This window comes from Equus przewalskii, chromosome 29, assembly GCF_037783145.1.
Source record: "Equus przewalskii isolate Varuska chromosome 29, EquPr2, whole genome shotgun sequence".
Classification (NCBI taxonomy): domain Eukaryota; kingdom Metazoa; phylum Chordata; class Mammalia; order Perissodactyla; family Equidae; genus Equus; species Equus przewalskii.
This window is the reverse complement of record NC_091859.1, coordinates 21,660,240-21,889,305: the sequence shown is the minus strand read 5'-3', so window position 1 is coordinate 21,889,305 and position 229,066 is coordinate 21,660,240. Positions and strand designations below refer to the sequence as shown.

Sequence of the window (229,066 nt, the reverse complement as noted above, 5' to 3'; positions counted from 1 at the left end):
GCAGCTGGAAGGGACCAAGACAGGGACTAACAGAAAGGAAATACAATGCTGACCAATGTTATTAAGAAACAGCCAGTTGCTCAGCCTTGTGGGATATCTCCCAACAGGCTATATAGATTTTTATATACTATGTCTTGGGGTAGTCAATAAGAAGGAAGGGTATAGAGAAAACGTACCTGCTGTCTTCTCCTGTCTTCTATGCCCCATTGGTCGAGATTCACCTCTGTACTTCAGGGTGATCACCTAGCCCCTTAGGCAGAAATTGGGATGCCAAATCTCATACCTCGTGATATACTGATTCATCTTTGTTCAACAGTGGTGGAAAGAGCAGAAAGTGGCTGCTACACCATTTGAAATTATGTATGTGGCTCTCATTTGTGGCTTGCATTATATTTCTATTGGCCAACACTACTCTAGGCTTTCTTTTCCTCTCCATCTCCACAGTCTAAGCCTTAGCTCAGGCCTTCATCTTCTTTTGGTGAGGTTTCTGCAAAAGCCTTTTAACTCATCTTTTTGTCTCCAGTTTGGTCTCTCTCCAACTCATTCTTCAAAGTGGCCAGAATGATCTCTTAAAATGCAAATCTAATCATACTAACTCAAACAGCTTGATATTGTTCCGTGGGTCTCCGTTGCCTTTAATTCTGTAGGTCCATGTATAAAACCTTTCCTGATGATCCAGACCTCTGGTTTTCAACCTGCGATCCTCCTTGCTTTAGGAATACACCAAGACTTTCCAAGCGTATCAGCATTTCTGGTTTTAAATAAGTCAATTTCCAGATCCTCCACTTTCATATTTTCCAAATATCTATGTGCCTTCAAAGGTACCTGTAGCCAAAGTTCTCTTCTCTCTTCCCCTTTCACCATTGCTCTGATCCTCTTGACAAAACAAAGATAGCTAGAATCTTACTATGAGGCATTGATGGAACAATTAAACAATTCTTTTAAGCAAGGCACTGTAACTGCCTCCCTACCTATGGTAAGGTTTGTTGCCAATACAACATTCACAACATGCTATACATTTATTTTAAAATATGCAAGAAAATATAGAACTTTTGGAAATTCTTTTAAGGAGTAAACAAGAAAGTTTGAAGGCCACCATCTAGCCCATCTCTCATGGCACCCTACCCATATCCCCACCAGCACCACCCACCTCTTCCCAGCACACACACACACATGCACCTTCCTAGCTCCAGCTTTACTCAGGGGCTCAGCCTATTCAGCCATATCAGCCTGGGCTCCTCGGCGCGTTCTCTGTCAGCATCTTCCCCCAGCTAATAATCATTTGCTACAACTCCTGCTTGTTTGATGGCATCATCAGAAAAGATTACTTTTCAGTTTTGCTATGGAGGGGCTTTGCCAGATTTTCTCCTATTACGTGGGCTTTGCCTTTCACTGCACTTTACAAAATGACCTTGAAGGAAGATACAAGCAATTTTTATAATGATCAATTTTCATTATCATTGTGGTACTCTTTGCCAAGAATTCTCTCCTTTCAATAGAGAGAAGAAGAAGTTGTTTTTCCTCCCAAATTTTCATGATTATTATTTTTTTTACAGATTATTTTATTGGAGGTGTAATTGACACACAACATTATATTAGTTTCAAGTGTATAACATAATGGTTTGATATTTTCATATAGTGCAAAATGATCACCACAACAAGTCTAGGTAACATCCATCATCACACATAGTTACGGATCTTTTTTCTTGTAATTACTGCATCATTATTTTTAAGTGTTGCCAAAGGAGTAGTTTCAAGCAGTTATTACTCAAGTGGTTATTTTTAAACAAAAAACACCAAGATTTAATTATTGAAATCATATACTAAGTAAACATGCATGCATATTTTATACAGTTTAGAGGACAGCCGCTGCTTATTGTTGATTCCTTCATTGTGGTTGTCATAGTGCTGTCACCAAATTCATTGTCAAGATCATTGTGAGAATGGTCATAGGGAGCATAGGAGAGTGGTTCAGGACATGGAGTCCAGAATCAGACTGCCTGGCTTAATCACCTGTTAGTTGTGCAACCTTAGAAAATTCATTGAGTTTCTCTGGAAACATCAGTTTCCTCATCTGTAGAATGGAGATAATAAAAATAGTAACTCCCTCATAGGGTTGTTGCAGGAATTAAATGAATTAAAACTAGTGAAGTGCTGGGGCCGGCCCCGTGGCTGAGTGGTTAATTTCACACGCTCCCTCTGGGTGGCTCAGGGTTTCGCCAGTTCAGATCCTGGGCACAGACCTAGCACCGCTCATCAAGCCGTGCTGAGGTGGCATCCCACATACCACAACTAGAAGGACCCACAACTAAAATATACAACTATGTACTGGGGGGCTTTGGGGAGAAGGAAAAATAAAAATGATAAAAAAATCTTTTAAAAAGAATTAGTGAAATGCCTAGAATATAAGTCATTGGGTTTTTGGATAATAATATAAAAGAGCAATAGGTAAGGGGCCGGCCAGGTGGCGCAGCGGTTAAGTGTGAACGTTCCACTTCCGCGGCCCGGGGTTCGCCGGTTTGGATCCTGGGTTGTGGACATGGCACTGCTTGGCACACCATGCTGTGGTAGGCGTCCCACATATAAAGTAGAGGAAGATGGGCATGGATGTTAGCTCAGGGCCAGCCTTCCTCAGCAAAAAGAGGAGGATTGGCAGCAGTTAGCTCAGGGCTAATCTTCCTCAAAAAAAAACAGAGCAATAGGTAAGGTGACAAGGTCACTCTTTCAAAAGATTTGTTTCGAGGACTCTGCAAATTCACAGATAAATCTTGCATTTCTGGTTATCCACTGAAGTACATTTTCAACTCTCATCTCAATAACACATCTTTCTAACAGTATCATGAGCGCGAAGCTGAAATTATCAGGTTCCCAGTCAACAAAAGTTCCAGTGTTTTTCCAATTCCTCACCACATAGGAGTTTTTTCCAACTGCCTGGGTTTCACACACAAAAGCACATAGACAAAAGAAAGTGAGATTCTGCTGGTTTAGCTTGCACTCAAATGTGGCAAGACTCTTTAAAGCCCCAAACTTCAAAACATCTTTTCCCCAAATATCTTCAAGTCATTTAGTTTCTTAGAACATGGCTGGCAAACTTTTTCTGCTAAGGCCAGATAGTAAATATGTCAGGCTTTTCAGGCCATAGATCTCTGTTGCCGCTACTCAATTCTGCCATTGTAGCCCAAGAGCAACCACAGACAATAGTAAATAAATGAGTGTGGCTGTGTTCCAATTAAACTTGATTTACAAAAACAGGCAGTGGGCCAGCTTTGGTCTGCAGGTCATAGTTTGCTAACCCTGTCTTAGATGTTACTGCATATTTACTTTGTGACTGATTATCTCTAGTATATAGTGAGAGGAGAAACTCAATTTGTGAAGCAATAAACTATAGAAAATCTCATATGAAGTACAGTATACAGGTACATATAAAATAGAGGAAAAACAGATGAGAAGCAGATGATATTTCAATTCCCCTAGGTGATCGCTCAGCAGGAAATAAGATTAAAACAGATTAAATAAGCACAAACAGATTAAAACAAGCACAACTTTTGTTTTCTGCCTCAGAGTACTTACCTGTATGCACGCATATGTTCATCTCAACTCTAAATTTACCGGTCAGAGGCGCACAATTGCTAGGGCGCTTCCTAAGACTCTGTGCCCCAAATAACATCATCAGCCCACTGAAATAATATATTCTTACTTCCAGGGCTCACCGGTGAATCCTTCATCTTCTTACCTAGAATTCTCCTTTTCATATGTCTATATTTCAGGAATAGATAGAAACTGTGCGTATTGTTAAGAATGTTTTCCAAACCTTTTCAGGCCCTTCGATCTGCTGGTTCTACTTCCAAAGTTAACAGATGCTTTCAAGTTAATCAATTATATATCAATCTCTAACTCTTTAACTACGGTTCCGTTAAACCACAAAGATCAATCACAATGAGCGTGAATCAGGGCTGTGGTTGAAGGAACTGAAAAGTGAAGCCAACAACAGTGAAGAACTGATTGAACTTGATAGTGAAGCCACAGATTTCTGTGTGTCTGTGTGTGTGTGTCAGTTATTGTATCCCAAGTGCTTAGAACAGTGCCTGACTCTTGGCAGTCACTCTACAAACACTTATTGAATGAATGAATGAATGAATAAACAAGTAAATGGACCAAAAATGGATGACAAATGTGGAAGGTAAAGGAAGGTGAAGAACTGAAAATGGATCCAAGTTTTCACTCCTGAGCAAGTGAAAGAATCTTATTGATGTTAATGTGCAAGATAAGGGCTGGAAGAGATGACTTTAGGAGCTTATGATACAAGTCAGGAGAATAACAATGTAACCCAGACACACAGCAGACTTGTCGGTACTATGTGATCTCACCAGCAGTCACAGTTGATTGGGTCAGGGATGAACACTTGACCCAGCTAGACCAATCAGATTTTCTCTCCTGGGGAATCTGACACTGAGATTCTGCTGGGCATCGGAGAACTGAATGTAAACGTGGGCAAGTCTGCCAAGAGCTTGGAGAAGCAGAGAAAGCTGGTCTGGAAAGCAAGAAGCATGATGTCTCAGAAAAGCAGAGGCAGAAGCTGAAGAGTGTTGCCTATGTTAATGAGAGTTTTCTGGTCCTGATTCTGTTCCCTCCCAGAGGCCCGGCTGCCTTCATGCCTTTGTTTCTGGAAATCCTCATAATAAATTCACCTTTTGGGAGAGAAGGGCAAGTAACCAAATTTATTTTATGATGCTCTGAGCCAAAAGTCAAGAAGACAGATGATTGATTCATTTGGAGACTTGTCAAATCTGAGTTTCCTTTGCCTCTTCAGAAGTTTATTGGTACCCATTTGGCCATAGCTTGCCTTCACTTGTCATTATGCCTTTAATAAATTTCCAGGCCTGTTTCTTCCTGTCTTTTTAGGAGATATCTTACAACATAGGTGCATTTTTACTACTTTAACCTCAGAAGAGAAAGTATTCTTAATTCCCACACCTCTGAGCACCTTACGAGATGTCCACCCCTTTATAGTGAATACTCCTGAAAGAAGGAAGGCTTTCGAGAGAGGTATGATCATCAGAGACAAACACTATAGACACAGGGTTTTTCTCTTGTACACATGTCCACAAGGCATGACCTTATTATCCTGACTATAAGAAAAAATGGGACAGAAGACATAGCAGGGAAATTTGAGCTCCAGAATATTACACAAGCAGTGAAATGTACGTCATTGTCATTTTCTAATCACTTCGTGGCTTCAACACCTCTTCACAACACCTTGAAAAAAGTCTGCAAATTTCAAACCACCTCTTTGCAAATTGATTTCTTAACATCACCAGGCACCACACACTCACTCACAGCCCACGCGCTTTCAGTTGCTAAGTGCACTGGATTGTCACAGTATGTTCCAGAGGCTCCAGATTTCTCTCAAATGCAAAAGATGTGCTTCTAATTGGAAGCAAAGGCCTTGTCTTTCAAATACTCAAAATTCTCTAAAAGAAAGAAACAGTACCCATTAGATTTCAAACTGTTCAAATTAAAACTGATTTCCCAAAGCAAACTTATAAGTTCTAAAATTCAATAATATTATTTTACAGCTTGGAACTTAAAGATGATTTATAGATTAGTTTTGCATTATCAGCTTCACTTCATTAGGAATGAAAATCATAACATAACATGCCGTTAAAAATATTTATTCCTAACATGCATTGATAACTACTGTTGAGGAGGGGTGATACAAGGGACTTTCGAACATAAACAAAATTTTAGGCAAAAATTTAAGACTGTGATAAAAAGAAGGGGAAGAAGTTATGGCAAGAAATAACTAAGAACATGTAAATTTAATAAATGTATGTGTTTTAAAAATATTTATTGAGTGGGCTGGTGCCAGGGCCCAGTGGTTAAGTTTGGCATGCTTTGCTTTGGTGGCCCAGCTTCCATTCCCGGGCATGGACCCACACCACTTGGCAGCAGCCATGCTATGGTGGTGACCGGCCTACAAAATAGAGGAAGATTGGCACAGATGTTAGCCCAGGGCGAATCTTCCTCAGGAAAAAAATATATCTATATATATTTATTGAGTGAGGGCACAATAACAATAGAGACCAATGAGATAGAAAATACTGTCCATAGATCTGAAGAATTTGGAAAGTAGTAGAAGAGGTTGGCTATTCATTCATTCAACAAGTTTTTATCAAGTGTTTGCCATAAACAAGATACTTCGCTGGGAGCTGAATTTTAATGATTTGCGCTGCAGCAATGGATCACTTTAACAAATGTCGTCAAACATAAACTTTTACTATAAGATTTTATTACGTTACAACGAATTTTTTTTTTAAAAAAAAGATCAAACCATACAGAAATAAAAAGTGACTTCATAACTACCACCACCAGGTGAGGTAACCATTTTTACATTATAGGGTACCTTTCGACACTTCTTAAAATAAGCATATACAAATACACACGAATACTTTCTTTGGAAACAAACATGGTATCACATGAGACACAGAGTCAGTGTAGCGTAGTGCCTGAGAGCCTGGGCTTTAAGCAATACCACCTCAATTCAAATCTCAGCTCTACCACTCACAAAGCTACATTTGCAAGGTACTGTACATTGCAATACCAAACTTTTGTAATCTTTAGAATGGGAATAATAATAGCACATACCTCATAGCATTGTTATGAAGATTAATACTCATAATCACTTCAAACAGAGCCTGGCACATTCTAGAACTCAATGAATGTCAGCTATTATTATGCAATTTGTGTTATGTTAGTCAAGATTATATTGCAGACCTCCTTCCCCCACCTAATTTTTTTCCCCAAGACCAAAGAGTACCATGGTAAGGATTTATTGTAATTTATGTAACACATTCTTCTGTTACTATACATACAGACTTCCCCAATGTATTCAGAAAGATTGTTGCAAATAATATCTTTGTGCCTATACTTGAATACTTCTCAAGTGTAAATGCCTAGAAGAGAAATGGATGGATCAAAAGGGATAAATATTTTAAAGCATGTTTTAGATACTTCTGAATTTCCCTCCAAAATGTGCCAACTTTTTTGTGATCACAGCACATGAAAGTGATTTTTTTCCCCATATGGGGTGTGTTTGGGGTTGTGTGTGTGTGTGTGTGTTGGGTAGGCTGAAAAATGGTTATGGAAAAATTTGCCTATATTTTCTTATCATACTGTTACTATTTTGTGTCTCACGTTTGGTTTTCTAATAGCTCAGTTTTTTTGGTATGATATAAGATAGAAATCTAACTTTATGTTTGTTCAAAAGGGTAGCCAATTGTTCCATTACCATTTACTGAGCAGAGTATCCATTCCCATCTTATTTGAAATGACACTCATTACGTACTTAATTTCCATTTATACATAATTCAGTTTCTACTCACTATGTTTTTCTGTTGATACACTTGCCTTTTTCCGACAGTACCATGTTACCTTAGTTACTATAATGTTGTAGTATATTTCAGTATCTGCTAACTTTGTATTCTTTTAAAAACTTACTCCTGCACTCTTACAGTCTCCGATTATGGCAGAGATAGCCAGCTGACCGCCAAAAATTCATGCTCTTCTTTCATAGTACAGCATTGTTGCCAGAAAGCAGCTGCCTAGTGGGAGACTACCTTTCTCAAGGCCCGCCCCTTACACCTGGCTGGGGCTATGACTCGTTCTTGCCAATGGAATGTGAGCAAACACAATGTGTTCATTTTCAGGTCAAAATGATGGGGAAGCAGGAATGCCTTTGTCACACCATTGTCCCCATCTAAGGATTCCAAGGCTCTAACAGGAGTCCGGAGCTGCAGAATGGAAGATGCCTGAATTCCAGAATGACCTCGTGGAAGTCAACCTGACTAGGAACTCTTGCATTGACTGAGAGTGAGAAATAAACCCTTTATTGTATTAAATCCCTAAGGTTTGGGGGTCTATCTATTGCCTTAGCTAATATACAGATGAAGTCTTACAAATGGCATTTTTAAAAATTCCAGTTAGGATTTTAATTGGGATCATTTTATTTATAGATTAAGTTAAGGAAAACTCACACCTTAATAATATTGAGTTTTTACATCTTTTCATTTATTCTGGTCTTCTTTTATAGCCTTAAATAAAGTTTTGCTGTTTTCTTTATGCAGATTCTAAACATTTCTTGCTAAGTTTATTTCTATACATTTTATATTTTTGTTGGAATGTGGCTATGATCTTTTTCCAATCATTTTCTATTCGATTATTGCTTGTACATAAACAGAATGTTTGCTTTTATAAGAGTGTCTTTTATAATCTTACAGAATCTTATTCATGCCATTGCCTCTTAAGTTTCATTTCTTGCATTATTTCTAACAAATAATGACAGTTTTGCCTCTTTCTTTCTAATATTGATATCTCTAGGCTTTTTTATATTATTGCATTAGCTAGGATCTTGAAAATAGCATTAAAAACAGCAATGATAGCTTCCTTTCCATTTCTCCTTTTAAACAAAATCTTTTTGATAGTTAACCATAAAATATAATGTGTCATAATGATTTCTGATAAATACTTTTTATCAAGTTATGAAGTCTCCTTTTACTACTATCTTTTTAAAATGTGTGTTTTTGTTGTTGTTAAATCAGGGTGGATCTTGAATTTTATCCAAAAGCCTTTCTTCTCTCTTTTTAGACAATTTACTATTTTCTTTCTTTAATATAGTATACCATAATAATATATTTTCTAAATTTTTCTTTTGAGGAAGGTTAGCCCTGAGCTAACATCTGCCGCCAATCCTCCTCTTTTGCTGAGGAAGACTGGCCCTGAGCTAACATCCATGCCCATCTTCCTCTACTTTATATGTGGGACACCTACCACAGCATGGCTTGACAGGCAGTGCCATGTCCACACCGGGCATCCAAACCGGCGAATCCAGGCCGAGAAAGCGGAAGGTGCAAACTTAACTGCTGCGCCACCAGCCAGGCCCCTATTTCCAAAATATTAAAACACGCTTGCATTTTATGGAACCCCTTCTTGGTCACAGTACATATCCTTAACGTATAGCATGATTCAGCTATTTATTTAACATCTTTTTGCATACTTCCATATCAGAGATTGATTAATAGGTGTGTGTGTGTGTGTATGGGCAACCTTTGCCCAGTTTTCTTATCAAGAATATTCTACCCTGTAGAAAAAAATTCAAAAATGTTATGTTTTTCTATGCTCCATTAAGTTAATGATACCTCTTCCCTGAAGATTTGAAAAAAATCACTTGTAAAATCATCTAAGAAGAGTGTCTTTTAGTGGAGAAAGGTCTTTGCTCATTTTCCACTTTTTCTACAATTACTGAGCTATGCAATTTTCTTTACCACCTCTTAAATTTGTTAATCACTGTTACTTCCCTGGAAAAGTATATATTTCGTTTATTCTTCCTAAGTTTTCTTTTTGAAGTTGTAAATAATATTCTCTTTTAATTTTTCAATTTCTTCCACCTCTGTAGCTATGTGCCCTTTCACATTTTTAATATTGCTTATCTGAATCTTCTCTCTCTTTTCCATATTGAATAGGCTAAGGATTGTCTATCTGAATTGGTTGTTTCAAAAAATCAGCTTTCATTTCAAAAGTCAAAACAGTGTGAAAACATAGGGAAAATCATGTATTTATTTTTTCTCTGTCAGATTAAATTTTTGATACATTGCTTTAAATTTAGTGATGTTTCACCTGAAAAGATGTTTGGAGCCTGAAGAAAAATATGCTAAACACATTGGTTGAAGTTTATCTTGTCTGCATAAGTTCATCCTTGGCGCCTGACTGCATGTGCATTTTGTATATTCAAGTTCATGGATTGTTTTATTCTAATCTTCCGTGCTGACTTATTTTCGATCCATTTTTATCTGTCAGTTTCTGAGAGAGATGTGTTCTAAAGTTTTCCACCACGAGTACAGTTTTTCAAATTCTCCTTGTCTTTCTAATAGTTTCCAATAGTTTTTGCTTCAAAGATTTTAACACTATATTGTGGAGATGCTACTGCTCCTCGATTAGTGTATCTTTATAATGGATTTAATTTTTGTCAATCTAAATTTTTTTTTGTTTCACGAATGCTTTTTGCATTCAGAGCAGCCATGTTAAAATGTAACCCCAACACCTGCCGGTGGATTGGTCCAGGGTAAGGTACTTAACTGGCTGGGCCAACGATGTCTTCCTGAGAATCTCTGCTTGGGTTGTGACACTCGCCACTGATTAAAGCTGTAACCTGTAAAACACAGATGGCACAGGCACTGCCACCAGCTGAGTAAAAGAAACTGAACTGGATAGAGACTGAATGAAGCAGATGCACAGAGAGACACACAGATGTCAGACAGGGGGCTAGTTTCTTCAATACAGTTGGATTCTGAAGCCCAAGTGCATTCCTTTCTTTAGGCTCTGTGACACTTGCTCATCTCCTTATGATAAATTCCCCTTTGGCTTCAACTAGCTCATGCATTCCACAATTATTTATGGAGTACCTAGTACGTGCCAAGTTCTATTACAGGCACTAAAGATACAGCAAAGAACAAAACAAAGTCTCTGCTCTCATGGAGTTTACATTCTAGTTGGGATATATAACAAGCCAGCAATAAAGAGAGGTGGAGGTATGCTATTTAGATGGGTGCTCAGGGAAGCCCTGTCTGAAGAGGTAACATTTGTACAGAGGCCAGAATGAAGTGACAGTGAGCCAGGTGGACATCTGGGGGATGAGCATTCCAGGAAGAAGGAGTAGCAAAGGGCAAAGATCTCACACAAAAGGAATTTTTAGACTTTTCCAGGAATGGCAAGAATACCAGCAGGCCTGCAGCTGACCGGGTGTAGGAAGATGGAGAAAATGCAGGTTAGAGAGGTATCCAGGGGCTAACTCATGTAAGAGCTTGTAAAGCTTGATAAGGATGTGGAATGGGAAGCTACTGGAGGGTACAGACATGATCTGATTACACAATAAATGGATTACGTTGGCTATTAAGGAGGGAATAATAGACTGTAGGTGGGCAAGGGCAGAAGTGGGGATGCCAGGCAGGAAGCTCTTGCAGTAGCAAGAGACACTAGAGGCTAAAGTGAAACTGGTGGAGGCTGTGGTTGGATTCCTGGTATATATATATATATGTTTGGAAAGGAAAGTTTCACCCTGAGGTAACATCTGTTGCCAATCTTCCTCTTGTTTTTTTTTTCCCTTCCCAAAGCCCCAGGGCATGGTTGTATATCCTAATTGTAAGTCCTTCTAGTTCTTCTATGTGAACCACCACCACAGCACGGCAACCACAGATGAGTGGTGTGGTTCCATGACCAGGAAGCAAACCCAGGCTGCCAAAGTGGTAAGAGCATCACACTTTAACCACTAGGCCATCAGGGCTGGCCCAGGATATATTTTAAAGGTAGTGCTTATAGGCTCTGTTGACGGGAATATGAGATGGGAGAGAAAGGGAAAAGTTAGAGACTCAAGGTGTTTGACCTGGACAAAAATGATTACTAGTTTTCAATATTCTGATGTTCCAGAATACCTTGCTGTAGCTAGGTAGTAAGATATCATTATGTTTCTCTGTTAAATGACAATGTTACGTCAGTACTTTTGAAAAATATGAATTGTTTATGGTTTTAGATATATCTATAATCAATGATATATGTTTGCTGTTCAACTCATCAGCCACATCCATTCTGAAATTCAGCCCATCTTTTGAGGTACTGAGCTATTGCTGTGTTGTAGAGGTTTTGAAGGGGAGGAGAAGATAGTCAGGTGTCCTGTATTTACAGAACATGTCCACTATTTAATTGTTTTGTCCTATGTCCTGCATTAACTTTGTCAAGACACACTACATGTTGTTTATTCTGGGTTTTTTTCCCAATAAATTACAAATAATAGGCAGTTACAGCTATTTTTTTCAAAACAGTAATTGGAGCTTAAATCATTTAAAAGGCAACATCCTCCCCAATGAAGATCTAGACAATCCCTAGTGGTGTTTGGCTGGAGGAAGATCAAAAGGGGGACCGAGAATTAAAAGTACTTATTTTGTCGTATTCAAGAAAGAATATGAAAAAGACCCAAACTGTGAACAAGTAACCACTGTTAAGGATAGATAACTTCAGATCAGTGCAAATGCTCTGAAAAATCAGCTAATAAACAACAGCCCCACTCTGTTTCTGAAAGTTTGCAAATCAATTCTAGCACCTGGCTTCCAAAAACGAGACAATCAGTGCTAAAACCCACAGTCCTTAAAGTCAGCCAATCAATGAATGACAGCTCTGCCTTCTAGATAACAGTCAATCACCAAGTGCCTCAAAGTCAGCCGGTCCACAGCAGCCTTACTCCAGTGACCCCAAGAACACCCCTGAACATCTGTCAATCCCTAAACACTCCTGCTTCTAAAGTCCACAAACCCCGAATGCCAGGCTTCTCAAAACCTTACGTAGATCAGATTTGGCTTTGTTTGGGGAGACTGCGCCTTATGAACACAGCTCTCCCTTGCAGGCAAACTGGAAGTTCATTTCTTTTTTTTTTTTTTTTTGCGTTAGATACAGAGTTTAATTTGTCCTTAGTCTGTAAATTCTCAACCTTTTCAACAATTCAACCCCTGTTTGCATGAGTTGGACTTGCGAGTAACACGCGCACTGACACTGCCCTGAGATTATCAAATTCAGTCTTCTCAATTCTGGAAGGGGTCGCCATTATCTATTTTTAATTTGTGTATATTTGAATCCAAAAATGCCAAAACCCAAATGTGAATCTTGTGATAAATTTTCTGAGTAGTGGACTTTTATTAAATAAGGAAAAATTCATTTGGAAGCTTTCAGAATGCAATTATGTACTTAATATCAAAAAAGGTGGACAGGGCTGGCCCCTCGGTGTAGTGGTTAAGTTTGCGCACTCCACTTCAGCGGCTTGGGTTCACGGGTTCAGACTCCAGGCGCAGACCTACACCACTCATCAGCTACGCTATTTTGTATGACCCACATACAAAATAGAGGAAGATTGGAACAGATGTTATCTCAGTAACAATCTTCTTCGAGCCAAAAAAAAAAAAAAGGTGGAAAGTCAGATAGAAATCAGTATATACTAACAGCTAAGCATACAAGATGTATCGTTTACTCAACTACTAACAAAGAAAGTGATAAAATAATTTTTTATTGAGAGAAACTCAGACAAAGAAGATAAAATAGTCACAGCAGAAGTTGTAACGGCCTTCCACACCGTATATCAGCATCAGTTTTCCAGCTCAGATGACCTAGCTGAAGTACCCCATTGCTTCAAAGAACTTGAACCATTGTTAAAAAGGAAAAACAGAACTGATGCAATATTTATCCCTTTAAGTGCAAAGGTTATTCATAAAAGGAATAACATTATTTATGGACAAGAAAAGAAATTCCAACTTGCCATGGGTAATTATTATGGCACTTGCTCTAACAATTTCACTCCTTGAAGAATTTTATTCTTTCACGTGGATGTTACCAAATACTCTTCCAACACGGCAACAAGAGGAATCTTAACGTGTAGTGTTGTAGAAGAGAGAATAAAAATTGACGATGGTATTCTTTTTGTCATCGGACAACAGCTTTAAGTTACTGATCAAGAGATTATAGCATAAGCCTGAAGAATGGAAAAGCAAGTTATGCGTGAAATATGAAAATAGGTGCTTCAATATATCAATTTGAAGAGCAAATCTCAAAGCTCTTAACTTCATGCCAATACGTGTTCAGCATACTGGCTGGTATTACTAATGTTGAGGAGATTTTCTCATAATGAATGTTCAGTGGACAAAAGAGTGAAACAAGTTGGCCACTGTAGAAGCTGTGTTATGTAAATGGAACACAGACTGTAACCACAAGAAATTTTATAAGCAAATTCTGCACAACAAAGAATTATTGAGGAGAACCAAAGGAAATATAATTAAAGGGAGAGGTATGAAATTTAGATACTTAGAATTTATTTCAGATAAACTAGAAGTAATTTTTAGCATAAGTACGCCCCATGCGGTACTTTTCTTTTACTGGATCTACATGTGCATAGGCAATAAGAAATAATTAAAATTTAACTGAATGTCCTTTATTTTTATTTGTTCAATCTGGCAACCCTGAGGGAGGGACGATTCTTTTTTTAATTTCCCAGAAAATTGCTTCTTTCCAAAATAGCAACCTATTCTTGTTTTATGGACATCATAAATTCAGATGGATCTCTCTGTTTCCTGCATTAATTCTGCTCCCTCATAGGAAATTTCTTTTGTATCTTCAGTGTAGTGTCGCTCTTTCATGCTGTGGCTTTTCCTCAAATGTTCAGAAATTCTTGGTTATCTATTGACACAATTTCAGGTTTAGATGGACCTATTTAGGTAGCTGGAGTGTTTGAGCTCAGGAAATCCTTGTTTTCTTGGCAATCTATGCAAGTTTTGGTTTGGGGAGACACTGTGTGGCCAAGTGGGCTTTCCTTTAGGGGGCATGGGTAGCTTGCTGGCTGGGTGCAGACATTCTCCATCCCTCAGGCCAAGGGAAATAATGTCCTGGTTTGCCTGGGATGGTCACAGGTTATATTTCTTATCCTGGCATAATTATTAATAGTGCTCGCTTTTACTCAAAAGTGTCCCAGTTTAGACAACAAATTACATTTTCATCCTTCTTACGACAGATGGAAGTTAGCTGGGATATTGTCCCATTTCTCTCTCTGGTCCCCGCACTCACCTTGGGAGTGTTTGGTGGTAAAAAATCCCAGTTAATTTAGAGAGCAGAACTTGTGGCTTTAACCTGGGGGCAAATGCTAGAGCAGCCACTTGGAGAATAAAAGAGTGATACAGTTACTCCACCGCACTGTAACTGGTTACCCCACTGGCCGCCTGCCTCTGCCCTTAGTGCTTAGCGTCTTAGGTTTCTTTCTCAGCTGTCATCAGAGTTGTTATCTTTCACCTAAATAAGATTACAGGGTTTTTTAATCCCTGTTGGATGTTATCATCCATGCCCAACCCCATCGGCTTTAATATTAAACCTATAATAAGAATAATTATTATAAAAAATTGTAAATCTTTAATAAAAAATTATGTAAAACCTATATATTATTTATAATATATATTATATGATTTTATATAAATATTATATAAATAAAAATGTATAATTTATATAAATAATTACATAAAACCCAATTATTATTACTATAGGTGAGATGTGAGAACTTATTATGTGTCAGGCGCTGTTCAAAGCACTTTACTTATAGTAACCCTCATAGCAACACCATGAGATAGGGACTATTACCTCCATTTCCCAGATTTGGAAACTGAGGTATGGAGAGGGAAAGTAATTTACCCAAAGGCTGGAAGACCCAAAAAGAGAGTAAGCAATTTACCAAGAAGCCAGAAATCAGGTCTAGAGCTCATATTCTTAACCACGACTTAAATTCCTCATACCAGACAATAGCCCTCTTCCTTGCTTTCTAGAACCGCTTGGGGTTAGTGCTTCTACATAGTCCTGTCATTTCTGTGGTGTTTTTGAGAGGAAGGAGAGGTTAACTCATAAGGTCAGTTCACTATTTTGAACTAGAAGCTTATCAAATTTTTTTTTTTTTCAGACTCAGGTGTTCTGTCATATTAAAGAAGGGCTTCTGGTCTAAATGATGACTTGTTGTCATGCAGTCAGTGCAAACCTTCTACCAGCCAACCCTTGATAATACACACAGACATGCACATGGTACTTCCCACTGCTTTATCAGCCTAGAAAGCTGGATGAAGATCTGGTAGAAACGCAGGAAATAGCGCCATGGAAATTTCCGCACAGCCCCTGGACACTCCACTGTAGATACATAAGGGGCCACCCCAGGGTCACATTGGGGCATCCCTTTACAGTATATAACCCCAAATCATATGATTTTAAATCAGAAAGGGACAGTAACAACGGAGACCAATTCCATTATTTTGCAAATAAGAAAACTAATTCCAAAGAGATCAAGTGATTTACTCATCATTTCACAGCTAATTAGTATAATTAGTGATAAGACCAGAATTACCACCCGCTGTCTTAACTCAGAGTTCTTTTCATTCTGTCTCACTGCGTCTCTATTTGGTTGCTTTGGGAACACAAAGAGAAAATCATTAAAATCATGTTATTGTATGTCTAGCAATGACCGTTTTGTGTAGGTTTGACCTAAATGTTCTGGACCCACACTTTTGTGAAAATTACTTCCTCAATTTTAAACGAAACCTTTAAAATTTGATTGCCATATCCGTCATGGTTCCCTACAGTATTTTTAAAGTTTTTCTGTGATATACATGCTGGTACAGTAAACCACGCTTCTTTTCACCCCTAGAATAGCATTGACTCATATCTGTTCACATATATTAACATTTTCATCTCAACTGACTCCCTTGCCAAGAGCAACAAGTTTTTATGCCAGTTCCTAGCATAATCCACATCACTCCTCCGCTGGATAAAATAAATAAATATTGTTCTACTTTAAGGCTAATGAACTTTGAAAAGTGAAAGCTTTTCTTTTTTGGGTTTTACCTAATAGCCATTAGCTCTTAGGTTATGATATGTTCCAGAAATTGCAACATTTGAAAAGTCAAAAAAGGGGCTTGAGCTAAAGGAAAAGGGAGAGAATTAAGAGATATTTCACAATTTATCAAGAGGTGACTATTTCACATTCTAAAAGAAATAAAAATGGCTTTCTTGTCCAGGACCCAAAGGAGTTGCTGTACAAGGAAAAAGAAAAGCAAAGTAAAAATAAGCTGACAACTTTTGTCATTTGCTATAAGGAAGAAATAGTTACCGATACTCAATAATCTCTATTTTGAAGCATGTTAGGAACTAAATTCTAAAAAGTCTGTTGCTCATAAGCCAGAAGTTCAAAATAAAAAGCAATAATTCTTGTCAATTAATACCTCTATTTTCTCTCCTTGACTATCTCCATTTAAGAAAACAACACAGGGAGAAAATCTGCTAACACTAGCTCCAGCTTCCAGGACAGCCAGGTTACCCACAATTCCCTCAGAGGACGCACTTCCTTGGAATCAGCCACACACACGCTCCCCCCCACAATTCCACCCCCTCCCACCAATCACCTGGCCAGCCATTTGCCTCTTGACACGGATGTCTCCAGTTCCTTCTCTTCAGGGGCACCAGAGTAACATACCACCAACGCTCTTGTTAATTCTAGCTAAAACAGCATCTTTTCCTGTGTTATTTTCTTAATAACTCTTTTTGCTACCATAAGTTATCTCATTTGTTTGTGTATTTGTTGTCTGTCAGCCCTTTTTAGAGAAGATTTTGTCTATCTGTTTTATGCAACATGCAACTCCAGTTTCTAGAACAATGCCTGACACTTTAGGTGGTGCTTGAAAATATTTGTTGAATGAATAATTTATTTGGCTCCCTTGACGCTTCAAAGCATCTTGGGCTCTGGAATATTCAAGAGCAGCTATCAGCCCGCACACCTTGCCCACTTCAATCAGCACTTGGAAATGTCCCACCTCGGAAATTTTAAACCCCGCGGAAATTTGTTCCAATTGTTATCCTACTCTTTCTCTCGCACGTACTTTATTCCCTCTACTACTCTACTGCTTTATTCCCAACACATTGGGACTCTCTTAATTTTAACACAAATGCTCCACGAGTTCCACCTAAGGCTTTACCTCTCACTTCCCTCTACAGTTGAGCTTAGTGAAAGAGTAATTTACACCCACTAGCTTGATTTCACCATCTCCCACACTCTCTCAACTCAGGCATTCTGGTTTCTGTTCCCACCACTCTATCAAAACTGCTTTTGCAAAGGTCACCACACCACGATCCCAGCCGATTATAAAGACATTTTTAAGAAAAGAAATCTAATACCAAATATTAGGAGTGTTTGGGAAAACAGGAACTTTCTTACAGAGGAGTAAAAATGGTACAACCATTTTGGAGAGCAACTGGTAAAGCTGAAAACGTGAGTTACTAACAACATCTTCCGCTCGAGAAACTCACAGGAGCACAAGAAGACATATGTCTGAATGTTTTCACAGCATGGTTTATAATGGCAAAAATGTAGAAATCACCTAAATGTCCATTGTGGTGGAGACTTGTACTCGGTTCCCAAAATTCACCTTTCCCTTCTTCATCAGTGACTGAACAACCAAATTTCAGGCATGCTGTTACTTAGAATAAAGATTCTTTTCCTCACTCTCCTTTACAGCTGTAATCATGTGGTTAAATTTTAGCCAATGGGATGTAAGCAAAATTTCTTCCTTCTACTATGGGAATATAGATGTGTCCACTAGACCTGGGGCAGCCATCTTGAACTCTGTGGTGACTGCTGGATATAAAGGTCCATGCATAGACAAGTAACAAGGTAGAGGGAGCCTGGGGTCTTGAACCTGTGGCCCTCCCTACCATTGCTGGAAAACTACCTTAGGATTTATACACAAGAGAGAGAAAATATTCTTATTTTATTTAAGACCCTGTTATTTGGGATTTTCTTGGTCATCTTTCGCCAAATTTAATCCTAACAATTGAAACAGCATATTCATTAAGTGGACTCCGGTACGGCAATAAATATACAAACAAACAAGAGAAATCCATCAACATGGAGAAAACTCAGAAATGTAATATTGCAGAATAACATGTACAAAATTATACTATTTATTTAACGTTAAAAATGCAAAATAACATATATATTGTTTATGGGCCTATACATATTTACATAAAATACACAAAATGATTGAAGTCATGAAAGTGATTTGCAACAAATTCAGGATGGTGGTATCCTTGGAGCACACCGTTCTGACTCCACATTGATTAACCAGCTACATTATTGATTATCTTATCAGCCAGGATGGTCAAAGCCAAAGCAATTAAGAGCTGTTCAATTTGTCCTGTCAAGAGGTTTCAAGGCTGACCTTTCCACTTTTCCCTGATAAATCGCTGCCACTGGAGTGAAGCCCTGTTCATTGGTATCGGAGTCACTCCTGAATACTGAAGGGTGAGACAAGATGCCTCTGGGACGTGACTTCGTGAAAACTAAGCCAAGGAGAATATCCTGCCCAGTGTCAATAGAATTGCAGCAGAAGTAGCCTCAGCTAATTGGCCACCGTGGATCAACCACAATTTACCCATATTCACCAGCTCTTTCCTGAGTAGTCACGAGTTAGGGTTAGGAATATTGACCCCGAAAATTAATGGGAGCAAAACAAGAGCTGGCTGCATTGCTTTTTTTTCCTCCCCCCGAGGAAGATTAGCCCTGAGCTAACTACTGCCAATCCTCCTCTTTTTACTGAGGAAGACTGGCCCTGAGCTAACATCCATGCCCATCTTCCTCAACTTTATATGTGGGATGCCTACCACAGCATGGCTTGCCAAATGGTGCCATGTCCGCACCTGGGATCCAAACCGGTGAACCCTGGGCCACCGAGAAGCGGAACGTGCGAACTTAACCGTTGCACCACCAGGCTGGCCCCCTGCATTGCTTTTTATATGCGGAGGAAATCTGAGTTTGAGATGATAGGGAAAAATGAACCAGTTAGCCATTTTCGAGTTTCTAATAATGGTGAGAGTCATAACCATTTGTTGAGCAGTTATCATGTACCAGACATTTACATATATTCACTTATTTAAAATAATTTTCACGAGCTATATATTATAAATTTTAAAACTGAGGATTAGAGATAGTTAGGAGTCACATAGGAGAAAAGGGGTTGAAACTGGATTCTATTTAAAGAGCTGCCTGAATCCAAAGTCTATATTCCTGAATATTGTACTAGACCATTTACCACCACTGTCTGCTTTCATGGGCTAGTCACATGTACAAGTGAACTAAAGAGTTGATTACATTGTGCAATTAAAATGGTAAGTATGTTGCACAATTAGAGGCCATTGAAGGCTTTACCTGTCCCCAAACATCTTCTCCACATTCTGCAATGCTGTTACCATTTATGTCACTTTTGGGGTTAAGCAGTGTCCCTCAGAATATCAGTAAAGTTTCTCTCCTGTGAGGGAGACATTATCATGAATAATCCATAAATTAATTTTAAAAACTACAATTTAATAACAATGGATTAAAACTAGATTCCCAAAGGAATGAGACATCTGTCACATATACTCTAATGGATAACGTGAAAGTCTTTTGAGGATCGAACACTCTTAGGAGGAAAAGCAGTAAGGGAGGGACCCGGACAGTGAAGTGGTGCCATACAAGTGCTGTGTGCCTTGTGGATTTGGTACCTCAATGTGAAATGGAATCTTCGAGTTTGAGGAAACCTTGACGATTACCTATGACAATCCCCTTCATGAAAACACCCATCAAAATACACTCTTCACAAAAGAGAAAGCTTTGCCCCAGAGAGATTCCTCCATTTGTTTATAGACATATAGACAGATTTTAACTGTGCTAATATCAAGTCATAAGACTTTTAACTCCAAGGTCATTTCTCCGTCAAAAGTTGAGGAGAAAAATGCCAAAAAGCAGAAAATAATGAGGAGATGAAATATTTGGTCCAATTCATAATTTTTTTTTAAAGATTTTATTTTTTTTCCTTTTTCTCCCCAAAGGCCCCCGGTACATAGTTGTATATTCTTGGTTGTGGGTCCTTTTAGTTGTGGCATGTGGGACACTGCCTCAGCCTAGTTCAACGAGCAGTGCCATGTCCGCGCCCAGGATTCGAACCAACGAAACACTGGGCCGCCTGCAGCAGACTGCATGAACTTAACCACTTGGCCACGTGCCAGCCCCCCAAATTCATAATTTTAACCGGCACAAACCGACACATCCACCAACTGCCTTTATCTGGTTTGGGATTGGAGGAAGGGAAAAGATAGGGCATGTAAGGAGATGGCTGGGTGGGCACCAAGGGCATTCTGCCTCTGTTCAAATCATTGAAGATGCCAGAGCTCTGACTTCTGCTTCCTCCTTCCTTCAAGCCCACAGCTGATCTCAGGAGGAAGGGGCACCTTCAGTAATGGGAGGAGATGCTGCTACAAGAGAGCCAGAGGATTCAACTTATCCAGTTTCCAACCCAGTTTACCCCCAGCCCCCAACATCCCCACCAAGAGGAATTCCACATTCTAGTAACAAGGACAGATTCACCTCCCTGGATGGCTCTCATCTCTTTTTTTTTTTTTTTGGTTAGGAAGATTGGCCCTGAGCTAACTAACATCTGTTGCCAATCTTCATCTATTTTTTTTTTCTCCCCAAAGCCCCAGGACATGGCTGTATATTGTAGCCACAGGTCATTCCAGTTCCTCCATGTGGCATACTGCCATAGCATGGCCTGATGAGTGGTGTGCAGGTCTGAGCCCAGGATCTGAATCAGTGAACCCCAGGTCACTGAAGTGGAGTGGTGCGGCCACAGGCTGGGCTGGCCCCCAGATGGACCTCATCTTGAGCCAAAGTCATTTGCTGTGATTCTCACCCACTGATCCTAGTAACGCCCTGTGGAGCCACTCAAACAGGTCACACCCCTCCTCTACATAATAATCCTTCACATATCTGATGAGTCAAGTAATAATAATAATTATAGCAAACTCTTACATATAGTGCTGACTATGTGCCAGGCACTATTCAAAGCACTTTACATACAAGTAAATCCGTTTCACCTTCACAACAACCCTACCACTATTATCAACAGCCCCACAGAAAACCAAGGTACATTGGGGCTGGCCCGGTGGGTGGCACAGCAGTTAAGTTTGCACGTTCTGCTTCTTGGCAGCCCGGGGTTTGCAGGCCCGGATCCCGGGTGCGGACATGGCACCGCTTGGCACGCCATGCTGTGGTAGGTGTCCCACATAGAAAGTAGAGGAAGATGGGCGCAGATGTTAGCTCAGGGCCAGGCTTCATCTGCAAAAAAAAAAAGAGGAGGACTAGCAGTAGTTAGCTCAGAGCTAATCTTCCTCAAAAGAAAAAAAAAAAACGGAGGCACAGAGAAGTTAAGAAACTTGCCCAGCTCTCACAGCTGGTATGTATTCAAGCCAGGATTTGAGGTATTCCCTTGATCACTGTGTGATGCTAACTTTTCTTCCCTGCTTCAGCCACTCATCATGTGACAGGATTCCCCATCCTTTCACCTTTTCCTCCAACTCACACTCCAGTTGGTCAATGCTGCTTTTAAACAGTCACTGTCGCAGATTGAGTTCATTGAGAAGCAGGCTGAGACAGAGTTTACAGCACGCAGGATGTTTATTAAATGAACGTTCTTGACGTCAACACCTGAGGAAGGTGAACAGGGCCAGGGAGAGGGGGGCAAAGCAGACTCAAGACATTTTCACAATTTTTGTAGGCCTATTGAAGTATATATCGTGAAGTAGTTATAGGTTACTCTGAACATGTAAACTATTTTGAATTGACTGAATATAAGATTGGCTGAAATTTTGCCTACACGAAATTAATCACATGCCCTATTTTTTGTCCCAAATTTTAGCTAGGCAAGTTCATCCAGAACCCAGTATTAAAATGGGACATAGGCGGTGTAGTGGTTAAGTTTGCATGCTCCACTTTGGCAGGCACGGGTTCAAAGGTTCGGGTCCTGGGTGTGGACCTAGCACCACTGGTCAAGCCATGCTGTGGCAGAGTCCCACATGAAATAGAGGAAGACTGGCGCAGATGTTAGCTCAGTGACACTCTTCCTCAAGCAAAAAGAGGAAGTTTGACAACAGATGTTAGCTTAGGGCCAATCTTCCTCACAAAAAAAATTTAAAAAAGTTTTTTTAAATGGAACATAATAGTGTTTATGAATGATGATAATGGAAACCATTTTACTGATTCAGGCTAATTAAGTAAAAACTGGGTGTATTCACCTCCTCAGAGACAAGATTTATCTTTAAAAATAAAAGGTAGATTCCTCTCACTAAGTGTTAAAAAAAAGTCTACAGATCCCCTGAAAATATTACTAGGCTCCTTATTTGTGTGCATGTTCATTCATTTGCTTGTTAATTTAATAAGTGACTGCTGGTTGATCAACCAAGTTGTTTTTAAGAGTTCCACAGTATTTAAGCAAGTCTGTAAAGTAATAGATAATTAGTCCCTAGGAAAAAAAAGAGTAGAATGCCACAGCCCCCACAAATCTGTTACTTGTCAGATGCCTATTACAGTGGCTGCTCCAAATGCTATTAAAATTAAACTTTAAATAATTCTTCTTCTTCTTTCTCTTTCTTTCTTTCTTTTTCTTTTTTTTTTTTTTTTTGGTGAGGAAGATTGGCCCTGAGCTAACGTTTGTTACTAATCTTCTTTTTCCTTGAGGAAGATTGGTGCTGAACTAACATCTGTGCCAGTCTTCCTCTATTTTATATGTGGGACACCACAATAGCTTGATGAAAAGTGTGTAGGTCTGCACTTGGGATCCGAATTCACAAACTGGGCCACGGAAGCAAAGTGTGCAGACTTAACCACTATGCCATCAGGCCAGCCCTCTTAGCTTATTTATTCTTACAGCCTGTTTTTTTCAACTGTTCATATTTCAAAACTCCATTAGTTTGTATTCTTGTTTTTATTACATTATCAATTTTAGCAATTGCAATTTATGACTTAGCTAGAGGAAATTCTACAGTATAAATATTAAAAATCTTGCAAATGTATAAAATGGAAATTATGGGAATATTATTTTATTAGTAACTACGAATACAGAAATGAGGGAGATTTCCAAAGGGAAAAACAGGTCAGTTAGAATAACAGGAAATAGAATGTGGTGAGGAAGAACGGTCCACCTGCTAAATCAATGCGCTCTTATTCAATGTGAATTCCAACACGGCTTTGTTCCTCCGCATTGTTCAGTTGGCTGAGAAGATACTTTAAATGGTAGTTCCCATTTTCAAGTTGAATGACTTCTACGAAGTAAGCCAGTTACATTCTGCAGGTGCCAGGCTCTTAGTTACCTTTTCAGGAGGTCGTAGCGCCTCGCTCTCAGGCATAGCAAAATTCAGGTTACCTCCTAGGACACCAGACATCATTTCTCGCTCTTTGGAGTAGTCCAGCTCTGAACTTTCTAAACTAACTTGATTCCTGTGTTAATTTTGCATAAATGTTCCCCATGGAAACAGCTCCTTCTTAGTCACACTGAGAAAGAAGCAAAGAATTTGGCTGCTAGGTATATCAGATAGAACTATCAATTTTTTTTTAAAGATTGGCTCTGAGCTAACATCTGTGTCAATCCTTCCTCTTCTTCTTCTTCCTCTTCTCCCCAAAGGCTCCGAGTACATAGTTGTATATTCCAGTTGTAGGTCCTTCTAGCTGTGCTATGTGGGATGCTGCCTCAGGGTAGATTGACAAGTGGTGCTAGGTCTGTGCCCAGGATCCGAACTGGTAAAACCCTGGGCCACGAAAGCAGAGCATGCGCACTTAACCACTCGGCCACAGGGCCGGCCCCCTAGAACTATCAATATACTTTTTTTACTCCCTTGAACTAAGGAGTTTGATAGAAGTCAAAGAAGAATGAAAAGCTTATCAAATAAGCTGTTCTCTATGAGCAGCTTTCCCACGAATGAACCCAAGATTTCCTATAAGAATTGCACAATGTGCATTGCTCACCTTACCACAAGTCCTTCTGCCTATGATGTAAAGCTGAGCTGTAAGAGAGACACGTCTACAGAGAGGGGTCAGCTGGAGGCCCTGAACCAACTTCAGAGCTGCAAAGGGAAATTGACTAATCTTAGAAATTTGCTTTTCCTTCCTTGTCCTAGGCTTGATCCAACTGGAGGAAATTGACTGGTATTTCATGATTTTCCTTTACAATAAGCTGGGAGCAAGCTGCAGAGGAAACTAGTCAGGTCAGAGCAGAAAGGAAACTGCCTAGCACCTTCGTCAGCTTCCTGTTGCATCCAACTGATAGCAGAAAGGAGCGGATGTGATGTTATAGGCGCTGGCCTTAGATTCTTAGATGCTGCTGATAAACGCTGCCACCTTCCATTCAGTGGCTAGTGATTCATAGTTTTCTGTCGACCTAATCTAGATTCAGATTTTAAAGATTGCCCCTTAAGTAACCGAACCTTTAAAATACTCATGCTGTATAAGATATAGAGAGCCAACAGCCAAAATACTTCCTTTACAAACAGCCCCTTGATGATCTATCAAGCTCCAGAAATACACAAGATCTGTTTCCAGGGGAATTAGCTCCTTCAGACTTCAGTCAGCTCCACGTCCATACAGACATTTCCATGGCAGGTTGGGGAGAATGTCTTCTGATTTAGTCAGGGGTACGGATCTGTTGGAGACATTTCATTAGAAACTGTTTCCCAACAGGGCACCTGCTTTACTCAAAAATTCCAATGACTTCCCCTTAATTACAGAATAAAATTCTAGTTTATTTGCAAATAATTTGAAAGTCTTCCACAACATAGTTCCTACCTACTTTTCCAGAACTTGCCTCAAACCACTAGGCGTTTTGTTAAAAAACAGTCTGCACATGGTAGTCCAAGCTTGGGGCTTAGGCATACGCCAGGCTATCATTCAGAATGACCTCACCATTTCTATTCTCCTCTTCAAGTCTTGTCCATAATTCAAGTTCAGTTTGTGTTGCTGTTTCTCCAGCAAGCCTTCCCCAATTACTCCAGGGATAAAGAAATTGCACAAACTTTTTAGTATTTATTGTATCTACTTCTCACTTGGCCATTAATTACTTCCCTGATGGAGCACATTTTGTCCTGTCTTGTTGTACGGTACTGTTTCTTAATTCTTGCATACCTGTTTAAGTCTGTATGCTTTTTTCCCGCCTGCTTTATCTCCCCAAATCCCCCCAGTACATCGTTGTATATTTTAGTTGTGGGTCCTTCTAGTTGTGGCATGTGGGATGCCACCTTAGCATGGCCTGACGAGCAGTGCCATGTCCGCGTCCAGGATCCGAACCAGGAAACCCTGGGCCCCAAAGTGGAGCATGCGAACTTAACCACTCGGCTACAGGGCCGGCCCGGAAGTCTGTATGCTTTTGTAATAATTTTGGGAGAAAGATGATATATTTTACTTCTTTATATGCCTGCACTCCATCCAGAAGAGTGTCTTCAATTCAGCAATACATATTTTAGATTAATTATTGAAAGTACATGGTATTAAACAGGAACAGACACAACCATGTGTAAACTTGAGTGGGGTGGAATAATCTAGCACTACAATAAGATAATCATATGTTTGGGGCATTTAAAATCAGATTTTTTTTTTTTTGAGGAAGATTAGCCCTGAGCTAACATCTGCTGCCAATCCTCCTCTTTTGCTGAGGAAGACTGGCCCCCAGCTAACATCCATGCCCATCTTCCTCTACTTTATATGTGGGACGCCTACCACAGCATGGTGTGCCAAGCGGTGCCATGTCTGCACCCGGGATCCGAATCAGCGAACCCCAGGCCACTGAGAAGCGGAACGTATGAACTCAACCGCTGCGCCACCAGGCCGGCCCCTAAAATCAGATTCTTATAGGCTCTCAGGTTTACAGTTTAATAGAAATGCCTTGACTATTTTAATCAACCAATCAACCAACTTATTAAACAAATAAAAGCAAAGTTAAAAACTCTTCTGAGTTTGAGTGATAATGATGTAGGTTCATCAATTATAACAAATGTATCACTCTGCTGAGGGGTGTTGATGCAGGGGGGCTGTGAGTGTGTGGGGACAGGGAGTATATGGGAAATTCTGTACTTTCTGGTCAATTTTGCTGTGAACCTAAAACTGCACTAAACAATAAAGTCTATTTTTTAAAAAAAAAATCCCTTTTGAGCGCCTACGCTAGGAACCTGTTCATGCACCACACAAGATAACTCAACAATATGTGGTCCCCACTCCCAAACCTCAGCCACTTCATGTGCTTCCACCATTACTACAATAGAAAGAGGAGTCCCTGTGTACAGTGTCACCTGACGAGGAGGGACCATTGTATGTGCACATTGGCTGGGTTGGTCCCTGGAGCTCTGCTTTCACCGGAGGCTGCCTGGACTGGCTGGAAATCACAGAAGGGCACAAGGAGTTAATTTCCCCACGGAGTAGACTTTAACCAGTGAGAGACAGGAGATAGGGGGAATCCAGCAAATAAATTGTCCTTCATCCCATCCGTGGACTGGTCTGGTTTCCTATGATCTCTCTGGACACCAGACCATCAGCTGTGTTTTTTTGTCAAGCTGTGGCCAGCTCAATAACACAACACCTTGTACTCAGTCTCCTTCTTTCCCTGACTCACTCCCTTTTTCTCTTCACTCTTACTTCCCTGGGATTGCACCCCTCTCTAAAATGATGGATATGTAAGCTCTTACTTCAGGTTCTATTTTCTAGGAAATCTGAACACCTGCCAAATGCCAAACCTTGTACTTAGTGTTAGGGAAAAGACATAGCGTTCTATAGTTACAAATATTCTGTTCACATTTTGTTTTCTTTAATACATAACGCATTCACGTGGTTCAAAAAAGTAAAGACACCGAAAAAAGGTAATCAGTGAAAACCTCCCTCCCACACACATGCCCCTGGTACTTGATGCCTTCTGCACCCATTCCCTTTCCAATGATATATCTTGGAAATTGTTTCAATCAGTACCTTAAAAACTTCCACAACGTTTTGGTTGCATAGTATTCCAACATGTGGATGTACCATAATTTCCTTACTCATCTACTGTTGATGAAACTTTCGGTTGTGTCACTCTGGTTCTATTACAAATAAGACAGAAATAGATAACACTATTTGTAAGTTCTTTTGCACACATCCCTGCATATCCATAGACTAAGTTTCTGGAAATGATATTTGTAGGTCAAAGAGTATGTTGATCTGCATAAAAGCATCTGTTATTACATATCCTCAAGAACACTGTCAACAAAGTTTTGCTTTGTATCTACTCGGTTAGTAAAAAATGGTATCTCAGCATAGATTTAAATTGTACTTCTCTTATGATGAGTGAGGTTAAATACAACTTCAGACATTAGAGAGCCATTTGTTTTTCCTTTTCTGTGAACTGCTTGTTTTTGAAGAAATCTTCACCAAGGGAACAATCTTTGGAGCCACTATTTTTAAAACCCTTTGCACTATGACTCAAAGCAAATTAAACTGAGGACTTTAACACAACTCTCACTATCATTGCTTGAGATACTGCAATTTATATCATCTCCAAGTGCAAAGTCTGGTTCACACACTCAACGAGTTCACAGTCTAGCAATAAAGGAAGATGGTGGAGAGAAGAGAGTAAATCAGGCTAGCCAGCAAGACTATCCAGCTAATCCAATGACAATGGTCAAAGAGACAGGACACATTGGCTGATAAGGGCTGATGTTGGTACCCAAAGCTTTAATCTCATTGCTAGGGGCACTACAGCTGGCATCTCTAAGCAGTGTCAGGGCTATGAGGGAGATGGAGTTCTCTAGCTCTAAAAAGAATTCTCCAATGGTGAAGCCCAGCTCCAGCCAGCAGTGGGCAGGGCTGGGACAGGCAGGAGCTGAGACACTACAAGCATTAGGTTAAAGCTATTTACAAACTATTATGGGAATAGAAAGAGTATAGGATGGAAGTATGGTGTAGAAAGGTCTCACACTGAGATGACTTTTGAACAGTGCCTTGAAGGACAGGGCGGAACAACCAGGCAGAGAGACACGGTCCTTCGCTGCAAAGGGAATACAATGAGAAAAGGTATGGAGGTCTGAGATCTTTATTCTGTGAGTGATGACTAACACAGGGTGGCCAGAGAACAGGGAGAACATGCAGGGCACGTGTGTGTGTGTGTGTGTGTGTGTGTGTGTGTGTGCGTGTACACACACAGGTGAGGGGTATGAAAGATGAGCAGAATGAGAGATGAGGTCACCCTTAAGGGTCTTCTCAATTGAGCTAAAATTTTCTTTATAAATTTTATTTGACATGGAAAACCCAAGCATACGCATGGCTTAGGATGATGTATAAACAACCTGTTTTAGGGAAAATAGAGGGAGAAGCTCACTAGGTCAGAGAGAGCTGGCCTCTACTAGTCACAAGGCCTCTTCTTCCTCTCCAATCAAAAATAAATCCCAGGGCGTGAAGACTAACAGGTGTGTTTGTAAGGGCAGGGCAGCACAGTACTGGGAAGGGAATAAAGCGAAAACGTCTGAAAAATAAGGAAATGTATACCCCTTTTACATTTATGGTTCTTAAGACTGTTAGAATAAAGAACAATAGGGGCCGGCCCCAGGGCCTAGTAGTTATGTTCGGCGTGCTCTGCTGCTGTGACCCAGGTTTGGTTCCTGGGTGTGGACCTACATCACTCATTGGTGGCCATGATGTGGCAGCAACTCATGTACAAAATAAAGGCAGATTGGCACAGATGTTAGCTCAGGGCGCATCTTCCTCAAACAAAAGGAGGAAAATTGGCAGCAGATGTTAGCTCAGGGTGAATCTTCCACACACAAAAAAAGAACCATAAAATGTCGATGCAAAGAGAGGTCAGTGGAGTGAAATTAGCTACATTACAGAACTCCACCTATATCCACATCCTAAACGCCCAATAGATTTTACTAATGACTACTTCAGAACTGTAACTGTTTAAAAAAATCTGCTTGGCTTTAACAAGAAAAAATACATGATAATTATTTTTTCAAAGAGACATTGCCAAGGTTTATCCATGCCAAAACGCTGAGCGAAATTTTAATGTGAAATGAACCACAGAAAAGAGATGATAATAAGAGAGAGGCTTACAAAAGCTCTGTCATCTGCAGACACATTGGCACCCTCTATTGTTCTTTCGGCTCCTCCTCAAACCGTTCCCCTCTAATCCTTGATGTTTATGTTATCCACCTCTTTAAAATCCAACAATTTGCAGACTCCAGGGATTAAAAACAAAAGAGCTTAAATCTCAAATCTCTACATATAAGGTAAAAGTAGTAGCAGAAGTTCAAATGACCTCACTAGTAGCCCCAAGTATCATTCAGCCTTGCCCTGAGGGTCTAGGCAATGGCCATGTCCAGTCAATTCTTTTGTAATGACCATTGTCTTACTTGTTTAAGGACTCAGGACAAATCAGGCAAAGAATTTCCCATTGGCATCGTAGCGGGGATAGGGGATGGATGCACTGAGGTTGAGGTTCCAAGAGCTAGTTGAGATTATGTGGGGCAGGCTGGGATAGGCAGGCTGAGGTTCTGTACTCATCGTCCATACCAGATACCTTGAGTTCCTGCCCAAATGCCATTCCCCTTCTTGCCTGCTAACAAGCTTCAACTTTGTTCAGGAAAAAATCCCCAGCACACAGGATGAGTGATGGTTGGTCTAAGCCAATCATGGTGAACCCACTCCCCTTTGCCAGTGATTGGTTCAGGAGTGGGCACGTGACCCTGACTTGACCAATGCAGTGTCAGAAGCCGGCTGAGGGCTTGCTGGAAAGATTTTATTCCCTTACAAAAATAAAGGAAAGGGAGGAGAAAACCTTTTTGACTCCCTTCCCTTGCTTCTAGCAAATGCCTTTGTGTGAATGGTGTTTCCTAGAGGGGTTGCAGCCCTCTGACAATCACAAAGGGAGATATTGCTGACTCACTGAGTAGGCAGGGTGGAATCTACTTTCTTGATAATATCATTGAATTACCAAACCCACCTTGAGACAGGCTTCTTGTTAAGTAAGCAACAAATATCTTATGGTCTTAGGCCACAATTTAGTAGCTTGTCTGCCTCTAGTAGCCAGAAAAACATCCTGTAAATTGTAGAAACCAAATCAGTAACCAGCGAAGTAGTGCTGGGGTGATGTCCAAAGGGTAAGGAGGAGCAGTAATTGGAAGAAGGGGGCCAGGAGCACATCAGAATGTGGTACAGGAAACAGGTTGGGAAAATGATCGAGACTAAGGAGTACCTCTCGGGAGTTCCTGGAGATCTCCCTCAATGTGTTTCTGGCTGTGTGAAACAGGGGTGGGAGCGACAGCTTAAAGAATGAGGGCCGGGCTAGACAGCTCCGAAACCCAGCACTCTCTTTATTTTTCCAGATAGCACGTGTTAACCCGGATCCTTGTTTTCTCATGCTTGGAATCTTTCACGTTTCCTGAGTGGTCTGCTGTCTTTGGTCTCTCCACCCTCCAACCCATCCTGCACGTGGTAGCCAGATAACCAGCAATCATGTCACTTCCACACTGTGAAACCTTCAGTGGTGCCTCGTTTAAAAGCCCACCTTCCTTAGCCTTATATTTAAAGCTCTTCACCATCTTGCCGCTCACAGACCTCTCGAACTAGATTGTAGTTCCCTAAGGGAAGTTCCAAGTTCTAACTGTTTGTCTCACGTAGTCCTTAGAACACTAAATGCAGTAATTTTTAATATCTCTTTATTCATAGACATATTGATTTTTTTAACTTTATTCTTTACTTTGTATTATATATTTTAGAAGAAACAGTATGGACTGGTAATTGGATGATATGACAATATCTACTGATTACATAAATGAATCATTTTAGGCATGCAATAAATAGCTGTTATTCCTCGAAGTTATGTCTAGATTAACATTTTTTTCATGCTAGTCAACTGTTCTTTGTATAGTCTTACAACTTCATGGTAATAATGAACACCATTAAAAATGATCATCAGAAAATGGCCATTTGTGCTATAGATTTTAGCAAATAAACAAATTTGGGTAACTATGATATTTTAAATTTGAGTTTCTATTTGTTATAATAATTTTTTTTTTTGAGGAAGATTAGCCCTGAGCTAACATCTGCTGCCAATCCTCCTCTTTTTTGCTGAGGAAGAACTCGCCCTGAGCTAACATCCGTGCACATCTTCCTCCACTTTATATGTGGGACGCCTACCACAGCATGGCATGCCAAGTGGTGCCATATCCACACCAGGGATCCAAACCAGCGAACCCAGGGCCACCAAAGCGGAACATGCAAACTTAACCGCTGCACCACCAGGCCAGCCCTTGTTATAATTTCTTTAAATAATCATTTTTAACTAGCTCCACCTTTATAATTTCATGATCAATTTTTTTTTTTTTTTTTGGTAAGAAGATTCACCCTGAGCTAACATCTGTTGCCAATCTTCCTCTTTTTGCTTGAGGAATATTTGCCCTGACCTAACATCTGTGCCAATCCTCCTCTATTTTGTATGTGGGTTGCTGCCATAGCATGGCTGCCGGTGAGTGGTGTAGATCCACACACGGGCCACTGAAGAAGAATATGTCGAACTTAAGCCCTAGGCCACAGGGCTGGCCCCCAGATTTTTTTTTAATTGTGAAAACAGAACTTTATTTTCTCAGTAGCCAGCTTCCTGGCTTGTAACATTATCATTTCATACTTTGACCATTGCAATAACCCCAGCTGATATTTTTGTATCTTTTGCAGGTTCTTGATTCCACTTTGCTGTTACCATTCTCTCTATCTAGAATACTCTCTTGTTGTCTTCCCTTAACTTAATCTTAAACATTCTTCAAAGCTAAGTCCAGGTTTCCCATGTCATGTGAGGCCTTTCCTGACCCCTGTTGTAATCCACAGTGGTTTCTATTTCTGTCAAGCTCCTATAGCACTCAGTATCTGCCTCACTCATTATCTATGTTTGCCTTGCACTGTCGTCTTCTTTTTAAATGTGCACACAACCCAAACATTTCCAAGATCTCAGCCTTCTCTTTAGTATTAAATAAAATAAGCCAAACTCCTACTGCATATAGCTCTGCTTTCCTGAGAAGAACACTTGAATTTCCTGAGTCCCCTACCTTTTGCTCCAAACCTCTACTCCCAGCTCAATTCTTGATCCCCTCTCACCATCTTGCCTCCTGCATCTGTAGTCCTCTCTCAACACTCCTTTTCTCCAAGAAGAGATGCAAGTTCTTCTGCTCCATTCCTTAAAGCATCACCAACATGAGGCTGTTCCATATAATGGACTTCTACTAAACATTTGAGAATAATGGAGAATAATTAAGCTTAGAACAGAAAGTGATTAAAAGTTCTATACGATAATCAAAATAGTTATCAATTATTGTGCACTTAATATGCACTAGATGCTGTGCCAAGCAGTTTACATGCATTATTTCATTTAACGTTCACACCCTCCTTACGCTCACTACTATACAGCTGTAAGTTAGGGAGCCATTACTCAAATCCAAGTCTTTCTGGCTCTAGAGTCTGCCATAATCATTACTCTTCCTAAGATTCATGACCCTCAAAGAATCTCTTACTGTATGTAGTAGACTTTGTTGGTGGCCTATCCAATGTTTACTCCATTTCTCGTTCCTTCTTATAGGACTTTGATTTTGTTCAGGAATCCACCCCCCTCAAGTCCCACCCTTGAGAGCTGCATCCTGATTCTTCTTAGCAATTATGGTTGGCAGTGATTGGCTGGGGCATGGGCCTGTGATGCATTTTGGCCAATAAGTTGTGAAAGGAAATCTCTGAGCTGTTTCTAGGAAAAGTTCCCTCCCCTCAACAGAGATACATAGAAAGAGTCAGTCTCTTCCTTTGAACATTGTCCTGTCCAAAGGTAATACATGAAACTGCTGTGGCCATCTTATAACCATAGGGGGTTACCCTGAGGACAAAGACGATACAACAAAGGGTGCAATTGGAAAGAGAGAAAAAACCTAGTCTTTATTCTTGGCCCACCAAAATATTTAGTCTTGAACATTCCTATATCTGGACTTCTTGGAATAATAGTGTTATTATTTATGTCCACTTTGAGTTCAGTTTTCTGTTGTTTATGATGCAAAATATCCTAATAGACACTTGGCTTCTCTCTCCTGAGGCTCTGGCCTGCTGCTATTGTAAGGATTCAGTCTCCTAACATCTCTAGTTTCTTTGAGTCCCAGGTTCCCCAAATCTACTCTCTCTAAATGTCAGAGAACAACTCCTCCAATTCCATTACTTTACTATGAAGGACAATTAGTTTCCCTTGTGTCTCAACTTCTCCCAACTAGCTTCCAGGGTCTTCTCCCCGCCACTTCCCTACCAAAAGGTCCACTTAATGAGTTTTCTGAAAGAATTCTTCCCCAGAGATTAGATACTAAAGACTAGGAGTCATATTACCTGCGTTTGAATCTCAGTTTCATTTCTTGCTAGCTATGTAAACTTTGACAAGTTACATTAATTTTTTTAAGGCTCGGCTTCATCTGTCAAATGGGGAAAATAATTGGAGGGTTATTATGCAGATCACATGACATCATCCACACAATGCCTTTATAATAGTGCCTGGCACTTGGAAGCATTCAAGATAAAATGCTGATTGGAAGTAGAGGAAACTAGTTAAGGTAGGCCAAAAAGGAAATTTCCATTCTGTGCATTAGCTCATAGAATGGAAAGCACAGCTCAACAACCAGGCTCAGAAAACACAAGGACCAGGGCAGCTTTGGGGACCCAGATAGCAAGCAGGAAGTAGTCTTTTCCAGTTTTTTTCTTTCTTCCACTCAAGTTCAAACTCCCAAGAGCAAGCATCTGATTAGACTGTCTTGGGTCGTGCCCACCTCTTGGTTTGTTTAAGAAAATACCTTGGTTAATGGTGTTACCAGAATGTGTCCAATGGTGCTGGAAAGTAAACTTGGGATGTTGCCACCAGAAGAAGGAGTAAAGTGAAAAATAACCTAACCACATTGGTTACTCTATATTTGTTATATTATGTTTATAGGACAAAGATTATCTCTTATCCACTGTATTGCCTAATATCCTAATTCAATCATTATCAATGTTCAAGGTTTGTTGCTTGGTTTTTCTTATATAACTTGACTTCCACCGCTAATCATTCGTATTTTTAAGGCTTGATCCAAAAGAAAACACATGTTTCCTTTTTGAGGTTTTTTAAGTTCAGGAAGTCTGTCAACGATAATTATAAAGGGATATAACAAGGTTGTTTTTGAAGGCTCAGGGAAGCAGACTAAGGGTGAGATTGTTAACAAAAAAATATCAATGTTAAAGAAAAACAGTGGAGGAAAGCAGAGACAATTGAGGACACCATTGTCACCTATCTTCTTCACTCTTTTCTGAATTTTGCATTGATTGCAGCCCCACAGGATGAATTCAAAAGGGGTAGGAAGAATTGATAAGAAAACATCTCAATGGTCTAACTGGGTCTTTTTGTTTCATCTTCAGAGGGGTGTTCTTTTGACCTCCAGCATGATCAAAAAGGAGACTGCGTGTTGCATCAGTAGGCAAAAACCTCAGAGAAAGTATTAACCTCACTGTTTCTCTCTTCTTTTATCTCGCATTTTCAACCACCAATTTGTGTCCATTTTTCCCTATAAATGTGTTTTTACTTCAAATCCCTTCCTATCATCAAAGATAGCCTGGATACTGGTCACCTTGACAGGCCACCACAGCCTCTCTCCCAATAGCTTATTCTTGCTCCATTCTTTTCTGTGAAATCACAACATTAGTCAACTTCCTCAAGCATAATTTGGGCTCACGCCTTTCGAGTCATACTTAACTCCTGATCCAGATGGGAGAGTAGTTTGGCTGAGACATCTGTTGCCCCTTTGTTCATCAGCGTTGATTCTAGTGACTGATTGGTGAGGCAGACATCCCCCTTCCTCCCTCATTGCTCCACGTGCACCTGTCCCCCCTGAAGCTACCCATGTGGAAACACTGCCAAATAAACAGGATGGGAAGCCACAGCCCTGGGTGAGTTGTTTAAGAAAAGAGTAGAGAGTAAGAGGAGAGGGGGACCTGGGACCAAGTTTTAGAGAAATTCAACATTAAATGGCTGAGTAGCAGAGAGTGAGTCTGAAAGGAAGCAGAGAAATAGATGGCAGGGAGGTAGAAGTAAAACCAGGAAAAATTGTTGCGGAAGCTAAGGGAAGAGACAGCCTCAAAAAGTAAGGAGAGGGGCCGGCTGGTGACATAGTGGTTAAGTTCACGTGCTCCCATTTGGTGGCCTGGGGTTCACCGGTTTGGATCCTAGGCGTGAACCTACACACCACTTATCAAGCCATGCTGTGGCAGGCGTCCCATATATAAAGTGGAGGAAGGTGGGCACAGATGTTAGCTCAGGGCCACTCTTCCTCAGCAAAAAAAAAAGAAAAAAAAGAAAAGAAAAGAAAGAGGAGGATTAGCAGCAAATGTGAGCTCAGGGCTAATCTTCCTCCAAAAAGAAAAATATAAGGAGAGGTCATAAACAAAATGTGGTGTATTTGCACACAATGGAATATTATTCAGCCTTAAAAAAGAAGGAAATTCTAACACATACTACAGCACGGATGAACCTTAAGGACATCATGCTAAGTGAAATAAGCCAGTCACAAAAAAACAATTACTGTCTGATTCCACTTTTATGAAGTACCTAGAGCAGTCAACCACACAGACACAGAAAGTAGAATAGTGGTTACCAGGGGCAGGGGGAAGGAGGAAATGGGGAGTTATGGGTTAACGGGTGTAGCGTTTCCCTTTTGCAAGATAAAAAGAGTGCTGGGGATGGATAGTGGTGATGGTAGCACAACAATATGAATGTACTTAATGTCACTGAGCTGTACACTTAAAGGTAGTTGAGATGGTAAATTTTGTGTTATGTATTGTTTACCACATTTTTTTAAAAAAAGAAAGAGGGTCAACAGAGTCAGATGCTGCTGAAAGGTAATATAGGGAGGACTGAACTATCCTGTGTTTGGTGGCGTGGAGAGAGCCCGTGGACAAGGACAAGAGAGGTCCTGCCTATGTCCTAGATGACTTTAGTATCCACATATAAACATCCACATATCTCTTCTGGCTCATAACTGACTTTCAGTAAAAGTGAGTCATGACAGACTCAGGCCCTCTCTGGTCCCAAGGCTCACCTCTTTCTCCTCCTCTTTCCTCACGTGGTGCATTTCCTTCTCCCTGGCACACTCTCTGGCTCCCATACGTATTTCACTATTTTCTGCATAAAGCTTAATAAGGCTTAAATGTTCTATTTCCCAACCAGACTGCTTCTGCCTCTGAGAGAAAACCTGTGTCTCTCCCCGGCTTCTACACAAGGGCTCAACATTGCACTCCCCCAAAGCCTTTTCCTAGATTAACTCCATTTGGCTTCAAAACTTCTTGCTCACCACTGTCTTTATCTCCGCTATAGACTTAGTAATTTTTTTTCTTAGAAAGAATGGTAAAATGTCATTTGTCATTACTTCAACGATCACTTTTTTTTTTTAAAGATTTCATTTTTCCTTTTTCTCCCCAAAGCCGCCTGGTACATAGTTGTGTATTTTTAGTTATGGGTTCTTCTAGTTGTGGCATGTGGGATGCCGCCTCAGCATGGCTTGATGAGGGGTCCCACGTCCACACCCAGGACTCGAACCACCGAAACCCTGGGCCACTGAAGTGGAGTGTGTGAACCCAACCACTCAGCCATGGGCCGGCCCCCAACAATCATTTATTAATTTAACACTTCATAAAAATTGATGGAGCCTCTACTCCATACCAGGTAGTATGGCAGTTGATGGAGATACAGTCTCTGCCCTCCAACAGCTCATAGTCCAGTGGCAGGGATGTTATCTTCTCCTGGGCCTTGTACAGAGAAGTTTTTGTTTTGAGGTTAAATTTAAAAACGTAAATGGCCAAGGAAAAAATGTATCTTTATAGAAAGATTTGCAACTATTTTTGGAGACTATATGGTATTGCAATTTCAGTAGGAATTCCTTCTCATTGCCGATAAATTAAACAGACTATAAATTCACTACACTGGCCTTGTTATATGCCTACAGAGTAACTTCTACAACAGAAATTTCTCAGCTCCTGCACACATACCCTATGTTCCCGTAAAGTGGAATTACTTTATTTTCCCATTTCCAAAACGTAATGGATGATTATAAGACACACCATCAATTAAATAACATTTTAGAGAAAAAAGGATACAACCACAGAACATTCAGATGGTGATTATAAGACACATACCAATTATACCAATTTCGAAATGTTAAAACGGAAGGGGGAGGCAAGAGGACGAAGTGTGCATCTTAAATTCAAAGATATACAGTATTTGTTGCTCTCAGAAAATACTTTGCATTTCTTGGGCTCCAAACATTTGCTTATGCTTTTCCTTCTGTGTGGAACATCTCTCTTCTCCCTACCCTGACCTACAACCTACTAACCTATCTGGTTTTTAAGAATCTCTTCCTTGCTCTCATGAAACCTGAACTGATCCTACCAACCAAATGTGAACCCTTATTTGTTCATTGGTTCATTCAGTAAACATATATTGAATGCCTGCTGTGTGCTAGGCACTGCTCTAGGCATCAAGGATTAAATGGCAGACAAGATAGACAGACATAGTCCTGCCTTCGTGGAGCTTATATCCTACATGAGGAGACAGACAAAAATCAAGCATATTAACAAATAAATGAAAAAATCCTAATTTTAGTGAGTGCTATGGAGAAAAACAACAATAACAAAGAAGGAGCTGAGATAGAGAATTTCGAGGAGAGTCTCCTCTACAATGAGCTGTCAGGAAAGGCCTCTACAAGGAGGTAAAAACATAAGCTGAGACCTAAAGAGAGAGAAGTTATACATACAGAGTGGGAAGATCATTCCAGGCACAGGGAATAGAACGTGCAAACACCATGAGGTGCAGCTGAGTCTGATGTGTTAGAGGAACAGACCCTTCCTTCCTTTGAACCTCCAGAACATTCTATACCATCCTTTGAATTTTACACTTGTTTCCCTTGGTCATAGTCCTTATTATCATGTTCTTATTCTCGTTTCCGTGCCTTATAATTAGTAAATCCTCGAGGGCCAGAATTGATTCTGATTTATCTCTGCTTTCCTATGCAGTGCCTAGGACAGCACCGTGCACAAATTAAATGCTCAGTAACTATGTTTCGAATTCCATAAGACTAGAAATTGGGGCCATATTTACTCAGTCCATCATATAATTTTTTACTGAACTACATTTTAATCGAATACTTTGGGTTTTTACCAAAGGTTGTTATAACAGCCATATTAAATTCACTTTAGTATTTGCTATAACATGTTATTGAAAATATTATTCATTATATTATTCAATGTATCCTCTATGAGTTCCTTTTGGGGTTCAGTGCCAGCAAAAATTTTACTTTTGAACTAGTTTGCTTCTACCTTTCTGAACCCAGGATTTATACAGCGAGCTATGTTTCACTTTGCTGTTGAGGGAGCTAGGCAACTAAACATCAATGTGACTGTTTAGTTTGAACAACTAAGGCAACATGTTTATTACACGGTTGTAATATTTGTGTTTTTCTTTTTCCCAGATTCTGACTTTTCTCCTGATAATGATTAATACCACAGTTCGCCAGGCAGTGTGCCAGATGCTTTATATGAATTATCTCGTTTAATCTTTACAACAACTCTGAGTTTTACAGATGAAAAAACTGAGGCTCAGAACAATGTCAAACAAATAGTAGGTCACCCTGGAGCCTGGATTGAACTCAGGAGGTTTGCCTTTATCACTAGGCTATATTTTAACATCTTATCATGTGAGGTGTTGTAAGTCTCCTAAAATAATTTCAGGAAAGAGAAGAAGAAAAACACTTACATATGTTGACATGTACGTATGTATATTTACAGAAAATTATTTGAATTAAATTAAAAACTAAATACTGAAGATGTTGATGACCTACCTCACAAACCATTATATTTGGTGGTCATAGTGAAATATACCGAGAGTCCACTAACGCTTTGGTTGTTTGATATAGACAAGTAGGACCTAAATGACAGAGCATTTTTTATGCAGTTTTAATGTACAATTAAATTTAAGATGCAAAATATTTTATTTTTAAATTTAATCAGAATATGAGTCTGGATAAAGAATCTTTCAAGCTTTCAAGTTCAAAATGTGGCCTAGTGCACTGCAGTAAATTTCGAAGAGCGAGTTCCCAGCTGCAGTGCAGTAAAATTCCTTAGATAATATTCGCTATGTTTTAATATAAGATTCGTTCCCAGTGGGAATTGGATCAGAGATTCCTGCCTCTTTCAGACACTCAAGTTGAGCTCATCAGGAGAATTTTATATTGTTTAACACTTAAACAACTGCATTCTCTGTCAGCCAAGATTGCTTTTGCATTTTTATAGGAATAATTTATAGCAAGAAGGGAATTATTGGAATTTATTCTCAAGGCAAACGCTATCTTTTAGGGCAGTATTCAAAGCTATCTTTTTTTCCCTCATGTCAAGAGTTTACACCAGCACTAATAAGAAAACAGGACTATCAATATTGAGAACTGAAAAAGTTGCCAGCAAAATTTATTTCCTTTCATCAAATTACAGAGGCGAGAAAGCTCAGTAGGAGAACCTGTTTCAGGAACAAACAAAGCCACAGAAGGAAATCCTCCCAGGGTGTTCAGACTCGTTTAGTGAGAGCAATAGCGTTCCATTTGCAGGAAGAACAGGTGTTTCCCCAGAAAAAAACCTGCAGAGTCACCTTGCCAAGCCAACATACAACTGGAAAATGGCAAAAGCTGGATTACTGAAGAATAATTCAGAAGGAGGGCAGACTATCCGCACATCTATCACATAGTATGTTTTGCCTCTGTTGTTAATATTACCTGATAATGTTATTGAAGGCTTGGGGAGGGGGAAAGAATTGTTTGCCTCTGAGAAGAAAATTTAGCTCTTCTCTCTTTTATTTTGGAGGGGATTAATAGAAAAAGCACAAACCAACTGCAGTGTATTATCAAAGTGGTCAGGATTCAAATGAACACATTTTAGCTTGGCCAAGGGCAGCTGAAAAAGTATGCTTTCTAAAGATAAGAAAATGATGCACAAGATGGTTGCAAAAAGACTCAAGAGACATAAGGGACTGAAAGATGTGCGTGAGTCAGCACCACGAAAGGCTGTACAATTCAGGCACGTGCTCAGCAAAACAAAGGTTTACCGTGCAGGAACTGCAAGATGGTTCTGCCCATGGGCAAACTCTATGTTCTTTTTGGGATAGGCGTGGGGGAGTAACCGAACAGTCTTTTCTAAGTATTCCGCCTGCAGCACGCTTTCCAGAAGTTGCTGGGTATTAGAGTCTGCCAACTCGCCTTGGTGAGTCTTTCACAATCTCATTCGTTATTTTATCAGTCAACTGCCTTTGACTGGGTGCCCGCTAACTGCCAGACACTGTGCAGGGCCGGGAGGATGCAGGGGTGAATAAAAGAAAGAGTTCAGAGAAGGAGTTGGTGTGATCAGGTCTCAGGAAAAATTGTCTCATACTACTCAAACCCCCAAGAGCTTATTGGACATGAAAGAGATTCAGTCACTTATAATGAAAAATTTTAAGGACCTGGATTGTGAAGTGGGATTCCCTTTTGATAAACACCCACTACCGAGCCTAAATTACAAGTAAGAAGACTCTTTGGGAACACAGATTTACAGCAAAGGCTGTAACAAAGATTCGTAACATGATACCTTCTCCAAGGAAACTTTCATTCATTTCTCTTGAAATCAATCCCCCCTTTAGTGAATATCTTCTCTTTATCCTTCGGCTAATAATTCTGTTTAATCTGCTTATACTTATTTTCTCACCTACATCTCTGATTCTTTCATATTTGCATAGTAATTAAGAGCACAGGCTTTGGAGTGAAGGAGACCTGGGTTTGAATTTTAGCTCAGCCACTATGTGTGTGACATTGGACAATTTGCTTATCCTTTCTGGGTTTCAAATTCCTCATCCCTAAAATGAGAGCAATAATAATACCTGTCTCATAGGATTATTATGAAAATCAAATGAGACATTATATGTAAAACAGCTAGCCCAATTAGTTATAACTAACATAACTATTATCTTCTGAAAGGAAGTATCTGCTCTCATATTCAAGTGGTATATAATCTTTTGGATTTCCCAAAGTCCCATTTTTTCCAATATTGTGTTTCAATTTAATATGTAATTTATATTCTAAAAATAAAATAACAGCACTATGGAAAACTTGGAAATTAGAAGGAAAGAAGTAATAATTCTTAATTTTGCCTTCCTAAACCAACCATTACAAATTAAAATCATTCCTGACAGTGTATTTATGGATATCTTTACATTGCAGCTAAAGTGCTTCTAAGCATAACATCCTTTGGCTTCAGATGCATTGCTCTATTGTTTCGGGATGTGAAAGCCAGATTGCTTACTGTGTACCCTGTTGCTGGCTCATGGCAGCTAGCAGGTAAAGAGCTGAAGAAACGGCTTTCTATCTCTCTACACTGAAAATACACAAGACAATGAGATGGTTTTGTTCTTGTTACTTGTTTGGGGTTTTTTGTGTGGAAGATTGGCCCTGAGCTAACACCTGTTGCCCATCTTCCTCTTTTTGCTTGAGGAAGATTGGTCCTGAGCTAACATCTGTGCCAGTCTTCCTCTATTTTATGTGGGCTGCTGCCATAGCGTGGCTCAATGAGTGGTGCTAGATCCGCGCTAGGGGTTCCGAACCTGTGAACCCCAAGCACAGAAGCAGAGCCTGCAAACTCAACCACTACGCCACCAGACAGGCCCCTCTTTTGTTTTGTTTTGAGAAGAAGCCCCAACTTGGAAAGGCTAGAATTTTCCGACTTGCCTTTGCCCCAACACTTCCTGTCTGGAGGCTTCTAATTGCATTGCTAGACAAAAGAAGCCATACACAAGCCTTGTGCTTTTAAATGGTCAAGTTAAATTATGGCTTGGAGTAAAGGAATAATATGGAACAAATGCCTTTGCCAAATGATACAGTCTCCTCTGGCCTTACTGACATTTCGTCTGTTATTTTGAATCAGAACATGGAGGAATTTGCAATTATGCCATTCTCTTCAGCAAAAAAGTGCCAGTCATTTTCTGATGTCTATCTTTTAAATATGTTTTGAAAAATTTTTAAAGAATTTTCTTTTATGAACTCCTGTTGGAAATCTTAGAGGCTCTGAATTACTTGAAATGGTATAGAGTTACTTCTTCAAGTAAAAACTCTTATTGCAAACAAAATTTTGGAACTACGCTGCACGTGCAGTGTTTGGCAACACATCTGGTTTTTCTGCTTTGATGAAGAAAGAAGCTCAAAGTGTCACTATGAGTCATGGCTTTCTACATCACCTTGCATAGGCATCAAAGCCCTTGCCAGTAGTCCTGAAGAACTTTTACCTATTGTTGCAGAAGTAATCAATTTCACCAGACTCAGGGCTTTGACTCTTTGGAATTTAAAGAAATTTTTGTCAAGAAATGGAATCAGAATACAAAGTTATTCATTGGAATTCACTCCTAAAATAATTCCATAGGGAAAAAGTCATTTGCACTTTTGATTTATTTGATCACGTGAATAAGGTAAGGCTTTTTACTCAGCATAAGATCGTGAGGACGCTATTTTGGAAGCTAACCAAAACACACACACACAAAAAGCCCGTGAGCGCTTTTGGCCAAGTTGCCACTGTGGGAGAAGAGACTTGAAACAGACAAATATGAACAACCTTTCCCAGGCTGGAGGAGCTTCTCTTGGCTCCATTCAAGAGTGATGAAACTTGTCAGGTTCTCACAAGGCAGAAATCTACAGACACCCGGAAACACTGCAGAACTTCTCCAAAGGTTAGTGATTTGACTTTAAACTTGAAATGTGGATTTTAACCATTTTCTTGCTGACATATACAGCATGGACAATGCTGATTTTGTAAAGATGATCAAATTCATTTTTTTTTTTGACGATCGAATTCATTGACCTGAGAACAGAGGAAACCATGCAACTGTATCATCTTGAAGAGTCCAGAGAAATGCAGTGTGTCTTTTTTTTTTTCTTAAAGATTGGCACCTAAGCTAACAACTGTTGCCAATCTTCTTTTTCTTTTTTTCTGCTTTATCTCCCGAAATCCCCCCCGTACATAGGGGGATATCTTAGTTATGGGTCCTTCTAGTTGTGGCATGTGGGACACCACCTCAACGTGGCCTGACAAACGCTGTGTCCGCGCCCAGGATCTGAACCAGCAAAACCCTGGCCACTGCAGCAGAGCACACAAACTTAACCACTCAGCCAAGGGCTGGCCCCCTGCAGCGTGTCTTGACATAAGCTTATCCATTTGCTACAATCTACTTTGTTAATCAGGGTTTCCTTTCACTTGTTGCTATCACAATTCAAAGTTAAAATGTATAGAATAGCACAAATGACAAACGTTATGATGTAAAAACTATTCCATAATTTCTTGTCTTCAAGTCAAACAATGGCAGCCTTCTCATTTAAATTTGCTTTGGGGAAGAATTTTAATTTTGTTCTTTTGCAGTTACACGCTTTGGATTTATTTCAAATTACTTCATTTATGTGAACAAATAAGAATGAGAGAAGGAAAAAAATTTTGTAAGTTTTTTTCTGTGTGAAGGAAATCAACTTCTAATGCAATAAAGTGTGTGCCCAAACTTGAGGGGATATTTATGTGCATTTTTGTAAGAAAATGATGCTTTTCTTTCATCAGATCTAAAGAGGTAAATGGCTCCCTCCCCCAAAACGGTTAAGAATCACAGATGTAATATAGTCAACTCATTTTACAGTGAATAACTGGAGACTCTGGAACATGAATAATTGCCCAAAGTTACATAGAGAGTAAGGGTTAGAACTGGAATTTGAGCCCAGCTCTCTTGTGTCTAAGGCCTCTGTTCTGTGTTGCCATTTTGTTTCCTCAGTGGGACATCCCACAGTCACATAAGAAAGTTCTTTGGAACCAAACCAAAACAAAACAAAAATCAAGCAAAAAGCCTCTGTGAAAACGAAGGCTTTTGTTCCAAATGTGCTACTGTCAGACTTTCCCAACCTTGACTTCCTACCTGTCTAGACCTGCGCTGATTGCCAGCTGCTTGAAAAATCCATCTGCCACCTACCCCATCTTGTTCCTGCCTGTTTTTCTTCTTTAACGACAGATGTCCTGGTTTCAAATCCACTAGCAGACTTAAGCATCTTAAATAACCAACACCAGCCCTCACCTGGGTGTGTCTCTGTTCTCTAAACCCAAACCCTGGCTTTTCCTGTTGTGTCATTTTGCCACGATCTCAACTCTGTATATAACACTGTCTTACTCCATTCAGGCTGCTCTAACAGAATACCATAGACTGGATGGCTTATAAACAACAGAAATTTATTTCTCACAGTTCTGGTAGCTGGGAAGTCTAAGATCGAGGCTCTGGCAGATCCGGTGTCTGGTGAGAGCCCACTTCCTGGTTCATAGCCAACCATCTTCTTACTATGTCCTCACAAGGCAGAAAGGACAAGGGAGCTCTCTGGGGTCTCTTATCAGGGCAATAATCCCCTGCATGAGGACTCCACCCTCATGACCTAGTCACTTACCAAAGTTCTAGTCACTTACCAAAGGTTAATATCATCGTTTGGAGGTTAGGATTTAACATATAAATTTTAGGGGGACAGAAACATTTAGTCTACAACAATTTATACTAGAGCTTAGTGAGTTTTGTAGTGAATATCTTGTGACCATATGCTGAAATGGACACTTTGCTTTAAAAAGAAAAAAATGGAAAAACTAGTTTAAAGCCATTTCATTTTCAAGTATATGAAAGTCATACATTTTTTACATTTAATTTAATAAGTGCCTTTTTAATAACAGGAATTACTTGAATTCAAGAATTTTTCTTAAGTTGCTAACCAAAACAACAAAACAGCGTCGAAATTTTGACTCAATCTATAGTTCTTGTCTGCCACTTTGAAAATGGGATAGGCCATTTCAATTAAACTCGCTTCTAGTACATGAACAATAAAGAATAACAATATTAGCTATCAATATCAATATCAATATGGTACTGGGAACTCTACAAGCACGCCTCTAGTCCTTACAATTGCTCTGCAAAGTAGAAAGCATTAACTCAAGCTAGAGATGAGAAAATCAAGGTCAAAAGGTAGACTTGTGGGAGCCGGCCCCGCGGCCGAGTGGTTAGGTGCTCGAGCTCTGCTTCGGCGGCCCAGGGTTTCGCTGGTTCGGATCCTGGGCACGGTCGTGACACTGCTCATCGGCCACACTGAGGCGGCGTCCCACATGCCACAACTGGAAGGACCCACAGCTAAAAATACACAACTATGTACGGAGGGCTTTGGGGAGAAAAAGGAAAAATAAAATCTTAAAAAAAAAAAAGGTAGACTTGTTAAGAATGTGCTGTTGATATTATTATATATTACCCAGAATAAATATTTTTTAAAAATTCATATCAAGCCCAACACTTAGGCCCAGTATCTTTATCATTAAAAATGAGTGTAGTTTAGAGGTAGTTCAGGAAAAACGTGTGCCTACTGCTGGGAGCCCCAAGGGCCTTTGTTGGCTGCCAGTCCAATTTCCCTTCTCTGCAAGTAGGAGCCCCTCAGGTTGGAGCAGCTGTGGGTGAAATCAAAGCAGGTGATTTGAGAGGATAAACTAAAATGGAAGTCCCACCTAGGAAATCAATAGTAGATGAGGAAATGATGGCAGAGGCGGCATTAGTTTATGCAGACTCAGCTTGCCCGAAAACATGGCGGTCTCCAGCAATGGAGAAGAGTAATTAATAAAATACTTGTGGCAGCTGACTGGGCAGAAACACAGGGGAGGCCCCACTCCCTCAGCAAGTCCCAGGCACACTTTGGAGAAGACTTTGCAGAGAGGTGGAGAGGGCCCATGAAACACAGGTCAGAATGTATTAGGCAGCCAACAAACAGGATCATCATGAAGACGACAGGAGCTAGTGTTTATCATAACCATAAGTAAAGACGATGATACAAAATTACCCGTACACTATTACAACATACATAAATATGAAATAAAGGCTAGAAAGAAATATGCCAAAATGATAGAAGTTAACGTGTTGGAGTTGAACAGTTATGGGTGATTTTCTTTCATTTCTTTTCTAAACCTTTTGTAATATTGTTATGTTAAAAGTTTTTTTGGAATACTCCTTTTTTTTCCCAAGTAATTTTACTGAGATCATAATGGTTTATAACATTGTGCAATTTCAGGTATACATTATTATTTATCAATTTCTGAATACACTTTGTCGTGCTCACCCCAGTAGTCTCATTTTTGTCCATGACCATACATATGTGCCCCTTTATTCCTTTTGCCCAGTCTATTGTTATGTTATAATTTTTAAAGAGTTTTTACCCAAAAAAGGTAATGGGTAAAGAGAACATTTAACTAACATTTTTATATTCTTTAAGAAAAAGAGAAAGTTCTTAAAAACCCTAATAATTTTTCTTCTGTTCCTCTTCTGTCATCTTTTCAAAGTCTGTCTTCAAGCTGCCTCTCATTCCAGTTCATTCCTTGTTTTGAATAAAACAGATGACTGCCCCTCAGGCTCCATTATGATGTATGTAGTTTGAGCCTGTTGGGTTTTGCTGGTTTTGGGTGTCACCTGTGTAAGCCATACAGACGTGCCTAAATCTGAGTTGGAAGTACGTGACTTGCAAAAAAAAAGCTGAGACATTCAATTTGTAAGACAGCAGAAGGCAAGAATCAGATATAAAAGGACAGACAATGTTTCCCAGCTGAAGAAACAGAAAAAACCAAGATGCCAAACTTGGGGAGTAAGGTTATTTTAGAAGGGAAAGTTGGAAACTTGATTCTAGGGGAACAAAACAGATTACTTCACATTTAATGGTCTTACAATATAAACAAAAACTAAATTTATTTCTGAGGATTATTTAAAAACAAATTTGTCAAGGATTTATAGCATATCTCTATTGTGGAATAAAATGCTTAACCTTTCTAATAAAAGTTTAGTACTCATCTTAATCTTGCTATGAATAAACACTAGACCCAAATTTTATTTGACTGTACAGTCATAACTATGTCATTAATTCCTTAAAAACAGGGGCTTAGGAGCTGGCCCCGTGGCACAGCGGTTAAGTTCGCACGTTCCTATTCTCGGCGGCCCGGGGTTTGCGGGTTTGGATCCCCGGTGCGGACATGGCACTGCTTGGCACGCCATGCTGTGGTAGGCGTCCCACATATAAAGTAGAGGAAGATGGGCATGGATGTTAGCTCAGGGCCAGGTTTCCTCAGCAAAAAAGAGGAGGACAGGCAGTAGTTAGCTCAGGGCTAATCTTCCTCAAAAAAAAAAAAAAAAAAAAAACACAAAACAGGGGCTTAGGCAGTCACCAAATAACGCCATACAGACAAGATTCATAAAGAATGGGATGGCCCATCTACAATTTGATAAAGGACTAGTGGCTATTTCAAAATGTCCTGATTCTTTTTTCTTTTTTTTCATTATCTGTTTCTCAAACCACTCACATAAAGAGAGGCACCTGCCTTTTGTCTCTTTATATAATAGAGTCGCTGTTTTTTAAGAGTGGGTTACTATTAATAACTGAATTACTATGCATAAACAACTGGCATTTGAAATAAACATATCAACAGTTATAGAAAGAGCAGAGATAGCCTGCCTACCCTCCAAATTCTGCCTAGTCCTATGGTACTCAGTCAAACTCTGTGTTGTGCATTCCATGAAGCCGGGGATTACCACTTAAGGTACTTCTGCAATCTCTGTAGCACTCAATGCTAGATTCCTAATTAGTCACCAATAAGCACTTGTTGCCTTGTGCAAGCAGTGTGACCTGCCTTGATCTCCTGCTCCCTCCACTTCTCCCAGCTAGAAGTCCTCCTCTTTCCCTGAGCAGCATATTTGAACTTTCATCTTAAGCTCCTAGTTCTTTCTGAGTTATGGTCAAGGCCTTCTTCTCCACTCACAGACACTAAGCCCTTTGAGGACAGAGACACTGCCTCAGTAGGAATAGCTTTCTATTCTTTACAGTGCCTGGTACATTGTAGACACCAAACACATACTGGTTGAAGGAATATTTGAAAGAAATGATAGTTGAAAAGTAAATATGAGAGTTGGAAAACTTCTAGCTCCCAACCCTAAAATTACTTGAGTATCTCTGATAAAATAAATTGAGGTTTATGGTTGTATTTGTAAATACAAAGTATAGAAAATAGATAAATAAGAATCTCTGCTCATATGTTTTGTTCTCCCTACAGGAAAATCTTTACAGATCACAAAGTATGTGTGTCTCATTCATAATAACTATTATTGACCCCTCACATTCTGAATAAATAATGCTTTTGATGAAATACACTAGGGTATAAACATCTAATTCTTTTCTAAATGGGGCTGCTAATCCTCCAGCAAAAATGTTTGTGTCCATTCCCTTTTTCTAAATATTATAATTCTTCTTCTTAGAAGACAGATTATTTCTCTTGAGCATTATAAACTTAGATCTCTGCCTTCCTAGATGCATTTTCATCTAAGTATTTTTCCATGACTTTTATAGTCATGGTGTGCAGGAGTAGAAGGAAGAACACTAACATTTATTCATTGCCTCTTCAGTGCCAAATATTGCATTAGGCACTTTTATACTTGGTATTTCGAGTCCTCATGAAAGTCCCTATGAGATATGCCCATTTTACATATGAAGAAAATGAAGTTCAGGGAGATTAACTATCTTTCTCACTGGCTTACGACAAATATCAGAGCTAAAATTTAATTCCAGGTTTATTCTACTTCGAATCCTATAGTCTTTCTATTGGATCATGCTAAAATTTTTCTGAACATTTACGCAAAACAAAAGAGGGTTGGAATATTTTACTCCATTGTGCCTAAAAGTGGGTAGAAGGTAGTGAATGAACGAAGCATGAATGTAAACAGAAAGACATCTAGTACCTTAACAGTTGGTCTATTTTAAATGATTTGAATTGTCCAGATATATGAAATATCTTTTTTAACAAGCTACCTTACTCAAATTTTTATTATGTTAAGAAAATTATCTTTTAAACAATAAAACCAGCCTTTATAGAATGTCCTTGCATTTCTAGGTGTTTGAGAGGTAATACTGAAATATTTGGCACTTATGATGCCTTCCAATCAAACTAGAATTTGAAGATAGGTCATTATTATGAGCTCTGGAAAGCAATTTTAACTGTGATCTCTCTAATGGCTTTGAGTTTTAGGATGCCCAAAGAAACAGGATGTCCTGCCCAATGGCAGGCCTCCCCCTGCCTAGAGGGAAAGCACCTTTTTTCTCTTTTTTCCTGAGGAAGATTCTCCCTGAGCTAATATCTGTTGCCAATCTTCCTCTTTTTTTTTTTTTTTTTTTGGCTTGAGGAAGATTAACCCTGAGCTAACATCTGTGCCAATTTTCCTCTGTTTTGTATGTGGTTCACTGCCACAGCATTGGCTGACAAGTGGCATAAGTCCCCGCCCAGGATCCGAACCTGTGAACCTTGGACCACCAAAGCAAAGCACACAAACTTAACCACTGTGCCACAGGGCTAGCCCTGGGAAGCACCTTTAATTTCACAGATAATTTACATTTCAGGAATATAAAAACAGGAAATATTTATATTCAGTAAACACACAAAATGAACAGCATTCCAAACTTTTTGGATTATTTTCACATTGAGGAGAAGGCGGGAGAAGGGAGCTGACATTTATTGAATACTACAATCTGTTTTAAAAGGATGTTCTAAACTTGCCAGGTCAATATTTTATATAGGGTCCATTAGGTTTCAGGCATGGGTCACTTGCTATTGCCCACTGCTTCACTTTTTTTCACCATGGAGAGAAATCTGTCTTGAAAAATGTAATCTTATTTGTAGCTTTTATTAACTTCTTCTTTGACCCTGAGGCTAGAAACTGTCTATGGGTTAAGTGGTATGACTTCTATATATATACTTACAGAAAGCCTGCATTTATAGCATTGTTGGAAAATTCAGACTTGTATAGACAGGTCAGATAGTAGTTTTTGTTTTTTTGTGCGTGTGAGGAAGATTCGCCCTAAGCTAACATCTGTTGCCAATCTCTCATTTTTTGGTTGAGGAAGATTGATGCTAAGCTAACATCTGTGCCAATTTTCCTCTATTTTCTATGTGGGATGCCACCACAGCATGGCCTGATGAGTAGTGTGGAGGTGTGTGCCCAGGACCTGACCCCGAGAACCCTGGGCTGCCGAAGTGGAACATGCAAAGTTAACCACAATGCCACCGGGCCAGCCCCCAGATAGGAGTTTCAAATGCCATTAAACAGAATAGCGTTTTGGATCATTTTTTCTCTCTCTTTCTTTTTTAAACAGTATTATTTAGGTATGATTAACATACAATAAATTACACATATTTAAAGTGTCCAATTTGGTAAGTTTTTGCATATACATACACCCATGAAACCATCACCACAATATAGAAAAAAAGAGCATATTTATCATCCCCACAAGTGTCCTCATGCTCTCTTTAATCCTCCTCTGCCCTGAACCACGCACCACCGATCTCCTTTTTGCCACTATAGATTAGTTTGTATTTCCTATAACTTTGTAAAAATGGAAACATACAGTGTGTGTACCCTTTTGATCTGGCTTCTTTCACTCAGCATAATTATTTGGGGATTCATCCATGTTGTTGCATATATTAGTAATTCATTCCTTTTTATTGCTGAATAGAATCCCATGCTGAGTATGAATACACCACAATTGTTTATCCATTTATTCATTCATTTGCTCCTCTTCTTGGTTCACCCTGCCCTCCTTACCAAAATTGCTTTCTCTGACTTGCAATTTCTGATTACGCCCTTGGCATTTACCCAGGTGTAGTGGACACCCGGAGTTTCTGACTGCTCTGTGTTCCTTCCCTCTTACATCTGTTAATAGCACCCTGCTGTCCCTTGAATTACCGCGTCTCCCCCACTCTGTCTGCTTAGAGGGTGGACATATATGAACCAGGCTGGGCCAATCAAAGTCCTCCCTTGGAATTTTCAGAGTGGACTTCTTTCCTTTGGATTAGGTACTATGAGGGTGTGAACTGAGAGATGCCAGCGAACTTGAAAAGAAGCCTGTGAGAATGAGGTTGGCATATAGATGGAAGTCTAGATGAGCAATGGAGGGACTGTGTTCTGAGGCTGACTTCCTGGATCCAGCTGATGATAACGCCTGGTCATCCATGGCTTTCTGCATTTTAATTAAGTGGATGCCCTGCATCTGCTCTCCTCCATGTTGTAAGAGTACTCTTAGCACATATCACCCAACTGAAGCAAACTCCATCCAGGCTTTAAGGATTGCCTTGGCCACAATGGCAGTTCACTAATTCAAGCTGGGCTAATTAGGGCTAATGTTTGTGCTGCTGGGGATGTTGCTCCCTCTTTTCTGCAAGACTTGGACTAGAAAGTACAGAGCTACAAAGACTGCAGCCATCTTTCAACCTCATGGGTAGATGAGCCAAGACTGCCAAAGGCAGAACCAAAAGAAGGAGAGAAACCAGGTCCTGGGACATTGTGTGGGCAGTTGGATAAGATGTCCCTGGGAGTCTGTATTACCCCTGGTCTTTGCAGTTATGTAAACAACACAATCCCCTTTTTGCATAAGTCATTTGAATTCCTTTTCACGTTGCTTACAAAAGGTGCTTTACATTTATTATCTCATTTAATCCTTACAATTTGGCAGGTATGTTATTATCCTAATTTTATGCATGGGGAAACTCTTGGTTGAGTAACCTACCAAGTATCACAGTGGCAAAGTTAAGACTCCCATCCAATCCAAGGGACTGCAAAGCGCAGTTCCTGAATGCAATACTGCTTCAGAGCTAGAACTCTGCCCTGCTTAGCTTTGAGTTTGCCTATTCTTTCTCTCTATTATGTGAAGTTTAACACTATTGACATTTGCAGCTTCCTTATTGCTGAAATAAAAATTACATTTATAAGGCTTACTTCTTCTTCTCCGCTGCCCCTGCCCTTTACCTTTCTTGTCATCTTTTCCTCTTCCTCATTTCGTATTTTTCCATTTTTCCAATGTTAAATACCAAATATTTGCTCTAGTCTCTTCTCCACAGGTCATATCAACTCTAAAATGATCCCGGGATTCTGCTGGCTTGAGCAAGGCAAAGTTAGTTTACTGAAAAACTTGCCCTTCTGAACTGACAGCTAAAGACTAGAAGGATCATATCTACAAGTCAGTCTGAAGAAACTTCACCAAAACCAAGTCACTGGGTCAAATTTCAAAGATGACAAAACCATAAGGCCACTGCTACTCCCTCTCTTTTCTCATTCTTTAAAAGGATGAAAAAAGGCGAATAATCACTCCACCAAGCCTCTGGGAAAATAGCTAACTGCCACATCCTCCTTCTTTTTTGTTTTTCAGATTGGCACCTGAGCTAATAGTTGTTGCCAATGTTTTTTTTCTTCTTCTTCTCTCCAAAACCCCCCAGCACATAGTTGCCTATTCTAGTTGTGAATACTTCTGGTGTTACTATATGAGACACCACCTCAGCATGACCCAATGAGTGGTGCCATGTCTGCGCCAGGATCCGAACCAGCGGAACCCTAGGCTGCCAAAGCAGAGCACATGAACTTAACCACTCGGGTACGGGCCCAGCCCAACACAGCCTCCTCCTTAACATGCTTAAGAGGGTAAAGCCTCTACTGCTGTAGCTCCCACTTTTCAATATTTTTTTTCTTTCTTTTTCTTCTCCCCAAAGCCCCTTAGTACATAGTTGTATATTCCAGCTGTGAGTGCCTCTCACAACTCTCCTATATGGGACGTTTCCTCAGCATGGCTTGATGAGCGGTGCCAGGATCCTAACTGGCGAAACCCCAGGCCGCTGAAGTGGAGCGTGTGAACTTAACCACTCGGCCACCGGGTGGCCCCTCAGCAATGTTTTTTAAAAATGGGAGGAATTGGGCTGGTCCGGTGGCGCAGCAGTTAAGTTCGCACATTCTGCTTTGGTGGCCCAGGGTTTGCTGGTTGGGATCCCAGGTGCGGACAAGGCACTGCTCAGCAAGCCATACTGTGGCAGGCGTCCCACATATAAAGTAGAGGAAGATGGGCACAGATGTTAGCTCAGGACCAGTCTTCCTCAGCAAAAAGAGGAGGATTGGCAGCAGGTGTTAGCTCAGGGCTAATCTTCCTCAAAAAAAAAAAAAAAAAGGAAAAAAGGTAGGAATTTGTTAAATCTTAAAGGTGGCTTCATGTTGTGCTTCATTTTTCAGGAAGCTCAAGTAAGCTGCAAATATATTTTATTTGATCAAGAACCCACCTCTGCTTTTTTTCAGTAGACAGAACATTAATCTAGTTAAGAACAGTTAATAGAACAAGGTTTAAAAAAGAAAGAAAGAAAAACGATTAATCCTCTCTTAGTCTCTTAATCGAGCCCCGTATGGAGCCTTACTGGAAACCTAACACTCGCAAAGCATTTTGTCTGCAAAGGAAGAACAACTTCATTTTAAAACGAAATTGTTTGAAAATTACGTCTTCCTTAACTGCCAAGACTGAGTTTAGTTCCTGGATTCATTTCCCTTGTAAGGACACATGACATCACTTTCCTGAAAGCTTGTCATAATGCGCCCTAGACTGTACCAAATATCTCAGATGTTATCAAGCCTTTTTTTTTTTTTTTTTTTTTTTTTTTTTTTTTTTTTAAAGATTTTATTTTTTCCTTTTTCTCCCCAAAGCCCCCCAGTACATAGTTGTATATTCTTCGTTGTGGGTCCTTCTAGTTGTAGCATGTGGGACGCTGCCTCAGCGTGGTTTGATGAGCAGTGCCATGTCCGTGCCCAGGATTCGAACCAACGAAGCACTGGGCCGCCTGCAGCGGAGCGCACAGACTTAACCACTCAGCCACGGGGCCAGCCCCGATGTTATCAAGCCTTTATAATTAAATCCAGTGTTGCAAATATGAAATTTTAGATGTAGACAGGGAAGAAATTTCCCTCACAAAATTTGTAACTTGTAGGACTATGGAGATATCCTGATCATGATTTTAAATAGATCTGGCTCTATAAAATCTCTATAGTTAACCTTTAACGTGCTGGGCTCCAACTGAATCATTATGCACTACTATAAAGCTATTTTGTAAACGTTGGGACGGAACAAAATATTTATAAAAAATAAATGTTAGAGTGAGGCTAGCTGTTTTGTTTTCAAAGCGGGTTATAAAAAATCTTTTGACAATACTATTTTCTCACCTACAGTTTCATTTTTACCAAATGTAATATTATTTTGCTTGAGTGGTATTAGGGGGAAGATAGTTGATCGCTGCCCTTAGCTGGATTTGCTTCACTCTTGCAAAAAAAAAAAAAGATTTATTATACAGTTCAGCCTAGCAAAATAGGGAACAGAGCCAGACAAAAAGCATTTTTCCAATTTGGTAAGTTAATTAATTTCTTTGAGAATTTTTTACAATTGTTAGCAATTTGAAGTGATTCAAAAATTCAGACGTGGAAAATCGTTTTGTAAATAGATAACGCTATGTATTGATGATGTATAGAGCAGTGGCTCTCAGACTTCATTGTGCAGCAGACTCCTAGGGGACTTGTTAAAACAGTTTGCTGGGCTCCGTCCCAGAGTTTGATTTAGTTAGTCTAGGGTAGGACTTGAGTATTTTCATGTCTTAGAAATTCCCAGGGGATGTTGCTGCTGCTGGTTCAGGGACCATCGTTTGAGAAGCACTGATGTAGAGCAACTGAAAATCAGCTCAAGTGTCTCTTTTCCATATCTTATCTGAATATGTTTCACATTTGTTTCCCAGGCTATGTCACACTCAAAGTGTGGATCACAGCAAAGACTTTCCTGCTCCATCTCCTTCTCTCTCTGTCCAAAGTTCAGTGACCTTCAAATTCTCCCTTTCAAGGGCCCCCTTTCCCAAGGCTGAAGAGTAAATGCCTGATGCTCCAAGAGAGCAGTTTCCCAGCGGTGCCCGTCAACACACATGAGTTCTCAGAATTTTCATATATATCCTATGATAAAGCAATTCTGTGGTTAAAACATGTTGGGAGGCACTGGTTTAATCGGAAAGAAAATTACTTTTAAATCTCAGAACATCTGAGAGCTTTTTATATGTAAATGTGCATTGTGAATTTCCAAAAGGGAGATAAAGTATGTGGCATTTCCCAAGTGGATTCGATCTTGGAATTCTTCCTCAACCCCTCTCTCTCCCCAACCAAGCGCTAGGGAATATCTATTCACCACAGTTTGGGAAATGCTCTAAGTAATTTTAGAATTTAACTTTATTTTATAAGGTTAAAAAAAAGTCTATATTACAAGCTAGGAAAAAGGCCAACCGACATGCCAAAAACATGATTATGGATTTCAGATCAATTTAGAACAGTAACTAGACAAATGAACTCACTCATTATTTTGACTGTATGTGACTTTTTCGTTTTTTTATTGTGATAAGAACAGATAACATGAGATCTATCCTGTTAACAAACTTTTAAGTGTACAGTACCGTATTGTTAACTACAGGCACAATGTTGTACAGCAGATCTCCAGAACTAGTCATCCGGCATTACAGCAACTCCCAATTTTCCCTACCCTCCAGCTCCTGGTAATCACCCTTCTACTTTCTGCTTCTGAGTTTGACTACTTGGGAAACTTCATATAAGTGGAATCATCATGCAGTATTTGTCCCTCTACGATTGGCTTATTTCACTTAGCATAATGTTCTCAAGTTTCATCCGTATTGTCACACCACTCCCTTCTTTTTTATGGCTGAATAATATTCCACTGTATGTATATAACACATTTGATTTTTCATGTGACTTTTTCTTGATCAAATAATTTACTGAGTGATATAAAAAAAGAACCCAATGGCTTCTAGCCTCTGCTGATCGTCAGGCCTTTCCTGAGCTCACCACCTAAAATATCACTGTTCCTCTCCTGCAATTTCTTTTCCATTACTGTTTCATTTCTTGATTATATTTCTCATGATTGTAAGTTATTAATTCCTTAAGTGATTTATATATTTATTGTTTATTTCTACCACTAGAAAACAGTTCCATGAGGGCAATACCTTATCTGTCTTGTTCGCTTCTATATCTTTAGTGTCTAGAACAGTGCCAGGCACATCCTGTGCGGTCAGTAAATATTTTTTGATGGAAAGATCAATAAAATCATCATCTCAGCTCTAACCATGAAATCTTATTATAGTAACAAAACATGTAGCAAGAGGAAAGGGGGCTCTTTAGCAGCTTTAGATGAAGCAGTTAGAACAACCTTTTGATTTCTAATGGTGTAATTCCAAACTAATGACATGACAGGGAAATTATTGATGTGAAACTCAGGATGCCACTTTGTAGACTTTCTTCTATCATGATTTTTGATTTTTACTAGGGGACCAAAAAAAGGCATAGAATTATTTTTTAAATAAGGCAATTATGTGAAAAATGCTTGGCATACAAGAAGGCCTTAAATAAATATCAATTTCTCTCTCTCTCTAACTTTAAAAGACCTCTGAAGACGATGCTACTGCTTGCTATATTATGAAGTTCTTTGATTTGTACAAATCTAAAAAGCATCCTTCACAGTGCTTTTTTAAAAAGCATACTTGTTCTAAAGGAAAGCTTGTGTTATATATTTGCATTCTTGTATAACAAGCAAGTGTTAAATATGCATAGAGCATAAATGCTGCTAATTTATGGATCCTGGTAATTTTAGAGTCTTGGGAGAAGTCTGATTGAAATGTATGATTCTTGGATATTACAGTAGATACATTCAACTTTGCCAAACAAAATAAGAAGTCAGTCGGCATTATTTTTAGGAGGAAAGGATTCATCCAGGAATCCAAAGAGAAAATTGTCAGAAGTCTTTAGGACATAAATGATTTGAAATTGCATTAAGAATTTATGAAGTCTATTTCCGGGTATTAAAATGGAAAAATATTTATATCTCACTTCACCAGGCCTTTTATGTGGTTTACAGTTTTTTTCTTGTTTCGGTTGTCTACATCCGGTCCCCATTCTTTTCTTTTCAATCCTCTCATTATCTCGCTCTAGGCCTCTGGGCTTGTTTTTATTTTATGCTTTTATCCTTATTAGTGGAAAAAAGTGGGTCAGTATTACTTGTCTTCACTTTCACTCTGCTGTTCATTCCTGACCTAGCTTTTAGCCTCTGGAAAAGAAGAAGGTAAAAACATTTACAGAAACTGGGCCAACCTCTGGGAGGCCCCCCGCCTCCGAGAAAACAAAACCTAGCCGGCCGCAACAGCCGTTCCTCTCTGTTCTCGCAGCACCTATTTCTCTCCTCATAAAGCTCAGATTTTTATTCTACATAATTGTTTACTGAATATGTTTCATCCCAGCCAGACCTTGAGTCCTTTGAGGACGTGGTACATTGCCAAGAATATAATATAAAAAAATGTGGTTTAAATGAATAAATGCTATGTGTGCGAATGACTTCTGCACTAGTACCACCCACCCACACACAATAAAGGAGAAAAGTTGCAGCAATCGATCTGCTTACGTGTTGGTCATTGGACATCCACTCTCCAGAAAACCAGTAGAGAACTGTGGCCTTGATATCTTAATTATATAATTACTTGGATAATTAAAGCAGGAGTTTTTCTTTGGGGACTAGGAGGAAGAGGAAGGGGCTGAATGACTCAGGGAATTTCTTCTCCAGTGCTAACCTTCTCTCTCCCGTGGGGTCTCGTCACCCCGCCACTCCCCTCCAGCTGCTGCAGAAGCCTGGCAGGGGAGACCGAGGCCCCCACCTCGGGGCGGGGGGTTTCCCGGGGATACCCCGCCCCGCCCTCTAGGCCCCGCCCCCGGCCAGCCGGCCCCGCCCCTCACCGCCGCCGCCAGCAGGGGTCGCGCTGCCCCCAGCGAGCGGCTCCGGCGGGGGTGGGGGAAGCTCCCGCGGCCGGTCGCCTTTCTCGATCGCCGCTGGTTGGATGGTTTCAATAGAAGTCTTTTTTCTCTCGCGCTCGCTCTCCTCCGGGGAACAGGCGGAGGCGTCAATCCGCAGCCGCCGAGTGAGAAAGAGACGCACACGCAGCGAGCGAAAGCGGCCCGCGCCGTCTCCTCAGCGCCTCGCCGTGCAGCCCCGGGGAGGAAGGAGCCCGGGTCCGGCCGGCCGCCTCAGCCGGGCGTCGGCGCCTGCCTGCCCGCCTGGCTCCCGCCCCGGCCCCTCCAAGGGGATTAGCGGGCTGCCCGCGAGGCTCGGCGGCCCGGGAGCCATGTTGTCCGGGGGGCTAGGCAACGCGTGAGGGACCCGCGGCCCCTCCCGGAGGCTTCAACCCTCGGCGAGAGCCGGAAGGCGGCGGCGGCGGCGGAGGCCTGCGCCTCGGAGGCGCCTCGGGTCTGCCAGCCGCTGGGACCTGGACCTGCATCCGGTCGCCGCGGGCGTCCGCGGAGCCGCTTTCCCTCGGCGCCTCGCTCGCCTCGCCCGCCTCGCCGCGGGACGCAGCCCCGCACTTGCTGGTGAGTTGGCGGCGGGCGGCCGCGCGGGGCTTTCCCGGCTGCCGGGCCGCCCTGGGCGGCGAGAGGCCGGGGGGCGCTTGGCACGGAGGGCCGGGCCGGGCGGCGGGTGCGGGGGGCGCGGGCCCGGCCGGGAAGTTGCGAGAGGGCGGCGCGGCGCAGGGGGCTCGGGGGCGCGTGTCGCCCTCGGGGCCAGCGCGGACCCCGGGCGGCCGAGGCATTTCCGGGGGTGGGGTGGGGTGTGGGTGCCGGACGGGCTTCTGCGCTGGTGGCGCCTCCAGCTGCCGCCTCCGGTGCTGGCTCCCGCTTCGGTCTCCGGAGGAGCCCGGTCTCCCCACGGGGCCGAGGAGGGGAAGAGGCAGAATCCCCCGGGACACAAAGGTCCCCGCGGCGGGGGTGGAGCTGCAGGCGCGGCGGCGCAGCCCCGAGGGAAAGCAGGGGCGCGGGTCTGCGGGAGGTGGGCGCGGAGGCGGCGGCCGCGGCGCCTGCAGCTCCTTGGGGACGCGGGGGTGTGAGTGGGTGGGGAGCCGCGGAGGAGGGGAGCCCTCGCGTGGGGAGCCGGCCGAGACAAAGATCAGGGCAGCCTCCCGCTGACCGGTCACACCCCTGCGTGTCGGTCAACGAGCAGAGGTGGAGGGAATGTGGGAAACTCAAAAGAACTGATGGGGAAGGGGACGTGGGGGTCTGCCAAGTATTGTCGTCTGGGTCGCGGTTGCTTTTCTCAGCGTTTTTGGGCCCGACGCTTTTGCTCCCCAACTCAGCTGGATAGCTCCAGATTCCCTCCCTCCCATCACCCCCTCACTGCCACATTGACTCTCCTGTGGTTTTCCCCTCCTTCTCCCCCTACTTTTCACCCACTCCTTTTCGGGTAAGCAGTGTTTTGCCTTCAGCTTGGGGAACGTTTGCTAATGACAGGATGCCTGAGCTTGTTCTGACCCTGAACTGCCTTGAACTCCTCTCTCTTCCTCCCACCCTTTCCTTTCTGGGATCTTATAATGTCACATGGCCGTTAACAATTAGCTTTTCTTCTGCAAAAATGGCAAAAGCGTTTAGCTGAAATCCGTGGCGCTCCTCCTTTATATTAATAAGTCCATCAGAGACACGTCGTTGCTCATGGGGTATCACCTCTTTACTTAGCCGAGTTAATTTTCTAGATGCAAAAGTGGCACGTTTTGTTTTGAGTCTTGGCTATTCGTAGGGTCAGCAAAGTGTGTTCCCGGCAGCCAGACCTTCTGTCACTTATCAGGAAGCGCTTGACTTAAAGAGAGACAATTCTTTCCTCAAACTTGGCTGATTCTTTCTTGAGTCTTTGTTGAAGGATTTCTTTTAAAAGGCGCTTGTGTAAGAAGGTCAAAGTAACAAATCTGAGTTACTGTATTTTAGGCTTGTTTTGTTAACCATTGGACAGAAGAAAATGAATGGGATTTTGAGACCTTTGCTGCCTTGAGTAGACGAAATCCTCACTGGAAGCTAGAAATAAGGTTCAACCAAATTTTAAGAAAAAATTTTTGCTAATGGTAATATCATCAGTTTTGTTTTGTGCTCATATGAGACTAAGTAGTTGGCTTATTTATTAAATGTTGGGATGTTGCTTTGTTAATGAAGTCACTGCAGTCTTTGTATTTCTAACACCTGCATACTTCCATAAACAACCGGTTGGAACAAAAGAAAATGTGGCTATATTTAAGGAATATTCTTTTTTTTAATGAGAGAAAGTATTGAATATAAAAAGTGTTATTCTTTTATCTGATAAACTCTAATAGGCCAGAAACACTCAGTTTGAATGCTGGGCGTCAAAGAAAATAGCTGGCTTTTTGAATTTAAGCTGTTTTAAAATTACTATGCAAATAGGGTTTATTGATTTTTTTCCCACAGAAATAGAAACACATTGAAATATGAATGGAAAGAAAATAAAAGTAAAGCCTTTTCACATAGAGACTTTACTGTTGATATCATTGTAAGAACAGTCATATTTTGCTGCTTGCTGCCATTAAAATGTTGACACTATAAATTGTGAAAAAGGATTTCAGTTTAGGGACCAATCTCTGAATTATGAGACTCCTTATGCTACTCTTACCACTTAACACATATTTTAGATGTCTTTGTGAAGTTAACTAGTTATGTCATTAATAATCAATGTTTTATGTAACATTTATCAAAAGGCTTTATGGGGGATACATTGGGGTTTTTTTACAGCATATTTATTAGTGTCTAATTAGATAATCAAAGTTTAATTCTCACTGGAAGGAAATCTATCAAAAAGTTAACAGATTTCTGGGTGGTGGGATTTATGGGTGAATAAAAATACAATTCTGTATTTTTAAAATTTTCACATTACTTTTGCAATCAGAAAAAAGTATATGAAACTTTGAAGTCTTGTGACTATCCTGATTTGCCTATTACTAAAAGAAGCTTCTATGAAATATGTAATTTATTATCATCCTTGGATTCAGGCCCAGTTAAGTAACTGTTAGTGTTAGGTATTTGAAATAGTGCAGCCTGCTAAATGTACTTTTGTTATCTAAAGGAAAAAAGAGATGTGTGTATATAAATACACACACACTAAGGAAAGATGAAATTGGAGAAATTGATTCAGTGTATGGTTGGGATCCAATGTATGGTAGCTTTGTTCACCAGTAGTCTTGTTCTAAGTTGTCACTGGCTTTACAATAAAAAGAAAAATTAAATTTTATTTGCTCTGTAGCACAGAACAGCTGTGTTGACTAAGCAGATTTTAATGTATATATTTGTTACTATAGTAAGTTTTCAAATATTGATTCAGTCCTACCATTATGGTGTAAGGAGATGACATATAAAATAATTTTCTTTACTATGTCAAAGCTTTTGTTTTTTCTCTTATTTTCAGCAATATTTTCCACCTTCCCCTTATTGGTGAAATAGTACTAACTGGAAAACTGCAAATATTTTATTGTGAACAATGGACGCTATAATGACAACTGAGGTAGAACTCAACAGTGAAGATGATGATGTCCCTTAATATTAAAACAAATTATCTGTGAACACAAAATTTTTGCATTTTTTCTTTGTTATTGTCTAATAGTGCTGAATATTTATAAGGCATCGCATTTTGAGTCTTTATTACTGTTCTCCAGCACTGTAAAAATGACAGCATCATGTCATGGCATTCTTTTATATAGCTTTTGTACTTCCACTGTGGACAGTTACTTAATGAATTTATTGCTGTATTGTAAACAAAAGACATTATATGTTAAATTCAGCTTATGGAAATATTCTTTAGAGTATAATATCTATTTTCAAAATTGCCTCCTTTCATACATGTGAAGAAAGAATAAGTTCTTTGAATTTTGATTGTGTGATTTTTGTTTCAACTTTTGAATAGGAAAGAATTATTTATTGTGCGTTTTATAAACTGATTGTGGCATTTTGCATTTTAAATGATGATAAAAAAATAGGACTATGGCATTTAAAAATGTGCTTTATATAGTATTTGTGAGGTAAGAAAACTTGCTGCAATAGAAAACCTGGTAAAGCTTACCTGGCATTCAACCTACAATGTTGGCAATATCTTTGAGCTGGTGGGGAGAAGACCTATTAGACTGGCTTTATTTTTATTTTTTAAATTTCTGCAGGATATTTACAATATTGAACCAAGAATTCTTAGTCATTAGTGGATTCTTTGTCATTATTTTGCTCCTAGGCTTTTTAGTGGGTAATTGCTTTGATATCTGCAAAATACTGACCTGGAAAGAGGAATTGCCAAGGGCTAGAAAAATGTGTTGAATATATCTGAGTGTAGCTTACCTTTCCTAGCCTGATTTCCTCTCTCTGTTGGCCAACTTCGAAAATCAATAGACGTCTACCAGTAAATCTAATAGGTGGGGTGCCCACAATAGATAGTTATGTTCTGCAGTAGCATCTGATACTGAGTACTGTATTTGAGAAGGTAGATTTACAGATCCATGTCATATTGGGATGAGTGAAAATTATCTTACTCTCTAAAGCCTTCCTTTTAAAAATATTTTCTGATACCAGCTTTGTGAAAGAAATTAACCGTATTTAATTATCTCTTTTGTTAGGTACTGTGGCAAGTGTTACTTTGTTAAATGCTCACAATAAGCCCATCACATGTACCTCTTTTGCAGATGAGGGAACCTAGGCTAAGCACTTGTTTCCAGGGTCCTAGCTCTGTGTTGAAGCTGAGATTCCAGTTTAGGCATTTAAACCACTATGTTACACTGCCTCCACGGGGATGTGATGTTAAAAAGTCAGTTTTCAGCGTGTGCTGTACGGAGGTCTAAAAAGTGGTAAATTAAAAGGCTCATCAAAATTTGATTTAAATCTCATTAAATTAGTTTTACTACATAAAAAAAACTGAACTATACAAAATGTAAAAGGACATATTTATAGCTCAAAATGAATTAAAATCAAGATGCTAAAAAGATATTTAAAATATTTCTAGATTTTTAATCAGGATTTATCAATTGGAGTTCTTTGGGCATAAAGTAAGATGAATATAGGTGCTGAAAAGCAAAAAAAATTATAGTTAGCTTTGTGATGTAAGTATATTACTTGCATTTTTACTTATATGTTTACTTATTTATTTTGATGTTACGTGTGTTAAAATTAGTTTGCATTATTTAAGCATATGCCATAAAAGGGAAGATAGCTCAGATGCTTATTGTGTAGGTTGCTTGAGTCTTGGGTGAAAATTTTGCCTTAAGGTAGGTACATTTTGTATTTATGTCTGTACATAGAGTTGCCTGTTGGTTTTTGGATTTGGTATTGCTTATTTTAATTAAGTGTAAGTTTTGATGTTGTGTTTTTATTGAATGTGGCTATATACCACTGAAAATTGGAAATATCAGACCGGAATGTACATTTTTGGTCATAACTTTTCATATTGAAAATCATATGATATAAAAATTGTGAATTATCAGTACTGGTGATACATATCTTACCTGTTGTTCAGATTTAAAGAACAGAAAATGCTATTGACTTAACCTGAAGGTAATCCATTAAAGTGAAAACCAATGAAAGATTTGCTTGCTTTCTTTTATTGCCATAAAAGTTAATTAAGAAAAAAGATTTTGTCAACCTTCTAATAGCACATTCTTATTTGCTTTTATGTACTTGTTAGTGTAAATACTTTCAAGAATACTCTAAATTTTGTATGCATATTTATAACCAGTGGGAAAAGAATCCAAGAATAATTTTTCTTTGTATAGGAAAGCTTAGGTGAGTTGGTTAGTTGCTACCTCACTTTGGTCTTCTCAGATCATATGTTTAATCCTGCTATTCTTACAATTGATGGTTAATATTTGTTATTAGTGTGTATTAATGTTAAATAATACAAAAGTTGGTAAAAATTGATATTAATATTTGTGAAAAATTATCAGGTAATGACATTGAAGCTCTTACTCCAAATTTAGAGGCATTATCCTTTAAATTAGTTAATATGTATTTGTAAGTATTATTTTTAAAATGAACTTTTTTGAAGTGTAAGTCCAGATTTTAATTTCTTTTTTTTTTGAGGAAGATTAGCCCTGAGCTTACATCTGCCGCCAATCCTCCTCTTTTTGCTGAGGAAACCTGACCCTGAGCTAACATATGTGCCCATCTTCCTCTCCTTTGTATGTGGGATGCCTAGCACAGCATGGCTTGCCAAGCCATGCCACGTCGGCACCCAGGATTGGAACCGGTGAACCCCGGGCCACCGAAGCAGAATGTGTGCACTCTAACCATTGTGCAACCGGGCCAGCCCCCAGATTTTAATATTTTAATTGTTGATTTGTAGTGTTATTTTTGGTGGGAAGGAAGCTTTTCATTGATTTTTGAAGTAAATTTTGGGTTCATTAAGCAGACTTTAGCCCCTTGAGCTGGTCTTATTAAATCGTTTTTAAGAAATGATCCATTATTTATGGCTTTATTACACTTAATAAATTTGATTTTTCAATTAATTCAAGAGTGTAATCAGTAATATCCTTGGCATTGTGTTAGTCATTGTACATGTTATAAAAATGTGATCAAATGTGGCGGTGTTGTAAGGTGAAATAACAGCAACATTCGTTCTCCAGAATGTTCTATGGTAGGCCCTGTTCTCATGTTTTACATGTTCCCTGGGTAGTCTCAGCCATATTTAGTGCTTTGTTCTTATCACCTACATGCTGATGATGATCTCCACATCTTTATTTCTAATCCAGACCTCTTTTTCTGAGTTTCTTTCTAGCTGCATCCCAGATATTGCCTCTTAGTGTGCTCTTTCCTGAGGTGAACTCTTTTATTATCCCCTCCCTCCACACCCAATCGCAGTGAATGCACCTCCATCTGCCTAGTCACTTAAGCCAAAACCTTTGGCATCTTCTTATCTTTTTCTAATATGCTCCCCTCTGGCTAGTCCACTCAGTCACACCAAATCCTGTTCGTTTTATTTCCTAAGTATCTTTTAGATTTATCCTTTTCTGTTGTCTCTTTCATATGTCATGGTTTTGGAATGCCTCACCTGAATTATTACTTCCAATTTTGTCCCATTTTAATCTAACAATTATTCATTTTTTATATTTATATCTGTGTCTTTATCCCTCCATCCTTCTTTCCTTCCTTCCTTCTGCCCATCCATCCATGCATCCATGTCTGAAGTACCTCCCTACTCCGTCCTAGCCCTATGGTCAGTGCTAGGATACAAAGATGAGGAAACTGGTGTGTTGATATTACAATGCTGTGACACTTGGAGAGAAGTTCTCATTTTTGAGGACAAATGTCACTTCTTCTAAAGTCGTCTTTGATCCATTCTGGCAGTTATGGTGATTCATCTATAGCGTTTATGTCTACTATAGTACTTAACACATTGTTTTATAATTAATTATCTACATATCTCTTCCGTTTTTGGCTGGTTTTGTACTCCAGAGGAACCATGCTTTTTAAATTATGGTATTACAGGGCTGGCCCCATAGCAGAGTGGTTTAAGTTCAGTGCACTCCAGGTTTGTGGCCCAGGTTTGTGGGTTCAGATCCCCAGTACAGACCTACACCACTCATCAGCCATGCAGTGATGGTGACCCACATACAAAATAGAGGAGGATTGGCATGGATGTTACCTCAGGGTGAATCTTCTTCAACAAGAAAATGAATAAGTAAAAAACTTCTTAAACAATTTCAGTATTCTTCCCATATTATGTATTGTTTAAATGAAGGAAGTGATGGGATCGGGAGAAACAGCACTGAATTAGTAAATTAGGGTCAGATTAGTCGTGGCTTAAAAAGAGTCAAGAAATAATTTTGATATAGTAGAAAATAAAAAGCCATCAAAAGTTTGAGTATTGGAGCTATAGGTAGGCGGTATTTGTGTGAGAGTAATCTGGAAGCAGTTTGTAGGGCAATTTAGAGGAGCAATAACTTGGCATTATTGAGCCTTTTTAATTACGTGTGAGCTGTACTAGTTATCTTTTAGACAAATTCGAAATGTAAAATTACAGTATTTCTATGTAAATAAAATACCTATTTCTAAAGTTCTAAAAACATTGGTCAATATCAAGAGTAGAATTTGCTTTAACTGATAAAAATTTAATAATGAAATCTAGCTCTTTAGCTATGTAATACTAGACTTAAATGCGTTTACTGAAGTAAAGTACAGAATTTCACTCAAACAGATAGAACAGTGCATTTAATGTCGTTCCTGTTACCATGGTAGTTTATCTATACAGTTGACCAGGGGCTTTGTTTTCATTGGGGTTACTATAATTAAATAAAAACTGCTTTATGGTCTACTTGTTAAAGATATTTTATCGAAGTTTTTTAAACTGAGTTTTAAATTATATCTCTGTTATTGTAGGTATGTTGTAAGAGCTAGATTTATTTAGAAATCAGAGATTATGGCTTGATAACATCTTGAGATGTGACATTTAAAAATGGATTTTCACAATTTGTGAGTACTGGTGCTTTTTTTTGGGGGGGGGGGCGGTGAGGAAGATTGGCTGGCCCCAGTTGGTGCTTTTTTATATTCCTCAACTTACTAATATGATCTTAAAATATTAGAAATTTTCCAATCAGTTAAATTTTCAAGATCATGATTTATTTACCTACATTCTATCACTTCACAAACAGTGGAGTCAGGATTGTATTTTGCAATAATTTTTGTACATAAGTTTGTGAGCATGGACTTTGCCCCTCTTCCTTCTCTGAATATTCTTATTACTGTATTTACATTTCTGTTTTCTTCTGATCCCTTTTTTCCCCAAGAAGCTGTAAAATGGTTGACACATTTTTTATTTTAGGTATAACTTTTTGGGAAATATCTGCAACTCTCATTTTAATTATGGAAAGTTTAGAATTGGTTATATGTTTTCATATAAAGATTTCTTAAGTACTAACTCATAGCTGTGTGATCTTGAGCTAGTTACTTAAACTCTTAAAAGTCAGTTTCTTTGGGGCCGGCCTGGTGGCATAGTGGTTAAGTTCGTGTGCTCTACTTGGGCAGCCCCGGGTTCATAGGTTTGGATCCTGGGCATTGACCTAGCACCGCTTGTCAAACCATGCAGTGGTGGCGTCCCACATAAAATAGAGGAAGATTGGCACAGATGTTAGTTCAGTGCCAGTCTTCCTCTCTCTCTCACACACACACACACACACACACACACACACACACACGAAGTCAGTTTCTTCAATAAAATTGGGAAATGCCAGAGCCTACTTCATAGCGTTGTGGTAGTTAAATGAAATGATATATGTAAAGCAATTTGCAAAATACCCTGTACCTGGTGAGCACTCATAGTTAGTAATTATTTTTATTACTTTTTAATATAATGGGAAGAGCTGTTTGTAATGGTGCTAGAATTGTTTAGGTGATCTATTCCTTCAGATTGATGAATGTCTGAATAAGTGATTCACAATTTCAATGGATTCACAATCATCTTTTTGGCTTTTTAAACTATAAACACCTCTTGGACTTTCTAATATTCCTTCCTAATCTCACCCAATTTGAGAATCAGTGTGTTAGCGAGTTAGAGTTAGTCATGGGTTTGTGTTGTACCCTTCAGGTTTAGTGGGAGAGAGGCACAGTAAACAGTAGTGGACTGAATAATGTAGGGTAGTCATTGTTGTTTCTTATCTAATGACCATTGGGAATAAAGCTGTCATAATCTTTCTTTTTCTTTTTCTTTTATTTTTGCTTTTTCTCCCCAATCTCCCCCAGTACATAGTTGTATATTTTAGTTGTGGGTCCTTCTAGTTGTGGCATGTGGAACGCCGCCTCGGTATGGCCTGACGAGCAATGCTGTGTCCGGGCCCAGGATCCAAACCAGTGAAACCCTGGGCCACCGAAGCGGAGCGCTTGAACTTAACTTCTTGGTCATGGGGCTGGCCCTGTCAAAATCTTTCTGATGAGCATGTTGATAAGCTTTTCCTTAGGGCCAAATTTTTCTTATAACCATTTTCCCTGTCTGTTACCCTTTCTTTGGCCTGTGCTGTATACCACTGGTTTGACACCTTAACAGTCTAGACAGTATTTGCTTTCCTTGTTACTGAATTTTGTGTGTGACTGAGGTTTTTTTGAAGTCCGAATGGAATAACAGGTCATATAACTTATCCTTCAAAAGAAGAAACTAGTTTTGTGTTTTATCCTTTGTCATAAAATCTGGATGCTTACTATTTATAATCTTATATTTTTGTTTATTATGTTCTAGGTCAGTGGCCTTAACCTGAACTTAGAAGCATTCTTGTTGATTGTAAAAAATAAAAAAATAGAAAACAAAAACTAGACGCCTTTGTGTATGTGTGTAAAATCTTAAGCTTTGCCCTAGAACAACTGAATTGAAATCTGAGTTAGAGTTTTTAAAATGTTCTAGGCAGTTCTTGAGTTTTAGAAACACTATTCTAGGGTTTAGCACAGTGTTAAGTGGGGAGGAACCACTCATATGTAGCTTAAATTTGTAGGAAAGGCAAAGTGATTAAAACTTTCCATCATTCCATCTTATTTTCTCTCCGTTTTTATTCTATTTTGAATTGTCCAGCTTTATGATTTTTCTTGTGTTTATATATAAATATCTTCTGTTCCAATTGTTTTTTTATCCCTTTAGTGAATGTTTTTGTCTTGCTCTTTCATAGTTCGTTTTGTTAGAAGGTATACTGAGGAACATTAAAATTTTTCAAGTGTATTTGAGCATACATCAGTTTCAAATTGGGCAGCACCAAGCCAGAGGTGATGAGGAGTGTTCCCACAGCAGCTAGGGAAGGGCGGTTTTTATAGGGAAGATGTGGAAGCAAAGCAAGCAAGTTATTTGACTGGCTGTAGCTTAAGCAGTCGCCTGATTTAAGAAAGCCTACTTGGTTGGTTGTGATTCTTAAGTTTCATTTTGTAAGATTCAAGTTCTTCGACTCTGGCTTAAGTTTTGCTTTTCTTATATAGGCTACCAAAGCATTTGAGCCACCTCTGTGTAATGGACTCTCTGTTTAATTACTTTAACAGTTTCTTACCAGTGTCTTACTGTTTTCTCCCTGTGTGTTCTCAAGTATTATGTTTTTGAAAATTACTTTTTAAATATAAGAATATATAATGTAGAAAATACGCCATAATCTAAATTCCCTAGCAATGGTGGTCATCATCAAATATTCCCTTTGTTCTTTGTCATATATAGAGTTTAATATTTTTGTTTAAGATCCTTTTTATAATGTAAAATAAGCGTTTTTTTTTTTACAGTACCAAATAATTCTTATGGCTATCATTTTGGTTACATCAATCCCTCAAAACAAGTTTAACCATTTCGTAGTGGTTGATAATTATTAAATTATTATACTTCTCATTTTTGACTTTGAAGTTGTGCTGGGATAGTCTCTAGCATGTGGCACACCGTTCTCCCACACCCATTTTACATTTGCTGAGGGCAGATAGATAGGAGGAAGTGGTATTCCCAAGTCAAAGTCTGTGAGTCTTTTCCGATAGTGCCTGTTGTACCAGTGCCACTAGTAATGTGCCTCATCTATTTTTAGTGATACTAATATTTAGAATATTTGCTTTTGATAATTTGTTTGTAGAAAGATGTCATTGCTTGTATTTGAATTTCTTTGATTGCTGCAATGTTCGTTTTTTGTGGGGGTTTTTTGTCTGTATTTTTCCCTCAAATTGCTAAGGAGGAGACTGTTACCATTCCCTGAATCCAGACAGTTTCTGTTTTTATTATTTTGTGGTATTTTCTTTGTTTTATAACAAATTGCTATATATAAGGTTTTTTTGTTTGTTTTTTAAATCTGAGTTAATTTGGTGATCCACCTATTATACTAGCTCCAGCTTATTTTAATTATCACTGCTTTATAATATATCTTAATATTTGGTATGACAAGACACTCAGTTTTTCCTCCAAATTTTGATGTTATGTATGTATTTTTATTCTACTTTTATAAATGGCAGGCAAGCAAAGGTAGAAGTAGGTGTCTCCATTTTTACTTCAAAACTGGTCTGTCTGCTATAAAACCTCAACTCTGGATATGTCAGCACATTCTATAAAAGTCGTATCAGGAATCAGGGTAGAGTTCCATTTACTCGTTGTCCAAGTTGTACCATGTAAACAGCATTTCAGTAAAAATTAGGTAATTTATGTTAGATTTTATCCATTTATTCATGCTGTCACCAAAAGTGGACTTAATATTTGCCCTGAAGAGAAGGAGGGAGTGACATTTAGCCAAGGGTCTTAGGTAGATTTCTCAGAGGAGGTGATGCTAAAGATAATTAGCTTTACAAGTAGAGAAGAGAGAAGGGAAACACTTCCTAGGATAAAAGAGCATTATGTAAAAAGGAGGTGTGAAAAAGATTTTATATTTTTTTGAACTGTTGTTATTCTTCACCATTAAGTATTAATTATTTCCATGTAGTAGAAATAGAGGTTTCTTGTGGAGGAGTGGTAGGAAATGAGATCAAAGAAGGAGGTATATCCATTAAGGAGTTTGGAATTTATTCATCTATAGAATTGAACTGTTGAACATTTTTTTAGGCAGAATATCATCTTTTCTACAGTGGAGCCATTGGGAAAGTTTTTTGAACAGTTACAAATGAGCTACTTCTGAATGTTGAATGGACAACGTTTTGTGATATGTTGATGTTTCCAGAAGGGGCCTCAAAGGATTGCTTCCCTACTTTGGGAATGCTAAAAAGAGCTACTTGTGCCTTTTTTTCCTGGTTTGGTTCACATTAGAGACATAAAAATTATTTTACTGTCTCTTAGGAGTGCTTGGAAATGCATGTTTAATTTGCAAGCCCATTTTTAACTTCCAATGAGGAAATGTTTTCATATGTTAGAAATTGGTTTCACAGTTTGTTGGGGAAATAAGAGATAAAAATAGTAAATTTATAGCACACAGAAATAGTAGATCCTTTTATTTAATTATGAATATCAGCATACCAATCAAGAATACAAGTATTAATTGTGCCTCTACAAATGATTTTGCATTTCTTTAGACTTTACTTCTGTTCTAATGTAGTTGATCATATAACACTATCCATTTAATAGTAATTCAGTTTAGTTGTATACGGAGAGAATAGGCTAGTTTTAGCAGCTATGGTGCATTTTAAACTTAGTTGATTTAAAGTACTTCCATTTTCCTAAGGCTTGCAAAGAATTTTTTGCGACGTAATCATCCCTAAGCCCTTGTGTCATAGTATTTATCCCTACCTTGTCTTTTGATATTTTCTCTTTAGAAATGATTATTTCCCACCCCTCTTCTTAATTTGAATCCTTCAAATCCTTTCACTTTTGTAGGCATTTTAAATTCTTTTCAAAAACTAATTTTTTTGATTAGGCAATATGATTAAAAGCTCAAAAGTATGTAAAGAGAGAGAGACAGAGAAGTCTTATTTCCTCCTTCTCTCTTTCCTTCCTGTTTTTCCTCCCACACCTTTTATAGGTAAACATTTCTTTTAGTATTCTGTTTATCCTTCCAGTGTTTCTTTTTGCAAATATAGACGAATGTATATTTTATTTTGGAGATTTTTTTCATCACCTAGATAAAGATCTTCCTTTATTTTTAATAGCTGAGTAGTACTTTTGTGGATATATGATAGTCACTTGGTCCTCTATGTAGACTTGGGTTATCTCCTATCTTTTGCTATTACACTGCCAAATAAATAACATGTGTATAACATTTTGTACTCGCATAAGCAAATGTGTGATTTAGAGTCTAAGAACAAGGATCTCTAGGTCAAATGATAAATGTCTGTATATACACATATTTTTCCTTGCTGTCAGCTGAGAGGGCCCAGAAAAAATGACACCCCAGTAGCAATGAGCATATCCCAGTGCCCAGATCTTGGTTTCTAACACTATTCTCCCATAAAAGGAACCAAGACTCTTCGGAGAAATGGCTGATTCCAGGCCTGGGACAGGAAATAAATATGCAAGATGAACTTGGAATATTTTATACTGCTGGAAAGTAATAAGTACTCAAACAAAAGCAATGATTCAGGTATGTAAAAGTGACACAGGAGCCAGCTGAGAGAGCTCGCACTGGCTAATACTAGAATAATTTAAGCAACAAAATAAAATAATATGGGATTATAATTCTTATATAAAATATCCATGAATCCATACTGATATAAATAAAAGGGGGAGAATAGACAAATCTTATGTGTAGAATTCCAACTACTTTATGTAGATCCTTAGCCCTCGAGGAGTTATAACTACCCATTTAAAGTGGCAAAATGAGGAAAAGGGTAACGACATAGGAGAAACCTGACAACACAACCTCAGCCATGTGACCAAGGTTTAATACTATAGTTATTCTATATATTTTAAATATTTTTAATATATATTATAAATAAATACTTTAAATATACTGTGACTGCTATACATATAGATATATAGTATTAATTCTATGGACCAAATGTTTGTGTCCCCCAAAGTTCATATGTTAAAAACTAATCCCAGTGTGATGATAGTTGGAGATGGGGCCTTTGGGAGGTGCTTGCTTATGTCATGAAGGTGGAGCCCTCATGAGTGCCCTTATAAGAGACCCCAGAGAGCTCCCTCACCCCTTCTGCCCTGTGAGGACTCAGTGAGAAGATGGCTGTCTGTAAACTAGGAAGCGGGCTCTCACAGGCACTGAATCTGCGGGGGCCTTGGTCTTGGACTTCCCAGCCTCCAGAACTGTGAGAAATAAATTTCTCTTGCTTATAAGACACCCACTTAAGCTGTTTTGTTATAGCAACCTGAACAGACTAAGACAGTTAAAATCAACAGTCATAAATCATGTTTATAGTATGATGTGATGAGAATGGCACTTTGCCTCACATGGTCTTCCTCCCAAAAAACCATAATCCCAGTCTAATCATGTGAAAAACATCAGACAAATCTGAATTTAGGGATGTTCTACAAAATACCTGAATAGTACCCCCTCAAAACTGTCAGGGTCATCTAAGACAGAGAAAGTCTGAGAAACTCACAGCCAAGAGGAGCCTAAGAAGACATGATGATTATGTGGTATACTGCATGGGATCCTGGAACAGAAAAAGGACAGTAAGTAAAAACTAATGAAATCTAAATAAAGAAGGAACTTTAGTTTACTATAATGTATCAGATTTTGTTCATTAATTGTAACACACATACTAATGTAGGGTCTTTACTTTTTGCTTTTTCTCCCCAAATCCCCCCAGTACATAGTTGTATATTTTAGTAGTGGGTCCATCTAGTTGTGGCATGTGGGACGCCGCCTCAGTGTGGCCTGACAAATGGTGCCATGTCCGTGCCCAGGATCTGAACCAGCAAAACCCTGGGCCGCCGAAGCAGAGTGCGAGAACTTAACCACTTGGCCATGGGGCCGGCCCCTAATATGAGTTCTTACTAGCAGAAACTACATGAGTGCTGTAAGGGAAGGCTATATACTATCTTTGCAATTTTTCTGTAAATTTAAATTATTATAAAATAAAACATTAAAAAAAAGATTCTTCTGTAATTCTGTTGGATATAGCCAAATTGCCGTTTTGTAGTACCACTTGAATGTGTGAGACTTGTTTTCCCATAGCCTCACCAGCTGAATGTTGTCATAATTTTGGAATTTTTTGCCAATTTGATTGATGAGAACTAGTGTAACTCAGACTATTGTATTTCTCTCATTATGAATGAAGGTGAATATTTTTTCATATGGTTAATGGACATTTTACTTTTTTTTCCTTTCTGTGAAGGCTCGTGTTCTTTATTTTTCTATTAGATGTTGGTCTGTCTTCTTGGTTTCAGGAGTTTGCTATAGGGAGATTAGCCCTTTATTTGTGATACAGGTTGCAAATATATATATATTCTTTATGAATATTCAAATATATTTATTCTTTATGATATTTTCATGCAAAATTTTTCTTTTTATATGGTGATATAATTTTTTCTTTTATTTTGCTGGATTTTGAAATATAGTTAGAAAAGTCTTCACCACTCCAAGATTATAAGGAATTCATCCATATTTTCTTTCAGTACTTGTGGTTTCCTCTTTTACATGTAGACCTTAAAATTTGAATACTTCAATTCCTCCTAATTATTAAAGCATTTTAAACACTTAACCTTTTCTTTCAGAATACTCCTGTGTAAGCATGCCTGTGGCCTTATAGGTGCTTTAAATGATTTATAGTAAAAGAAATGCTTATGCATTTACTCCTAATGGGTAAGAAGTCTCAACTTTCTGGAAAACGTACTAAGCATTTCATTGTGTCTTAATTCTAATTCATGGTTTAAAAATAACTATACAGTAATGAAGACTCCTTTAAAGTTTCTTTTTGCTGTTAAATTGTAGTATATTTAGCAGTATTTTTTTCTTCTACTGATTATTCATGTTGTGGATTATTTCGTATTTTCAATTTTTTCCCTTTCTGTTTCTCCTAAGGTTCCTTCTCAGGTTATAAAACCTGTCTCTGATTTATCTCCCATCTTCCTTTGAACTCTTCACTGGTTATCACCCCTCTGATATTAGTAATCTCTTTATTTGGTTTCATTTAGAAATTTAATTAGTGGGCCAATTAGCTGTTTTAACTTATTAAGAAACTGGAACCAATAGTGTCAGTGGATGCAGCCTAATGTAAGGTAATGATTTCTTATAACCTTTTATAAAGGTATTCATATTTTCCTCTCACTGCTTGTGATGAAATTAGTATTGCTGAACTGAATTTTAACAGACATTTGGGAAACTATCGGGTAGTGCTGTGGAGAGTTGGCTCCTTGAAAATACCACCCAAAACAACCTTATGAGTTTATGGCTTATAGTACTAGAGTACCCCTTTACAGAGCTGGTAGGACCTGCTGGGGGAAGGGGAGAGTTTGCGTCAGGGGGTGAAAAAAATAGCAAAGTAGGAAGGGAGAGCAAAGTTGGGACATTTATTGAGGATTTGGGGTCTTTACAGCGGGTATTTCAATGCAGAAGCTTGATTAGAATTAGGAAGGATCATGATATAATAGTGTAGGATTGATAGACATAGCGAAGCAAGGGTTTTGAGGTGAGATTTTCAGAGTCTTGGAAAGTGAACACTTATTTGCTGCTATTTATTGAAAAGTTGAATAGTCTGATGTTGGTTTATATGGGGATTTGGGGAAGTTCCTGAAATGAACAATGAAGTTATTTGCAGCTCTTATCTGCCTGGGCAAGAGCTTCCTGGAATAGTAAAGTCATGTTGTTGAAAACAGCTAAATAGTCATGTTAATGTAGGCTGTAAACTTTGGGTGCAGGTGGTTTCAGTTCTCACAGTCCATTTAGAACCACAATAAACTTGAAAACGTATTTATAAATATAAAGTCTAATTCATAGGACCAAAAACAAAGATAATACATTCTCTTGATTAGGGGTTTGACGCTGAATTTTTTCCCCTGAGGAATGAGGCCTAACTTTGACGATTAAGATGTCTGAGAGACACAAGTAGGCATTGGATATATCAATCTGCAGCTCAGAAAAGAGAAAAGGATCAGAGATAGAAATTTGGGACTTATTGTTTAGATTGAATCCATGTGCCTAGATGAATTTGCCCAAGGAGGAAGCATAGATGAGAAGAAAAATACTTGGGCCTTAAGAGTTGTGATGCTTAAGTGCTATCCTGGTGTGTATTTTTGTGTGTGTGTGAGTAAACCTGCAAAAGAGTGGCCAAAGAGGTCGGAAGAAAACCAGGATATTGTTATGTGATCCTGGAGATATGGCTGAAAAGTAGTGCTATACTGGTCAGAACCCGAAGGCCTTATGTAGCGTAGATGGAGGAAAACCTGTTGGTCCCAGTGATGAATTTTCACTCAATAGTTCTTCTGTGCATGTACAAAATAAAGGCTGTTCACAAACTGTTCAGTCTGTCATGAGCTTCTTCACATAAGAATTGCCTAGTAGGAAATACTGTTTGCAGGGTAGTTATTTGAAATTAAGAATATTTTCTTAGGGGCCGCCCTGTGGCCAAGTGGTTAAGTTCACGCGCTCCACTTTGGTGGCCCAGGGTCTGGCCGATTTGGATCCTGGCCGTGGACATGGCACCACTCATCAGGCCATGCTGAGGCAGTGTCCCACATAGCACAACCAGAGGGACTTACAACTAGAATATACAAGTATGTACTGGGGGACTTTGGGGAGAAGAAGAAGAAGGAGAAAAACAAAAGAAGATTGGCAACAGATGTTAGCTCAGGTGCCAATCTATTAAGAAAAATTTTTTTCTTAGAAATAACTTTACAAACTTGCTCCCACATCACCCCATAAAAGTTATTTAATCTCCTAATTTGATTGTGATTGAGGAAAGGAGGTAAGTGATATGTGGCCTGCAATTTTATATAAGTACTTATGTTTGATATTCATAATTTGGGAGTATACAGTGGAGGAAGTAATATTTGTTCAATGCCTGCTATGTGCTAGGCACAATACATACATTCTAATCTAGATCTTAGATCCTTTTGAGATGGTTATTCATTCCCTTCTCCAAAGAGGAAACTAAGATTGGCTTTCTCAGTGTCATACTTCTCATTCTCCCCAATATCTATTTGAAGGAATCAAGGTGTGAACTTTTGTTAGGCTTACTCTCAATTTCTGCTACACAGTAAGTGGACTTTTCTGTATGCTCTACACCCTTTATCAACCATTGCCAAAGTTTATGTAATTAACATTTCACCACAGCTATTAATTGAATGTGGGAATATGTTACCTCTCAGCTTTTGAGGATCAAGACTGAATAGCTAGTAAGCAGTGAAGCAAAGAAGAGGGGATCTAGGCCCGTATACTCAATGTTTGATTAACTAGAATCTTTGATTAACTAGAATCTTTACCTAAAATTTTTGATTAGTTAGAATCCATTTAATTCCACTCAAGGGAGATATTTAGGTAGCAGAACAGTATCCTGTTTGTCAAAATTCTGGTTAATTCAAGTATTAACTGTTTTTAAATATTTTTTTCTTTCCTCATAGGAAACTTTTCTTTGAACATTTTTTTAAAAAGTCTGTTGTTTGTAATGTGTATGCACATTTTACCCTCTTTTTTCTAAATTTTGTGTTAATCTAGTTTAGTACTTTCATTTTCTTGTTTCTAATATGCCAAGTTTTCCTAAATAAGTAGAATTAGTAGAATAGAAAAATCCTAGAAGTAAAAGTGAAAACTTCTGGAAAAAAATCAAAGTTGTGGCTGTGGAATTTAGTTAGGTACAAACTTTTTTCTTAATCTTTTAATTGAATTCTTACCATGACCTGTATTATAGATCTTAGAAAGTAAATTAGGTGTGCTTGTTAACTAGCTCTGTGTTATGACCCCTCCCTCTTAGGATCGGTATGTGAGCAGTTTCTAATTTTCCATTTAGCAAGTAATGTGGTAGAGGATTAAGGTTTATTTTTTCCTCCTCCAAAATCACAAGAAGGCTTTTCTGAAGGTAATGATAGTTTTAAAATTTTAAGATCAACTGATAATGATTCAGACCTAGGAAGACTCTTTTTGTGCTATTTCTCATATCTTTGAGTGATTTTTTTCTTAAACAGCCCTTCCCTTCCCCGAAGAAAAACTACCAGAAGGTTTAAGAGTGCTGGCCTTTTTAACGTGTTGCCAAGTCTTTTACTCTTCCCAAGGAAAGCTGGCTACCATTCAATAAAGTTTGTCTGATGAAAGCTTTAATAAAGTGTTAGTTTTTAAAAAATGTGATAAACTGTTATTGTGTCATAAATTACAGAATGACAAAATAGCACATTCAGTTGTCCAGTTCAAATGTTATTTGGAGAGAAAGGCTGGAGAGTTGCCTACGTACTTTTTCTTTTTTTCTTTAAACATGAAGAGTGAATTCATATTTGTCTTGTGCCAGGTATGCTGAGAACATTCTCAGTGAAATCTATGTGAATATTTAGAAAGTAGGAAGTATTGTGAGATTTGTACTTTGAAAACATATAAGACACGTAATTTTTTATTTGGTGGTAATTGGAAAATGTGTCGTGATATAGAATTAAATTATTTTTGAAGGGAATTGAAGTTTCATTCTTTAGTAGCTATAGGAATGTGACCTTTTAAATATCTAAATGTATATTTTAACTTAATTCTTCCTATTGAAATGATGTCTCTAAAATGCTTTTTATACTTCTTAATGTTGGAGTTAGGAGTTGGGTAAAAGGTGAATGATTAGCTGAGCCTCACAGGATGTCTTTACATCAGTGGGGTCATCATGTGGTAAAGTCTGGTCTTTTCAGTTTTGTAGGTTGACATTCTTGTTTAGTTCATTTTGAGGTGAGGTGGTACTGTAGAATCTTTTGTTACTTAAGGGTAAAGTGTAGTGTTAATTTAGAAATATACCATGAGAAATAATCTGGCTTGTATCCAACAGATTTTTTTTTGGATGTGAGTGATGTGATGGGGGTTGGGAGGGATACAAAGATTAAAAAAAATGTTTCTGTTCTTAAGGAGTTTATAGTATGCTGAAACCCAGGAACTTTTTATTTATATAGCCCACTTAATCCTGGTGAGTAAATGAATTTAGAAGACCAGATTTTAGATTTGAAGATTGGATGAGGATGGCTTTAGAGCAGTGACTTTTCAACCTTTTTGATCTCGGGACCTCTTTGTATTCTTAAACATTAATTTACTTAAAAATAGCAAACATTACAAATTAACGTAAATATTTTAAAATAGACTATTTTCAAAAAAATACGGTGAGAAGAGTAGCATTGTTTTACGTATTTACGAGTCTCTTTAGTGTCTAAATAGAAGACATCTTGATTCTCACGTCTACTTTTGCATTTCACTCTACTGCAATATTCTATGCAATGTAGTCTCTGGAAAACTCCACTGTATACTCATGAGAGAAAGTGAAAAAGGCAGATAATTTCTTGGCATTAATATAAAAATAGTTTTGACCTCAGGACTCTCCTCTAAAGATTCTGCAGACCACACTTGGAGAACCTCTCCTTTAGAGCAAAATGAAATTGGATTCTACTCCTGCCCAAGATCTTCCTCTCTCAATTGGATATTCTTGGGGGTATTTCTGTTAAGCTGTAGTAACTCACTAAATTCCACTTCTCAAATCTGCTCCTGGGCATCTCTCAGTATTCTCCACAGTGAATGATACTCTTGGAACTGTAGGCTTTGATTCTTCTGTTCCCTTCCCTCCTTTTTTTAAAATCACTTAGGCACCACCAATTGGAAATGGTAAAGCTTGCTGGCTATGTGATCTCAGGCATGTTTGTAAACATATTTGAGTCTGTTTCTTCATTTGTAAAATGGGCAGAGCAATACTAACTCATAAAGTTTTCATGAGCATCAAATAAGATAAAGTTATATACAGTTGCTAATAAAATCTTACTGTTTTATAGAGGTTAGCAAAAAACACTACCTAAGATATGTTCCAATCTTGTCAAATATATTTTGGACTGTTTGATTAAATTTGCAAAATATCCTAAATTCAGTAAGATTTGAGTCTCTCTTGTTTATAAGTTACTCCAGAGAGTGATTTTCTTTTTTTTTTTTTTGTAACTACCCTTCTTCCTTTCCTTCTGTCCAAGACTTACTTTGGCCTCCTTAGAACTAGGTCCTTCACAAGGAAATGGGATTTTAAAACCCTAACAGCAAAATATCTTTCCTTCTCTAAAAGTGTTCATGATCTTGTGCTTAAATTAATTAGAAACAAGTGGGAAGATGCTATATAAAAGATATGTATGAAGACTGAGAGTATGGTGTAGGGAATGCCCAATTCTGTCTAGGTAGAGAAGTAGAATAAGGAAGGAAAAAGGATTCGTCTATGCCTTATTTCTCAACCACTGATTTTTATAACTCCTAGAAGAAAGAAAAACTATTAAGCACCTGCCAATTCATATTTTTTGAGTGAAACTATGTGCTAAACCCTATTCTGAGTGATACTGTGTAGCAGTTAAGAGCATAGACTAGGTAGGGTCTGATTCTAATTGGATTCCATCTCTTGGCTCTTCTGCTTACTAGCTGTAACCTTGAGTGAGTTTTTAATTTTTCAGTGACTGTTTCTTTGCATGTTTAAAATGGGGATAATTTTAATAATTTATAGGGTTACTGTGATGGTTAAAAGAGTTAATATGAATAAAGTCCTAGAACAGATTAGCACATAATACTACTAACCACTTTTCTTATTACATAAAAAAGGCCAAAGACATCGTTTCCTTGATAGTATTAACTTGTTTTTTTTTTTAAGATTTTATTTTTCCTTTTTCTCCCCAAAGCCCTTTAGTTCATAGTTGTGTATTTTTAGTTGTGGGTCTTTCTAGTTGTAGCATGTGGGATGCCGCCTCAGCGTGGCCTGATGAGTGGTGCCATGTCCGTGCCCAGGATCCGAACTGGTGAACCCTGGGCTGCCAAAGTGGAACGTGCGGAACTTCACCGCTCGGCCAAGGGGCCGGCCCCAATAATATTAACTTCTGGTAGTCTCTCTATTATTTTAAAATGATTGCTGGAAAATTATGTAATGTGAAAGGTTAATGTTGTCTATTTTTCACTCTTTTGTTATTGTTATTTAAAGCACATTTTATTACTTTGACTTGCACAAGAGGAGACTGTTGATAAAAGGCCAGATCTTTTAGTAGTTAAAATGCATTTTATCTAAATTCACATTAATGATTTTTTTTAAAGTACTGTTTTCCCCTTAAATTTATTAGAGACGCCTTCTTATGTGATGTTGCTGGAGAAACTAATGGGTAGGAAAGTACCTAAACTTAAATCTCACTTATTGAGAGAAAAATTGTCTGTTGCTATCACTAGGCACTAGTCATTTTCCATACGTTTTTAATCACTTTTGAAGGATGTGGTTGCCAGTGTTTAGGGACATATACTTGAGAGTTTACCTAGTTAACTTCGCAAGCAGAAGATTGCTCATATTTTAATGTTTAATTTTTGATTTATTTGAACAATCTTTCAAATTGTCCTTGGTAAATTAAATTTTGGGTCAAAACCAGTATCAGGTTTTATAGTAAGCCATAAGTATTATTGCATTCTAGGGCAATTATTATTGAGTAGTAAGAGTCTTCTGAACAATCAATGCAAATCTTTCTTAAATGTAATCCTTTGTCTATGGAGAAAGAATAGAAACTTTTCTCTGTCCTTTTGTGTCACTGAGGATGTCAGAGTAATGCTAGTGAAATGTGTACACAGAAGTTAAATACACTAATTAGGGCTCCAGGAAAAGCTTAATTGGAGTGATATGCTTAAAACAAAAGACTTAAGCTGCCACTTTTTAATTTCCAGATAAAAAATCAAATCTGTGTGTCAGGAAAAAGGTCTTGTTTTCTCTTTGGTAAAAGAATTCATATATTTAAAAGCAATTGGGACCACAAAGAAGAATCTATTTTGGATTCCCTGAGAAGCATTTTAATGCTCCAGGCACATTTTTATCTATTAAATTGAGCATTCTCACATACTGTAATTAAATGATGGTTTCCTCTCCCCCCAATATTTGAGTAAAGTTAATTAGAGTAAAATACATTCTGGAGTTCAGTAATAATGAATTCACACCCATTCTGCTGTCTCTTACTACTCATGAGTTGTGGAGAGTTGTGGTGAGTGCCATTATGTTTTCTTTCTATTGATTGTTTGCACATCTAATGACTAGGATTTTAATCAGATTTTCAGCCTGCTATTATGAAAGCAGTCATATAAATGAACATGTATTCACGTGCCTAGGAGCTTACTATAAACTTTGCTTCAAAGCATGATAAAAACAGAAATTGATTTTCTAGCATGAGGTCAAATCCTGTAATATTTATTTTTAATTTCTGTATAGAGTAATCAGCAAATCTTAGCTGATACCTACATATTTCAAACAGTATTTGTTCTAAGAATGAAATAAGGGAACTTTCCTCATAATGGAATTTAACTCTATTGTTTAAAAAGAATCACATTCACAGAGATGGGCTGATAGGAAGATTGTGCAACAAAATTTTCGTTTCACTGTAATATATTTGGTTCTTTCCTTTTTTCTTTTTAATTTCTTTTCCAGTTTAAGAATGTTAGCTAAAATTGCGTAGAAATTTTATTACAGTTCATCAGCACCCCATTTAGAAAGGAAAGTTCAAGTCGTCCGCCTATACTGCAGTTAAGAAATTTGGTACAAGTTTAGTTTAAATTATTTTTGATGACATAGATGGTTGCATGCTTTCAGGGACTTCTGTGGATAGCATTTAAGAAGGCAAGTGAGGGTAGAGTAGAAGCTCTGATTAATTATGGCCTTCATTCCCTCCGTAAGACTGCTGATTGATGGCCAAGTTTAATACTGGCTGGGGGCTAGTAGGCTTTTCTTTAGTTTGGCTTTATATTCTTTTTTTTTTTTTTTTTTTACCAATTGTTGTATGCCGGCTTTATGTTTTATTGTAATTGTATGATTTAATCAGATATTACCTAAACCGGTAAAGTATCATTATATAAGGAGAGTTATTTTTGTGAAGACTTTGGAAAGAGTCGATAAAGGCAGGTTGCTAAAAAAATCTTGTAGAAAGGTCATATAAATCTAGAAGAGTGAGGCATTCATAACAAGTGTTTTCAACTTTTCTTCACTTTTAAAGAAATCGACTGGAAATTGTATAGTCTGTGTTGACATGTGATTTATGTAAGGAATTCCTGTGATGGCTTTTGTCAGACAGCAGAAGATTGGTAAGCACATTTGAATGTTTTAAGTTAAAATCTTTAAGGTATGTAGGTGTATTATTGTTCCTTTTTGTGATTCCCTCAATTACTGACTTGATTAGTGGTCTGGTCCTGAGTTAGTTGATTCACGAAGTCTTCTTGAACTCTAACTTGAAAGTAAGTTAGTAGTAGGACTGGAGCACTTTTTCAAACTTTAATGTGGATTTTGTAGTAAAATTGGAATAATACCGTGATTTCATAGTTAATACCACTTGTAGTTATGACAGTGGTCATAAAATTTTGTATTCAAGCCGACTTGATAGGTTACCTGGGTTTTGGGACCCTCTTATGCTACTTTGTAGCTTTGTTTGCCCCCTTTTTTAAAAAATCGGAGTAGCTTCCTTTTAAATTTCCTCTTCCAAGGAATCAGCTGATGCTTCTAAGGCAGACTCTTGAGCCAGTATAATGGTTTCATACAGAGGTGTCAAAATATTTCATTTCGGGGCTGACCCCATGGCCAAGTGGTTAAGTTCCCGTGCTCTGCTTCGGCAGCCCAGGGTTTCCCTGGTTTGAATCCTGGGCGTGGACATAGCACCGCTCATCAGGCCACGCTGAGGCGGCATCCCACGTGCCACAACTAGAAGGACCCACAACTAAAAATACACAACTGTGTACCGGGGGCATTTGGGGAGAAAAAAGGAAAAAAAAATTAAAAAATATATATTTCATTTTCTAGTGAATATTAGACTAAAATGTGGAACACTTCAACAATTATAGCTTACTTGGAAAATTAAAGGAGGCTATTTCCTATTTATGTATATTTTACTTATCTTGGGTAGCTGACAATACCTTTTAAGAATTAGTGGCAACAGGATTGGCCTGCACTTGAATCTTAAGAGGCACAATGCCCAGAGAGGACCCCAAAGCTGTTTTGCTGGCTGCCTACTCTGGAGCAGTTGACTAACCAGCTGCAGAGCACATTGATCTGGTCATAATTGCTTTCATCCTGGAGCAGAGCAAGTTAACACAATTTAAATCAAGAGCTACATTAGAAGATCCTGACCTCAGGATAACCTCTCATTTCCTACCTTTGGAAGAGGGAACAATTCCACTCACTTCCTAGCTTCTAACCACAAAATTGCATGGAAACATATAGCAACATCTAAAGATTGTGATCTCTTGACTTTCTTTATGCTTTATACAGGTGGATTCAGAATAGGAGCTTTCCAATTTTCCTTTGGAGTAAAAGGAACAATAGTCTTAACCTACTGTTCTTTGTTGAACAGAGAAATAATCCCTCCCTTCCTCTACTTATTTTTTTCTATTGAAATCTTTCTGTACTATTCCTATAGATGTAGTATAGATGAAATAGACCTGGGACTGTGTTTGTAAACTCACCCTTTTTCTAACAAAGCATACTAGAGTGTGACAACTCTCAAGCCTGTGTTAGATAGCAGACCAGTGTTTCTTGATATTTACATTTTTAGAGCATTGCTTTCTTTTGCTAAATCAAGGCCCCCCCCCTTATTCTCTGAATACTCCCACCAGTCACTATAAAGATTTTATTGAGCCTTATTTTCTAGGGATTTGAACTTTGTTTCTGCTGTGACTGACATGACAGCATAGATAATTTCACATATGGGAAACTATAAGTTACTATATCGATAAGAGGGACTAAGAACTGTGAACAGTTTCCAACTCATAAGCTGTAAATCTACTCTTCTCTCTCATTCATTATTGTCAGTGACATTATTATAGGAATAACTCTGACTCTGCTCTAATTCATTGAGTATATAATTCACATATTTCCTATTTCAACTGTTAGTAAGAAATTCAAATAGTCACAATGTGAGTTCAGTATGTTAATTGAAAGAATTAACTGCAGAATTGAGAACTGCTCTTTTACTTTCTAAGTCTTCCTGGTACCAAAGAAACTACCATCATGATACAAGTCTCAGTGTTTGACTCTTGGAGGATTTATTGAGTTAGAGCAAAATAAGAGCAGGAATCATTAAAAATGTCATGAAATGAGGGGAAAAAAGGAAATGAAATAAAAAATACATTTAGGTGTTTTGTAAGTATTAAAATTTTGTTGACTTACATAGTTAATATCTTTCTACTTGGAAAAAAGAAAAGAACCCAGATATCTAACCAAGGTCACATCCTTTGGAGCTTGTGTACCTTCCTGATAATTGATGACATTGAGCCACCTATAGTGTTGGGTAAGTCTTCATAACACCACTGATATATATTTACCATTTCTGAATGTCCAGAGTTATGACTACATTATATTCCTGGTAGTACAAAGCTGATTGATTTATATAAGGATCAAATTATAGGACTTACCCTTAGCCAAATACTTTAAACAAACGTGAGTTACTATTAACTGACTTTTTTGGGGGGAGGTCACTGTAATTTAAATAGCAGCTTATAATTCCACTTCCTATTTTTCAGAGGTGATTTTTACTTTCTTCATATCTCTTTATTCTGTATATTGCAATACACTAGATATAACATCAGATATTATATAGTATATATTATTACAATATGTCAGGTAGTGGCTGTGGTTTATTATGCTTAGAATTAAGGGAGCTTTTCAAATGGATGTTTATTTTGCTTTCCCTTATATGAAGGACTGGGTTGTACTTCCCCTAAAAGTAATGACAAAAATGGCTTGCTGGGGCCGGCCCCGTGGCCGACGGGTTAAGTTTGCGCACTCCGCTTTGGTGGCCCAGGGTTTCGCCGGTTCAGATCCTGCGCACAGACATGGCACACTCCTTAGGCCATGCTGAGGAGGTATCCCACATGCCACAACTAGAAAGACCTACAACTGAAATATACGACTATGTGCTGGGGGTATTTGGGGAGAAAAAGCAGGAAAAAAAAAGAAAAAAGATTGGCAACAGTTGTTAGCTCAGGTGCCAATCTTTAAAAAAAAAAAAATGGCTTGCTATGTAGGAAGGGTACTATCTGTTTTCACTCAGTAAATGAGTGTGGTCTATTTCTCTGATGGAATGTCTAACACTTGACAATACTCTTCTCAAAAAGACTTTATTAATAATTTAAAGTAACTTTATTTATAGATACATTGGCTAGTCTAGGAAGGCTGGATAGTAGTGAAAAGTTTGCTAGGGACTTTTTATCCTTCCTTTGTCTGAAATCTCTTATCAGAAGTGTTGAAATATAAGTAGGAATAATTGAAAATTTCTCATAACCATTTGTGGAATTGAGTCTGGGATTTGTCTTTGGTTCTGCCTGAGGAGCAGTGTTCACAGGCCTACTGAAGAAGGAAAGGCCTGTTTACAGGTCTTCTGCAGAGGTACTATTTATAGTATTATCTACTTTGTATAAAGAAATATCAGATAAGATGCCCTCATTAGAAAAATATTTGTTAAGCACATTTTGGGTTAGGATATTCAGTGAAATTTATTGACTTTCAGATAATTTAATATTGCTAAAATTGCTTTATGGTATGGTTTTTCTTTTGAAAAAGATTATCATGAATGTTTTGGATTACCTTAAGAATATTATCTAATTTCACAAAAAATTAAAAGAAAATGCAGTTTGTGTTCCACTCATAATCTGTATATGAACTAACTTATTTGTGTGTAGGTTAATGGAAAAGAGGGTTTGAAATTTGGCTTTGTCAGGATTTACTTAGTAGCTTAACTCTTGTGAGTCATTTAAGTTTTGAACTTTTGTATTCTCATTTGTATAATAGGAATGGTAAATAATAATACCTTTTTAAACTTAAAGAATTGTTCTAAGAATCAAATAAGATGGTGGATGTGAAGACTTTAAACTCCATAGGGCTAGGTACATAGTGGTATTATACAGTATATCATGTAAATGTTAACCAATAGAAGGCTGGTGTGACTATACTAGTATGAGACACAGTGGCTTTGAGCCGAGAAACATCCTGGAAACAAAAAGGGGGTGATGTTAAAAAAGATCCATTCATTAGAAAGATATAACATTTGTAATTTGTATGCATTTAATTACATAGCTTCAAAATATATAAAGCAAAGATTGAACTGAAAGGAGGAACAGACAAGTTTACAGTTGTAGTTGTGAATTTAATAGACCTCTCTGATAAAACAAGCAGACAGAAATAAATCAGTAAAGAAATGAACATTGACCTTTACCTTACACCAAATACAAAAAGTAATTCAAAATGGATAATAGATTTAACTTGAAAGGCTAAAACTATAAAATTTGCAGAAAAAAATATAGAAAAAATATTTGTGGTCTACTGGTACCAAAAGTTTTTTAGAACACAAAGATCACCAGCCATAAAATAAAAAATGAAAATATTGGACTTTATAAAAATTAAAAATATTTGTTTTTCTTCTTCTTCCTTTTAAAAAAGTAGTTAAAGATGTGCTTTAAAGCCCTGTGGTTTTTAACAGGGGTGATCTGAAGAGGTTATCCATTAGTTTTCATGACTTAGATCTCCACAGGAACTCTGATTCCTTACCTTCCCAAAGTCTAGATCTTCAACTTAAAATATTTGTTCTTGGGGCTGGCCCGATGGCGCAGCGGTTAAGTGCGCACGTTCTGCTTCGGCAGCCCGGGGTTCGCCAATTTGGATTCCGGGATTCCGGGTGCGGGCATGGCATTGCTTGGCAAGCCATGCTGTGGCAGGCATCCCACATATAAACTAGAGGAAGATGGGCATAGATGTGAGCTCAGGGCCAGCCTTACTCAACAAAAAGAGGAGGATTGGCAGCGGTTAGCTCAGGGCTAATCTTCCTCAAAAAAAAAAATTTGTTCTTTAAGAGGCATCATTAAGAAAATAAAAGGCAAACCACAGAACAGGAAAAAAATATTTGCAATACGTATGTCTGACAAAGGACTTATATAATACATAAAAAAGTCTTTAATAAGACAACAATTAAAAATGGGCACAGGATTTGAAGAAGCTATAGGAGTGGATAAGAAGCACTTGAAAAATGGTGACATCATTCGTCACTAGAAAAATGCAAATTAAAATGACAGATGTCACTTAGAATGGCTAAAATTAAGATAGAGAATACCAATGTTTATGAGGATGTCAAGCAACTGGAACAGATACATTGCTGGTGAGGAATATAAATGCCACTTTGGAAAACGACATTCCTTATAAAGTTAAACTTCTACCATATGACCCAGGAAAATGATTTGTACAAGAATGTTCATAGGAACTTTAACCACAATATTGAAAAACTGGAAACAACCCAAGTGATTATTAACAGATAATGAAAAAAATTTGATATGTCCATACAGTAGAATACTCATCAGCAACAAAAATAAACAAACTCCTGGGGCCAGCCCCATGGCCTAGTGGTTAAGTTTGGCATGCTCTGCTTCAGTGGCCTGGTTTTGGTTCCCGGGTGCGGACCTATACCTCTGGTGGGCAATCATGCTGTGGCAGTGACCCACATACAAAATAGAGAAAGATTGGCATAGATGTTGGCTCAGGGCAAATCTTCCTCAGCAAAAAAGAAAAAGAAAAGAAAAGAAACTGCTGATATATGCAACAACATGGATTAATCTCAGAATTGACTCAGTGTTGAGTCAAGAAGTTACATGTATAAGAGTACATACTCTTATGTGATTCAGTTTACATGAGATTCTAATGAATGTACTACCTTAACTAGAATTTACAACTATGTCCTGGGGGGGCTTTGGGGAGAAGAAGAAGAAAAAAAATTAAAAAAAAAAAAAGAGTATACTACCTTAAAGGGCTGACAGACAGTAAGCTGCTAATGGAGCAGCTTGATCATCTTCCAGCACTGTGAGCTCTCTTTCAGTGTGTAAAGTTCAAAAAGCACTGTTTATTTTTTTATTAATTTTTTTTGTGAGGCAGATTGACCTGAGCTAACACCTGTTGCCAATCTTCCTCTTTTTGCTTGAGGAAGATTGCTGCTGAGCTAACATCTGTGCTAGTCTTCCTCTGTTTTGTACATGGAACGCTGCCACAGCATGGCTTGATGAGCAGTGTGAAGGTGTGTGCACAGGATCTGAACCCGTGAACCCTGGGCCACCAAAGCAGAGCACATGTTCTTAACCACTATGCTCCCAGGCCGGCCCTACAATCTTTTTTTAAATTTTTTTAAATCGTGATCTCTTAAATGAGTAGAACCTAATGGAACATTAGGATTCTGTGGAACCCCAGTTGAAAAACTGTATTGGGAGTTCTAATTATAATCTAATTGATGACATTTTATTTACTTTCTTTCCAAACTGGAGATGATGTGAATTTTGATTAGATGTATAGAATGTATATCTGGGAGTCATTTCTTTAATTGTCTTTGTCCCCTGAAATAACTTTTGAGAGTTATTAATTATAAATGTTCACGGTCTGGCTTCTTCCGTTAATACACCTTGGATACCAAAAAGACATATTTAAAATAGCTGATTTATGATATAGAAATAATTTTTGTCAGTTTCCAACCAGTCCCCCAACCCCCTACCCAAAACATCCAGCAGCAGTATATAAGAGGTGAAATGAATTTCTCAAAGACCAAAATTACTTTGGTGTTTAATGTCTCCTTATTAATATTGTCATCACTATGTGCTACATATGATTGCTTGCTTTATGAAATAAAAAAAGCAGTATGTGATTAGAGTAGGGGTCAACAAGCTACAGCCCTAGAGCTAAAAATGGCTTTATGGCTTTACCTGTTGGAAGGTTGTTTGAAAAGAATTTGGCAGACTGTATGTGGCCCACAAAACCTAAAATATTTATTATTGGTTAGTTTTCAGATAAAATTTGCTGACACCTGAACTAGAGAATCCTCTAATAGGGTTATTTTCAGAACCAAGATTTTATTTTAAAAAAGTGTGCTATGAACATTTTATGTTCAGTTAATTGTTTTGATGTAAGAAAGCAGAATTTATCATAAATATAATTATTTTAACAGCTTTATTGAAATATAATTTATGTCTGTAAAGTTTACTCCTTTAAAACGTACAATTTGGTGGTTTTTAGTATATTTACAGTTGTACAATCAAATTGTACCCCAGTTAAAGTTTGGGGTATTAAAATAGATGCTCTTATTTTGGTATTGATTATTTATATAATTTCCTCAGAAGTCATGAGAAGAATCAAATAGTTTGGTTTAACTAGAGTTTTGTAATTCTAAATATTTGGAATATATTACCTTAAGTATCTAGGATACAGACATAAAATTATATAGGTGGTACTGCTGGCTGTTAGACTATTTTGTCAGCTTCAGACTACCCCTTCTAAACCTTATTTTGTGGAATAGGATGGAGCTGGGACCCTGTTAAATTCTATCAATAGGAGGTACCAATGGGAGAAAGGAAAGCAAGAGAAAGGGACAAGGAATTTTGCTCCTCCTTGTTTACGTCTTCCTGTCAATGTCTCCATAGCAACAGGACTTCACTCTGGCAGGAATAAGAGTGGCAAATGGCTCCAATTTGCAGTTTTTCCACACTTACAGAACCATGCTCATCACATCTCCTCTGAGCTACCAACACATCAGCTAGCCATTTCCTCTCTCTCAGAGATCTGGGTCCCAGTTTCATAGGGTTTCTCCTCCAAGCTTCTGAGTTTTGGTGCTTCCAACCACTTCCCTTTGTTTCCCTCAGTTTTGGGGTCATAGCTGCTTCCTGCAATTACTCTCTCTGTGATAATCTGTGTCCTCTTTTTTGCCTTTTTAGTTCTCCAATTCCTGATTAATAATTTATATTAAATTTTCTCTCTTAAAATTTCTGGTGTAGTTCTGTCTTTTGAGTCATCGCTAATACTGGTCAAAATAATAGGCCTTTGAAAACCAAACTCCTGGAGATCACATTAGACCACTCTTCATTTCGTAGTTATTGAGCTTCTGCAGTGTGCTGGGCCTTTCCTTGTTCTCTGTATTGTTTATCAGATGTCCTCATCTGTGGTCCCAGAGCTGCTTGAACATATGTTATTATCGCACTTCATGGTTGTCTGCTTTTCTATATTTTCACCTCGAGGCCAGTGATACTGTCTTTTGTCTCTCTGTCCTTAGTTCCTAACACAGGATTTGTATATCCTAGGTGTTCCATGAGTATTTTATTTAATGAACGTGCTTGTAGAATGATTGTAAAGGGCATAAGTCATGATAAAAATTATCTGATGAAGGAAAGGATCTTATTTATGTAATTTTTGGCATTTGAAGGCCCTCAGATATTGAGATGTTTAAACCAAATGTTAATATGGCATCAAAGATTATATGATACCCCTCCAAAAATCACACTCCTGAGGCTTGATTGGGTCTTTCTGGCTTACTTGTTCCAGTTAAGTTGTTTGTGAGATGGAAGATGCTTCATTCTTACTGGCACATCTTCACCAACTCTCTACAGCTATTCCAGGGAAGAATCCAAACCCATCCGTCATGATACCTCTCAGGTTATCAGGCCTCTGCTTATCATGTCTCACTTTTAATTAGACCTTCAAGCTTCCCTTTCTCTTCCGCCTTCATTATGCTCATAGAGTGAACCCTGTTTCTTCAATGTACTTTCATCATTATTATTTAATAATGCTATATGCTAGATACAGGGCCACCCAGAGGGCTTCCAAGTCTTCTAGTTATGTTGCTTGCAATGTACTTTCCTCTCCAGTGTTTAATGGGATCACCCTGGCCTACTCTATCCCAATTCCAGACCCTTTCCTCCATCATAGTATACCTTATAGGCATCCATGTCATTCCTATTGTAATATCCTTTAGTGCAGGCTACCTCTCCCTCATTGTAAATCAAACCAGTTAAATCTATGGTTACTGTTTTCCAAGATGAGAGTTTTGAGGACATCTTTCTAGTCCTACTTTATTTTCTTTGGAGTAGGGAATATGTTGATCAACTAACTATGGGTGGTTTGATTGTCTTAGTCTATAATACTGAGATTTTAGGGGAAGAGTAAATATTTCCTTGAAATTTCTTTATACTTTTTGAGAGATACAGATTATTTGTTGTTGTTTTTGATCTTTTAGAATTTTGATGGGGATTTGGTTTACATTTGACCTTTTCTTTATTTTCTAGTTGAATTTTCATATTGTTAAATCTTTTAAAAACCAATTATGTTTGTTATTTCTTTCTAATCTTGAATTTTTAATACATCATATAATGCTAACATTTCACTCAATGTTTGTCTCCAGATGCTAAAACATTGTGAAATCGTGAAAATTCTTCACATATATTCTGACTCTCCTCTTGGGAATATGGTAGAAATTCCTGCCCACTTAAAATTAAGTGTAGCCTTGTGACTTGATTTAGCCAGTGAAGTGTGAGTAAATATAATGTGTGATACTCTTAGATGGAAGCTATAAGAGTTAATCCCCTTCCTATGGTGGGTGCCACTGCAGCCCAGTCCTTGAAGACTTGGAGCAGAGCCCCTGGTCAACTCTCAGTGGACAAACAGCATGAAAGAATAAAATTTAAGTTATTTTAAACCACCAAGATTTGTTGGTGTTTGTTAGCATGATCTAATCAGACCTGGCTTAGGCAATTTGTGCTAATCAATATGACTTTTTTGTAGGAATAACATTCATTGAGCAAACACATGTCAGGTAAAAGTAGTTGTTCTCCCAGGGTATATGTGTCTTTGAAGTTCAGCTTAAGTAGTTGTAATAATCAGTATAAGTTATGAAGAGAATCTGCTAGAATAATTAGTTAGGTGCCTTATTTGTGGGCAAAATAGTGTGGTGACAAGGGTTAGATAATGTTGGTGGGCCAGGAAAAGAAGGGAAGCCATGAATGGAATGATACGTCTTCCAAAAGAGACCACATTTCATATCTGATAACATTAAATATAGGCCATTTGTTTCAGGGAAAAAAAGAAAAATCCATCTGTCCACAGTCAGTTTTGGAAACTCATCTGTTAAGTCACCAACCTGAGATTACACAGTTGCTTAGTGGCAGGACTGGAAAAAAGAAATCATCCCTTTTGACTGTAGCTCTCTGTCCTTTTTATTATTAAAAGATTTAATTTATTCTCTTAAGATTTTTAATCCACTCTTAATCTTTAATTAGGCCTCTCTTTCCTAGAGTTTCTTTTTTCCCCCCTAAATTTATTAACATTTTTTTCATCAATTTGCACAGAATTGTGTTAACCATAATTCTTGGCTCATGGCACATTATCCCCACTGGTCTGTGCATGATCTGCTTATCTAGTGTGAATGTATTTATACATCAATAAAATAATTAACATCTGTGAATCCAACTTCTCAAACATTGCCACTAATTTACATCTTCCTATGTGTTCTCCTTGCCTCTCCCTAAATGGTAATTATCACCCTGGACTTTGTCTTTCAGTCTTCTGCATTTTATAAAAGTTTTATCATATATATGTTTATCTAAATAATATATATTTTTATTTTTATTGTTTTTGTTTTTATAAAAGGAATATACTCAATGTAGTCTTTTGGACTTTGCTTTTTTTTAAAATACCATGTTACTAATAGTCATTCTTGTTGCATGTGGTTGTAGTTCATTCATTTTTACCACTGTATAATCTTCCATTCTGCAAATTTACCGTAATTTATCCATTTTCCTGTCTATAGACATTTGGGTTATTTCCAGTATTATGCTATTACAGACATGTTGCTATGAGCGTTTCTCTTCATATTTCTGGGCAAATGTGTTAAAGTTTCTCTTGAATATGTACCCAGGATAAGACTCGCAGGATAATAGGGTGTGCAATGTTTACCTTTACAAGATGGTACCTAATTAATTTCCACCGTTATAATAATGCTGTTTGTTTGTTATTTTTTTGTCTTGACCAGGGTTGCCAGAGGTTTCCCTATTTTATTAATCCTGAAAGAACTAGGGAGAGTAATTATGAAGCTTGTTGCAGTGGTTTAGATAATAAATTATCATGGTTTAAACTAAAGCCTAACAGTAGAGATAAAGAGAGGGGATAGGATTAAGAAATGTGAGTGTATGAAAGCAACCTGCTCTGATTTGATGAGCCAGTTGCATATGGCAGTTGAGGGAGTGGTGAGGGTAAAGAATGACTCCTGAGTTTTTGGCCTATGTGTGAATCAGGGGTGTAAACGGTCACTTTTTCTGACCTTGTAATTGAAAAGTGCCCAGGTCAGTTTTGCTTTTCTTTTGTTAGTTTCTGTGCCATTATTTTTTTATTTTAAAAATAAGACATTATTACCTCCTGCTAGTTGTTGAAATACTGTTTTTTACATACTAATGCTTGGGAAATATTTTATACAAACTACTTTACCTTCCTCAAGAAGAATTTGAAGCTGTTGTCCTAACATTATCACTAGTTCACTCTTCACCAAATAAAATAAGCTGGATTGCTCTAGAGAGAAGATAGATCAGGTACTGTAGAAAGCTGTAAACTCCTAGTACTTTCCTTATTGCTTAAAAATGTTAGTTTTCAAGGGATTAAGAAAAGTAATTTGAAGCCCAGAATATTCAGTAATCTACTGTACCTTCTTGTAGTTGTACTTTGAGAAATACAGTACTAATACACAAACCCATAATTAGGAGCTCTCACCACTTAACTGAGATATACAATGATAATTTGAATTGCCTTCTTTGTTTTTGAATTACAGAGGAGGAATTTAAATTTTTCTAGAGTAATAATGTTTCACTAGCCACCGGAGATGATGATTGATTTTCAAGTGTTGGAGATAATTGGCAGAGCAAGTGTTTTAAAAACAGCTCTTTTATCTTTCAGTGAACTCCTGGTTTTACAATTTAAAGGGTTTTTTTTTTAATCACAAAGAATTTGGTAAAATAAATTTAGCTGGAGTAAATAATTAAAAAAGAATTTGGTCCATTTACAAAGGAATAGATAAAAATTAATGAAGGCTTACATTTTTCAGATACCATTTTGCTTCCAAATCTTTGCTGCTTTTTCAATGGGCCTTTTCCTTTTCGTGTATAACCATTTGGGTATCAAAATGAGGCACTACCTCAAGTGATTACAATTGCTCTCTTGGTTCTGCTCTGAGTAAGACCATTATTATCAAAAGCATCAGATGACATTTCTAATACATGACTTTCTGAATTCACTGAAACTGAACAGCTGTTTCAAACAAATGCTCTTTCTGTGGGGATTTATCATCTGCAATTCAATTGATGATTATTCATGATGAAAGTGTCTACATTTTGAGTAATTTTTAAATCAGATTTGAATCATATTTTGAATTTTAACTTACTGCCCAACAGACAGTGTATGCAAAAATACATGTTTAAAGAAAATAATTAAAATAACTTTCAGTGGAATAATAGTATCTTCTAAAAGCCAGAAGGATTTGGGAGATTATTTATACCAGTGAATGTGTTGAGATAGCACATTAATAAGCCTGTTAACAGGCTTCTCAGCAACTGGTTTAGGTTTTGTCTAAGCTGTTATTGAATCCAGGGATAATGAGTAGGATGTCATTTCATGTACCTGTAGGGCTTCCAGTGTAGTGAACTAAATGTCTTGATCGTTACAGCCTTAATATAGTCAGCCAATCAAATTTTGCATAAATTGTCGCATTCACGAAAAGTGCAATTTGACTATTCTCTTTGTTGAATGAATTGTTTGGCTTTTCTATTATAAAAGTATTTATTGTATTAACCTGGATTACACTCAACTTGCATTACTACAACTTCATCATTCTGGAAATGATATAACATCTCCCCAAACTAAGTTTCTTGTGGGTGGAGTTCATATCTTATGTGTCTTTCTGCCTTCAGTGACTCCTGTATTGCCTGGACATGGTAGAGCCTCTGTGTGAATGTTTGTTGAAGGAATGAATAAAACTTTTTAACATAAAAGGGAAAACCCAAGCAGAGTGGTCAGAAAGATCTAAAACTTTGCCAGTTAATAGATTGACTTTAGATATGAAGAAACATCTTAGGTTATAAAAGATGACTAATCTCTATTATTTGTTTTCATTTTATCAGGTATTTATGAGCTCCTATTGGGTGCCAAGTTTTGTTCTAAATGCTGGGTTGTACTAAATTCAACAATGAACAAAACATTAAGTCCCTGCTCTCAAAGAGATTAAATTATAGTAGAGGGAATCAGCAATAAACCAATATTTAGAATGTCAAGCAGTAAGGCTGTGGAGAAAATTAAAACAGGTAAGGGGAATAGAGTGTAAACGTGGATTTAGAATTGTCACTATTTTAAACAGGGTGACCAGGGAAGTGATGTTTGAGTAGAACCCAGAAGGAAGTAAGCCATAAACATATCTGGGAGAACTGCCTTCTAGGCAGAGGAAGAACTAGTGCGAAGGCAGGATCAGCAAAGAGGCTGTGCTGCGCTGATAGAGTAGCTTGGGTGGGGACAGATGGTAGCAGATGAGGTTAAAAAGGAGAGTGGCAGACAGGTCATGTAGGGCCTAGTAAGCCATTTAAGCACTTTGGGTTTAACTATTGGGTAAAATGCCAATCGGAGGATTTTGAAGAAGAAAGATGATGTTATTTGTGATTTAGTATGTTTGCTCTGGCTGCTATATAGAAAATACACTATTATGGGCAGTGGGGCAGGGAGGGGAATGATGGTGGGGTGGGAGCAGGAAGACCAGTTAGGAAGTTCTAAATATTCTAGGCAAAGAGATGGTGGGGCTTGGGTCAGGTTTTTTAGCAGTTCAGGTGGTAAGAAGTGGTCAGACTCTGAATATATTTTGAAGGAGGAGCCTACAGGTTTTGGTGATGCATTGACTGTGGGTGTGAAAAAAGAGAAGATGACCAGAGCAGATGATGAGTTACCTTTTGGGATAATGAAGACTGGAAGAGAAGCAGCGTTTTGAAGAAGTAGAGATGGATGTGTTATTTTCTCCTTTATTCTGTCCATTATGCTACACTTTAATTCTTCTTTAGCTAGAAGAAGAAAGAGTTGCTTCCTAACTCTCTGGAAATGTGGTACTATGGAAGGAAAACTAAATTGGGATCCCTAACGTGGAATTTTACAACCTGACTCTCTTCTAGAGACTTGGCCAGATTACTTCACTTTTTTGAACCTTTTCCAGCTCTGTTTTCTTAATCATAAAATGAATTGGTTGGCTCAGATTCTCTCTCACATCCCATTGTTGGTCACAATTTGTGTCTCTCTCCATTCTTTTTGGAACTGCTTTGATGACTTCTCCTTTATCCACTTATTAATTGTAGACATCTTTCCGTCTTTTTACACATATTCTTCCTGTCTTCAATTAGTTTTATAAATATAACTCTGAAATCTACACTTTAAACTGACCTTTTTTCTGAGTTCCAGATTTATTTAAATTTATCCCAGTAGGTTTAATCCTGAATTCATTTTTCCCCCCAAACTTGCTGTTCTTCCTGTGCTTGGCAATTGGTAATGTTGATTTTATGATTAATACTATTATTAATAGCTGACCATTAACCTTATTGACTTATTAATGTTCAGTTTGCTAAGATAGGTTAATTGGAATTAAATTGGGAAACTAACCCAGCAGATCTTACAGTGTGATCTGTGATCCTGAAACCCTTTCAGGGAGCCTGCAAGGTCAAAACTTAATTTTCATAATACCAAAATATTATTTGCCTTTTTTTTTTTTTTTTTTACTGTATTGACATCATTCTGATGATACATATGCAGTGGTGTGTAAAACTTCTGTCTCCTTATTTCAAATCATAGCAGTGGCATTCTTCCCCTACCTGCATTTACAGGGAAGGAAACAGAAACAGTTTCACTTAAGAAAGTTTTTGATGAAACAGTGAAATGTATTAATTTTCTTAAATCTCCCTTTTGAATACATGTCTTTTTAAATACTCTGTGTGATGAAACAGGTAGCATAAAACATTTCTGCTGCGTGGTACAGCCATTTAAAAGAATGATGTATGGCTACATTTATTTCCATAAATACATCTCCATGACCTAGTTGAGGGGGAAAAGCTGAAATATAATAAGCGCCTAATTTGGGTCTGGACTGTGTTACAGATTTAGTCATTATTTAGTTCACCACTGGTATCAAAAGTTTTGAGTGCAGAATCAGGACTTTCCCTTCATTAGAGCTTGGGATCTGAGCACCTGTGAGACTCAAGAAATCTCTTCATGCTTTATAGCCCAGCGAACAGTTAGTAAAACTGTAAGAGATCTCTGTTTCACAGCCCAGCTCCTGGGATTTTGAGCAGCTAGGACGTTTTCTTTTCTCTTTAGCTCCACCCCTGGCTTTCCTCGCCTCTGGGGAAAGCATTCACTTAATACCTTGATGCCTTCCTTCAGTGGGCATGGCCTTGCACTTGGTGAAGGTCCTGTGAGTGACAGAGTTTTCTCTTAGCACTGCTACCCTGTCACCAGTATTTTGCAGCCCTCCCTCCCCACTCCTCTGATGCAGCTCCAATACTTGGAAAGAATTCTTTTGAGAAAGTGCAAATTTGCTTTGTAAATGAGGCTGCTCAGGATTTTAATCAATCTTGCGAGCCCCTTAAAAGTTTTTTTAAAGTTGAGCTAGTTTTTCCCTTCTATAGCAGGTTCACTGCTCTTTTCTCCATGACCCCAGCCATGTTCTTTTTCTTGGAAAGGGCTTATTCCCTCTAGGAATTTAGCTCATTTATGTTTCTTTGCATCTCAGCTCTCTGAGTTTAAAAAACTATGATTTTATAGTCTGTCTGGCTTGTTCTTATTGTTGAGGTGGAAGCAACTATAGTCTTTTGAGTTTCTACATCCTAACCATAAGCAGGAGTCCTAATAGGCTGTTGTGTTCAAAATAATTGGCATAGGTTGACTATTTACATTGACATTATTTAGCCAGTTCTTTTAATAAAATTCTACTAAAATGAGGTATTGGCCATGTTTTTAGGCTTGATGAAAAACTGATGTGTGCAGACACAATAGTTAAAAAAATTTTTGTTGCGGTAAAATACACAAAACATATGTACAATTTTAAACATTTCTAAGTGTACAATTTAGTGACATTAAATACATTCAGAATGTTATGTAACCATCACCACTATCTATTTGTAGAACTTTTTCATCATCCCAAACAAAAATTCTATACCTGTTGGATAATAACTCCTCATTTGTGCCCTCCCTCCTACCCCCTGGTAACCTCTATTCTTCTTTCTGCCTCTATGAATTTGCCTGTTCTAGACATTTCGTATAAGTAGAATCATACAGTATTTGTTCTTTTGTGTTTATTCACTTAGTATAATTATTTCAAGGTTCACCCATGTTGTAACATGTGTCAGAACTTCAATTTCTTTTTATGGCAGAATAGTACTCCGTTGTGTATATACACATACACAACATTTTGTTTATCTGTTTATCTGTTGTTGGACACTTATGTTGTTTTCGCCTTTTGTCTATGATGATTAATGCTGCTGTTAACATTGGTGTACAAATACCTGTTTGAGTCCGTTTTCAATTCTTTGGGGTATATCCCTAAGAATGGAATTGCTGGATCATATGGTTGTTTTATGTTTAACTTTTTGAGGAATCCCCAGACGATTTTCCACAGTGGCTGCATATTTTAAATTCCCACCAGCAATGCACCAGTGTTCAGTTGTCCACATCCTCACCAACACTTGTTATTTTCTGGTTTTTGTTTTTTGTCTAATAGTCATCCTGGAAGATGTGAAGTGGTATCTCATTGTGGTTTTGGTTTGCATTTCTCTAATGAGTAGTAATGTTAAGCATCTTTTCATACACTTATTGGCCCTTTGTATATCTTTTGGTGCAATTTCTATTTAAGTCCTGTGCCTGTTTTTTTTAATTGAGTGCTTTTTGTTGTTGAATTGCAGGCGTTCTTTATATATTTTGGATATTAAACACTCATCAGATATATGATTTGCAGATATTTTCTCCCATTCTCTGGATTTTTTTCACTCTGTTGATAGTATCCCTAGATACTCAAGAGTTTTTAATTTTAATGAAGTCTAATTTGTCTATTTTTTTTGCTCCTTGTGCTCTTCGTGTCATATTTAAGAAATCATTGCCAAATCCAACTTAATGAATATTCCCACTATGTTTTCTTCTGAGAGTTTTATAGTTTCAGCTCTTAGTTTTAGGCTTTTGATCCATTCTGAGTTAATTTTTGCATATGGCAATGTAAGGGTCCAATTTCATCATTTTTCGTGTGACTATATCCAGTTTTCCCAGCACCATTTGTTGTAAAGACTATTCTTTCCCTGTTAAATGGTTTTGGCATCCTTGTCAAAAGTCATTTGACCATAGATCTGAAGGTTTCTTTCTGGGCTTTTATTTCTGTTCCCTTGGTCTATATGTCTATCCTTATACCATTGCTATAATGTTTTGATTACTGTAGCTTTATAGTAAGTTTTAAAATCAAGAACTGTGAGTCTTCCAGCTTTATTCGTCTATTTCAAGATTGTTTTGGCTATTCAGAGTCCCTTGGAATTCCGTATAAATTTTAGCATGTGTTTTTCTATTCCTGTAAAAAACATCATTGGGATTCTATAGGGATTACACTGAATCTATGGATCACTTTGGGTAGTATTGTCATCTTCATATTAAGACTTTCGATACATGAATGCACGATGTCTTTGCATTTATTTAGATCTTCTTTAATTTCTTTCAGCAACATTTTGTAGTTTTCAGAGTACGAGTCTTATGCTTCTTTGATTAAAGTTGTTCGTAAGTATTTTATTGTTTTTTATGCTATTTAAATTTCCTCTTTTGTATGTTCACTGCAAGCTTATTGAATTACAACTGATTTTTCTGTGTCAATTTTGTATCCTGAAACTTTACTGAATTCATTTAATAGCTCAAAAAGGTTTTTATTTGTGGATTCTTTAGGGTTTTCCACATATAAGATCGTGTCATAGATCTGTGAATAGAGAGAGTTTTACTTCTTCCTTTCCAATTATGATGTCTTTTATTTCTTTTTCTTGCCTAATTGGTCTAGCTAGAACTTCCAGTTCTATGTTGAACAGAATTGGAGAAGGAAGGCATTGTTGTCTTGTTTTTGATCTTAGGGGTAAAATTTTAGTCTTTCATCCTTGAATGTGATGTTAGCTGTGGATTTTTTGTATATGGCCTTAATCATGTTGAGGAAGTTCCCCCTTCTATTCCTAGTTTTTTGAGTGTTTTTATCATGAAAGAGTATGAAATTTTGTTAAATGCTTTTTCTGCATCAATTGAGATGTTAATGTGGTTTTTCTCCTTCATTCTGTTAGTGTGGTGTTATTACATTGATTATTTTCTCATGTTGAATTTCCTTTGCCTTCTGGGGATAAATCTCCCTTGGTCATAAGTGTAATCTTTTTAGTAGGCTGCTCAATTTGGTTAGTATTTTGTTCAGGATTTTTACATCAGTTTGTTAGTATTTTGTTAAGGGTTTTTACATTTAAATTCATAAAGGATATTGGCCTGTAGTTTTCTTGTAGTGTCTCTGTCTGGCTTTGATATCAGAGTAATGCTGGCCTCAAAGGAAATGATCACTTCTTTTCAGTTTCTTGGAGTAGTTTGAGAAGGATTCTTTTTAATTCTTTAAATATTTTGTAGACTTCACCAGTAAAGATATCTGGTCCTAGGCTTTTCTTTGTTGGAAGTGTTTTGATTACTGATTCAAACTGCTTGTTTGTTGAATGTCAACTCATATTGTCTAATTTTATGGAGTCTATTTTGGTAGTTTGTATGTTTATGAGAATTTGTCCGTTTCGTTAGGTTATCCAATTTTTTGGTGGACAGTTGTTCATAGTAATCTCTTATAATCCTTTTTATTTCTGTGTAATTGGTAGTAATGTCATCACTTTGATTTCCAATTTTAGTAATTTGTCTTCTTTTTTTTTCAGTCAATCTAGCTAAAGGATTTATTTTGTTGATCTTTTCAAGGAACCAAATTTTGCTTTTGTTGACTTTCTCTGTCTTTTTCTAATCTTTATTTTGTTTACGCTCTAATCTTTATTATTTTCTCCCTTCTGCTATCTTTGGGTTTAATTTGCTCTTCTTCTAATAAAGCATACAGTATTGCTAGTAAAGCATACAGTTAGTCTGTTGATTCTTGAGATCTTCTTTTATTGTAGTTTTTATAGCTATAAATTTCTTTTTAGCACTACTTTTGTTGTCTCCTGTAGGTTTTGATATGTTGTATTTTTGTTTTCATTTGTCTCAGGGTATTTTCTGATATCTTTTGTGATTTTTTTCTTTTACCCATTGATTATTTGAGTGTACTATTTAATTTCCACCTACTTGTGAATTTTCTAGTTTTTTTTCCCATTATTGATTTCTAGTTTCATTCCATTGTGATTGGAAAACATACTTTGTATTTTAATCTTTTTAACTTTATTAAGACTTATTTTGTGATCTTACTAGTGTCTGTCATGGAGAGTGTTCCGTTTGTGCTTGAGAAGAATGTACGTTCTCCTGTTGTTAGGTGGAGTATTCTGTATATATCTGATAGGCTAATACACTAGGTGTATAGTGTTGTTTAAGTCCTCTATTTTCTTTATTGGTCTTCTGTCTGGTTATTCTATCCAGTGTTGAAAGTGAGGTATTGAAGTCTCCAATTATTGTAGAACTGTCTATGTCTTCTTTCAGTTCTGTTAGTTTTTACTTAATATATTTTCACCCTTTGTTGTTACGTATATACATAATTGTTATATCTTAATCTTTTATCAATATATAGTGTCCTCCTTTGTCTTCTGTAACCTTTCTTTGACAATTTTAGTCTCTTTCGTCTAACAAAAATATAGTTATTCCAGCTCTCTTTGGTTACTGTTTGCATTGAATACCTTTCTCTGTCCTTTTACTTTCAATCTGTTTGTGTCTTTGTATCTAAAATAAGTGTCTTGTAGACAGCATATAGATGGACCATATATATATATATATATTTTTTTTTTCTTTTGAGGAAGATTAGCCCTGAGCTAACAGCTGCTGCCAATCTTCCTCTTTTTGATGGGGAAGACTGGCCCTGAGCTAACATCTGTGCCCATCTTCCTCTACTTGATATGTGGGATGCCTGCCACAGCATGGCTTGCCAAGTGGTGCCATGTCCACACTTGGGATCTGAACCGGCGAACCCCAGGCCACCAAAGTGGAATGTGTGAACTTAACCACAGTGCCACCGGGCTGGCCCCTGGACCATATATTTTGAAAATCCATTCTGCCAGTCCCTGCCCTTTCGTTGAAGAGTTTAAGCTACTTTACATTTAAAGTAATTACTGATAAGAACTTAATTCTTCCATTTAGCTGTTGTTTTCTTTGTGTCTTGTTTCTTGTTGCTCAGTTCCTCCATTATTGCCCTTTTTGCACTTAGTTGATTTTTTGTAGTGTACCATTCTGATTCCCCCTTTTTTTCCTTTTCTGTAATTTTTAAATTTAATTTCTTAATTGTAATTCCCAAGTAACCATTAACATCTTAAACTTATAACAACCTAGTTTGAATAATACCAACTTAGGTCAATAGCATATAAACACTGTGATCCTATATATCTCCATCCTTTCCCTTTATGTTGTTATTGTTACAGATTACCTCTTTATATGTTGTGTGCCCATTAACATAGATTTATCATTTTTGTGTTGTGCCTTTGCTCTTTAAATCATACAGGAAAAGGCAGGAAAAAGAAGTTACAAATCAACAGTACAATAATCCTGTCTCTTATAACTTCATATGTACTTACCTCTACTGGTGTTCTCTATTTCATTTTATGGCTTTGAATTACTGTCTAGTATCCTTTCATTTCAGCCTGAAGCTCTCCCTTTGGCATTCTTGCAGAGCAAGTCTGCTAGTAATGAACCTCTTCAACTTTTGTTTATCTGGAAATGTGTTAATTTCTCCTTCATTCTTGAAGGATAGCTTTGCTGGATATAGAATTCTTGGTTGACAGATTTTTTTCCCCACCAGATTTTAAATACACCACTCCCAGTGCCGCTTGACATCATGGTTTCTGATGGGACATCAGCTTTTAATCTTATTGAGGGTCCTTTGTATGTGTCAGCTTGCTCCCCTCTTGCTTTCATGATTTTTTCTGTCTTTGAGTTTCAACATTTTGAATATATGTTTCAGTATGGATCTCTTTGAGTTTATGCTTTTTGGAGTTCATTGAGAATCTTGGATGTTTGTGTTCATGTTTTTCATCAGATTTGGGAAGTTTTCAGCCATTATTTCTTCAAATTTTTCTTTTCTCTTCTCTCCTGAGACTCCTATGGTGCCTATGTAGGTACACTTGATGGTATCTTACAGGTCCCTAAGGCTCTGTTCATTTTTTTCCATTCATTTTTTCTTTCTGTTCCTTGGATTGTATAGTTCTGATGTTCTTCAAGTCACTGATCCTTTTTTCTTCCTACTTAAATCTCCTGTTGGACTGCTCTAGTGAATTTTTCATTTTAGTTACTGTACTTTTGAACTCTGAAATTTCTGTTTGGTTCCTTTTTTTTTTTTTTAGATTGGGAACTGAGCTAACATCTGTTGCCAGTCTTATTTTTTCTCTTCTTCTTCTTCTTCTCCCCAAAGCCCCCCAGTACATAGTTGTAGGTCCTTCTGGTTATGCTCTGTGGGACACTGTCTCAGCATGACTTGATGAATGGTGTCATGTCCACACCCAGGATCCGAATCGGTGAAAGCCTGGGCTGCCAAAGCAGAGCACGTGAACTCAACCACTCGGCCATGGGGCTGGCCCTGGTTCCCTTCTATAATGTCTGTCTCTTTTGATATTCTCATTTTTTTCATACATCGTTTTCCTGATTCTCTTTAGTTCTTTGCTCTTGGTTTCCTTTAACCCTTTGAGCATATTTAAGAAGTTGATTTAACATCTTTGACTACTAATTCCGTGTTCTGGACTAATTCAGGAATGATTTCTGTCAAATGCTTGCCTTCTTGTGAATGGCCTATGCTTTCTTGTTTGTTTCTGTGCTTTGTAATTTTTTGTTGAAACCTGGGCATTGTATTATAATGTAGTAACTCTGAAAACTGGATTCTCCCACTCCACAGGTCTGTCTTGGTTGTTGAGGACTGCTACCATCCATTTGTGACTTTGCCAAACTATTTTTGCAAATATATACTCCTGGTTGAGTGTGGTCATTGAAGGTTTTATTCCATTATCTTTGTAGTCAGCTAGTAACCTGACAAAGATTTTCTTTAATATCTGGCTCAAACAACAAGAAAAAAACATTGCTCTTTCTCTAAATCTTCCAATAGATGCTGGTGCAAGAGCCCCCTGCCAGCCCCAAAGGGCCTAAAGAAGGCAAGTGTCTGCATCTGAGCCAGTCTCTCAAAGGTTCTATCAGACAGACCAAAATGTGCAACCCCCAGTTTTTTATGTCAAGGTTCCCCACTGTCTGCCCTAGCTCCAACCAGCTGCTCTAGGAATGTGGGTTACTGTCGTCATTACTGGGACAGGACCAAGGAGTGGGCAGTCTTGACTCATTTGCTCGTGTGCTTCTGCTATCAAGACCAGCAACCTTTCCCTTCAGCAAGCACTCCCCTGGTTATTGTAAGTGTCCAGTCAAGTTCCAGAGCTCTGAGATAGTTGATTCTGGTAGTTTTTTCCAGTTTACTGGTTGTTTTTAGTGGAAGAACCAACCACAGTAGCTTTCTACTATGACATTTCAAGTCAGATATTGTCTTTCTAATGTGGTATTTATGATCAGAGGAAAATCCTTGGTAGGTTTTTTTTTCTTCCTAGTTTGTGTGTTTGACTATTCATACTATCAAAGGAGAAGAATCAGCCTCAGGTTTGAACACATAAAAGATTAAGATATTTAAATGTTTGGGGAAAAAATCTGTAAGCATGATTGAAATTTTATTTCAGTGCTCTGTCAGTGTTTATCCAATAACTGTTTTATGCAAATAAGAAATTTGTGTTTCTAGTGAAAAAAATTAATTTTTAAATGTTATTCCTCATTAAGTATGGTTAGCTTAAGTGTCCTAGAGAGCATCAGATGCTTATCATGATTTAATTATTGTGGGAAAAATAATAGAAATTTTGCTTACCAGCCACTTAATGACGTCACCTTATTTTCAGTAGGTTTAATTTAAAGCCATAGTCACTGCAGAAAATGTTATAAAGAAATAAACAAAAATATCTTTATTGTGAAGTCATGTTATTCTACTTGATATTTCAGAAAGATTGGCAATAGCAGGGTTAAATGGAAAAGTACTAGTCTGCCATTTCAATCTTAATTGAATCTAAACTTTGAATTGAATTGAAACTAAGATTTGAATCTAATTTTGATCTAAACTTTAGAATGCCCTATTATACATGTAAATTTTGCTTCTTTACCTAAAGAAAAGTCATTTAGGCATTTTAAAAACAATCTTTAGCTTTTTTTCCAACTTGTTTGGCAATTATTAATGAGAAGTTGCTTTAAGAATGTTTCAAAAATATAAGAAAATTACCACTCTAATAAGTCCTTTAATATTAGAGAAGTTTGAGTTATAAGGAAAACTTGTATCCAAAGATTTTCTTACTTGACGTGCCAAAAGGGCCGCAATATGACACCATTTTTACAGGTAAATACTCATAGTAGAGGTTGTAGTTTGGGACTGTTTACAGCTTTACAGCTGTTGTCTTTTTTTAAAAAACTGTGTGTTTATGTGTTTCGCATTCCTGCAGCAAAACTCAGTTGGCATTCTAGAAAGGTTATCTGTAAGTAAGTAGAATAGTTACACTTTTAGGTTAAAAAAAGAAAATTTTTCTTAATTGTATGGCAGGCAGTCCCAGATCAAGTTTAGCCCTAGGTGATAAAGTAAGATAACACATTACAGGTTCTTTTAAGCACTCATAGTTGGGAACTGATTTTGAACATTTTCAGCTATCCTTTGTATATGGAGAGTTATATACAGTCATTCTGAGTATCATTTATTGCGTTTTTACCTTTTAAAATTTGATCTAGCTATGACCAAAAGCTAGAAGTCTTTTTGACAACTGGAAAAGCATAAAAGTTGTTTTGCATTATACACACACACACATACATATATGTATATATTTGAATGGGTATATATATATATATGGAGTATATATGTGTGTGTATAAATATATGTGATAAGTAAAAAAACTAAGTAGAATAATGGAATAGAGAGAGGTCAGGAAAGAGCCCTCTGAAGAGTAACATTTATGGTGAACTTTGAGCATTTATAATAGTTTACTATGTAGTTAAGTCTTTAAATTATTAAAATGTTTGTGGAGTTTTTATTTCGGGTTTATTTTACATTATAGCACATTTACTTTTAAGGTGAAAATAGCTTTTTTTAGTGGCATGAATTAAATATAAAACTAAAAACTTAGGCATTCATCATAAATTACATTATTAACATTGTTAACCTATCTTAATATTCATGAAAATGGTAGTGTAAAGATCTTAACAATCCTAAATAAAAGTTTTTTATTAAACTAGATAAAATATTTTAACCAAACTCTTCAGGGTTTTGATTTTAGGAAATCAGTAATTTAGTACTGCTTTATTACAATATATTATAGATTAATTAATCTTAAATCTAATGTAAATAGTAATTTTGCTTTACAAAAGCTATTTTTACTGTAGCATTGTGTGTGTTTTTGTCCTCAGCTAATCAGGGTTTAACTGCAGATTGGACACAGGTGAAAAGAGAATTAGTCAACTAGAAGATAAGTTAGAAAATATTCAGCAACATAGATTTGTCTTTTTGGTGTTATGACCAAACTAAGCCTAAGGAATAGGAGATTTTAAATATTTTACCAAGTATATCTCTTCTTTAGAGCATATTGGTGAATTAGAGTGTAGTTACAAGTTTTGCTGTTTTAATTTGTGTGGTTTTTATATTTTTGTTATAGTGTTTTGTTTTTTAAATAAGTATTTAAAATAGAGTTGGTAAACTATCACTTACAAATTTGTACTTGGTACCTTCCCTCCAGCCTTTGAGCAAACAAAAACTATTCATAATTAATATCTTATGCAGAGTTCACTTGTTCTGCATACTCAGCTACTTAAAATAGAGCCTTAGAATGAGAAAATAAGCAAAATACCTACAGATTCAAAATAGATATCTAGAGCTGGATGGTAAAACATGTGTTTTAGCATAGGGGAGTTATGAGGCCCTTACTCTTAGTTGGCTAATGGTTATAATGTGCTTGATAATCTGATAAACTAGCTCACCACAAGTAAAAATTGTGAATTAGAAAAAAGTTATGGGTAAATTATTTAGGAATTGGTTTTGGCAGCATATACTTTGTTTGATCATATCTAAGACTCCACTATGAATTATACCATTGGTGTATGTACCATTAAGAAGAAAGAAAGCTGTCAATTATATTTTGACATCCTATTAATTGTGAGATACATCCTGATTTCAGAGATGTTAAAATGTGGGGAAAAGGTAAATGGTAATTCTAGTTTTAAATCTCAGTTCTATCATTTGTTATTTGTTTGACTTCAGTCAGGGAACTTCTTTGAGCCTGTTTGCTTGTTTGTGAAAATGGGGTAGTATAGTCTACTCTTTAGACTTAGGAAGACTAAATGAATTAAGACATTTGAAAGTGTCTAGTGTGGGATAGGTATCTGATACATGTTTATTTGACTTTCATTTCTTCCTTCTAAAACTTGGCATTGTTGTGCTAATAGGAAGAGACTCATGACAGCTGACCAGGGGAAAAAACAAAACAAAACGCCATTATATTGGCTAAGACCTTAAAGAAGAAAATTCCTATTGGAGCTGTTTAATAAAGTGGCAAACATCATTCTTTATTCTCTCTCCACCCCCTCGTCACCTCTCCTGTCCCCCTGGTTATAGCTGAAGATATCACTGACTGGTTCCAGTATGATGATTGATATTTATAATGATGGAACCTATCCATCAACACAGTGTTGATATTTTCACTATATTGATTTTTGAAAAGCACCTTTTAAGGAAATTTCCACTCCTTCTAAATTTAGTTGTGATGCTTAAAATCTCAATCTGAGTTTTGTAGAATTTGTGGTCCTCTGATGATTCTATGTAAATATAACATATCAGTGAGGATCTTTTTAAGGCAGGGGTTGGATTTTGTCATGTTTGGTGGAAGTGAGAATTCCTCATTATATTCCTATTTGGAGGATTCTCGGTAAACCCAGAATGACAGTTTTCTTGAGCTGCAAAATATTCATACTTTTAATTTTGTGTTCATTCTGTTCTGTTCTTTCAGGATATTTCAGTCACATTTAATTGATAGGATGAAAAAGTTTAAGAGAAGACTATCCCTCACGCTTCGAGGAAGCCAGACTATTGATGAATCATTGTCTGAACTGGCTGAACAAATGACTATTGAAGAAAACAGCAACAAGGATAATGGTAAGTATTTGAGAGTATGAGAAGGGGGGAGAGATGCTTACCCCTTTTAATTATTTTATAAATAGAAGGCAAATTTACTTTCCTAATTACTTTCTAATAGCTTCCTTTTGTTTATTTCTCTGTCTTGTTCCCTAGTTCTTAGGAAAGAGAAAACTACGTGACTTTTACTTGCTTATTTACTGGAATGTTCCACTCTTACTCCAACAGTGTTGTTATCCCTGGTCACAAACCCCGATGAATTCTCCTATCCCGTTTATCTTTCCATTTTCCATTGGTTCTTAAGTAAGAATTCCTTGTATAACATTATCCTTGTTGTTAAGTAACTATTTTTAAATTAACATTTAAATATTTTTGTTATTCTTATAACGTAAGTTAATACAGCTTAAAAGTGCATAGTAAGTCTGTGAAATGGAGGCTTCATTATAGTTTTATAGCGTTATATGCATATTGACTTTCCATATAGATTACAAGGTTCATCACATGAGTGAATCTTAGTTTTCTTATTTTATGTGTACCATAGAATCTATCCATCCTATTGAGAGCGCTTATAGTAGATAGGCATACAGTAGTCCTCCATTATCTGTGGTTCACGTTCTGTGGTTTCAATTACCCATGGTCAGCCGCAGTCTGGAAGCAGATGATCCTCCTCCTGATTATTGTCAGAAGGTCAATAGTAGCCTAACACTATGTCATAATGCCTATGTCATTCACCTTACTTCATCTCATCATGTTGGCATTTTATCATCTCACATCATCATCAGAAGAAAGATGAGTACAGTACAAAACAATATTTTGAGAGAGAGGAGAGACATAATTTTATTACAGTATATTGTTATAATGTTCTATTTTATTAGTTGTTGTTAATTGCTTACTGTGCCTAATTTATAAATTAAACTATCATAGGTATGTATAGGAAAAAACATAGTATGTATAGGGTTTGGTACTATCCACAGTTTCAGGCATCTCCTGGGGGTCTTGGAACATGTCCTCTGAAGATAAGGGGGCGACTACTCTACAGTGTTTCACATGTTTTGACAGTTCTTTTTACAGTATAAAGTAGTAGCACACAGATGTTGATATGAAAAAAAGAGCTTGTTAAATTGAATGGATTAAAATGCAAAATTCTGATAAATTTTACAGAACAGAGCTACCTATTCAAAACCGAGATAGCCCTAGGGATGCCATGATAATAACTAGGAAAGAGCTTACAGGAATGCCTGCCAGTGTGTCATGATGTGCAGATTCTCTGGCAAGCCTTCCTTGCCTGTGCCTGAAATTCTTCTGTTAGAGATTTCTAACAGTGGGTGAAAGCATCAATACCCTTACCCCCTCCAGCTGAATGCAAATGACTTTGTTGTGAGAGAGGGAAAGGTATCATGGAAAGGGCTCTGGATTTTAAGTTAAAAGTCATTGTTTGGAATTTGGGATACACTTATACGCTTACTAGTTTGTATTACTCTGGGTAAGTAATTTAGCCTACCCAAGCTTCAGTTTGTCTCTTTTCCTGTCATTATTTACTCAGAGTCATCTGGCTCATTGTAATACTGGAGAGGAGATACAGATGAGTTCATTAGAAACTTTAAAATAATAATTTGGGTACAATTTACCTATATGTAGGAGGGAAACATTTTGCATTTGGGTCAAATCTCAAAGATGATTTTACAATGTTTTACTTTTATTCCTCTTGCTGGGAGCGAAATCCTTAATTCTCTCTCATACCCTCTTTGAATTCTTGGTATTAATTAAGCCCCAGAACAAAGGTGTTCATTCTTATGATGGAAGAGTCTTGGTAACTATTTGCCAGTGATGTTTGGGAGTAAAAGAAGCACAATATACAACTTGATAGATGGTTTCTGGGACATGTTCTTAATTGGTATTTAACAACAAGAAAACCTCTCCTTGAAAAAAAAAAGAGTGAGTCAAAGAAGATGCATATACTTTTTGGAGAGCTAATTAATGTTTTAGATTAATTACATGTTTTCTAGAATATTTTAGCATTGTCTTAAAACATGCTTAATATGGTGAAACATTGAACTTTTTTTTTCAAGTAGTACATATTGTTTACTTTATTAAAACTTCTTTTATTATAGTAGTAATATTAACGTGAAGTAGAGAAGAGAAAATAGGAGCTATATTGAGTTTCCTCTTAACCTGAGTTACTTGAAATAATACTTATGAAGATGTCATAATAGACATTAATTCCTCTTGGGTTGCAGATGCTGGTAGCATAGGCCATCTCTGAGTTATAATTTGCTATTGCTTATTCCCTATGTGTAATAGCACATTGACTTCACCAACAGCTTTGACAAAGATTCTCTACATTTTTGGTCATCTGTCAGTGCTTGATAGCTGATTCCAACATATTCTTTCTTTATGGAGTTTATCTTAGAGCATAAAAAGCTCCTAAGATCACAGTCTGTGTCTGAATATGGTTTAATGAACGAGAAGTGGTAGACTATACTTTTTAAATGATCTTCTCACAAATGATGTAACCAGCTTGTGAAGCAAGTGGTCTTTGTCTAACAGCCATATAGTGGCAATGCTAGTTAAAGAGGAGGCAGAATGTAGTTTATGATTGCCCTAAGTAAACAGCCTTTGAACCAATTTTTGATCTCTTGTCTCTTGTTCATCACATGCATGAGCACAATTCCGTTATTCTTGCACTATATATAGACAGGTGGCTCTCATGCATACTATAGAACAAATCAAATGGAGAAGTACACATATATGGGGATAAGACTATAAAAATCTTAGAAAAATTATCATGCATATGATACATTAGGTTATACATATAGGCACATGTACTCTCACTCATACATATTCTATCCCCATCCAAATAGAATTTGAACTATTATCTTTGTCATTTTGATAATTGAGTCATACTGTGAAGGCTTTAACTCAGTTATAAATGTATAATATAATTATAGTTCACATTAGAGTGCCTGTCTAGATAAGCTAGTGTGTTTGCACGTTGACAGGTAGATTGAACCCAGGGAAAGAGGAATCTTGAATTTATATTTAGTATATTAAAATAAGTTGAAAGTTTGCAAACTTGGTTGATTTATGCATACTGACTTTAACTCAATACAGTTTTTCTAAATATGAAATAAAAGTTTTGCACAATAATTTGCAGAGTGAGGTATAAGAAATATTATTTCTAAAGTACCTTCAAGGAAAACGAATTCTGAACACATCAGATTTTTTTAGTAACTGAACAGATATTGAATATTTAATCTTTTTAAAACTGTCAAAAATTAATTCATCTCAATTCCTTAAAAGTTGGAAATAGAATTACCATATGACCCAGCAGTTCTATTCCTAGGGATATATCCAAAAGAATTGAAACAAGTATTCAAACAAAATCTTGTACACTAATGTTTATGTACATAGCAGCACTATTCACAGTAGCCAAAGGTGGAAACAACCCAAATGTCCATCAACACATGAATGTATAAACAAAATGTAGTATATCCCTAGAATGGAATATCGTTCAACCATAAAAAGGAACGAAGTACTCATACGTGCTACAATGTGGATGGACCTCGAAAACTGAAAGCATCCAGACCCAAACGGTCACATATTCTATGATTCCATTTACATGAAGTATCCAGAATAGGTAAATCCATAGAGACAAAAAGCAGATTAGTGGTTGCCAGGGACTCAGGAGAGGAAGAATGGGGAATGACTGCTTAATAGATACAGGATCTCCTTTGGTAGTAAGGAAAATATTTTGGAATTAGACAGAAGTGATGGTTGCACAACATTGTAAATGTACCAAATGACACTGAGTTGTACACTTTAAAATAATTAATTTTATCTTATATGAATTTCATCTCAATAAAAACATTTAGTTCATCTGAGAAATACCTTTTCCTCATAGATTCTCAATTTGCTTGGTAAAAGTCTTAATACTGTTTTAGACATATCACGGAAAGTTATATTTCAGGATCTTTAAGTAGTTAGCATTACTGTATAATGAGCAGATATATTCAAATTATTTAATTTGATGAGGAGGATAGGTGACAATTTAAATATGATGGAGAGAATAGATCACAAATATAGAAGGGCAAAGATAATGTTTTATTATACTGTTTGGGCCTTCTAAGCACAGCTACAGCAAAAGTTACTTCTTTTGACACACTGCAGTCCTGCAGCTGTGAAGATGAACTGCATCTTCATGCTCCCCACAAGTGTGATAAACTTAACTCAGTGTCGCTTCTCATGATTGTTTAAGATTTGCAGTAACCCCAAAAGGCAAAGATTGAAATGGTCTCCTTTTGCAGATACTCCAGTTTCTTGTCCTTGCTCCTCAGTCTGTGCACTGGGGCAATGTGTCATGTCGTTTGGAATCAACAAGCCGAGTTTTATGGATATTACAAGACTTTGTCTTACTCTCGGGTTTCTTCCTTTCTCCTGCTGATTGATACATGGTAGCAGTGACAGTTTTTGACAATGTTGGATGACATGGGGGTTGTAAATAGTGCTAACTCCTACAGATAGCACAAAGTCCTTGAGAGGAGGAGGGTGAAAGCACAGACATCACTGGATGTATATAGGGTCTGGAATAGGATCAGGCTAATACTAGTGTTTAAAAGAGCAGGATTAGGAACAAGGAATGAGTTAAGGCTACAGATTAGGCTAAGAAATTGCATGTTCCTGATCATAGTAGTTCACATCATCAAAAGATCACATAATCAGAATAAATAAGATGCCAAATAAATTTCTTAGTGGAATCATGATTACCACATTGTTAAAAATCATTGGAAATCCTTAGTTGGAACTAATTACTTTTTAGAATAAGAAAGATCTGCTGCAGATTTTCATTTGGATTTCCATTACTTTCTTAAGCAGATTGTAAAATACACATAACCTGTAATTTCCTATTTTAACATGTTCAGTTTTAGTGGCATTAGGTACCTTCACATTATTGTGCAACCATCACCACTGTCCATCTCCAGAACTTTTTCATCATCCCAAACTGAAACTCTGTACCCATTAAACAATAACCCCTGTTCTCCCCTCCCCTCAGCCCCTAGTACCACTGTTCTACTTTCTGTCTCTCTGAATTTGCCTTTTCAAGATACCTTGTGTAAGTGGAATCATACAATATTTGTCCTTTTGTGTCTGACTTATTTCACTTACCATAATGTCTTACAGGTTTCCATTACTTTTTAAAATACAGAGTATTATTATCTTATTGAACTGTCCAGTTAATTGCTGTCATAATCTTGAAATGTTAGAATATTTTATGATTCTCCCATAGGCCCCATTCTCTTCTCTGTTTGCTCTCCCTGGGTGACCTCATCCAGTCCTATGATTTCAACTAGTGTGTAAATGCTGACTACTCCTGAATTTATATCTCTGATCAAGATTTTTGTCTGGATTTCTAGATTCATATCCAAATGCATACTTGGCTTCTGCACATAGATGTCTAATAGGAATCTCAAACTAAATATGACCACATCAGAATTCTTTGTGTGTGTGTGTGTGTGTTAGGAAGATTGGCCCTGAGCTAATATGTGTTGCTAGTCTTCCTCTTTTTGGTCCCTGAACTAACATCTTTGCCAGTGTTCCTCTACTTTGTATATGGGATGCCACCACAGCATGGCTTGAGCAGTGTGTAGGTCTGCACCCAGGATCTGAACCTCCAAACCCCGAGCCAGCGAAGCGGAGTGTGCGAACTTAACCACTTATGCTATTGAGATGGTCCTTCAGAATTCTTGATTTCCTTCCCCCAAAATCCGCTTGTACTCCAACTTCCCTCACTTAACCTAAATAAAACAAAATAGTTACTGCTAAAAATCCAGGAATTATCCTTGATTCTTTTCTCTCCTTTATCTTTCTGTTCTCCTCTTTTTTCCTATTCTGCCATTTTAGCTTCCTATATATTTACTACATAAATAACTATTAAAAGCTCACTATTAGTGATACTCATTTATATACTTGATTATACATGATTCAAATTACTGCCTTTTCACATAGCATATTTCATATATTTTTCATAGTTGCTCTGCTGGGGATTTAAAAATTTTCTTTGGCTAGATGTTTTTAATGTAGGTCCTCACTAAAAGCTGGGTGGGAGAATGTGTATAAAAGTAATTTTGCAGCCATGTCTGCTGGCCTTTCAGTTTTGCTTTTGTAATATATCCTAAATCTGCCTGTTTCTCTCCATGCTAGTTCAGGCCAGCATCATCTGTTGCTTAGGGTACTAGAGTAGTCTCCTTCTTCTGTTTCCCTTCAGTTGATTCCCTATCATCTGTTCTCCAACAGCATCCACAGGGATGTTTAAAATTTTTTTTTATTTTTTAAAGATTGGCAACAGTTGTTAGCTCAGGTGCCAATCTTCTTCTTTTTTTTTCCTCCTTCTTCTCCCCAAAGCCTCCCAGTATATAGTTGCATATTCGAGTTGTAAGTGCCTCTGGTTGTGCCATGTGGGATGCTACCGCAGCATGACTTGATGAGCGGTGCCATGTCTGCACCCAGGATCCGAACCGGCAAAACCCTGCACCACCAAAGCAGAGCGTGCGAACTTAACCACTCGGCCACTGGGTTGGCCCCCAATTTTTTTTTTTTTTTAATAATTATAGATTCAAAGGAAGTTGCAAAGATAGTACAGAGATGTCCCTTGTACTCTTCTCTCAGGTCCCCCTTTGGTTTCATCTTCTGTAACTATAGAACATTATCAAACCCAGGAAATTAACATTGGAATAAAATGTGAGCATAGTTCTGTGTCATTTTATCACATGTATAGATTTGTGTATCCACCACTACAATCGGGATGAAGAGCTATCTCATCTCCACAAAGAGATCCCTCTCATGCTACCCGTTTATAGTCATCCCCCCCACCACGTTCCACTATCCCTGACCACTCAGTGATATTTTTAAAACATGACTCGGGTCATATTACTACCTACTTCAAAGCTACCATAACTGCTTCCAGTCAGAATAAAATTCAAACTTTTATGGTGACGTGCAAACCTGCTTCTCTCTCTGACCTCACTTAATAACACTGTTCCCCTTATAATTAAATACCACAGCTACACTTCCCATCTTTCTGTAGCTCTAATATAGTGGTTCTCAAAGTGTGATCCCTGGACCAGCAACAGCAGTATCCCCTGGAAATTTGTTAGAGATGCAAATTTTCAAACTCCATGCCAGACCTACTGAATCAGGAAGTCTAGGGGTGGAGTCCAGCAATCCTGTGTTTTAACAAGTCTTTGAAGGTGACTCTGAAACATGCTAAAGTTTGAGGATGACTGCTCTAACAAGTCAAACTCTGCCACATGTCAACTTCTGCAGTAGCTTTTCCTTCTGTCTGGAATATCTTTTAACCCATCACTCACCCATATTCCCATTACTGGCTCTTTCTTGCATTTATATCTTTCTTAAAAATCCCTCTACAGGAGCTGGCCCTGTGGCCAAGTGGTTAAGTTTGCACACTCCTCTTTAGTGGCCCAGGGTTTCACAGGTTTGGATCCTGGGCTTGGACCTAGCACTGCTCATCAAGCCATGCTGACGTGGCGTCCCACATAGCTCAACTAGAAGGATATACAACTAAAATATACAACTACATACTGAGAGGCTTTGGGGAGAAGGGGAAAAAAAGAGGAAAATTGGCAACAGCTGTTAGCTCAGGGCCAATGTTTAAAAAAAAAAACAAAAAGCCCTCTACAGAGAGGACTTTCCTCAATATCCAGTGTAAAATAGCTGCTCATTTATTTCCTGTCATATCTCTTTATTTTACTCTTTCGTATATTGCCTGTCATCGTCTTATATTTTTCTTATTCATTAGTTTCTTATCTGTTTTTCCCTCCGTTAGCTTTTATAGTCTCAAAGAGTAGTACCTTGTTTGTTTTGTTCATCTCCTGATGCCCAGGGCTGGAGTAGTGCTTGTTAAATGGTAGGCAAACAATAAATATCCCCTGAATTATTAAATGTTGTTAGCTATATTCCCCAGGAGTATAAAATTATATTCCCCAGGACAACTTTACAGAGCAACTAAAACAAATGTTGTCTATAGGTAGAATATTTATACATTTTATTACGATTCCAGATATGAAATATAATCTAGAAAGAGAAAACATTCCTACATGTTCTTTCCTTTATCCCACAGTGCTTGTACCTATTTAATTTACACATTTATATCAGATACCCCCTCCCCCTTCATCATTAAATCACTGGTTATTTTACTAGGCTTAAGTTAAGATCCCCAAATCCTTGATCAGCCAGCTGCTGCCCAGGAATGTACAGGCCATGGGACACTTTGGACAGATATTCTCCATCACTGGTTAAGCACTCCCCCTACTTCCAGTCTAGTGTTCTACCCAGATTAGACGACCCTTTTGCCCTATCTTCCCTCTGCTCTCTCCTCCTAGGCAGCAGTTATCAATGGTAGAAGTACAGGCCAAGTGGTCTTCTTGGCTCATTTTTCCTAAGCCCATACTTTGGTCTTGTTCTGTGGATCTGAGCTACCCACCCCCTGCCAACTCTTCCTTGGTGTCTGATTAGCCTTTACAGGTAGAGGAATCCCCTCAGCAGGACATATCCTTACTTCTGATTTTCAGCTACAGAAGAAAGGGAGACGATATTCAGAGGAGACTAGTTCCTTTTAAAATTCCTTTAGTATACTGCCAGTAAAAACATAATGCTAATACAAAAGACTAATTGTGTCACAGAAGACATCATGTCCTTAACCTTTATCAGAGCTCTTCTTTGGAGATGGAAGGGGGTCAAGTGATTCCCTGTAAACATCACAAAGCAAGATTTTCCCCATTTATAATTAAGTAACTTTTAAGTATTATGTTTTGAAAATATTTCTGCTTGGTTATAGGTATGTAATTTTCTTTTAGAACTATTTATATTAAAAATCCTGAGCCAGCCCTAATGGCCCTGCAGTTAAAGTTTGGTGTGTTGTGCTTCAGCGGCTGGGGTTCGGTTCCTGGGCGCAGAATCACACCACTTGTCTGTCAGTAGCCATGCTGTGGTGGCTGCTCACATAGAAGAACTAGAAGAACTTACAACTATACACAACTATGTACTTGTTTTTGGTTGGGGAGGAGAGAAACCAAAAGGAGGAAGATTGGCAACAGATGTTAGCTTACAGCAAATCTTCCCCTGCAAAAAGAGAAAGAGAAAAAGGTTTTAAAAAAAAATGCCAAATTTGGGGTAATAAATTTTAGAACCTCTATTCTGACCTGTACTCAAGTACTTCTGTTTTATTTACTGACTGACATACCTTTTTGAGTGTCTAGCAAATGTAAGTTACTTCAGGCCAGGACCATGTTTTTATATTCTACAGCATGCCTAATCGTAAGGCATTTGCAAGGCAGTCAGTAGATGTAGGAGTACTATAGAAACAATCTTGAGATGTATTAAAACAAGCAAATGGATCAAAAATCTATGGGCTATATTAATAGTTTTGTGATTGCTAACCAATTTTGGGTATATAAGAAATGGATAATTACTAGACCAATTTCAAATATTAAAAGTATTTTCCATAAGTATTTTTTCATAGAAATTATTTTAATTCTAGTACTTTGTATAGATAGCCAAAGAAATGAGGTTAAATATTATGATCTCTATTATAACCTTTCGTTTTGTTTTCTGCTTTGCTTTCTCAATCCTTCTCATGTGATCCTGGATCTTGGGCTGTTAATGGAATGATTCTTGGATGCTGTGAACCCCAGAGCCAATTGTGAAGAATGGCAGGCCTCCAACCTCTCACAGTATGCATTCCTTCCTCCACCAGTACACAGGATCCTTCAAGAAGCCCCCATTGCGGAGACCACATAGCGTTATTGGAGGAAGCCTTGGCTCCTTCATGGCGATGCCTAGAAATGGAAGCAGATTAGGTAATTTGTCTGTTTTTTTTTTTTTTTAACTTTCTGACTGTAGGTCATGTACATAGCTATGTTTTAGTTGTATGGAAGTCAGCTAGCCTTTAATGCCTGATTTTTCTTATAAGATAAAAATCAAGTTGAGAATGAGAGAGAGAGCAGAAAGATGGAAGGTTCTAGAAAGGTAGTACTGCTGCTAATACAGAGGAGTAACATTTGAAAACCTGTCCACCAGAAAGAAGACAAAACCCTTAAAAGGTGGATGCAAGATTTCAAGATGAATGGTAGCCTAAGATGGTGCTTAATTTAGGGTCATACTTTAGTAATTCCAGATTATCACCGTATGATAGCCCAGTGCAATAATTAGTATATATGATTATCACCTGAGTTGTTATTCTTAGGTCACTATGTCGTTTTTAAATATCTGGGAAAAACATATATCTGCAAGTTCCTATTTGTTTATTTCCCTGGTCTTTTTGATGCTGTCTTATTTATTTATCATGTTTATTTTTTTAAATGATTTTAAGCATAATTATTTTATAGTCTCATGGCATAATTATATTTACTGAAGTTTCTGGTGGTTTTATTCTGCTGCTTGCTTAATCTGCTTACTCTTGCCATAGTAGATTATTTCCTCATTTGTTTTGTTACTTTTGGGAGTATGAGCCTATCTACAGTGGGTTTGATCTATGGGAAATGTATGTGTAGCCTTTATCGCTAGAGGTGTAAGCCTATAGAATGGTGTGCTGGAGTTGGCTCACACTGGTTCATGAGAGATGATTGTTAAATTTTCAGAAATTTTGCAAGCTGGTTGTTAAACACAGCCATTATTAAAATTTAAATTATATAAACTTACAATTAAATAAGCTAAATTAAAAACAAAGGTAATGAATATTCAAAAGTCATTATTTACTAATTATTTTGCTGCACTTTACTATTACCTGTGCTTTTGGGGTTATTTCTTTCTATTGTATCTGTGTAGTTAAAATACTATGTAATATTGTGCATGTTTCTCCCAGCTACATGTTCAGTGATGTCTTGTTGGTAGCTTGAATTTGGCCGTGGAGGGAGTATTTACCCCATAGAAACTGGAAAACACATCAGATCAGGGCTTGATTTATTGTGTTGTTGATTGTCTAGACCAGGGGATGGCAAACTTTTTCTTTAAAGGGCCAGATAGTAAATTTTTCAGGTTTTGTGGGCCACATATACTTCTGTTGCATATTTTTTTTCTTTTTTAAATAACTTTTGTAAGATGCAAAAACCATTTTTAGCTTAGGGGCCATACAAAAACAGGTCACGTTTGCTGATCCCTGGTCTAAACTTGAGAAAGTGATGACTATGTTAGTCACGCAGATTAAATTTAAAACTATGTTGTCTCTGTAGCTGTTACATTGTGAATGGCACAAAAATTGAGCCATTTGAGAAGTAAATATTCCTCTACTACTCAAAAGCCTATTAACTGACTCAGCAAAGAATTTGCTTACACCATTGTCAAATGAGTGAAGTTTTGACATAAGGCTTTATTATACGAACCAGTATTCATGTCAGAACTACACTCGTTCGTTAATGACATGAGCAATTTCTTGCTTGAGTCAGATGCTACTCAAGTATTTATTCATAGTCTGAGATTAATATGCTCCTTTGTAGTCCTTGTGCAGTAGAGCAGATGTATGTTTTTTGGTTTTTTTTTTGAGGAGCGTTGGCCCTGAGCTAACATCTGTTCCCATCTTCCTCTATTTTGTATGTGGGATGCCTGCCACAGCATGGCTTGATAAGCGGTGCATAGGTCCACACCAGGATCTGAACTGGTGAACCCCGGACCGCCAAAGGGGAGTGATGAACTTAATTGCTGTGCCACCGGGCTGGCCCCCAGATTTGTGTTTTAAGTCCTCCTTTACTGAAGGATGTAGCTGAGACTTTGAGAGTCTCATGCCTTTCTATAAGAAGCTCTCACTTGCAGCTCGGACACCTGAGGCTTCATCTTTTTTTCCCAGTGTGGCAGCTCAGCCTAAGCACCTTCTTCCCAAGATCAGCAACCCCTCCCAAGATGGCCGATCAATTTATGCATAATAGCTTTGGGCTTTCAGTTCTTTCTTTGTCTTTGCTTCCTGGGTATTATCTTGCAAATTGAGCTATAAATTTTACAGTATTATTATATTTTATTCAATGTTTCCTTGAGGAAGGAAGATTTTCAGATTTTCCTGGAAATGGAAGGTGTAGTTCAATTATCTTAAACATTTTTAAAGTATAACAAAAGAATACTTAGCCTCAGATGTGTTAGATACTATCAGATTAGGAATCAGTCACCAATACACTGACTTTTACTGCTAAGTAAAATTTTTGTTCGGATCTCAGTATAAACTTTCTCTAGAAATCTCTGTGTAATTGAAGTATATTCTTTTAAAGTACATATTGATCTATTAAAACCTATTACTATTGCAACTGCTTATCAGTGTGTGTAATGATTTTCTCAATAATGTGTTACTAAGACAAAAATACAGAAATGTATGAATTCTAAGACTGATTTGATGAGATCCTTGAATTTAGTTTTTTGTCAAATAGTTCTCATTTTTATAAGCAAATATTGTTCCTTAAAAGTTCAAATTTGTAGTTATAAAATACTAATATTTGTTTTACATATTGATATTTCATAGAACATTTCATTTGAAAGAAAGAGTCCAGTTATCTAATCTATTCGTTGATTTTTAGTTTATATTCAATTTATTGGAATTTTTTTGAGCACCTTCTAAGTACGAAGCACTTTAAGTTGTGGTAATACAAAAATGAATAAGCCAAATCCTGCCCCCAACTATCTCATAACTTGATGTAAAATCACATGAACCAAAAACTGCTCTTCAGTGCAGTAGTTGCAGCCATAGTAGTCATCTGTGTCTGACAGTAGAAAAGAATTCACTGAGTGATGACACCTGACCATAGTTTTGAAGAATAAGTATGAGTTCACCGACAAATTGATAAAATGGAGGAAGTCATCTCTTACAGATAAGGAAAAAAAAAGTATGTTAAAGTATTGCAGCATGAAACAACATGATACTTTTCGGGGAATGAATAAATTGTATAGAGAGAACTCATGGCAAGAGATGTGTTCGAGATCTAGCATTTGTTTCTGGTGGGCTACTCTTGCTAGATGAATTACAGGATGATTGACATGCAAATATATGAGCAGGTATATGAGTATACAAGTTTGTTTTTATTGTTTTTAATATTCTCAGATGGAATTAATCTCCCTCCCCTCTACTCCCATTTAACTTTTATCCCTATTGAAAAAATACCATAACCGACCTTGTATCACAGTTTAAATATGTCTTCCCCCCAACAGATTTTTGGGGGTCATAAATTCTTTTTTGTAGGTCTGGTACAAAGTAGATATTCAGTTTTTCAAAATTCGGTTCAATTTTTTGAATTGTTGTTGTTTTATTTTTTAACTCTTGTGGGAGGAGAAGCTGCATTAGCAGCTTTAAAAAAGTTTTTTAAAGAATATTCAAAGAACTGGCTCATTTGGCTGTAGACCCAATGGCACATTATTTAATGGAAAGAATACTAAACTAAGTAAAAGGCAAAAGACCAGGTTTCTCTTTTAGCTCTGCCTCTAAGCTGTATGACCTTTGAAAGTCATTTAACCTTTCAAGGTCTCAGTTCCCACATCTGGAAAATGAGAAAACTGACTAAATAATTCTCAAGTATTATTTCTAGTCTATAACTTCATTATTCAATTCTGGATAATAACTTGAATGTTAGGTTTTTTCCATAACTTTTCATAATCTGAGCTTGTAAAAGGATTTTTTACTACTATTTTAAAACATTTGAGTTATGTTTTGGTCTGTTATATACGCACACCTCTGGCACCCAGAATGTAGAAGACTTTGCTATGATTTTTATGTATTGGCTGTCTACGTCTTAACTGTAGTGATAATAAACTATGTGATAGAGTAGAGTATAATACTTATTTTCTAAGATAAATAATGTTTCATTTTCTGGTACAGATATTGTTCATGAAAATCTAAAAATGGGATCAGATGGTGAGAGTGACCAAGCTTCTGGGACATCATCTGATGAAGTCCAGTCACCTACAGGTGTTTGTCTTAGAAATCGTATACATAGACGGATCTCAATGGAGGTAACCATTTAAAAAACATAAATATTCTTGTATTTTTATGTTTGTGTGTATAAATACACATGCACACGTATATATCAGAGTACAGTCATGCAGGCTTAACAATGGGGATACATTCTGAGAAGTGCGTCATTAGGTGATTTCATCATTGTGCAAACATCATAGAGTGTACTTACACAAACTTAGATGGTATAGCCTACTACACACCCAGGCTACATGGTGCTAATCTTATGGGACCACCCTCTGTCGTAGTCCAAAACGTCATTATGCGGTGCATGACTGTAAATGCCTATTTGAAAATTCTCATGAAGGCAGATGATACTTGTAAGAAAGTTGTTTCTTTGCATTAGTAAAGAGTAGTTTTGTCAAAATTTCCTTTTTTCTAATTATATACTATCCCAAGGCAAGTATACATTAATGATTTTTAACATTCTGCCTTTTGGAGGAAAGTAACAGTTTAGGATGGTGACAACTTCTCATTGGCTAAGCGGTGGTGCTTCTCATTGGCTAGGCTGTTGCCAAGAGGGGAGAAAAATCCACCTTCAGTAGTAAAGTAGTTGTACTTCCTGCTGGAGATGCAAGCATACATTGCTTCCCTCTTGGAGTAATTGATGATGTATGCTAGGGCGTGAGAGCTCCCCCTACAGATCTTCCCGACTCCAATTTAGTTGAGGTTTCTTTTATTAATTTCCATATACGTTTGGGAATGTAGTATATTTCTATACTTAAGTCATATATCTCTCAATAAGAATTTATACAGTTCTTATACATCTCAATTTTGTTTCATGGTTTGGCTACTATTATGAATAGTAGGGGTTTGTTTTTATAGTATTTAATTTCTTGGTAGAATAATACAGGCAAGATTTTCTTTTAAGTTTCTTTCAGTTCACATTCTGTAATTAAATGAAACAAATGCAAATGCCTTTTATTTCTTTTCATTGACATAGCGATAATAAAATATTTCAATTTTCTCAGTGTGTTACATACAAAATCATAAAATATCTAGTTGGTTAGTTAAACCAATCACATTTTGTGGTATAGTCTTTGCCTATTCCTGCTAGGTGGTATGATAATGTCAAAGTAAATTCCATGTGAATTTACCAATGAAAGGATTCAAATAACTGGGTTGCAGAGTACCATTTCAGTAAAACTACATTGTGTACTTCTGCTTACAGTAAATATGTTTACATTTCAGTATATTATGTATAATCAACATAGGTAACATTGCAACTGTGATAAAACTTTACAGTTATTTATCACTAGGAAATAATATATTAGAGCCCATGAATTCAAAGATCAGACGCCCTTGTCTTTTCTGTTTGTAGTTCCTGCAAATATCTTTTTTCTTTTTCTTTTTTTTTTTTTTGAAGGATTTAAATAAGCGGTTATCACTGCCTGCAGATATCAGAATACCTGATGGATATCTTGAAAAATTGCAGATAAACAGTCCACCGTTTGATCAACCAATGAGCCGAAGGTCTCGGAGAGCTTCCTTAGTAAGTTTTTAGTCTCCTATACCTACACCATCAGATCTGTTTGTTTGATTTTCTGGATGCAAGCATTTTATAGCAATTTTTATATTTGAATTTTGAATAACTAAATTTTATTACATTGCCTTCTGGATTTCATCACTTTCCATTCTTAAGGCTTTAAAGATGCATATTGGAATAGAATATAAGCTATATTTTATTTCAGTTTTTGATAAATTTTATTGATATATGCTAGATGTGCAGAATATGTACTAGATATATAAATATATATTAATATATACTAGATGTATAGAAAAGTCCGCAAACCATGCCCATATAGCTCAATGAACTTGTGCAAAGTTAACATACCTTTGTAACCACTACCCAGATCAATAAAAGAAAATTCCAGAAATCGCCTGCCTCCTACCTTTCTGTTCACTTTCGGCCCCCGCTTCTTCAACTGTAGCCATTATCCCTGCCTTCTAATGCCAAATATTAGTTTCACCCATGTATTTCCCACTGTTTTGATTATATTATGTTTATAATATGTTTGAATATCTGGGAAGACTTTTTTGTTGTTTTGTTTTTAAAGCTTCAGTGCATAGTTGTGTATCCTAGCTGTTAGTTTAGTTGTCTGTGTGAGCCACTGCTACAGTATGACAACTGACAGATGGGTGGTGTGGTTCCACTACAGGGAAATGAACCTAGGCTGTGGCGGTGAAACCACTGAATCTTAACCACTAGACCACCAGGGCTGCCTCTGGAGACTTTTTTAAATCCTCATTCACATATAAGTTCTTATTTTTAAAATGCTTTTGATAGTCTTTTTCTGATTATTCTTAAACTTTTGAACTTTATATAAATTATTGAAGTGCACTTTATACAAATATATAAAATGTGTATTTATACAAGTTTATGTGTATGTATTATACAATATGTATCCCAATATGTATGGAAGCAGATAATTTGTATTCTTTGTGTGGTTAGCTTCTTTTGCTTAATTTTATGCTTGCGTTTCATCTAGTTTGTTGTACGTGGTTATAGTTCATTTGTTCTTATTGTTGCATGGTATTCCATTGTATGAGTATACTATACTTTATCCAGTCTTCTGTTGATAGACATTTACATTTGGATTGTTTTTAGTTTTTGGCTGTTACCAAATAGTGCCTCTGAGACCATATGTTTTGGTTAACATATGTCAGCACTTCTGTTGGGTGTATACCTAGGAGCAGAATTGTTGGATCAGATTGTATGCGTATATTCAGCTTTCCTAGATACTGTCAAAACAGTTTCCAAAGTGGTTGTACCAATTTATACTCCCATGATTATTCTGGTTGCTCTCCATGGCAACAATGTAGCAATGTAGCTAGTGCTGCTTATTGAAATGACAGCTTTCCCTCTTTCACTGTCACCTTTGACTTAAATTGAGGTGATCGTATATGTGAGGATCTCTTTTGTTTGACTATGGTCCTATAGTAGAGGTACGTATAAAGTGCTATGTGGCAACAAGAGACAGTGAATAAAATGTCTTTGCACATCACAGGCTTACAGAGGAGACAGTGCTTGAGCTGGCTCTAGAAGAATGGGTAGAAATTTGTCAGGTTAACAGTGGATAAAAGGATGTTCTAAGGAAGAGACTTCATGTACTAAAACCCAGAAGAGTGAATCTAGGTATGATTCGGGAAATTATAACTTTTATGAAGGCTAAATGTGGAATTAAGGAATAGAACTTGAAAGGATAGCATGGATCCAGACTGTAAAAAGCCTTAGATGTTAGACCAAGGAATCTGGACTTCATCCCATGTAATGGAAAGACTTCAAAGGTATTTATTTAAACAAGAGCTGACATGATCACATTTTTGTTTCATAACAATAGCTTTGGGAAAAGTTTAAAAGATGAAGTAGAAGGAGAGAAAGACTACAGGCAGGGAGATGAGTTAGGAATTATTCAAAATTAGGGATGATGTGGCAGTCATGAAGAAATGGAAAGTAGAACCCAGAGCCTAGGGACCACGTAGAAGTAAAATAGGCCGGACCTGGTACCCAGTTGAACTTTGAGTCTGAAGAAGGAGCAATTGATGAGGAATTTTGGTTTGTTGGCAGTTGTTATATCTCTTTTTAATGTATTATATCATGGAATGATTTTTGCCACCAAAAATTTCGGTTTGGGCTACATATTCTAAAGGATAAAATTACTTTATGCTCTGGGGCCAGCCCAGTGGTGCAGCGGTTAAGTTTGCATGTTCCACTTTGGCCGCCCGGGGTTTGCCAGTTTGCATCCCAGGTGCAGACCTACACACCACTTGTCAAACCATGCTGTGGCAGGTGTCCCACATATAAAGCAGAGGAAGATGGGCATGGATGTTAACTCAGGCCCAGTCTTCCTCAGGAAAAAGAGGAGGATTGGCAGCAGATGTTAGCTCAGGGCTAATCTTTCTCAAAAAAAAAAATTACTTTATGCTCTATGTAATATGAGCACATTGTTATTTGACATCAATATACAGTAAGGTAAAAGTATAATGCAAACTTGATTTTGAGATAGGTTTATGATCACCGTGGTTTTGCATCACTGCTTAAGACATTTTTATTCAAATAGCTTTGTCATTTCATTATCAAGGATTGGTAATTAGGATAAATTTTGGAGTTATTATATGTTCAGATTGGGACTAAAGGTACGATTTAATCACCATCAGTCTACATGAGATTAAGGAAAACAAGTGCCCTCTAATCAATGTTAAGTGGCTGGAGTTTTTATTGTGTTTGAATGTTCCTACCTCCTGTGTTTTTTGATATGAAATGACTTTAGATTTCAGATTAATTGTGCCAGCTATGTTTTGGTTTCTGTCGATGCATACCTTTCATTATTCATCTACCTTACTGAAGCATGGTTTCTTTTGAAGTGTATTATAAAATTATTCTTCAATATCCTAGATTTATGTGTGAAGGGGAAGCATTAGAGAATGGATGGAAAGGAGATGGGAAAAGAAAAATATTCTTCACGTGTTAGAGGTCATGTTTCCATGAATAACAGACTCTATCTAAAAAATAAAATATTTTTTCAAGATAAAATATAAAATTTTAACCTTGTCTTTCTAAAATATAAAACTTTATTTTTTATTTTCAATAGCAACGTATAATAAGTAGAGTAGTAAAAATAACATAAATCCTTTATTTGAGTAGGAATTAAGAAACAAGTCACAGAATTTATTTCTGGTAGAGAAAGATATACAGTAGGGCTGATTGGTTCTTCTATAAATTCATGGTCATCAACCTCAAATGGACCTTCAGTATTGCTTGGCTACCCTACTGTCTTTCTCTGGTTAACACTTCTCTCACTTTAAGCAGATGATCTCTCCTCCTACATGCTAAAGAAGAGAGAAACCATCAACCAGAAACCCTCTCATTTTCTAAATAACAAATGTGCAAATCTGTCCACACCTATACTCATTCTGCTCTTTCCTTTCAATATTGAGGAATTGTCCTTCTTCCTATCCCATCTCCTCAGGATGCTTAAAATATTTGTTATTTCTATGCACTCACGTATGTTCATTCTCCCTCTCAATTCAGTCCTTCCTATTGACTTTTTATTTAAATAAACTTTTTATTTTAGAATAGTTTTAGGGGGCTAGCCCGGTGGCACAGCAGTTAAGCTTGCACGTTCTGCTTTGGCGGCCCAGGGTTCAGCGGTTCGGAACCTGGGTGCAGACCTACACACTGCTTGTCAAGCTATGTTGTGGTGGGCATCCCACGTATAAAGTAGAGGAAGATGGGCATGGATGTTGGCTCAGGGCCAGTCTTCCTCAGCAAAAAGAGGAGGATTGGCAGCAGATGTTAGCTCAGGACTAATCTTCCTCAAAAAAAAATTGTGAGCTTTATGATACAGATGGATTTAACTTTGCCTTCTTTCAAGAACACATTTCTATCAGTAACACTAACTAGGTAATTCTCTCAAGGAGGGAAATGAGTGTTTGCAAAAATCTCCCTTTGTCCTCAGTGTTTCTCATATACACATTCTCTTGTAGAATGGCATCTTTAGAACTTTTGCACATACTTCGTTTGTTTTGAAGCTCAATTAGAACTACATTGCCAGCATGTTGATAGATCTTTACAACTGTGATACAGTGATTATGTTGCCAGAGCCACAGTAATCAAATCTCCCATAATGCCACTTACAAATTACATTGAACTATAGGAAGGCTATTAGAATTTATAATTTAGGGGCCGGCCACATGGCTGAATGGTTAAGTTTGTGTGCTCTGTGTTGGTGGCCCAGGCTTTCGCTGGTTCAGATCTTAGGCGTGGACCTAGCACCACTTGTCAAGCCATGCTGAAGTGGTGTCCCACATGCCACAACTAGAAGGACCCACAACTAAAATATACAACTATGTATTGGAGGGCTTTGGAGAGATGAAGGGAATAAATAAATAAAATTTATTTTGGATTTTTAAAAAAATTTTCATGTGATTACGCTGTAAGAGCCATCTGAACAGGAATTTGCTTGGGGCTTCCAAGAAGCCACATGTTCTCTTGGAGCAATGAAGTATCAGAAATTATTTTCATTTGTTTGGAAAGCAGAATTAAGGAGGTTTTTGTATTATATATAGTAAAGCATAAAGATTATTGGTCCATTCCTTTCGCTATTATTTCTGTTTTTATGAAACTTTAAAAATATTCTAGAATAATGTAAGATGGAACTCAGTGTATATAGTGAACTCAAGAAAGCAGGACTCATACTGTCGTCTTCACTATATCCCCAGTACCTAGCATTGTGCTTGGTAAATGTTGAATAAATGAGCTTTGTCCTTTGTCCTCTGAATAATTTCTGTAGGAGAACATGTCAACAAGCTAGTCATTATATCTATTGTTAGTCTTGTCATGTTCAGCAGATAAAAATGCAAGCAAAATTTTCTAAAAATTCCATTTAAAGATTCAGTAAGTAATATTGGATATAATTATTAACTCCTTAAGATTGGAAGTTGTTGGGGCTGGCCCCGTGGCCGAGTGGTTAAGTTCACGTGCTCCGCTGCAGGCAGCCCAGTGTTTCGTTAGTTCGAATCCTGGGCGCGGACATGGCACTGCTCATCAGACCACGCTGAGGCAGCGTCCCACATGCCACAACTAGAAGAACCCACAACGAAGAATACACAACTATGTACCGGGGGGCTTTGGGGAGAAAAAGGAAAAAATAAAAATTTAAAAAAAAAAAAAAAAAAGATTGGAAGTTGTTAACATGGGCAGTGAGGTGGGTGCACTTTACCCTTTGAATTAGGTTCTGACAGACAATTCATTGGTATAACTGTGTCTTTTGTCTGAATTCTCTGCCTGCCTGCATGGGTGGAATTCAGTAATGCTATTTATTTTACAGATCGATTATTCAAATTTAAATTTAATTCATAATTTTAGTACAGTATTTACCTTATTTTTAAAAAGCAGACTTTCAGCATATTTTAATGATTTCACTAAATTTCATTCTCTGAAGAATGACTCTTTGTAATGTTAATTTTTGATACATCCCTTACACTTTATTCCTTATATACTTTATATAGTACAGTAATCTCTATAACATTTTTATCTTTATAGTTTTGAACTTGTAGTCTACTTATACATTCTTTAAAGCAAATCTCAGCATTTTTGTCACAGCCACCATTGGATCAAAGCGTATTTGATGTTTTAAGGGCATACTAGTATATATTCATTTAAGATAAAAGAATGAATAAGAAAATTTCCCAACTCCTGATAAGAAAAAGTTCGTAGTTTGTCATTCTACTTTTCTATGTGCTTCTCATTGTTACAGATGATGACATTTTAATTTTATTTATTTTCAGAGACATTCATTGTTTTTTCATACTAGTTTCCATTTATTATCAATATAGTTTTCCTTCATAAAAGATAGGACACAAGACTAAAAATTCATGGCAGAAGTACAATAGTTCCATGTTTTTTAAATGTAAGCACCTGAATTCCAGAGTTAGGTGTAAGAAAATAAACACATTCTAGCATAGTTTGTGTGACCCTGGCAATTAGTCTTTTTTTTTTGAAGTAAATTATTTAAGATCATATGTATAAGGGCTATTAAAAAAAACCATAAACTGAAAGATTATTCAAAATCAGGCTCTCATGTACCAAATAGTGAGCAGTTTACCACATTTTCCGTATTAAAATTAAAAACTTCATTTGTATTTGGACAGTGTTATGTATTATAGTTTTACTTTGTTATTCTGCTTAGTTATTGATAACAAAAAGCAATGACTTAATATCTCTGAGTCATACACAAGACAATACATGGGTGGATGGTATATGAAGGTTCTGAAAACTCATTTTTTTAATTAAATTTTTTTGAAAATACCATCTGTCGAAAAAAGTTTTAAGGAGTGCAAATAAAAGCAATTTTTCAGTCATTCAATAATCCCACCTGTGACCAAAGTTTCTAGTAGTTTACCAAAACTGTTGGACATGCAATTTTCTTCATGGCTTTTAACCATATATATATATCATTGTAAAGAAAAAAGGATAAAAATAATTCATTTGAGGGGCCCCTGCTACTTTTGGCCATTCAACTTTGGGCAGTTTATCCTGTTGTTCAATGTGGTGAGTGATGTTAAGTGAAATTGTCAAGTATCATTTTTATTTTACTCAACACCTCTGGAAAATTGCATATTTGAACCTCCAAAATTTGACTAAAACATAATATTTCATGATCTAGCATTATTTATACACTTTTGGGAGCTGAGGTTATCTATAAAAGAATGCTATTTCCTTTCACTGGCTATGGACATTAGCACTACTCTGAGAGGCAACTCTTTCTTTTGATTATTATTGCTTTTTCCACTGTCCACAAAGGGGTACTAAAAAGCAATTTTACGAAAATTCTTGTTCTCCTTTTTTGTTAACTTTTTTTCTATTTCTACTTTATCAATCCCTAAATTTCCATCTCTGTATGTTTTTTTCGTTTTTCCTAAATCGTTTGTGTTAGGAGTTTTTGTTTTGCTTGTTTTTGGTTTTTGAATATTGGGTTTCCACTGCATATTTGGTTATGTTCCATCTACCTCATTAATTGACTCCATAGAAAAGAGGCAAACGAGCCCAGAGTTTAAAAGCAGTGGTTTTGAGAACCCACTTTTAAAGCTCCTCCTGACCCCCTGCTTTTTTGGCCCAGATTTAGACTTACATTGTTTCTTCTGTGTTAACCACTTCTTGATCCATAGTAGAGTGTGACTTGCAGTCGTTTTTTCATTATATTTTGGTTGGAAAACCTGAAACAAATAGTGTTTTGTTGTTTACAGGCCTTCCTAGGGAACCAAATATTGGTGAAGGAAAATATGTACGAAAATTATTTATTTTTCAGTTTTGTGAAAAGAAAATCTTGTAGTTATTTTTTATAAAAATTCTTTAGTATCTTAACATGCCTGTGATATCTTAAGATCTCAGGGTCTTAAAGCAAAATTTTTTCATAGCAGAATGTTGGTCTATGTAAAAAAGATGGGTTGACAGTTTTAATTGTGAACTTTGGTGTTTTTGAACCTTTGAATGTTCCAACATTGGGTATATTTTAAAACTTGACAGATGTTCAACAATTATAATCAGATTTTTCTGTTCTAAGACAGTCTTTAGAGCAAGATAGTTTCAGAAATTGAGAGAGATGAATTGAAATTTTAAGAATACTAAATTTATAATTGTTTACTTTCAGTCAGAAATTGGGTTTGGGAAAATGGAAACCTACATCAAATTGGAAAAACTTGGAGAGGTAGGTAATACTTATTTCAAAAATGTAAAACATTCTTTTTCTTGATTATTGTCTAAACTCCTCTATTAGTCCAAAGTTTTTGTCAACCTGGAAAAAAAATGTGATCACTATTGTCTGAAAGATTATATCTTGTTCTGAAAAGTCAACAGAGTGTTAGAAAGAAAAGAACCTTTAATTCTGAAATTACCCCATCAGTTTGAGAGGAGATGAGTATTTCTTGTAGCCTTGTAATCTTCTATTGAAACACAAAATATTGTGCTTTCTTGATAACAAAATAGGTATCTATTTGTTAGTGCCTCTGGGCAGTCTACTGTCTGTGCTGTCATATGGGAAATTGCATGAGTTCAAACCTGTAAAAAATCAAAATACTGTCTTTAAAGATAAAGACACATCTCACTGAAGGTTAAGGAAATACTTGTCTAATAAGACCTTGGTTTTCTTGAACTTGCTACTAGTTCTGACTAATTTTGAAATGGTCTACCTTCCAGGATGTGAAAGGGCAAAGAAAATAATAGAATTAGTTAATAGGGAAGCCTTAAGGGAGTTTGAGGGCTATCCTGGCAATGATAGAAGAAATCCCCTGTAGAATGTATTCGTTTTTTAAAGAAGAGTTAATGTACAAAAATTTTGAAAACTGATAAAACTTTTATAATTTAATGTTACATTTTCAGTTAACATGATCAGTTTCCTCAGTCTCCACACATCATTGCAGATTAAGTACCTCTGATTCTAAAGCTATTGATCCAACTGTTCATCTGATACAAAGTACAAAAAGTAAATATTTTTCCTATGTATTCATAATTGCAAGGCACTCTCTAGGGTTATAAGAGTATGGAAGCTGTGCATGTGGAATTGAAAATCCTCTTAGCTATAGGAAAACCAATACTAATCATTGTGGAGTTTTCCTTGCAAGATGGAATTCAGTATATGCTTAGAAATTAGAAATTCAGTTAGATCTCTTTAGTATATGGGTGATACAGATAGACTCTCATGATGCTTTTAAGTCTTTCACAATTTATTTTATAGGGTACATATGCAACAGTATATAAAGGAAGAAGTAAACTGACAGAGAATTTGGTGGCATTAAAAGAGATCCGGTTGGAACATGAAGAAGGTGCACCCTGCACAGCTATAAGAGAAGGTATAATTTAACTTGTTGTGAGCACAGTGTATTATGACTTTTATATAGAACAATTTAAAACCAAGGATGCATAATAAGAGTTCATTTTTTGTAAGTAAAGGAGCTCAGATATAGAAATAATAGACTGGAAGATATATTTAGACCTTAGAAAAGCTAATACCTAAAGCTGAAATATTCAACAGAAAGGAATAGTTAATTATATTATTGTATAGGTTATAATGAAATACTGTGAAGTCATTAAAAATATTGTCATAGACAAATATTTCACATTGGTAAATATTATAAATTGGTGCATGGGGGAAAGCTAACTATAAATTGGTATATACGGAATATAAATATATAATGATACCATTTTTTTAAAAGATACATTATTCAGAAAATGGTTTGATGCAACTTATGAGCAATTTGGAGGAAAGAAGATACCTTGCAGTTTATATTTAAATTAATCCTAGAAGTCTCAGTAAGTTAACATTTGAGAAAAAACAGAAAAATGATATGGAGAGCATTATTGTAATATTGGAGACAATTTTAAGTATTAAAAATATCAAACTCAGAACCATAAACGCAAAGAAAAAAATTGATTCTATTAAAATTTCTACTACAGATCCCTTTGGTGAATTATTGTTTTAAACTTAAGATAATCTTAAACTCACTCAGTTCGTATGTTAAACTAACTTCAGGTTTTTATAAAGATTGGCTGCCACAGACTAAATAATTGGCTTTCTTTTCTGTTTTGCAGTTTCGCTATTAAAGGATCTAAAACATGCAAATATAGTAACCTTACATGACATTGTTCACACAGATAAATCTTTGACTCTGGTCTTTGAGTATCTGGTAAGCATTTAATAAAAATTCAGTATTTAATTTTGCTGTAATAAAACATAGCAAATTGGACTTTTTTAAACAACAGCCTCAGGGACATTATTGTTTAGTTATTGTTATTTAATTAAATTATGCATGTGCATTCAATATCTTTCCTCAAAAAACAACTTATTTTTAAAAATTAAATGCTATTAAGTATATCAGCCATGCCTTCTGAAAACTATGTATCACATAGTAAAGTGCTGTATTGTTTCAGGATAAAGACCTAAAACAGTACATGGATGACTGTGGAAACATCATGAGTATGCACAATGTGAAGGTATGTTTTAGTGTGGCATTTTAAAGTTTCTTTAAAGCAGAGACAAACACTAAGCATAGATGAACTACATTACATAATGACATATACCAGTCTCAACAATTCTGCTCCAGAATTTTCTATTTGGCATTTTAAATAGGTTATTGTCCTCTGAACATATTTATTCAGAACTTCTGTTTACTACACTATAGTATGTTTTAGGATCAGACATTTTTGTACAACTGCTTCATTTAAAAAATCTTAAAAAGTACTTGAGATGTTTTCTTTCACATTATAACACTGATTCTCTTAGATGGATATAAAATACATTTATAGGTATACTCTGCTTTAAAAAAAATAAACCTATTATATCAAAATACAAATGTTTAAAATGAATACAAATGATTAGTGCGTACTGCAAAAGGCCTCCTTTAAATGGCAGATATTTAAAATGGTATTTAATTAAAAAACAACAACTTTTCAAGGTACCAATCTAATGAGTAAGGCCAGGAACGTGCTTAGGTATTATGAATACTAGGCTGGAAGTACCAATCAGGAGGAAAAGTAAGATAATTGGTAGGTTTTCTTATCTGTATATCTAAAGATTTAAGTAATGCCAGAAAAGTTTAGTATAATAATCAGTGCCAGATGAAATCCAAAAGTACAATAAAAGTTAAAAACATTTGATACAGTTGTGTTCTTACAGTAGGTTTCTTTGACCTGTGTGGTATACTCCAAATTTAGCAAAGATTTATTTATCCAAACTTAGTCAACAGTTTGTGAGAAACTATTCTGGAAATAGGTCTTCCCAGCTGTGTGTTTGAGACAGTTCCAATTCTGTAGATAGTAACTTTAAATTTATACATATTTTAAAATAGTAAGTTCGGTGGATATTAAGGAGAGCTAGTTTCTTTTATTACAAAACAGCTCAGAACATATGGATAACACATTGCTAAGAATTTTAGAATAGGCCTTAAGTACAGACATTCTATGAGAATTGTTTTCATAATATTTTACATTTTGTTTTGCAAAGTGTTGTGAATCTCATTTGTGTATATTTCTGTTTGTGGTTTTTATTTTGTTTTTCCTGCTTTCATATTAGCAATAATTTGGAAAGAAAGTAAAGTCCTTAATTTGTTTCGAAACACATAAATATATAGTATAGAAACTGCTGCTTAGAATTTCTTCAGGCCTGTTCTTCACCTGCTGCCTTGGCTTAGTCTCAATATTCTAATGCTCTGTTTTTCAGCTGCAAGTAAACCAAGGGTACACTCTTGAATCTCAGTACTTGAGGCTCTTTTTTGTTAACCCCAAAGAATCAAAGACCTTCTGTGTTGACATCCCTTTGTCCACCAAAATCCACAACAAAAAGTCTACCATTAGCCTTATCGGAATTGCTTTTTTCTGAGTCATTCAGAGCTCTACAGTGCTAATTCCCTTGTCTGAATCACAGCAGATTTTGAAGGCTGAGTAGGAGGTGCTGAAAGTAAAGCGCCCAGGAGGTGGGTGATAGAAGCTGGTTTAGGTTATTTTTATGGCACATCATTTGCCAGAGCTATGCACCACCATTCTCTTTGACACCTCAGAATTTTCATAAAACCACCAATTCCAAAGCCTTATTTTAAAGACACTGTCCTAGATCAGGTTTTTTGCGGGGGAGGCAGTAGAGGTTGGTTGGTTGTTTTGCCAGAATTTCATCAGCAAACTGTAAGCCTTAATAGTCCTGTAAATTTATTGAGGGTATGTTTATTGTAAATCTTTTTTATATAACAAATGAACTATTACTACCAGGACACGTTTTATTTCACTCTATTTTCGGTATTTATTTTGATAGATACTGTCAGACTAAAAAAATAGGTGATGCTTCAAGTAGAATAAGTAGTTATAAAATTTATGAAACAACCATGTAAGGAAAGGGCTTTGTATTTAAGGATATGGTTCCTTATTTTTCTTTTACTGTTCTAGGCCAGTTGCTTTTCTGTTTATCATAACTTATGTTTATAGCAAAGTATATCTTATTATTTGTAAGACTAATATCTATTTATTTGTTTTCGTAGCTGTTTTTATACCAAATTCTACGTGGTTTGGCATATTGCCACAGAAGAAAAGTGTTGCACCGAGACTTGAAACCACAGAACCTCCTGATTAATGAAAAAGGAGAATTAAAGCTAGCAGATTTTGGTATGGAATATGTGAGATATTTATCCTTAAAAGAACAACCGTTGACACCATGTGATTGCTTTTATGTGGGTTTGAAAATTTTCTCTGTTGCCCACAGAATAAGATATTTGACAGAACTTTGGTAGGTGAGTTATGTTAGTGAATGCTAAGAGGCACCAGTTCTCAGGTGCCAAAGACCTCTGTGGTCCATAGACCTCTGATGGTCCTGAGACCCTTTCAGGAGGTCTCCAATTATATAATACATTATCAAAATTATACTAAATGTTATTTGCCTTTTTCACTGTATTAATATTTGCACTGATGATCCAAAAGCAATAAGGGATAAGATACTGGTTCCTTAGTGTAAATCAAGGCAGTGACACCAAACTGTACTTAGTAGTCATTGTGTTCTTCACCGTTATACAATTGTAGGAAAAAAGTGTCAATTACACTTAAAAAGGTATTTGATGAAACAGTAAGATTTATTAAATTTTATGAAATCTTCATCTTTGAGTACATGTCTTTTAGTATCTTGTGTGATGAAAGGGGAAGTATACGTAAAATAAATTTGCTGCATACAGAAATACTATGCTTATCTCAAGAAAAAGTGCTTGTGTAATTATTTGAGTGCAAACTGAACTAGTCCTTTTTTTCAAGGAAGATCTTTCTTTAAAATTTATTTTTTATTTTATTTTATTGAGATCATAATGGTTTATAACTGAAATTTCAGTTGAACGTTATTATTTGTCAGTCATCATATAACTGTGCCCCTTTACCCCTGCTCCCCCCCGCCCCCCCCAAGCCCCTTCCCCTTGGTAACCACTAATTTGTTCTCTTTGTCCCAGTGTTTATCTTCCACATATGAGTGAAATCATATGGTGTTTGTCTTTCTCTGTCTGGCTTATTTCACTTAACATAATACTCTCAAGGTCCATCCATGTTGTTGCGAATGGGACCATTTTGTCTTTTTTTATTGCTAAGTAGTAGTCCATTGTAGATATATACTATATCATCTTTATCCAGTCATCAGTCGATGGGCACTTGGATTGCTTCCACGTTGTGGCTATTGTGAATAATGCTGCAATGAACGTAGGGTGCATAAGTCTCTTTGAATTATGATTTCACATTCTTTGGATAAATACTCAGTAGTGGGATATCTGGGTCATGTGGTATTTCCATTTTTAATTTTTTGAGAAATCTCCGTACTGTTTTCCATAGTGGCTGCATCAGTTTGCATTCCCACCAGCAGTGTATGAGGGTTCTGTTTTCTCCACAACCTCTCCAGCATTTGTTTTTTGTCTTGGTGATTATAGCCATTCTAACAGGTGTAAGGTGGTATCTAAGTGTAGTTTTGATTTGCATTTACCTGATGGTTAATCTTTTCACATGCCTATTGGCCATCTGTATATCTTCTTTGGAAAAATGTCTGTTCATATCCTCTGCCCACTTTTTGATCGGGTTGTTTGTTTTTTTGTTGTTCAGTTGTGTGAGTTCTTTATATATTATGGAGATTAACCCCTTGTCGGATGTCTGATTTGCAAATATTTTCTCCCAGTTGGTGGGTTGTCTTTTCATTTTGATCCTGGTTTCCTTTGCCTTGCAGAAGCTCTTTAGTCTGATGAAGTGCCACTTGTTTGTTTTTTCTTTTGTTTCCCTTGTCCGAGTAGACATGGTATTCAAAAAGATCCTTTTAAGACCAATGTCAAAGAGTGTACTGCCTGTATTTTCTTCTGGAAGTTTTATGGTTTCAGGTCGTACTTTCACGTCTTTGATATATTTTGAGTTTATTTTTGTGTATGGCAAAAGATAATGGTCTACTTTCATTCTTTTGCATGTGGCTGTCCAATTTTCCCAACACCATTTATTGAAGAGACTTTCCTTTCTCCATTATATGTTCTTAGCTCCTTTGTTGAAGATTAGCTGTCCATAGATGTGTGGTTTTATTTCTGGGCTTTCAATTCTGTTCCATTGATCTATGTGCCTGTTTTTGTACCTGTACCATGCTGTTTTGATTACTGTATCTTCGTATTATATTTTGAAGTCAGGGATTGTGATGCCTCCAGCCTTGTTCTTTTTTTCTCAGGATTGCTTTAGCTATTTGGGGTCTTTTGTTGCCCCATATAAATTTTAGAATCCTTTGTTCTATTTCTATGAAGAATGTTATTGGGATTCTGATTGGGCTTGCATTGAATCTGTAGATTACTTTAGGTAGTATGGACATTTTAACTATGTTTGTTCTTCCGATCCATGTGCATGGAATATTTTTCCATTTCTTTATGTCACCATCAATTTGTTTCAATAATTTCTTAAAGTTTTCATTGTATAGGTCTTTCACCTCCTTGGTTAAATTTACTCCTAGATATCTTATTCTTTTTGTTGCAGTTGTAAATGGGATTGTATTCTTGAGTTCTCTTTCCGTTAGTTTGTTATTACAGTATGGGAATGCACTGATTTTTGTAAGGTTGATTTGGTACACTGCAACTTTGCTGTAGTTGTTGATTATTTCTAATAGTTTTCCAGTGGATTCTTTAGGGTTTTCTCTATATAAAATGGTATCGTCTGCAAACAGCAAGAGTTTCTTCATTGCCTATTTGGATTCCTTTTATTTCTTTTTCTTGCCTAATTGTTCTGGCCAAAATGTCCAGTACTGTGTTGAGTAAGAGTGGTGAGAGTGGGCACCCTTGTCTTGTTCCTGTTCTCAGAGGGATGGCTTTCAGTTTTCCCCATTGAGTATAATGTTGGCTGTCAATTTGTCATATATGGCCTTTATTATGTTGAGGTGCTTTCCTTCGATACCCATTTTATTGAGAGTTTTTATCATAAATGGATGTTGGATCTTGTCAGATGCTTTCTCTGCGTCTATTGAGATTATCATATGGTTTTTATACCTCATTTTGTTAATGTGGCGTATCAAATTGATTGATTTGCGGATGTTAACCGTCCCTGGTATAAATCCCATTTGATCATGGTGTATGATCTTTTTAGTGTATTGCTATATTTGGTTTGCCAATATTTTCTTGAGGATTTTTGCATCTATGTTCATCAGCGATACTGGCCTGTAATTTTCCTTCTTTGTGTTGTCCTTTTCTAGCTTAGATATCAGGGTGATGTTGGCCTTGTAGAATGTGTTAGGAAGTGTTCTAAAGGAAGATGATTTTTACTTGAAAGAATGTCCAACAAAGTATGGTTACTCAGATTTAGGTATGTGACAGACATTTTCTTGAAAATGAATGAAGCGAGCCTATCATTTCAAGGAAAACAACAGTGAAAATATTTCTTGCCAATAGTAAAATTTGAGTTTTCAAGCAAAAATGAGATTTTGGAAATTTGGATCTGCCCCTTTGAACTTGGTAACTTCTCAATACTTGAAGACTTTTCTGATGAGATCAGTGGTGGTATTAACAAATGAATTTTTTGATATGCTAAAGAAATCTGCGAACATTTGGAATATCTGTATAACTTAGGGAACCAATATTTTCCAAATGACCAATACTCGATATTATAGAATCATGCATGGGTAAAAGATCCATTTAAAGTGCAAGATAAACCAGTGATTTTTAATGTAACAAGAGTACAAGAAGTTCATTAATATAATTTCACTTACCACATAATCTTTAAGAAATGAAACATTTTCTAATTCTGACAGTATCAAAGAAGAATATGCACAAATTATCAGTAAAGTCTATTAAAATTTTAGCTTTTCCCCTTTCCAACTTCATAGAATCTGTGTGAGATCTGTTTCTCTTCATATTCTTCAATTGAAGTAACATACCACAACAGATTGAATGCAAAAGCCAGTATGAGAATCCTGCTGTCTTCTATTAAAATAGACTACAAAAATATAAAACAAGACCATTCATACTAATTTTTATTTTGTTTTGGAAAAATATTTTTCATAAAAATTATCATGTTAACATATAGTAACTTTTAATGAATAAGTAAGTTTAAAATTTTTCTCAATTTTTCTAATATGGCAAATATCAATAAATATAATCTATATAAATAGAAGCTCTTTGAGTCCTCAGTAATTTTTAAGAGTATAAAAGGGGTCCTGAGAGTAAAGAGTTTAAATGCCACTACTGCAAGGGATTCCTTTAATATGCTTGCTACCATGACTTTGTATTTATATATATGCTTAATAATTTTAATTAGTAGCTGTTTGTCTCTCCTTAGCTAATCTGATTTTAAGGGACTATAAAGTAAAATGAAATTACATGTTCTTTTTGCTTCTAGGAAGTAAACTTTTTTATATTGAAGGAACTTTTATGGTAGCTTTGATTTTTTTTTTTTCTTTTAAATATTTCACATTCTGAGAGTTTCAGTACTCTAATAGAACTTAGTTTTAAAAAGCCTGCGCAGTTTACACTGCTTAGCATTTATCCTTTTTTCATTAGTGATTATAGTAGTTTTACTTTAGAGTATTTCATTAAATTTGATAAATATGAGTGTTTCAAGTATTACTTTGTTAGTAACAGATAAAAATTCACTGTTATTAGGTGGTGAGTTTTACTCATTTAACACTTCACCATTTGTTTGAAAGGTGGGTTGCTATTTCTGTTTCCTTCCTTAAAGGGAACTGGGTAGGTGACGTGTTTAAACAAGAAATTACAAGTTATTTGCATATGCTTACGTAGATTATATGGTCTCTTGGACATAGTTTATGTTGTTATTTTTCTTATAATTGTTATTTTTCTCTCTCTCTGTATCTCTCTTTTTTTTTTCCAAGCTGCATTTACTGCTCCTTATTCCTTAATCTCAAAATGAATGGCAGTGATAGAGAAACCCTTCTTGGCTTTTAGAAATGCAAAAAGATTGGCAAGGGCCATCAAAACTTTACTTTTATCGGGGCCGGCCCAGTGGCGCAGGGGTTAAGTACGCACATTCTGCTTCTCAGTGGCCCGGGGTTTGCCGGTTCGGATCCCGGGTGCAGACATGGCACTGCTTGGCACACCATGCTGTGGTAGGCGTCCCACATATAAAGTAGAGGAAGATGGACACAGATGTTAGCTCAGGGCCAGGCTTCCTCAGCAAAAAAAAAGAGGAGGACTGGCAGTAGTTAGCTCAGGGCTAATCTTCCTTAAAAAAAAAATAATTTACTTTTTTCTAGGGATACTAAGATTATTTTAAATTTTGTTTTTAACCTCTACAAAGCAAGCCAAGCAAATTTTATCTTCCTACAGGCCAGCATGAAATTCTAATTATTCCATGAGATAGTACAATCCACTTTGTCCCTATTGGTTTTAGTCGTCTTTTTTTTTAATTGGTTGCATAGTAAATATAGTTAGGACTTAAGTAAGGGGGAGGTCATGTAACTTTGAGTATTTTACTGTAAATTATTCTTGATCTCCATGAAAATTCAACCTCTTTTCCTGTCATTGATGTAATTCAGGTCTAGGAAGTACTAGACTAGAAGACAGACATTTTCATTAGTAATAGAAAATGGCTTGTAAAATAATACCGTATCACATTCAATTAATTTAGTTTGGAAGAGGTTATCGTTTATTTTATTTCATGCCAATGCTGAAATTCTGATTGTGAACCAGGAGCCTGTTTGAACAAGCACCCTAGTTCGGAATTTTCTCAGGAGCTGGAGAGTAAGGTACTAAGGAAACTGTAACTGGCAGTTGCTTTGATGCTATACATATAGGTTATAGGTTAAGCAAACTTGTGGCCCTATCCTTTGCCCCCATATAATCCACTATTAATATCAGGAAGAGAGATCAGAAAGCTGGCCCCATCTTACTAATTACCAAAATTGGTAGGTAAATAATTTGTTGAATTTATTTTACCATGTTGGGATGGTAGAGTAAAACTTGTAATTAAATAAAAGTGTCAACATTGTTCCAGTTACATCCTTTTGCTATTATACTAAACAAAAATAGTATGAGTGCTGCCTAACTATTTAAATTCCATTTTTCTTATTTAATATTTTAATCAGATAGCTAAAGTTATACATATCAGAAATCACAGCCAAAAAATGAATTATTCCTTGTTGTTTGAAATAAACCATATGTTAAATTTATAATTTCTTCAGATATCTTTTAAAGTTGCTGCTGCTTCAGGTGGTCAGAATTTGGAGGCTTAGAGGTAGTAAAAACAACTCATGCCACTGCTCAAGAGAGGAAATTGTGAACTCTTGCCTTCATTTCTGGATAATCAGTGAATTCCATATTAAATTGACAAAGTAATGGCATGTGTTTTATGTCATTTTCAGCAATTAATTATATTCAAAGGCATTGAAGTCTGTCTTATTTTAAAATTATCCATATAACTTAAAACTTAAAAAGAAAATACAGAGCAGTAATGTAGTTTATTCCAAGGAAATGTTCTCTAAAAAGACTTCTTGTGAGGAAATTGTCAACAAAACTCAACAGGACCATGGACCAACAACTTCACCAATAAAAATTGGTACAGTAAATGAAGGTTGGAATCAGGTTAAAAGGGTACAAAAGGTATAGCTGTAAGAAGTATGATTGTTTATCTCACTGTCATTGGCCTATTTTGCATTAATTTAAGTTCAGCTAGGAAATAATTTTGGCATCATAATTTACGGACAGGCAGGAGGAAAATATCTTAAGTTTAGATTAACTCAGACACTGTACCAGGTGCATTCACGTGCATAAAAGTAAGCATAGTCTCTGATTATGGAATTATTGTTATTTAATTACATAAGGATTTGCTGACCCAAGACCACGTGCACTCAAAAAAATTCATAAAACTAATTTTGTTAGGCTTTAAGAAGCTACAGAGTAGCTTCTCAGGCATCCTTGCGACTGGAGTCACGGTGAGGATATGAGCTGGGAAATCCATTATAGCTATTTTTTCATTGTTTTCTTTTCTCTATGAAGGACTAGCCAGAGCCAAGTCAGTTCCCACAAAGACCTACTCAAATGAAGTTGTCACACTGTGGTACCGGCCACCTGATGTGCTTCTTGGTTCCTCAGAGTACTCAACACAGATCGACATGTGGTAAATATATGCAGATGTTATTGTCATTTATGCTTTTGAAAAATGTAGCCATTAACACAGAGCATATTGATAGATATTTGACTTTTAAGGAGATACTATTTTAGAGACACAATATAAGCAATGATTAAGAGTTTTGGCATGTAAGATCACCTAGGTTTAAATACCAATTCTGCCACTTATAACTATATGATAACCTTCTTCAAATTAGTGGCCTGTGCTAAGGAAATGACAGTAGTAGCAATAACTACTTTAAAAGGCTGTTCTGTGGATGATGTTAAGACTAAATGAGCTAAAATATATAAAACACTTAGAAGAGTGTCTGGTATACAGTAATTTATAACAAAATTATTGTTTTTATTATCATTTAATATTCACCAAAATCCACTTAAAGTTCATTTAAAAATAATAAAATATTGTAGCCATCTTCCTCACACAGCACTTTGATCGTGACTCTTATATGCAAACACCTTTGCTGCTTACCCGTTCATTACCTATAGAATAAGGAACAGTTCTTCAAACTGATGCTTAATGATCCCCATAAAATGTCTCTACCTTTTTCAACTTATTTCAGACTATTCTTCTACACAAATGTTCCCTTTTAGCCAAATGGGCTACTCACTGTATCTCAAAAATAACCTAGGCTTTCCCACCTTTGCTCCTGTGTTCATACCAGTCCACCCATCTGGAATGCCTATTCCTCGCTCCTCTAACTGGGGGCTTATGTATAGGAACCTTCAAAACACAGCCTTTCCTAAAGGTTTCTTGAATACCACCTAGCCTCCAATGGCAGTTCCTTCCTCTGAACTGTGGTTGTGTTTGTTGCCCATATTCTTCATGTAGTGATAAGTCATATACTTATTTTGTTGTCTTGGGTTGAACAATTATACAAATTTTGTTTTGTATAACATTTTTTCTTTTTTTAAACTTGTTTTTTAAGTTGTGGTAAAATATACGTAAGATAAAATTTACCATTTTAACCAATTTTAAGTGTACAATTCTCTGACATTAAGTATATTTACATTGTTCTGCAACTGTCACCACCATCCATCTCCAGAACTTTTTTCATCTTGCAAAACTGAACCTATGCCCATTAAACAACTCTCCTCATTTGCCCCTCCCTCCAGCCCCTGGCAACTACCATTCCACTTTGTGTCTCTGTGAGTTTGACTTTCTTCATGTAAGTGGAATCATACAGTATTTGTTGTTTTGTGACTGGCTTATTTCACTTATCATAGTGTCTTCCAGGTTAATTCATGTTGTAGATAGATATTTGACTTTTTTATGTGTCAGAATTTCCTTCATTTTTAAGGCTGAATAATCATTGTATTTGTATATCCATTCATTCATCGATGGATACTTTTAACTATTGTGAATAATCCTGCTGTGGACCTGGATACACAAATATCACTTTGAGACCCTGCTTTCAATTCTTTTTGGTATATACTTAGGAGTGAAATTGCTGGATCATATGGTAATCCTCTTTCAAGTTTTTTTGAGGATCCACCATACTGTTTTCCATAGTGGCTCCATCATTTTACTTTCTATGTAACATTTTAATTTGTAAAGTTAAATTTTATGTACAGTTGCTAGATTGTGAGTCCTTAAATGGAAGGACTGTATCTTGAACTTATGTATATTTACATAGATCCTAGAAGAGAGTATCCATTCACTGAGCTTCCATCTATTTCTCTTCCTTCTGTTACACACACACACACACACTCACACACACTCTCTCTCTCTCTCACACACACACACACACTCCTACCTTGTACCTACGTGTATCTCTGCTTCCTACATAAAAACATCTTGAGTCATTTGCTTCTCCCTATCCCCGCTGCCCCCTACCTAACACACAGTAAGTGTTAAATCACTCTTAGCTATTAGTGTCATTCTTCAAGACCATGCAGAGGAGAGCTGGACACAATGGATATAGCAATATGAAAGTTGAGACAAGTAGGATAAATGCTAACAAGTTAGTTAGATCTGAAGAAATCTCTGCAGGAGGTTTTCTAACAGGCTAGTACCAAATTCTCCAGAGAGGCAATTTTAAGGAAAACAATTTTGTGTTTCGTAATATGTAAATGGATTGCTCATCATTTTTTTTCTTATGATATATTTTAAAGGGGTGTTGGTTGCATTTTCTTTGAAATGGCTTCTGGAAGACCTCTATTTCCAGGATCAACTGTTGAAGATGAACTGCACTTAATCTTCCGACTGCTAGGTAACAGGAGAGACCTTCCCAGTGACGTGCTGCCGACAACTGTCTACCTAGATAAGACTGTATCTTTCAAAAAAGTTTAAAAATTTGATACTGAGACTAACATAAATAGCTGTTATCATAAGAATTATAGTTAGCATAATTATGATAAAGATAGATCCTTCTAGGTAACTTGATTTACTGAGTTCCACCTTTGCAGTAAAGGTTTTATGGAAGAAGACAGAAGAGAAATAGTATTGAAAATTGACCTTCAGCATATTATTAGGAAGTATTTCTAGCTTAAGTGTCAACCAGATAGGCAATATTTCTAACTTAGGTGTCAGTTAGGCATCATCATTTTTATGGCATCAATGCATAGTCTCAAAGTCCATATATATTTACTATTTCTATCATTTCAGTTTCAGTTGAAATAGTCAAATCATCTAATAAATATAAATTGTTCTCTAAGACACTTTCTTAGTTCTATTTATATACATTTCCATATATTTAAATTTTCGTATACTTATAAATATATCTATTTTTTAAATTCAGGAACTCCATCTCAGGAAACTTGGCCAGGTGTTTCTTCAAATGATGAGTTCAAGAACTACAACTTTCCAAAATATAAACCACAGCCTCTAATTAACCATGCACCCAGGTATTTTTTTTTCTTCATGTGAAAGGGGGAAAACCTATGTTGATTCTTTTCAGTATCTTGAAGCATTGGCCACAGTAAGGATTCAGGAAAAAATATATAATACATGTACACAATTCTTAAATATTTTAGGATCTAATTTAATTTAATTTTTTCCTTCTTCTGTCAGATTAATTTTATTTCACTGACCAAGAATAACCAAAGTATGTAAATCACAGAATTGAGCTATAAATAAAATGAATATGGAACAAATGTATTGGAATTCTAGAGTTTATATAGACTGTTCTCTTTCTCAGAAAGAAGACATTGATTAATGCCTTATTCAATATGAGGAAGACCATGATGAAATTTCTGTTTTTCTGTCTACAGAATAATTCTGTTTTACTTACAGAAACCTAAGAAAGTATTATAAGTAAAATCTTGACTCTGACACAAGATGACATGTTAGTATTTTGGCCAATGTTAATGACAAAATTTGTATTTGAAGAATATAAACTCTTTCTGACCCCTCATATTCTAAATGTTGGCCATTCAGTTAAGTTTCTTCTCAGACCTAAGTCCAGATTCATCCAAGACGCCCATTAAAATTTGAGTCAGAACATTTTTACTTATGGAATATATTTAACTAAACCCTTTGACTGTATTTTCCCATCTTAAGAAAAAATAAAAAGGACACCAATGTACCAAATAAGGCCAATGTCTTGTGATTAAAAGCCATTCACATTGCTCACAGCATAACATCACTCTAGTTCCATTTATTCTCAAGCTAGGGAAGAATAGCAAAAGAATTCTGATACCAAAAGTATTTTTAAAGTATTTATGTAAATTGATGTTCTTATTGTTACTATAGTAACAATAACATTCCAAGTAGACTTTCTTAGGAAGAATAATATTGTGTACTGGACTTTTTTGTGTTTGTCTCTCCCAAGTAGCATAGATCCTAATTTTGTTATTTATAAATTGCTTGCTATTGTAAAGTCCAATGTAGAAGGTTGAAGCTCTTCTTTAAAGCAGCTTGTCCATGACCTTGGCACCTAGTTTGTCTGTGCCCAGGGAGCTTTGGCTATTTGTCAGAATGGCAAACTACAAAAGATGAGAAGAGTCTAGAGAATGTCTAGGCCACAGCATCCACAAAACCCACTAAGCACTTAAGGGGAAAATATTCCTTTATTCGTAGTTGTGCTTTTGCCACTAAGGGCAGTATAAGATAGAACCTGTGGTTGCTGATCAAGAGATTATCTCACTAAGATAATCCCTAAACGTTCTACTCCCTTTTATATTAATTTCATCCTATAATTATCTGTCTTTATCAACTGTATCATTAGTTTTATAGTCCTTTTTAATTAAGTTTATGAAGTTATTGAGGCATATTTAAGTTGAACTTTATAGCTTCTAGTACCCAATGCTCAGCGGACTACCCTGTGAAAATTTGTCAAATGACTCATCTCTCTGTTTATCTTGATCTACAGTGATACATTTTGGGGTCACTTGTCTCTTTATTTTCACCCGTATAAAAGGAAAATGATGCTTTTGTACTCTTGCCTTCAGTGGAATACTGTGAAAATTGATGCAGTTTACTTAAGCTTTCCTGTTAATAGAGGTTACTTTATTTTGAGACAGAATGGTGATTTAAAAATATTCTATACTTTTAATAATCTAATTTGTTCTTGAATATTGAAGATTTTAATTGGAGCCCAGATATTTATGGTTTCTTCTTAAACATTGGCAAGAGGTGTCTTTTAAGGATAAAACAGATTTGAGTCTATTTGAAAGCAATAAGAGTGGCTATTTTGGGGCACTTGAATTTAGCAGAATAAAACACTAGGAAAATAGTTTTATTTGAAAAGTTGCTATCAGCTAAGATAAAAGAGAGTAAGTTGCCCCTTGTTTTTTCTTGTTTCTAGATTAGACTCTGAAGGAATCGAGTTGATAACAAAATTTCTTCAGGTAAGTTAGCTTTATTTTATAATTGTTAAATGGGTTGTTAACTTCTGTAAGCCTCAGTTTCTTCATCTGTAGAATGGGATCAATAAGACCACCTTCAAATATTTGTCATGACAATTAAATAAGATTATTTATAGTAGTATCTAGCATGCTTAAGGCATATTCTTAAGTAAAAAAAAAAAAATTATGGCTTCTCTTTATGTGTTTGGATCTCTCATTGTGCCCTAGAACAGTCTGAAGTGGTCAGCTGCTAGCATTGATCAACTATGTCAAGGCCATCTTCTCTGCAATCATGTTCTCTTATGTTCTCTTTGTTTTCCTTATCCTTAGTGCCTTACAGGCTGTTGCACCTCCAAATGCCATTCATATCTTCATTCAAAGCAGGAAGGAGAGAGAGGATAAGGGTTGTATCACCCACTTAGTCCTCTTGTATCTGGAAAGCAAAGGCTTTTCCAGAAACCCCTGCAAAGCTTCTTCCTAAGTCTTTTTGGCCAGAACATTAATTGTAAGAGAGGGTGGGAATTGGATAACAGGATTGTGATAATTAGTCTAAACTTAGAACAGTCATGATTCATGATCTATCTTTTGGAGTTAGAGGCATGGACACCTTAAACAAATCTAGGTTGTCTCATCAAGGAAAAAAGGGAAATGGGTATTGGATAGGTAACTTAATGTCTGTCATAAAGGTATTGGGTATATTTCCAATGATCCTTTGGTGATCATGAAGAAAAGTAACAACAAAAGTCAAATATTTTAATTTTTTAATTACTTCAGAAAATATAGGAATCTAAATTTTTAGTTAAGATGCAACTTTATCTTGGAATTTGGAACTGAGATATGATCACTGCTACATAATCTTAATAGCAACTCAAATTAAAGTGTATCTGGAGTACTCCAAATTGGTTCTTAAGAAATAGTTACTATATTAAGTGATCATGGTAAAAGTAGCTCTAAATGCTAATTTGCTTCCCCATTTACAGTATTTAGAGAAAAGGTTAATGAAGCAGTGCTTTGCTTTTCACAGTATGAATCTAAGAAAAGGGTTTCAGCAGAAGAGGCCATGAAACATGTGTACTTTCGAAGTCTGGGACCAAGAATACATGCTTTACCTGAAAGTAAGAGAAATTCTAAAGTGTATGTCCTTCACCCTCCCACCACCCTGCCTTTATTTTCATTTGTCCAAGATTGGAGATGGCAGTGAATTAGGGGTTTAGGAAGCAATTGTTGCTGGTTTTTTAAGCCTAAAATTATAGTCTTTTTGTAATTAGATCAGAATTCCTTTGAGGAAGGTATATGTCTTATTTGCCTATGTTTTCATTTAACACTGAGCACATTGCCACTGCTGTATAAGAAATCAATAGTACTTAGGCATGGGTCATTAATCTTAGGGGACTTAAGTTGGAAAATGTCATCTGATGATAGACATTGTTATTAGGCCCAATGTGGATTGCTTAGATTCAGTGTTGTTAAAAATAGATTTCAGGCAAAGAATAATGAAGCACAACTGAAACGTAAGATTGTTTTCTTGAGAAAGTAGATTTTCTTTTCAAGATCTAAAGATGATTTTCCTTTACTGTGGTCACTCTCACTTTACTATCCCCATGACAGTGGTGAGCATATTGTCAGCCACTAAAAACAGCTGATTTCTCATTCCTGAGGTAACTGATTTTACTCATAGCATTCTTTTCTTTAGTCCCCCCAATATTTTACTTTAAAATCAAGTAAGGCGAGTGGGGAATTAGAATATTTGGGAAGTGAGCTGCCAAAAGCTTTTGTTAGTTTCCCACTCTCATTTACTAGATAATATTGATTTATCAAGGTTTGTTAATTGGAATCCAGAATCCTTAAGGCTTTTCACTTAGGATTTACTGGATATTTTTTAATGAAAGCTCACCTCTTTGGCAGAGATTGGAAATAAGACAGATGAATTACAAGTGTTTAAGATGATATTTACATTTTATTATTAATATCAAATTTCTTAATTTGAGGTAGGCAATTATGGTTGTACAAACCTATTCCTTGTTTTTCTCTAAAAATCTGAAGACAGTTTGAGGACCTGATACATTCATGCCATCATAAGGAGACAGATAAAGGACAGAAAAAATGAAAACCAAGTAATACATTTTGATTAGGTCTCTTAACTCCAAGAATCCTAGAAACAGACAATGTGTATCCTCCTTAGAGAAACACATACTTGAAGCATGATTTAAAGAAGAGTTGGGGAGTAAAGGTTCTGAAGAGAGATTATTTAGTTTGCTTTTCATCTCAAAACATGGGACAAAAGGGATAATATTTCAGCAGGACTTTAACCTTGTAAATGTAGTATAAATGCTTCATGTTGAATCAGTATACATTTGTAAACTGTTTGTCTGTAGTTGGGTTATATTTGTTTTAATAATGTTAGATCTTCACCTGATAATTTTTGTCTATGCATTTTAGGTGTATCAATATTCAGTTTGAAAGAGATTCAGTTGCAAAAGGACCCGGGTTTTCGAAATTCTTCTTATCCAGAGACAGGTGTGTTTGTCATAAATCATTTCACGTGTCGATCATGAAATTTTGCGTGGAACCAAGTTTTTGGTTTATAAATTGATCAGTAAAATTATTGATGTAAAAAGCAATGTACAGTGCATTCCACAACTGTGTATGTTTTAGCATTGCACGTACTCACTTTTCTGTATGATGTGGGCAGCTCAGTAATTCTTCAGAGAGAGAAATCTGACTCAGTCAAGTCAGGGATCCTGAAAGCTGCAGATGGCACAAAGACGTTTCACAAGTGGCCTGGCTTGATCACTGCACACGCCATCCCTGGTACCTGAGGCAGAAGACACATCTGTGCTTCCCTAGACATCAGGTTCATCACTTCGAAGCATAGAAGCTGTAGACTGACCCCATCAACAAAAGGGTCATTTAAGACAGTGCTGATCACTCTTACCGTGGAATATTAGCTTTTGCTGGTGGGAACATTAGCTTCCTAGAGTCACCAAATACTGTATGTGAGATAAAACTGAACTTTGAACTGCCTCATGAAATGACTTTATATTTTAGGACATGGGAAGAACAGAAGACAGAGCATGCTCTTTTAAGTCTGATAACATGGTTTCAAGCCCAGCCCCCAGCCTTTCTTATCAATCAAGGACTCAGATCTGAAGGCAGTTATTTCTTTTGGTGGACTTGGAATCTCCGTTTGTCTACACTGTCCTCTTCACAGTGGAGTCTTTTTATTTCAGACCTACAGATTGTTTTTATATTTGTTGTCACAGTGTGACAATTTTTTTGTACAGTTGGTTTTAAGGTCTTCTCTGCCATTAGAGCCAGTAGGTTACAGCTGTTGATGTAACTGTAGCTGCAATTTTTGTGCAGGACTGAGAAACACAGTGCATTATTTATTGCGGAATCATTGCTGCTAAGTAACTACTGTCTGTTTATTTAACGCAACAGTTGAATGCCTGAAGAAGTTGCAGTGGCTTTATTATATGTGAATGCATCTGTTTCTCCTCACGAATTGTTTTACTGCTGCATTTTTTGTTTGTTTGTGTTTAAAATTAAACTGCAGTGTTTCCTGGAATGTAAATTTAGCTTTTCCTTAACAGTAAAATAAGTGAGCCATCTCGAACACTCTAAGTTCATGCTATATAATTTTTTATTGAACATTGGCAAATAGAGTAGCTAAGAAATTGATAAGCACATTATGTTTAGGAAAGCATGTAATGCAGAAGTTGATTCAAGCAAGTGAATACCTGACATTTTGGGGATCTCACGTTAGATACCAGTAAATTAAAGCACCAAAATTATTTATTTTTACCTTACCTGATTTTAGAAATATTTACTGCATATTATTGGATATTTGTATGCTAATATACTTACCTATTTTTACATTGTGCTTTAATTTAGTTAAAACTAAACCATCCAAGTCAAGTCAAACATGAGAGGTCTTGTTTTTGTTTTAGATACAATTCTTTTCTTCGAAAGGATGATACTTCATTGGGGGAACAATTTATTTCATTTGGGGGCTGTGTATATGTGTGTGTTTTAATAACATTCACTTGGAATCAGCTGAAGGCTGTCATCTGTCTTTGAAATGAGCCATGATAAATACAAATGAGAGAAATGAGAACCTAGGCGATTTTTTTAAAGCATTGTAGGTATTATCTGTTTACCAGAGATAGTAAATATTACAGTTTTAATTATGCATCTCTTTGAACATCATAAACAGACCTTGGTGTTGGTAACAGTGTTATAAGTATTTGTGTTCACTTTTAATGACTATTTGTTTAGTGCATCTTATAAACTACAAATCTTAATTGGTATATTTTGAAATAGTCATGTAAATTTTTGGCTTATATCATGAAAATAGTCATAACTTAATTTTTTTTCCTGACATTCACTGTAAAACATTCAGGGGTCCTACCATTTCGGTTCAGGAAATCTTGTAGTTTATTGTTATTTAACAGTATTAAGTGAATTTTTGTATATTTCCTTTTAACTTTATTTGTGAATAGTGATTGTGGCATGTTTGGGGTGTTATTTTAATATCTCATGATACTAAATTTAAAAAAAAAATTCTGGAAGAAACAGATTCGTGTGTAATGGTGAATATTGGACCACTACTGCTTTTCACATTTGTAAATTGGTTTTATGTTAAACCCTGTAGCCTAACAAACTGCTGTTATTTCTAACTGACAGACATGTATTAATATTGTACTTTGAAGGTTATAAATATTATGTGGAAATTTCTTCATTTTGTTTTAAATTTATAATAACAAAATCTTCATGTTGTTAAAATGTGTTTTTGTTGAGTCACAGTTCTTTCTTGGGGAAGAAGTCTTTGCAAAATGGGATCATTTTCTTTTATGGGTCTCATTCTTAAGATAATGAAGTCTCACTGTGCTAATAGTGATATTTAATTTATATTTGTGCTGGCCATTCATTTAGTAATATCTACTGTAATTTTATAGGATAGCACTCTCAATTATAAAGTGTTAAATTTTTCATTTCATAGCTTACATATTTGATTTGTTGCAAACTTGACATAGCTATCCATAAGTTTGATTCTTATATATAAAAGGTGAAGGAATGTATCCAGTAGTTACATAAAATTCTTCTTCCTAGTAAGTCCTAGGGATGTTTCTTTTTATTAAGGCATTTGGTATTTTTTTTTTTGATACTTGAGCATCATTCAGATCCTGAAAACTTTGCAGTGAAGAGAATTGAAACTCAGAAATTTTGAACCTTGGACACTTAATGATTCGTCTTAAACTGACAAGGTTCTTAAAGGTAAGAGAGGATGCCTTTTTTGTTTTCCTTCCAAGTGATGTGGTTAACACATATTGAATATGTTACTCTAGGTGTATAGAAGTGGCTGCATTCTATTTGGTGCTTTATCAGCTTACATTTGAAAGACAACTTGTTAACATCTTATAATAATCTTTTTGGACCCAAGACAATTCATGAGGTTATTTTTTTGTGTTTTTACTATTTTTTAAAATTGTGGTATAATATATATAACATAAAATTTGCCATTTTTACCCATGGTAAGTATACAATTCAGTCTCATTAATTACATTCAGAATGTCCTATAGCAATTACCACTATTTCTATAATTTTTCGTCACTCCACAGAAACTCTGTACCCATTAAGAAATAACTCCCCATATTCCCCTCCCCAGCCCCTAGAAATCTTTAATGTACTTTTTGTTCCTCAATTTTTCTATTTTGATATTTCACATAAATGAGATCTTACCATATTTGTCCTTTTGTGTCTGACTTATTTCACTTAGCATACTGTTTTCAAGGTTCATCCTTGTTGTAGCATGTGTCAGAACTTCTTTTTATGGCTGAATTATATTCTATTATTGAATATACAACATTTTGTTTATTCATCTGTTGATGGACACTGGGTTTTTTCCACCTTTTGGATGTTGTGAATAATGCTGCTATGAACACTGGTGTACAAGCATCTGTTTAACTCTTTGTTTTCAATTCTTTGAGTTTATTTACCTAGGAGTGGAATTGCTGGGTCATTTAGTAATTCTGTGTTTAACTTTTTGAGGAACCACCAAACTGTTTCCCTAGCCACTGTACCATTTTACATTCCCAGTAGTAATGTTTGAGGGTTCCAGTTGCTCCTCATTCTCACCAACACTCTTTTTCCTTTTTTTTATTATATTCATTCTAATAGGTGTGAAGTGGTATCTCCTTGTGGTTTTGATTTGCATCTCCCTAATGACTAAAGATCTTGAGCATCTTTTCATATGCTTATTGGCCATTTGTATATCTGCTTTGAAGAAATGTCTGTTCAGGTCCTTTGCCCATTTTTATATTGGGTTGTCTTTTTGTTGTTGAGTTGTAAGAATTTATTGTATATTCTAGATATTAGATCCTAAGGAGGTATATGATTTGCAGTTATTTTCTTCCATTCCACAGGTTGTCTTTCACTTCCTTGATACATCAGTTTTTAATTTTAATGAAGTCCAATGTATCTGTTTTTTTTGTTATCTCTGCTCTTGGTGGCATATTTAAGAAAGTATTGCCAAATCCAAGGTCATGCACATTTTCCCATTTTAAGAGTTTTATAGTTTATCACCTATATTTAAGTCCCTGGTCCATTTTGAGTTAATTTTTGTATATGGTGTAAACTGAGGGTCTACTTTCATTCTTTTGATGTGAATATCTAGTTTTCCCAGCGCTGTTTGTTGAAAAGAGTGTCCTTTTCTCACTGAATGGTCTTGGTACCCTTGTTGAAAATCAATTGACCATAGATGTGAGGGTTTATTTGGGGGCTCTCAGTTCTCTTCTGTTGTTCTACATCTCTGTCCTTCTGCCAGTACCACAATCTTTTGTTCACTTGTAGCTTTGCTAAGTTTTGAAATCAAGAAGAGTAAGTCCTCCAACTTTTTCTTTTTCAAGGTTGTTTTGGCTATTCAGGGTTCCTTGAAATTCCATATAAATTTTAGGATTTTTCTATTTCTGTGGGAGAAAAAAAATGCCATTTGGATTGTGATAGGAATTGTATTGAATCTGTAGATCACTACTGTGATCTTAACAATATTGAGTTTTCCAATCCATGAATGTAAGATGTCTTTAATTTCCTTCAGCAGTGTTTTGTAGTTTTCAGTGTACAATTCTTGTGCCTCCTTGACTAAATTTATTTCTGAGTATTTTATTCTTTTTGATGTTATTGTAAATGGAATTGTTTTCTTAATTTTTTTAATTTTTCATTATTAGTGTGTAGAAATACATATGATTTTTGCATGTTGATTTTATATCCTATGATTTTGCTGAATTTGTTTATCAGCTCCAACAGTTTTTTTGTGAATTCTTTAAGGTTTTCTACATATAAGACCATGTCATCTGTGAATAGAGATAGCTTTATTTCTTCCTTTCTAATTTGGATGCCGCTTATTTCTTTTTCCTGCCTAATTGCTCTGGCTAGGATTTTCAGTACTTTGTTGAGCAGAAGTGGCAATAGAGGGTATCTTTATCTTGTTCCTCTGTTAGAGGAAAAGCTTTCAGTCTTTCACCATTGAGTATGATATTAATTGTGGATAAAAGAATAAATGGTGTAATTTATTTTTTCCCTTCCTTCTGACCTCCCCCATCTCAATACAGAACACAATTGATAGAATTTAAGATTTAAAAGATCAGGGGACCGCTTTTCAAACCCATTCCCTTCTCCCCCAGTTCAGCCTCAACAATTATATTTGTTTCCTTAAATATCTGTTTAAAGCAGATTATATATATATAGTAGTTTTGACGTATCATATTTAAGGCTAGATGACAAGACTCATTTTCCAACTTCTACCCATATGGAAAAGTGAAATTTGGATCACCCCAAGTAAATGGAAGGAAACTAGCCCACTTGCCTCCTCACACCTTTTATCACAAAGTATTTATTGAACAAAAATAATACAACAGTAAAAAAATGATACAAAGGTGAAAGTGAATGAAGATATGCAGTCATGGAAAAGATGTGCACAAAGAAACCGACAGTTAGGTTATAGTTCTATAAAGCTTTAGCCATAGCAGCGTAACATTGATCAGGCAGACATATGAAAAGGAAGAAAAGTTATTTAATATGTTCTTGAAACTTATTTTCTGACTAAAATAGTTGTTAAAAAAAAAAACCAAACACACAGAATGAGGCAGAGCTGTAAGGGTTACATACTTCAATACCTCCAGTTGTCTGTCTGTGTTATAGTGAGTTTTTTGACCCATCAAAAATTATTTTTCCATTTCTAATAAATGGAGCCTAGAGTATATGTTAATCATAGTATTTGGAGGAAGGGGGAATACAAGAATAATCAGATTTATAGTCATTTGAATATTTCCAATCAGTGTTTAAAAACAATATTTTTGGTTGAGGTTTTTGCACATTAAATAATTCCTTTAGTTAGATTCTCTGTAAGAATCTTGCACGTGGGGTATATTCTTCTCAAATGCTCTGTCTCTCTTTTTTTCTACCTAACCTACAGTTTTGGACCAGTAGTTACTTAGCTAGGCATGGGGAAACAGAACTGGAGTGAGCACCAATCACTGTTCTACCTTTAATGAGCTGTGTGGCCTTAGGCAACTTCCAGTTTCTCCTATGCCATTGTCCTTATCTGGGAACAGTGGTGGAGCGCATTCTCGAAGGCCCCTTTTAGTGCTAACATTTTATGTTTGGTAAATACCAGTTCCCTGGACCAGCCCTTTTAATTTAGCACACAATTATCCTTAGCCTAAGAGGGAGTGACAGTAGTGTCCGTTTGTGGATTTTGGAATCAGCCCCATTCCTTTATATTCAGAGATGCATATTAGAGGGTTTGGATTTTTTCCTCCAGATAAGGGCATATATCCCCAGACACAAAGATGCTCAATTCCAGTTGAAAAATCTCAAAATTTATAAATATCATAACAAAATTTTAGACTTTGAAAATTCAAGAAATGTTTCTTTTTATAAGCATTATATTTTATCCTTTCTCATAATCCTTGCCATTTAACACCTGGTTTGGATCAATTAATTAATTAGCCACATTTCAAATTGGTTTGTTACTTAGAGTTAAGGAGGATAATTAACCTGATCTTGAATTGAAAGCACTGGGCATGTTCCAGTCGTCTTACCTTACATTAGAACTTTCCTTCTTCATGTACAGAACAAGGCCTTCGAGTGGTGCCTGCTGATTTTTTGAAGGAACAGAAAATGTTTCCATTATCAATGCTCTAAACTAAACTACACAGAAGAATTTACTGCTGAGTGTTCCAAATTGTTATATAATCAGGTCACTTCCACAATGATGAGGTTCCTGAAGAATTTTATATTTCTTGTATCAGATTTCCTTCATTCTCACCATAAACTTAGTAATACCTAAAGCAGTGTATCCTACCTCTTAATTTCCTATATACATGAAGATACCTGGTGTTAGAAAATCGTTTCTTTGTTGTTTGTGTTCATCACCAGTCTGTGAGCCTCTTCCAAAGCATAGGATTTTTAAATGTTAATTATAGTTCCAGGGCTTTAAAGAAACCCTAACTAACTCACAATGATACAGGAAATATATCAGAGCAGTGTGATTCCCTATGGAAAACTGGGAGAACCAGGGCTATTTTGAAATAAGAATATACTAACCTAGGAAATATTCCAGAGGCATAGATAGAATGAACTTGATGTAGCTTTTCCATCTCAGGTTTTTGTTTGGGAGGAGTCTGAAAGATTTTAAACAGCTAGGAGGCTAGCCTTTCAAAGTTCTTTTTTTTTTAAAAATGCACTTTAGAACATTTTCTTCTATGAATGTTTATTGTCTAAATATGGCTTAGATTCTTCTTATAAAAACATTACTTGGACATTACATTTATTGAATTTCAGTTCAAAAGAGGTTCTAAGGCAATTCTTATACAATTGAAAGCAAAAAAGACAAAGTGATATGAATATGCTTTCATATTGCCTACTTGTGAAAAATAATGATATTCTACTAGAGAGCTGTTTGATACTAATTTGTCTTTCAAACATTTTCTCTTAATACTAAAAAATATATAAATCATTTACATAAAACTAAATGCAAAGGAAGGCACAGCTGGTTATAGTGTATATAAGCACAGTTCAGCATATGCAGAATTAAAGAGGAAAAAAGCTTCACATCCTTATTAGTTACACTGAAAACCATTAAGAAAAGTTCTTCACTGTCAACAGTGTTCAACACTTAAAAGCTAAGGGGATATAAAAACAAACATTAAAATTCACTTAATGCAAAACAGATTTTCATATATACTTGAATATAAAAAAAGTTTAAAAAATGCTAACATAAATCTAGACCATCAATGTTATGAAAAGTGCAAACCAAATTAACAGAAAGTTTCACAACGTCCTTCTCATGACACAGGTAAACTAGCCCATGGAGACAAAATTGTTTCATCAGTTAATGAGTCTTTAATTGTGGCCAGATGTCATCAGGATTTCTGAGAGTTCGAAGAAAGCAGTACTGGAGAAGCAGCTCTGTCCAGACTGGGGATTGGCACTGGCATGTGGCCATTAAGCAGTGTTGGGAACTGTAGGGGATAAAAGATTTTTAAAATAATTATTGCAAACCCATTGGGAAGAACCTTTTCATTCCTAGACAGATCATAGTGGGTCGGTTCTCTCATCACCCCTGTGATAGACGTCAGTTGCCACTTATTTTACAGAATGAGCATTTGAAAGATGACAATGAGATCAAGATTACATATGGCAAACAGACGAGAAGGCCCAGAAAATGTCCCTAATTATTTTATATGCCTAGGCTACTAGAAAAAAATAAGTACTTTACATGTTGCTAAAGCATGTTCTAACACTCTTTTTAAAAAATTCCAAGCCACTTAGAATGCTGATTTGCTTTAAATATTAAGAAAAATTAATTTTGAAAACCAGAGATAACTGACTCTTTACATGTGAATCTGTAATTTCTAATACTGTATTTTGAAACTGGCCTTTGGTTTTCCAGAGTACTACAGAGATGCTTCTCAGTAACTTAAAAATGAGGAATGTTTTTACCTTAAAAGGCTTAGAAAGCAAGAATATCTTTATTTTAGGGTTGAGAAAGTATCCTTTCTAATGAAAACGATAAATATCAAACTGAATAGATCACCCATAAGTGACAGAACTCAGAGGAAAGTGAAAGTGAAAGTTTCTGTATCGTTGGCCACTAAGATGATAAATAAGATAAAAGTATTTGCTCTGATAATAACTTTCAGGTCTGAAAGAAATACAGCAGCTATACTCCCAAATAAACAAGAATAATTAAAGGCCTCCTTTTAATATATGACTGTTCACAATTAGATTTTCATTGTCTAGGATGACATGTGTCAAAATAATCTCCTGGGCTGCTTCTAGTTTAATTCCTATTTTGTCTCGATAAATTAAATAATATATTTCACTTCAACACTAAGTATCAAATTACAGAGCCTGGCACATGTTAGAAGAACAATAAATATTTGTAGAAGACGTAAATATATTTTTGTAATTTTTAAACTATTTCAGTAACTTATGTGTCTAGTGCCTTACAATTTATCAATGATTGTCATTTCATTTAATACCTAGAGCCTGTAAAGTAAGTTTGGTTATCCCCATTTTATAGTTGAGAAAACAGAGTTCAGTTAAGTTCTGATTGGCTAAGGGTCAAGGCTAACAAGCGGTAAGGCCAAATTTTAAACACTCTCTGCTTGAAAGATAATGCGCTTTCTGTACCAAACTGCCCAACTTATTTTTGGCAGGGGTTGGTGTGCTTTTTAATTTCAATTTCTTTTATGGTTATTGGCATATTCAAGGTTTTTGTTTCTTTTCTGACAGTTTGGAATTTATGCATTTCAACTGGGCTATCAAATCTATTTGCATATCGCTTATACTCTTTTATTTAAGGTCTGTGCTTCTGAGTTAGAATGAACACTGGAAGAAGAGCAGGTTTTGAGTTTTCATTCTTTTAGTTTATTTGCATCTTCCTCTCATTTTGGTCTTTGTCCATCTTATTGGTGTCTTCAAAAGAATCAGCTTTTGGTTTTGTTAATCTTCTCTTTTTTAAAAATATATTATTGATTGATTTCTCCCTTTTGCTCTTTATTTGTATTCACTCAGTTGTCCTAGTTTCTCTTGGTTAGCCTGGCTCTTCTGGGTTGTTTCATAGTTATCTTTATTGGCACACGTGCACACACACACACACAAGTCCCTTTTATTAAATTGCAGCATTCCCCAAACTTTCGTCCTCAGCCTTCCTTTCTCCTATTCTGGACTCAACATCATTTCCTGCTGTCAGTTAGACATGCCCACCAATGCCTCTTCCCCACAAAACCCATTCTTTTGTGCTCACTCTTAAGTCAGTGAGAGTGGTGGTTAGGAGCACAACCTTAAACTTGAATCAGGGCTTTTCTACTTATTAATGTGTGATCTTAACATCTCTGGGCTTTAGTTTCCCTATCTTTTCAAGTAGAACTATTGGGAGTATTAAGTGAGAAGCCGCAAAAAGTGCGTGGAACAATGTCTAGCATGCAGTAGTCCTCAATCAGTGTTAATAAGTATTGTTAGTAATCTTTGCTTGTTCCTGATCTTCACTGCCTGCCTACTCCTCAACCCCAACAAAAAGTCTTCCTCTCAATTTTACCTCTGGAATGTCTTCTAGATAGATTCCTGTTTCCACTGTTCTAATCTAAGAACAGTATTTGGAATTAGTATCAATTCCTCACATCTTCCTGCCCCTTACACTTTCTGCTTTCTCTTCACTCCTTCTTTCATACTGACAGCAGTGATATCTTTTTAAAAAGAGAGATGTTGTCATACTATCTATGGCTTAAAAAGCCTTCTATGGTTATTACTTAACAAGAGATTAAGGTAGAAACTCCTGAGCATACTATTCACGGCTCACCCTGCTTTTCCAACCTGATCTATCACTGAGTCCCTCCCTGAACAGGCTATGTATTTTCACATCCAAATCACGCAGCTCTGTTAACCTAGAATGTGCTTTCCCTCTGTCTCCCAAACCTTGTCCCTTCTTCCTAGCTCAGTTCAGGGGCCACTTCTTCCTTGGAGCCGCTGTCTAGTCCCGAGCTGGAAAGAGCTACTCCTGCTGGGTTCTTGTAGCACTTTGTTGACGCATTTATTATTCACATATTCTATATCCCTACAGTCCCTGCCTCAGGGCATTACAAATATTTGCTGGGTTAGACATGTTGAATTTAAAATTACAGAAAACATTCTCAACTGAAAAATTAATTAGCTCTGTTTTGTTTCAAGATATATTTATACCTACTAGGTATATTCTAGATTTCATCAAAATCTGTTTCAAAAGTGGAACAGACATCCTATAGACAAGCTGAAAATGCCAAACTGTCCTCAATTTCACTTTATAAATCAAGGTTATATATTTATAGATTTAGCACAATGTCTTTGGCATCTCTCTCTTTACTAAACATGTCTAGATTAAAAGCATACCTCTTCCAGAAAGGCTAATATCTTCTCTCTCCTTCCGTTAAAGTCTTCAGTACCTGCTATAACTTGCTATAACATCAGGAGACGTTCTATGCAAAACCTCTTCAGCTCTGTCAACTGTTAACTTAAGGATTTTGATCTACTTTTCCAATCATCACAACAGGAAATTTTCCAGCATCACTTAAAACTTCTTGTAGCCCAAGTCTATTTCTTTTCTTCCTCCAACACATTTATAGCATATGTGAAAGAGGTTTGTTGTTATTTTTAAAGAAAATTACTTTCATTAGTTTAAAAGGGGCACTGTTGATAGTAATCTGAATTTTGAAAATCCATCATTTGAAATGCGTAGTTTTAAAAATCAGAAAGTTATTCCTCTTACTGTGTTTTGTTATTTACCATTTTCAGAACTGCTAATTTCAACTTTTACCACACTCAGCTGCTCTTAGCATAGGAAGAGTAATAATATTTCAAAAGGTACAAAATTGTTTTTCCTTAGTCGCATGGACCCCAATCACAAAAAGAGGGCCCAACGCCCTGTCAGCCATCCAGATGTGGCTGTATTCTTTTTCAGGGTTGTGTTTGAATGGCTCCAGGAGAAAGGACCTAGGTCCATTTTGTAAAATTAAAATTCTGAGCAGGTAACCTTTGAATGCAGCAAATTCTCCTGCAGAATTCTAAGTGTAGATGGGGGACCACTGGTCTGCAGTGATTCTCAAAGTATGGCTCCTGCAGCAGCATCACTAGGAACTTGAAAGAATGTTAGCATCAGGCCCCATCCCAGACCTTCTGAGTCAGAAGTTCTGTGGGTGGGGCCCAGAAATCTGTATTTTCACACACTCTCCAGCTGATTCTGTCGCACACTAAGTTTGAGAACCACTGGTGTACAGTCGTGCCCCAAGAGAAGAGGGTATGTGTATCTCCCAAACCCCAGAGCTCCTGATATCCTGGTAACGTGTAGAATCAGTGTGGACATGAACCATTGTTACTGTTGGGATTAATGGGTTGGCAAAGGTTTAGTATCTAAGGCAAGGGATCCCAAAGAGCTCCCAACCAGTAATTCTCCATGGCTTGCTTGGGAGGCCACAAGCCCTACACGAGTTAGGTGGCAGGATTCCCAGTAAGGAGGGAAGTGAGAGTCTTTTCGTTATTCACAAACATCTACTGCACCCTACAGAGGCTCCGTTAGATTCTAGGACTAGAGTAGGAGTGCAGTCCCTCCGCTCATGGAGCTCACGGTACCTGTGCACCATACAGCTCCTGTCCCTCTACTCAGGATCTCTGAGATGAGAATACTGCTGCTCCAGTCTGGAGACTTTAGGAAGTAAGGTCTCTTAGCTTCCCACCAAAAGACTGCTAACCTCAAACTTTCCTACTACTACGTCTGCTTACTGCTTTTTGCTAACTATTTCTAGTTTTTGTTTCCCTGACTGAGTTAAAATGGCTAAGAATCAACCTGTTGGCTGTGCGTGACCATAGCTCAGTTTCTCGTGATAGGAAGAAGGGCCAGGAAGAGAAACCTGATTACTCCAGGGATATAGTCACATCATAACAACCTACCTCAACCCTACCAGGAAACCAGAAAAGCAAGACAGCAATCAAAACTTGAGCTCCCCCTTCTTCCAGTGAGACCCCAAATCCCAGCATGTACAGCTGCTGGCACAGAGGAGGTAAATATTAACCTTGACAAGCAAAATGACCAACTCAAAAAAGCATGGAGACCTGATCTAAAACAGTTACTTTCTTAAGTATCTCTTGATGAGTTCTTAGGCGTCTATTCATTTAGTGAGTCAGCAATAAGTCCTGAGCCTCATTCGTGTACCAAGCAGTAGGCTGGGCACTGGGGCACCACAGTGAACAAGATGCAGCTCCAGTCTCTTGAGGGCTCACAGTCTCGGAGGGGAGATTGCCAGATGAACAGGCAATCGTAATACAAAGTGGTAAGTGCTAGATATAAAAGAAGCAAAAGAACTACAACTAGCTTGAGGTGAGCCACCTAGAGGGCATGGGATGCAGGGTGGGTGACACAGATGAGGCTAGAATTAGACGGGCAATGAGGGAGTTTGTGCTTTATCCAGCTTTGCTTCATTCCTGTCCCTAGGATCCTTTCTACTCTACACTCACAGGTTCAAACAGTAACATCTTGGGTGGGGCGTAACAATCTTTGTGTCTCCGAGAGGAAATACTGATTGCCATATGATAGCAAGTGATGCTACTGCAGGATTTTAGTAAGTAAATGAATAATGAGTGTGCTTACTAGTACAGGGAGTTCTGCAGGATAAGCAACTAATAGGTTAGTTTTTAACCAAATGCCCTGGATGCTGCCCTTTTTTTTTGTTTTTGAGGAAGATTAGCCCTGAGCTAACTGCTGCCAATCTTCCTCTTTTTTCTGAGGAAGACTGGCCCTGAGCTAACATCCGTGCCCATCTTTCTCTACTTTATATGTGGCACACCTACCACAGCATGGCTTGTCAAGCGGTGCCATGTCCACACCCGGGATCTGAAACAGCGAACCACGGGCCGCCAAAGCAGAACATGCGCACTTAACCGCTGAGCCACCGGGCCTGCCCCTGCCTTTTTTTATTATGTAACAAGGAGAACTTGATTATGATTCATAGAATTATTATAGATAACTTATCTGTTACAGTATGGAGAAATTGTTCACTATTTTTCAATTTATTTCAAGTGCTATCACTATGTTGACTAATAGATTAATATTTTAAAGTCTTATGACATTTTTTAAAATGTAATTTTTTAAGTTTTGCCTTTTCCTTACTAAATTTCCAGTTTTCATAGTCAATGAAAATATCTGAAGCACGTTAGGAAATGTTGTTCCACTTAGGGATATCTGACATGAGTACACCATTTCTGCCTCAATGAAAATGTCTGCCTTTGAAGGCTACCTTTTGCAGCCCCATTAACATGAACTCCCTTTGAAAAGTTAACATTTTAACCAAATGTGGGGCAGAACTCACTGTTACCTTTGCACCATTTATTGAGAAAACATATCCCTTAGAGGTTCAGTGTTTAAAAGTTCATTTCCAAATGCTCACCTGGAACAGCGTGTTTGGCCCTTGCAGCCGGGCAGGACTCAGTGGAGCAACTGGACTAAGGCTGCTCCAGAAATGTATGCTGGAGAGCAGCGGGCTTGGGGTCAGCAGCAGTCCGTTGGGTGTCTGGGAAAGCAAGCACAGACAGTTTTGATACAGGTATCGCCTGACTCCAGCCGTGATCAGCAGCATGAACCAAGAGACAGCCTCACCATCTTAGGAAAAGCTGGCAACTCTGTTCTTTCTACAAGGCTACACACAGTTTAATTTTAATTTTCTTCAATGCTAATTGTATCAGCAATTGTATAAAGGAGGGAGGTATGGACAAGTTTACCTTCCCTAAACATTCTAGTGAGAAACACAGGTTTGTAGCAGCTTTTGTCCAAATGGTTTCTTCAGTTTGCTCCCCATCCCACATTAAACAAGGTTTAGTGTACAAGCAAAACTGAGATCCCATGAAGAGGCTTTACTTTTTCTTATCTATGTTTTATTTTTCTACTGTGGACATCCATTACTTAAGTTATAAACACACACACACATCTTTTTTTCAGGGGCCTCCCAAGCATCACTTTTCCTGTCAACGGCTGTGAAGTTCTGCTGCTGAAATACCCGGTAGCAGCGTCTTCAAAAGCTCTGAACTGGGTTTTCCAGATTTCACTCCGGATGTGGGGCTGATGAGAATTCATCTCCCTGGCAATGGTTTGGAGGGAAAAAAAATCCTTTCTTGTCGGATTGGGTGTTAAGCCAAAACTGGGTTTCCCGGGAGAGTGCCAAGGACTGCATTTGCTTGCACACACGCAGCAGGAGTCCTGCCTGCTAGCCAGTGAGAGGGCAGAAGAAACAACTCGCCCCAGCCGGGAAGCCTGCGTGGCTTTTATTCTCAGCGGAGGCAAACTCCCTGGCGCAGGGTGGTTTTGCACCTTTGGTGACTAGAAGGAGCCCCTCAGTGGTTTTGTGATGTCAACAAGGTGCTCTGTGTAAGAACCACAGCAAAGGCGCCAGCATCTCAGATTGCATCATGCTGGATGCTGAAGTGTTATTTTTTCCTAGAATTGGCCTTAGCGGCTTTGTTAATTATCGAAAGCATTTGGCTGAAACCTAAGTTGAAAGGTCTGCTCTGTTCCGTGCAGAGGAGACAAACATCCAACGGTTTTCAAACTGTGAAGCTGCTAAAAGGTAAACTAATTTATACCAAATTATTCGAGTCTTTGGTTCCACAGCATTTGCTACATATTGAATAACCTATGAGGTTACTAGGATAAATACATTCTGTGGATAAGCTTCCCGTTTGTTCTAATCTGAGGCCTGGCACATTTGTGAAATTGCCATCTGGCCTAACGGTTAAGACTTAACAGTTCAGCATGGCCTGTGCCAGGGCTCCAGTCTCAGAACCACCACCTATTAGGTAGGTAATCTCTCTGTGCCTCAGGTTCCTAATCTGTAAAATGGAGAGGAAGAAATGCCTATATTACAGGATTGTCAGGAAGATGAAAAAAGATGGTCTGGTGCCTGGCACAGAGCAAATGCTTAACAGTGTTAAAGACTGTTCTCATTAGTAAGTAATTAAAATTGGACCTGACACTTACTACATGTATTTCATCTATTTGTGGGAGAAATGCTCAATGGATATAGAAAAGTACTCAATGTTCTGAAACCAACCAATCAAGTCAGCCGTTACTTTAAGGCTCCTCTCAGTGGTATTAGGCTCAGGTGATCTGAGAACTAACATCTGTGTGTCACTCTGGAGCCAGTTCCAGCCACGCTGACATCTAATAACCAGTGTGTTCTAGGCCTCCTCATCTGCCCATCAAGGAAGGTCTCAAAGCTCGAAGGAGAGAGTCTTCTAGACTACAAAACCTAGCTTGCTTTCTCTCAGTCATGGCCATAAATATATATATCAATTCCTTTTTCATCTTTTGAGCAATAGAGGAAGTGTGGAATTTGTATTTTCATAGTCTAAAGTTTGTACCCACATCTGGATTTGGGATGTTTGCACCTTTGTTTCTAAGGGATACAGGATGTACTCAGAATACAGTAGCCTTCTGTTCCTCATGTTGAATGTTTGAAATGTCTTCTGTAATATATGCAAATAAATATCGTGAAATTACTTCATTCGCTCCTCTCCCTCTATCCCTGTCCTCCCTGAAGATCCTGTGGCCGTAAACAAAAACATTTGGTTGCTCTTTTAAGGAAAGTTCCTATAAAGCCTGCCCTGGGGTATCTCTGGTCCGGTGTGAGCTTTCAGAGCCTCTCTTCACAAGGTCCTGGAGTCAGGCAGGGTGGGCTGAACCGGAGGGCTGGGGGGAAAGAAAGAAGCCACAAGCAAAAGTCCCGCCTCCTCTTCCTTCAGCAAATGGGCCCTTCTGAATGGTGTAAGGGCGTTCCTGATCCGGTCAGCTGTCAGAGGACCCAAGGGCAGCGGGCATTCATTTTTAAAGGAAAGACCCTCCTGCCAGGATCTCATTTTCATCCCCCTGCTCAGTTCTTCCACTTAATACTGAGTCTCCTAAAAAGCCTGCACATCTGAGCTAACCCTGGTGAGCTGGCGTTGTCCAGACATGCCCCACCTGAGAGCCCTTGTTCATGGCCTCCGCCCGGATCATGCCCTCTGACCTCCTCCTCTTTTCCTACCCCTGCCTCCCTCTGTCCATCAAAATGCCACCACCCCAAAGGAGACTTTCCTGCTCTCCTCTCAACTCGATGGCACTTCTCTTTTTTTTGAATCCTTCTAACACTTTATAATCACTTTTTTCCTTAACATTTAACATAGTCTGCCTCATATTATGGTAATTTGCATGTTTTTACTCTACCTCTTTCTGTGGCCTTTAAGGTATCTTGCTCATCTTTATTCCTCCAGTAGTACACAGCTGCTCAGTACTTGATGAGCTGAAGCAATCTGTAGCCCCTCACTTCTCACTTGTTGGACATCTCCACTTGGAATGCCCCCCACGTTCAAACTTGAATTCAACATCTTTCCAAATCCAGTGTTTCTTATGACTCCTCCATTTCTGTCAACAGTACCACCATTTCTCTATCCATTCAACAAATACTCGGTGCATATAGTATGTATCAGGTGCAGAGATACAATGATAAAACCAGGCCTTATCCCTGCACTCAGCCCTGTCTACAACCCAGCATCGCAGTCACCGAGATGTACAATGCCTTCCCCTTGCCACACCTCTGGGATGGCCTGTGGATCCTTCCTTGAACTGCCTCTCCTGTTTATCCCCTCATTTCATTCCTGCTGCATCCTAGCCCCTATCACCTTACAGATCACATCTGACAACAGCCACCCAAACCAGTCCACTCGCCTCTGGTTTCTCTCCCTTCCAGTCTATGCTGAGTAACACCACCAAATCAATCACCCTAACATGTTCATTCAAAATTCTTTCACACTTTTAGAAAAAAAAAGTACAACTTCCTTAGCCACAATTCTAGGTTCCTCCTAACCTAGTTTCATCTGCTCCCTAATTTCCCCGTGTGAGCCCTCCTGCTTTGTTTGATGTGTCTTGAGTTTATCTAATACACAGTCATGCTTCATTTAAAGACAGGGACACGTTTGGAGAAATGTGTCTTTAGGTGATTTCATCGTTGTGCAAGCATCACAGAGTGTACTTACACAAACCTACATGGTATAGCCTACTGCACACCTAGGCTGTATGGTACTAATCTCATGGTACCACCATCATATATGCGGTCCACTGTTGACCAAAACATCCTTATGCAGTGCATAACTATTCATAGAGAACTACAGAATTCCAACCTATCAGTTCTTCAGCACTTGCTGCAGAACTTCCCAGACCACCCAGCCCATAGTTCCCCGGACTAGACCCACTCCACAAGTGCTCTCATCCATTTCCATGGTTTTAACCACCCCTTACATGTTGCCGACTCCCTAACTTTATCTCCAACCCCAAATTCTCCTTAGCTCCAGTTCCAACTGGATGTTTCCACCTGACTCAACACGGCCTAAAGTGAACTGGTAACCTTTTCCCTATAAGCTTTTTCTTCTTCACATGCTCCTCATATCCAACTTCTGGCTCTCCCCTACCACCTCCACCCAGTTCCCAAGTCCTGTTGATGCCATTCCCTTAGTCTCTCTCAGATCAGTCCCCTTTGGCCCATTCCACTATCACAGCCTTAGATCCTAATTGTTTTTCACCTGGAATATTCTAATAGTATCCTAAATAGTTTCATCTTCACCCCTCCCCAGTTCACATTGTCAGGATGATTTCTAAAACACAAATCTGACTATGCCAGTCATACCCCATCTCCCACCACTTCCTTTACCCCTGGAATTTATCCTCCCCCCTTCCTGAACTACCGTACTGCTCTAATACAAGCTATTTCACTTTTGTGGCTTGGCTCAAGCCGTTCTTCTGCCTACAACGCCTTCCTCACCCTGTCTGCCAAATAATTGCTGCTGATCCCTCAACACCCTGCCCAAGTGTGATCACCCCCTCCATGAAGGCCTCTCAACATCCTTCCCCCCGTCCCCAGCAAAATTAATACTTTCTTCCTTAGTATTCCTTTTGCACTGCATCTGGGATACTATATTAACCAACTGAAGGTGAGTTAGGAGCTCCTAACTATCGGGGACGAGCTAACTCATGTTTGTAGCCCCTGTTCCAAGCACAGCAGCTTACATGATAGGTGCTCAGTTCGTGTTTGTGAAATTGAACTAAATGATCTTTCCCCGTTCCGTTCCTTCTCTGTGCCGTGTATCTGACTCTCTTGCCATGTGCTATCTTGTGTATGTGTATGCCTTGTTGTCTTGTCCTAAGGTCATAAAAAGAGGCACTTGTACTTCTGGTGTCCTTTCTATGATTTGCAAATAATACTTGATAATTATTTGTTGATAGTAATAAGAATTTTTGTTTCTTTTGACTTACACCTCCAGCAGCTGTTAATTTCCCATCAAAACAAGTCTAAATTCCTCAGCCAGTTTTCAGGGACCTATAATTTCACACCACCCTGAATTATACATCACCCCATATTCTTTACCTACTGGACAGCAGGCTGTAAGCTCATGAGAGCAGGAAGTGGGTCTGTCTTGCTCATTCTGTATCCCCAGGTGCCTAGCAAATGGTCGGTGGTCAATGATTATCTCCCAAAGGAATTAATTAGCAGATAGTACGCATTCATTACTTGACTGAATGAAAAGGATATGTGTGAGCCACTCAACAAGAAGTATTTGCAGACTGCCTGATTTGATCCGAGATACTGGTAAATCATTTGGGCTTTGGAAAATAAAGGAGAGAAAATCAGCATGTCCATTTAGCAGTTTGTCATACCAACAAACGTCTCTAATCTTAATCTCTCACAGATGCTGACGGAATCCATGACAGTGCATTTTAGGGTTAAAAAAACTCCTCAAATAAAGGTGACAATGAATCTGAAAACTTCGAGAGTTGCCTGCATTCAAATAAAAACATAGTTGTAAGGACTTTAAAGAGGAGAATCACACAGAAGTTTGTGTAGCACTGATTGTGCTGATCTTAAGGAACGGGGGACACGGAGAATTCCGGAAGGGTCCGGGGCAGGTATACTACCTGGTAAGGGAGAAAAAAAGGAATAACGGCAGAACTGAGGTGTCGGCGGCAGAACCATGAAGGATCAACAGAAAAGGCAAAGCACGGAGCTGAGCAGGGCCCCAGGGTGGAAAGACGGAGGCCACCACCGTGGTTTGTTTATCCGGGGCAGCCTAGAGCTGGCAGACACAAGAACCTTCAGCTGGAGTGTCAACAGGTCACACAAAACTCTACCAGTGACATCTTCCACAGCAAAGAGGTTGTACAAGGACATCCTCTGCTCCATAGGGTCAGTGTGGAGAAAGCTGCAGGCTGAGCTGGGGAAGTGTTACAGAGAGCGGAGCAAAGTTGGACTGCCCTTAGGAGAAGAAAAAAGCCACTAACTTTTTTCCTTTTGAGCTAATGGCAAAAGAGAAAATAAGATGAGAAACCACCCCTGGGCTGGGATAGGATGCAGTACATCCCAATTGCTCCTCACCACACGCATCCATTTTGCCCCAAATTCCCACCTTATGATTTGGGCTCAAAGTTATTGCATACACCAGTAAATGCAGGAAAGAGGTTTTAGCATTTCAGTCCTCAGCAGGCTGCCTCCACTCAATTAGTGCTAATCCAAGGCAGCTGCTAATAAAACCGCCTGGGGCGGGCATGCTCAGACTCTGAGGGTGGGTTCATGCCCCCAGTGCCCGCACGTATCTGAGTTCAGCATCTCACACATCACATGTGAGATTAACAGAGGTCTTGGCATAATAATGAAGGGAAATGCAATGTGCCCACCTCCGATCCTGAACCAACTTTACATTGTTAAGAGATGAGGAGGGAGACGCTGAACGGAAGAGGCAAATGGAAGAGGGACAGACGATACCGAGGTACAGAAGATACGGAGAATCAGAAGTTCCAGCTGGCACCAGTCAGCCTTCCATGGTGCCTGGCTAGGAGAACCAGGAGGGTTCACATCCTGGCTCCTCCCCGTCTCAATTTCTATAGCTCCCGCCGTCAGAGATAACATCCTTGGCTTTTCTAGCAATCATCTAATATGACTTGGCGTCTGAGCTCCAGCTACATCACTCTTGGGTACCCAGCTGGCATTCATATTCTCATTTTTCAGTTCCTCCTAGCCCATGCTTGAGGGTCTCTGAGTGATCATCATGTCTGTCTACAGTAGTAATTTTGGTTTCTCAAAAACTCACAAACAAGAGTAATTTCAACTACAGTTTCTACAGGTTCCAGCAGATGCACCACAAGTTTCTTTTTTTTTTTTTAACATAGAGGGAAATCTTTTCTTTTTGAAGGGAAAAGTCACTATGAGCTAACATCTGTTGCCAATCTTCCTCTTTTTACTTTTCCTCCCCAAAGCCTCAGTGCATGGTTGTATATCCTAGTTCTAACTCCTTGTAGTTCTTCCATGTGAGCCTCTGCCACAGCAAGGCATCTGACAGATGGGTGGTGTGGTTCCAAGACCGGGAAATGAACCCAGGACACCAAAGTGGTGAGAGCACAGAACTTTAACCACCAGGCCATCATGGCTGGCTCATACCACAGGCATTTTTGATGGGAGTGACGGTTGTGATGTTAGGGGAGTGGCAGAATGCAGATGATTTTTTATGCGTATCATGCTGTAGATCAAAATTTCAAATCTGAATTTGGACCTACACGAGGTATGTGGTTTAATGAGGTCCCCAGAGGGAACTGTAACCATGTGACCCTGGTCATGCCAAGCCTCTCTTAATCCTACCTTCTTCCTGCCATGTTTCTAGCTGAAAATAACCGTGAATTATTCTTGGAATAAATAAATAAATAAAAATAAATAAATAATTCTACGAATAAATAAATACTTGGGAGCTTCACTTTCAGGGTATCACGTTACTACAGCACACTTCTTATCTCTTCTAAAGTTTACAGGAGCTTCCCACAGGTAACCAAACGTTTATCGCACACAGTGTCACACAGCACACCCCAGAGGAAAGCAGAGTTTCTGTGACAGAAAGTGCTAAGGCAGGAGGGACACCAAGGAGCTGTATGAGGGAGACGTCACTGCTGCCTGTGGGAGAAAGGCCACCAGCCCCCTCCAGGTGGAGAGGAACGCTCTGGAGTTGACCTGGGAACGACAGAAGGCTTTCACTTCTGTCTCCTGGGGGCGGTTTCAGGGGAATGGGCTCATCTCCCAGGCTGAGCCCAGTGGACTTCACAAGACTGGCTGGCTGCGGAGAGCTGATGCTGTTCCTGGCTGCCCACAGGAGGGAGGACCATGGTCTGGTGGGTTAGTTTCTGGGGCACCCTGAAGCAGCTCCTGGGTGTGGGGATCTCTGAGAATCCAAATCTCATATTGACTCCAGGCCTATCCTATATCCTAAATACTCGAGCTTGTGAAGTCAAGATAAAGCCCTGTGACATCCTGTCTGACTCAGAGAGACCACCTGTGTGGGTACCCGACCCCTGAGTGCCACCCTTTCTCTGCTCTCTCTGCTCTCTCCTTCATTACCTTTTCCCTCCCTCCCTATCGGCCACCCATGGCCATGCCAGGGGCAGAGGTGACACTGCTAGAAGGTGAGGGAATTTCAAGTCCTGAGATTCCGCCATCTCCCAAAGGCAGCCCTTGCCTCCTTTGAACCTGATCAGAGTGCCACCCAGTGCACTTTCCTCCCCCGCCACCCTCCAGTCCCCTGGATCCAAAGGCCCTTTCTCAGCCTGGGCCCCCACTTCCACTCCCCTGTCCTGGGTCCAGCCCTGCCCTTTGCCTCCCTCCCCTCAGGAAGCCCTGCTCCCATCTCTTGGACTTCCTGACACTCACTCATGCTGCAAAGCCCTGCCCTCACGAGTTGGCTGAGGACATGCACTCATCTGCCCAAGGCACAGGTCCTCCATTAAAGCATCTGGCTCTCCTCTGTCTTCCCCGCCCTGGTTTTAGCCCATTCCAGTAAGTTCTGTCTCCCCATCCTGAGCTTTGCATCCATTTGTTCACAGCTATCCTCTATCCCTTTCTCATGTCAAGGTCCTCCTCCCCTCAGCCCAGCCATACCATCCTCAGTCCCACGGAGCAGATCCACCCTAAATTAACGGTGTCCAGGCACAAAACCCAGGGCTAGCCTTAGCCAATTTCTCCCGAGACAACTACAGGGCTGGCATCTGTCCCACTCTGTTCAGAGACGGTGATACAGGCTCACAGGAAAAGCAGATACTGAAAGAGAGTTGGCCTTGGCCTGGCTTGAGACCTCTCTAAACCTTACAGTCATAAACACAAACGAGGCCATGGCAGGGGAACCTCAGATCGTGCGCCCTGGCCTCGCTTCTCAAGTCATTCTCTGGGCTCCTGCAGGAGCCGCTGTTTCTGAGCCAGCTCCTCAGCAGCCCTTAGTCATGGGGTGGTTTTGTTTGATTAGAAAATGCCCAATTTGAGAGCACACATGCTCCTTCCGACCAGTAACTGAGCCCTCAGCCCTCCCTCCACGGTGGCATGCTCGTTCCCACCAGCTCCCAAGCTTGAGCTGACACAAAATCCCTGGGCCATAATCAATCGTGACGCCACGGAAAGGAAAAGCCAAGAGCTGCTTCCAGCTGCTTTGCAGACTCCATGGACTGTTAGGATCAGGGACAACTGGACGTCTTCCCAGTGGGAATGAATGCCAAGAGCATTTTACTGAAGAGCATGGATTCTGGAGCAGACTAACTGGGTTCAAATTCGCTTCTACCACCCATTAACTGTGTGACCTTGGTCAAATGACTTCATGGCTGTGCCTCTTTTACCTCAGCTGGCAAAATGGGACAATAATAGCAGCTACTTCACAGGGCTGGAAAAGGAACTGAGGTGAGGGACGGAGAGTGCTTAGAATCGTGTCTGGCACACATGAAAAGCTCAGAATATGATGCTGCTGCCGCCAACAATGACGACAGCAAGGACATCCTCGGCAGTGAGTACAGTGGCAAGGGCTGGAGAGACACCCATGTCAAGCGCATCCCTCCACCCGGTGCCACAAAGCTGCATGCTAATAAGACCTGCCAGTCACAGCTAGCTGTCATACCACGACCATTATCCCATTTAGCCCTCACAACAATCCATTTCACAGATGTGGCAACAGGCTCCGAGAGCACGTGCCCACAGTCACACTTCTCCCAAGCGGTGCAGCCAGGAACTGAATCCAGGTCTGCGACCCCAAAGCCAATGCGCTTAGCTTCTGCCACCAGACGCATCCAAGTTTCCAGAGGAAGCAGAAAGAGGGTTTCCCAGCACCTGTTTTGCCTCTGTCCGCCATCGCCAGCTGGACAAGAAAGAGCATCTGAACATTGTATTTAAAGGGGAAGGCTGCCTTCTCGTTGGAATTAACTAACAATCCTTGCTCCACAAGTTTGCATTCCTCTCCTGTGACGTGGACCTGGGTTTTCTCAGAGTAGCACTGCTCTTACTGAACGATCTCTTTCCACCGTTTGCTGTGGCCTTTTCATTTCTCATGAGACTACAGGCCAACACAGCTCCACACCCCAGACCAGGGCAATGGCCATATCAGTTACCATCTATTTTCTTATTAACAGAAAACGGCTACTCATCAAGTGCCCCCTAGAGAGGACTCTGCCGTAAACATTTCATAAAGCCCAAATGCCTTCTGAAATGTCAGCGGCCTGCTCAACGTTCCCTGGGAAATCATGGCTTAGATCTGCTCTGACAGCCAGTGTGCACGGTCCATCTGATGATCACTTTAGGCCACTAAAAACAAGAAACCCATCAAGCCTCCCACTGTAGCCAGTATCCCAAGCCTGTCCTCTTGTGGATGCCCTGGTCTGGGGATAGAAAAGTCATTTCCCTTCACATTGACACAGTGACTTTGGTACACGGGCCCCAGGATTATCTTCTGAAGGGCAGAAGGAAGTTGCTTTGTTTGCTCTTTCTTCCTTTCTGCTAAGCCAGTGAGTCTGGGTGCGGCCAGGACGACCGGGACGGCTCTTACCTGCGCGGTGAAGAAGGCTGGGGTGAGGGATCCGGAGGGAAGGGCTGGGCTGTTGAGGGCGATGGAGCCAATATCGGTGCCGGAGAGCACCAGCGGGGGCGCGGAGATTTCCAAGCCTTTGGGTTTTTTGGCCTTTGGGGGAAGAGATGGAGACCTGGTCTTGGAGCCCGATGACAGGTTCAAGGGCTCTAGGGAATCCGAGTCATGGCAGGCGGCCTCCAGGAAGAGGCTTCTGTGTTCAGAAGGGACAGGCGAGTTGGGGGACAGGGACGGGGACCGAGATGAGGAGGGCGAAGAGGACGAAATGCTGGCGGCGTTTGGCAGCATTAAAGAGGAGATCTTGGCTGAGACGGACGAGGACAGGAAGGCCTCAGACGTGGAGGGCAGTGACACCACGGGCCTGCTGATGTGCTGGTCGGTTTTATTGGTCACAAACCTGATGACAGTCCTGACTTCTTCCACGGGAGGGCTGTCTTCCGGCTGCTCCTCCAGCTTCTCCGTCTTGATTGCCTTGAAGGATTCTGGCGGGTTCTGCAGAGAGTTAATGGTGAAGGACGAGTAGAGGCCTGAGTGGATGTATTCGTTGCGGCTTGTGCTTTTGAGGGCTGACAAGCCGTGTCTGTGCGCCTCTCGGCCCTCGGGAGGCGCCTTGCAGTCGCTGTCCTGCAGCAGAAGGCTCTCCCGGCTGATCTCCACCGCGTGAGGGTCCATTTTCAGTATTTCCGGGAAAGAGACAAACTTGTACACAAACTTCTGCCCAATCACCTTTTTGATGATGTTCTGTGAACACAAAAGGAGACATGGAAAAGATGAGTGCACCCAAGAAACTGACTAAGAGGTTCATTACAGTGGGGAAGTTTGCCAGCAGAAGCACCAAAATCTTCCTGATTTACACGTCTTGGCTAAGGTGCGCTGGAAAGAGGAATAAAGTTGGAGGCAGAAGAATTAGATTTGCATTCCAATTCTGCCAATCACTAATGGCATAGTCTTCGGCAAATCGTCATTTTTAGTGTCCTCATCTGTGAAGCGAGGACTATTATACCTAATAATCTAATAACAGTTGCCATTTATTAAGCACTTACTGTGGGAGCTGGCATCGTTCATGCATTATCTCACATAATCTGTACAGCAATCCTAAGAGGATGGGATTATTAAACTCTCATTTTAAAACTGAGGAAAATAAGCTTGGAGCGTTTAAATAACACACACAGCCACATGGTACGTAAGTCCTGGAGGAAGCATTTCCTTAGCCATAATACAGTATTGTCTTACCTACCTCTGGGACTTGTGAGAATTCAGTGAAATAATAATGGGAAAGCATTCTGCAAGCTGGAAAGCATTATAGAAAAGTAAGTTATTATCACCAAACACCATAATGTTTTCTTAAATCATGTAGCCATTTTTTCTTTTTAATTTTCTGCCAAGAAAGCCACTGGAGGAAAAACGAACTGTCTACTTGGATATTTACGGCACCCATACAGTACAGTTAAGTGGCTGGTATCTACTTCTGGCTCTTCAGTTTACGGCTCCAGTTACATTTGGATGTAAACGAAAACCAATAATCATTGCACAAGTTTTCGCGCCCCTTTGGGAGAATGGACATCATAGTAAAGGCCGTACTGTTCTTCAGGTTTATTAAATTGGAACATTAGCAAATATCTGTCAAACGCTTACAGGGTCCCAGGTGCTCAAAGGAGCAAAGAGGATCTCCCTCAAGCACACAGGACCAAGAGCACCATCCTGTGGGAAAAGGGACGCAATGTTTCCTTACAAACCCTTCCTCCTAAAACTTGGGTATGAATGAGGTTAAAAAATCATTTGGGGACAAGAGCTTTAAAACTAGCTCCTATTGAGTGCCTACTGGGTACTGGATGTTGTACACAAGCTCTCTTTTGATCTCACGCTAACCCTCTTGTAGGTGGGTGGTATCATCCTTTATAATATAAGCTAGAGGCCGGCCCCGTGGCTGAGTGGTTAAGTTCGCACACTCCGCTTTGGCGGCCCAGGGTTTCGCTGGTTCGGATCCTGGGCGAGGACCTAGCACTGCTCATCAGGCCGTGCTGAGGTGGTGTCCCACATAAAAGAACTAGAAGGATCTACAACTAGAATATACACCTATGCACTGGGGGGCTTTGCAGAGAAGAAGACGAAGAAAAAAAAAGATTGGCCACAGATGTTAGCTCAGGTGCCAACCTTTAAAAAAAGAAAAAAGCATAAGCTGAGATGGGCACTAATTTGTCCAAGAAACACCAAGATCCACTCATTCTAAAGCGTAAGCTTTTTCACATTTCCACACAAATTTGGAGGGAAGGAATCAAAGAACCTCTTAGTAGAGATGAAATTTTTTAAAGTTGAGATATAACTGACATAGAACATTATATTAGTGTCAGGTGTACACACAATGATCTGAAATTTGTCTATATTGTGAAATGAGCACCACAATAAGTCTAGTTAACATCCATCAACTCATGTAATTACAAATTCTTTTTTCCTTGTGATGAGAACTTTAAAATCTACTCTCTCAGCACCTTTCAAATATACAATACAGATGAAATTTAATTAAATTCTGATGTTCCCTTTGTGATCAGTTTGGTTTATAAAATACAGGTCGATCGCGTCTTTGCTTCCCTCCTGTTCCGTCATGGCATGCGAACTTGCCTTTGTCCTTCTCACGTGGATCCTCAAATCCCCCAAGTGAATTTATCCAGCAGTCAGGAGGGAAGGGCATATTCACCAGCCACTGAGATTTTCAAGGAGGAATTCCTCGGGGCAGGCATCTAAGGAAGGGACACACAAGGTCCCCATTCAGCACTAGAAATCCCAATAAGGCAAATCCTGGCAAAACTTCGCTCAGCACCAGCACACAAGCAGCTCACCAACCCGAGCACATTAGACTCGAAGCTGGACAATTCCAGTGCCGGCATCCTGGCGCTCTGGCCTGCAATTTAACCCACCGAATCCAATTTACTCCGCCTGACCTCATTCTCACACCCAACACTAGCAAAGCTGGCAGCCGCTTACAAACCTTCAAAGAAATTTGGGGAAACTTACAAGACCCACCTGGGCTGAATTGGCAGCATTTCTGCAGAGGCGGCACCATACCTAGGTAGACAACATGCCAGGAAGAAATCAGCTCGCAGCAGGAAAGGGTTAAGTAAGGGTGTCACTGGTGCCACCTGACCCTGAGTCAGTTCCTAGTAAAAAGAAAGCATGCTGGCCTGGTGTGTTCCTCTGCTAAAATTTTAAGGTGTTTTTGCTTTTCGTTCATAGTATTTTTCTCCCTGAGGGAAAACGTTATTTTATACTCAGCCAATTGAATACTCATCTCGACTGATGGAATTATTAAAGCCTAAATATTTACACAGAAAAAAAGAAGAGAAAAGAGAAACTGTACAGTCTGAATCATTTCTTCTGACAGGTCTTGTAAACAGTTTTTTTTTTTTAAAAAGAACCAACCTTTAATTTTATTATGAGCATTCAGAACATAATGTCTGAGCAGCAGTGCATTCGTAAGCAAACCAGGAAACAATTGGAGACTGTGATAAAAATGATAAGAATGCCTCTCCTCCTCACAAAATGGCTGGGAATTGAAAGGCAATCTCAGAGAGCGAGCTGGGCCTTGATATGTCGAAAAGAACGTAAGGAACAACCCACATGACTATCAACTGACAACTGGATAAACAAAATGTGGTATATTCATACACGAGAATATTATCCAGCCATGAAAAAGAATGATTACTGCCCCATGCTGCACCACGGAAGCACCTGGAATTCAGCATTCCAAGTCAAAGGAGTCAGGCACAAAAGGCCACACAGTGTATGATTGATCTATTTATATAAAATGGCCAGAACAGATAAATCTATAGAACAAAGTAGATGAGTCATTTCCTAGGGTTGGAGTCTAGGTAGGGAACTGAGCGATGATACCTATTAGGTAAGGTTTTTTGGGGGGATAGTGAAAATGTTCTAAAATTGATAGTTCTGATGGATGCACAGGTCTGTAAATATACTCAAAGTCATTGAATTGTATACTTTAAATGGGTGAATTGGATGGTATGTGAATTATACTTCAATAAAGCTGTTTAAAAAAAAAAGAACATTAGGAATATTTCTTCCCAGCTCTTCTGAGATATAATTGACATATAACATTGTGTAAGTTTAAGGTGTACAATGTGATGATTTGATATACGTATATAGTGGGAAATGCTTCCCACAATAAGGTGAGTTAACACATCCCTCACCTCACATAATTACCATTTTGTGGTGGGGGTGGTGAGAACATTTAAGAGCTACTCTCTTAGCAACTTTCAAGTACACAATACGCTATTGTTAACTAGAGTCACCATGCTGTACATTCCATCTCCAGAACTTATTCATCTTAGAGCTGGAAGTTTGCACCCTTTGACCAACATCTCCCCATTTCCCCACCTCCAGCCCGTGCTAACCATCGATCTACTATGTTTCTATGAGTTCAGCTTTTCTAGATTCCACATACAAGTGCTATCATACAGCATCCCTCTTTCTCTGACTTATTTCACTTAATAATGATGCTCTCAAGGTCCATCCAGAACATGAGGACTCTTAAGAATTTTACATGTTTAAATGGAAGGTGGTGGGAACTTTCCATGGCTAGATGGTGACTGCCATAACATGCTAAAACCTACTCTGAGTATGAAAAACGGGGACCTGCACAGGACCCTGAACTCAGCTGTAGCAGGATGGCCCTTCAGCAGCCGCTGCCTCTGCCAAGAGAGCTGTCTGGACACCAAGAGACTTTCAGGGAAAGGTTACACAGTGACGGGAATGGAGACAATTTAAGGAGCTGGCCAAAGGGAAGAAGACATAGCTTTTGGAAAGAACGAGGGCGGGTCTCACTTCTCTAGAGGCCAATGGGAAAGATGGATTAGATCTGACTAGCTGGACAATCTGGAACCTCTGCCAGGACTAAAGGCTGGGAAGGGAACTGGGAAAGAAGAGGGGACCGTCAGGTAGAGAGAGCAGGTCAAAGCAATGCAGCCCAGCGCCAGCCCTGCTGGTTGAGAGCCCAACTCTGCACTCGGGACACCTGCTCACATGAGGGGAGCCGGGAAGAAAAGCCCACCGCCAGGATGCCCATGGCCGGAGACCTCAGTAGGTAAGTGGGCTCAGAGGAGGTGTGTAACTGGCAGCTCGACTGACAGCCCCCAGGAGCTTATGCGTGGCAGGTATGTTTGAAGATCTCTCTGTGGTTTCCAAGGGGAGGTTTCCTTTCAAGAATTTGCCTCATGAGGGGTTTCCTAAGAAAACTCACAGTATAGGGGAACAATTTTAGGTAGTGGTTGCTGAGCACATATTATCTGTCAGGCTCTGCACTAAGAACTTGACCACCGTCAACTCATTGAATCCTCTGAGAGATTAGAATTACTGTATTCCGCATTTTGGAGATAGGCAAACTGAGGCTCAGAGAGTATCACTTGACCCACGATCACAAGCTGGTACTTGGGCAGTCTCACTCCAGAGCGCCTGGCCAGGATGCAAAAGCACTAGGCTATGGGCTCTTATTATGAAAAGTGATGAGGATATTTAGAAAAAGTCTGGTTTTCACCCCTTCTTCCCAGACTCACAAGTATTTGTTGCTCAGAGTTGCCTGGTAACATGACAAATGCTGTTGGTGTGCGGTGGAGCTAAGAGACTCTCTCCAGTGTGGTTTTCGAGCGACAGTTGCACACATCTGCTTCCCTTCACCCACGTGGGTCCAGCCTCTTTGTTCGTAATTGCCCATTAAAGGTGCATTCACAACCAGGGTGGACTCGGGACCTGGCATTCGGTGTGAGGGTACAGGCAGCTGGGATGAGACCAGCTTCAGCGAGGGGGAAAGCAACATCCACCTAACATACCCTAAGCGGCAGTTCCAGGCGAAAGTGGAAGCTCAGCTCCCAAACTACTCTCGCCATCACCACTGGCAAATTGGAGTGTTGAGAATGCAGGAGCCCAAGGGGCAAGCTGTCTGTCTGGGACAGGACTATAGCTGACTTGTGCAAAGGAATCCTGCCCGACTCAGCAGCTACCTCTGGTGACAGAGGGATCCCGTGAGAGCCTCCCTCAGTTATTCCACCCTAACGGGCTGGAAATCCCTGAGAGCAGGTCACGTTTCCAGCCCCTCAGTGCTGTCTGCAGCTCTGACAGGTTCCACGCTTCCTTAGAAAACTAGGAGTGTCCGTGGGTGTGTTTAAATATGTACACACACTCAATTCCGCCTTCTCCTCCCACTGAAGAGGAAGAAGGAGCCTGTGTAAATAATCCCAGATAGTGGATAAATTAGACATATGTCTATTAACTATTGTGATTTTTAAAAGAAATTATATATAGTGCTAGGTGATGAAGAGATGCTTGTGGAATTGAATTGATCTTCTTAATTTTGATGTTATTAAGGATAATATTAAGTTAACTACATGCTTGTTGAATGAATGACTCTCACTGGAGAGAACTGGGCCAGGCAGGAAGCCAGAGGCTTCTCCCCATGAGAGACGCGGTTTTCTGTGGCTAATCCCCAGGCTGGTTAAAACTCCGTGTGACTGCATCCCATATGTACACCTGCGTGTGCTTTTCTGCTGCATTTTTAAACTGAAAACTCCCAGACAGACACAGGAGGCCAAGCAAACCCCTACAACCTCACACCTCCTGTGAGAGCTTAATAAAATGTAACTTCACTTATCTATGTACTGGGCAAAGATCTGTCGCATGTGTCGGCTCTGGCCTGGCACCCCAATCTAGATCTAAGATCGCGCATTGGACTTTCCGTGCTCAGACTTCTCATGCCAGCTCTCACTCCTCTCCAGGGCTCCCCTTCCCAGGGGCTGCTCCCGGCCCCAGGAGGACCGGAGCAGCTGTGGGTTCTGCATCAGTACAGCTACCCCTAAATTCTCCACCATTTGAGGGCTCCCAGGAACTAGAGGACTCCTGCCCTCTGATTCTGCAACTTTCCTATCTTGTTCTCAAAACTGTGAAATGTCAGCAGCTCAGGAAGCAAGCAGGCAAGCTTGTGCAGAAGATTCTTGCTAACAGGCAGCCCAGCCTTTTCTGAACCCAGCCCTGCAGCAGGGCTGGACCAGAGCACAGAACGGGGGATCTTTCCGTAAATACCCACTTGACCCCGTCAAAAGGACTGCCACTGGGATTACAAGGAGCAGTTCCAGAGTCACTGTCTGAGTTCAAATGCCACCCCCACCTCTTCCCAGGCAGGTGCCTTAGCTTCCTCATCCATAAAATAAGGACTGATGTACCGCTCGCCTCATGGGACTGAATGAGACAACCCATATAAAGCTTACAGCAGAACGCCCGGTGCAGCCACACATGATGAGCCTGCAAGATACACTAGCTCTTGGTATTATCATTATTTTCGCACTTCCGTTTAAGCAAAAACAAAAGAAAACATCTCTTAACAGCTCTAATGACAACTGCAGAGTCAAAATAAACCTCTTAGAAGGCTATGTGTGTCCCACTTGCTTTATCCACAGTTCTGGGTAAAGAGTTGAGTCACATGGCAGACAGAATGACATCTGGTTTACACAGCTCGACCAAGCAGGGGCAACATCATGTTTTATTTAGTTAGGTTCAGACAAGAAAGAGACTGAAGGCTTACAGGATATCATGCCTAGCGTGGCCAGCATTGACATCCACTGTGAAGAAAACCTCACACACTCCAATTAAGTCAGGGGTTGGGGGAGGAGAGGGGGCCGGCCCTCGGGGGGCAGCAGATGCAAAGGACTGTGGAATCCGAGGGTCCCGCTTAGAAGGCCACAGCAGCTTCAGCAGGGACCCTGCACGTCCAGCCCGACGAGTGGTGTGGACACTAACCAGACACCCCAGCTGATCCCCACTGTTCTCCAGTGTCTCTCAGAGCAGGAAACGCGCTGCCCAGACAGGAGGGAGCAGCCCAGCTCCACAGGGTCTGCTGTGGATGGACCGTGGCTGGGGGTGGGGGGAGGGACCGGGGTGGGGGGGTGGGTACGAGGAGGGCTGCTGGCCTGGGGCTCCTGCCACTGAGATCCTGGGGCAGGAGAAGTGGGATGGGACGTTCATCTCACTGTGAAAGGAGCCAGTGGCCAGAAAGGGCAAAGGAGAGAAGCAAGCACGTATGAGGGCCCACCACGTGCTGTACACGCACAGCCACTGTGCAAGATGGCCCCTGTGATCCCATTTTAAAGATGAAGAAGTTGAGGCTCTTGGTGGGCCAGTGAGATTATACCCAATTTCCCACACCATAGAGGTGGGTTAAATACTGGGAGGGCCTTACACTGGGATACCATGTAGCTATTTTAGAGGATAATACGTTGTTAACATTTCCCCACGTCTTTAAATATACATTGAGTGAAAAAAGCAGCACGCATGAGATGATTCCATTATTTTAACGAAATAATTATATATATCAAAGAAAAAGACAGACTAATCTTGAAAGATCTATAATAAAATTTAACAGTGGAAGAATTACCAGTGACTTGTAATATTTCTTTTTGCTTATCTGAATTTTCACATTTAAAAAAATAACCTGTATTTAATATGTATTACTTGTCAATGAAGTTTTGTTTTGTTTCCTTCTGTTTTAAAAGAAGCTGGCTCTAAAAAGCTTACTAGCCTAAGATCACACAGCTTGTGACCGGTGGAGCTGAAGTGTGAACCCATTTGTATCCAGAGCCAAGAGGAAGCCTTTTCTGTCCCACCACGGCACCCTTGCCCAGAAAGCAGCTGCTGTTGGCTCAGAGGCTGCTGCTCCGTCAAGCCGTCAGGACCGCGGGTTCTGCATTCCAGAGTAATTGTGGGGTGGCTGTGGAGCGCCTGGGAAACCCAGCTTTGTGCTAAGGAAGCACGGTCCTTGCTCAGAAATGGTTATCTGCAGCTCCTCACGGGGAAGGCTGGCTCTCCCTGAGGACTCTTCTTGAACTGCCTCTGCCCACCAGAGGGTAGAAGACGTGCCTGCCTTGATGGGAGACCTTGCAGGAGGCACCAGGGACCTGGCGGTCCCACCACAGCAGACTAGACATCGGAAGCCCACCTCTAAGTGGGTGATGTCCAAGAGACAAGGGTGACAGGACGACAACAGGCAGCGAATGTCCACACACAGCCTGATTTGGCCCCCAGTGTGCAGAAGTGCTTGTAGCGAGCAGGGGGAGGGGTGCCCAGCTCCTCCAAGCATCCCACATGAGGGCACACGCCAAGAGCTGTGATGGGCAGAACCGGCAAGGGGGTGAACTGACCTGGGTTCGAATCCCAGCTTCTCTACTTATCAACACCTTGGGGAAGGTGTGGAACTTCTGTAGGCCTCAGTGTGCTCCCCTCTAAAGGGAATAAAAATACCTCACGGGGCAGTTTATTCTAAAAGACCAATGTATGTCAGTGCCTCGCTGACACAGGTCTTCAGAACATGACCACCTACCTCGTGGAATTCCGCTTAGCAAGCAATGAGTAACTACAGCCTCCTTGTTAGATGACAGTGCCTTTTCATTTTATTCTGCCTTCAAGCAATCAAAATTCCTTATATGGGTCCCTCACTTTACCGTTTACAGAAGGCTTACATGTTATCTCGTGGAAGCCTCACACACTCTGATCCCCATTTGAGAGAGGAGGGACCCAAGGCTCCGAGCCACGATCACAAGCTAGTAAGGAGCAGAGCATGTCTCTGGGCCGCCGGCGCCCTGGCCAACACCCTTTCTTCAGCTCCTTGTTTTGGGTTCCCGTTCAGACCACGGTCTGACTCACTCTTTCCTGACACAAAACTCAACTGTCCTCTCTCCAGAGTTAGAACAAGTACTCACTGTAGGAGTCATGCTCAAGTTCCTCCTCTTCCAAGAAACAGTCTCTCAACAAACATTGCAGACGCGTTCCTAGGGAAGGCTCCTTGCTAGGCTCTGAGGAACAGCAAAGGAAGTGAATCTGGCCTCTGGCCTCTGTCGTCTGCCTTCTGCTCGGACGGGCAGCAGCAGACCCTGCCCCCTCTCATTCCCTGCCTTCTGAACCCGGGAGAGCAGAGGCTGAGCAGTCGCCTGGCCGTGCTGGGCTCTGCTATGAATTTGCTGTGGGCAGGCTCCCCTCACACCTGCCATCATATAGAACAGCTATGAAAGGGCTCCTTCGACCCATCAACCCGAGCTACTTCTCGCTGGGGCAGCCCATCCCCTCGTAGGGAGCTGAATGGTGCCCCCCCAAATTCATGTCCACCCAGAACCTCAGAATGTGACCTTATTTAGAAATAGTATCTTTGCATACATCATCAGTTAAGGATGTCGAGATGGAATCATCCTGGAGTTAGGGTGGGCGCTGAATTCACTGACTGGTGTCCTTATAAGAGGAAAGGACACAGAGAGACAACAGAGAAGAAGGCCATGTAAAGACAGACACAAAGACTGGAGTGATGCAGCTACAAGCCAAGGAACGCCAAGGATTGCCAGGAGCCAAGAGATGCTGGAAGCGGCAAGGAAGGATTTTCCCTGGAGCCTTCAGAGGGAGCGGGGCCCTGCTGACACCTTGATTTCAGACTTCCAGCCTCCAGAACAGTGAGAGAATAAATTTCTGTTGTTTTGAGCCATGCTGTTGGTGGGAATGTTTTACAGCGGCCCTAGGAAACCTCCACCTCTTTCCTAAAGCTTCTTTCCAGTGAGGGGAGGTAGGGGGAGATCTGGCCCTTCCTGAGTGCTCAGCCTGCCTCACGCTGTCACCTTGCCGTAGGCCCTGAGTCAGATGAAGCCAGAGCTGTCCTCCATCTAAAGCTTAAGCTTGGAGCGTGCGTACTCGCACACGCACACACCCCCCCCCCACACCCCACTTTCAACTTCTAAGAATAACGTGCTGCCAATAAAGGGCTCCAACTCCATCTCGGAATTGGCTGACTCCCGGGGGAGGTTTCCTTGTGGTTTGGGCTGAGATTTCTTTATTCTCTGGCACTGCTAAGTGGCAGTGTGCACCATCTCTGCCCAGGTACCGGTGCTACCCTGAGGGCACTGCAGCTGAGGGGCCCCTGGCCTGGCGGAGCCTCAGAGGGACCGAGCAAGCGCTCTCCCACCCGCTCTGGGCTCACCGATGCGGCTGGACCTGGAGCCTTGGCTCCCCCGTGGCTTTCAACACTCAAGAGTATTTTTATTAAAGGCCTCCCGAGTGTTAATAAAATGTAAAACTGCTCCCCCAGCACACGTCTCCCCGTGTCCCCTGCCTGTGGGGGAGAGCTGCTAACAATGACCTTCTCACTTTCAGCGGCCACCTCCAGCGCTGGCAGATGGCACCAGGAGTGGGAGCCACAGGAGTCTGGGAGCATGTTCTCATCCTGGCTTTGTCACCAATTTTCTTGAAAATTCACCACCCCTCTCCTGCTAAAGGAGGGGCGGGCAGGGCAGATGGTCTGTTACGTCCTTTCCAGTGCTGACATTCCAAGATGACGGCCTTCCTTCTATACCAGAGAGAAGCACGTGTGTTTGTCGCCATGCTCGTTGGTCCTTCCTCCATCCTACGTGCATCGGCAGCACTGCGCCCCCGTGCTGCAGAGATGCTGGGAGTGGTGAGGACGACAGGCCCCAGTCAGTGAGGCAAGCACAAGGACAGCAGGAAAGCAGAGGGGAGAAGGAACACCAGTGTGGGCGGCGGCCGGAGGAGGTGAAGCCGAGGAGTCTGAGGACGAGCCGGATGGCCAGGCAGGAAAGGCAGAGGCAGAGCCAGGCAACAAGGAGGTCTGAGAAGATGCTGAGTCGGGGTTGCAGGGGACAGTGGTTGGTGGTGCAGGGGAGGTGGTCAGCTTGGGGCCAGATGGTGAAGGGAGTTTGCCATCTCTCCTGGAGGCCGCAGGGAGCTGGGGCTGCACAGGCAGAGGGGGGCGGTGCTCCGATCTGGCTTTCCTTAGGAAGCGTCATCTGGACCCACAGTGTAGGGTGTCCTGGGGCCTCCAGAACCACCACCTTGCATTTTCAGCCGGCTCAGAGAAGGCTGCCAGCAGGTTTCCCATCGTCAGTTGGAGCGAGAAATGTTGGGGGCTGGTCTCCTCTCTCTGCTGCCCTGGGGTGATAACCAGCAATATCAGGAATACAGTTTCAAGGTGGACCCAGAGCTCTGCAACCGTGTGATCTTCCCGCTTCATAATCCTGAGCACAGACCTCAGGCTCAAGACTCCTAGGCGGAGAGCTCTGCTGCTTACCAGCTGCTTTGTCTTGGATCTGTTCCTTGACCTCTCTCAGACTCAGTATCTTCACCTCTAAAATGGGCCCATTACTGACTGCGACGAGAGGCGTTTCACATGTTAGGAAACGAGTTGGTAACTGTAAAAATATCTAGCACAGTGCCTGGCTTAATCCAAACGCTCCATACATGTGAGCTTCCCCTCCTTATGTCACAAATTTGGGGTAGAAACTGAGATAAACTGTTGTTGGAGCCCAGGCAGGAGGTGGGGAGGAGGCCCCACAGAGGAGCAGCTGGGCCGGTGGGTGGATGGTGGGCGGTGGGTGGTATGATGGGAATGTTCGGGGTTTTGTCAGTTTGTCTACACAACCACTCAATTTTCCTGCAGCCAGAAGCAGGAACGCTCATGCCGGCAAACCGGTGTCGGCTTGGGCAACAGCCTGACGTCAGCGGAATTGGCCAGGCTGCCGGAGCCTTGGCAGCTGAGCGCCGAGCACAGCAGCCTCATCAACACAGTGTTGAAAGTACTCCCAAGACTCCGGTGTTTCTTAGCAACTGCCCTATTTGGGGGAACACTGAGTGCCACAGGGAAGCTGGCTTGGAAACATGTGCAAGACAAGCAGCACCCCCAATCAACACGCAGTGTGCCCCCTGCAGCCCGGCTCCTTCATGCCAGCTGCCATCTCCCAGGGCAATGTGACCAGACTGGAAGACCTCCAGGAGGCAATCAGCTACCCTACAGGTCTCTAGGCAGCTTCCAGAACCAAAAGCTTGCAGAGAGGCCCCGGTTATCCTTTCGGCCCCCAGGCAAAGCCCAGTTACCATCTGTTATTCTTCAAACCATCTGAGCAGCTGACAGGCCACAAAGGAAAAAAAGAGACACTAACAAAACACGCCAGGCCCTTAACACTCAGACCCAGGGCTGGGCACAGAGGGCATCTTTGATACACAAAACACCCCCAAAAGGAGTCCAGGATACACAGGTCTTCTGTGGAAGTCTGCAACCAACCAAGGTGTTCTAGAAAGTTCCAGGTTACAAATGCTTGCTGGACTTTTGTTCTTTCTACACTTGGACAGAGGACACCTCATTTTACCTCCGCAAAATTTATTTTGGAGAATTAAAGAATTCCACCAGGGCCAGGCTTCTTGGCACAGGCAGTCGATCTCAGATATGTATTATTAATACGAACATTTTCCTGTCGTGATTGCACACCCAATTTAAAATGAATTATCCAATTAAATTAAGAAGGTGATGCATTCAACTTCCAGGAATATATTGCCAATGACTCTGTCTTGCCTGTCTCCCCTAAACCCCTTCCAATTAAGTAAAGACTGTTCAGTACATTGTGAGGATAAGCTGGGATGTTGCTGTGGAGACGGGAGGATTTTTCATCATATCACCCTTTCAATCTCCTGATGAGAAGGGAGCTGGCAGAGCATTCAGCCTCCCCCCAGGATGAATGCTCACCGCCAACAACAACAAGGACAAAAGCTCTGCTGGATGGAAAAGGATGAGGGATTGTGTAAGCTTCCACATCTCCTTCTGCAGCAACCCAGTCTATGGCTTCGGCTTCCCATGAGCAGAAGACAGTTGCCCTGTGTATGCAAGTGGCAGACTCCACCATCTTCCTCCTCCCCGTCCCCCACCCGGGCAGTTCTAGAGAGGGGCATGCAGGCCCTGATCTGAGGCAGTGACAGCGCTAACTCAGCCAGCAGAGAGAAATCGATGGGTGGTAACTGGCCAAAAATATCACAGCTGTGGTGTCAGACTGTGACACGGTCAACGCCAGGAAGAGTAAGAAGAGACAAAGATTTCACTTCTCAAATGCAAATCTGATCCTGGCACTCTCTACCTTACACTCCTTCATGAGCTCTCCGTTGCCCTCACATTAAAGTTCCAACTCTTAGGCATGATACACCCCATGTTCCATTCCTCCCTCACTCTTCCAACCTCATCTCTCCCCCATTCCCTAAATAAATACTCCGTGCTTGAAAAAGTCAAACTCTTTCACATCTCCCTGCGTTGGCACATGCTGTTCCCTTTCCTAGTACACCCTTTCCCTGTTTTCAGCTTGGTAAACTCCTTCTCACTCCTCTGGACCCAGGTCAGGTGCCCTGAGCTCTGGTGGCCTTCTCTCCACCTTTCCTTCCCTCCCTCTCTTTCCTGGGAGATACTGGTAGCATGGCCAAGCTAGCACTTTACACAACATGCTCTATTCCAGTTGGTTTGCATGTCTGTCTCCCCGACCAGCTGCTGAGCCACTCAAGGGGACGGAGTATGTTTTCAAAGGAATGGCTGAACGACAGGAGAAAAGGCAGAGGTGAAGAACCGGGCATGTCCTCTGGAGATGGATGTATAGCTGAACCCCACCCAGAACTTACTCAAGACATGAATATATGCTGTCAATCCCAGCCACTCCTCAAGCCCTTCAGACTTGGGCCCATGTGTGGGCAGATCCTGAGGCCAGTTACAGGCACGCTCTGGGCACAGACCCCTCGCTTCTCCACCCTAAGATGAAAGACTTAAAACCAAGTCTGTCTGACATTAAAGAGTGAAAAACAGTTGTTAAACTTGCTAATAAATAAAATCCCTGAAAGAGATCTTTATTATTACATCAGGTTATAAAGAACCTTCTGGAAGTCTCAGTTTAAATCTAAGGGAAAAAAAGAAACCCTACCCCAAAATTCAAACCATCAGGACTATAATGAACAAACCCACCTCCACAGGCTTACAGCGAGACTGAGGAGAACGGGCTGTTTGGTGGGGGGTGACTGTGGAGCGCCCAGGCAGGAGCCAGGTCTCTGTCAGCTCCGGTTTGTGCCCTCACGGGCCCAAACACAGGCATCCTCCCACTGCCTGCACATTTCCAAGCGGAACAGGGGCTTCAGTCCAAGCCTGGGGAATAAAACGTGCCCCACCCTGGACTGGGCATCTGTCCTTTCTTGGGATTCTGACTGAGTTTGCCCAGCAGCCTTCTCCAAAGCTGTAAGCGGGGAAGCAGGTCGTTGGCAGTGCTGGGTCGCAAAACCCAGACCCTCCAGCCTTCCCTCAGGTGTTTGAAATGGGGATGCACAGAAACGCAGGTGGAGTAGGGAACCTCAGCCATTGCTAATCCAGCATCGGAGGCATCAGGGTGGCTTTTCTTCCCATCTAAGTCATTCATTAAAATCGTCTGCTCTTCCGGCACAGGGAACTGCTGAATTCCCAAAGACTCTGAATCCCTCCAAGGCAGGTCTCCTCTTCCTCACCTTTGCTCCCACCTTGGGGACCCAGTGCAGTGCCTGGCACATGGTGGCCACACCCTGGCATGCCTGTCATACAATCAGGTTTCATACCTGCTGTTGAAGCCAGTTGCCATGCATGTCACCGGGAACAGTTTTCCTTTAGGATTTGTTGGAATCAAACCATCACCTCCAAGGCTCTCCCTTTGTAATTTTGAAAATTATAAATGAAAATTCAAAATTCCACACGAAAGACCAGCACTGTCTGAAATACGTGTCCGTGTTATGGGTGGAAGTATGACACCCATAAGGAATGTTGAAGTCCTAACCCCCAGCACCTGTGAACGTGACCTTATTTGGGAGCAGGGTCTTTTCAGATATAACCTATTTAAGATAGGGTCATTAAGATGGTCCCCAATCCAATAGACCTGGTGACCTAATAACAGGGAAACTTGGACACAGACACACAGGGAGAACACTGGGTGATGACAGAGGCAGAGGCTAGAGTGATGCAGCCATAAGCCAAGAACACCAAGGATTGATGGCTACCACCAGAAGATAGGAAGAGGCCAGGAAGAAATCTACCCAGACTCTCAGAGGGAGCCTGGCCCCGCTGATACTGGATTTCAAACTTCTGGCCTCCTGAACTGTGAGAATAACTGCCTGCTGTTCGAAGCCACCCACTTTGTGGTTATCTGTTCCAACAGCCCTAGGAAACTACTACAGTACCAGAAGCAAAAGACAGTGCCTTTTTGGTTAAGTTTAGCATTTAATGTCCAATTTTTATATTAGTGATTGGTGTTTGGGGAGCATCCGCTTTCTTATGTTAGCCATTTGCTCATTCATTTCGCATTTACTGAGCAACTAATGTGTGTCCGATCCTGTGCAAGGTACCAGAGCAACAAAAGGTGGGGGGGTGGGGGTGGGGGGCAGGAGCCAGGAGACCACGGGGAAGACAATTTTATGAGGAAGCCAGCTAGATGAAATGGGGCCTGGGAAAGGAAGAGGCTGGCTCCAGCCGGGGATGCACAGAGAAGTGTGTGCTTTGATTCAGAGGGGCAAGGAAGAGGCATTTAAATATTAAAGCATCTTAGTAGTTCAACTTTCAGAACAGTCTAAATAAAGAAAAATACGGAACACGGTAAAGAAATTGCAGTTGTCCTCCTTTAGTCCTTAGACAGCATGACAATGTGCTCCTGAGAGCTCAGAGGTGAAAAGAGCTGTTCCGCCTCTGCGTGGGCTTGTGCAGGAAGGCAGCACAAACGGCCTAATTTCCTCCTTTGCACCTGTCTGAACACTTTTAATTAGCGATAATGAAAATATCATCTGTGTTACTACTCTGGCTAATACTCTGTAGCACCTAAGGTGTTTGGGGGCACTGTTCTCAGTACTGATCATGGGTTAATTCAACCAATCCCCACCACAACCCCACGGTGTGGACTCTGCTATTGTACCCATTTTACAGAAAAGGAATGTGAGACCCAGAGAGATTAGGCAAAGCACCCACAGTCACAGAGCTGGATTCAAGCCTGGACGATTCACCCTGCGGTTCACGCTATTAACCACCTCACTATAATAATGGGGTGATTCAGCAGGGGGGGGGGCATTTTTGGAGGAACAGTGATTCAAGTGCCTCAGCCCCAAGCTGACACCATTAGCCTGTACGTTCCTCTCCTCTGACGCCTTCTGCAAAGTTTTATACACATTTTCCACTTTTTTTTCTCTGCCCATTTCCAAGATTCTGGAATGAGCTAAAAATATAACATATAACTTATAAAAATAATGGTATTCTCATGCTTGTCCAATCTGGCAGGAAAACTTCCCTATTAGGACAAACCAAGGGATGTGTGGTTTCAGCCAAGAGTGAAGAGATGAAAGCTAGTAAGGGACAGAAAAGACAACAGGAAAGAAGAACACAGCTGTCCAGGTGGGGAGGCACCTAATTTATGCCCCCCAGGCAGAGCAGGCTCTGGGTAAGTATCAGTGGGCTTACCCTGATACTTTCATGTTCAACTTGAGCAATGGTTCACTTTATACATCTGATCACATAGTAACACTGGCCAAAGTGAAAGAAGCGTTCATTGTAAAACGTAAAACATGGTATAATTTTTGTAACCTTCTTTTGCCACGTCTCTTCCTCTTCCTCCCTGTCTCTCCCTCCCCTCCCCATCCCCCTCTTGCCCTCCAACTCCTCTGTCTTCTGCTTCATCCTCATCTCCCCTCTTCTTTTCACTTAAAATTACATTAGGAGTCTAACGGTCACTCTTACTCACCACTTGAGGACATTTCATGAGAAAGATTCAAATGGCCGTGTGTACATGCATGTGTACTGTGTATACACACATGTATAATGTCTAAGCACATACATGTATTGTGTGGACGTGCATGGGTGTGATGGACACAAGTCAAAGGACGTACGTAGGGCATCTTCTGGTGGCGAAGCCTGCAGGAGACACTGGACAAGAGCTGCTCCTGCCCTGTTAGTGCCAGCTGGCTCGTCAAGGTGACATGGCCAGACCTCAAGCTCAGCCTCAGCAAGAGAGGGAAAGGACAACAACCACAGCGAGCAGGCCACACTGGCCACTCGCACCTTTGGCCTTGGGCTCAACCTGACACCCAGCATACACCAGATTTTTTAGTACTGAAGCACTTGATAATAAACAAAAATTTCTAAGGTTGCAATCCCTTTGTGCTGGCTGAATGCCTACCTGGAACTCAAGCGTTCAGCTGCCTGATTGCCTACCTGGAACTCAGGTGTTCAGAGGCAAAGGAAACGAACAGCCCAGAAGGGAGGGTGTGTGCCTTTGGGCCAGGAACTAGGCAGCCTGGCTCTGTGGCTTCCTGGCTGCAAGAGCTGGGCAGGTTTTTCAACAAAGCGCCCACGTCCTCATCTGACAAAGGAGGAGGGGCCAGCAGGACTGTCTCATGGGGCTGTTGTGGTTTAAAGGAGGGTAGGAAGTGTTCGGCAGACCCAGAAAGTTCCAAACGTGCTGGGTGACTGCAGGCTCTGAAACTCTTTCCCTAGAGATTTGAAAAATCCGCTCACAGGGGACCAGGTGTGGTCTGAGCAGCGATGGCTTTGCCAGTCTTTTGAGGAGTGTGTCCAGCCCACAACCTCCCTTTGGGCTGAGGACACACAGTCAACTCCAACACCCAGGCCCCATGAAGAGGGAAAACCAAGTCACAGACACGGAGGCAGGACTCTTTTTCTCTGATACCTTGATTTAAAACAATGAAATTTTTTTCTTTTTGTCTCAAAGCCATGCTTTTAGGTACCCTGCCAGCAGGCAAGATGACTGTTTTCCTTCAGAGGGCTCCAATTCCCATTGTGTAACTTACAACCTGGGGAAAACGCAAAACAATAAACCATCTGCGAGGCAGCATCAGACAGTGCAATTTGCAAGAAGTGCTTTTACATCTTCGCAGCACTCTGCATTAAGCCAGGATTAATTAATTGCTACATTAAAGGAAAGCACCTTTAACATTTCAATGACATAATCATACACAATTACGATCATATAAAGGAACACTTTATAATTAATGATGCCACCACTTCCTGAAATGTGTAATCCTTCTGTCTCGAATTCCAAAGAGGTTGGCAGAAGGAAGGCACTTAAATACAGATCAGGAACTAATATTTAAATCAGTGTTTAATTCACCTTTCAATATGAGCAGTAAAACCAGAACAGAAGCTTACCCTCATTAGGACTATAAGTTTTTATGTCTATGAGGCTAAAGATTCAGCAACAACAGATCCACACAGAAATGGTCAATAATCACAGGCCTGAAACAATTACCCCTAAATGGCAATAATTTTGCCCTAGGAGGCACAGGAACTGCTTTTCCAGAAATGCATTAAAATTCATCCCACTGTCCTGGCTTTGGCAACTATGCTGTGTTACCACTTCACAAAGCCCTCTGACTCATCTCTGCGACTTAAAAAGGAAAACGGGGTTTTTTTTTTTAATTAGGGAAGTTTCCCACAGAGTAGGAAACCCCAGGTACCAGGCATTGTTCTTAGTGCTTAACAGGTAACAGCTCGTTTCGTCTTCCCAACACCCCCAAGATGATACCATCGTGAGCCCCATTTGAGAAACGAGGACACTGAGGCACTCAATCGTCACATAACTTACCCAAGCTACCACTCCCCAGGGAAGGCCCGTTTGAGGGAACTACAAAGCAGATGGGATCAAAAGACTTTCTAGATTTTCACATTCCTTCTGTCACTCAAGCAACTAACCACGAGGCAAGCCCCAGAACCTCCCTACAGCTAATTTCTGTGGTTGGCAAAGTTCTGCAGCAACTACAGAGGAAAAGGCAGAGGGAAGAAAACTGGACCCAGAGTAACACCCAAAGGGCTTCCAGGAAACAACAAAAAAAACCTCTCTGCATAAACAGCCTCTATTGGATTTTCGAATTCGCTTCACGGTAACACTGTGACCTGCTGTCCGAACGAACTGTGCAGGTGGTGCTCCACTGGCCCCAACGGCTGCCTGGAAGGCAGGCAGGGGTTTACCTTGTCGTAATAGTATCGCAGGGCTCTGCTCAGCTTATCGTAGTTCATGTTCGTTTTGTTTTTTCGGAGTCCCCACAGTTTGGCCACTTCTTCTGCTTTGAGGAGCTTGAATTCACCATCGTTGGACGTCCAGCAGATCAGGTGCTCATGTTTCTGGTCCAGCAGCAACTGTAACAGGAACTGCCACAGGGTGATTGCACTCTCCATGCCTGGGGAGGAAGGGGGCCAGGGCAGAGCCGTCAGTGCAGATGGCAACGCAGCAGGAGGGCCTTCGGGAGGAGGGCCTCAGCTCCCCTCCGGCCTCCCCCCGACCAGTGCACCTAATCAAGCTGCTTTCCCGTCCACCTCCACAGCCCCCTCTGAATCAGGTGCCTTCTGGCTGCATTTTTGTAAACGGCCACGATTCGGAAATACAGGGAAGCCCTGGAATCCTCGTATGGGCCACACACATCCCTGCAGGTGACAGGATTGTATGGGGACTAACGTGAAAAAACGACGAAGAAAACATAGAATTAGTCCCCATTCAAACGATTCCACACAGCACACTACATCTGTTTCTGCCCATCCTACAACTCCTCTATGGTCAGTCTCTAGTCCATTATCTATTGTGAAAAGCAGGACCCCACAATAAGCGCAGGGCAGTTTCCCAACCTCATACATTTGAGGATTGTCATGGCAATGGGTCCTGATTCTAAAAATATTAGTAATAATAATCATAATTTGTTTGTCTTATCAATATTCGTTAAATTCAGAAAGAAGAGGTGGTTGGGCTGGCCTCAAAAGTGCAATGCAGATCAATGTCATCACTGCATACGTGAAGCACCCAGGGTTTTGATCTGGGCAGGATGGGGGTGAGACTCCAGTGCGGGGCTGAGGGGGCCAGGGACCAGAGGATGGAGGACTGCCTTCTGGAACAGAGAGAAGCTTCAGAGCCAAGCTGTGAGGCGGGGACAAGGCCAGAGAGAACTAGGATCTTCCCCTGAGATAGCAAGGAGGAGACGCTGAAGTCCCAGGGGGCAGCCAGGGGTGACGGGAACAAGGGGGCAGTGAGAAAGATGCTGGACTCCGGGAGACCCAGAAGCCAGAATAAGTCCCTTGGGAGAGTTATTTGTACCAATCTTTTTATCAACTCCACAACTCCTCTCATGCATTCCTCTTAAAGGGGCAGCTTTCAGACTGACAAATTACTTTTCTCGCTTTCCACACGGGAATAGATGTGAAAATACCTAGCCATGCAGCAAATATTCATTTCCTTATTTCCTTTCACATGTTTAGCCAAAAGAACACATTTTATTGTTTCTCTGAGCAATGTGGGCTTCTCAGTTAAAGGAAAGCAGATTAGGAATGTTGTCCAAATACCCACAGGGCATTTTATTTATGGCTCTTTAAAGGAGATATTCTTTAGAGAAATCAATCTTCCCCACAATGGCCACTCAATCTGCAAGAGAGTAAATCATTCCACTGTTGGATCAAAACCGCCTTCGCATCTCGTGAGTCTTGTAAACACAACTGCTGTGATACGCAGCAGCGTGCCGGCGCCAACTGCTAATACGAACCACCCTTCCGATTACTGGAGGATGAGCCCCAAGCTTTCTTCTCACATTGGCACTAAGAATTGCTAACAGTTGTCTCAAATTCTTTGGTGTTTTCTTGGCCAAATACTTCAGAGTAACCTTTAAAATATCTTTGAAACTTTAAGTGGATGTGCAGAGGAACCTGCTCCAAAGGGCAGCCAGCTGCCAGTGGGTTTGGAGGTCTGGATGGAAGGCACTGCTGGGCCCGTGGCGCGCCGGCCAGGTAGGAAAGTGGTCAGCCACCTGCACCTCCCCCACCTCTAACTGACACGAACCATCATGTCAAACATCTCTGTGTATTTTACAGTTAGTGCTTCTACCAACCAGGACTCCTCGGAGCTTCCTGTGCTTCCCGGAATCCCTTTCCATGCCGTTCCAACCCCATCTAGCAGAGCCATGTTCTCCAGGCAGAACTTATGAGGACCCATGTGGCAGACTGGATTAATGCTCTCAATCCTTCGGTACCTCCCTCGCTCAAGTGATCGCACAGTAGTGCACTAGAGGGGAGGGAGTATTATTTTCCCCTCCCCTGTGAAATGTGGACTTGGCCGTGTGATTTGATTTGGCCGATGGAATGCTGAGGAGAAGGGACAACGTGCCAACTCTAAGCCAAGGTCTAAGAGGCTTCACACGTTTGTACTTTCTCTCTCGTGTTCCTCTTACTGCTGTGAAGGGGCTGCCCCAAAATGAGCCAAGCTGAGTTCAACCCAAAGCCTGGAGGCAAGTCCTACAACCCACAGTCTGAAGCAGCATCCGGAAGCCAACCCGTGAGAAAAATAAATGCTGCTGTGAGCCAGTGACTGTAGGGGCAGTTTGTTATGCAGCATCGTTACAGCACAAGTTGACTATTTCAATACCCAATGTTTTTGCTTAAAAAAATTCTCTCTTTCTGGGATGCCAATATCCTTACACTATAGAACCTGCATTCACAACCCTGAGGTGTGTCTGGACACAGAAAAGTACACTATGAGATGTAGGAGGATTGGCTGATCATGTCTTTACTCAGAGGACTGCAAGCACGCCACGTGATGACCACGGGTGCTGTGGCCATGGCCTAACACAGGGTAGATGACGGAAAGGGGGAAAGAAAAGGGAGACGTAAAGGATTAGAAATAGACAAGGCAGAGGAGCAAATGGTGGGGATGGAGACCCCCGGATCAGGGGCCTCCTAGACTTCTGGAGGAGAGGAACGGGGCCAAGGGAAGGCACAGAGCTGTGAACTGGGACTCACAGAGTCGCCCCCAACAAACTCTCAGACTCCAGCAGAGTGTGAGTGGCTACTGGGTGGGATGTGGAACATTCCCTTCCTGCCCCCTCACTTCTCCCACACTGAGGCGTCACAGCCAGGCTACAGCTGAGGACTGGAGGATTACTCAGAAGGCTTAAGTGTGAGTAACACAGCTCCCCCGGAGGTGACTAAGGCATCAAGCCACTCCTGCCTAAAGCGCGTCAAACCCAGTGCTGAGCGCCTCATTCTCCTCTTCTCCACCTCTCCTCGGCCACTCCTCTATCCTGCTTGGTCCACCAGTTCCAGCGATGGTGCAGTCACACAAATCTTTACTGATGGAAATCCCAGGCACACATTACTCAGAGATGAGTTCCTCTCAAAAACATTTCTCTGTGAGCTTATAATCACACCTACAAACATCTGTCACCCCCTTCTACACTCAGCAGGAGTAATTCTGGGATACAGTGGTCCCCCAAGGGGGCTCTGGACCCTCCCACCATCTTGGCCAGAGCCATCAGTGTGATTAAAATGTGTGAGTCCATGGGGGGCCGTGAGGGGGGGAGGGAGGGGGGGTTGGTGATGAGCCACCAGAGGACATCACTGCTGTGGATCTCTCCGTTCGAGAGCACTCACTGTGTTTCATTATGATAAAGTCCCATCATTTACACAACTGTTTTCACATACAATCACGCTTCCTGTTCTTTCACACCTCTGCCAGCCACAAATTTTGCCCCATCTGGGACATTGGAAAAGGAAAAAATTCTAACACTGTGACAGGGGAGCACACCCTTCGGACAACCACCAACACTTAACATACTAGCAAATTCATCCAAATGAAATTCAAGTGGTTTTTTTTTTTTTCCTAAATTAATTCCTTCATGCCTAGAATCCTTAATGAAGTCCTATATCTTAACGTCCTGGTACAATAAAGTCCAACTTATCTGGTTGCCTTTATAACGAATGTGAGTAATTCAGACAGCATACTGTTAAATAAAAAGTTCAAGAAAGTGTTGATACTTGAGATTTATGTCTGATACATTATTATGCAAATGGAGGCCTGATTTGCGTTAAAATGTTTCATCAGCCTAACCTCATTTAACTGATTTCCCACAACTCTGGGCTTAAAATACATAGAACACATGAAAGAAATGCTATAAATCTTTTAAAAATATTCCCCAAATCGAAATTTTTGCTAATTAGAAAATGTTTCTCTTTCCCCTTTCCCTGGCCAGACCTCATTTTGAATGTATGAAATGTAATCAGTTATTCTAACGCCATTCTTTATGCAAAATCAGACTCTGCACTTTTATATTTAGGAGGATCGGCCCACTTTAAAGGCATCAGTGCTCTTACAGGAAGAGGTGCCCCCGAGCATTCGATACTTTCTGTACTCCACTGACCTCGCCTCAGTCTTGCCGCCTGCAACGGACCGTCTCTCACCATTTCTACTGGAGCCAAAAAGACAACAGTCACAGTGGCTGGCGAGACCGACTTCCAGACCTCTCCAGAGAACAAAGCTTCTTGCTATTTGCCCCAACTGCTTCTTTTCCTTTGTACTTTATAGGCCGGCCATACCTCCCCACAGTGGAGTACAGTACTTACACTATTTAAAGTCTGCCAAATTTGAATAATACGCAAACCTCCTTTTAAAGGAGCAGGGGAAAAAAATTACTAGGCCCCCAGTGTTGACAAACTATTTTCAACATTCAAATCAAATTTTTTCATTCACATTTTTATTTTTTCTCCCTTCAAGATAAACAACAAAAACGGATATAAGCTCCTCAAGGTTTATAATTCTTATATAATGAAAAGATGAAATTGACAAGTAAAATAGATTCCTCTCCCCCATTCAAATTAACAACTAATTTTACCTATGACAGACAATGTCTTGTTGAAAGGCATCCCACACTCACGAAAAGGTTAAGGCAACGACTAAGGCAACGTAGGTTCTTTTGAGTAAGATGTGTTTATATTACGAAACACTATAAAGACCCAATTTCCTCCCCACTTCTTTCAATTTTCCTTTGCTGAGGAAGATGGGCCCTCAGCTAACATCTGTGCCCATCTTCTTCCATTTTATGTGGGATGCCGCCACAGCGTGGCTGAACAAGCAGCGCTAGGTCCACACGCAACATCTGAACTGGCGAACCCCAGGCTACTGAAGCAGAGCCCATGAACTTAACCACTATGCCACCAGGCAGGCCCCTCAGTTTCTGGGTTTTTTTGAGAGTCCATTTTACACCAAGAAGCCATCCAGGTACAGTCATACGCCACTTAACATCAGGGACACGCTCTGAGAAATGTGTCATTAGGCCATTTTGTTGTTGTATGAACATCACAGAGTGCACTTACACAAACCTAGATGGTACAGCCTACTGCACACCTAGGCTACACGGTGCCAATGTTATGGCACCGCCATCATGTATGTGGTCCGCCACTGACCGCAACATCATCCAGGAACAAAAGAGATGAAGCCCTCTGTCCTCATGGGGCTTAGGTGCCAGTGGGGGGAGAAAGGACATAAACCACAAACACGACTGTTAAGTTACACAGTATGTTGGAAGAACGCTGCTATGGATACATGCACACAGGGCGGCTTAAAGGGATGGGAGCCTGGGGCGTGTGAGCAGAAGGTCATGGAAGACCTCACTGAGAAGCTGAGAGTTCCTTTGTTAAAGAATAATTTTCAAAAATGAGTAAAATCATGACTCTCATACAGATGTAAAAATGAAGACATGCTCAAGATTTTATTTCACTCATTAACCAAGGCAGGAACTAGGAAGACATTATCACAAGTTCAAAACAGAATCTCGGTAATGGAGGCATTTATAGATTAGGAATACGGAAACGAAGGCACAAATTGGAGACAAAACTGAGAGTGGGAGGGGAGTCAGCTCAACACGATAACAACAGAATTTGCATATCTATAGACAAGAATTATTTTGCTATCAGTTATCGATAATTAACAGGACTGTAAAATAGCTTCCACAAAATGAGAATCACATGGTTCACAGGGGTTTTCTCTAGCATCTAGACGAAAAACGGTTTTTCACTGAAGCACAATTATTTTCTACAGCTTGCAGCAGGTGAGAGAGAGAACCACTTCTTTGTGTCTTTTTTGGAAAGCTCCACGGTGGGTGAGAGCAGATTCTGAAACCAGACTAGCCCATCTGGCTGTGGGACTTTGGGTAAGTTACTTAACTTTTCTGTGCCTCAATATCCTCATAAGTAAAATGGGGATGATGAAGATGATAAATCTCCTTTACAGGGCTGTGGTAAGGATTATGTGAGTTACGAATAATGCACTTGAACTATGCCTGGTACAGAGTGTTATTGAAATGATTACTCTTATTTTTAAGCAACAGGGAAACCTCTTCTTAGAGCCTGTTGTGAGGTCATTACGTCTTCCCCTCGCTCAGAAGCATCGAGATCTGTGTCCACCTTGGTTCACTGTTCATTAGGCAATGAGCCCAAAACAGGCGCTGAAACCCAGGGAGATTGTTCAGCTGTTCGGTGACTGTTGTTTATAAAGTGACTTGGAACATGCTAATGTTTCTTCTTTTAGACCATCATGAAAAATGAAAGAACAAAAATTTTTAAAAATTCTCGCAGAAAACTCAGATTCCTGGGCACATATTCTCTCACCCCAGCTTAAGAAATACTCATTTAAATTGCTTGCCTGAGGCCTCCAAGCTGTGGTGACTCCAGCCAAGATGGCCCCTGGGTGCTGACACTTCCCTTGGGGCTGGTTCTGCTCCCAGCTCTCTGGTGTCCCTGGAGCAGGGGAAGGGGCTCAAGTAGATGAGAGCGGTTGGTTCCCAAAGAGAAAAGAGAAGTGTTCTAAAATGACAGCCAAGGGACACCTATGATAACAACGCTTATGACTGCTGAAGATGGAGCCCACATGGCTACATTCCCCGGGGAGGCCAGTCAGGGCAACAGATGCGGAGTAGAGAGGGCTGGAGGTAGCCCAAGAGTAAAGTCTGTCCACTAGCACAGAGGGGGAAAGACACTTAAGCGGACTCTGAGTGGTTCCTTTCCACCCTCAATCTTTGTTTTCAACTCTTTTGTTTTTAAAGAATGCAAATATCGTTGATTCATTCTTTAATCTGGAAGGAGCCTCAGAAGGATGCTGTAGATTGCTGTATTGATCACTCTCATTACCCTGGTGCCGCCCTCTGCCTACTTGAGAGCCGTCAGGCCACGTGGGACTATCACAGCATGAGCATCTTGAATTCTCTCCCTCTGGTCAAGGGTACTAGCTACCAATCTCCAGGGCACATTAACTAACTAACGCCAGGCACGCTTCCTCTGACCACTGGGGGTCTAATGAACACTCCACACAAAAGAAGTGAAAACTGCTCCCTCCCAGGGGTGGGAGACAAGACCGACACTCATGACACAGGGCGACAGCAGTAAAAGGCAGTAATCACCCTGATGCTGAATCAGCGGGCTCACACAATAAGTACACGGGCAGGACAGAGAAGGTCAAGAGGCCACCCCTGATGTCCCAAATAGAAGTAATTTACAAGCACATACGTGTGAACACATCTAGGCCAGGAGTCCTCTTAGCTCTCGTCATAGTCTGTCTCGCAGTGTGAGTCACTCATTAATTAATCTGTCTTTTCCAATTACAAGAGCCTTGTCTTTGTCTTCTCAGTACATGTTGGGTATTATTTATTAAGCCTTTACCACATACCAAGCACTTTCCCTGCATTATCTCATTTAATTCCCGCAATAGTCCTATGAGTTAAATACCATTATTGTTCCCACTTTGCAGAAGAAGAAACTAAGGTCCAATCGCGGCAGAGCAGGGGCCCCCTACAACGGTCTACTCAACATGCGGCCAACATACCAGTGCAAACTGTTGGTCACCAGTCCATGATGAGATAAGTACAGATATCGAGTGTAAGTATGTAGTGACTTCTACCGCAATTTACATTGTCACTACATCAAAGTATGTGATCAGTACGCTCACCTTGTTAGTACAAGCTATGGACTAGTCAGAAACATGAAGTAGGACCACGCTAAAATGTGTGATATTCAAGGTCCGTTTTCAACTATAACCCAAAAGTGTATAAAAATCTAGAATTAATCGATTTCATTAAAAGATGATTTAAATGTAACTATAACTTTACAGGATAAATGGTTGGAAGTGGCAACTAATGAAGGATTGAAGATGAATCGTAAAATGCAGCAATACTTGCTTCATTTTAGATGAAAGTTAAAAAATTAACATCCCAGTTTTGCTGAAAGAGGTGTGAAAATACCTCTGAGAAGCTGGCTTCTCTCGAGTGTAATTAAAACAAAACACAGAAGTAGTTTATACACATCATCTCCTGCAAGTAGCATTGTTGTATTCAACCCAGATGAAATTCATTAGTCAGCAAGAAGAAACTCTTAGCTACATTAAAAGTGAAATATTGATAAATATGGTGTTTTTTAAAAGTGTGGTTATAAGCTATCCCATTACCGGGTATTCATCCAAAGAACATGAAATCAACAATACAAAGAGACTTATGCACCCCTGTGTTCATTGCAGCATTATTCACACTAGCCAAGATATGGAAGCAACCCAAGTGCCCATCAGTGGGTGAATGGACGAAGATGATGTGGTGTATACATACAATGGAATACTACTCAGCCATAAAAAAAGACAAAATCATGCCATTTGCAACAATATGGATGGACCCTGAGGGTATTACGCTAAGTGAAATACTCTAGACAGAGACAAACACTGCATGATTTCACTCGTACATGAAAGATAAACACATGGACAGAGATAACAGATTAGTGGTTACCAGAGAGGAAGGGGGTTGGGGGGTGGGCGAAGCAGTCTATACAGAAACTGATATACAATAATGTACATCTGAAATGACACAATGTTACAAACAAATATGACCTCAATAAAATAATTTAAAACATAAATAAAGTATGCTTATAGGCATATAACATGGGAATCTCTGTTTCAGTTATAACTTATTTGGTTAAAATCACTGAATGACAGAAAGTCACCAGCATTAATAGTGATCTTCTCTATTAATTGCCTTTATATGGATTTTCTATGAATATGTAGTTTTTGTAATTATTTTGTTATTTTGTAATTATTCTAATTATATTTATTGAAATGTAATTTTATGCCTAAAATAAAAAAATCGAGGCTCGTATTTTGGTATCTTTGCCTTTTCTTTTATTTTCCTAGTAATTTATTTTTCTTGTATTTCTCCAAATCATCAGTCCACAATGCGTTGGAAATTTTAAAAACTGGTCTCTTTCCATAGATGGCTGAGAGAAGCACTGTTCTCGAACACTGACGCCATGAGGACGACCTTTGCTTGCTTACTAACGCATCCTCATCTCTCAGATCAACGCCAGGTAGGCACCCAGAAAACAGTTGTCAAATAAATGAATGAATAAATAAAACAGAGGTTAGCACATGCCACAGCCTGTGCCCTTAACCACTCAGTAATACTGCCTCCCACCGAATGCAGGGAACGTGCATTCGGCTTAGGATCAAGCTAGTTGGAGAAGGCCTTCCAGAGGAGTGAGCCTGAGCACAGCCTTAAACTAAAGGGTGGGTAAAATTTCAAAAGTTAGAGAGGAGAGAGGCAGACGTCCCCCTCACAGCAGGCAGCAGGGGAGGGGGCAGCAATGGCAAAAGCCAAAGCCAGAATCAGCACGGGGCCTGGAATGAAATGGACCTGCAACTTACCCAGAGACAACTGCCCACTTGAGCCTGAAGAACAGACGGCACCCAGTAGCTCGGGTTACTGTGCTCCTTCAAACTGCACCAAGCCTGCTGCAGCCGCTGGGCTGACGGGAGAGTTAGCTTTACCCCACGAAGCATCGATGCATCGCTTGTCACCTGGAACCTGCGCCCCCGAGGCCAACTCATAATAATGTCTCAGGGACCATCACTTTGCACAAGTCTAGGGGTCCTAGTGACTTTGTACTTCTAATTTTTGGAATTTGGGGTACAGAAGGTCCCCTCCCTCAAATTGTTTAAGCTTCAAGCCCCATAAAACCTGGACCTGCCCCCTGTGGGTGCCCCTTCTCAGGCTGCCTCCCTCCCAGAAGCTGCTTGCGTCTTCTTGGAAGCGGGCATTCTTCCTGTCTGCCACAAGGTGGCGCCAGACGTCTTAATGTGAGACGGGGCTGCACAGCATCTTTATGCAAAGCATGAGGGTTTTGCTTCCATTCTTAGAAGTCGAAATACCCACTTATTTGTTCTTCTTTCTATTGATGGCAACCTAACACTTCTCTTTGCATCTTCCTGGTTTCATTTTTAAAGTTATACTGAGGTGGGAGTTGAGGGGGGCAGAATTATCTTTGATTTTCTAAAGCTTATATATTGTGGGAACTAAAGCAATTAGCCAATAACAACAAAATTAGTCCAAAACGAGAGAGCCCAAGGAAAGGAGAAAAACTGTGTAAGGAACAAAGCAGGTGCTCAGTAAGTACACGTCTTTTTTGCTTCTTAAAAAACTTGCATGGTTAGAGAAATGAGGATGAATCTGAACACTTCGTCCCGAAAATTCTCTTAAGCTCCTCTGTGCAAAGCAGCATCTAACAAGGGTTTCTGTACCACAGTGTTATCAATGTGCAAGAGAAAGAGCAGAAGCCGTTTCGTTATATACAACAAACCCTGTACTTAAGTCAAGGAATTGGAAAACAACAATATGTCTTATTTGAGGTCTGCAGCAACTCAGCACACACTCATTTTAAGGCATTAATAAGGATAACATATGGTAACTTTGCAGCCCATACCTGAAGTCGTTTTGATTTGTGTCAGGTGGAACTAAGACTATTAAAACTTATTTTCAAAAGACATTTTAATTATGGTCAACCACGGCCTTTAAAAAAACACTCATCTGTGAGGCCAAGTTGCTGTGCTCAAAGCTCTTTTTATCTATTTACAAATGCTTGTATGCTCAGTCATTCTTCGAATATCTCCAGATTGTCCATTTCTTAAAGAGCAAAGTTTAAAGAGCAGAAAAAGAGAGGGAGATTGTCCATTTCTTAAAGAGCAAAGTTTAAAGAGCAGAAAAAGAGAGGGAAAGTAGCCACTGCTCAGGCGCATTCATTTATCCTTTACAGTTAGCAAGATTTTGCAAATAACTCTTCCATCTGAGGAGGGGGAAATCGCTGACGGCCACTGTAATAACAACATACGCCATCTACTGCATGGATGATCCACCCCTCTTTCCTTCTGAAACTCTGTGTTGTCGCTGGGAATATTAAAAGCAATTCAATTGGTTTGTCGGTGACTTTTATATGGGTGAATTTCCCTTGGAAAAGTAAATGGATAGCTACATTAACGCCCCCTGGGAAAGTGTGTTCGAGCCATTCCACTTCCTCCCACATCCGTATATTCATGCCATTTCCCACCCCACCCCACCCCACCGTTGCACAACCCAGCCCTATCTTACCCCACGTTTTCAGACTAGGCCCATGGAGATGGGAAAGGGCCTGTTCTCCCTCTCGGCTGCCTCACGTGGGTACCTCTTTGATCCCTAATTTGGCAACGTCGCAGAACTTCCTAATGTTCCTGGTACAGAGGTGTTTCCTGGGCTTGAAGAAGCGGTGATCAACTCACAGGGTAAATAAATAATTGGTGGTCTCAGAAGCATACACGCATTTCTCTGTATCTCAAAGAAGCAAGTCCGTTTGAAGGAGATGGTGCATGAGAAAAGCTCGGCCCAGTGCCCTGTACGTTATAAGCCTGCAACAAGGCTGACATGTCGCCTTCATATACACTGTCTATGAAGCCTTCAACAAGCCTTCTACAAATGGAGCTATTTATCGTTAGCCATCATTTCATTAGCGTCAACCAGAAATTCCAATACAGCACTTAGCAAACAACAGGCATTCAATAAAAAGGTGTGCAGTGAATCTCAATTTCTTTGCCTCTCAATTTCTTTACCCTTGAGGCAGGGACTGTAATATCTAGACTCTTCTATAATGCGCTAAAGAGCCCAGACACAGAATGATTTTATTTTTCTCTTCTCTTCCTCCAGAGAAAGATGGACTCGTCTACTTCTCCAGCATCGTCTGACCTCCTGAGCCCTGCGTCCCCCCCACACGGCTCATCAGGTAGCCACACAAACAGAGTGCGCAATCTGTAGGCTTCAACACACAGATCGCCATTTAATCTCTTCTTTGAAAACATCAGACAAAATTTTATTGGGCAGTTAAAGGAACACAAGCCTGCTAGATCAAAGCAGCCAACTGGTCACCCAGCCTTCCCAAAGTGAGGCTGCAGTTCATTATAGCCACTCGGTTAACCACATCCACCTTCCTCATATATCAACAGGCCCAGGAAACAGACTTCGAAGTCCTGGGCGTTGCAAGGAAAATCTTTTCAGGTAACCAACTGTATTAAAAAAGCAGACCACGTCTTGAAAGATGAGTAGGGCTATAAAAAGCAGAGGTCCCTACAACCTGGGACAGTCCCCCGGTCCCCCACATAGTCTTGCATAGAGGGACGGACTCTGCTGACAATGCTTTTTCTTTCAACAGATGAGTTTGTTCCTTCCTAGACATTTTTGGACTAAAACCCAAACATTCACTTTCTTTGCAAAGGTTTTTGTTGCCCGTGCTGTTTGTGTGTATCTTAATTCTGGCTGGAAGCACATCCCCCTTCAGTTCTCATACTTGGTAACATTCAGCTTCCTCTTCTTCTGCAGGTTGCAGGCAGGAAACTGGAAAATGGGCCACAGGAAACCTGGCCTCCTACATCTGTCCCACTTTGTAATTGCAGCTCTGGTTTCATTTTGCCTTGTGTGTCAGCTCTGTTTTAACCCTCAACACGACGGCAAACTCTGCTTTCTGAAAGAACACTGCTATTCTTTTTGCCCAAGAAAACCCATGGAGAACTTTTTTCTCCCTGGAGTAATTAATTCTATGAAGTCAACAGGGAAAAACTGCTAAGCAAATTCTCCTAACAGTAGTCCTTGGGATCAAAATAGTGTAGAACCAGCAAAATGATTCGTTAGATGTGATAAAGCTAGCCATAAGTGAAATTTCAAGGCTGGTGAAAATTCAGACTATTTCACAATACTGTACGCAGCAGAAGTTATTTTGGATAGATATGATTACTAGTGGTCCAAGGCTGCGTGACGAATTTTAACTTGCGAGACTTTGATAAATAACATAGAAAATGAGCTATAATCATACTTCATTATAATCTCTCTCATGATACTGTTTCAAATTATGTTTCTTAACAATAGCACCAACTACTAGGTTGAACTATGTACAATTGTTATTTTTATGGGTCAAAACCAGCCAAATACCAGCAATTTCATATAAATAACCTAAAGCATATAATCACACACAGAGAATAGATACATACATACACACACACACACACACACACACAATATCACATCCCCAGGGCAGTATCTTCTTCCTGTGTTTGGTCTGTGGACCCTTTTGAGAATCTGAAATTCTCTAAGGAAAAAACAGATATATATTCATACAAAATACACAGGATTTCCACAGGGTTTGTAAAACGCTAAAGATAATTCATAAATCCCAAATAAAGAGCCCCGTTCTAAAGGAAATGTTAGTGATATCCTCCCCCACCAGCAATGCTGAGAATCGATGGAATTCTCAAGAATAGGGCTCATACCAAAAAAAATCCATTACTTCTTTAAGTAGGAGCTTTTCTTTTTCAACACTAACATTTCATGAGCATTCACTATGTACCAGGCATGTGCTGAGTGCTTTACGCACATTGTCTAAATTTAATACTCCATGAGGGAGTCGTGATTTAAAAAGGTGAAATAAGACGCTCATGGCCACAGGAGTCATACAGGCAAGCCGAGACTCGTATCCAGGGCATGTGGCGCCAAAGCCCAGGTCCTTAATCACCACACACATTCCCCCTAGCAGAGGCTTCATTTCTTACAGGCACACTTCACCGCCGCTAAGAGAAAAGTTTCATTTGAATTCAGAGGGCAATACAACCTTTCCACGAGGAATCAAACCGGGAAATTTCCTCTTTCATTTCTGGCCTTGCCTCATCTGAGACGCCAGTCGTTCCAGCTGGGCTCTGATTTAAGAAAGAACCTTTGAACCTATCCCACCATCATTATTTTTTAAACCAATTTCCCTTTGAAAAAGATCTAGTATATTGGTTTAGATACGTTCCAGGTTCATCCAACACGAAATAACCAAGGTTGGCTCTTGATTATGAAGACAGGACTCGAGAAGCTGTACCTTCTACAACTTAGCTCCTCCTCAGCATGAGAGATGCATCCTTCCACTTGGTGTGTGCACAAGACGGCAGAACGAGATGCAAGTCAGAAATGAATGCAGTCTGGCCTGGCCCCAGAGAGGGGCCCCAAACCTGTGCGTATCTCATGTAACAATGAAATGAATCATGAGAAACACTTCATGTGTGAACACGGATGGGCTGGGAACCCCACTGAAAAGACACGACAGCACCCGTGTTGCACCCAGCAGGGGCTCCAGATTTCTCCTTTAAAAACAAACACTTCTGGGGAAGCTCTGTTTCAGCTTCTAAGAAAGCAGTATTTGAGATTTCATGGCGGATCACAATGTGCACATGAAAAAAGCATTATTTGGATTTAAAACTTACCTAAAATCTTGCTGTCCTTAAATCTGAGCTTCAATTTATCGAGCTTCCTAATTTCCAGTGAGTATTTTTCCCCCACACTACCTTTGATTCTTATATTTCATAGGCCTTTTAGTGGAAAATCTTTTACCTATAATTTTGTACTATTAATATTAATAAAATCCAATCCTGTGCGCAAGGGGAAAAGCTGGAGGTCAGAGCATACAAATTCTCATCGCAGCCATGGCCTTAAAGAGTTTCATGGTCTCAGGCGAGGATGTCATCTTCTCTGTATTTCAACTTCTTTATCTGTAAAATAGGGACACGGCCAGCCCTGCCCCCCTCGATCCATGAGGGTTATCAAACTACAAGACTTTTTACGACTTACGAGTATTTTAAAAGTAAAAAACTAAGTTAACCTTTTGACCAACACATTGCGTAAATGATCTTTAAAATGAGAATGGAATAATGCCTTCAGCTTCAAAGAAAGCCTTAACAGATATTTTTTAAATATGTGGTTGTCTTAACACCAGAAAATGTTTATTTGCTTAGATACTTTAAGATAGTTTTACGAAAATCGAAAATAAAGGAAATCTTACATAGCACTCCCACTGGAATGAAACTGTAATCTTTCAGATAAACTTGAAAGCTTTTCTGTATGAAATAATAAGTTGGTGAAGCCAAAAGTATATACCCAATGTAGTAAGAACACTTTTGCATGATAGAAAATGATGGTGGTTTTTCCACATCCAGAAACTGAAACACTTCCTGCCAGAGCATCCTCCACACTCTTCTATTGTGTTGAAACTGTAAAATCTTTCTAAATCAGGACTTCCTCCTATTATGCTTCAGAGGCGTCTTTCTGGGAAGGGTAGATCCAAGGCAAAAGGTAGGAATTCCTGCAGTACCACCCAGTGGAAACATTAGAAAAAAAAATACAGGCAAGATAAAATATGTTTAATAAAAAGAAAATTCATGTCTTAGCTCTTCTAATTAAAAATCCGGACATGCGCTTTTTCCATCGATGGCAACCAGCAATATGCTGCGCTGAACAATACTGCCCTTCTTTCTCAGCTGTTCCTTAAAGGCCACCCACACAAATGACTGTCAGCATCACTCTGCCCTTTCTCTCTCACACATGTGCACACATACTGGGACGACACCGGGGTCGGGGAGGAAGGAGTCCCGGGTGGGGTCAGGTGTGGGCTGCGACACCATCCCTTCCTCTCACAAGGATCCCAAGGGATCCTGGGGACCAGGAAATGTGCACAGCTGTGCTCAGCATCCCCGTCCTGCTGCAGCGTCGGGCATTTCCTGACAGAAAGGTGACCATCTGTGCACCTTCCCCTGCCCCGGCCCGGCTGCACCTAGCCTGGGCCACCCCCAACATCTGCACAGCAATTTTGCCTCCCTGGTTCCACCCCACAGAGCCTTTCCTCCCCTCGTGGCTCGTATCTCCGGTTCCCCCAAAATCTCTCCCGCGTGACCACTGCTTCTGTTCCGTGGTTCTGCCAAAGCCACTGCAGGTCCCAGAGCCTCCCCATAGGTCGTTCCAATCTGTCTCTACTTCATTTACTGCCATCATCAGAACATGTCTCTTGTCACCAGTGGCTGCTTCTCACGCTTGCATGACACATCAGGCTACTTAATCTTGGGAACGGGACAGAGCAACAGGCCCCTTGACCCTCTCCTTCCAGCTTCCCTTCACAGAAAGCCTGGCAGTGGCCTGGAGAGGACGAGAACCCACAGTCTTCCCGGAGAAGCTGGGAACTCTCTCATCTTCTCATCTTCTTCTATAGAACTTAAAATAGTAAAGTACCATTTCTTCAATCTTTTCTAGATGGTTAAGTCACTAAAGAAAACTGTCCTCAACATCAGCACTCCTGGGAAACTTATCTTTCCCTCTTCCTGGAGTAAATCCACTAAAGTCATTTTACGTGTCTTTTTAAACTAGTATATAGATACAGAAAATGATACTAGTTAGCTGATCTTGACATTGTTTGGCAGTATATGATCAGTGTTAAAACTTTATAATACAGCATATTTGAACTGCTGATAATTTACAAATGGCTAATAGTATTGTAAACTTTTTTCTGCAACTTATTTGCCAAAATATGTTGGTTTCTGGAAACATCTAGATGTAGCTGGATAATATTGACATTAGCTAGTCTTTGGGTCCAACTATATATAGTATTGTTGCAAAAATAGCTATGAGTTACCGGTGTTTGTGACATCTTCTTTAGAGATTTTTGAGAAGCACAAAGAGCTGCCTTATGGGGCAGTTACCAAAGTAAGGAACTAGACTCTTCTAGGCTTCAGGATTCTGTGCTCACTTCAGCTTCACTGCTTTTCTTTGGTGTTCTTCTCAGCAAAACTCTTTCACGGTTTAGGAAATGCAAATTCTAGGCATAAGCATTTATACATAAATCTGGTGTGATAATATATGCACTTTGGAAGGGATCTATAAAAAACAGTGACTCCGTGGTCTTTAAGACATCATCACCTGCTCATGTGGTGGACATCTGTGGGGGATTTTAGCTCCATCTGAAGTCACAAAGGTAGACTATCCCTTTTATGGCTTTATTGTCTCCACATGCATATGTTTCTCTCACTTTTTTTTTAAATAGATATCAAGTCTAGCTGCACATGATGATGAGCGTTTCTTCTAAATTTAAATAACTTCTAATACAGTTCTTTTTAACATGAAGCAAAAACATAATGGCATTAAGGTAGAATGGCAAGCAAAAGGCATCTCATTTTTCACTGAATGTCTATTTGAAACCGAGCCTGACCTGTAGACAAACGACAGTGAGCAGAACACATTTAAAATATCTTGGTGCTCCTGTTAAGTATAGTTATTTCGAAGAAACCTACTGCAAAAATAGACAGTGAGTGGCTTCAAATCTAAATAATCCTCTCCCAATGCCTTATACTTGAAACCTATTTTTTATTAACCCCCAAACTTCACTGAATAAATGAACAAAATAACATTAAAATTGCCATCAAGTGGAAGACCGATGGTTCATTCATTCTTGTCAGGGTAATGTGCACACGTGTTTACTTCAAGAGGCCACCAAAAGCATCTGACAGGAGAGAATGGCTGGTGATGCCCTTAGCATCAAACATTAAATATACACCCCAAGCCTCGTCGAGGCCCTTAATTCCCATTCAGGAATCTGCCATCTACTAACCTGGCTGAGCCCTTTTTGAAATGTCACATACAACTTGTTACCCTACTTACTCTTCCAAGACCTGTTCAACGTGAATGTATTAATCGTGCAAGAAACCAGCCAGATCCTACTTGAGATGATCTTTGTCTGCCAGCTAAAGAAAATCACCCTTTCTGTATTTTAATCATCTGGTGCATGTATGATCTTCTATGTCAAGGTCTTAAAGTTCCTACTTTCCTAAAGACAAATTAGTAGGTCTCAATATTTATGTTAAAAAAACAACAACAACAAAGGACATGGCAGAGGCTGAGGGGGAACCCGCTCTTGTGGTTCAGCTCTGATTTCAAACAAAGCAGGGCAATGCTCTTATTTGAGGGCAGTGACTCTGAGCTTTTGAGAACCCCAGTATGCCTGGGTCATTTTGTTTGACTCAAGAGATCTTGTAGCAGGATTTACTTTTGTAACGAAAGCAATTCACTTTAAGAAATTTTTAAGACTCTTCAAAATGACTCAATTTATCCAAGTATCGTAAACGCATAATTGAGAAGTAGTGTTAAAGAGCCTAAAGAAGTGAATTTGGCAGTGAGGGAATGCCCAGTGGCTGGCTGAGCGATGTTTCTGCTTTTGCCTTGACTATTAAAGATGAAGCTGGCCCATCAACAGGCATTTCTGCCCTCCACCAGAGTTCAGTGCAGATGTGATGACATGTCTCTGTCTGGGGTTTAACTAGTTGCGACCCTGACTCAGGATCACCTGGAGAATTTGGAGATGTTTGTTCTAAAAAGACAAAAAGCAATGCTCTACCACCCAACACCCCCTGGTCTAAATGATCAGTATCTGGGGCTTGGAAAACAGGCAGGGACATTAGCAGAAATAACTTCCCTGCCCATGTCCATGAATTTTAGATTCCAGAGAATCTCGAAGTGCAGGGCCATACAAAAGAAGGAGGCGCTGCATCCACATAGCCTTTTAAACAAAACGAAATGGTTTGGCCCCTTCTTGGATGTTCTTAATGGGGCTTGCTGAAATTATCAGGAATCTCAGCTTTCTCCTCTCCTGAAAACTACATAAAAAATCCAAGTTCTCTCCTGAGTTCTCACAGTGAAGCAATGATTCTTTGGAGTGAAGTTTAGCACACATTCCCTCATGCTCTCATCTCTGTACAGAACGAGGGCTAGGATCCTGCATGAGAAGTGTGCCTGCATAGAGAAGGGGCAAAAACTGAGACCACATATTGTCCTACTCTCTTAGACTCCTCCATCCCTCCTGGAGCCCACATCTGTGGAGACACACCAGATACACAGGCTCCTTCCTCACTGCCGGTGCTTATCTCTTTCATTTCCAAATGAACGCCAACAACCAGGGCTCAGATTTTAGCCTCAAAAGTGAGGAAGTTACACTTCCAGGTCACTGAGCATCAACCAGAGAAGTGTTCTTCTTAACTATCAGTATCAGGATATTTTTCTAACATCTACAGCCCCTTTTCTTGCTTAATACAACATTCCAATCTTTCTGGGCCTCAGTATCATATTCTGAGGTTGATGAGAATTTAAGGTGCAGACAGTAGAGGAGAATTCCTGCAGTGACCCAGGAGCATAACCTGGAATAAATTCTGGGGCTCTTGTTTTGTTGTTACTGCCGTTTTAATCTCTCTTCTGACAATTAAGTGCAGGGAGAAAAATCGGCTTCATCAGGCATTCTAGTCAAGCAAGGTTTGACTATCAAATAAACTTAGGGTCCTTGGCAAAACCCAGCTGAAATTAACAGCAAAACTAGTCCTCTTCCACTAAATTCAGGTATTTAGTCATCCATCCTTTCATAATCACACAGGCAGAGTCTTTTATTATTTTAAAATTCCATCAGAAACATCATTCATTAATTACAAAAAGTTACAGACAAAAACTACAGCCTCAGGTTTTTGTGTAAGTGAAGGACTTTTAACTGTGAACATTATGGAACTTAGCCCAAGGGCACTGCGAAATCTTGGTCAATTGAAGTCTTGATAAAGGACTAATGATGGTTGCCGTAGAATGATTAATTTTAACATGGAAAGAACTTTACATTGAGAGTCTTTTAAACTGTACTAGTCTATGAATTCCCTAACTGTTAACCAACCATTCTCAGTATAACACTGATATCAACAATAGGGCTAAAGTTTGTCGTCTCGGATATTAATAAACTAACCTGATTTTTGTACATCTATTTTTCTTGCAAGTCTGGGAAAAAACTCTAGAAAATGATACATCCTTGATAGAGGATCTTCTTGGCTGCCTTTATGGTTTAACCAAGAGATATGACTCTTATTAATCCAAGTAATTTACTATCTAGGAAAGAGTTGGATTTATGCAAAGCAATAAAGTGCTTTATCAAGTCCAATGGCAAAATAAGGGAGGGCTATACTGACAAGTTTTCCCCCCTTCAGATTATTTTAAATTCAATGAATGGCAGGTATTGTGCAAAGCGCTGGGATAAACACAAGGATGAGAAAAACAGATCAGGCCCAGAGGGAGCTTACAGACTGATGGTGGCGACAGATGTGAAATACATCATGACACATACATGCACATGTATCCCCCACTATCCAGATCTAATGGATTCAAGGGTCTGGACAGTGACTTCAGATAACAAGGGCTATCATGCCATCAAATCTACTTGGTTCCTGAGTTTTGGATGAAGAGTATTAATGAATAATGAGGGACACTAACTCAGTCTCCAGAAATATATATATCTGAAACTGCTCAGTACCTGTGTTTGGATAGTAAGAATTCGGAGAGGGAAAATTCGAGTAATGAGGAAACGTGTAAATAAAGCCTGTGGCGAGGGCTCTGGGGCCAGGGATGGATGGCTGTGGGAGATCTAGTGTGCGGGACCGGCAAAGGCTTCCTCAGGGGAGAGATGGCTGAGCTGAGCCCTGAAGGATGCCTACAAGTTAGCAAGGCAAAGTGAAGTGAGAAAAACTGATGGGAGTAGGGGCAGATAAGGGAACTCCCGGAGAGAGAATAGCACTGGAAAGGCCCCATGGCCTGTTACACATTTGAGGAATTGAGGAAAGGCCTATGTGGCTGCCCCAAATCACGGCTTGCAGCTCACGTCAAGAATTTTGGTCTTCATCCTAGCTGAGGCCACTGGGAGATTTTAAGCAGAGGAGTGACATGGTTAGATCTGTGCATAAAGGATTGCTCTAGCTTGTGGGTGGAAAAGGGATTGGAGGGGGAGAGAGGGAATGTGGGAGTCCTCAGATAAGGCAGAGGAGGATGGAGAGCATTTTCAAAGACTATCAGAAGGAGGGAGTAGGGCCCAACCTGGTGATCAAAACCTTACTTGGGCATCCAACCCGGAGACAGTCACCCCAAGAATGAGGCAGTTGTGGGTCATTAGAAATGAGTGGCACTTGTCACAGACCTCAAAAAAAGGAGGAAAGGAGCCCAGTATCTGATACTGACCTTCCCTCGGGTGTTCCTTATTCAATAAGGGGCCAAAACGGGATTGGATGGGAAATTGAACCCCCTTTCCCACCACAAAACAGCAGCTTGTTGAAATTGCTGTATATGTCTAGAAGTGAGCTGCTTGGGGTGATAGCAAAAATTCACATTACACTTTCACAACTCTTAGAAGAATTCAAGTTCTTTACTCTCAAACAGCAGAAGAGGACTTTTGACTCGAAAGGAATTATTCCAGCCTCTCTACTTCAATCACCTTACCATCCAGCCAGGGAAACTGAGGTCCTGGAAGAGTAAGTGATATTCTCTCAACACAACTGGTTTTAAGGGAATCTACTTTTCCCCGCAGTATACATATTACTTTTGGTCAGCTTAGGTGATATTAAATAATGTCAAAGGAATTTTTCCTCTTATTGTATGTATCATGGGGAAATCCACACATTCTAATGACTTATTTTTAACCAGGCAGATTAAATAAAAATACAGTAGTATTTATCAAGGTGTAACAGGTTTAATAACCTACATGGTAAAATCAGGAAATTGTCATAATATAATTAAAAAGAACATAAGCAGGGAGTGTTTTGCGGTGATGGCAATATTCTCTATTTGGAGGTTAGGGGGTGGGGATTACATGGGTGTATACAATAACATTTAAGATTTGTGCATTTTCATGTATGTAAATTATACCTCAATTGAGAAAAAAGGGACACCAAGGGTCTTAGATTATTTTATTGCTTGGAGTAAAGGAATGCTAACCTCACCACAGAGTCTAAGAGAAGACATCAGATGAGTGTGTTTTATACTTACTCCATCACTCCCATATTCATATATGGAAAACTAGGACTTGTTCTTACATGTAGTAGCTTTAAAAATACGTATGATACTATGTGCTTTGGAACCTCTTTTTAGAGCATGTGTGTGAGTAAATTCGGTTCAGTCCAATTCAAATTAGAATACATTAGTATAACCCTCATCTTAATTTCTTTAAAAATATACAAAAAAACCGCACAGCTAAATTATAAAATAATCCCATTTAATTCTTAGAATAATAATTATTTTCCAGGAAATGTAAATTAAAACACATAAAGTAGTCAACGAGTTCATTTCTAGTGGCAACTCAAACCTAATTACAATTTATTGAAACGAGCAATTCAAAGTTTATTTTTAAACTGCTGCCATATATGTAAGTTTCCAGTAATGGATGAAAGGCCATTTTTCTTTTGGTTGTGGGTAGAAGGCACAAGGAGTCAAACTTCTGCATAGAATAGTTACTTAAGAGATTGAATGATCGACCATTTTTGAAGGCCTTTAGGATTTAACAGAAGGTTACACATACATACACCCACACACACACCCCCACATAATTCAGTTTTCTGAGACTGCACTATAAGTGGCAAAACCAGAGTTTTCATGGTCTCAGTGCCATGGTTTCAACCAAAAAGCTGGATAATCTCAATTCAAACTGGCCTTGAGCAACAGTAATCCTGAGCTGAAAATCCATTTAAAACACCAATTTCAAAGTCTGGAAACTCTACTGACAGAAAACGAAACAGTAACAAACAAGACGTGTTAACGTATGCAAGAGGTACCATCCTCCTTCCTTTTAGTTAGAGAACTTCAAGGTGTATTTTCGGTTTAACCTAGTTTCTCTTTTCTTCATCATTTAACATTCTATTTTGATGTGTAGTGCCCTGGACTTCCTGTTACTACATCTTGATACTCTACTGAAAATCATGACTCATTCTTAAATCATAGAGAAACTCATCAAAATCCCAAATTTCACAGTACTTATGAATTCAGTCTTTCAAGAGGGCAGCATTCTTAGAACATTACTTGGAGCCACAGACAAAAACACTGGACGAGTCCATGTAGAAATTATGTCAATCCACTGTTGAGTCAACACATTCATCAGATCAACAAACACAAGCTCTATGTGTGTTAATTCTGGTCTTAGAACTAGTTATTAAAATCTGTTACATGGTATGTTAAGTGAAAATAAGTTACAAAACAGAATGCATAGTGTGATTCCAATTGAAAACTTTATGTGTGTGTGCACGTATGTGTGTATGTATACACACATGCATTTTAAGAGAACGGAAAAATATACACCAAAATATTAACAAAATAGGATTATGGGAGATGTTTATTTTTTTTTCTTTGTGGTTTTCTGAATTTTCCTAAGCTAATTCACATTAATATTTTTTATAACAGAAAAACAACTAACCTTTAGAAAACACTGTTAGGCTAGAGTGATCTCAAATATGTCATAAATCAATCAACGAAGGCAAAGAGGAATTATGGATAACCAGAACATAAAAAACTCTTGCCTGAAACAGAAAAACTTGACAGAAGTGGGATTCTTCATTCAAACGACCCATGTCGCTCATGTGTATATATAGGTACAGGCTCTTGGGAAGGGGCACAAGCCAGCTGCCAGGAGCCAGAGCACAGCCAGATTAGGCAGAGAACTCATTTCTTTTAAAGTTTAATGAGGAACCCCAGGTCTGGGAAACATGGAGATGGCTGATTCGTTCCCTAGGACTAGAAAGGAGCAAAGCCATTAATTAGTAAGCAGTAACTCACCATCAGCGAAAAAAGTCTCTACTCCAGGAAGTCACATCCTTGGGTAATTTTTATTAAGTGTTTTGGGTTTGTCAATAGGTAATGTTTTGCAACCATATTGGTTTCTTGAATCAAATACATATATATAAATATAATTGGGTAGCACCAAAGAGACAAAATCCAATATCTGACAGCTAGGAAAGGAATATTTTAATTTATATGCACTGCCTGGAAGTCCTTTGAAACTGATTTCAGGAAAAGATTCAAGTTCCAAAAAGTTATTACCAATATAAATTTCAATTATGATCTCAGTGTTGCATTCACTGTGTATTAGCAGTTTTGAATTATTAAATTTTTTTAAATAAGAAAAAGAAGAGGTCTTTAATAAATGTTTAGCAAACTTCAAAATTTAAATGAGGCTGAAAAATCACCGCTGTCCTCCATCTGGGCTATTGTCCTTCTGGTCTAAAAAGCTAAATTAGTACCGAGTGAGTGAGGTTCAGAGATGGTCTAATCCAGCTCACAAAGGTACACTATCACCATGTCATCATCCACGTGTCATTCTATTGCATACCACTGACCAGAAAGGCAGAGAAAATTCATGCACACTGTGTGATATACGTGGCAGAAAAGTGCTACTGATGACTTTTAAATGTCCTGTTCATTGAGTGAACGCATGTAAAAGAGTTATCATCATCCTCATTAATGTAAACAAGAGTTTCTCCATCTGGGCACCACCTACATTTTGGGAGGGAAAATTCTTTGGTGGGGGGGGTGCTGTCCTGTGCAGTGCTGTATGTTTAGCAGCATCCTTGACCTCTACCCACTGGATGCAAACAGCACTCCCTCTGGTTAGGACAATCAAAATGTCTCCAGATGCTCCCTGGGAGGCAAACTACTCTTGGTTGAGAACTACTGATATAAATGAAAATTAAGCATTCCAAATAAGAAGGTATTGGAATGAAGAATCCTAATCACCTCCTTTTTATTTCGAAGGAAATGTGGTCTTGAGACAACTCGACAGCCGCCATCCTTAAGGGATGCTCATGCAGAATGATGTTAGCTTTGGAAAGCTTTTTTTCTTATCTATTTATTGTAAGTTCTGTTATGCTACTCATAGCTTTCAAGGCAACAATTTATTGAGCATCTACTCTGTGCCAGGCACCACACTGGGGACATCCTGTACTCATGTCCAATGACTCACACCCTACCCTGGTGGGGCTGCTTTAGGACATGCTTTGACACCGTAAAAGAATCACCAACACCTTAAAAACCCTCAAGAAAGCAGCACGCCCTTGTCACTAAAGGAGCCCCAGAGTTGCAATCGGGTTGCTTAAAATTCTTTACCCTTTTTAGCAACTCTACACATTTCCAACATTTAAAGGTTTAAAAAGGAAAAAAAAAACAAAAAAGGTCAGAAGGCTTTGGCTATATTTACCACAGAAAGACCATCAAGGGTTTTTGCAGGCAGGATCATTACTGGAAACTCTCAAAACACTTATGGCCAGTCTTCCTAACTGTCTGACCCACGTGCCCTCCTAACACAATTTGTAATTTTATAATCCCCATAAATTGAAACTCATAACTGACCTTTCCCAAATAAATGCGTGTCACAGAGAGAGAAAGAGAGAGAGAGATCAGAGGCTATTTTGTTCGGCAATAAGGCTCCGAAATCGATTTGAGCTCATTAATAGATGCCTGGAATAGGCTTGGTTTCTTATCTCCTCCCGCTCCCCCCCCGCCCGCCCCCTCTCCGCACCCCGCCCCCCACCCCCAACAAAGACTGAAGCACAGATGGGAGAGAATGGGTGTGTTTGAGCTGCTTAGGCAATAGAAACTTCACACACACACACACACACACGACTGGGAAAGAAAAACCTGTTAAGTCCGAAATGCAAAATGGCCAAGGGGACTTCAAAGTTTTCAAGATGCTGCCCTGAAAAGATTCGTTGGGCGGCTGCACCTCTGAGTAAATAAAGCCGTAACTGGTCTCCCTCTCCAGCGCAGGGCTCCCCCGGCTGACAGTGGCTGCACAAAACCCCTCCTGTGCGGAGCAGCGGAAACTCCTAATGAGATTACTTGGTGTGTGTGCAGACATTACTTAGCAATGACTAAAGGGGCTCTCTTCCTGCAGCAGCCAGTGGAAAATTCAGGGAACTTTTTCCCCTGCAGCAGCAGAATCCCTTTAACCCTCTCCCCAGCCAACTCCAAAAACAACTTAGCCTCCCCCGGCCTCCCCCTCCTCCCCGGCGGCTGGGGTGCTGGGGGGAGTTAAAGACCGGCCAGGGGCTTCCTAAAGCGGGAGGGTGGGAGGGGGTCAGCGGGGGACCCCTGAAACACTACAAAGGAAACTGTAAAAGGCACAAATACATAAACCTGAGAAGGAGCAAACCACAGTTTCTTTGTGAGCTCCTCCAGTGAGTCATTTTCAAGATGCTGTCTGCTGCCAGTTTCAAAGCGGAAGCGCATGGCAATTAGTCTTGCCGTTTCCAGACAAGCCAGAAACTCTCCCGACACTCGTTTTTTTTTTCTAAAAAGCCCCTTTTGCAGTTTCTGAAATAACATTTCTTGCTTCCACCCCCACCCGCCGCCTAACTGCAACTTGTCCTTAGGATGATTCGGTTCAGAAAACATAACAAAACCGAGACCTCTGTTTTTTGGGGTTTTCTTTTCTAACCCTCCAAAATTTTAATTCCTCCGCCCGAAAAAGTTACAGTAGTATTACAGGCCAACATTCAGTTGCAAGCCGAAGAGCCCTTTCCTAAAGAGCTGGGGGCGCCAAGACCATCTTGTGCCCAATCCTTCTCCAAAACCGTGTCTAGTAGACTCCGCCAGCTTTTAAAGGCCCGGCTGGGCGTGCGCCTGGGGCGGTGACCCGGGCGGGGGTCACCTGCCGAGCGAGTGGACGCAGCCCCCAGCCCCGCGTCTTCGCACCCCACGCCCTCCGCTTCCCTCTCCACCTCGTCCTCTCCCAGAATCCGAGCATCGGTGCCCACTGCCACCCCGGGGGAGAACCAGCCCCAGCGGCAAGGTCAGCGGTGGTCCAGCCTCCAGGCACGCAGCCTGCTCCAGTCGCTCTTCCTCCCGGGGACCCCAAATCTCACCATCCCTATTCACCCCTTGCGCCCCCTCCTCTGGGCTCACAGCGCAGTCCCAGGGAGGCGGGCTCCCGGTGCACGGTCCCCGCAGCCCCCGGCCCGGCGCGCGGACGCGGCGCGGAGCTCCGGCAGGTCGGCGACGGCGCGGGCGCTGGAGCATCCCCGCTGCGCCCCCCGGCCCGGGCCCGAAGCCCACCCCGGGGCGCCCACCCGCCCCACCCCCACCAAGCCAAAGAACAGAAAGAAAGAAAGAAAAACCCACCCCCAAGGAAACTTTGCAACTGTCCGAGCAACAGGCAGAAGCCCTGCTACCTACCCAGATGTGGGGGAGCTTTCAAGATCCTTCTTCGGGGGAATTTCTAGGAGGAACCGGGCGAAAGCCCCCGACTTTCCATGCTGACAGGCGTCTGCAGACGGTCTGTTGCTCTTGTAATGAGATCCTGATTTTCCCCCCTTTTTTTTCTTTCTCTCGCTCCTCTTTTTTTTTTTTTTTTTTTCCTCTGGTGTGTGTGAGAGCAGGAAGTTGGAGCAGTCAGGCCGAGCCGGCTCACTTCCTTTACTGCATTATTCCCCAGGCGGTGTGCAGTCTGTGTAAACAGGCTTTTCCGCCCCGCGCCGCGCGCCCCGGCCGCGGCTATGCGCCGGGGCCGCCCGCCGAGGCCCGCGCATACTCCGGCCTGGGCCCCGCGCTCGCCCGCACCGCGCCGCGCGCCCCCGCGCCCGCGCCCGCGGCCCCGCTTCCTGCTCGGCCACCCCAGGGGAGGAGCCTCCAGACCCTGGGCGACTCCGAGCGGCCGCAGCCCCTCCCCACCGGGGGGAGCGACGCGGCCAGAAACCCGGGGCAGCGGGACCCCCACGCGCGGGGGGCTGACCCCGGAATGCGGCGGGACCCGGGCTCCCTCTTCTCCCCCGGGGTCCCTGCGCTGGGGACCGCCCGGGACCCTGCCGTGGGCTCGTGCCCTGCCCAGTTGGCTGTGGCGGGGAGGCCCGAAATGGGGAGGCCGCTGGCCTTGCTGTTCGCTGTCAGCTGGGGTGGAAGCGTTGTGGGGCAGGGGGCATCGGGAGTGGGCTTCGGGGTTTGGTTGCTCTGGGAAAGGGCTGCTTTTCTCCTGGGTGGGGGCGTAATTGCTCAGACGAGAAGCTGTTGCATATGCAGAAAGGGAGACATGGTTTCTGTCTAAGGATGGACAAAGTTCCTGTCTGGGATGTAAAAAAAAAAAAAAAAAGCCACCGCTCAGAGTAGGGGGCCCACTTTGGGGAAAAGGACGAGAAGCCCTAAACTGGAAGCCAGGATTCTCCAGGAAGAGACCTTCCTGGCCCTTCCCTCTGGCCTACCACAGGCCCAACCTTTCCTGCCTGCTAAGGAGCTCCCGGGGGAATGAGCAGTGCCCACCGGGCTGAGGGACTGAGGCTTCCGAGGGAGGCTCTGTGGTGTCAAAACTGGTCTCCACATCCAGTATCCCTCAGCGATGGCGCACCCCGGAGAGCTCAGGCCAGGCTCTGACGGGAGAGCTTGTCCACTGCCCCGAGGCTGAGAGGAGGGAGGAAGGTCCCTTAGCCCCAGCCCTGTGCTCCAACCCAATTGCTCACCTTCCAGAACCCTCCATCTCCAGGCCTCCACTCCTTAGCAGTGCAGACCAGTTCTCAAACTTGAGCCTGCACCAGCATCACAGAGGGGCTTGTTACAACACTGGTTGCCTGGCCTCACCACCTAGTTCCTGACTCAGTAGGTCTGGGGTGGTTCTCGGCCCTGGCTGACATTAGAATCACCTGGGGAGTGTTTTGAACACTATTGATCTCTAAACACAACCCAAACCAATTAAGTCAGATTCCCTGGGGGCAGGGCGTGAGTCCTTTCCAGAGGACCACATTTAAAGAGTTACTCCACTGTTTGTTTCTTACGTTTGCAACCTTTCTGAACGATTATTTGTTTACGAATTTCTCACTAACTGTGGGCTTCTAAAGGGCAGAGTTGTGTCTTCCTCACGCTGGTACCAGCTCCCCATCCCTACGTGCCTGTCAGGCACCTGACTCGTAGGACAGTCCAGTTCGCAGCATCTGCTTCCTGGCTGGTGTGGTTAGTTCACTAAGAGCTGAGACCAGGCCCACCAGACCTCTGAGGAGGGTGGGAAATCATGAGGGGGTGCAAGGCAGGAGAGTAAAGCGGGAGGAGGAGTATGGAGAAGAGAGCTGTTCATCAATCCCTGATTTTCCACAGCTAATTTTCCACTTTACGGATTGTCGTCTTAATCCCTAATGGGCTTCTGTCGCTCAGCAAAGCTCACGCTGTGTCCCTGTGTGATCCAGCTGTCTGTGGACTAGGAGTATATAAATTTATTATATTATCATTAACACGGAGGGAAAGAAAACCACACACACAACGAAGAACACCATATTGCTTTATTTTTAGAAGTATATGCCAAAGTCAAACTGATGTATATTTTAAACCAATAGTTTGGATGCTTTTTACTGTGTTTTTTCTCGACAAATCTTTGTAGAATCCTAACATGTGAGAGAGAAAAGTTGTACATCTTTTCGTGAAGCAGTTGAATTGTTTTGAAGAGATGCTTTCTCGTCTGAGGCACTCCTGAAATATTTAAGGGCAGCACTAGCGTTTCTTAGACCAGATGAAGACCTCTGAAGTTTTTCTGGTGTATTAGATTGTCCACACCACCACTGCCAGCTCTTCCCATGAATGAGTAATTCAGAGCTGACTCTGCGCTTCCTCACAGCACAGGGAATGGCTTTTACTTTTAGGGGTCTAGCAGCTTCTGTGCTTTGCATTCTAAAGGAAAACTGCTGCCTTAGCTCGGGCTGTCCTAATACCGTGACAGAGCAGCTTAAACATCTGGCGTTTATTTCTCACAGTTCTGGAGGCTGGAAGTCCAAGATCAAGCTGCCGGGAGACTTGGCACATTGGTGAGGGTCCTCTTCCTGACTTGTAGATGGATGCCTTTTGCTGTGTCCCCACGTGGTCTTTCCTCAGTGCTCGCATGTGAGTGGAGAGAGACAGAAAGGAAGCAAGCTTTTCAGTGTTTCTTCTCAAAAGGGCACTAATCTCATCATGGGAGCTCCATCCTCCTGACTTCATCTAAACCTAATCACCTCCCAGAGGCCTCATCTATCACCATCACGTGGGGGGCTAGGGCTTCAACATGAAGTTTGAGGGGACACAAACATCCAGTCCATAATAACTCCTGTTTCTTTTCCATGCTTTCCTTCCCACTGTCAAAAGGCAGCCAAGAGGTGTGACATTGCATGATCCACACTCCTCTTTCTATGCTTTTGTTGTAAAACAGACAGGAGTTAGAATGGTGTGGGTTATGAGTAAGATTTCTTCAGGTGCCCTTTATAGCGGGTGATAGAGCCTAAGGTCATTCATTTCTCCCGGCTAAGAGGGAGTGAGTCTCTCTCAGCTTTGATAAGAACAGCTGAGATCTCACCAGAGAGGGGAGTTGCCAGTGTGAGTGTTGGAGGGTGCTTGGGGCAGGGAGGAGGAGGGTGAGCCAGCTAAACCCTGTGGATGATGCGTGGAGAAGGGCTGGGTCTCCGAGAGAAAATCAAAGCCCTGGTCCTAAAAGAAGGGGTGTATTAGTCAGCTTTTGCCAGGATAATACTATGTAACAAACAACCCCAAAACTCAGCAGCTGATGTGTCATCTCTTTCTGGGAGCTAGGCTGCTGGAACAGACACAGCTTGGGGCATGTGGTTCTCTAGGACGGCAGAAGCTCAAGAGAGGTGAGTCCTGGCACTAGCACATCTCACTTTGACTCACAGTCCACTGGGGAACGCAAGTCGTACGGCCGAGTCTCAAGTTGATGGGATAGAGAGAAGGGCAGGGAGGGAAGAGAACTTCTGAACAAATAATACAGTCTACCACAAGAGAAAACGGATGCTGGACACAAAAACAACAAATCTCTCAGGTCCCTCGAACTTAGCATTCCATGATGTATAATAGAGTGGGATGCAATGAAAGATAAAAATAATAATAATAATAGAGATGGACAAGGAAGCATAATTAGATAGGGCAGGAGAAGAAAATGAGTTTTAGAATATGCCAAACTAAAATATTCTGGAAATAGCAGAACAAATAATATTTGAACCTTATGAATTGGTGAGTTTTTGGTAGAAACTCCAAGTGGCTTGCCATCACTGCCTTGAAGACTGCCTTAATGTTGGAGGCTGTGGGGTAGAGAGTGTGAATGGACAGCCAAAGCCTGATGGGAACGCAGCCCACTCTGTGGAAAGAATACATTTGGAACCAGGAATTTGGGGATCCAGTCCCACACCCGAATTGTTCTAGCTATGTGACCTTGGCTAAGTCACTCAGCCTCTCTGAGCCTGAGTGAGCATCGATTTTTACTGATTTTTACAGCAAGTGCTAATTTTACATTAAAACAACACGTGTTAGAGACTAGGATTTTAAGACAGTCGTGAACTTAATTTGAAGGACTATTTAAAAGCATTTTATAGACTTGCAGGCAGACTCTTGCAGGAATGTGCGTTCTCCCTTTTGTGTTGTTAGAGGTCTGTCAGAGAAGACATTTGAGAAGCATTGATTTGGACCATCGTTTTTGCCCTCAGATGGGCCACCCATAGGCCAGAGGTTGGCAAACTAGAGCCCACAAGGCCTGCTGTCTGTTTCTGTATGAATTTTGAGTGCAGAAGAATTTACTTTTTCTTTTTGATTGCAGTAAAAACACATAACGTAAAATTTACCATCTTAGCCGTTTTTAAGTGTACAGTGCAGTGGTGGCGAGTATATTCACGTTGTGCATCTGATCTCTGGAACTTTTTCATCTTGCAAAACTGAAGCTCTCTACCCACTGAACACCTCCCATTCCCCCCTGATCCCAGCCCCTGGCAACCGCCATTCTACTTCCTGTTTCTGTGAATTTGACTAGTCATGCGCCACTTAATGACGTCACAGTCAACGACAGACCACGTGTACAACAGTAGCCCCGCAAGATGAGCACCATGTAGCCTAGGCATGTAGTAGGCTATACCATCTAGGTTTGAGTAAGTGCACTCTGTGATGTTTGCACAATGACGAAATCCCCTAGTGATGCATTTCTCAGAACACGTCCCTGGTCATTAAGCAACGCGTGACCTTTAGATACCTCATATGAGTGGAATCATACAGTGCCTATCTTTTTGTGACTGGTTTACTTCACTTAGCAAAGTGTCCTCAAGGTTCATCCACGTTGAATCATGTGACAGGATTTCCTTCCTTTTTAAGGCTGAATAATATTACATTGTATGTATATACCACATTTTAAAAAATCTATTCATCTGCTGAGGGACATTTGGGTTGCTTCCACCTCTTGGCTTTTGTGATAATAAGGGTTTACATTTTTAAACGGTTGAAAACAAATCAAAGAAAGAATAATATTTTGTAACACGTACAAATTGCATGACATTCAAATTTCGGTGTCCATAAATAAAGTTTTATCGGGACACAGTCCCGCTCGTTCACTTACGTATTGTCTAACACTGCCTTTGCACTGCAACGGAAGAGTTGAATAGTTGTGACAGAGACCGCATTGTCTATAAAACTGAAAATATTTACTTTCTGACTCTTTACAGGAAAAGTTTGTCAACCCTTGACATAGGCCATCTGAGACAAATGAGACTCTGCCTCATTTTTCGGTTTGGTTTGAACTGAATTTTCTTTCTTGTTCCAGTAAAGCCCTTCCTCACCACAGTGAGCAAAATCCTTAGTGTCTTTAACAAACTTCATATCCGGGAACTTCATCTTCAAAGGAGAATAAGTCGGTGTGCTCGATTTAATTCCTCTCATTTGGTCTTCTGATGAAACGAGAATAGCTGGCTCCGGCTGTTCCCGCCCCTAAAACAGCCTTTTAAGCCTTTCTCTGGTCTCTGAACAGACCTGAGCCTTTGTTCCTGATGGTTCCCCGCCCCGGTTACACGTCAGTACCTGGGGTGAGCCCAGGAATCTCTGTTTCTCCAAAGCTCCACCCAGATGACCTTTCTCTTCAGGAAACCCTTATAAATGTCTTCCTCATCCTTTAGACTCAGCTCAAAGCCACCTCTTCCAGGAAGTCCTCCAAGATCCACCAGATGAAGTACATGGCCCATTTTTCCTGCACAGTGTTTGAACATTATGGCTTAGAGTTATTTATCTGACTGTCGGTCTCCCACACACCCCTTCCCTGTATCATCGCCTGCCAAAAAAGTGCTGAAAATTTTTTGTTGAATCAATCAATTCACCAACAATAAAAGGAATGATAGGGGCCGGCCCAGTGGCACAGTGGTTCCCACGTTCCACTGTGGTGGCCCAGGGGTTTGCCAGTTCCGATCCTGGGTGCAGACATGGCACGTCTTGGCAAGTCATGCTGTGGTAGGCGTCCCACATATAAAGTAGAGGAAGATGGGCACGGATGTTAGCTCAGAGCCAGGCTTCCTCAGCAAAAAGAGGAGGATTGGTGGCAGTTGTTAGCTCAGGGCTAATCTTCCAAAAAAAAAAAAAAAAGGAATGATATATATAATAAAGTTTTGTAAATGATGTTGCTGATTGAAACATGTGAACAGTCACCAGAAGGGAGAATCATTGATACCATTTGAGGGGCATTAAAACTGATTCCAAGCTTCAAATTTTTAAATTTCAAAATTGATTGAAGTCCATTCACACATTGCACCACCACACTCACCCCAAATCCACATTGTACCATCAGAAGGGAAGGGAGAGTAAAACGTAGTGTCATATGGGGCCGGCCCTGTGGCTGAGTCATTAAGTTTGCACGCCCTCCTTGGGCGGCCAGATTTTGCCGGTTCGGATCCTGGGCGTGGACCACCACACCGCTCATCAAGCCATGCTGAGGCGGCATCCTGCATAGAGGAACTAGAAGAACCCACAACTAGAATATACAACTATGTACTGGGGGGCTTTGGCGAAGAAAAAAAAAGAGCAAGATTAGCAACAGATGTTAGCTCAGGGCCAATCTTCAAAAAAAAAAGATGCTTTAAAGAAAAAAAATGTAGTGTCACAACTCCACAAACTGTGAGTCACTCCTGTAATTTCCAGGAAGAATACAACTGAGAAACTGTCCTGACCAGTTGCCGGTCAAAACATTTCCTCCGTAATCGAAATGTGATATGTCCAGAAAGGTACAAACGATCTTGGGCCTTTTCTCTTTCAGAGATGCCCAGAGTTCCTGTGTAATCAAGTGCTTTGGATTTGAAATGCATA

At 39.5% G+C, this 229,066-nt stretch overlaps 2 protein-coding genes and 1 long non-coding RNA gene across 15 annotated transcripts; 2 read left to right on the top strand and 1 right to left on the bottom strand.

The window, feature by feature from the left end:
• Positions 1-58,193: 58,193 nt before the first annotated feature.
• On the top strand, positions 58,194-166,969 carry CDK17 (cyclin dependent kinase 17). 13 transcript variants are annotated; one of them, XR_011534739.1, is made up of 19 exons: positions 58,207-58,859; positions 108,875-109,020; positions 118,707-118,871; positions 122,861-122,994; positions 124,362-124,487; positions 132,148-132,204; positions 133,231-133,345; positions 134,085-134,179; positions 134,424-134,486; positions 136,520-136,643; positions 143,471-143,591; positions 145,715-145,812; positions 146,341-146,446; positions 148,348-148,390; positions 149,412-149,502; positions 150,827-150,904; positions 153,571-153,664; positions 163,387-163,482; positions 165,414-166,969. XR_011534739.1 is itself a non-coding variant. In XM_070600210.1 (18 exons), exons 2-17 carry the CDS (start codon positions 108,903-108,905, stop codon positions 153,615-153,617), a joined length of 1,581 nt encoding a protein of 526 aa, XP_070456311.1. In that variant the 5' UTR covers positions 58,207-58,859; positions 108,875-108,902; the 3' UTR covers positions 153,618-153,664; positions 165,414-166,969. The 13 variants fall into 13 exon arrangements, 9 of the variants coding, with proteins under 9 accessions (XP_070456312.1, XP_070456311.1, XP_070456318.1 ...); XR_011534737.1 differs by having other exon boundaries at positions 163,310-163,482; XR_011534738.1 differs by having other exon boundaries at positions 163,297-163,482.
• Positions 156,263-222,572, bottom strand: ELK3 (ETS transcription factor ELK3). The gene is made up of 5 exons (XM_070600220.1): positions 222,173-222,572; positions 195,207-195,415; positions 175,334-176,113; positions 164,866-164,988; positions 156,263-158,910 (listed from the first exon to the last, which is right to left on the bottom strand). The coding sequence occupies exons 2-5, from the start codon at positions 195,411-195,413 to the stop codon at positions 158,812-158,814; spliced, it is 1,209 nt and encodes a 402-aa protein (XP_070456321.1). The 5' UTR covers positions 195,414-195,415; positions 222,173-222,572; the 3' UTR covers positions 156,263-158,811.
• LOC139080314 (uncharacterized) lies at positions 185,676-190,056 on the top strand. The gene is made up of 3 exons (XR_011534741.1): positions 185,676-185,862; positions 186,557-187,026; positions 187,857-190,056. It is a non-coding gene; the product is annotated as an uncharacterized lncRNA (long non-coding RNA).
• Positions 222,573-229,066: the final 6,494 nt, after the last annotated feature.

Bases quoted from the DNA above. Each gene is read 5' to 3' on its own strand.
- CDK17 (XM_070600210.1), top strand. From the start codon at position 108,903: ATGAAAAAGTTTAAGAGAAGACTATCCCTCACGCTTCGAGGAAGCCAG. The intron at 109,021-118,706 runs GTAAGTATTTGA...TGTGAACCCCAG, and splicing joins AAACAGCAACAAGGATAATG to AGCCAATTGTGAAGAATGGC. The intron at 122,995-124,361 runs GTAACCATTTAA...TTTTTTTTGAAG, and splicing joins ATAGACGGATCTCAATGGAG to GATTTAAATAAGCGGTTATC.
- ELK3 (XM_070600220.1), bottom strand. From the start codon at position 195,413: ATGGAGAGTGCAATCACCCTGTGGCAGTTCCTGTTACAGTTGCTGCTG. The intron at 164,989-175,333 runs GTAAGAGCCGTC...TTGCTTTCCCAG, and splicing joins CAGCCTTCTTCACCGCGCAG to ACACCCAACGGACTGCTGCT. The intron at 158,911-164,865 runs GTGAGCATTTGG...TATCCCCTACAG, and splicing joins GGCCAAACACGCTGTTCCAG to TTCCCAACACTGCTTAATGG.